Genomic DNA, 288,358 nt, shown 5'->3' on the forward strand with positions numbered 1-288,358 from the left:
GACCAAACAACAACAGAAATGTCTAAATTAATGTTAACTACAATTTGTTTTGCACAAATAGTTTTCAATTTATTGCATGTAGTTTTGTAGATTGGTTTAAACAACTTTCATATAAATAGTTCCTACGTACACTGACACAAAGTTTGCCTGTGTATAAGGGTTAAAAATAAATCAAGATAAGATGAAAACTCCTGACCCACATCCAAATCATGTCACATTAATTTTCAAAATATAACTGCTTGTTATTCCAATGTAGGTAGAATTTTGAAATTATATTGTAAACAGGAAGATATAAACAACAAGTCATTATTAATCTGTATGTATCAGTAAAAAGAAAACTAATCCTGGCATTGTTGATAGCGCCGTCTAGAAATTAAAATGAGAAATAAAAATATTACTTTAAACTTACTCACAGAAAAATAAATATAATATGCCAGGTTTTTAATATAATTAAAAATAAAATTGGTTTAATGGAAAAATTGGAATGTACAAAATAACACCTGAATGTGGGTATATTTATGTACAAAAAACTAGAAGAAACTGAACATACAAATTAACACGAAAGAAATTTTAAAAGTAATAAAAAGTTTCCACTTTAACTGGACTTATTAATAAAATGATTCAATAGAAAAAAAAAAACTGTTATTCCAGCATAGCCTGAAAATATAAATTATAGTAATGTTTGCGAATCTAGTAAGGTAATAGAATTAATAAAAATAATTTAAAGTATCAAATAGGAACGAAGGATCAGAAGGAAGTGGTGCTAACAAAGGGTGTGAAAGTCTGAGTTAAATTGTATTAAAATTTTATCTTTTTTTAAATTGTACACATGTAAGCTCGTGAAATATTTACGATGTTGATGACGTAGTAACTCGTCAAAACATGTAGAACGTAAAACATTGTGCCCAGAACTTCAGTAACGTTATTAGGTAAATTTTTTGTTATATTTTGAGAAGAGAAAAGTCTCATTTAAAAATTATTCTAAATAAGTAAATGTTCATTCTATATGTTCAATACATCTAATGGGAAAGAAGTTTTATTCTATAATATTGTGACACTACAGAGAAGATCGTCTGATTCTGTAACATTTTGACACTACAGGAAAGGTAGTTTAATTGTGTAATATTGTGACACAACGTGGAAGGTGGTCTACTTCACTAATATTGTAACACACTGAAAATGTAGTTCAATTCTATAATATTATGACATTACATGGAAGGCAGTTTTGTTCTGTAATATTGACACAAAAGGAAACTTAGTTGGATTTCATAACATTGTGAAACTACAGGAACGTAGTTGGATTCTGTAATATTGTGACCAACAGAGAAGGTAATTTCATAGTACAAGAAGACAATGCAAAATTAAAGTAATTTGATTATTTACAAATCAAACCAGAGCAAAAACGTTTTAAAAATACACAATGTAACAGACCGATTTAGTGACACTTGTGTAGAGTAAACCAAGCCAAAAATCAAGGTGTTTAAAAACACGTGGTTGAACAGAATTTTGCAGTAAACTTTAACATGTAAACAAACAACGTAGTTAAGTGTAAGAAACATCTGGTGTAACAGGATCATATGGTAACACGTGTACAGAGTAAAGCAAGTCAGGAAGTGTATGTAAAAATGGTGTAACAGAGTTATATGGTAACACTGGTTCGGACTAAACTACATAACAGAGCCGTATGGTAACATTTGTACATGATAAATGAAGTGTCTAAAACCACCTAGAGTAGGAGAATATTATGATAAAACTCATACAGAGTAAACCAAGTCGCAGAATAAATGTGTAAAACACATGAAGTATAGTTTAGTCCTCTGTGAAAACCTCTTATTGTATAAAATACTACACATTTGAAAATAATATAAACGCTGTTGAATTGTGTTAAAATATCAAGTTACCTCATTATTGAGTTTCTTTACGGTAAAGTTGAATTCTAAACTTGGAGTTAAGTTTCTTGATAACCAAAGTTACATTGTTACTCTAGGCTTCTGTTTCTTGATGACGAAAGTAGTTGAATTCTATTTTATTAGCAACTGAAGTCCTAAAAATGTCAATCACGTGTTTGTTAAAAGGTTATGTAGTCGATACTGTCGCTTGGTTCTATAGCTAATAATAATTCATTTGGTTTATTGTCTTGATTAATTTTGTTAACTTTTATTCGTTAAATGTTTTATGAATAAATTAGCAACGTTGCTCGAGTGTTCTAGAAGAATTAAAAAACGCCTAACGTCTCCCATTCCATATTTTGATGGGTAAAATGTATTTTGTCAATTTATGAAAAACAACTTAGTTTTGAGTTTTGAAAATAAACTATGAATCTGTTTTAAATCAAGGCTTCTTTAGGAACGATGTTTCTTTGTTTCTTCACTTTTAATGAAAAATAGGCCCTTATTGTTCCCCACTCTTGAACGACCAACACTGAGTTTTCCATTTAAGGAATATGGTTAGTTTAAGTCCGACTACTTTGAACACTGTCCTATGCTTTGTTCACTAACTGAGAACCACAGACGTTCAAAGGAGAACTTGTTTGAAACTAATTTGATAGATAGAGTGAAAACATGTTCACCTTTACTTTTCTCAGTAATAATTTTATTTTATAGGCTAGGCCTACTGTTTGCTTTTTCACACAGAACATTCTAACTCTGCATACATTTCTTTTGTGTGTGAGGTTACATATATGTTGTATTACTAGATGTATAATTAATCATCTTTAATTAAAGAAAACTATTTATTCTAATGCTAAAAAAATTAAAATTTACAATTTCCATGTTCAAACTATCTTCCACTTCTACCAGTTACGTTAACTTGAAAACCTGTAAACAATAAGCATTATAATTTAAGTTCTTCTCTTTTCGTGTAGTCTGTTTTATGGTAGGCGGCATAATTTTATTTTATAGGTTATGTCTACTGTTTGTTTTTTCACACATAACATTCTAATTCTACATAAATTTCGTTTGTGTGTGACGTTCAATATATTATGTATTAATATATCTATAATTAATGATCTATAAGTAAATAAGTCTATCTATTCTAATGCTTTATTCTAAATTAAATGTTAACTCAAACTCGTCAAAACGTGTTAAGTCTCTGAGGAATCAAGAATGTTTTAAACATGTTAACTGTGAGTTAGCAGACGACAGATGCATAATCAATGAAAAATTGTCGTTTTGCGCACCTACACGAAAGGGAAGTGTTACCTGAGCAGTGAAGAGTACGGATAAAAACAAAACAGAGATATTTTGAATTTTCTTGTATATAGATTACGTACATAACAGAATTGCATATAAACTGTTGTACTTTCATCTTAATGAAGGATATTATGGTAGTCTACATTTCTTTAGTTGGAATAAAAATAAAAATATTGTTAGCTATTATGTTGTCCAATTGATTAATAAATGTCGAATATTTTAATTATTCTGATTTTTACTACATTAAATAGTTTATAATATATTTACTATAATGTTATAAATAGTTTCCCCTCACCCATAAAGCAAGTTCCCTTGTGTCATGTTCTGGAAATATCTTTAAAACTACATCTGAACCATTAAACGACGAACTTATAAAGAATTTAAGTTAAACACTAATAATTTGTTTTGTTTTTGTGAATCACCATTATAACCTTGGTGGAGGTAAGCTGTTAATAAAAGTAACACAAAATTAATTTGTTGTTTATTGGGATATCAATTGCCTCATGGTAACAAAAATGTAATAGGCCTAAGATCAATTAATATTTTATAACAAATATAACTATAATTGTACTTCGATCACACCATAAAGAAACAGTGTATGTAATTGTGGAAAGTTCAACTGCTCATATCAAGTGACAGACACAAAAGTAGTCTGATGAAGTGAGTAGTAAAGTCTGAAACGTTCCAAAAAATGAAGGAAGACATATAGGCCTTTATAAAAAAATACTGAACTAGTTTCACACTGATTCTGTGATACAACACATTTAAACCTATCAGGGAAAGAATGATAATAAAAACTTACATCCAAAAAAATAATTACTTAACTTAGGGGTTTGTTTTTGTTTTTTGCACAAAGCTACTCGAGGGCTATCTGTGCTAGCCGTCCCTAATTCAGCAGTGTAAGACTAGAGGGAAGGCAGCTAGTCATCACCACCCACCGCCAACTCTTGGGCTACTCTTTTACCAACGAATAGTGGGATTGACCGTCACATTATAACGCCCCCACGGATGGGAGGGCGAGCATGTTTGGCGCGACTCGGGCGCGAACCCGCGACCCTCAGATTACGAAGCGCACGCCTTAACGCGCTAGGCCCTTAACTTAGGGGAAGAATGGTAAAGCATATAAATCTGTTTGATTACACAGTGAATATTTTGGTTTCTCTTTTCAGACATTTACATTAATTCGCAAATAAAAATATTGCGAATGTGTTTGGTTCGGTTGACTATCAAATACAATTTGTTGTTGATTTCATGTGCAAAGTTATTAAACATGACGGTAAAAAAATTAATGTTTTCATGTCGTTTAATGACGGCCTACTCGTAGACAGACCAAAATATGTAGTCGGGAAATAAAAAAAAATCTTAAACACTGTGTTAGGTAATATTGAAGATTCATTTATTACAGAAACTAGTAATAACGCTGCACGAGTTAAAGCTAGAACGTTCATTCAGTTTTTAATCGCCCTAAACTACAGATTTATATGAATGCTTCATACTGATAAGCAAAATATTTTCAACAAACAAAACACGTTATATTAGCGTGTGCACGCGAGAAAAATATATTTCCATGGATGAAGTTACTCAAGAAATTCTAAAGACAGAGTAATTTTATCGATAACTGAGGTGGGTGAAATACACATATACCATGCTGTGCATAAACATGAAATATGTTTATAAATATTATAATAGTAACTTATTTGCTTATTTTAAGTAACAAAATATTTGTCTTAGCTGTATATCTTTAATTGTGTTATATTTTTATGTGTTATATTTATGAAAGATAAAAAATTACAAATTTAAAAGAAATATCCTGTCAGTTTTTACTGTTTTTCATTGTAGTGTTTGTTTCATTCTATGAAAATGTACAAGTAAATCTTCAACGAATGACAACAGAACTGACACTAAAAAACAGTTATGTTTCTTTTTTATTTCGTTTTATTACTACACAGAGAAAAAAACACTTCACTACTTTATTAACTTATTTATTGTTAGCAATTCTAATTAGGAAATTAATTATTCATTGATGACTAAAATTACTCATCATTAGGTTCCAAATATAAAGCTTCAAAACCCTAGAACTGACTGCAGTTACTATAAAGTAAAATAATGTTTAACTCATGTTCACAAAATATATATTTATATGCTATGGCAGTGTTCTCTCGAGGACCAGCATGAATAAAAAAAATAGTTACAGTGGACCAACTTTGAAAATCTTTGTAACAAGACGAATAACCCTGATCGCACTTACCCAAAGAAAATACTTCACTTTTATCTCTTCGCCATTGTATATATTTATATATATTAAATATTAAAGACTTCCATTAGTTTTCGCAAATTTTACAAACGTAAAATCTAATTTATTTATTTCACTGTTGTCCTTTATAAATCAAGATTATAATGTATTTAATATAAAACATGGAAAAGTTTGCTAATATTCATGTAACAATATTTATAAAACCTACATCTAAAAGCTCACGATGTTACAAAGCGTGTTTATTTAAATATTTTTATATAGATGTTTTAACTTCAGTTTTTGTTCTTTCTCCTCACAAAAATATTTATTTTTATTTTTTTTTCAATTCATAGTAACTGTCTACAGCAAGTTCCAGATTGTCGAGACTAGAATCCATTTTTCACACACACAGGGATGTCTCCCACCCATTTTCGCTGTTGGCAAAATAAAGTATTGACTGTAGGTTCAGCAAGGGTGAAGCCTGGATCACAGCGATATAATGCAATTAAGTAAAAGTTGGAAGTGTATTTATTTAAAACTCGTTCGTATTTGTAGGGGGATCCATGTGAAATGTTGGGTGGACGAATAAACGGCCGATTTACTTGACGCTGGAGGCAAGAATGGTCGTATAGACCACCATTATTATTGGATGTTACAATGGTGGTGGTGGTGGTGATAGTAGTGCTATCATCTGCAGTTGAATCCGCTGATAAAAATATAAAAATATCAGTCGCTAATAATTCTATTATTACTAACCTTTCTTTCAGTTAATAAATGATAATATCATAATAACAAAAATAATGTTAAAAGAAATATTCTGTTTGACCAAACAAGCTAGGAATTACTAAAGATCTTATACATAATGATTATACAATAAATTATATATCTTACAATGGACACAATAAATATATTATAATTATGTTTAATTTAAGAAAACCATTTCGTTCAATCAAAGCCGCCACTTTAAAATTTAATTATTAAAAAAAATAAACGCTTTAGATTAAAACGATTATCATCTAGTACTTGGTGTTTAGTGAGTTATGTCTAGCTTATCACACGTGACCAGGTGTTTAGTGAGATATGTCTAGCTTATCACACATGATCAGGTGTTTAGTGAGTTATGTCTAGCTTATCACACGTGACCAGGTGTTTAGTGAGTTATGTCTAGCTTATCACACATGACCAGGTGTTTAGTAAGTTATGTCTAGCTTATCACACATGACCAGGTGTTTAGTGAGTTATGTCTAGCTTATCACACATGACTAGGTGTTTAGTAAGTTATGTCTAGCTAATCACACGTGACCAGGTGTTTAGTGAGTTATGTCTAGCTTATCACACATGACCAGGTGTTTAGTGAGTTATGTCTAGCTTATCACACGTGACCAGGTGTTTAGTGAGTTATGTCTAGCTTATCACACGTGACCAGGTGTTTAGTGAGTTATGTCTAGCTTATCACACGTGACCAGGTGTTTAGTGAGTTATGTCTAGCTTATCACACATGACCAGGTGTTTAGTAAGTTATGTCTAGCTAATCACACGTGACCAGGTGTTTAGTGAGTTATGTCTAGCTTATCACACGTGACCAGGTGTTTAGTGAGTTATGTCTAGCTTATCACACGTGACCAGGTGTTTAGTGAGTTATGTCTAGCTTATCACACATGACCAGGTGTTTAGTAAGTTATGTCTAGCTAATCACACGTGACCAGGTGTTTAGTGAGTTATGTCTAGCTTATCACACATGACCAGGTGTTTTGTAAGTTATGTCTAGCTAATCACACGTGACCAGGTGTTTAGTGAGTTATGTCTAGCTTATCACACATGACCAGGTGTTTAGTAAGTTATGTCTAGCTTATCACACATGACCAGGTGTTTAGTGAGTTATGTCTAGCTTATCACACGTGACCAGGTGTTTAGTGAGATATGTCTAGCTTATCACACGTGACCAGGTGGTTAGTGAGTTATGTCTAGCTTATCACACATGACCAGGTGTTTAGTAAGTTATGTCTAGCTTATCACACGTGACCAGGTGTTTAGTAAGTTATGTCTAGCTTATCCCACGTGACCAGGTGTTTAGTGAGTTATGTCTAGCTTATCACACATGACCAGGTGTTTAGTAAGTTATGTCTAGCTTATCACACGTGACCAGGTGTTTAGTAAGTTATGTCTAGCTTATCACATGTGACCTGGTGTTTAGTGAGTTATGTCTAGCTTATCACACATGACCAGGTGTTTAGTGAGTTATGTCTAGCTTATCACACGTGACCAGGTGTTTAGTGAGTTATATCTAGCTTATCACACGTGACCAGGTGTTTAGTGAGTTATGTCTAGCTTATCACACATGACCAGGTGTTTAGTGAGATATGTCTAGCTTATCACACATGACCAGGTGTTTAGTGAGTTATGTCTAGCTTATCACACATGACCAGGTGTTTAGTAAGTTATGTCTAGCTTATCACACATGACCAGGTTTTTAGTGAGTTATATCTAGCTTATCACACGTGACCAGGTGTTTAGTGAGTTATGTCTAGCTTATCACACATGACCAGGTGTTTAGTGAGATATGTCTAGCTTATCACACATGACCAGGTGTTTAGTGAGTTATGTCTAGCTTATCACACATGACCAGGTGTTTAGTGAGTTATGTCTAGCTTATCACACGTGACCAGGTGTTTAGTGAGTTATGTCTAGCTTATCCCACGTGACCAGGTGTTTAGTGAGTTATGTCTAGCTTATCACACGTGACCAGGTGTTTAGTGAGTTATGTCTAGCTTATCACACATGACCAGGTGTTTAGTGAGATATGTCTAGCTTATCACACATGACCAGGTGTTTAGTGAGTTATGTCTAGCTTATCACACATGACCAGGTGTTTAGTAAGTTATGTCTAGCTTATCACACATGACCAGGTGTTTAGTGAGTTATGTCTAGCTTATCACACATGACCAGGTATTTAGTGAGTTATGTCTAGCTTATCACACATGACCAGGTGGTTAGTGAGTTATGTCTAGCTTATCACACATGACCAGGTGTTTAGTAAGTTATGTCTAGCTTATCACACATGACCAGGTGTTTAGTAAGTTATGTCTAGCTTATCACACGTGACCAGGTGTTTAGTGAGTTATGTCTAGCTTATCACACGTGACCAGGTGTTTAGTAAGTTATGTCTAGCTTATCACACGTGACCAGGTGTTTAGTAAGTTATGTCTAGCTTATCACACATGACCAGGTGTTTAGTGAGTTATGTCTAGCTTATCACACATGACCAGGTGTTTAGTAAGTTATGTCTAGCTTATCACACGTGACCAGGTGTTTAGTGAGTTATGTCTAGCTTATCACACGTGACCAGGTGTTTAGTGAGTTATGTCTAGCTTATCACACGTGACCAGGTGTTTAGTAAGTTATGTCTAGCTTATCACACATGACCAGGTGTTTAGTAAGTTATGTCTAGCTTATCACACATGACCAGGTGTTTAGTGAGTTATGTCTAGCTTATCACACGTGACCAGGTGTTTAGTGAGTTATGTCTAGCTTATCACACATGACCAGGTGGTTAGTGAGTTATGTCTAGCTTATCCCACGTGACCAGGTGTTTAGTGAGTTATGTCTAGCTTATCACACGTGAGCAGGTGTTAGTGAGTTATGTCTAGCTTATCACACGTGACCAGGTGGTTAGTGAGTTATGTCTAGCTTTTCACACATGACCAGATGTTTAGTAAGTTATGTCTAGCTTATCACACGTGACCAGGTGTTTAGTAAGTTATGTCTAGCTTATCACACATGACCAGGTGTTTAGTGAGTTATGTCTAGCTTATCACACATGACCAGGTGTTTAGTGAGATATGTCTAGCTTATCACACATGACCAGGTGTTTAGTGAGTTATGTCTAGCTTATCACACATGACCAGGTGTTTAGTAAGTTATGTCTAGCTTATCACACGTGACCAGGTGTTTAGTAAGTTATGTCTAGCTTATCACACATGACCAGGTGTTTAGTGAGTTATGTCTAGCTTATCACACTTGACCAGGTGTTTAGTGAGTTATGTCTAGCTTATCACACATGACCAGGTGTTTAGTGAGTTATGTCTAGCTTATCACACATGACCAGGTGTTTAGTAAGTTATGTCTAGCTTATCACACGTGACCAGGTGTTTAGTGAGTTATGTCTAGCTTATCACACATGACCAGGTGTTTAGTGAGTTATGTCTAGCTTATCACACATGACCAGGTGTTTAGTGAGTTATGTCTAGCTTATCACACATGACCAGGTGTTTAGTGAGTTATGTCTAGCTTATCACACGTGACCAGGTGTTTAGTGAGTTATGTCTAGCTTATCACACGTGACCAGGTGTTTAGTGTGTTATGTCTAGCTTATCACACGTGACCAGGTGTTTAGTGAGTTATGTCTAGCTTATCACACGTGACCAGGTGTTTAGTGAGTTATGTCTAGCTTATCACACGTGACCAGGTGTTTAGTGAGTTATGTCTAGCTTATCACACGTGACCAGGTGGTTAGTGACTTATGTCTAGCTTATCACACATGACCAGGTGTTTAGTGAGTTATGTCTAGCTTATCACACATGACCAGGTGTTTAGTGAGTTATGTCTAGCTTATCACACGTGACCAGGTGTTTAGTGAGTTATGTCTAGCTTATCACACGTGACCAGGTGTTTAGTGAGTTATGTCTAGCTTATCACACGTGACCAGGTGTTTAGTGAGTTATGTCTAGCTTATCACACGTGACCAGGTGTTTAGTGAGTTATGTCTAGCTTATCACACGTGACCAGGTGTTTAGTGAGTTATGTCTAGCTTATCACACGTGACCAGGTGTTTAGTGAGTTATGTCTAGCTTATCACACGTGACCAGGTGTTTAGTGAGTTATGTCTAGCTAATCACACGTGACCAGGTGTTTAGTGAGTTATGTCTAGCTTATCACACGTGACCAGGTGGTTAGTGAGTTATGTCTAGCTTATCACACGTGACCAGGTGTTTAGTGAGTTATGTCTAGCTTATCACACGTGACCAGGTGTTTAGTGAGTTATGTCTAGCTTATCACACGTGACCAGGTGTTTAGTGAGTTATGTCTAGCTTATCACACGTGACCAGGTGTTAGTGAGTTATGTCTAGCTTATCACACGTGACCAGGTGTTTAGTGAGTTATGTCTAGCTTATCACACGTGACCAGGTGTTTAGTGAGTTATGTCTAGCTTATCACACGTGACCAGGTGTTTAGTGAGTTATGTCTAGCTTATCACACGTGACCAGGTGTTTAGTGAGTTATGTCTAGCTTATCACACGTGACCAGGTGTTAGTGAGTTATGTCTAGCTTATCACACGTGACCAGGTGTTTAGTGAGTTATGTCTAGCTTATCACACGTGACCAGGTGTTTAGTGAGTTATGTCTAGCTTATCACACGTGACCAGGTGTTTAGTGAGTTATGTCTAGCTTATCACACGTGACCAGGTGGTTAGTGAGTTATGTCTAGCTTATCACACATGACCAGGTGTTTAGTGAGTTATGTCTAGCTTATCACACATGACCAGGTGTTTAGTAAGTTATGTCTAGCTTATCACACGTGACCAGGTGTTTAGTGAGTTATGTCTAGCTTATCACACGTGACCAGGTGGTTAGTGAGTTATGTCTAGCTTATCACACATGACCAGGTGTTTAGTGAGTTATGTCTAGCTTATCACACATGACCAGGTGTTTAGTAAGTTATGTCTAGCTTATCACACGTGACCAGGTGTTTAGTGAGTTATGTCTAGCTTATCACACGTGACCAGGTGTTTAGTGAGTTATGTCTAGCTTATCACACGTGACCAGGTGTTTAGTGAGTTATGTCTAGCTTATCACACGTGACCAGGTGTTTAGTGAGTTATGTCTAGCTTATCACACGTGACCAGGTGTTTAGTGAGTTATATCTAGCTTATCACACGTGACCAGGTGTTTAGTGAGTTATGTCTAGCTTATCACACGTGACCAGGTGTTTAGTGAGTTATGTCTAGCTTATCACACGTGACCAGGTGTTTAGTGAGTTATGTCTAGCTTATCACACGTGACCAGGTGTTTAGTGAGTTATGTCTAGCTTATCACACGTGACCAGGTGTTTAGTGAGATATGTCTAGCTTATCACACGTGACCAGGTGTTTAGTGAGATATGTCTAGCTTATCACACATGACCAGGTGTTTAGTGAGTTATGTCTAGCTTATCACACATGACCAGGTGGTTAAGGCACTCAACTCGTAATCCGAGGATCGAGGCTTCAAACCCCCGTCAATTCAAATGTGCTCGCCCTTTTAGCCGAAGGAGCGTTATAATGTGACAGTCAATCCCACTGTTCGTTGGTAACAGAGTAGCCCAAAAGTTGGCGTTGGGTGGTAACGACTAGCTGCCTACCCTCTAGTCTTACACTGTTAAATTAGGGACGGCTAGCAAATATAGCCCTCATATAGCTTTGCACGAAATTCAAAAACCAAACCTTATCACACATAAGTATAATAATATTACCAACTGACACTTATAACTCGTATTTGTTTTACTAAGTTTCACACATAGCTACTCGAAGGCTAGCTGTCCCTACTTTTGTAACAACTGATTGGAGGGAATGCATCTAGCCATCACTACCGCCGTTAACTCTTTTCTAACGAAGAGTGGGATTGGCTCACCACCTTATAATGTCTGAAGACTGTCAGTTCAACGTCCTGACCACCATGAAATTCTGTGTACCAGAAATAGCTTTTAAATGATTATACTAATGAGACTACCAACAAAATAACAGAACTCACATCTCAAGCCTTTTATTTGAGGTTTGGTTGTGCCATCTTCTTCCCTAGGTTCCATTGCATGGGTGCTCTGTTGGAAAGGTAACTGAGTCGTAGATTCAGGTCCTGAAGTGGCTCTACCTGGTGAAGAGAAGAACCTCCTGAGGAATTCTCCAGCACGAACACCATCAGTCTCTTCCTTAGAGCGAGCTTGTTCCACTTCTCTAATGTAATTCTCTCGAAGATCAGGAGCCAGTCCCTGTAACCATTCGTATTCTTGAGCCCCAGTCACGGGAAAGGGACTGTTCACCCTTACTATCGGTCTCGAGCTGGTCACTTCATTTTGCTCAGAATCGTAATCGACTCGTTGAATAACCTGTGCAGGTGAGAAACTTACGTAAAAGGCAGAATTCATTAAGTGCGCCGACAGAGGTGATCTTCCCTGTATTCGGGAAGGTCGAGGTTTGTTCTCAGTGTCGACGGAAGACTTGTCTTTTTCTTCATCCATTTTCAATCGAATCATCCTAGATCCTTTCAGTCTTTCTTTTCTAATATTTTTATTAAGAGACTGGCTCTCAAGAGAATCAGTACGTTCATTTTCATCCTCCCCCAGCAATTTTTCAGGTTTCTTCTGTTCATCTCTGTTAGAATCCCTTGATGAAATAGTTCTGCTTTTACTTTGTTTCTCTCTCTTTATATTGGTTGAAAAAGTACCGCTTGAAATAGAAGATCTCAGCTGTGGAGCAGATGGTGTATCACTTGTTGTGTGAGAAGTGGTATGAACTTCCTTTTGTCTCCTTCTCTGTTCAGCTAGTTCATATTGTCGTCTTAAAGCCTCCTCTCTCTGTTCACCTCTATCACCTTGTTGTTGTGGAGATAAGACCTCTTCTGGAGAGTAAGGTAACTGAGGTGTAAGGTACTGTTCTCCTTTCTCTTGCTGCTGCTGTTGACGTTGAGCCTCTTCTTGTTGTCTTCTTCTCTGTTCAGCTAGTTCATATTGTCGTCTTAAAGCCTCCTCTCTCTGTTGACCTTTATCAACTGGTTGTTGTGGAGATGGAGCCTCTTCTGGGGGGTAAGGTAACTCAGATGTAGGGAACTGTTCTCCTTTCTGTTGCTGCTGCTGTTGACGTTGAGCCTCTTCTTGTTGTCTCCTTCTCTGTTCATCTAGTTCATATTGTCGTCTTAAAGCCTCCTCTCTCTGTTGACCTTTATCAACTGGTTGTTGTGGAGATGGAGCCTCTTCTGGGGGGTAAGGTAACTCAGATGTAGGGAACTGTTCTCCTTTCTGTTGCTGCTGCTGTTGACGTTGAGCCTCTTCTTGTTGTCTTCTTCTCTGTTCAGCTAGTTCATATTGTCGTCTTAAAGCCTCCTCTCTCTGTTGACCTTTATCAACTGGTTGTTGTAGAGATGGAGCCTCTTCTGGGGGGTAAGGTAACTCAGATGTAGGGAACTGTTCTCCTTTCTGTTGCTGCTGCTGTTGACGTTGAGCCTCTTCTTGTTGTCTCCTTCTCTGTTCATCTAGTTCATATTGTCGTCTTAAAGCTTCCTCTCTCTGTTGACCTTTATCAACTGGTTGTTGTGAAGATTGGACCTCTCCTGGAGAATAAGGTAACTGAGATGTAGATAACTGTTCTCCTTTCTGTTGCCGCTGCTGTTGACGTAGAACCTCTTCTTGTTGTCTTCTTCTCTGTTCAGTTACTTCATATTGTCGTCTTAAAGCCTCCTCTCTCTGTTCGCCTCTACCAACTGGTTGTTGTGAAAATTGGACCTCTCCTGGAGAGTAAGGTAACTGAGATATAGAGAACTGTTCTCCTTCCTGTTGCTGATGATGACGACGTAGAGCCTCTTCTTGTTCTCTTCTTCTCTGTTCAGCTAGTTCATATTGTCGTCTTAAAGCCTCCTCTCTCTGTTGACCTACGTCAACTGTTTGTTGTGGAATTAGGGCCTCTTCTGGAGAGTAAGGTAACTGAGATGTAGAGAACTGTTCTCCTTTCTGTTGCTGTTGATGTAAGGCCTCTTCTTGTTGTCTTCTTCTCTGTTCAGCTAGTTCATATTGTCGTCTTAAAGCGTCCTCTCTCTGTTGACCTTTATCAACTGGTTGTTGTTGAGATGGGGCCTCTTCCCTATAGTAAGGTAACTGCTCACCTTTCTCTTGTTGTTGGCGTAGAGCCTCTTCTTGGTCTCTTCTTCTCTGTTCAGCTAGTTCATATTGTCGTCTTAAAGCCTCCTCTCTCTGTTGACCTACGTCAACTGTTTGTTGTGGAATTAGGGCCTCTTCTGGAGAGTAAGGTAACTGAGATGTAGAGAACTGTTCACCTTTCTGTTGCTGCTGCTGTTGACGTTGAGCCTCTTCTTGTTGTCTTCTTCTCTGTCCAGCTAGTTCATATTGTCGTCTTAAAGCCTCCTCTCTCTGTTGACCTTTATCAACTGGTTGTTGTGGAGATGGAGCCTCTTCTGGGGGGTAAGGTAACTGAGATGTAGAGAACTGTTCTCCTTTCTGTTGCTGTTGATGTAAGGCCTCTTCTTGTTGTCTTCTTCTCTGTTCAGCTAGTTCATATTGTCGTCTTAAAGCCTCCTCTCTCTGTTGACCTTTATCAACTGGTTGTTGTTGAGATGGGGCCTCTTCTCTATAGTGAGGTAACTGCTCACCTTTCTCTTGTTGTTGGCGTAGAGCCTCTTCTTGTTCTCTTCTTCTCTGTTCAGCTAGTTCATATTGTCGTCTTAAAGCCTCCTCTCTCTGCTGACCTTTATCAACTGGTTGTTGTGGAGATGGGGCCTCTTCAACGGAGTAAGGTAACTGAGATGTAGGGAACTGTTCCCCTTTCTGTTGCTGCTGCTGCTGTTGACGTAGAGCATCTTCTTGTTGTCTTCTTTGTTCAGCTAGTTCATATTGTCGTCTTAAAGCCTCCTCTCTCTGTTGACCTACGTCAACTGTTTGTTGAGGAATTAGGGCCTCTTCTGGAGAGTAAGGTAACTGAGATGTAGGGAACTGTTCTCCTTTCTGTTGCTGCTGCTGTTGACGTTGAGCCTCTTCTTGTTGTCTTCTTCTCTGTTCAGCTAGTTCATATTGTCGTCTTAAAGCCTCCTCTCTCTGTTCGCCTCTACCAACTGGTTGTTGTGAAGATTGGACCTCTCCTGGAGAGTAAGGTAACTGAGATATAGGGAACTGTTCTCCTTTCTGTTGCTGATGATGATGACGTAGAGCCTCTTCTTGTTCTCTTCTTCTCTGTTCAGCTAGTTCATATTGTCGTCTTAAAGCCTCCTCTCTCTGTTGACCTACGTCAACTGTTTGTTGTGGAATTAGGGCCTCTTCTGGAGAGTAAGGTAACTGAGATGTAGGGAACTGTTCACCTTTCTGTTGCTGCTGCTGTTGACGTTGAGCCTCTTCTTGTTGTCTTCTTCTCAGTTCAGCTAGTTCATATTGTCGTCTTAAAGCCTCCTCTCTCTGTTGACCTTTATCAACTGGTTGTTGTGGAGATGGAGCCTCTTCTGGGGGGTAAGGTAACTGAGATGTAGAGAACTGTTCTCCTTTCTGTTGCTGTTGATGTAAGGCCTCTTCTTGTTGTCTTCTTCTCTGTTCAGCTAGTTCATATTGTCGTCTTAAAGCCTCCTCTCTCTGTTGACCTTTATCAAATGGTTGTTGTTGAGATGGGGCCACTTCTCTATAGTAAGGTAACTGCTCACCTTTCTCTTGTTGTTGGCGTAGAGCCTCTTCTTGTTCTCTTCTTCTCTGTTCAGCTAGTTCATATTGTCGTCTTAAAGCCTCCTCTCTCTGCTGACCTTTATCAACTGGTTGTTGTGGAGATGGGGCCTCTTCTACGGAGTAAGGTAACTGAGATGTAGGGAACTGTTCCCCTTTCTGTTGCTGCTGCTGCTGTTGACGTAGAGCATCTTCTTGTTGTCTTCTTTGTTCAGCCAGTTCATATTGTCGTCTTAAAGCCTCCTCTCTCTGTTGACCTACGTCAACTGTTTGTTGAGGAATTAGGGCCTCTTCTGGAGAGTAAGGTAACTGAGATGTAGGGAACTGTTCTCCTTTCTGTTGCTGCTGCTGTTGACGTTGAGCCTCTTGTTGTTGTCTTCTTCTCTGTTCTGCTAGTTCATATTGTCGTCTTAAAGCCTCCTCTCTCTGTTGACCTACGTCAACTGTTTGTTGAGGAATTAGGGCCTCTTCTGGAGAGTAAGGTAACTGAGATGTAGAGAACTGTTCTCCTTTCTGTTGCTGCTGCTGTTGACGTTGAGCCTCTTCTTGTTGTTTTCTTCTCTGCTCAGCTAGTTCATATTGTCGTCTTAAAGCCTCCTCTCTCTGTTGACCTTTATCAACTGGTTGTTGTGGAGATGGAGCCTCTTCTGGGGAGTAAGGTAACTGAGATGTAGAAAACTGTTCTCCTTTCTGTTGCTGTTGATGTAAGGCCTCTTCTTGTTGTCTTCTTCTCTGTTCAGCTAGTTCATATTGTCGTCTTAAAGCCTCCTCTCTCTGTTGACCTTTATCAACTGGTTGTTGTTGAGATGGGGCCTCTTCTACGGAGTAAGGTAACTGAGATGTAGGGAACTGTTCCCCTTTCTGTTGCTGCTGCTGCTGTTGACGTAGAGCATCTTCTTGTTGTCTTCTTTGTTCAGCCAGTTCATATTGTCGTCTTAAAGCCTCCTCTCTCTGTTGACCTACGTCAACTGTTTGTTGAGGAATTAGGGCCTCTTCTGGAGAGTAAGGTAACTGAGATGTAGGGAACTGTTCTCCTTTCTGTTGCTGCTGCTGTTGACGTTGAGCCTCTTGTTGTTGTCTTCTTCTCTGTTCTGCTAGTTCATATTGTCGTCTTAAAGCCTCCTCTCTCTGTTGACCTACGTCAACTGTTTGTTGAGGAATTAGGGCCTCTTCTGGAGAGTAAGGTAACTGAGATGTAGGGAACTGTTCTCCTTTCTGTTGCTGCTGCTGTTGACGTTGAGCCTCTTCTTGTTGTTTTCTTCTCTGCTCAGCTAGTTCATATTGTCGTCTTAAAGCCTCCTCTCTCTGTTGACCTTTATCAACTGGTTGTTGTGGAGATGGAGCCTCTTCTGGGGAGTAAGGTAACTGAGATGTAGAAAACTGTTCTCCTTTCTGTTGCTGTTGATGTAAGGCCTCTTCTTGTTGTCTTCTTCTCTGTTCAGCTAGTTCATATTGTCGTCTTAAAGCCTCCTCTCTCTGTTGACCTTTATCAACTGGTTGTTGTTGAGATGGGGCCTCTTCTCTATAGTAAGGTAACTGCTCACCTTTCTCTTGTTGTTGACGTAGAGCCTCTTCTTGTCTTCTTCTCTGTTCAGCTAGTTCATATTGTCGTCTTAGAGCCTCCTCTCTCTGTTGACCTTTATCAACTGGTTGTTGTGGAGATGGAGCCTCTTCTGGGGGGTAAGGTAACTGAGATGTAGGGAACTGTTCCCCTTTCTGTTGCTGCTGCTGCTGTTGACTTAGAGCCTCTTCTTGTTGTCTTCTTCTTTGTTCAGCTAGTTCATACTGTCGTCTTAAAGCCTCCTCTCTCTGTTGACCTACGTCAACTGTTTGTTGTGGAATTAGGGCCTCTTCTGGAGAATAAGGTAACTGAGATGTAGGGAACTGTTCTCCTTTCTGTTGCTGCTGCTGTTGACGTAGAGCCTCTTCTTGTTGTCTTCTTCTCTGTTCAGCTAGTTCATATTGTCGTCTTAAAGCCTCCTCTCTCTGTTCGCCTCTACCAACTGGTTGTTCTGAAGATTGGATCTCTCCTGGAGAGTAAGGTAACTGATATGTAGGGAACTGTTCTCCTTTCTGTTGCTGCTGCTGTTGACGTAGAGCCATTTCTTGTTGTCTTCTTCTCTGTTCAGCTTGTTCATATTGCCGTCTTAAAGCATCCTCTCGTTGATCAGTTACACCAACCCTTGAAGGTAAGGATGTTACAGTGTCCTCACGAGTGTAAGGAACTTGAGAAGTGATATACTGTTCTCCATTTTGGTTTTGATGTCTGCGGTTTTCTCTCTGACTTTCTTGAAATTGTGTTGTGAATACATTTTGATTTTTATTATTTAATTCGCTCCATGGCAGTTGGAATTGACCATTGAACAATGGAGGGGAAGACAGTTGATGTCCATGCTGTTGTTCAAATGTTGACTTCTGTGTCCATGTTTCTGGCCACTGTGAGACCTCTTGAGTTTGTTCATCTGGATATTGAGGTCTCAGTTGGTATTCGTATTGATGTTGCTGAAAACTATTCCGCTCTCTCTCTTGAATCACCTCATTTTGTTGTCTTAAACGATCTCTAGTTTGATCATCCCAAAACAACTTATGTGAAGAATAAGGATTCCCAGATGACTGTGTCTTAGCTCCAAATTGTCGCTGATTATTCAGTCTTCGCTTGTTAATATCGTGTTGTGGTACTGAATCTTCCATGGTGTCACTTTGCCATGTTGAAGAAGTCTCTGCTTCTGGAACATAATTATTTATTGGCTGCCTTGAAGAAACACCTGTGGAGCTAAACGGAGAATTAAACTGTCTCAGTTGAGTCAAATCATCATCACTGATGTGTTTGTTATTTTGGTTCGTTTTTGAAATGCCTTGATAGATGGAAACTGGTGAATTGTTGGCACTTTGTGGGATATCATTCACAGCTTCATTAGAAGTGTATCTTGTGTTTTGCATAGCATACCTACTTCGTTGTGCCATCTCGATTCTCTTCTGAATTCTTGCCAAAGTTAAATCTGGGACATTAGAACTAGTGATATTTCTCTCTGAATTATAGGAATATGAACTCTTAAAATAACGAGAGTATGGATTGCGAAACCTAGATGTATTGTCCCTCAGACCGTAATTTGTTATATCTTGTTCTGGTCTGTCACTGCGTGATGTTGTAGTCTGGTGAGGACTGAAAAGGTTCTTCTGTGTGTATGCAAACCCACTAATGCTTGGTTTATTCTGTAAAGAATGTCTATTAATCAAGCCGTTAGAAGAATGATCAGAGTCAGCAACCAGCACTCCACTGGCCCGGAAATGTGGTTGCCAACCCATTCTTCGAGACTGGTAGTTACGTCCATTCACAAAGATTGGAGGACTAGTTTGTGAGATAGACTTGTAGTTACGTCCATTCATAAGGTTGGGGAAACTAGTTCGTGAGAAAGACTGGTAGTTACGTCCATTCATAAGGCTGGGAGGACTAGTCTGTTGGGGAAATTGGTAGTTATGTCCATTCATGAAGCTGGGAGGACTAGTTTGTGAGGGAGAGTGGAAGGTACGTCCATTTGTGAAACTGGGAGGACTAGTTTGTGAGGGAGTGTGGAAGGTACGTCCATTTGTGAAACTGGGAGGACTAGTTTGTGAGGGAGTGTGGAAGGTACGTCCATTTGTGAAACTGGGAGGACTAGTTTGTGAGGGATAGTGGAAGGTACGTCCATTTGTGAAACTGGGAGGACTAGTTTGTGAGGGTTGCTGATAACCTCCACTCCAGAAAGAATTTCGCTGGTCACCATCTCCAACACCTGTAAAGTTTGAGTGTAAGATGATACTGTACTTTATTATTTATTATGAACAAAAATTTGTGTCTTTACCATATGATGAAATACATATTACATATTATTTCTCAATCTAAATACTTTAAATATTTAAAAGCAAAACAAATTTAAATGAAGAGAAATAAACATAATATAATTCAAAATAGCATTCAGGCATTCCTGACGCCATAATTTGATCTGACTGATCTAATAGAGACTCAATATACTGACAATTCACTCTACAGCCAATCAGTATCAAACGTTTACTGTTGGCAAGAGAACACTAGAGTCAATACCACATAGATCTATATTAATACAGTAGTACAATGTGTTGTACAACCATGTAAATACTTCTAAAGGTGTTGAGGAACCTTCACCAAACTTGGTTTTCAAAGTTTTCAGTATTTGAGGTTTTTGTGTTTTTAACCACTAATTCACCCCTTGCTGATGGATCTTCACCATTCAATCATATTCTGTGTTCAAGTTCTAAAAACACAATTTTCAACACAGGCGTAGAGATGAACAAGACAACATCACGGATACGAAGTTTCAGTTCCGTGATAAACCAAGAGATATTAAGGAACTGAAACTTTTATAAAATCCAAAGGGTTTAAATCGGGGGAACAGGTCATGAGTTATAATTTTACTCAAAAACAGGATAAGCTGTAAAATGTGTAATAAAACACATTCAAAAACAGGATAAACTGTGAAATCTGTAATAAAATACATTCAAAAACAGGATAAGTTGTGATATTTGTAATAAAACACATTCAAAAACAGGAATGATAAGTAACAAAAATAATAATTAATTCAAAGAAAAGTTACAGGCCATAGGAAAAATGTTTTATTTTCTATTTTGCAATCTCAAATAATAACAAAGTTATTAAACTTTTTTTGGTATATTCATTCTGAAACACCCTGTATAATACACTGTGTAAAGTAGCAAGTGATATTGAATACATTGCTTATACTAAGAAAGAACAGAGAACAGACTTCTCAGATAACACGTACATAAAATAAACTGCTTAAGCTAATACATTACATAGAATAGACTACTCACACGAACATATAACACAACATTAACTAACACTTCACACACTATAAAATGTTTAAAGTAACACAATAAAAGGAACCGACTGCTGAATGAAAGTTATACAAAGAACAGATTAAAGTAAGATACCAAACAGAACAGACTGCTTAAATTAATGACATCACTTAAATTAACACATGAAACATAAAATAGTATTTAAACCAATACATCAGACAGCATGAACTGTTTAAACTAACACATCAGACAGCATGAACTGTTTAAACTATCACATCAGACAGCATGAACTGTTTAAACTAACACATTAGACAGCATGACTTGTTTAAACCAACACATCAGACAGCATGAACTGTTTAAACTAACACATCAGATAGGATGAACTACTTAAACCAAAATATTAGAAGAAATGAACTGTTTAAACTAACACATCAAACAGGATGAACTACTTAAACCAAAACAATAGAAGTAATGAACTGTTTAAACTAGCACATCAGACAGCAGGAACTGTTTAAACTAACACATCAGACATGATGAACTACTTAAGCCAAAATATTTGAAGCAATGAACTGTTTAAACTAACACATCAGATAGGATGAACTACTTAAACCAAAATATTAGAAGCAATGAACTGTTTAAACTAACACATCAGACAGCATGAACTGTTTAAACTAACACATCAGACAGCATGAACTGTTTAAACTAGTTCATCAGACAGCATTAACTGTTTAAACTAACACATCAGATAGGATGAACTACTTAAACCAAAACATTAGAAGCAATGAAGTGTTTAAACTAACACATCAGACAGCACGAACTGTTTAAACTAACACATCAGACAGCACGAACTGTTTAAACTAACACATCAGATAGGATGAACTACTTGAACCACAATATTAGAAGCAATGAACTGTTTAAACTGACACATCAGACAGCATCAACTATTTAAACTAACACATCAGACAGCATGAACTGTTTAAACTAACACATCAGATAGGATGAACTACTTAAACCAAAATATTAGAAGCAATGAACTGTTTAAACTAACACATCAGACAGCACGAACTGTTTAAACTAACACATCAGATAGGATGAACTACTTAAACCAAAATATTAGAAGCAATAAACTGTTTAAACTAACACATCAGACAGAGTGAACTATTTAAACTAACACATCAGACAGGATGAACTACTTAAAACAAAACATTAGAAGCAATGAACTGTTTAAATCAACACATCAGACAGCATGAACTGTTTAAACTAACACATCAGACAGGTGGAACTGTTTAAACTAACACATCAGACAGGATGAACTGTTTAAACCAACACATCTGACAGCATGAACTGTTTAAACTAACACATCAGACAGCATGAACTGTCAAACTAACACATCAGACAGGATGAACTGTTTAAAGTAACACATCAGATAGGATGAACTGTTTAAAGTAATACATCAGACAGGATGAACTGTTTAAACTAACACATCAGATATGATGAACTGTTTAAACTAACACATCAGATATGATGAACTGTTTAAACTAACACATCAGACAGGATGAACTGTTTAAAGTAATACATCAGACAGGGTGAACTGTTTAAAGTAATACATCAGACAGGGTGAACTGTTTAAACTAATACATCAGACAAGATGAACTGTTTAAACTAACACATCAGACAGGATGAACTGTTTAAAGTAATACATCAGACAGGATGAACTGTTTAAAGTAATACATCAGATAGGATGAACCGTTTACACTGACGCATAAGAGAGGATGAACTGTTTAAACTAATACATCAGACAGGATGAACTGTTTAAACTAATACATCAGACAGGATGAACTGTTTTATGTACCTGGTAAGCATCATTTCGGTAAATTAAATTTTTGATATATTTTCTTATAAGCTTAGTAAGTGTCAGTTACTTTTCTATATGACTTTACGTTTTTATCTATAGGAAACTTGTTTTTCTTTCAAGGTGTTCAGTTGTTTCAAGCAACATCATGAGATTAAATACCACAATAAATCAAATCTCGAATACAACAGTAACTAAAAGTTAGATGGTTGTGTAAAACGTTGTTTTTCACTTTATTATTATTAAGCACGTTATCAAATGAATTGGATCTACTTGAAATTTTTCTAATAAAAATAAAGCACAGTCACAATACAATCCATCAGTCATAATTTTATAACAGAATATATCAAATCTATGTCATGAAAAGGTTAAAACTTGTTCCCATTTTACCATCAATCTGGTCATGTCGTGAAATCGTCTTAAGTTCGAGAATTAATGGTTACCATAAGAAAAGAATAAACTAACAATAAAAACGATATCATTAAACCAAAGATTTATAACGATAGAAAACCCAAGTTACTTCATATTCTCCAACACCCATAAGAATAATTAAAAAAAGAATTATCAAACACACAAAAATATTACTACTCACTACTGAGATGGTCAAACTGGTGTTGAGGTAATAGAACACAGAATAAGTAACACGTTTACTACTTATTACTGGGATGGTCACACTGGTGTTGAGGTTATAGAACACAGAACAAGTAACACGTTTACTACTTATTACTGGGACGGACACACTATGGTGTTGAGGTTATAGAACACAGAATAAGTAACAAGTTTACTACTTATTACTCGGATAGACACACTATGGTGTTGAGGTTATAGAACACAGAATAAGTAACAAGTTTACTACTTATTACTGGGACGGACACACTATGGTGTTGAGGTTATAGAACACAGAATAAGTAACAAGTTTACTACTTATTACTGGGACGGACACACTATGGTGTTGAGGTTATATAACACCGAATAAGTAACAAGTTTAATACTTACTACTGGGACGGACACACTACGGTGTTGAGGTTATACAACACCGAACAAGTAACAAGTTTACTACTTACTACTGGGACGGACACACTATGGTGTTGAGGTTATACAATACCGAATAAGTAACAAGTTTACTACTTATTACTGGAACGGACACACTATGATGTTGAGGTTATAGAACACAGAATAAGTAACAAGTTTACTACTTATTACTGGGATAAACACACTATGGTGTTGAGGTTATAGAATACAGAATAAGTAACACGTTTACTACTTATTACTGGGACAGACACACTACGGTGTTCAGGTTATAGAATACAGAATAAGTAACAAGTTTACAACTTACTATTGGGATGGACACACTATGGTGTTGAGGTTATAGAACACAGAATAAGTAACAAGTTTACTACTTATTACTGGGACGGACACACTATGGTGTTGAGGTTATAGAACACAGAATAAGTAACAAGTTTACTACTTATTACTGGAACGGACACACTATGATGTTGAGGTTATAGAACACAGAATAAGTAACAAGTTTACTACTTATTACTGGGACGGACACACTATGGTGTTGAGGTTATACAATACCGAATAAGTAACAAGTTTACTACTTATTACTGGAACGGACACACTATGATGTTGAGGTTATAGAACACAGAATAAGTAACAAGTTTACTACTTATTACTGGGATAAACACACTATGGTGTTGAGGTTATAGAATACAGAATAAGTAACACGTTTACTACTTATTACTGGGACAGACACACTATGGTGTTCAGGTTATAGAATACAGAATAAGTAAGAAGTTTACTACTTATTACTGGGACGGACACACTATGGTGTTGAGGTTATAGAACACAGAATAAGTAACACGTTTACTACTTACTACTGGGATGGTCACACTGGTTTTGAGGTTATAGAACACAGAATAAGTAACAAGTTTACTACTTACTAGTGGGATGCACACACTGGTGTTGAGGTTATAGAACACAGAATAAGTAACAAGTTTACTACTTACTACAGGGATAGTCACACTGGTGTTGAGGTTACAGAACACAGAATAAGTAACACGCTTACTACTTACTACTGGGATGGTCACACTGGTGTTGAGGTAATAGAACACAGAATAAGTAACACGTTTACTACTTACTACAGGGATGGTCACACTGGTGTCGAGGTAATAGAACACAAAATAAGTAACACGTTTACTACTTACTACTGGGGTGGTCACACTGGTGTTGAGGTTATAGAACACAGAATAAGTAACACGTTTACTACTTACAACTGGGATGGTCACACTGGTGTTGAGGTAATAGAACACAGAATAAGTAACACGTTTACTACTTACTACTGAGAAGGACACACTATGGTGTTGAGGTTATAGAATACAGAATAAGTAACACGTTTACTACTTACTACTGGGATGGTCGCACTGGTGTTGAGGTTATAGAACACAGAATAAGTAACACGTTTACTACTAATTACTGGGATGGTCACACTTGTGTTGAGGTTATAGAGCACAGAATAAGTAACACGTTTACTACTTACTACTGGGATGGTCACACTGGTGTTGAGGTTATAGAACACAGAATAAGTAACACGTTTGCTACTTATTACTGGGATGGTCACACTGGTGTTGAGCTTATAGAACACAGAATAAGTAACACGTTTACTACTTACTACTGGGATGGTGACACTGGTGTTGAGGTTATAGAACACAGAATAAGTAACACGTTTACTACTTACTACTGGGATGGTCACACTGGTGTTGAGGTTATAGAACACAGAATAAGTAACACGTTTACTACTTACAACTGGGATGGTCACACTGGTGTTGAGGTTATAGAACACAGAATAAGTAACACGTTTACTACTTACTACTGGGATGGTCACACTGGTGTTGAGGTTATAGAACACAGAATAGGTAACAAGTTTACTACTTACTAGTGGGATGCACACACTGGTGTTGAGGTTATAGAACACAGAATAAGTAACAAGTTTAGTACTTATTACTCGGATAGACACACTATGGTGTTGAGGTTATAGAACACAGAATAAGTAACAAGTTTACTACTTATTACTGGGACGGACACACTATGGTGTTGAGGTTATAGAACACAGAATAAGTAACAAGTTTAGTACTTATTACTGGGATAGACACACTATGGTGTTGAGGTTATAGAATACAGAATAAGTAACAAGTTTACTATTTATTACTGGGATACACACACTATGGTGTTGAGGTTATAGAATACAGAATAAGTAACACGTTTACTACTTATTACTGGGACGGACACACTGTGGTGTTGAGGTTATAGAATACAGAATAAGTAACAAGTTTACAACTTACTATTGGGATGGACACACTATGGTGTTGAGGTTATAGAACACAGAATAAGTAACAAGTTTACTGCTTATTACTGGGACGGATACACTATGGTGTTGAGGTTATAGAACACAGAATAAGTAACAAGTTTACTACTTATTACTGGGACTGACACACTATGGTGTTGAGGTTATAGAACACAGAATAAGTAACAAGTTTACTACTTATTACTGGGACGGACACACTATGGTGTTGAGGTTATAGAACACAGAATAAGTAACAAGTTCACCACTTATTACTGGAACGGACACACTATTGTGTTGAGGTTATAGAATCCAGAATAAGTAACAAGTTTACTACTTATTACTCGGATAGACACACTATGGTGTTGAGGTTATAGAACACAGAATAAGTAACAAGTTTACTACTTATTACTGGGACGGACACACTATGGTGTTGAGGTTATAGAACACAGAATAAGTAACAAGTTTACTACTTATTACTGGGACGGACACACTACGGTGTTGAGGTTATATAACACCGAATAAGTAACAAGTTTACTACTTACTACTGGGACGGACACACTACGGTGTTGAGGTTATACAACACCGAATAAGTAACAAGTTTACTACTTACTACTGGGACGGACACACTATGGTGTTGAGGTTATACAATACCGAATAAGTAACAAGTTTACTACTTATTACTGGAACGGACACACTATGATGTTGAGGTTATAGAACACAGAATAAGAAACAAGTTTACTACTTATTACTGGGATAAACACACTATGGTGTTGAGGTTATAGAATACAGAATAAGTAACACGTTTACTACTTATTACTGGGACAGACACACTATGGTGTTCAGGTTATAGAATACAGAATAAGTAACAAGTTTACAACTTACTATTGGGATGGACACACTATGGTGTTGAGGTTATAGAACACAGAATAAGTAAGAAGTTTACTACTTATTACTGGGACGGACACACTATGGTGTTGAGGTTATAGAACACAGAATAAGTAACACGTTTACTACTTACTACTGGGATGGTCACACTGGTTTTGAGGTTATAGAACACAGAATAAGTAACAAGTTTACTACTTACTAGTGGGATGCACACACTGGTGTTGAGGTTATAGAACACAGAATAAGTAACAAGTTTACTACTTACTACAGGGATAGTCACACTGGTGTTGAGGTTACAGAACAAAGAATAAGTAACACGCTTACTACTTACTACTGGGATGGTCACACTGGTGTTGAGGTAATAGAACACAGAATAAGTAACACGTTTACTACTTACTACAGGGATGGTCACACTGGTGTCGAGGTAATAGAACACAAAATAAGTAACACGTTTACTACTTACTACTGGGATGGTCACACTGGTGTTGAGGTTATAGAACACAGAATAAGTAACACGTTTACTACTTACAACTGGGATGGTCACACTGGTGTTGAGGTAATAGAACACAGAATAAGTAACACGTTTACTACTTACTACTGAGAAGGACACACTATGGTGTTGAGGTTATAGAATACAGAATAAGTAACACGTTTACTACTTACTACTGGGATGGTCACACTGGTGTTGAGGTTATAGAACACAGAATAAGTAACACGTTTACTACTTATTACTGGGATGGTCACACTTGTGTTGAGGTTATAGAGCACAGAATAAGTAACACGTTTACTACTTACTACTGGGATGGTCACACTGGTGTTGAGGTTATAGAACACAGAATAAGTAACACGTTTGCTACTTATTACTGGGATGGTCACACTGGTGTTGAGCTTATAGAACACAGAATAAGTAACACGTTTACTACTTACTACTGGGATGGTGACACTGGTGTTGAGGTTATAGAACACAGAATAAGTAACACGTTTACTACTTACTACTGGGACAGACACACTGGTGTTGAGGTTATAGAACACAGAATAAGTAACACGTTTACTACTTACAACTGGGATGGTCACACTGGTGTTGAGGTTATAGAACACAGAATAAGTAACACGTTTACTACTTACTACTGGGATGGTCACACTGGTGTTGAGGTTATAGAACACAGAATAGGTAACAAGTTTACTACTTACTAGTGGGATGCACACACTGGTGTTGAGGTTATAGAACACAGAATAAGTAACAAGTTTAGTACTTATTACTCGGATAGACACACTATGGTGTTGAGGTTATAGAACACAGAATAAGTAACAAGTTTACTACTTATTACTGGGACGGACACACTATGGTGTTGAGGTTATAGAACACAGAATAAGTAACAAGTTTAGTACTTATTACTGGGATAGACACACTATGGTGTTGAGGTTATAGAATACAGAATAAGTAACAAGTTTACTACTTATTACTGGGATACACACACTATGGTGTTGAGGTTATAGAATACAGAATAAGTAACACGTTTACTACTTATTACTGGGACGGACACACTGTGGTGTTGAGGTTATAGAATACAGAATAAGTAACAAGTTTACAACTTACTATTGGGATGGACACACTATGGTGTTGAGGTTATAGAACACAGAATAAGTAACAAGTTTACTGCTTATTACTGGGACGGATACACTATGGTGTTGAGGTTATAGAACACAGAATAAGTAACAAGTTTACTACTTATTACTGGGACTGACACACTATGGTGTTGAGGTTATAGAACACAGAATAAGTAACAAGTTTACTACTTATTACTGGGACGGACACACTATGGTGTTGAGGTTATAGAACACAGAATAAGTAACAAGCTCACCACTTATTACTGGAACGGACACACTATTGTGTTGAGGTTATAGAATCCAGAATAAGTAACAAGTTTACTACTTATTACTCGGATAGACACACTATGGTGTTGAGGTTATAGAACACAGAATAAGTAACAAGTTTACTACTTATTACTGGGACGGACACACTATGGTGTTGAGGTTATAGAACACAGAATAAGTAACAAGTTTACTACTTATTACTGGGACGGACACACTATGGTGTTGAGGTTATAGAACACAGAATAAGTAACAAGTTTACTACTTATTACTGGGATAGACACACTATGGTGTTGAGGTTATAGAACACAGAATAAGTAACAAGTTTACTACTTATTACTGGGACGGACACACTATGGTGTTGAGGTTATAGAACACAGAATAAGTAACAAGTTTACTACTTATTACTGGGACGGACACACTATGGTGTTGAGGTTATAGAACACAGAATAAGTAACAAGTTTACTACTTATTACTGGGACGGACACACTATGGTGTTGAGGTTATAGAACACAGAATAAGTAACAAGTTTACTACTTATTACTGGGACGGACACACTATGGTGTTGAGGTTATAGAACACAGAATAAGTAACAAGTTTACTAGTTATTACTGGGACGGACACACTATGGTGTTAAGGTTATAGAACACAGAATAAGTAACAAGTTTACTACTTATTACTGGGATAGACACACTATGGTGTTGAGGTTATAGAACACAGAATAAGTAACAAGTTTACTACTTATTACTGGGACGGACACACTATGGTGTTGAGGTTATAGAACACAGAATAAGTAACAAGTTTACTACTTTCTTGTGGGATGCACACACTATGGTGTTGAGGTTATAGAACACAGAATAAGTAACAAGTTTACTACTTATTACTGGGATAGACACACTATGGTGTTAAGGTTATAGAACACAGAATAAGTAACAAGTTTACTACTTATTACTGGGATAGACACACTATGGTGTTGAGGTTATAGAACACAGAATAAGTAACAAGTTTACTACTTATTACTGGGATAGACACACTATGGTGTTGAGGTTATAGAATACAGAATAAGTAACAAGTTTACTACTTATTACTGGGATAGACACACTATGGTGTTGAGGTTATAGAACACAGAATAAGTAACAAGTTTACTACTTATTACTGGGACGGACACACTATGGTGTTGAGGTTATAGAACACAGAATAAGTAACAAGTTTAGTACTTATTACTGGGATAGACACACTATGGTGTTGAGGTTATAGAATACAGAATAAGTAACAAGTTTACTACTTATTACTGGGATACACACACTATGGTGTTGAGGTTATAGAATACAGAATAAGTAACACGTTTACTAGTTATTACTGGGACGGACACACTGTGGTGTTGAGGTTATAGAATACAGAATAAGTAACAAGTTTACAACTTACTATTGGGATGGACACACTATGGTGTTGAGGTTATAGAACACAGAATAAGTAACAAGTTTACTGCTTATTACTGGGACGGATACACTATGGTGTTGAGGTTATAGAACACAGAATAAGTAACAAGTTTACTACTTATTACTGGGACTGACACACTATGGTGTTGAGGTTATAGAACACAGAATAAGTAACAAGTTTACTACTTATTACTGGAACGGACACACTATTGTGTTGAGGTTATAGAATCCAGAATAAGTAACAAGTTTACTACTTATTACTCGGATAGACACACTATGGTGTTGAGGTTATAGAACACAGAATAAGTAACAAGTTTACTACTTATTACTGGGACGGACACACTATGGTGTTGAGGTTATAGAACACAGAATAAGTAACAAGTTTACTACTTATTACTGGGACGGACACACTATGGTGTTAAGGTTATAGAACACAGAATAAGTAACAAGTTTACTACTTATTACTGGGATAGACACACTATGGTGTTGAGGTTATAGAACACAGAATAAGTAACAAGTTTACTACTTATTACTGGGACGGACACACTACGGTGTTGAGGTTATAGAACACAGAATAAGTAACAAGTATACTACTTATTACTGGGACGGACACACTATGGTGTTGAAGTTATAGAACACAGAATAAGTAACAAGTTTACTACTTATTACTGGGACGGACACACTATGGTGTTGAGGTTATAGAACACAGAATAAGTAACAAGTTTACTACTTTCTTGTGGGATGCACACACTATGGTGTTGAGGTTATAGAACACAGAATAAGTAACAAGTTTACTACTTATTACTGGGACGGACACACTATGGTGTTGAGGTTATAGAACACAGAATAAGTAACAAGTTTACTACTTACTAGTGGGATGCACACACTGGTGTTGAGGTTATAGAACACAGAATAAGTAACAAGTTTACTACTTATTACTGGGATAGACACACTATGGTGTTGAGGTTATAGAACACAGAATAAGTAACAAGTTTACTACTTATTACTGGGATGGACACACTATGGTGTTGAGGTTATAGAACACAGAATAAGTAACAAGTTTACTACTTATTACTGGGACGGACACACTATGGTGTTGAGGTTATAGAACACAGAATAAGTAACAAGTTTACTACTTACTAGTGGGATGCACACACTGGTGTTGAGGTTATAGAACACAGAATAAGTAACACGTTTACTACTTATTACTGGGACGGACACACTATGGTGTTGAGGTTATAGTACACAGAATAAGTAACAAGTTTACTACTTATTACTGGGATAGACACACTATGGTGTTGAGGTTATAGAACACAGAATAAGTAACAAGTTTACTACTTATTACTGGGACGGACACACTATGGTGTTGAGGTTATAGAACACAGAATAAGTAACAAGTTTACTACTTATTACTGGGATAGACACACTATGGTGTTGAGGTTATAGAATACAGAATAAGTAACAAGTTTACTACTTATTACTGGGATAGACACACTATGGTGTTGAGGTTATAGAACACAGAATAAGTAACAAGTTTACTACTTATTACTGGGATAGACACACTATGGTGTTGAGGTTATAGAATACAGAATAAGTAACAAGTTTACTACTTATTACTGGGACGGACACACTATGGTGTTGAGGTTATAGAACACAGAATAAGTAACAAGTTTACTACTTATTACTGGGATAGACACACTATGGTGTTGAGGTTATATAACACAGAATAAGTAACACGTTTACTACTTATTACTGGGATAGACACACTATGGTGTTGAGGTTATAGAACACAGAATAAGTTACAAGTTTACAACTTACTATTGGGATGGGCACACTATGGTGTTGAGGTTATAGAACACAGAAAAAGTAACAAGCTTACTACTTATTACTGGGACGGACACACTATGGTGTTGAGGTTATAGAACACAGAATAAGTAACAAGTTTACTACTTATTACTGGGATAAACACACTATGGTGTTGAGGTTATATAACACAGAATAAGTAACACGTTTACTACTTATTACTGGGATAGACACACTATGGTGTTGAGGTTATAGAACACAGAATAAGTAACAATTTTACAACTTACTATTGGGATGGACACACTATGGTGTTGAGGTTATGGAATACAGAATAAGTAACAAGTTTACTACTTATTACTGGGACGGACACACTATGGTGTTGAGGTTATAGAATACAGAATAAGTAACAAGTTTACTACCTATTACTGGAACGGACACACTATGGTGTTGGGGTTATAGAACACAGAATAAGTAACAAGTTTACTACTTATTACTGGGACGTACACACTATGGTGTTGAGGTTATAGAACACAGAATAAGTAACAAGTTTACAACTTACTATTGGGATGGACACACTCTGGTGTTGAGACACTCCATTTTCCGTTAACACAGTAAGCAATAGAAGAACCAAACTGCTGGTAGCCAGGGTAACATCTGTATTTTACCTTCTGCATCTGACCGACACGAATGTGAAAACTAAACCCGTTGAGGGGTGCATGTGGAATGAAACATCGAGGCCTAATCCATCCCGTAGCGACACCTTTTTTCCAGAAGCCAATAAAATAAGCAGTGAATCCATTGAACAGTGATGATCGAATAAATCATCTGTTACACAGTTCTCAGCGGTGTTATAGTCTTTATCCGTAAAATAAAGGTACCCATCATATAGTCATTACATTTATATGCCATCACTTGTCATAACATCATTACATCATATAGTCCTCTTTCACTATGTAATCCTTATTTATCAACTAGCCATCATTATCACATAGTCCATACCTATCATACAGTCCTACAATTCACAGTCCTAACCTTCATACAGTTCACATACAAATCAGAAACTCCTAACTCCTCATATAGTCCACTCTTTTCAAACTGGTCAACTAGTTATTACACGACACATAGACCTTAGCCGATACACAGTCCTTGAACGTAATATAATTCTTATCCGTTCACTTAGTTTACTTAGTTCTATCTTTGGATCTAAGATTAAAAACATCTATTTCACCATTTAATAAAAAATGTTAGAACTGTTCTTTTCGCAATCGTAATGTAACGGGTTCATTGTCAGTTCGACAGTTTATTTTTCACTATGTTCAATCGTAATGTAGTGGATTTACTCTCAGTTCGACAATTTATCCTTTACCACGTTCAGTCGTAATGTAGTGCGTTCACTGTCTGTTTGTTTGGAATTTCGCACAAAGCTACTCGAGGGCTATCTGTGCTAGCCGTCCCTAATTTAGCGGTGTATGACTAGAGGGAAGGCAGCTAGTTATCACCACCCACCGCCAACTCTTGGGCTACTCTTTTACCAACGAATAGTGGGATTGGACGTCACATTATAACTCCCCCACAGCTGAAAGGGCGAGCATGTTTGGCGCGACGGGGATGCGAACCCGCGACCATCAGATTACGAGTCGCACGCCTTAACATGCTTGGCCATGCCGGGCCATGTTCAATTGTAATGTAGTGGGTTTACTGTCAGTTCGACAGTTTACCCTTCACTACGTTCAATCGTAATTTAGTGAGTTCATTGTCAGTTCAACAGTTTATCTTGTACTACGTTCAGTTACCATGGAGGGACTTAACTGTCAATTGAATAGTTTCTAAATGTTCAGTTCGTGGAATGTCACAGGTTAGTAGGGCTGTTCTAGATGTTCAATTCGTGGAATATCACAGGTTAGTAGGGCTGTTCTAGATGTTCAGTTCGTGGAATGTCACAGGTTAGTAGGGCTGTTCTAAATGTTCAGTTCATGGAATGCTACAGTTAGTAGGGCTGTTCTAAATGTTCTGTTCATGGAATGCTACAGTTAGTAAGGCTGTTCTAGATGTTCAGTTCGTGGAATGTCACAGGTTAGTAGGGCTGTTCTAGATGTTCAGTTCGTGGAATGTCACAGGTTAGTAGGGCTGTTCTAAATGTTCAGTTCATGGAATGTCACAGGTTAGTAGGGCTCTTCTATATGTTCAGTTCATGGAATGTCACAGGTTAGTAGGGCTGTTCTAGATGTTCAGTTCATGGAATGTCACAGGTTAGTAGGGCTGTTCTAGATGTTAAGTTCATGGAATGTCACAGGTTAGTAGGGCTGTTCTAGATGTTCAGTTCATGGAATGTCACAGGTTAGTAGGGCTGTTCTAGATGTTCAGTTCGTGGAATGTTACAGTTAGTAGGGTTGTTCTATATGTTCTGTTCATGGAATGCTACAGTTAGTAGGGCTGTTCTAGATGTTCTGTTCATGGAATGCTCCAGTTAGTAGGGCTGTTCTAGATGTTCAGTTCATGGAATGTCACAGGTTAGTAGGGCTGTTGTAGATGTTCAGTTCATGGAATGTCACAGGTTAGTAGGGCTGTTCTATATGTTCAGTTCATGGAATGTCACAGGTTAGTAGGGCTGTTCTATATGTTCAGTTCATGGAATGTCACAGGTTAGTAGGGCTGTTCTAGATGTTCTGTTCATGGAATGCTACAGTTAGTAGGGCTGTTCTAAATGTTCTGTTCATGGAATGCTACAGTTAGTAGGGCTGTTCTAAATGTTCAGTTCATGGAATGCTACAGTTAGTAGGGCTGTACTATATGTTCAGTTCATGGAATGTCACAGGTTAGTAGGGCTGTTCTAGATGTTCAGTTCATGGAATGCTACAGTTAGTAGGGCTGTTCTATATGTTCTGTTCATGGAATGCTACAGTTAGTAGGGCTGTTCTAAATGTTCAGTTCATGGAATGCTACAGTTAGTAGGACTGTTCTATATGTTCTGTTCATGGAATGCTACAGTTAGTAGGGCTGTTCTAAATGTTCTGTTCATGGAATGCTACAGTTAGTAGGGCTGTTCTAGATCTTCAGTTCATGGAATGCTACAGTTAGTAAGGCTGTTCTATATGTTCTGTTCATGGAATGCTACAGTTAGTAGGGCTGTTCTAAATGTTCTGTTCATAGAATGCTACAGTTAGTAGGGCTGTTCTATATGTTCTGTTCATGGAATGCTACAGTTAGTAGGGCTGTTCTAAATGTTCAGTTCATGGAATGCTACAGTTAGTAGGGCTGTTCTATATGTTCAGTTCATGGAATGTCACAGGTTAGTAGGGCTGTTCTAGATGTTCAGTTCATGGAATGCTACAGTTAGTAGGGCTGTTCTATATGTTCTGTTCATGGAATGCTACAGTTAGTAGGGCTGTTCTAAATGTTCAGTTCATGGAATGCTACAGTTAGTAAGGCTGTTCTATATGTTCTGTTCATGGAATGCTACAGTTAGTAGGGCTGTTCTAAATGTTCTGTTCATGGAATGCTACAGTTAGTAGGGCTGTTCTAGATGTTCAGTTCATGGAATGCTACAGTTAGTAGGGCTGTTCTAAATCTTCAGTTCGTGGAATGCTACAGTTAGTAGGGCTGTTCTAGATGTTCAGTTCATGGAATGCTACAGTTAGTATGGCTGTTCTAAATGTTCAGTTCATGGAATGTTACAGTTAGTAGGGCTGTTCTAGATGTTCTGTTGAAGTTGAATCAAAAATGAAGGTTACTCTACCTATGATGAATCTCTGTACCACGTGTATACTAACTTTGTTTTTCCCTAATTATTGAAATGTTTTTGAAGATGTTATGGTATTAGAGAAATATACTTTGTAAATAACGTCCCTCATTACAGCCTTCACTGTTTTTGTTAAACAATATAATCCACCTTCCTATATCAAAAGCAAAGTAAAATTAAACTTACAACACATTACACAGATACAACGTTCGTAAACAAGAAACTGTCTCCATGAAGATGTCAGAGAGCAGGTCAATATTCGTCCCCATTTCACCTTTAACCCTGACGTTAACTAAACAGATGCGTTATTATACAACAAATAATTATATAGCAACCGAACTTATGAATTATTTTACGCGTAATTATAAACAAATCATAACTTTTTTTTACTTATAAAATCAGTCGTTGTTTTATAATGAAAAAAGATGTTTCTCGTCTACTTAGCAACCTTCTCCTTTATGCAGGTAATCTCAAAGTTTACATTAGTTAGTACGCAGTAAAACTGAGAAAGTAAAAGAGTTGACAGGAGACGATCTTACCAACTGATACAATAAAGACAATGAGATATAGTCCAAGTGTTCCCATTGTTCTTATCTTCCAATCTTAATATCACTCAGACGATCATCACCGAGAGGAATGTCCCAGACAACGAGAGAAGCTCCGCGAGGGGTCCCGATTTAAACTCATTTATAACAGTCCAAGTGTGGTCATCCATCACGAGCTTTGGAGAAAGCTTGACTAGCAGCCAATCATCAGTTGTGGATTTCTTTAGTTTCTTAGCAGCCAATCATCAGCTGTGGATTTTTATTGTTCTTTGCTAGACGTTAATATTACGTGATCAGTTACTTTGTTCAAGAAACGAAGAACATTAATTTACTTTTATTTCAATTTTCATACTTTTCTAACGAAGAATTTCAAAATTTGACGAAGATGTGGATATTTTCTGTATGTTTTTATGTGTGTGTATATATATATATATTATTAATTTTAGAAAACTTCAAAATTCACTGTCCACACTAATTCAGGGTGTTAAATCTCAAAACAAATTAACAACCTTTAACGCTTGATTTCATATTAATAGATTCAGTAATAAAACAATTTCATATCATCTTAATTTCTGTTGGATCGAAACGTGTTTTAAATAATCCAATCCTTGAAATTTTAAACTATGACAATGAGATAGTCAGTTTTTATCCATCAGCTCGAGGCAATATTACTCTGACGTCAATATGAACCCCTGAACTTCACCTCCTAGCGTTAAACAAGAAACCTACCAACTGAACTACCAAGAACACGTAAGGCATTATTTTGTAACAATTCAAACTGTAATTGAATCTTAGACAGTTATTACCTTTGGAGTTTTATTATAAATATTATGGATTGAAAACCAACATAATATTCATGAATTTGTTTGTTTCTTTTACTAAGAAAAAATAATTAAAAATACTTCAAGTCAAACACAACTTGTTCTAAAGGTATATTAAACCATAAATGTCTTATGACTTGTATGTCTAAACAAGATATCTTTTAACTTTTATATTTAACCACAATATTCTATGACTTGTCTATACAACCATGTTATTTTACTTACATCAATAGAAATGTCTGTACTGAACTTCAGCTTGCACTAGAGTTATAAAACAGATATCAAAGTATAGGTGTTGAACTAGATCAACAGTACAGTTCTGTGTTACATACACTATATTCACAAAATATTTAAACAAACAAACATGTTTTGTTACTTTACATGTTAAGTGTTGAACTAGATCAACAGTACAGTTCTGTGTTACTTACACTATATTCACAAAGTGTTTAAACAAACAAACATGTTTTGTTACTTTACATGTTAAGTGTTGAACTAGATCACAGTACAGTTCTGTGTTATCTACACTATATTCACAAAGTGTTTAAACAAACAAACCTTATGTTTTGTTACTTTACATGTTAAGTGTTGAACTAGATCAACAGTACAGTTCTGTGTTACCTACACTATATTCACAAAGTGTTTAAACAAACAAACCTTATGTTTTGTTACTTTACATGTTAAGTGTTGAACTAGATCAACAGTACAGTTCTGTGTTATCTACACTATATTCACAAAGTGTTTAAACAAACAAACCTTATGTTTTGTTACTTTACATGTTAAGTGTTGAACTAAATCAACAGTACAGTTCTGTGTTACCTACACTATATTCACAAAGTGTTTAAACAAACAAACCTTATGTTTTGTTACTTTACATGTTAAGTGTTGAACTAGATCAACAGTACAGTTCCATGTCCGGTTGTTTTGTCTTATTTACAGCTGCCGTCTTGCCATCTCACTAAATCATCACAATTCGTGGGTTGACGTACTGCACTTTGACCTCTCTGAAGATTGGTCACATGTTTCGGTTTGCTTTTTATTTTGTATAGTTTTGTTCTTTATAGTTACTCACACACACATACAAGCACACATATGTATATATATACACACACATACAAGCACACATATGTATATATATATATACACACATACAAGCACACACATATATATATATATATATAGTATTGCAATTTTTTTCAGTTCAACTATTCAACCTTCATTCTTCTATGTTAACGGAGTTATTTTTATAAAACGTCTGAGCATCAGACAGGAATATCTGTCAGCAAAACAGTCTGGGTAGGAGCAATAACATGTAAGTGAAGATATATGATCAATTCAGTTTGATCGGTTCAGTATATGCTTTCTGGTAATATTATTATGAATCTTTCGCTTTCATTTTTGTTAACATTGTCAAAACAATGTTTTTGATTTGATAATTGTTTTTCTGTCTTTTTGTAAACTTAGAATTTGATTTATTTTTTTAATTATTTAACTACTTAAAGGCAAGTGTAAAATACTAATAATCCACAAAAGAGTACATTTCAGGCGTCGTGTACTTATTGTAGTAAACGTTTTTATAATTAAATAAAAATATAAGGTTTAATTTAAGGTGATAAGTGGGTTTACTGTTGGCTTAATTAAAAAACAACGTATGATTTTCCTTCCACAAGTTGGGAAACAAATCGTTAGACTAATGAATAAAACTATATGTGGTGTCCGTTTTATTAAAAAAATACAAACCTTCTATTGTATCTAACTAATGTAAGGGGTAGTAAGGTCGATAACTTTTCCTCTCATTGTTAAGCCTCGCGAAAATACTAAATTTCTTACTGTGTCTGATTTGTCAATTGAAACAGTGGGCGTTGTAGGAATGGCTCGAACACGTAATCCAAAGTCACTAGCTAATTAAAATTAACTACATGTACTCCAACTACAGACAATTAACAAACAAACACTTCTATTGTTTCGCCATGCCACACTAGACGTGGGTTGAAAAGATAAACTATTGTCACGTGGCTTTATACTCTCCATCCAAGAGAACCTTAACCCATAAAACTGCCACTGGAAATATGATATTGAAAAACGTATTTTATTTTATGTCTTCTTACGCTAACACAATGTAATATTTTGTTTATTTTTGCACTACTTACAGATGATAATCACTTTTATAATTTATAAAATTTAGCATTTTCGTTAATACAAAAAAGAGAAACACCAAAACGTGACTTGTTGAACTAAATGAAAATGACAAGTTTGTTTTTCTGTAAATAAGTACGTTCTACATGAATTTTAAGCACGATAATGTTCTTATTTCGGTAAACAACTGTAGTAAACTGTAATAAATATATCTAACTTCTTATTTCTGTCTTATCTTAAGAAAACGAAGGTATAATATTTCAAAGTTATTTCATTCATTTCCTTATTTGGCATGGCCAAGCATGTTAAGGGGTTCGACTCGTAATCTGATGGTCGCGGGTTCTAATCTCCGTCGCACCAAAAATGCTCGCCCTTTCAGCCGTGGGGGTATTATAATGTTACGGTCAATCCCACTATTCTTCGGTAAAAGAGTAACCCATAAGTTGGTGGTGGGTGGTGAGGACTAGCTGCCTTCCCTTTAGTCTTACACTGCTAAATTAAGAGTAACTAGTGCAGATAGCGCTCGTGTAGCTTTGCGGGAAATTCAAGTTTCCCGAGCTAGCTGATCATAAGGAAATGTTTTACGTTTCTAGTCGCCAAGCGGTTTTATATGCCTTGATAGAAATGTTTTTGGAAGATTTGAATAATAATCCGCTAAATAATTTCATTAATTTACTGTTTTTTTAGAATATTTAACTTTTTAATGGACAGACGGTTTTATTCGTTAAAATGGAAATTCCTTACATGATCTGAATAATAAATCTTGAAATAGTTTCAGTAACCGGTTATTATTCTTAGAATATTTATCTTTTTAGTCGCCAGACGGTTTTATTAACGTAAATGAAAATTAATTAAATGCTTTGGACGACAATTTTTCAAACAGTTTCATAAACCAATGGTTATTCTTACAAGAAAATGTTTTTAATCCCCGACAGATTTATTCCTCAAAAAGAAATCACTGATAGAAGCAAGAGAGGATCAACCCTAACTAGCCGTGGCACCTGAAATTATTTCAGGCAGGATTAGAGTAAATTAATATATGACCCCTTTCCCATCCTCATTTTGTTTAGCTGTATTTTTGTGTACCGGTAATAAATACTAATCGTCAGGCGTGTGTAAACCCGATTCATTTTGTTTAGCTGTATTTTTGTGTACCGGTAATAAATACTAATCGTCAGGCGTGTGTAAACCCGATTCATTTTGTTTAGCTGTATTTTTGTGTACCGATAATAAATACTAATCGTCAGGCGTGTAAACCCGATTCATTTTGTTTAGCTGTATTTTTGTGTACCGGTAATAAATACTAATCGTCAGGCGTGTGTAAACCCGATTCATTTTGTTTAGCTGTATTTTTGTGTACCGATAATAAATACTAATCGTCAGGCGTGTGTAAACCCGATTCATTTTGTTTAGCTGTATTTTTGTGTACCGGTAATAAATACTAATCGTCAGGCGTGTGTAAACCCGATTCATTTTGTTTAGCTGTATTTTTGTGTACCGGTAATAAATACTAATCGTCAGGCGTGTGTAAACCCGATTCATTTTGTTTAGCTGTATTTTTGTGTACCGATAATAAATACTAATCGTCAGGCGTGTGTAAACCCGATTCGATTTTATTACACATTAGGATCTTTACTAACTTACTGCCTAATTGAAATTCCTTTAGGCAGGGTTAAAGTAAATAAATCTATGAGATCTGGGGTGGGGGTCAAATACATCAGTGGAAAGGATTTAGCCTCCTAAGTCCAAAACTGTAATTATACTTCAAATCGGTAAATGGTCAACGGAGCCGTAAGCTGAAAGTTTGTACTTGAAAAACAAGAGAGAATCCTCTACACAGATATATATATATGTGTATACACAAGAAAGAATCCTCTATACAGATAATCCTGAACAGAGAGTGGTTATAATTAGATATCAAATCGTTCCAGATACTGAACTATGAACTGAAAGTTTCGACTTGAAAACAAACTCGATGGACCCGGCATGGCCAGGTGGTTAAGGCACTAAGACACTCGACTCGTAATCCGCGGGTTCGAAACCCCGTCGCACCAAACATGCTTGCCTTTTCAGTCGTGGGGGCGTTATAAAGTGACGGTCAATCCCACTACTCGTTAGTAAAAGAGTAGTCCAAGTGGTGAATGGTGATGACTAGCTGCCTTTCCTCTAGTCTTACACTGCTAAATTAGGAACGGCTAGCGCAGATAGCCTTCGAGTAGTTTTGCGCGTATTCAAAACGAACAAACTCAAAGCCATCCTATGAACCGCTATGTTGTGGCTAAAAATGATTCTTTTAAGATCTCTATTTGAACATTTTTACGTTGTTTTAAGGTGACCAACAGTCTACGTTTCTGTCATACATTTCTTTGTTTTATACGATTTTATTTCTATGTTACAAAATTTTTTTTCATCATTATTACTATCTAATCTTGAATAAACTTTCCTTCACAAGAAACTTAGAATATCAAAGCTTGTCAGAGAAAAATGAAAAATTCAAATATCTATTATAATTTGTCCTTACTTTAGCATAAATAAAGCGACCCCGCACTGTTGTTTTATCATAAATAAAGCTACCCCGAACTGTTGTTTTTTAGAGTAAATATCATAATTATTTATGCAATTATACATATAAACACGTATATACATATTTAACGTTCCTTGAGGGCTCTAGAATGTAGTGTAAAGGGCTTATAAAGCTTAGAGTCGAGTTTTAATATCCGTAGTGGGAAGTGTACTAATACACACAATCTGCACGTCGGTTGTTAGATCTGCAACTTTTCTATTAATTTTTAAGTATCCAAATGTTCGTATTAAAGACTTCAGATTAACGGTAACATTAAGAAACCAACTAATACTGTTATAGCTTTGAGAGTAACTGAAAATACTTCTTAAAGTTAAATAATAGGTTTCCGAATTTCAGGTTAAAACTGCACGTGTATATACTTTAAATAACATAGATGTTCAAAACTTTTTTTTTTAATTTCGCGCAAAGCTACACTGGGGCTATCTGCGTTAGTCGTTCCTAATTTAGCAGTGTAAGACTAGAGGAAAGGTAACTATTCATCACCATTCACCGCCAACTCTTGGACTACTCTTTTACCAACGAATTATGGGATTGACCGTAACTTTATAACGCCCCCAGGCGAGCATGTTTGGTGTGACGGGGATTCGAACCCGCGGATAACGAGTAGAGTGCCTTAATCACGTGGCTATGCCGGGCCATAAAAATACGTGTGGAAGTGCCGGGGATCGAGCCTGGACCCTTCTACACGCAAAGCGAACGCTCTACCACTGAGTTACAATCACATGTTAAAAGAAACCCACATTTAATGGTACATAATAAATATTCAAAAATGAGATTGACACCAATCTTAAAATACAATAATATATTTATTCAATAATTACGTGTATAAAGATAAAATACCTTGAAATTAGCAACAGCCTCATAACCATACCTTCGCCATGTTTCGACGTCTCAGGTAATCGTCATGAGAATCACGTAGTAAATACGATAACACATTCAAGAGTTTAAAAGATATATTTTTAAAGCAAATATTAACATTGTTTAAAAATCGTTTAACTAAAATGCAGAAGCGTATCCATTGAAGCAATGGTGAAGTTAACCGTATAAAATTTTGTTTGTGAAGAAATACGTGTCCATCTAGTGAAGCAGTTATGTGACCATGTCGGTTTCCTTCTAGCATTAAATTGTCCTCTCCAATATTCAAAGAGAATCCAAGTCATTTTAAAGAAATGCATTTGTTTACGGGAACGACTGGGGCATGTTTTTGAAATATTAATTTTTATTCTCAAAATGGCTGAAGATGACCTAAGAAGGTCGAAACGTTGTTGTGTACTTAAATTAAAAGTACTAATACCCACACCAGCCGTCTTGCGACTAAAGTACTAATACCCACACCAGCCGTCTTGCGACCACATTTTTATTTCAAGTGTGTTTCTCGTCATCATAATCGTTAACTTAGTTTGAAAACTAGCTTAACTATTGGAACCATTCATGTTGTAGTACTAGTAGTGACATATAAGCTTAACTATTATTCATTGGATGAGTGTTTTGGAACTATTTGGAAAAATGTATAGTTCAGCACGCTTAATAATAATAAAAGCGCGTTATGTTTTCGACTGCAACTAAAAGTCATGTGATTACACGATTTTAAGATCCTCGCTTCACGAATAACGATAAACAGTTGTTTATTTGATAATTTTTTATAACTGAAGTATTTCTTTTAACTTTGTTTCTTCGTCGAAATTCAAACAACAACTGACAAAATAGATACATTGACTAATAAATTCACGAAATCGGTAATCAATCAACCTCTACAAACTCGTGATTTATCGTCGTTTCTTAAATTAAAAACAACTTTTAACCAACAACCTACTCACTTATTGCATGATGTAAAAACTCTCCCTAGCCAAAAATGATACAGACATATATATATTAAAAAATAAGTAAAACTTAGCCTACAACATTATATATATAATTACAAATTACTGACCCACTACAATCTCACTTATCTCACTTTCTAAACCTCTGACTTACCAACAGAAATTGTTCGCAAATGTAATAACAACATGCGAATTAGAAAAAGCTTTTCGTCATTTTAAAGGTTGTTAACATGTTAAAATATCGAACTGACTTGGTTTATTACGGGACCAGTTTGGTGTGTTCCCTCCAGTACAGACTGTCAACAACAAACAATATTGTTGTATGCACAGTAAGTCAAAAGGTAAACAGACTTATCATTTTCCCATGTTAAAACACAGTACACAAACAGTGGAATAAAACGGACCTTTTTATTCTAAAACAAACTGTAGGCAACATATCTAAACACTCTTTATAATAATTAAAATCAAACTTTACAATACTTGATAATTAAGTACCACTTTAAAAAACACTTTGATTAGATGTGGAATTCATTACACACTAAGGTCAGTTCTTTAACTCGACGTAGCTAACCGACACTTGACATTACTAATCTAATTCAGCGAGTAATAGAAGTGCTTCACCTTAACAAAAAGTAAAGATAATCACCCGTTTCTACACTGTTGTGGATACTTAGGTTAGAACATTTAGTTTTACCATGAAGTATCGTTAACTTGTGGTAAATGTCCATGATTTCCAAGACCTGAAGATAATTCTTAGTAGTTTAATGATCTGCAATAAGAAACATAACATATGGTTTAAAAACATAACTTTTAAAAACTAAATACTTGAAAAAGACATGGCCATTTTTTTTAATAAAAGGAAAATCGCCATGATTGTAATATAAAGATATTTAAGAAAAAGTGTTGTGCACAGAGACCTAACGGCCCGGCATGGCCAGATGGATTAAGGCGTTCGATTCGTGATCTGAGAGCCACGGGTTCGTATCCCCATCGCACCAAACATGTTCGCCCTTTCAGCCGTGAGAGCGTTATAATGTTACGGTTAATCCCACTAATAGTTGGCGATGACTAACTGCCTTCCCTCTAGTCTTACACTACTAAATTAGGGACGGCTAGCGCAGATAGCCCTCGTGTAGCTTTACGCGAAATTCAAAAACAAACAGAGACGTAACAAAGGATCAGGGCCTGGCATGGCCTAGCGCGTAAGGCGTGCAACTCGTAATCCGAGGGTCGCGGGTTCGCGCCCGCGTCGCGCTAAACATGCTCGCCCTCCCAGCCGTGGGGGCGTTATAATGTTACGGTCAATCCCACTTTTCGTTGGTAAAAGAGTAGCCCAAGAGTTGGCGGTGGGTGGTGATGACTAGCTGCCTTCCCTCTAGTCTTACACTGCTAAATTAGGGACGGCTAGCACAGATAGCCCTCGAGTAGCTTTGTGCGAAATTCCAGAACAAACAAACAACAAAGGATCCGTGTTCCTACGCCTCCACTTCATCAATGTTGTAGAAATATACACGTCACGTTCAAACGATACACGTGCCGACGACTGCACGTCTATCAACGACACTAGCAACAACACAAGGACAATGGGTGATGAATAACACTGCTATTAAACATTAAAAAATAAAAAAAAAACACAACGAGCTGGTATTAATTTTCCAAGCATACCAGTCAAATACGCATTACGTTTTTATACCCATGTGATAAATGTCTCGTTTATTTGTTTGTTAGTTTTTAACCCAAACGAGTCAAAATGAACTAAACATTACATTTTAGTTTTAGGTGTGTTTTTTTTAAACAGTTGTGTGTTATGAGATTTTAACTTTCTTTATGAAACAACTTACGATTTTGGAACGCCGAGCTTGAATGTTCTGTCGGTAAACTCGTGCTTTAATAAACTTTTAACGTAAGTAATCTTTTTCTAGGCACAAACTTTCTAAACTTTTGACAGAACTAAAATTATATAATAATTAACGAATTAATCTCCTTTTCAGAATCATTACAGTAATTGTCATAGCCGTTAGTGAAATATCAAAGCGTTTTGTTGTTATTAGGTTAAGATGGTTTTACGGTCCGACAAAACAACAGAAGTATTATACTTTTTAAAGTTGTATTTATTACAGAAAATGCCGTCAGACTGGTCAAAATTCAAAAAATGGACTCTAATTCTGCCAAATCAGGTTATCTGCCGAGTCCACCGAGGAGAATCGAACCCTTGAATTTAGCGTTGTAAACCCACACACTTACCGTGGTACTAATTTTGTATCAACGAATAGCAACGATCATACAGTACCGTGTATGTTACTGCATTTCGAAACGGCTGGTATAGGTATTAACTTTTACTGATGAAGCAGAGAACGTTTCGACCTTCCTAGGTCATCTTCAGGTTAACAAAAACTTGCTTTATTTCAAGTGGGTTTACCGTCATTAAGAATTAGTTTACCGTGTATGTTACTTTCCACGAAGAAAAGCCTGCTAAAATATGGTTACGTATCACGTCATACAATAAATTGTACACTAACCAAAGATGGAGGTCTTACGTAACAATATATCTTTTTAACTCGCACTTTGCTACAACAATTTGTCGTGAGTTTCAAGGATAACCGCACTGTAATAATTTGTGGAATAAAAGCTGATAAGTGTAAAAAGAATTGAACAAATTGTAGCTCGTTTTTTTTTCAATTATCAGTTACTTTTAACTTTGGTAAACATCTTTACAAAAACTGAAATTTCTCTGCACGCCACCATTCTTTAGCGAAAGAAAGAAAACTTTCGAATGACGTATACCATGTTCATTCTATAGAACATCACGACAAATGTCATTTTCTGGTTTCATGAAAGAAATCGACAACCAATCGATGATTTTGAGCTGTTTATTAAACAAACTTTATTTTACATACAAATATACAGAATAACTACGCAAAATATACCCGAAAGCCTAATTACAGTCACTTCAGGGCTGTGAGTTGTTTCAAAATTGAGAATTACTTTTCTGTAATATAACAACATTTCGACAGGAACATTTGTAAGTTTTTCCACACTTAGAATGGAAAAGACAAATATTTACTTCACAGATAATTATAATAAAACTTTTGATTTCACCCAACGTTTCATCGTTGTGGCTTCCTTGGGACTGACTAGCAGTAAAAGAACAGCTAGTACTACAAGCCTGGTAAAACTGAAATGTCAAAAGCTGGTTAAGTAAAAAACATATTAGCGTCTGAAGAGTAAAGAACCATTCCTTTCTAACAGCATTTTTACAGATTATTACAAAGTTTTACTAAATCACTCAAACTGCAACATAAATATCAAATGTTAATTTATCTGTTTTAGTTTTTGTACAACTGTAGCAGATATCAGACCTTTGTTACCATGGACACTATTGGCTTAAGAATAACTATTAGGCTTAGCACAGTTGTAACACAGACAACCTTTGCTGCTATAGAAACTGCTGGCTTGAAGATATTACTTGTAGTAATTGTTTTTTTTACCACTGAAACAAAAAAAAATATTTTTTAATTACAGACTTATTTTAACAGATCAGTTCAATTCTTCCCTTAACACAGTCTAGAAGGTAGTCAAGGCAACAAGTTAATATAGGTTATAAAATTCGAGTTTCTACTCAACCATTTACACAAGTTCTGCAATGAAACCATCGGAAACACCTACAGCTGGTTTACCTTTATTTTTTTCAACATTATCAAACAAAGTATTGCTATGATTCACAATATTAACTTTAAATACTTTGAAAGCTAAGACAATTTCACTCCCACCCTATAATTAAGAGCAGACATTACAAGAAAACTTCTTTATTATCACTGAACCATCCACGGTTCATCACACAAGACAGTGTTCTTATGAGTAAATATCATAGTAAACTAATATAAAAATGTTCCCAAATTGTATCTATGTTCCAAAGGTCACATCTTTGACCTATAATAATTACTATTCCTATAAGTGACAATATAAAAATGTTCAAATTGTACCTGTGTTTTAATAGTCAGACCTTTTGTCATTATTACAGTCTCTAATTCAGTGTTCAGTCTGCACACACACAATGTGAAGATTACAATTAATATTTTTATTATTATGTTGATTAAAAGTTCTATTCATTACTTCTTTTGAAAGATAACATTATTTCTATTAAATAATTCTGGAACACTGCTATCAGTAACACTTTTTATACTATTACACGTGACACATGCGTTCAAGACCTCTACAGAGAGACTCTAGGTGATACGTGGATAAGCACCCTTACTTAGTTAGCCAACTATCTCCAATGCTCAAATCTGTATAGTAATTTTATTTCCATAACTACTAATATGTACATTCTTCTTAAAGAAATCTCTCCACACAAACATTCAGGCCAGCCATTCTGTGAGAAAGGTTTGCAGCCCTATATACAAGATAATAAAAAATATTTTGAATAACATCTCCAAAGTCATTCATATTTTTTATTTAACAATACGTAATATGACTGAATGTACTATAGCTTGATTAAAAACCTATACAAGCACCTCCTGTGACACACACATTGTAAGACTGAGAAATACAAAATAACTGCAGTTTTCAAAGTCAACAAAGAATGTGACCTGCAAGTTGTCACAGTGGATTGTCCAATATCAGCTTAAAAACTTATGAAGAAACAAAACCTAAGCATTTCAACAGCAATGGAAAATTTGTTCTTTAATAAACAAGTTTGTAGCTTTAATGTATTCTAGAGGACTCTATAAACTCTGACAATCAACCATCTTTAATTATCACCACCAGTAACTGCTCCAGTTCTATCACCTAACAACAGCACTGGAAACAGTAAAATATAACGACATAATTGGATACATTAATTCAAGCTTTTGAAGAAATAAATTCAATCTCTAACTTTTAAAATACCAAAATTCAAGGAATTTCACAAAATTTCATACACAAAATATGTGAAATTTAAATATACAAGTATGAATATTATGTACATATGATGGATTTACAGTTCATATCAGGAGAGTAAAAGGGAGAAAACATTAAGTATTGATGAATATAGATAATTACACATTTATTTTCCATAGTTAACAAAAAAAAATGGAAACAACAGTTAGTAATTTATATTCTCAAAATGTGTGAACTCAGGACAACACTTAGAAATAACAAGTTGACAGTGAAATCATTAAAAACCAAACCTGGGTATAAAGTTGAATGATAATACATAGAATGTTGTAGCATTCTAACAAATAGGTAACCTGAATGTCCACTGAAATCACTTCACACACTACACTTTCTTTGTTTTATAATACACATTTTCATGGCAGTCAACACATGAAATTTCTGTCCAAAGTTCTTACCTAAAGCTGGAATTGTAAATTAAAACCTACCTTGGGATGGTAACATTAGCCCTTGATAGTACAGAAAGCTTAAAACCTTAAGGCAATAAAGTTATCTTCAACCTGTCTATACTGGTTCTGAAAGTTTAAACATTTAAAAAGATACAGTCATCATTAACCTTTAACTACTGTTATAAAATAAAACCTATGGAAGATATGAGTCAAGTTCATAATCCTGAAACAGTTTATCCAATAGTCTGCACATGCACGCTTAAGTTTATCAAATTAATTTATCTAAATGTTTTACAAAGACTGCATTCCACTTATTTGTTATATGTTTATAAAACAAACCTGAAAATATTCTATGAATAATTCCATGATCATTTACAAGGAATAACTGGAAAATAAATTCATGTCTGTTATTAACACCTTAAACAAATACAGTTCCAGTATTTATTAACTGAACTAGCATTAGCTGACCGAAAACATCATGGTTTGTAACACAACAAAACAGCAGAATTGTAACTGGTACCCGAAGAAGATACTGGTCAACACAGGTAACAGGAAGCACGATTTGTAACAGAATAAAACAGTGGAACTGTTACCTGAAGAAGTTACTGGTCAACATATGTATGAGGAAGCATGACAGTTTGTGATAGAACATGTATGCTTGTAATAAGATGGTACATCATGAAATTAGCTATCTAGTAGAAAGCAGACAGTCCTCACAATGGCAGTACACAATAGTTTAGCTGTAATAACTGTAGTAACTATTGACCTTTTAATAACAACTGCTGGTTTTCCAGTTTTAACAAATTTCTAATTTGCACTTCCTACTTCAAGATTTTGCTAAACTGGAAAACTTTCAGGAATTGGGAATTTACAAACAGGAAAAACCAATCTGTTACAGTGAGTCAGAAAGGGGGAATGTGTGTGTACAGCTCAATCATACCATACAGTCTTAAAATACAATACTGTCAAAACTTAATGTATGTGTGTACAGCTCAATCATACCATACAGTCTTAAAATACAATACTGTCAAAACTTAATGTATGTGTGTACAGCTCAATCATACCATACAGTCTTAAAATACAATACTGTCAAAACTTAATGTATGTGTGTACAGCTCAATCATACCATACAGTCTTAAAATACAATACTGTCAGTTACACGAATATTGTTCAAAACTTAATTTCTGGTAATCACACACTTGAGTGTTACATGTACTTCTAACGTAGTCAACCAAATGGTGGCCTAAACTAAATGGGACTGTGTACAGGTACATTTCTGATAACTAAGTTATTAATTAATATGCTTAAGCAGTTATACACACATGCACACTGTCACATTTGTACTCAACCTTTCACTTTGTTATGTCTGAAGAGAGTAAAGTGACGCTTTTAATAAAAACTTTATGCATCTTGAAATAACAAAATAATTTAGCTTAAACACTGGCTGTGATACTGATGTACAGAATTTGTCAGTGCTAAAAAAAGCACAGTTATTACATGATTTCTATCATAATACATCCTAAGACTAAAAAGCTAACTATACTTACTTTCATCTCTTATTATGCATGTTTTATAGAGAAAAGTTTAGGAAAATACCATTGTGCAAAAGATTGAGAACTGTTCTCTTCCAGAGTGTATCATCACACACAAGGAAACTAATGAAATATGTTTTAATACCAATCTTCCAGAGTGTATCATCACACACAAGGAAACTAATTAACTATGTTTTAATACCAATCTTCCAGAGTGTATCATCACACACAAGGAAACTAATTAACTATGTTTTAATACCAATCTTCCAGAGTGTATCATCACACACAAGGAAACTAATGAACTATGTTTTAATACCAATCTTCCAGAGTGTATCATCACATACAAGGAAACTAATGAACTATGTTTTAATACCAATCTTCCAGAGTGTATCATCACACACAAGGAAACTAATGAACTATGTTTTAATACCAATCTTCCAGAGTGTATCATCACACACAAGGAAACTAATTAACTATGTTTTAATACCAATCTTCCAGAGTGTATCATCACACACAAGGAAACTAATTAACTATGTTTTAATACCAATCTTCCAGAGTGTATCATCACACACAGAGAAACTAATTAACTATGTTTTAATACCAATCTTCCAGAGTGTATCATCACACACAAGGAAACTAATTAACTATGTTTTAATACCAATCTTCCAGAGTGTATCATCACACACAAGGAAACTAATTAACTATGTTTTAATACCAATCTTCCAGAGTGTATCATCACACACAAGGAAACTAATGAACTATGTTTTAATACCAATCTTCCAGAGTGTATCATCACACACAAGGAAACTAATGAACTATGTTTTAATACCAATCTTCCAGAGTGTATCATCACACACAAGGAAACTAATGAACTATGTTTTAATACCAATCTTCCAGAGTGTATCATCACACACAAGGAAACTAATGAACTATGTTTTAATACCAATCTTCCAGAGTGTATCATCACACACAAGGAAACTAATGAACTATGTTTTAATACCAATCTTCCAGAGTGTATCATCACACACAAGGAAACTAATTAACTATGTTTTAATACCAATCTTCCAGAGTGTATCATCACAAACAAGGAAACTAATTAACTATGTTTTAATACCAATCTTCCAGAGTGTATCATCACACACAAGGAAACTAATGAACTATGTTTTAATACCAATCTTCCAGAGTGTATCATCACACACAAGGAAACTAATGAACTATGTTTTAATACCAATCTTCCAGAGTGTATCATCACACACATGGAAACTAATTAACTATGTTTTAATACCAAAGACCTCAGTGAATAAAAGAAAGATAAGGTTAAGAATTAAAATAACTAACGTACATATCTTCATGCATCAAATAACAAACATTTCTCAAAATTGTGTGAAATACACATATTATTAAAATTACATTTCTGTGGAAAGTAGAGATGACAATTGAATGTTTGTCTAATTACTAATTTAAACCAACTAGGATCTCTTAAGGCTTTGACACTTCAAAAATTATACACAACGTGTTTTAGAAATTCGGAAGGTTATGTTTCCTACGTTATCCGAGTAAAATCTTGAAATAACATATGTGATCCAAAAATATAGAAATTCATTAATACATTGTGCTACTGATAGTTGGAGATTATAAAACTACCACATTACATTACTTCATCTTGCTTACAATCACAGGAGTTCTTCAAGAGCTGATAAAAACTTATTTCTTGTAACTTCATGTGCAATATATAAAGTCATTCAGTGTTAAAATACAAGAAATTCACACTAGAAACATGAACAGTAACAATTCTAAGTAAGAACAGATTTAAAAACAGGAATAAAATGCATCATTATAAAACAGTTTATAAATACAAGTGGTTGTCTGTTCCCAAAACCTGGGTCCTAGAGTGATGTAGTAAACTTCACTCTCACCTATTTATATCTTCAACACAAAATACCCGAACAAATTCAAGTAAACACTTTGTCTCCTATCTATACCAAACTTTACATTATCAGTTGATGTAAAGAATTCAGAGAGAACTTCAAACACGTTCAGTAAGGTGAAAATCACATTATAATCTGTTAAACAGCAGCTTTTCACACGACACATTGCTAGTTGCCTAGAAGAGAAAACATCAGTTTTAAGAATACAGCTATCATATGTAGTGGAGTACCACCAGGCAGTAAAGTCTCATATTACACTTTTCTTTAGTTACAAATTCCACATTCAAACCACACAATCTTAACCTTCAAAATGTGGAATCAGCCAAGATATATAATTAAAGTGAATTATTAACAATTTATAATTTATGTACTGGTTGCAATTTCAATCTTCACAATTTCTTAAAACCACCCTAAAAACAAAGACATTAAAAATAATTTTTGTGTATTTTCCAAATCATTAATGATAAATTGAAATGCAGCTATATACCAGAGGACAAAATACAGCTAAATACATATGATTACTGTAAAATACTTCTGAAGCATTTATTCATAACAATTACAACTCTGTACAAACTTATAAATATTTTAAAAGGTTACTCAAAGTGCTCGGTTTTGTTTTCTGAATAGATCCTATCTACAACATCAAATTCTTGATTGGCACTTGACGGTGCATGGAGTCCAGCTCTAAACCTTTCCTCAACGTTCAACACATACCTTTACTCACGCCATCTTTATCTGTGTTTCTATAATTCATTGTGACTTCCTGTAAGTTTCCTCAACGTTCTGTCGCATTTCGTTAAATGCTTTTGTTTTAATGAAATCAACAGTTTTATAAACAGTTGTCGTTGCTGTTCTTTCTGGTGATCGTGGGCTTTGGATGGAAGAATCAGATTCCAGGGCTAGGTCCAAATATTGGATGTCCTCTTCCCTCTTGTAAGGTGCTGGAGGAATACATTGTTTACCCTGGAAGGAATAAAGAACTTATTGTGTGGTCTATAATAGAGATGAGAAGTGCTACTTATAATAATACATAATAATTCTTTTAGAAGGTGAAGACATCATACCAAGTGAGAACAGATTAATGTATATTTAAATAACTGCAACCCAGAATATATTTATAAAATAAAGTAATACTTCCTAGACAGAATCTTTATTGTCATCAGTTATACTCAAGATTAGAAGAAACAAACAAATTACAAAACAGGTCATGTTCCTGTACTGAAAGAACAGAAAACATATAATTAGAAAAACAGACAAAGTGAAAATCAGACCAAGTTCATGCGTCGAAGGTTTAGACAACATGTAACTAAGCAGAAGGCAGAAATCAGATCACATTCACATTTTGAAAGATTAGACGACAACATGCAATTAGGCAGATTGGTTGGTTGATTGATTTGGTGTTTTATGGCACAATGCAGCGAGGTTATCTGTGCCAAACATCAAGTAAAAGTTAAAATTAAATTAATTTAGTAAAATTCATAAAAGGAAATCAAGGTAAAACAAAACAAAGTTTAAAAATAACATAAAACCAATGTTTACATATAGTTTACAATGTGAAGAGAAAAACTACAGTAATACAAGTTGTAAAGGACTTTCTGCAGTGTAATTATAATTATCATAACTCACCAGAAAGACTAACAGGTAAGTACAAAAACCACCATCAGTCACCTGAAGATGGCTTTTCCAGTCTTGATTCTGAGTTATTTGACATTATGGCCATTTCCAAAGAGTAATAAAAGTTTTAAAAGACTTGTAGCAAAATTTTAATAACAACTCCCCAGGATGACTAACAGGTAGCTCAAACAGCAGTGTTAGTCACCTGAAGTTGGCCTTTCCAGTCCTGGTTGGGTTATTTGACATTACAGCCATTTTCTAATTTCAAATCAAACTAGATAAACTTTGATTCTTAAAAGGGAATCACATTAAAAAAGGTATAATGTGTAAAATAAAAAACTTGAATGGCATTAAAAAGATTAATGGCCTTTATAAAACTAAAAACATTACCAAAGTGGACAGTGTCATCACCACCAATAACATTGTCTAACATCATGGATAAACCTTGGGAGAGAACATGTTTAAAATGGTGTCGTCATTGAGAGTCGTAATGTTGGCAAAACAGTAAAATGTGACTTATTGTGACCTGAGTGTTACACAAACTACACACTGGTGCATCAGTTACAGATAAAAGAAAATGATGAGCTAAAAAACTCTGACCAATGCGTAGCCTAGTTGTATCATAAGCCTTCTCAATGTCAAAGAATATTGATACAAAATGTTGTCTTTGAGAAAGCCTTCTCTGATTGATGTTTCAAGTCAAATCAGGTGGTCCACGGTGTAGGACTATCGTTGGAACCAACACTGGGTGGATGAGAGGAGATTGGTTGATTCGAGGAACCAAACAAGACGAGCATTAACCATCCTCTCTAAAGTCTTACAGAGCCAGCTCGTCAAAGCAACTGAACAGTAGTTTGAAGGAATCTTGGGATCCTTTCCAGGCTTAGAGAAAGGTAGGGCAATAGCCTGGCACCAGGCATTAGGAAAAACATTCTCCTGCCAGATCCAGTTAAAAACAATCAGAAGAGTAGCAAGAGAAGCAGGAGATAGATGACCCAGCATGTTATAGTGTACATCATCAGATCCAACCAATGTACTGCCAGTTTGAGTTCCACCAGTGTAAATGGACGATTATAGTCATAGAGACAATATGCTCAAAAGGAAAGAAGTGATCGCTTTGCCCAAGTCTTGGTGGCTAAGAAGATGGAAAAAGAAGCAGAGGTGCAGAATACCCAGTAAAAGCTTTCACCTAGAGTATTGGCAGTGCTCCAGGTATCAGTTACTTCTTGGCCATCAGAGAGCAAGATTGACAGGGGACGGAATTATATTGCCCACTGACCTTTCGAATCTTGTCCCATATGACTTTGGAACTAGTGGTAGAAGATATGCTGGTTGTGAACTTAATCCAAGATTCCTTTTGGTTTTGACATCTTACCCACCGAGCAAGTGCTCGAGGCCTCTGGAAAGCGATGAGGTTCAATAGTGTGGGATATCTACAGAAAGTATACCAGGCCTGTTTTTGAGCTTTTCATGCCATGTGGCAGGCAGGATTCCACCACAGACGAGGATATAGTGGAAAATGTGTCAAGGTTATAGAAATACATTGAGCAGCTGCTTGTATAATACAGTCAGTTACTGCTGCCACACAGTCATCTACTGATGGCTTACAGATGATGGCAGGATCAAGTTCTACAGAAGCAGTGAAACAGGGCCAGTTTGCATGATCCAGCTTCCACAGGGGCAAGAGGGTGGGGTGGCATGGACCACGGCCAGTATCTCTCAAAATTATAGGAAAATGATCACTCGTGGATTATTGTCAACCCTTCATTAAAAATGGAAGAATAGTGAAGGGGAGCAAACTGAGAGATCAATAGCAGTAAAGGACTGACTAGGTGCATGAAAATAAGTGAAAGAACCAGAACTGAAAAGAGAAAGGTTGTGATTAGAGAGCATACACACTACAGAGTTATCCCTCCTATCAATATCAGCACTTCCCCAGAGGGGATGATGTCCATTAAAGTACCCCAGGATTAAAAAGGAGACAGCAACTGTTTAATGAGAGCATCAAGGTCTGATTGATCATATGTCTCTCCAGGTGACAGGTAGAGAGAACAAACAGTGATGGTATGACCCAAGGAAACACAGATGGCTACGGCCTCCAAGGTTGTGTCGAGTGGCAAAGACAGGGTGGGCATATGCTGATCAACCAAGAGTGTCACCCCTCCATGCACTTGTCCATCACACAGCCTGTCATTTCTGTACATAGAAAACTACCAAAAGGTAACTGTATCAGCAGGTTTCAGAAATGTTTCCTGTAAGGAAAGACATACAGGATGGAAGGAAACAATCAGTTTTGATGTCATCCAAATCAGAACGTAAACTTAGAGAGTTCCATTGTATCAAGGTGGTCATTTATACTTATGTGTAGGCAAATTGGGTGGAAAACCCTACTGTTTACAACCACATATTTTTTCTTTACTGTCTTTTTTCGTGGGAGGTCTGTCGGCCTCCATGGATCCTGCCCTGGGTTGACTGGGAAGGTCTTTGCTGTTGGAAGAGGATTCCAGTGACTAAGGACGTGAACAAATGATCATTTTGCATCTTGGAGAGAAGAAGATGTACCCGAGGAAATGCCTGTACACGAAATCAAAGGATGTGGATCTTGGGATTTGTTGGAATGTATTAAGGGACAGAAATGGGTGTTGAAGTTGATGCATCAACTTTTTTAACCATGAAGGCCAAAAGACTTTTCATTTGTTTTGAGAACAATTCTTTTGGAGGAACAGAGAGATCTGTCTGCACTCCCACCGTACTGGTGGAACGAAGTGCAGCAGCACACGTCCGAGATGAAGTGATGGACGGCAACATTCAAGCCTCAGGGTAAGTAAGGTTATGAATTGTTTTCAAATGATGAACCACTTTTTCTTCCAACCATTTAAGGCAAGAATGAAAGTAGAATTGGTGAGAGCCATTGCAATTGATGCAATGAAGGTCCGTTTCACACTCATAAGCATCATGGTCCATGCCACCACAACGAGCACATGTCAGGGATCCACAACATGACGTCTTTGAGTGACTGAACCTCTAATACTGGAAACATCAGAGAGGGTTTGGAATGTACAGCCGCACCTTGCAATTAAGATAACCTGCCTTGATGGTGACAGGTGGACATGGTGATGTAAATGTCAGAACAAGGATATTGGTCAGCATTGTAATTCCATCTTTCCAAGTAGAGAAATGCCTCACTGCAGAATCTCCTTGGGTGGAGAAACCAGCGAGAATCTCCGACTCGGGGATGTTCTTCAAATCCCTCTCAACAATAACTCCTTGTGACGAATTCAAAGTAGCATGAGGTGTAACCTCAATAGGTATAACCCCAATTGCCTTTGAATGCAAGAGGAGTCCACTGTGTTGAGATGTGGATGTTTCCACCAATATGTCACCAGATCAAAGCTTCTTTACTGACTTTGGAGAGCCAGCAAGTCCCTCCAGTCCCTTCTGAATAAAAAATGGAGTCATTTGCCCTAAATGTTTGTCTGAAAGAGAATGTAGGATAAGAAAATGGGGTGCAACAGGTGGTACAGATGTTTAAGATTGCTGCTCAGAAACTTCAAGACGTGGTCGTTTACCTATAGCCTGTTTTTCACTATTTTATTTAAGTTTTTATTTGGAGGATCCATTATAAAAAAAGGAAAATTTCAGTGCCCACTAACCCCCACCACCCATGGAGCCCTACTAGAGAATGTACTACAATATCAAACAAGGACACTGCAGCAATGCCAGGGTTTCATGAGCACAGGCAAAAAGTAGAAATCAGGTCACATTCACATGTTGAAAGATTAAACGACAACACGTAATTAGACATATAGGCAGAAATCAGGTCACATTCACATGTTGAAAGATTGAACGACAACACGTAATTAGACATACAGGCAGAAATCAGGTCACATTCACGTGCTAAAAGATTGAACGACAACTCATAATTAGACATATAGGCAGAAATCAGGTTGCATAGTAATTAAAATGGGTTCAAGTGAATCTAACATGGGAAGAAATTGACTTGCTTTAGTTTATAACACATATATTTCAGGATTAATAAATGAACTTAAGAGACGTTTGTTATCTTCCAGGATAATCTCAACTGTATATAAACGTATTGGTTGGTTACAAAAAAAAAAAGTAATACTCAACACTTTAAAAGTAAACTCTTTAACAAGCTATAACTTACCTCCTCTGTGGCTGAATTACGACGACTCCCCCCTGAACTTGAGAAATCGTCATCAGAAGTGGAGTGCTCCGACTGACACTTAAGTCTGCTTGGTAGGGGAGGAGGAGTATGAACTTCCCCAGAAGGGGTTGGACTTGGAGCAGCTCTTAAGAAGAGAACAGTAAACTAGCAGTAAGTACAAAAACAGTTTTTACAATATTCTGTACATACACAACTTACAAAATTTGTTAAAAATGTTTAGATCACACACAGAGTATGAATCATATTTCATGTTCCACTCTGCACTGAACAAGCATACAAAAAATGGGGAGTGTAACTTTTCCTAATTACTTGTTAATCTACAATAAGTTGAGGCACAGTTACTACAAGTGATTCTGTTATCCCTAACAAAGTAACTTCCTACAACACCAATTTATGAAACGAAGAAAGTTAGGATCTAACTTTTGTTATTTCACAAATTATATGTCTAAGGGAAGAGATAGTTCAATGAAGTAAGACTGTCCAGCCTTTGTTAAGAAGTACATAAACAGCTTCAGTTACTCTCTCTTGATGAGGAGAAACCCACTTGAAATAAGACTGCATCTCAGAACAGCTGGTATTAACACTTTTACTAATAAAGCAGAGAACGATGTTTATAGCTTCAGATATCATTCATCAACATGTTTAAGTTGTGTGTTATCTAACTAGGGAAGAACAGCTGTCATCACACGACTGGCATGCATAATTCTGGTGAAAGATTATAAATTAGTATCTTAGCCTACAAATAAACTCTAGCATGCAAACATCATTACTAATAATAAGCTACAATACTTCAAAAACTTATTACTATGTATACATACACAATTTAGATTTTGCAAAATTGGAGTAAGAAATATTATTTTAGGTTTGACACAAAGAAAAATTCATCAAATTGTGTGAGTGGTGCTTCTTGTTTGAATAGTATAGTTCCATCCCTGATACTCAGTATCACATGGTATCAACGCCACCTACTTCTAGTATCAGGCATAATTTGTACATTAGAAAACAAAAATATATAGTATCAAGTGTTACATTTCTACCATTCTAAGAAAATGCACACGTTCTTTGTTGAAAATCCAAGCTGTCCACATGTCAATATCAGACAACTATTCAGGGAAAACAAGCTACAACGACAAGAATATTCAAGACTTCACCACATGTAAGCACTTTCACAGCTGTGAGATACAGTTAAGTAAAACTAAAACAGTTTAAAGAAACAAGAAAATGTGTGTTGATATAAACTAAATATTAAGTTATGTCTGAGACTGAAGTATTTTGTTGTTGTTTTTTAACATGATTTTATGGCAGAACTGAAATAAGGAAGCTCAAGTTATATCATGAAACATGATCATACTCAGAACATAAAAGTGTTACAACATGAAACCTATGTTTACATCCATTATTAAAACACTACCTTTTTATGTAACAGATGCTAGTTTTCAACAACAAAACAAACTTGTTTACTGTTAGAGGTGAAAATTGATTTAAAAAAGAAAATTAAAATTCACTTTAGTCTAATTCACGGTATGCTGTATTGAAATGAAAATACAGTTCACATTTAAGAAGACAAACACAAAAGATATTCACTGTCCAGAGATTTACTAGCATATAATATATATATATTATAACCATAATTTTTAAGCCAAAACAAAACACATTAAAATTAAACAGAATACACTGGATTTTGTAAAAAAACATCCTAGGGTACAAGCTACAATGTGGGATTATAAAATGTATCCTAAGTTTTGGTGGAATTAAATACATCTAAACAAAGTTAAATAAGTAAACAAAATCATGAAGAAAGACTGCATTAGAAACAGCAAATTCCAACCTATGATTAATCATACCATAACCTTCTAAGGCTCTAAGCCAAAATAAAACACATTAAAATCAAACAAAATATGCTGCATTTTTTAAAACATATACTTGGATACAAGCTCCAACATGGGATTATAAAATGTATCCTAGGTTTTGAAGGTGACTGTAGAAGTAGGACCCACATTGCAGTGGGGATACACTGTATCAGTCTAAGCCTCCAATTCGCTAGTCTCATACAAGAAGAGCTAGATGTGGGTGCATGTGTTTTTCTTGTATCAAAGCCACATTGGGCTATCTACTGAGCTCACCAAAAGTAATCGAACCCCTGATTTTAGCATTGTAAATCTGTAGACTTACTGCTGTACTAGCGGGGGGCAGATGTGGGTGCTCAAACCAACAATATCCCACCCTTCACTGCCTGAATACAGTTGTGGGAAGGGGAAGGTGACTGCTCTCCCAAGTTAAATAAGAATAAGTAAAGATAAACATAAATAAAATAAAAAATAATGTACTACCATTTGGGGATAAGTAAGATAAAGCTTACCTCTTGAAGGTAGTGTTCATGCTCCCAGTATGGTATAGGTACTAATTAACACGACATTGAACCATATTTTATAGTATAATTTCTCTGATTTTACTTTCTTTATATTTATTTAGTATATTTTTGTATTTATTACAGAATAATTTAATAATTTTCCCTAAAATGTTTTTATTAAATCCAAAACCTAGGATACGTTTTATAATCCCATTGGTAGCTTGTTCTATAGGATCATTTTTTTTTTTTAAATGCAGCATATTTTGTTTGAATTTAATGTGTTTTTTTGGCATATATATATGCCATAAGACAAAATTAATGTTACTACAAATTTCCTGGGCAGAAAGTGTTATCTGGATAACTTCTTACAATAACAAGTTTGTGCAGCAGAAATCATGGGTTAAAGTGTGTTCTGGACCACTTTTTAAAATAAGGATGTTTTTACAATAAACATCATGGGTTCAAACTGTGGTCTGAGCTATTTCTGAAAACGCTTTAGGTCATATATCTGACAGACAATTCTCAAGCTTTGCAGATGAAACCTTCATAGAACTCATATTTGACAGACAATTTGCACTGTTACACAGTTGTGTGTTGTCTGTCAGTCAATCAGTAGACACTAAAATAACATAAGGGCACCGAACATTGGAAATTGTATTGTTGAGACAGTAGTGCAGCATGGCCACGCCATGAATAACGAAAAGAAATATAACATATATAAGAATTAAAACATTCTTAAAACAAAAATCATGGTTTAAAGTGTAGTCTGGACTATTTCTAATAATTAAAATGTTCCTACAACAAAAATCATGGTTTAAAGTGTAGTCTGGACTATTTCTAATAATTAAAATGTTCCTACAACAAAAATCATGGTTTAAAGTGTAGTCTGGACTATTTCTAATAATTAAAATGTTCTTACAACAAAAATCATGGTTTAAAGTGTAGTCTGGACTATTTCTAATAATTAAAATGTTCTTACAACAAAAATCATGGTTTAAAGTGTAGTCTGGACTATTTCTAATAATTAAAATGTTCCTACAACAAAAATCATAGTTTCAAGTGTAGTCTGAACTACTACTTACAATAATAACTCTTTCCTACAAACCCTTGCAAAGGTGTTTCATGTGATTCCTAGCTTTAGTTAATGTATTAGTATAGTAATGTATCAAACAAACATGTTTCATGTGATTCCTAGCTTTAGGTAATGTATTAGTATAGTAATATATCGAACAAAGGTGTTTCATGTGATTCCTAGCTTTAGTTAATGTATTAGAATAGTAATGTATCGAACAAAGGTGTTTCATGTGATTCCTAGCTTTAGGTAATGTATTAGAATAGTAATATATCGAACAAAGGTGTTTCATGTGATTCCTAGCTTTAGTTAATGTATTAGTATAGTAATATATCAAACAAACGTTTCATGTGTGTTTCATGTGATTCCTAGCTTTAGTTAATGTATTAGTATAGTAATATATCAAACAAAGGTGTTTCATGTGATTCCTTTAGCTTTTCAGTGTAATGTATTAGTATAGTAATATATCAAACAAAGGTGTTTCATGTGATTCCAAAGGTAGCTTTAGTTAATGTATTAGTATAGTAATATATCAAACAAACGTGTTTCATGTGATTCCTTTAGCTTTAGGTAATGTATTAGTATTCCTAGCTTTAGTAATATATCAAACAAACGTGTTTCATGTGATTCCTAGCTTTAGTTAATGTAATATATCAAGTATAGTAATGTATAGTATAGTAATATATAACAAATATGTTTCATGTGATTCCTAGCTTTAATTAATGTATTAGTATAGTAATATATCGAACAAAGGTGTTTCATGAACAAAGGTGTTTCATGTGATTCCTAGCTTTAGGTAATGTATTAGTATAGTAATATATCGAACAAAGGTGTTTCATGTGATTCCTAGCTTTAGTTAATGTATTAGTATAGTAATATATCGAACAAATGTGTTTCATGTGATTCCTAGCTTTAATTAATGTATTAGTATAGTAATATATCGAACAAAGGTGTTTCATGTGATTCCTAGCTTTAATTAATGTATTAGTATAGTAATATATCAAACAAAGGTGTTTCAACAAAGGTGTTTCATGTGATTCCTAGCTTTAGGTAATGTATTAGTATAGTAATATATCAAACAAAGGTGTTTCATGTGATTCCTAGCTTTAGGTAATGTATTAGTATAGTAATATATCAAACAAAGGTGTTTCATGTGATTCCTAGCTTTAGGTAATGTATTAGTATAGTAATATATCAAACAAAGGTGTTTCATGTGATTCCTAGCTTTAGTTAATGTATTAGTATAGTAATATATCAAACAAAGGTGTTTCATGTGATTCCTAGCTTTAGTTAATGTATTAGTATAGTAATATATCGAACAAAGGTGTTTCATGTGATTCCTAGCTTTAGGTAATGTATTAGTATAGTAATATATCAAACAAAGGTGTTTCATGTGATTCCTAGCTTTAGTTAATGTATTAGTATAGTAATATATCGAACAAAGGTGTTTCATGTGATTCCTAGCTTTAGGTAATGTATTAGTATAGTAATATATCGAACAAAGGTGTTTCATGTGATTCCTAGCTTTAGGTAATGTATTAGTATAGTAATATATCAAACAAAGGTGTTTCATGTGATTCCTAGCTTTAGTTAATGTATTAGTATAGTAATATATCAAACAAAGGTGTTTCATGTGATTCCTAGCTTTAGTTAATGTATTAGTATAGTAATATATTGAACAAAGGTGTTTCATGTGATTCCTAGCTTTAGTTAATGTATTAGAATAGTAATGTATCGAACAAACGTGTTTCATCTTGTTCTGAACTGAAGTTAACAAGTAATTAGAACAATATGGAGAATCTTACATTCTTTTTAACCAAAATTTAACCCAATTAATTTGAGATGTGATCTTTAACAGTAGCTTTCCATTAACAGTAGTTTGTTTCAATAAGTTAGCATCACAACCAAATTAATTTAAATACACTCTACATAAACAAATTCCACTAAAAGAGACAGTACACACACCTACCTTAGTTTACGAAAACTACGTTTAGTTCTGCCAAAATGGATTCTTCCAGGTGGTGGAGGTGCAAGTGTCATAATACCTACAACTAAAGAAAACAAAGTTGTTTTCATTCACTTTAATATTCATTGTTGCCAGTTATTTTGCTGCAGACGTACATAAAACATATGCATCATTACAACAGCTTTATTATATATACAACTATTACTTATTTACATTAAGTACAAATCTATCCTCGTAGGGAAGGTATATATAAAAGTAGCTCTCAAATAACAGTAGGGATACACTTATAATGTAAAACGCACATGATGTAAAGAAAATACATGAAAAATGTTAAAATTCTATTAAATTTTCAGATGGAGTACACCTTTTATTACATTGTATAAGTAAACAATGTATTATTTATAAATAAAAAATCCTGAAAAGAAACAAGCGTATAATAATGTTAACCACACTAGATCTGCTCAATCAATCATCCACAATTTTGACACAAAATCACTGAAGAATAAATGTTGGTTTTCATATTACAGTAAAATATCTTAATACAAAGTGAAAGTGTTAAGTACATCTAAATACAAAGTAAGGTCATTATTTTCATATGAATATACTAATCGTACAAAAACAAATTCCTAATGCACATAAACACACATTCCTCACAACTAACATAACATTTTTTGTGGTCACAGAAGAAGCAGGTAATTTATTATTACTTGCTAATTGTTTAATCAATTAACACAACATACCTCTGTAACCCATGTAAGTAAAATAATCCTAAATGTGTAATATTGTCTTAACATTTCTCAAAAGTTTTATGTCCCACTTGGCAAATAAATTGCTAATGTTAAGTAAAACCATCACGTAATTGTCACTGTTTTCCAAACATGCAGTAATCCAACACAGTTCTTTTATAAACACTGACAATTAAATAATGTGTAGCTCTGGTGATACGTATACATACCACAATTACATATAATTAAGAACAGAATTAGGCTACTTATGTATGTTGTTTGAATAGGATAAACACAAACAATAAACTTTTCTCACTCACCTATTGTATTCACCAAACAGTCAAATTAACTTATGTAATTTAATAGAAATTTTATTATATTTGGAGACATTATTAAAAAACACCTTATGAACATTGCAACTCAATAAAACCATAGTATATCTTATATCTATTAAAAAATAACACCATATTTAAACAGAGAGCCACACATTAACAAAATGCTTTTATTATGCTTTAAGCAACTTTAGTCATGTGACTTTCCTTCCTATTGTTTATATATTCCAGGTAAAATACTTGTATTTGACAACTGTATAAACTTCTAACCATTGTACATTTGTCATTGTGTCGAATGTTTCAGTTTTCTTTTTTACCCATTCAACCTGTATCTACTATATACAAGTGAACCTCATCTGATGTTCTCTGTAGCTTTCAAACAGATATAATTTAACAAACAAATTTCACAGTTTACAATGAAAGGAACTGAAAATAAAGTTTATAGAAACACTTAAATCTACATATTTATCCTGTTAATATGCAATACTTAAATTGTTACTCTATCTTACTTTCTTCACACCTGTTTTCAAAGCTATGTTTTATTAGTGAATCATTAAACCACTTGATGTGGGACCATAGAAAAATTTAAACCAAGACCTGTACAAAAGCTAAGGTAAACATTTTAAAATCAAGAAATGTATAAACACATTTTCAAGGGGTGAGAGGTTCTTTGTAAAATAAAGTTAATCTTTGGGATGGACAGAAAAATGGGAAAAAAAACAAAACACAAGTTTTGTTTATAGGAAACTCTCCCCAGCTGTACAGAAATTAAAATACTAACTTTATTTCTTATTAATCACAATAAGTTAATTCAGAATATGACAAAATATATAAAGTCTAAAATATTATATATCTGTGGCAAAAGTACATAAAAAATTAGAGAAAATCCTGTCTTCAGATACAATAATGTACAAGTTCACCTTAAAGTGTCGTACATGCAATATTGTATAAGACCTGTAACCTAAAAATATAATTAATAGCCTTCCACAGACTTCACCCTACAAATTTCCACAAGAGGTAAATGTTGATGTAAATAAACATATAACTTTATAATACATTCAGAAAAATGTTCCTAAGAAACTAAAACTTCATCAGCATAAAAGCATTAGTAAATTCATTAAAAACAACCACTACTTCTGGCTATAGTCTTACACCATGTTTAGGTTAGTTGAATACTTTTGTTACTGGAAATCAAATTAATTTTCAAAATGTGTAAAGAAACATATTTTTGATGAACAGCATTGGTATTGATAAACAAATGTGATGAGTCACTAGTGTAGTATTCATGTTAGATGTCTGACACCCGATTCATGAATATTTCATACAGTGTTAAACGTTGTACTCGCGTTAGACGTCTTACATGATTCACGAATATTTCATACAGTGTTAAACGTTGTACTCGCGTTAGACGTCTTACATGATTCACGAATATTTCATACAGTGTTAAACGTTGTACTCGCGTTAGACGTCTTACATGATTCACGAATATTTCATACAGTGTTAAACGTTGTACTACAGACGCCTTACATGATTCACGTATTTCATACAGTGTTAAACGTTGTACTACGTTACATGATTCACGAATATTTCATACAGTGTTAAACGTTGTACTTTCGCGTTAGACGTCTTACGTGATTCACGAATATTTCATACAGTGTTAAACGTTGTACTCGCGTTAGACGTCTTACGTGATTCACGAATATTTCATACAGTGTTAAACGTTATACTCGCGTTAGACATCTGACACATGATTCACAAATATTTCATACAGTGTTAAACGTTGCACTCTCGTTAGACATCTGACACATGATTCACAAATATTTCATACAGTGTTAAACGTTGTACTCTCGTTAGACATCTGACACATGATTCACAAATATTTCATACAGTGTTATAGATTGTCACTTTGAGAACCTGTTACTACAAACTAGGGTCAGTCCAGGTTGTTGTGGGGAAGCCCTAATTAGACCTTTATTACCACTACCAGTAAATGTGTAACACTTGTTGGCACTCATATTTATAACTGTACACTACAAGTAATGTTAGTATTAATACTGGCTAGAAAGCCTATGAGTAGCTCAATTAGACTAAAATCTAATGGTTTCAAAACTTATATCTATTTATAGTAATGTGGCTAACAGGAAAGTAAGGACGGGTTAAAGGCAAAACATTTCAATTGTTGCAATTCAAATTATTAGAATTATATTTAGAAAAACTTCTGTAAAGTCTACATCTAAATTTATAGTTTATCATTTGTAAGTTGAACATTTGTTTTTAAAAGTTGTCAGTTATACAGTTACAAGTACTTGTATGTTCATATATCTGATAAAAACTTCTGAACAAAGAAAGATCAAGTTTGTTAAAAGTACACATCATAAAAGCAACAGATGTCATAAAATATACTTAATGAAAACAAATCTAAAGTCTAGAGCACACACACACACACACATTTAGTATATAGAACAAGGCAAAACAAAGGTGTACCATAGTAACATCTAAGAAATAACTTAGAAATAATCAGTAAGTGGCTGTAGTAACATCTAAAAAATAACTTAGAAATAATCAGTATATTTAGTATATTCTAGTAAGACAGAAAGAGCTTACTGTTGTCAGTATCAGACGTTTTTCGTTTTGGCTTCAGGTCTCTGTTGACAATAGGGGGCGTGAAAGATGAGGCACTAGGAGAAATGGTAGGACTAGTTGGTATGTTAGCATACATACCAAGTTGTGAGGGAGAAGCTGGACATTTGGACTCTCTGGACATCTCAGTGTACAACTCTGGTTTTTTGGTGTCCATACTGAGATATCCATCGCAAGGCACCAGACTGGGTCTGTATTCATAGTTAAACACTGTTTCCTTTCCGTTGAACAATCCCGGAGGAGCATTTGTGTAAGCGTGACGACGAGGTTTACGAAGACTGGAGTTTGTTGAAGCCGGAGGTGGCACAGGAACATTTAAACTGTCTTCACTGCGCATCTTGGGGAAATCGTACATGTCATCCAAGTGGGATTCTGTATTCACAGTTTCATGGCCTTTTGTAATATTCTGGGAAGGAAGGGGTACACTGAGAGAAGGTGAAAGATCTTCATTAATGGGAGGTTCTGCTTTTAGTGGTACAACCACTTGAAAAGGTTGAGTTGTGTTTGAAATAACCCCCTTTACAGCTGAGGGAGGTATGTCATAAAGGTCAGAACTGGAGCAGATGCCTAGTGGAGTTAACTCTACATTTTCATACCTCTGTTTCTCCCTCAAACTGGGAGGTTTTGGAGGTCTTGGAGGAGGTTTGCTCAGTGTGGCTTCACCAGAATCTGATAAGTCTGGCTGACAAGAAACCTGTAATAGTGGATCGGCCACGGCTAACTGTCTGAGCTGTTCTGCTAACTCTTGAGCCTCTCTTCTAACTAGTTCCACCTGAACAGCTGTATTATGCACAACAGGTATATTATCATATGTAAAAATCTCACTACTGTTTTGAGAAACTAAAGCACCCTCTGGTGGGTTGTCTGGAGTTTCTCGGGGGTACGTACTCCAGTTCACCTGAGGAGGTGTTGACCACATGTCTTCATACTGATCAGTGGCTTCTCTTTCTGTTTTGCGTGCTAAAGGGGGAACTTTGTACATTTCTTCAAATGTAGGGTCTGGTGAAGTTCTATTACCAATCTTCTCTGTTTGCAGGTTCAAAGATCTAGGGATATCATAAAACTCTCCCGATAATATTCTTTGCTCACGAGGTAACACTTTCGGAGGAGGGGGTGGTATGTCCCCAGGAAAAGGTTCACAAGTCATTCCAGGATATTTTGGAGAGCCATTTAAAACTGGCTTTCCACTGATGCATTCACTGATTGGAATGTATGGGTTTGTGTCATCTTCTCGTGAAGAGCTCATACTTGGAGTAGATGATGCAGACACTGCAGTTGGTTGAGTACTTGTTACACAATATTCTTGTCCATTCTGAGAAGGCTGACCTTCTGCTGGAGGCTGAAAGTCTGATGAGAGACAAAGTCAATGCTTACTATTGAAGAAACAATCACTGTTTTCATATTTTAAATATTTCAATTACATAATTTCATTTTCTAAACAATTTTTTTTTTTATGTCAAAGAAACTTGCATGAAAATTCTATAGTCTATTCAAAATACTACTTCTAATACTAACTTATTAGATCACCTACTGAAACAGCTATCTTTCACATGCAGTTGAAAATATGAAATACTTAAAGAGCAATTACTCTCTAAATTATTACACAAAGTCAGACCAATCAACAGTCCAGCAGTCTTCACCTAAAACCCAAAACACTAAATTAAACAACCATAAAGCTTAGTAGTCTCTGCATGAAAACCTTTACATCAAAGTAAGCTCTAAAGTTTAGTAGTCTCTGCATGAAAACCTTTACATCAAAGTAAGCTCTAAAGCTTAGTAGTCTCTACATGAAAACCTTTACAAAGTAAACAACTCTAAAGCTTAGTAGTCTCTGCATGAAAACCTTTACATCAAAGTAAACAACACTAAAGCTTAGTAGTCTCTGCATGAAAACCTATACATCAAAGTAAACGACACTAAAGCTTAGTAGTCTCTGCATGAAAACCTATACATCAAAGTAAACAACACTAAAGCTTAGTAGTCTCTGCATGAAAACCTATACATCAAAGTAAACAACACTAAAGCTTAGTAGTTTCTGCATGAAAACCTATACATCAAAGTAAACAACACTAAAGCTTAGTAGTCTCTGCATGAAAACATAGATACATCAAAGTAAACAACTCTAAAGCTTAGTAGTCTCTGCATGAAAACATAGATACATCAAAGTAAACAACTCTAAAGCTTAGTAGTCTCTGCATGAAAACCTTTACAAAGTAAACAACTCTAAAGCTTAGTAGTATCTGCATGAAAACCTTTATATCAAAGTAAACAACACTAAAGCTCAGTTGTCTCTGCATGAAAACCTTTATATCAAAGTAAACAACTCTAAAGCTTAGTAGTATCTGCATGAAAACCTTTACATCAAAGTAAACAACACTAAAGCTTAGTAGTATCTGCATGAAAACCTTTACATCAAAGTAAACAACTATAAAGCTTAGTAGTATCTGCATGAAAACCTTTACATCAAAGTAAACAACACTAAAGCTTAGTAGTATCTGCATGAAAACCTATACATCAAAGTAAACAACTCTAAAGCTTAGTAGTATCTGCATGAAAACCTTTACATCAAAGTAAACAACACTAAAGCTTAGTAGTATCTGCATGAAAACCTTTACATCAAAGTAAACAACTATAAAGCTTAGTAGTATCTGCATGAAAACCTTTACATCAAAGTAAACAACACTAAAGCTTAGTAGTATCTGCATGAAAACCTATACATCAAAGTAAACAACACTAAAGCTTAGTGGTCTCTACATGAAAACCTTTACATCAAAGTAAACAACTCTAAAGCTTAGTAGTATCTGCATGAAAACCTATACATCAAAGTAAACAACTCTAAAGCTTAGTAGTATCTGCATGAAAACCTTTACATCAAAGTAAACAACTCTAAAGCTTAGTAGTATCTGCATGAAAACATTTACATCAAAGTAAACAACACTAAAGCTTAGTAGTATCTGCATGAAAACCTTTACATCAAAGTAAACAACTCTAAAGCTTAGTAGTATCTGCATGAAAACCTATACATCAAAGTAAACAACACTAAAGCTTAGTGGTCTCATGAAAACATGAAAACCTTTACATCAAAGTAAACAACACTAAAGCTTAGTAGTATCTGCATGAAAACATTTACATCAAAGTAAACAACTCTAAAGCTTAGTAGTATCTGCATGAAAACCTTTATATCAAAGTAAACAACTCTAAAGCTTAGTAGTATCTGCATGAAAACCTTTATATCAAAGTAAACAACTCTAAAGCTTAGTAGTATCTGCATGAAAACCTATACATCAAAGTAAACAACACTAAAGCTTAGTGGTCTCTACATGAAAACCTTTACATCAAAGTAAACAACACTAAAGCTTAGTAGTATCTGCATGAAAACATTTACATCAAAGTAAACAACTCTAAAGCTTAGTAGTATCTGCATGAAAACCTTTATATCAAAGTAAACAACTCTAAAGCTTAGTGGTCTCTGCATGAAAACCTTTACATCAAAGTAAACAACACTAAAGCTTAGTAGTATCTGCATGAAAACATTTACATCAAAGTAAACAACTCTAAAGCTTAGTAGTATCTGCATGAAAACCTTTACATCAAAGTTTATATCAAAGTAAACAACTCTAAAGCTTAGTGGTCTCTACATGAAAACCTTTACATCAAAGTAAACAACACTAAAGCTTAGTAGTATCTGCATGAAAACATTTACATCAAAGTAAACAACTCTAAAGCTTAGTAGTATCTGCATGAAAACATTTATATCAAAGTAAACAACTCTAAAGCTTAGTAGTATCTGCATGAAAACCTTTACAGAGTAAACAACACTAAAGCATAGTGGTATCTGCATGAAAACCTTTACATCAAAGTAAACAACACTAAAGCTTAGTAGTCTCTACATGAAAACCTTTACATCAAAGTAAACAACTCTAAAGCTTAGTAGTATCTGCATGAAAACCTTTACAAAGTAAACAACACTAAAGCTTAGTAGTCTCTGCATGAAAACATTTACATCAAAGTAAACAACACTAAAGCTTAGTAGTCTCTACATGAAAACATTTACATCAAAGTAAACAACTCTAAAGCTTAGTAGTATCTGCATGAAAACCTTTACAAAGTAAACAACACTAAAGCTTAGTAGTCTCTACATGAAAACCTTTACATCAAAGTAAACAACTCTAAAGCTTAGTAGTATCTGCATGAAAACCTTTACAAAGTAAACAACACTAAAGCTTAGTAGTCTCTACATGAAAACCTTTACATCAAAGTAAACAACTCTAAAGCTTAGTAGTATCTGCATGAAAACCTTTACAAAGTAAACAACACTAAAGCTTAGTAGTCTCTGCATGAAAACATTTACATCAAAGTAAACAACACTAAAGCTTAGTAGTATCTACATGAAAACCTTTACATCAAAGTAAACAACACTAAAGCTTAGTAGTCTCTACATGAAAACCTTTACATCAAAGTAAACAACTATAAAGCTTAGTAGTATCTACATGAAAACCTTTACATCAAAGTAAACAACACTAAAGCTTAGTAGTCTCTACATGAAAACCTTTACATCAAAGTAAACAACACTAAAGCTTAGTAGTCTCTACATGAAAACCTTTACATCAAAGTAAACAACACTAAAGCTTAGTAGTCTCTACATGAAAACCTTTACATCAAAGTAAACAACTCTAAAGCTTAGTAGTATCTGCATGAAAACCTATACATCAAAGTAAACAACTCTAAAGCTTAGTAGTATCTTAGTAGTATCTGCATGAAAACCTATACATCAAAGTAAACAACTCTAAAGCTTAGTAGTATCTGCATGAAAACCTATACATCAAAGTAAACAACTCTAAAGCTTAGTAGTATCTGCATGAAAACCTATACATCAAAGTAAACAACTCTAAAGCTTAGTAGTATCTGCATGAAAACCTATACATCAAAGTAAACAACTCTAAAGCTTAGTAGTATCTGCATGAAAACCTATACATCAAAGTAAACAACTCTAAAGCTTAGTGGTCTCTACATGAAAACCTTTACATCAAAGTAAACAACACTAAAGCTTAGTAGTATCTGCATGAAAACATTTACATCAAAGTAAACAACTCTAAAGCTTAGTAGTATCTGCATGAAAACCTTTATATCAAAGTAAACAACTCTAAAGCTTAGTGGTCTCTACATGAAAACCTTTACATCAAAGTAAACAACACTAAAGCTTAGTAGTATCTGCATGAAAACATTTACATCAAAGTAAACAACTCTAAAGCTTAGTAGTATCTGCATGAAAACATTTATATCAAAGTAAACAACTCTAAAGCTTAGTAGTATCTGCATGAAAACCTTTACAGAGTAAACAACACTAAAGCATAGTGGTATCTGCATGAAAACCTTTACATCAAAGTAAACAACACTAAAGCTTAGTAGTCTCTACATGAAAACCTTTACATCAAAGTAAACAACTCTAAAGCTTAGTAGTATCTGCATGAAAACCTTTACAAAGTAAACAACACTAAAGCTTAGTAGTCTCTGCATGAAAACATTTACATCAAAGTAAACAACACTAAAGCTTAGTAGTCTCTACATGAAAACATTTACATCAAAGTAAACAACTCTAAAGCTTAGTAGTATCTGCATGAAAACCTTTACAAAGTAAACAACACTAAAGCTTAGTAGTCTCTACATGAAAACCTTTACATCAAAGTAAACAACTCTAAAGCTTAGTAGTATCTGCATGAAAACCTTTACATCAAAGTAAACAACACTAAAGCTTAGTAGTCTCTACATGAAAACCTTTACATCAAAGTAAACAACTCTAAAGCTTAGTAGTATCTGCATGAAAACCTTTACAGAAGTAAACAACACTAAAGCTTAGTAGGTCTCTGCATGAAAACATTTACATCAAAGTAAACAACACTAAAGCTTAGTTAGTAGTATCTGTGAAAACCTTTACATCAAAGTAAACAACACTAAAGCTTAGTAGTCTCTACATGAAAACCTTTACATCAAAGTAAACAACACTAAAGCTTAGTAGTATCTACATGAAAACCTTTACATCAAAGTAAACAACACTAAAGCTTAGTAGTCTCTACATGAAAACCTTTACATCAAAGTAAACAACACTAAAGCTTAGTAGTCTCTACATGAAAACCTTTACATCAAAGTAAACAACACTAAAGCTTAGTAGTCTCTACATGAAAACCTTTACATCAAAGTAAACAACTCTAAAGCTTAGTAGTATCTGCATGAAAACCTATACATCAAAGTAAACAACTCTAAAGCTTAGTAGTATCTGCATGAAAACCTATACATCAAAGTAAACAACTCTAAAGCTTAGTAGTATCTGCATGAAAACCTATACATCAAAGTAAACAACTCTAAAGCTTAGTAGTATCTGCATGAAAACCTATACATCAAAGTAAACAACTCTAAAGCTTAGTAGTATCTGCATGAAAACCTATACATCAAAGTAAACAACTCTAAAGCTTAGTAGTATCTGCATGAAAACCTATACATCAAAGTAAACAACTCTAAAGCTTAGTAGTATCTGCATGAAAACCTTTACATCAAAGTAAACAACTCTAAAGCTTAGTAGTATCTGCATGAAAACCTATACATCAAAGTAAACAACTCTAAAGCTTAGTAGTATCTGCATGAAAACCTATACATCAAAGTAAACAACTCTAAAGCATCTCTACATGAAAACCTTTACATCAAAGTAAACAACTCTAAAGCTTAGTAGTATCTGCATGAAAACCTTTACATCAAAGTAAACAACTCTAAAGCTTAGTAGTATCTGCATGAAAACCTTTACATCAAAGTAAACAACATCTAAAGCTTAGTAGTATCTGCATGAAAACCTTTACATCAAAGTAAACAACTCTAAAGCTTAGTAGTATCTGCATGAAAACCTTTACATCAAAGTAAACAACTCTAAAGCTTAGTAGTATCTGCATGAAAACCTATACATCAAAGTAAACAACTCTAAAGCTTAGTAGTATCTGCATGAAAACCTATACATCAAAGTAAACAACTCTAAAGCTTAGTAGTATCTGCATGAAAACCTTTACATCAAAGTAAACAACTCTAAAGCTTAGTAGTATCTACATGAAAACCTTTACATCAAAGTAAACAACTCTAAAGCTTAGTAGTATCTGCATGAAAACCTTTCTACACATCAAAGTAAACAACTCTAAAGCTTAGTGAGTATCTAAACATGAAAACCTTTACATCAAAGTAAACAACACTAAAGCTTAGTAGTCTCTACATGAAAACCTTTACATCAAAGTAAACAACACTAAAGCTTAGTAGTATCTACATGAAAACCTTTACATCAAAGTAAACAACACTAAAGCTTAGTAGTCTCTACATGAAAACCTTTACATCAAAGTAAACAACTCTAAAGCTTAGTAGTATCTGCATGAAAACCTTTACATAAAGTAAACAACACTAAAGTAAACAACACTAAAGTTAGTAGTCTCTGCATGAAAACCTTTACATCAAACTAAACAACACTAAAGCTTAGTAGTATCTGCATGAAAACCTTTACATCAAAGTAAACAACTCTAAAGCTTAGTAGTATCTGCATGAAAACCTTTACATCAAAGTAAACAACACTAAAGCTTAGTAGTATCTGCATGAAAACCTTTACATCAAAGTAAACAACTCTAAAGCTTAAGTAAACAAAAACCTCAACACTAAAGCTTAGTAGTATCTGCATGAAAACCTTTACATCAAAGTAAACAACTCTAAAGCTTAGTAGTATCTGCATGAAAACCTTTACATCAAAGTAAACAACTCTAAAGCTTAGTAGTATCTGCATGAAAACCTTTACATCAAAGTAAACAACACTAAAGTAAGTAGTATCTGCATGAAAACTTTACATAAAGTAAACAACTTAAAGTTAGTAGTATCTGCATGAAAACCTTTACATCAAAGTAAACAACACTAAAGCTTAGTAGTCTCTACATGAAAACATTTACATCAAAGTAAACAACACTAAAGCTTAGTAGTATCTGCATGAAAACATTTACATCAAAGTAAACAACTCTAAAGCTTAGTAGTATCTGCATGAAAACCTTTACATCAAAGTAAACAACTCTAAAGCTTAGTAGTATCTGCATGAAAACCTTTACATCAAAGTAAACAACACTAAAGCTTAGTAGTATCTGCATGAAAACCTTTACATCAAAGTAAACAACTCTAAAGCTTAGTAGTATCTGCATGAAAACCTTTACATCAAAGTAAACAACTCTAAAGCTTAGTAGTATCTGCATGAAAACATTTACATCAAAGTAAACAACTCTAAAGCTTAGTAGTATCTGCATGAAAACCTTTACATCAAAGTAAACAACACTAAAGCTTAGTGGTATCTGCATGAAAACATTTACATCAAAGTAAACAACACTAAAGCTTAGTAGTCTCTACATGAAAACCTTTACATCAAAGTAAACAACTCTAAAGCTTAGTAGTATCTGCATGAAAACCTTTACAAAGTAAACAACACTAAAGCTTAGTAGTCTCTGCATGAAAACATTTACATCAAAGTAAACAACACTAAAGCTTAGTAGTCTCTACATGAAAACCTTTACATCAAAGTAAACAACTCTAAAGCTTAGTAGTATCTGCATGAAAACCTTTACAAAACAACACTAAAGTAAACAACACTAAAGCTTAGTAGTATCTCTACATGAAAACCTTTACATCAAAGTAAACAACTCTAAAGCTTAGTAGTATCTGCATGAAAACCTTTACAAAGTAAACAACACTAAAGCTTAGTAGTCTCTGCATGAAAACCTTTACATCAAAGTAAACAACTCTAAAGCTTAGTAGTATCTGCATGAAAACCTTTAAAAGTAGTAAACAACACTAAAGCTTAGTAGTATCTGCATGAAAACCTTTACATCAAAGTAAACAACACTAAAGCTTAGTAGTATCTGCATGAAAACCTTTACATCAAAGTAAACAACACTAAAGCTTAGTAGTATCTGCATGAAAACCTTTACATCAAAGTAAACAACTCTAAAGCAGTAGTATCTGCATGAAAACCTTTACATCAAAGTAAACAACACTAAAGCTTAGTAGTCTCTGCATGAAAACCTTTACATCAAAGTAAACAACACTAAAGCTTAGTAGTCTCTGCATGAAAACCTTTACATCAAAAGTTAAACAACCTTTACATCAAAGTAAACAACACTAAAGCTTAGTGGTCTCTGCATGAAAACCTTTACATCAAAGTAAACAACTCTAAAGCTTAGTAGTATCTGCATGAAAACCTATACATCAAAGTAAACAACTCTAAAGCTTAGTAGTATCTGCATGAAAACCTATACATCAAAGTAAACAACTCTAAAGCTTAGTAGTATCTGCATGAAAACCTATACATCAAAGTAAACAACTCTAAAGCTTAGTAGTATCTGCATGAAAACCTATACATCAAAGTAAACAACTCTAAAGCTTAGTAGTATCTGCATGAAAACCTATACATCAAAGTAAACAACTCTAAAGCTTAGTGGTATCTGCATGAAAACCTATACATCAAAGTAAACAACTCTAAAGCTTAGTAGTATCTGCATGAAAACCTTTACATCAAAGTAAACAACTCTAAAGCTTAGTAGTATCTGCATGAAAACCTTTACATCAAAGTAAACAACTCTAAAGCTTAGTGGTATCTGCATGAAAACCTTTACATCAAAGTAAACAACTCTAAAGCTTAGTAGTATCTGCATGAAAACCTTTACATCAAAGTAAACAACATTAGTACATCAAAGTAAACAACTCTAAAGCTTAGTAGTATCTGCATGAAAACCTTTACATCAAAGTAAACAACTCTAAAGCTTAGTAGTATCTGCATGAAAACCTTTACATCAAAGTAAACAACTCTAAAGCTTAGTAGTAGTGGTATCTGCATGAAAACCTTTACATCAAAGTAAACAACACTAAAGCTTAGTAGTCTCTACATGAAAACCTTTACATCAAAGTAAACAACTCTAAAGCTTAGTAGTATCTGCATGAAAACCTTTACATCAAAGTAAACAACACTAAAGCTTAGTAGTCTCTGCATGAAAACCTTTACATCAAAGTAAACAACACTAAAGCTTAGTAGTCTCTACATGAAAACATTTACATCAAAGTAAACAACTCTAAAGCTTAGTAGTATCTGCATGAAAACCTTTACATCAAAGTAAACAACACTAAAGCTTAGTAGTATCTGCATGAAAACCTTTACATCAAAGTAAACAACTCTAAAGCTTAGTAGTATCTGCATGAAAACCTTTACATCAAAGTAAACAACACTAAAGCTTAGTAGTCTCTACATGAAAACCTTTACATCAAAGTAAACAACTCTAAAGCTTAGTAGTATCTGCATGAAAACCTATACATCAAAGTAAACAACTCTAAAGCTTAGTAGTATCTGCATGAAAACCTTTACATCAAAGTAAACAACTCTAAAGCTTAGTAGTATCTGCATGAAAACCTTTACATCAAAGTAAACAACTCTAAAGCTTAGTAGTATCTGCATGAAAACCTATACATCAAAGTAAACAACTCTAAAGCATGACATGAAAACCTTTACATCAAAGTAAACAACTCTAAAGCTTAGTAGTATCTACATGAAAACCTTTACATCAAAGTAAACAACACTAAAGCTTAGTAGTCTCTACATGAAAACCTTTACATCAAAGTAAACAACTATAAAGCTTAGTAGTATCTACATGAAAACCTTTACATCAAAGTAAACAACACTAAAGCTTAGTAGTCTCTACATGAAAACCTTTACATCAAAGTAAACAACACTAAAGCTTAGTAGTCTCTACATGAAAACCTTTACATCAAAGTAAACAACTCTAAAGCTTAGTAGTATCTGCATGAAAACCTTTACAAAGTAAACAACACTAAAGCTTAGTAGTCTCTGCATGAAAACCTTTACATCAAAGTAAACAACACTAAAGCTTAGTAGTATCTGCATGAAAACCTATACATCAAAGTAAACAACTCTAAAGCTTAGTAGTATCTGCATGAAAACATTTACATCAAAGTAAACAACTCTAAAGCTTAGTAGTATCTACATGAAAACCTTTACAAAGTAAACAACTCTAAAGCTTAGTAGTATCTACATGAAAACCTTTACAAAGTAAACAACACTAAAGCTTAGTAGTATCTGCATGAAAACATTTACATCAAAGTAAACAACTCTAAAGCTTAGTAGTATCTACATGAAAACCTTTACAAAGTAAACAACTCTAAAGCTTAGTAGTATCTGCATGAAAACCTTTACATCAAAGTAAACAACACTAAAGCTTAGTAGTATCTGCATGAAAACATTTACATCAAAGTAAACAACTCTAAAGCTTAGTAGTATCTACATGAAAACATTTACATCAAAGTAAACAACACTAAAGCTTAGTGGTATCTGCATGAAAACATTTACATCAAAGTAAACAACTCTAAATCTTAGTAGTCTCTACATGAAAACCTTTATATCAAAGTAAACAACTCTAAAGCTTAGTAGTATCTGCATGAAAACCTTTACATCAAAGTAAACAACTATAAAGCTTAGTGGTCTCTGCATGAAAACCTATACATCAAAGTAAACAACTATAAAGCTTAGTAGTCTCTGCATGAAAACCTTTACAAAGTAAACAACACTAAAGCTTAGTGGTCTCTGCATGAAAACCTATACATCAAAGTAAACAACTATAAAGCTTAGTAGTCTCTGCATGAAAACCTTTACAAAGTAAACAACTATAAAGCTTAGTGGTCTCTGCATGAAAACCTATACATCAAAGTAAACAACTATAAAGCTTAGTAGTCTCTGCATGAAAACCTTTACAAAGTAAACAACACTAAAGCTTAGTGGTCTCTGCATGAAAACCTATACATCAAAGTAAACAACACTAAAGCTTAGTGGTCTCTGCATGAAAACCTATACATCAAAGTAAACAACTATAAAGCTTAGTAGTCTCTGCATGAAAACCTTTACATCAAAGTAAACAACACTAAAGCTTAGTAGTATCTACATGAAAACCTATACATCAAGTAGTCTCAACAAGAAATCCTATGTTTGCAAATAAAAAAGTCAAGTAGCCCAGGAAAATTATATGATAGGAACTTCTACAATATGTATGGTATACAACATTTAAATTCACATTTACTAATAAAATTGTTAAAATAAAAAACTGATAAAGAATGTAAACATTAATTCACTAGAAATCATCTTTTGTTTTACCATGACAAATCTAATACATAAAGAATGTAAACATTAACTCACTAGAAATCATCTTTTGTTTTACCATAACAAATCTAATACATAAAGAATGTAAACATTAACTCACTAGAAATCATCTTTTGTTTTACCATAACAAATCTAATACATAAAGAATGTAAACATTAACTCACTAGAATTCATCTTTTGTTTTACCATAACAAATCTAATACATAAAGAATGTAAATATTAACTCACTAGAATTCATCCTTTGTTTTACCATAACAAATCTAATACATAAAGAATGTAAACATTAACTCACTAGAATTCATCTTTTGTTTTACCATAACAAATCTAATACATAAAGAATGTAAACATTAACTCACTAGAATTAATCTTTTGTTTTACCATAACAAATCTAATACATAAAGAATGTAAACATTAACTCACTAGAATTAATCTTTTCTTTTACCATAACAAATCTAATACATAAAGAATGTAAACATTAACTCACTAGAATTCATCTTTTGTTTTACCATAACAAATCTAATACATAAAGAATGTAAACATTAACTCACTAGAATTCATCTTTTGTTTTACCATAACAAATCTAATACATAAAAAATATAAAAATTAACTCACTAGAATTCATCTTTTGTTTTACCATAACAAATCTAATACATAAAGAATGTAAACATTAACTCACTAGAATTCATATTTTTTTTACCATAACAAATCTAATACATAAAGAATGTAAACATTAACTCACTAGAATTCATCTTTTGTTTTACCATAACAAATCTAATACATAAAGAATGTAAACATTAACTCACAAGAATTCATCTTTTGTTTTACCATAACAAATCTTGATAACCTAACAACATTCACAAAAGAAAACTGGTCACTCATGTGTGTGAAAACTGGTCACTCATGTGTGTGCGTGTGTGGAAACTGGTCACTCGTGTGAAAACTGGTCACTCCCGTGTGTGTGAAAACCGGTCACTCTTGTGTGTGGGTGTGGAAACTGGTCACACCTGTGTATGCGTGTGTTCAACTGAACGATTTTAGTGTGTATATGAAAGTTAATATTTTACTGAATTTGTACTTAGTGTACTTAAGTATCTCATAGCATTTTTAGCAATCAATGGAATAACTGGTTGAATAATTTTTATCAGAAAATACAAGATGTGTACTGTGGTCAAACGTCAGACAAGTTTCTTCGAAGTTTTAACAATATTTAACACAAGGTAACACTAACTTCTTATAACTCCCTAAACTACAACCTAGGTAAATACTTTGACTGGATTTTAGAACCTGATGTTTGCAATTCTTTAAAAGTTATACACACACACACACACACACACACATATTATATATACTTTTCTGTTCCTGGCTGATGATCTATATGGATTAAAGCTTGTGGTAATAACACCCAGAAAACTAAGGATACAACTCCTTAATAACATTGTGCTCACAAAGTACAAGTTGCAGAGGCCATGGAATGTCCCCAGAAAAAGGTTGACAAGTCATTCTAAATTACAGCTTCTTATGTGCTATTACCACAAGCTTTAATTTGTTATGACCACAGATTATAAACCAGAAACAGAAAAGTGTTAAATGCTTATAAATTATTTATTGTTTAACAGTACTGATTAAAATCACCTATTAATTGTGAATGATAATTGTTAGGCTATTTATCTATCTATTCCTCTCTATTACACACACAGTATATAGTTATAAGATACACAACACGCCACCTCTACCCCTGACAGATGCATGGCAACATTAAACTACTGACATTATAAAACTTGTAAGAATGTGGTAAACTAAGTTATTTGTTTTTGTTACCTATAACTGCTAGAGGCTTAGAAATGCCAGGAACCAGTTCTAACACAAAAAACAGCCTTAAAGTTTAAAAATGTACCAATCTTAGAAATGCCAGGAACCAGTTCTAACACAAAAAACAGCCTTAAAGTTTAAAAATGTACCAATCTTAGAAATGCCAGGAACCAGTTCTAACACAAAAAACAGCCTTAAAGTTTAAAAATGTACCAATATTTCTACCGTACATTACAATTACTAAACAGTAAACCATGTTAAGCCTCTGTTTAAACTGATTTTTCAGCCACAAGAGTAAATGACTGTTCTGTTTAAAGTGTAATGACTCATTTCCTGCATGATGATTTTAGTATATTACTATTACTTCCTACTCAGGACTAAAGAATCAGTTTTGTTGTACATTCTATTTAATATGTTCAAAGAACTCACTTTGAAACAAAACAAAACATTTATTACCATCAAAATGAAAATCTGTAAAACCATTTTATACATACACTCCAATAAGATGTTTGTCTGTGTGTTTTTGAATTAACTTAAAGCAACAACAAATTATTTTAAATGTCTGACTTTTCACACCAAAACTGTAACAACTTCAAGTAATATGGATACATGTAGTTGTGTTTGAAATTTGTCTCCTGTACTTTCCTGTATTTTCCCAGCAATGCTTTGAGCTACTCATCATAAGATTGCCACAAATATTTCTTTGACTATGTGCATGCAAGGAATACTGATTTAAACTTTTTTGTCGTGATGAATATAAATTAGATACTCTAAAATTAATTTACCATATTGGAATCTACACCTCTGTTACAAATCATTACTATCCAACCTTTTTAATCTCAGATAAAAACTAATGATACAACATTACACAACAAATCATGAATTTCTGTACTGTGCCTGTTATGACTGCAAGTTAAGCCCTTATGTTTAAATACCTTCTTCTTCATCAATCTTCAACCCACACACAGAACAGATGCAATCAACCCACTTGTTCATGTCAGCTGCTGTTTCAGCTGCCAAGTAGTAGGTTCTCTTGGGGGTTCGAATGTCGAACATATATCGATAATTGGACTTCTTGGGTCCCAAATTTAGTCCAACATCGACCTGAATAAAAAGTAATACACATAAATTATTTGGAAGAATCTGCAGAATTATTTTTATTGAAAGTGACGAAAACTTCTGAAGGTAGTCATCTATAGCAATCTTACTGACTATCAAATGGAAATTAATATCTACAGATGTAAAAACTCTTGCATATACCAGATTGTTTTATCATTAGACCTGACAAACAAATAATCCTTCTGTATTGGAATTTTATGATAAATAACATTATTTTACATCAAAATCTAATACTATCTGGAAGAATTAATGTCATATTATATAAAGGTACTGGTTTATTTACTGGAAAGGTCATGTAACAATGTCCATTTAACTATATCATCAAAGTTCAGAGAAGATAACTTTAGGAGATGCTAGATAAAGGAAAATATCTATGTTCAGAAATTGAGAGATAAAGGGAAGATCCATGTTAAGAGAAAATAGTTTGGAAAATTGGAGATACTTAAAACTTTCCACATTTTAAGGAAAGCATCTGAGAATATAGAGCCTTTCTCAAGATACATATAAAAGTATATTACACTAAAACTCTGTTTAAGAATATACAAAGAAAGGATCACACATTTTATGAGAGATAAAACAACCAATAACATAAATCTAATAACTGAAGACCCATAACAGCAGCTTTTACCTGTTCACACTGATCCAAGTCAATCTTTCCCTTCAACTTCCGACAAGATGTATCCGTGTAATACTCCAAAAAATATTGTCCAGGTATCTGGCCAGATTGACGAAGACTGAACCATCGTTGTCTCCACTTCTGTTGGTTTAAAATCACTATTTATAATCTAACAGATCCACAAACTTTTATTTCAGCAACTGAAGAAAATTCAGTACATCACAAAGTGTATTTACTCAATCTCTTTCAGTAAACTTCTTGACATTACCTTGTTTTTAGAAATATAAACCAAAAACACTATTTTTAACGAATCCATGTTTTGATTGTGATGTATGAAGTTTTGCAGAATCTAGAAAAGATATTAATTAAAAACCACAACTACAATAAATTTCTATTTGTTAACTAAAACACAAAAATTAATCTTAATTAGTCTGAATTAATTATAATTATAAACCAACGTGTAATGCAAAAGTCATTTAAACTTAAAAGCATAACTGAAATGTCTTTAAAGACACGCAATATGTAATTTCAACAAAAATATAGAATTGTTACTGTTGTAGTAATAGTTGGAAAGTACAAGTGTGAGATTAAAATTCTAATTGACTACTTCACTTACATGGTACATCCCTTAAACTTACCTTGTATTTTAAAACAAATTGTGATAACTATACACTTATTTTTAAGCATTGAAAGATATAAATTTAACTACAGAACTATGAGAATGTTCAACATATGAATATTTTAAACAATTATTAAGGAAACTTCAAGCTATATAATAAATATTGTAAACAAAACACATATCCAGAATGGTTTCGGACCGATAAGATGACCACAGCAGTAATCTCAAAAACCCAAAACTAACCAGTGTTGATGTACTGAGTAAGAAAAGTTTTGATTGTCTGTTACATTATTTCTTTTTTGCTTTTTTAAAATAAACATTTTGAGCATGAGAAACTAATACCACCTCTTCCATTTGAAAAAAATACAAAGTCATATAGAAAGTCGGGCGTTAAATAGACACTCGGTTTTAAGCATCATGTTAGTGTGTCATGCCAGAAACTTGTACAAATGCATTACCCCCTTGTCTCAGCCTAAAAGCTAATGATAATCCAGTCTATTTCTGTGGGAATTGTAAACTACATTGAAAAGGAAACATCCTTTTCACTCATCTATCTAATCTTAGGGTTAATTCTCATATACTTTTGTACATTGTACTTAATGTGATTCTTATATGAAATATCAGTTCTAAACAAGTCAGATTCTTTAAGATCAACAAATGCCATCTGTATAACCATAAAATGAATTTTTATTAGAAGTTTTGTTCAGCCAGCCCATCTTCAATTGTATAACAGCCCCAACTATCCTCCCAAAAATTTTAATGGAATAAATATTATACCACGCATACAGACATTGCATCATTAGACACTTACCATCATTCAAAGTACAGTCCACAATTTTATACAGGTACACCAAGATTTAAAAACATTCAGAAAACAGCTGATTGATTGATTGCTTGATTTACCGTTTTATGGCACAAAGCAGCTGGGCTATCTGCGCCAAACCTCCGGTAAAAAGGTAAAAATAAAGTAAATGTAGTAAAATACATTAAAAAAAATGAAGGTAAAACAAAAAAGTATAAAACCAATGTTGACACCTAGTTTACAATGGTAAGAGAGAAAGCAGAGTAAAAGAAGTTGTAAAGTACTTACTCTAACAAAATGGTAATGATCATAACCCACCAGGAAGACTAACAGGTAAGTACCAGAACCACCGTCAGTCACCTGAAGTTGGCCTTTCCAGTCCTGGTTCCGGGTTATGTGTCATAGCAGCTATTATCAAAATGTAAAAGAATAGAAGTTTTAAAAGACACTCCACAAAATCGTAATAATGAGTAGCCAAATGTCCAGTAAAAAGATAAAAGTCAAGTAAATGGAGTAAAATTTGTAAAAGTAAATGAAGGTAAAAACAAAACAGCAATTAAGACAGAAAATGGCGTAAAAACCAATGTTGACATCCAACTGGTAGAAGAGAGGACACGGAGGATGTTCAGTGCTCTTGTGCATTTGACCCGAAGCTGCTTTAAGTGTGGTATAAAGGTCAGCTTACGATCAAAGATAAGCCCCAAGAACTTGGTCTCCGGAACCACTGGCAGCAAAACTTTACCGATATGAAGTTCAGGATCAGGGTGGATACCCCGTTGATGGCAAAAGTGCAGGCATACGGTTTTAGAGAGAGAAAAATTAAAGCCGTTCGCCATAGTCCACTTCAGTACACGATTGAGGGCAGTTTGTAGTTGCCGCTCAATATATCTCATGTTCGACGACTGACATGAGATGTGAAAGTCGTCGACATACAGCCCATTCGCAATAGTGAGAGGGAGTTTTTCAGTGATGGCATTTATCTTTATACTGAAAAGTGTGACACTCAAAACACAGCCTTGAGGGACTCCAAGTTCCTGTACAAAAGAACGGAAAAGTGTCGAACCCACACGAACTTGGAATCTCCTGTCCATTAAAAAATTTTTAATAAACATGGGTAAATGGCCACGTAACCCATATGTATGGAGGTCTCGCAAAATGCCATATCTCCATGTTGTGTCATAAGCCTTCTCAATGTCAGAGAATATTGATACAAGATGTTGGCATTTGAGAAAGGCTTCTCTGATTGATGTTTCAAGTCAAATTAGGTGGTCCATGGTGGAGTGCTGTCGTCGGAACCCACACTGGGTGGGCGAGAGGAGGTTGTTTGATTCAAGGAACCAAACAAGACGAGCAATAACCATCCTTTCTAAGGTCTTACAGAGACAGCTCGTCAAAGCATTTGGACGGTAGTTTGAAGGAATCTTGGGATCTTTCCCTGGCTTAGAGAAAGGTAAAATAATAGCCTGGCGCCAGGCATCAGGAAAAATATTCTCCTGCCAGATCCGGTTAAAGACCATCAGAAGGACATCAAGAGAAGCAGGAGATATATGGTGCAGCATGTCATAATGAACATCATTAGGTCCAACAGATGTACTGGCAGACCGATGAAGGGCCATTTTCAGTTCCACCAGTGTATAGGGACAATTATAGCAAAGAAACAGTCAGTTCGAAAGGAAAGAGGTGAACGCTCTCCCCGAGTCTTGATGGCCAAGAAGGTGGAGGAACAAGCAGAAGTGCTAGATACACGGCAAAAGCTTTCACCTAGAGTATCAGCGATGCTCCAGACATCAGCCACCTACTGACCATCAGAGAGTAAGATCGAGAGGGGGACAGAATTATAGTGCCCATTAACCTTTCGAATCCTGTCCCATATGATCTTGGAACTGGTGGTACAAGATATGCTAGTTGTGAACTTAATCCAAGATTCCTTCTGGCTTTAACGTCTTACCCACCTAGTGCACGGGCCCGTTGGAGAGCGACACGGTTTGAATAGTGTGGGATATCTACGAAAAGTGTCCCAGACCCGTTTTCAAGCCTTCCGTGCTAAGTGACAAGCAGGATTCCACCACGAACGAAGATATCGTGGAAAACGTGTCGAGGTCTTAGGAATACACTGAGCAGCTGCTTGTATAATACAGCCAGTTACTGCTACCACACAGTCGTCTATTGATGGCTGATTTACGATGGCAGGATCAAGTTCTGCGAAAGCAGTGAAAGTAAACCAGTCTGCCTGATCCAGCTTCCACCGGGGCACGTGGGTAGGGTGGCATTGACCACTGCCAGTCTCTCTCAAAAGGATAGGAAAATGATCACTGCCTAGTGGATTACTGTCAACCCTCCATGAAAAATGGGAGAATAATGAAGGGGAGCAAACAGAGAGATCAATAGAGGTAAAGGACTGACTAGGTGCATGAAAATAAGTGGAAGAACCAGTATTGAAAAGAGAAAGATTGTGATCAGAGAGCATACGCTCTACAGATCGACCCCTCCCATCAATAACAGCATTTCCCCAGAGGGGATGATGTCCATTAAAATCCCCCAGGATTAGAAATGGAAACGGCAACTGTTCAACGAGAGCATCAAGGTCTGATTGCTCACGTCTCTCCAGGGCACAGGTAGAGAGAACAAACAGTGATGGTATGACCCAAGGAAACATGGATGGCTACGGCCTCCAAGGGTGTGTTGAGTGACAAAGACAGGGTGGGCACATGCTGATCAACCAACAGTGCCACATCTCCATGTGCTCATCCATCACACAGCCTGTCATTTCTGTACAGAGAAAACTGCCAAATGGAGACTGTATCAGCAGGTTTGAGAAATGTTTCTTGTAGGGAAAGACAAACAGGATATTAGGAAGCAATCAGTGTTTTGAGATCATCCAGATTAGAACGTAAACCTCGACAGTTCCATTGTATAAAGGTGGCCATTTTTAAGAACGAGTAGGTGAAGTGGCTGGAGAACCCTTCTGTTTATGACCACGTCTTTTTTCCTTACTGTCCTCAGTCGGAGGAGGTCTATCAACCTCCATGGATCCTGCCCTGGGTTGAGTGGGCAGGTCTTTGTTATTGGAAAAGGATTCCAGTGACTGAAGACGTGAAAGAATGTTTTGCCTCGTGGGGTGGGAAAAAAAGATGTATCAGAAGAAATGCCTGTATTTGAAATTGAAGAACATGGATCTTGAGGTTTATTGGAACGTATGGGAGGAACAGAGATGGGTGTGGAAGTCGATTCATCAACCTTTTTAACCACAGAGGATAAAAGACTTTTCATTTGTTTTGAAAACAATTCTCTTGAGGCACAGAGAGATCTGTCTGCACTCCCACTGTAGTTGTGGAATGAAGTGCAGCAGCATATGTCCGAGATGGAGTGGTAGGCAGCAATTTCCAAGCCTCAGGATAACTTATGTTATTTATCGTTTTCAAATGCTGCACCTCTTTTTGGGCATGAACGAAAGTAAGAGGGGTGAGAACCATTGCAGTTGATGCAATGTAGGTCCATGTCACATTCATAGGCATCGTGGTCCTTGCCCCCACAACGAGCACATGTCAGGGAGCCACGACATGATGTCTTTGAGTGGCCGAATCTCTGACATTGGAAACATCGGAGAGGGTTTGGAATGTACGATTGTACCCTGCAATTTAAATAACCTGCCTTGATGGTGGCAGGTGCACATGATGAAGTAAATGTCAAAACGAGGGTATTTGTTGGCAGTGTAACTCCATCTTTGCGAGTGGAGATGCACCTCACTGCAGAAACTCCTTGAGTGGAGAGACCAGCAAGAATCTCTGACTCAGGGACGTTCTTCAAATCCCTCTCAACAATAACTCCTCGTGATGAATTCAAAGTAGCATGAGGTGTAACCTCAATAGGTATATCCCCAATTGCCTTTGAATTCAAGGAGTTCACTGTGTTGGGATGTGGATGTTTCCACCAATATGTCACCAGATCGAAGCTTCTTTACTGACTTTGGAGAGCCAGCAAGTCCCTCTAGTCCCTTCTGAATAAAAAAGGGGGACAATTGCCCTAAAGGTTTTTCCGAAAGAGAATGTAAGATAAGAAAATGAGGTACGTGTGTTACAGATGTTGAAGATTGCTGTTCAGAGTCTTCAAGATGTGGTTGCTTACCCAATGACTGTTTTTTCACAATTTTATTTAAAATTTTTGGAGGATCCATAGGAAAAAGGAAAAATTCGGTACCCACTGACCCCACCCACCATGGAGCCCTACAAGGGGACGCACTACAAAGTCACGCAAGGACAATGCAGCAATGGCAGGGTTTTGTGAGCACTATACCCAAACACCAGCATCAGACACAATGTCCACAACACCCACTGAGAACTTCCAATGCTGGTACCTGGTTGACTCTAGCCCAAGTGGACCAGCTGACTGACCCAAGGGGGGCCACCCAAAGGCTGCCTGTCTACAGGAATTCAAGGCCAAAGTGGTGTGTTAGGGTTGGACCCCTCAACCACCAAGATCCTCACCTCTCCTTCACGGATCGCCACGCACGGCAAACACGTGAGTGGATGTTTAGATCCCAGAGAAGGTAACCAGACAGAACAGAACCTTCCCTGGGAGGTATCCTCACCACGAACAGGAATCCACACCGAGGGGTCAGAAAACAGTCTATCATACCAAGATATACTATTGCAGTGATTATTTGAGGTGTTCAAAATTCATAAAAAATAGTAAAACAATTCCCCACAGCAGCTGCTGCCATTAGGATTTTCATTAAAACTGCAATATTTTCAGACAGTGTTTGTGTGTAATATACTCCATTTCTTTACCACTACTGTCATTAACTGTGTTAGTTAAAATGTTTAAACACCTAGTTTTATGGCTCCTTCTAATGTTGTTTCTTAGTATCATATTTTTCATTAAACTGTTCTGCACCAAGATCTTTATAGATGTATTTATGTCTAACCTCAATCTCCTAAGTTGTTTAATACATCAATGGCATTAAAGCTGAAATTATTGTGAACAACAAAGATAACCTACTGATAAAATAATACATTCTAAGTTGTAAAAATAAAGAATGTAAGAAAGGCAAGTTCAAATAGTTATTCATTATCAGGTTGAATTTTAGTTTCATTCTAAGTAGCTTATTTGCTCTAATCAGAAGTAACTGTTAACTGTGGCACATACATCAACTGTTAAAAAAAATTCCTATGTACCTGCCTCTCCATACTGTACATCAGTAAATCAACATTTATTAAGGAATACCCTACTTCAACAGCAGAACCACACCCATTCACTTCCAAGTCAACTTATCTTTGTCAATGTTCTTCTCTGCTTTCAAAGCTAGCTTGTTACTGGCAGTCATAACAGAGAGTTTTTACCTACTTAACTATAACTATAGAGAACATCTTTCAACATGAATACAGAATATTCATGTGTGGTTAAAGGTTAACTATTGGTAACATCTTTTCATACTGATACAGAGTATTCAAATTTAGCTAGAGGTTAACTATTTTTGAAACAAACATGTTTTTAGAAAATAAATGTAAAGCTCTTAATCTACAAAAATTGCACACAGTTTGTTCCACTCACAAAAATAGGGAACGTGTTTGTTGGCATAAGTTATACATTTTCATAGTGAATGTGTTTGTTTTTTAAATTTCGCACAAAACAACTCGAGGGCTATCTGTGCTAGCTATCCCTAATTTAGTAGTGTAAGACTAGAGGGAAGGCAGCTAGTCATCACCACCCACTGCCAACTCTTGGGCTACTCTTTTACCAATGAATAGTGAGATTGACCATCATTTTATAACACCCCCATGGCTGAAAGGGCGAACATGTTTGGTGTGACGGGAATGCGAACCCACGACCCTCAGATCACAAGTGGCACGCCTTAACACGCTTGGCCATGCCAGGCCTAGTGAAAGTGTGTGCAAAAGTTACAAGAATGGATTTTCTGTTAATGAAGTCCATCACTGTGGGAACTGTTGATATGGAAACAGGAAGCTTGTATTTAATGAGATACATTATTCTCTTTCTCAGTAAATATTTTACTATAAACTGTGCATGAAGTGTTTTTTCATTCAACATAAATATTGGTGGAACATCTAGAAATACAAACAGGTACTGAAATCACCAGCAAAGTTTGACAGTGGATTCAATTACCATTAGGACAAGAGGTTGTTTACAAGACACAGCTCTGTTCTGCAATTAGATTGCATTTGATATCTTTATCTAGAACCACACCTCACATAACAAGGAAACCCCAAAGTTCAGGCACACCTAGCCTTAAGTCAGTGATCAACACTGACCATCATATTGCTACTTTTACAGCTACACTAACTGAAGATGTGTAGTGTAGTCAGTAGTATAACGCAACTCGAATAGTGGACCTGAAGCCACGTCTGGCCTCATGAGCTTCAATAGAGAACGTAAAATATCCTATATATTCTAAACTTGCAAACCAAAAACTCCTCTTGTTAGGTTTAAATGTTGAATATTATATTAATTCTTTATCAGGTTTTTGTAATATAGTTTGGTAATTAGTGCAATAATCATACAAATTGCACTTTTATTCAAACTTCCCAGGCTTACTGTTCCTAGTATGTTATCAAATGAAATAGTACACTTGTATTTCTTGGAATCAAAGGTTTTGCTCTGAGGTAAATACTAAAACCTGGCGAGTTCAACAGTCTCGAATTCTCACTTTCAACTGTACAGTTTACACGATTTAATTAACAATAAACAACAGACAACAGACAACTAATAAATGTCGTGTTGGTTTTGTTTTCGTTGGAAAAAACAAAGTGTGGTCTTCAGTACTACGTTACTTCTACGATTACAAACAAAAGTTTTTCTTCATCGTCCATACATACACTGGTAGATCAATGACTCATACAAGCGTGTTTACAAGTAAAAATATACACGTGCAGACGTCCAGTATCATCCAGTTGGAACGCTAAGGACTTGTGACGTAATATATGGTTGGCTTTACTATTAGTTCCTCCGTAAGCAAACATGTTCGTAGGAAAACTCGGTAAAATGCCTGGAAAGCTCTATATTCCAGGTCAGTTATGTATTTCATGTAATATTATCAATAGGTAATTCTCATTTTTTAAATCTTCACTATTATTCGAACCACTTTATGTCAACATAACGTACGACATTTGTGAAAGTCGTGTAATACTAATGGATAAGAGTGAAATATTGTTGACCTAATTTACAACAAGCACTACTACTACTACTTAAGCTAAATAAAAGGCATATTTACAACCAGAGGTGCACGATTGATTGAAAAGCTAATTTCACACAGACACTTCTGTACGACTTTCACGTATTTGGACGATTCCGAACTTTTTCCCCATAAATATAAATAATATAATAATTTTATTACAGAACATCTCGACTTGAGTGACATCCCAACACCCCTCGGTCGTCACCGTAATGAGTATTTAATTAATCAACAAAACCATATTCGATTTTTCGCATCTTCGTTAAAGGAATAAAAGATAAAAAACACACAGTGTGTGATTTTACTACTTATAAATGGTGTTCATTACCATTGTTTTATATTTTACAAATGCTTTCAGTGGCTGCTCTAGATCGTAAGGAAGGAAAAAACGTTTAAGATTTTTATCCGTTATCCAATACAATTTTCCAGAGAATGTCAATGCACAGACATATAGTGTACGCCCACCAGCTAGCGGAAACGGAAAGTATGCGAGGAAGTTTTGATAGAAAATTGGTTGTAATTACATTTGTAAGATTTTAAAACAAAAGTGAACCTCGAGATATGCAACATTCAAGGTAGTTAATACCATATTTCATAAAATTTCGAAAAAAAAGTTCAAAATTACTTACAGCACTTACAAGGATTATAAAATTGTAAATATTACACTCACTAAAGAGCTATTTTTAACTCGGCGAAACGATCGAGCATGCTTATTTGGTATTATGATACAAGTTGAGTGGGGTCTCACCAAAATCGATTATTTATATTTATTTCTAAGTGAGAAATTATTAACATGCGTTAAAAACACAAATGAGTTGGCTTATTAACTTTGATAAACACCTAAATGAGAAGACTCAGTTAATTTTCCCTCAAACAAAGACCAAAAATGCAATTCCGTAAAAAGATTTAGGTAACGCCTAACACCAAGTATTTACAACTCTTACTTTTTTAAGAAATTAAAATAACTTCTGGTGTGATTACTTGTAGAGGGCGGGGTTTTAACTTTTATTATATTCATTACTTCCTCAGAATGAAAAGGTGTTACAAATTCAGAAAACTAGTTAAAATTGTCAATTAATTACGAACAAGTTTTTTCATAGTATATCAACACACAACCATAGTTCAAACATAAAATTCTGTTTGACGAACTTGCAGAAGTAAATAATTTACAACTCAAGTATTATCTAGTATAACAGACTTTGTAACTAAAGTTCTTAAAGATACGGGGGTTCAGTATTTCATAATATATTTCATTTTACAGTAGTCCTAGTAGGTTATTCATAATTATCTTCATAAATTTCTCAGAGAAAAATATAGTATAAATCTCCAGAAAAAAGTAACAAGTTGGGCCTTTATTGGATAAGTGAAGTTATACTTGCGATGGACTGACCAGAAGAAATGGGTGAAAAGTATCAGTTTGTGTCATTTGAAAGTGGAATATAAAAATAAGTCCGATGTGTCATATACAGCAATAATATAACTAATTTTATTGGTCAAGATATCCAACTCTAAGGTGAACCTTTATTCGATGACTGGCTGTAAGATGGATCATTACTAGAGTTGAACTAATTAAAGTAGGACTTTACTAAAATATGACGATTGCCGTTAGATAGGTCTTAATGAAGAACTAAGTTTGTTCATTAAATGTGGACTTAAACACACGACTGACTAACGTAGGCCTTTTTACAATGGTTAAGGTGGGTCCGTTTTTGTGCAAGATTACTCAGAGAAGAACATTTCGAATACAAATTTAATCAAAGTAAAATACAAGTCAAATAGTTTTAATCCCTTCAAACGTTATTTTCAATAGAATTATTTGAAATGCAATTAACTGTGTTAGAAAGTACGTATCTTGTATCTCCGAGTTAGCCCTAACGGCAACACTTTTTTTAAAGCTAATTAGCGCGAGGCAGCCAAGAGTCGACGAGTTTGTATCAAATAACAGATAGATAGTCCAACTTATCTCTTGTTTTCAAACAATTTCAATGCTAAAATAACAGAAAAAATATATATCTTAACAGTAAAAAACAGTTTGGTATTTCATATACGTTCATACATAATTTATTTTGCAACTTTTAAACATTGCTGGTTACAGTCTTAGCCAGTAGATAGTAAAAATGAACTTAACCTTTGACAGGAAAAACGTTTTCTGTGATTCAATAGACATCTCTAAAACCATCCGATATTTCAGTTGTAAACAAGCAAGAATTTGAGCTACTAACCCGAGTTTACAATATTTTGATATAATTTTCTTAACACTCATGCATGTTTTCTCTTTATCTCTCACCATAAGTTCAAGAACATGTTAAACCATACTCTTGCAAATGCTACATATTTTATATTAAATCCAACAATAACTGATTATTCAGTTTTTTCACCATACACAGTAGCTTGCTTTCAAAATATATCTCTCGACACTCACTTTAAATACAGACGAGTTACTTAATCTTCTAAGATTACATAAACTCTGACTTGAAAATTTTTGTTACAAACTGATATCAATACAATAAATAAATTCAAAATGTTTACTTTAATCTAGATAAGATCATACAAGGACAAACATCTGGTTCACCTGGTGAGTTACTTATTAAATCACAACTGATATCACCGTTTCCAGTGTGTTATCTGAAGAATTCATGTGAAAGCCAACAAATGATCACCATACTGAACTTATAACTGGACATTTCTTGAAATAAATATTAAGTTATGAGCTGGAAGAGCACATACAGTACCAGTCATTGAAACTAGGAATATTTAATCCCAAGACTTGTATAGAACAGAAATAATTATGCAAGCCTATAAGAAGCACGATTCTAAAAGCAGTGTTACGTTACATGAGAAAGAGGGCACAAAGTCACAATAAACCATTGCAATTGTGACCTGTTGCATGAAATGTTAAACCATTTTATCCTGTACATGCACTAATGTTCAATGAGGAATTTCTTCATGCAGTTTTATAGCATGTATGACAACACATCCTTACCACATAGTATTATATTGCTGTTCCAAGATACAGTTATCTGAAATTTTTAAAATTGTCTATTCTCGTACTTGTCACTTTTACTAATATCAGCCTTGTTAAAGATGTTTTCAGTACTGAACATCTTGCAAAGGATCAAAATATAAGGTGGGTTATTGTGGGTCATTAGCTAACAAATAATGTTTGCTTCTCATTCAATAAATACAGTTTTACAATACACAGAATAACAATGGTATCCAATTTACTAACAAAAAAATTCACAAAACTTGTGTAGTAAATAAAGAAAAAGTATGTTAAATAAATGCTAGAACAAAACAAAAAATAATGAATTTGCTCTTTTGAATTTGGCTTTCCTCACGAGACAACGTCTAACTGTACGAGTTAATACCTTTTTATAGATATGCTTTCAAATGTAATGGAATAAAAACTGTTAAACCATTTTCCACAAAAAATACAATCTACTATTTCAAATAAAAGCACAATCCATATAAATTATCTCAGCTTAGAAACAGTACAAACCACCATTTGGAATATGATTCAAAGCACATTAATAAACTTAGACTGGGAATATAAAATTTTCCATATTAAACACTGGCAGTCAACTTAAGCCCAGGGTTACCAAGACAGTTACCTGTTATGATTACAACATCTCAGAAAAGGCATTCACATGTTACTGACTTCCACCACACTTGAAGCTCCAACTGTTTACTACAGTACCTTCATGGAAAAAAAAACAATTAACCTCTTGGACACTAATTTAAATTTCACTTTCTATGTGCCTCCCAGCCAATAACCAGTACGTCTCTTCCAGGGTAGCCCCTCCCAGCCGCTAACCAGTACGTCTCTTCAAGGGTTGCCCCTCCCAGCCGCTAACCAGTACGTCTCTTCAAGGGTTGCTCCTCATAGCTGCTAATCCCTACTTCTCTTCCAGAATTGCTCTTCAATATACTAACATTTAAGGGTTTTCAGGATAATTAGAATAAGAACTAGTTATGCTATATTTACAATTAAAGATTTTCAAAGTATTGGCAACAAATCTATCATGATATATTTGAGGGTTTCTCACAGTAATAAGTGACCTTCATGGTTCATTCTTGTACAATATAACTTCAGCTGACGAGCTATCCCAAAGTTCCTGCCTTTCTCCAACAGTTTTTATTTCAACTATTACTCCATTTCATACAAACAAAAATTATATTTTTTATAGTTATCAACAACAGTTTATATTTGAAAAACCAAAAACGCCTAACATATAATGACACTTATTGACTAGATACATTCAAGTAAATCACATGGACCTCACAATGTCTCTATAAACATAGTTATTCAAGGTCACTAATACAAGTTTCACACACACAAAAAAGTGTGAACAAATACACCATTGATACTCTATTTGGGTCTACTAATGAGAATACTGCCACTCATACTGTACTTACTAATGAGTGCCAGGGTTTCCTAGACAATTAGCACAGTAGGATAACTGATTAATAGTCTGGTTTATTAATGAGTAATTCTTGACTTTGCTAGTTCAAATAATCAGAAACATTAACATCAATTAGTTAATTATTTTCATGGAATTAATATATTTAAGTGCAGTTTTGCTTAATTGATTACTTACATGATGCCAGTTGACATAACCAAAGCTCATAAATAATTGATTACATCAGTTATATCTAGTTTAAATGCATTTTATACAGCAAATAAATTATTCCTCATAGTTTTAACAATTTCTGCAAACCACATTGTAACAGGAAAAAAAAGTATTGTATTTAAAGTAACATGCTAATTTCACTAGAAATGGATAATAGAGAAATAAGGTTAAATTTTAACACTTCATGTTACATAAAAATTGAAATCATGTTTTGTATGAATCTCATAGGTAGCCTTGGATCAATAAAGTTTTTATCACACACATACCAACAGACAACATGAAAACAAGCACAATACTCAACTTACTGACATCTTGAGTTACACAACAGACAAAATGAAAACAAGCACAATACTCAACTTACTGACATCTTGAGTTACACAACAGAAACTGTATTTTAAAGTCACATAGGAAACTCAGGAAGTCTGAGAAGAAATTAATGTAGTTCTAAAGAACTTGGTAACTACCGTATTTTCTGCCTAATAAGCCGAATTTCTGGCCCTAAATTTTGGACCTGATTTTTGGGGGTCGGCTTATTGGCCGATCACTCCTTTCGGAAATTTCTTCTTCTTAGGAAATGTTTTTATTTTGAAAATTACCATAGGCGGTAATTTTGTCCCATCAGCAAAGCACGTTAAGACTACAGTGAAACGGTGAAGCCATCTTAAAAATGGCTTCGGCTTATTGGGCAGTAATAAGCAAAAACCCTCATTTTCAGAGCTGAAAATTGGCCTCGGCTTATTCGGCGATTCGGCTTATTAACTGGAAAATACGGTAAACCTAAAACTGTTCTTGTTTAGAATCCATCTATTGTTTGTAACAAACTATTTTTATGATTGTTTATTAATATCTTCTAAATAAACGTTTTATAGTGCCCTATTTAATAAATCTGTCAGTCTAAGGATACTCTGACTGTAGTTGCTACTCATCAACTTTGAATGTTTATGGTGAGAGTTGTTTTCATGATACATAATACAGTTTTGCAGACATGTTTTAAAAACAATGTAACATTTGAAGGGTGGTAAGAACAACTGTGCTAACTTTTATACAAAGTAACAACTCTAAAACAAATTGTAAGAAGTTTTAAAGCATCAGTCTTAGTTTAAAAACTAATTTTTTCATTGGTGGTTGGTTTAGTACAATTTTTATACATATTATTCAAAGTGTTCACTACAACAGTTAGGTTCATGAGAAGCACTCGCAAAACAATGCTTCTCTCAAGTGTAGCATGTCCTTTACTTTTCTCATAGAACTGTTATAAATACAAAATAACATTTATCCAAGGAACCTTTTCATTTTTTAATAATTTTCTGTTTTACAAAATAAATAGCATTATTAAATTTTTTTTTCAGAAAATACATGTGATACAATTATACACATTTATTCTCCACAGTTGTATGCTCGAAGCTGCTTTAAACTCACTGCTATCTCTGTCTATTAATACAAATTTAATTTTTGATAGCTTAAATAAATGCTACTTACATCCACACTTAAAAAATATTTAACCAAATACTATGAGGACAATACATGGTGTATTAAGGGTGTGGTAACATCGTGAATTACAATTATGAAGATATACCAAAACAGTCTTAATTAACCCATTATTATTTAAATTGCTAGAACCTATAGTAAAAGATTTCACAGATGTACAAGATATCAGTTAAGTGACTTACAGCTTTCCATAGTCTTTTCTCTGGTGGAGATTTAATCAGCCAACCCTCATGCACAACATCCATTTCATTGAGAAACTCTGAATCTGCATGTATTTGTTTCTTTCTCCTGTAATAATTATAAATCATCATTATTTCCACACTTCAAATTTTATATATAGACGTCTGGAGACCTGTCTTGTGGAATTGTCATCAAACCAAATCTTATATCAGTTTCTACATCACAACCAATTCACCAAGTTAATATTGAAAAGGCTTCCACAACAAAATATTTGTGACTTTAATTGACCTCTTGTGACAAGTTTCAAATAATTTAATTTCTTATTCTTCATCAGCCAACCTGGTTTGTTGTTTTACTTATAACTACCACTTTCTCCAACCTGGTTTGTTGTTTTACTTATAACTACCACTTTCTCCAACCTGGTTTGTTGTTTTACTTATAACTATTTCTCCAACCTGGTTTGTTGTTTTACTTATAACACCACTTTCTCCAACCTGGTTTGTTGTTTTACTTATAACTACCACTTTCTCCAACCTGGTTTGTTGTTTTACTTATAACTACCACTTTCTCCAACCTGGTTTGTTGTTTTACTTATAACTACCACTTTCTCCAACTATAACTACCACTTTCTCCAACCTGGTTTGTTGTTTTACTTATAACTACCACTTTCTCCAACCTGGTTTGTTGTTTTACTTATAACTACCACTTTCTCCAACCTGGTTTGTTGTTTTACTTATAACTACCACTTTCTCCAACCTGGTTTGTTGTTTTACTTATAACTACCACTTTCTCCAACCTGGTTTGTTGTTTTACTTATAACTACCACTTTCTCCAACTACCACTTTCTCCAACCTGTTTGTTGTTTTACTTATAACTACCACTTTCTCCAACCTGGTTTGTTGTTTTACTTATAACTACCACTTTCTCCAACCTGGTTTGTTGTTTTACTTACTTTTCTCCATAACTACCACTTTCTCCAACCTGGTTTGTTGTTTTACTTATAACTACCACTTTCTCCAACCTGGTTTGTTGTTTTACTTATAACTACCACTTTCTCCAACCTGGTTTGTTGTTTTACTTATAACTACCACTTTCTCCAACCTGGTTTGTTGTTTTACTTATAACTACCACTTTCTCCAACCTGGTTTGTTGTTTTACTTATAACTACCACTTTCTCCAACCTGGTTTGTTGTTTTACTTATAACTACCACTTTCTCCAACCTGGTTTGTTGTTTTACTTATAACTACCACTTTCTCCAACCTGGTTTGTTGTTTTACTTATAACTACCACTTTCTCCAACCTGGTTTGTTGTTTTACTTATAACTACCACTTTCTCCAACCTGGTTTGTTGTTTTACTTATAACTACCACTTTCTCCAACCTGGTTTGTTGTTTTACTTATAACTACCACTTTCTCCAACCTGGTTTGTTGTTTTACTTATAACTACCACTTTCTCCAACCTGGTTTGTTGTTTTACTTATAACTACCACTTTCTCCAACCTGGTTTGTTGTTTTACTTATAACTACCACTTTCTCCAACCTGGTTTGTTGTTTTACTTATAACTACCACTTTCTCCAACCTGGTTTGTTGTTTTACTTATAACTACCACTTTCTCCAACCTGGTTTGTTGTTTTACTTATAACTACCACTTTCTCCAACCTGGTTTGTTGTTTTACTTATAACTACCACTTTCTCCAACCTGGTTTGTTGTTTTACTTATAACTACCACTTTCTCCAACCTGGTTTGTTGTTTTACTTATAACTACCACTTTCTCCAAACCTGGTTTGTTGTTTTACTTATAACTACCACTTTCTCCAACCTGGTTTGTTGTTTTACTTATAACTACCACTTTCTCCAACCTGGTTTGTTGTTTTACTTATAACTACCACTTTCTCCAACCTGGTTTGTTGTTTTACTTATAACTACCACTTTCTCCAACCTGGTTTGTTGTTTTACTTATAACTACCACTTTCTCCTTAACCTGGTTTGTTGTTTTACTTATAACTACCACTTTCTCCAACCTGGTTTGTTGTTTTACTTATAACTACCACTTTCTCCAACCTGGTTTGTTGTTTTACTTATTGGTTTGTTGTTTTACTTACTACCACTTTCTCAACCTGGTTTGTTGTTTTACTTATAACTACCACTTTCTCCAACCTGGTTTGTTGTTTTACTTATAACTACCACTTTCTCCAACCTGGTTTGTTGTTTTACTTATAACTACCACTTTCTCCAACCTGGTTTGTTGTTTCTTATAACTACCACTTTCTCCAACCTGGTTTGTTGTTTTACTTATAACTACCACTTTCTCCAACCTGGTTTGTTGTTTTACTTATAACTACCACTTTCTCCAACCTGGTTTGTTGTTTTACTTATAACTACCACTTTCTCCAACCTGGTTTGTTGTTTTACTTATAACTACCACTTTCTCCAACCTGGTTTGTTGTTTTACTTATAACTACCACTTTCTCCAACCTGGTTTGTTGTTTTACTTATAACTACCACTTTCTCCAACCTGGTTTGTTGTTTTACTTATAACTACCACTTTCTCCAACCTGGTTTGTTGTTTTACTTATAACTACCACTTTCTCCAACCTGGTTTGTTGTTTTACTTATAACTACCACTTTCTCCAACCTGGTTTGTTGTTTTACTTATAACTACCACTTTCTCCAACCTGGTTTGTTGTTTTACTTATAACTACCACTTTCTCCAACCTGGTTTGTTGTTTTACTTATAACTACCACTTTCTCCAACCTGGTTTGTTGTTTTACTTATTACTACCACTTTCTCCAACCTGGTTTGTTGTTTTACTTATAACTACCACTTTCTCCAACCTGGTTTGTTGTTTTACTTATAACTACCACTTTCTCCAACCTGGTTTGTTGTTTTACTTATAACTACCACTTTCTCCAACCTGGTTTGTTGTTTTACTTATAACTACCACTTTCTCCAACCTGGTTTGTTGTTTTACTTATAACTACCACTTTCTCCAACCTGGTTTGTTGTTTTACTTATAACTACCACTTTCTTTCCAAAAGGAATATTTTTTGTTGAATATTTAAAAATTTATCTTTACAAATTTTTCACATCTGATCATCATCTCCAAGTAACTCACCTGCCAAATTCACAACAGATAATTCTTGTTTCATCCATTCAAAATTTGCTTTTTTGAAATTTGTAACAAAAATATTACTTTATGACGAGAAACCCACTTGAAATATAAATGTATCTCAGAACGGCTGGTATGGGTATTAACACTTTTATTGATAAGCAGAGAACAAAGTTTCAACCTTCATAGGTCATTTTCTGGTTAACAAAAAAAACAACACAAATCTGAAAATTACCCAGAAAGGTCAAAATGTTGTTCTCTGCTTATTAATAAGTGTTAGTACTCATACCTGCTGTTCTTAATTACAAAAATGTCACTGATTTCCATATGCAACAAAACATAAAGCAACTATCTTACACCCAGGTTTCTCCAACTTCCACCCTCTCAACAAGTTCTGTTTAAGAAGTTAACAATAAATGGTATTGTTCCTAGAAGATTCATTGATTAATAAATTATCTAGGTAAATTTATTTAAAACTATAGAAAATTTGATTACTACACACTGTTTTTTAGTTATTTTAAGGGTTAAAAACAAGTTCCATCACAAATTACAGTACTCTTTGCAACTAAAAACCATTTATATTTTTAATGATATGTCTGTGCAAATATTCTATACTTGAGACTTAACCCCAACTACAGAATAAATGAAAAAAAGTTCCTTACATTTCAAGTGTGACAAAAGATACAATGCAAACAGAGATAAGATTACTAAGGCAGTTTCTATGTACAGTTTAAAGTAGGATGATAATTGAAGTAGACAAATCAACCTCATCTACCAGTCAATGTTTTCTAAGTTAACGCTACCATCTGATACATTCAAATTATAGTTTTATTAGAAAGTTTAAGACTATCAGTTTTCAAGAAACTGATTTATTATTACAATGGTAAGATAGTAACAACATGAACAATTAAACAACAAACAATACAGTTATTATCTTTTCATATAAATTGTTTTTGTCTATAACATGTTTTACTGAAAATAAAGGTGGCATTTGTTATTACACCAGGTTTTTCTTTCATCAAAAAAAAGTAAAAAATAAACCAGAAAGTGGAAAACCTCAAATAGTGCTATCAAACATTGAAGTAAAACTACAACATGAGCAACACTACAGTGACAAATTTACTGCCATTACTACTGTACATTACAGTCCTCTATCACTTCACAGCTTTTTTCAGTATGTGTTACAGTAAACAGGCTAACAGACTTTTCACTCTTATTTGTCCTTCTGTTCTTGTCATCCATTCCCACTGTTTCTTATTCACAGTTTTTTGCATCTATTTAATCTCCTAACTGGTGAGGATCATTCCACCTTCAAATCAGAACAAATGGTTAACTTGTTCTCCTCAGTTATCAACCCCTCCCATAAGTAAATCTCCTCAATCCAGGAGTATACCCCAGATTCAAAGCTTCACTTCATTAACATTGTATGAATAATTATATCTATGCCATCCTACTGTATCTCAACTGTTCATTAAAATAAGAAAGAATAATTTCCAAATGTTATGAAGTAATTTATGGATTTTTACTGAAAGACCTGTAGTCAGTGTTGCCAAGTCTTGTGAGGAAACCAAACATCTACGCCTTTTGAAACGACTTTTTTATGGCAATTTGCATGACTTAATTGGAATAGAGGACATGACAGGTGAGTGTCAACAATCATTGTGCATTATTTTTAAATGAACAGTGTTGGTGTGTACACTATTCATCAACCCAGTCAATCACTAAAACTGCTTCTATAACCATTTTACTGGGTGATGAAATCATACATTACAGAAAAGTCCAAATAAACAACCTCAGAATAAAACAAGCCCAGAAAACCACAACCCAAGACTAAACAAAATTACAGCAACTTTTAAAAACAAAATAAATTTGGTTTATTATAAGCAGATCTGGCAACACTGCCTATGGCTGCATATATGCACAACAGTCGACTACAAGAATTCCTGTTCACTCCAATTTTGACAACAGTAGTATCCACTCATGCTTCAAGATTTTTTTTTTGTGCGACTTGTGACGTAGCTAATCATACTCTGGTTGTTGGGTCTAAATATCATACTCAGATTCAATAGGATTTCACATGCCTGAGTGTCATCAACTGTATAACTTGTGATCCTTGTGACCTTATACACATATTGGTGAGACAAGTCTTAAAGTTAGAAAGTTTCTGAACACAGAAAACATTACTAACAGTAGTATCAACAAGCCAGTCTCCTAATAATTTAGCAGTAACAAAGATTCTTTCATATCTCAACTTACTTGTTTTAAAACCACAGGAACACTTATCCTATAAGAGTAAAAAAAAAAATCTTAATGTTTCTTTATTAAATTTTGTTTGGTTGTTTGTTCTAAGTAAGTTTTTACACCCATACCTACATTCTCTCTTTCTTTAAACCAGTAGTTTAACAACTGCAAAAAGAAAAAAAGACAGATTCATTTTTTCCCTTATTTTGAATTGCCTTGATATTATTTGTTTTGTTAATGAATTATTTATTTTCTCACTATTCTTTCCCCTGTGCAATGTTTTCCAAACAATTACTGAACATCAGATATGTTCCATTTATTTCTTGTGATACTGTCATTAAAAATTTTTTGTCAACAAATTTAGGCATTATCTGATAAGGTATGCCTTGGCTCCAAAATTGAAAAATAAACTTACAATCTTCCATTCATTCTTTATAAGTATAATTTTTTTCTAATTATCTTTGTGAGCATTTTCCAGTTTATTTTTGCTTATCTGCTTAAAAGTATTTCTGTTTGTATTGTTAAATATATTGAAGGTATAGTCCATATCGCATGGTTGTAATAGTTTTTTTCCCCCTAAGTAAAATATGTTTAAAAACATTAAGCTAAACTTAAATTTATCAAATCAGTACAACAGTATATACTATTACACCAGACCGACAATAATTCTTGTAAATATGTGTTAATCACACAGTAAAGAGTCCAGCGACATTACTCATGAACGTACGTAAGGCTCAGGTTCACTAGTCACTCTAGGCTGTACTCAATCACTGGCGAAAAAATATATAAAAAGGCCTATGTCAACGTTACTGTTAAAAACTGAGTTACAACAAATAATCAGTTTGTTAATATACACTTTCAAAAGTACGATACAGTTACACTTAATAATAAAAGATATATTCTCACCACGTTTTCTTTCCAAATTAAATTCTTGAGTTAACTTCCATCATCCACAGCCTGAAATTACCCACCCAGTTACATTTCATTAAACGACAGCGCAACCTAGTTAAATGTCTGAAAAACATTCTTCCGTTCAACGGTAAAACGAGATACAGTAACATAGTGAAAAACACGGAGACTTTTTGTATTTTTAAATATATATAATTTCATGATAATCAGACCATATGCAGATTGGTATATAAATACATATTTATAATTGCTTACATAGAAGTATCATTATTAACACAGTCAACATATCAAAAAACAAAGCACAATAAATTAATAGGATCCAATATATATTCTTCATTGGTTAAATTATAAAGTATTAATTGAAGTACAATGGTAGAATAAACTACATGAAAGCTCCTATAAAACTTCAATAAAAAATACTATATTTGTCAACTGAATTTCGATGACTTCATATTCAAGTTCTTAAGCTTGTCTTAAGACATTAGGTTCATACTACGTCAAGAACGTTAGAATACCACTAAAATATTTCAACGCGCTCACCTGTTGTTTAGTATTAGTAATACTTTCATGATATACTTCAGAAAGTACAGTTAAGCAATAGATACGACATTAATAACATACAAATAAATAACACAACAGATAAATATATCTATACTAGCTATTATTAGAATAAAATATAACATTTATTTTCAGAGTTGTTTATTCTGAATTTCGCGCAAAGCTACACGAGGGCTACCTGTGTTAGCCGCCTCTAATTTAGGAGTGTAAGACTAGCGAGAAGGCAGCTAGTCAACATCACCCAACGCCATCTTTTGAGCTACTCTTTTTACCAACGAATAGTGGGATTGACCGTAACATTATAACTTTTCCACGGCTGAAAGGACGAGCATGTTTGGTGTGGCAGGGATTCGAACCCACGGCCCTTGGATTACGAGTCGAGTGCCTTAACCATCTGGCCATGCCTGGCTTTCCGGAGTTAAAAAATAGCATACAAAAACTGCATGTATATGCAATGAACATACAGTAATGTAATTACTGTCAGTAATTCTGACCTCAGAACAAAATGAGTTTTCATCTTTTGTCTTTTGTTACTTAGGTATCGAAATTGTCGGACAATGGAATATACTTTTTTCAGTTTATTTTGTGGCTTTAGCAAGAACACAACAGATAAAGATATCTATACTAACTATTATTAGAATACAATATAACATTTACTTTCAGAGTTAAAAAATACTATACAAAAACTGCATGCATATGCAATAAACATACAGTAATACGATGATCTCAGAACAAAATGATAGTTTTCATCTTCTGTCTTTTGTTACTTAGGTGTCGAAATTGTCGGACATTAAAATCTACTTTTATTAGTTTATTTTGTGGCTTTAGCAATAACTCTTTATGAAAAATGTAGAATTATACACAATGTATTTAGGCTATTGTAAGCTGAAAAAATAGTGTAGTTGGACTTTCTCTCGGATTGTTGTTTAAACAGGATAATATATTTTCATACACGTTATGCAACTATTCTAAGAATAATAAGCGTCATTTCTTTTTACAGTTAATTGAACATCTAAATACTCTTTTCTCTTAGCCTTAGGATTGTTTGTTGTTAAGAGTTAACCTACACAGTAGGTTATTTGTGCTATGCCGAACACAGTTTTTAGAATTATTTATAAACCTGCATACATATTACTAGTAAAGGGAGCAATACAAAAGGATGGTTTTGTTTTGTCAACTCATGTCTAGTCACCACAGTTGTATTTAATTTGGTGGGTGATACTGAAGGCAAGTTACTCACCGTTTCAACCAGTAAACATTTTAGTTTGCAAAGCGACATGTGTTACATTCTTTGGGGTGCATCGGGAACTTGTCAGTAAACTTTACGTAATGGGACTAGGCTGTTCTACAACCCTGTTAGGAAGCGCAAATTTCATGATTGTTTGTTCAGAAATTGTATAATGTATTCGATTGTTGAGCGTTATTATTACCTCGCAGAAAATTACACAAAGAGCTATCTGTGCTCTGCCCACCACAGGTATCGAAAGCCGAATTATAGCAGTATAGACCTGAAGACATACCACTGTGCCACTAGAAGGCGTGGAGAGTCATTAACTGGGGGGAAAGGATTGGAGGATAAACACCCGAAGTTTCTTCCGTCTCAATAAGAAAAGAAGAAAAGCAGAAAGACAATTTTTAAAGTTTTGTTTGTTTGTTTGTTTGTTTTGGAATTTCACACAAAGCTACTCGAGGGCTATCTGTGCTAGCCGTCCCTAATTTAGTAGTGTAAGACTAGAGGGAAGGCAGCTAGTCACCACCACCCACCGCCAACTCTTGGGCTACTCTTTTACCAACGAATAGTGGGATTGACCGTCACATTATAACACCCCCACGGCTGGGAGGGCGAGCATGTTTGGCGCGAACCCGCGACCCTCAGATTACGAAGTGCACACCTTAACGCTTGGCCATGCCAGGCCCTTTTTTTTTTTTTTTTAAAGTAAGCTACATGTATGTTATATACATATTTAATTATATTTATTTTATATTACCCACAAATATTTCCAAGTATTATATTTTACTATAATAATATATTGTATGTTAAGTACTTTTGTAATCGAAAATGTTAAAAAAATCAAAGTTCATTTTTTCCAGAAATGAAAAATAGTCAAATTTTAAACGTAAGTTAAATAGAGTATTAGGATGGCGATGTATTTTAATTTTTTGGGGAAGGTCCCCCGCTGCTACAGCGGAAAATCTACGGATTTACAACGCTAAAATTAGGGGTTCGATTCCCCTCTATAAACTCAGCAGATAACCTGATGTGGCTTTGGGGAGGAATATTTCTTTAGGCATATCATTCGAATCAAATTTTTAGTTAATTATCCGCTCCTAGTTTTATGTTTATTTATTTTTCTTTTATATAACGCTCCCCAAAAAAGAGGAATAAGCGCCCTCTTAACTATTGTCACCAAACTCGTGAGATACTTAATGAGAGCCGGATGTTTCGTTCTTTGATGTTTTTGTTTGAATATTTACCAGAAAATTGGATAGCTTCCGATTATTCTCTCCGCATTCTTTTAAAATATATTGTAAGAGGATAGTGGTTATTTGTTGGATAGAAGCAGAGACTCGAGCACAGTGCACGTAGTGGATTTAATTGTTTTAATGCTGGTTTTGATCTATTTAGTTATCCAATGATTATAACTTCATTAACAAATTGTTGTGATATGAGCTGAATTTTCCGTTTGTTTATTGATAAGTACAAAGCTACACAATGAAGTATCTATGTTCTGTCCATTGTGGGTATAGAAACCCTATTTTAAAAGTTATACATGGTGTTCGGAAAGTCACTGTGCAGTTTTGAAAGCAGCGATAACAGCATTCATTCAGTCTATTTCAAGCCAGCAACTGATAGAGGTGTTTAGAAACAAAATAAGAAGGATCCAGGCCTGTATTGATGCCAACGGGGTCACTTTCAACATTGTTTATAATTGTCATTCATATTTACCTCCTGTATTCTATATTGAAACATGTCTGTTAATAAATATATAAGTGCACAGTGACTCTCCAAAAACCCTGTATGCCCTTAAAATTACTGCTGAGCCACTAGGTGAACAGTTGAAGTAAAAAATAAATATATATATTTTTCTGTGCTATTTCTGAAATAGGATATAATTAAAAGGAACAGCGTCATGGTAAACATTCATGGTAATGTCAACAAAGTTTATGCTTCTGTTTAGGCTGAGAGTGAATTTAGTACTACGATTTAGCGAATTGAGAACAATAAGAACTACTCTATGATTCCAGCTCTATACAGATTTACGAAATGTGCTTTTCTTAGTAAGCATACAAAATTTATCGCCCTCTATCGATTGTTTATGTAAGCTTAAAGATGATTGTGTGTTGGGTCAGCTGTGTCTTTGAATTTAAAAAGGGTAAGCCTAATTTTTTCCCTTGGCTTTTATAACTAAGTTAGTCGGCGCATTTTTAAGTGTAAGTTATTTCTTATTTAAAATTTTAAAAGGCGTTTTATTGAAGAACTTTTGAACATGGGATCAAATGCCTCAGTTTTACAGTGGTATTGTAAAAATTGTACATCAATAAACCCCACCGAAAAATCATCGTGTTTACTTTGTGGTGCCAAACGTCAGCCTACTGTTTCTTTAGATTTACAAAAAAATGTAAGTCTCAGTGAAGAAAATAGGCAAACCTCACCAAAATGTAAAGAGCCAGGCTTTTTTCCCACACATATTGTTTCAGTAAACAGTAGCCCTCCTGCTGATGGTAGATCTCCAACAAAATCAAAAATTCATGATTTTGAGTATCAGTCAAGCTCTCATACCCATAGCGAAAGTTTTCCAGCATCTGGTTTTCTTTCATCTGTGGAAGCAAAAACACAAAAAAACAGTAAGGCCCAAGATTCACTGCTGCTAGAATCAACCGACACCAGTGAATACTCTTTGAAAGCTGAAAAATTTCCAGCATCACAGTGAGTGTAATTGTCTTATTTTCTAGATAGTAATAATACAAACCCTTCAATTTATATATTACTAAGAAGAGATTTATTTTTCGTTTTGGCATATGAAGTTATATATTTTTTTTGGAAGCTTATCTAAATTACAGTGGTTTGTGTATTGTATACTAGAACTTAGTTTTATATAATTAATTTTTTTTCATGTTTATTTATTCTGCATATATTATAATTCCTTATGTACGTACAATGTAGACAGATAATGAATGTTGTACACACTGACAGACGATTTAGGCTAAAATAAAAAGGAAACATTGGTTATGAACTCTCAGATCTTGGATACACTGCATCCTGTGGGTAACACTGATGTGTTTCAGGTAACCTGTGAACTTCAGCAGTTTTAAATCCATCAATTACATAAGCTACCCGAGATGTCTTCACCCTGACTCTCTTATCCAGAGAATTCAGTGTATCCAAGACTGTTGAAGTCCGTAATTAAACTTCTTTCATCAAGGATGAACATTTTTCAATATAATGTTTATTTTTTAAAGTTTGTACACTACCACATTTTTTGTGAAGAAATAAATTCCTAAAATATTGTAAATAAAACATGAAAATGAAAAGATAAGACAATGGAAACCTGGACAACTTTTCACCTTTTTCTTGTAACAGGTAAAATTATATGATAAATATTAACTTCTATACACAACTTACCCAGTAAAAGTCTTGTAATTATTATTAAAGACTTAATTTTCTGTGAAACATATGATGAAAACATGACAGTCTGTGATTAGTACTGTTTTACAAAAAAAAACATTAATTTCTTTAAAAAATATTTCATGTCAACATAGTGAAACGATATCCCATAACCTCAGCACTGTCAAAGGGTGGACTTTTCTTCTTCAGTTTACCCCTGAAGAGGAAAGGTCCACTTATGAAATGCTCTTGGATTAAAGGGTATTATATCTTTGTGTTAAATAGATTTATTGAACAAGTGTTTTACTAACATCATGAACATATCGACAGTTTTATTTATGATAACTAAATAATTGTATTTTATTGACTGTTTAACATTAACATGATTGTAAGTTTAATTATTTGAAATTTTTGAGATACATTTATTTTCTTTGAATCAATATTAGTTTCATGTTGTCATATAAAATATAAACTGACATTAGAACAAAACTTATTTACAAAAAATTATAACTGTTTTGCACAAACTTCTAAAACAATGTAAAATTTTGTGTACCGCATTTTCTATCTGTTGATACTGTTAGTATATAGATGTTTTCATTGTATGTATTTCAATAATGATAGAATATAAATAATTTTTAGTGTCAATATAGATGTTTTTCCATGTAATGTTTTAATAACGTTAATAATTCAAGTATTGTACATGTTAAAGCCTTATTAAAATTAGAAGTAGAACAACAGAAGACCATTCTGTATGCCTGTAAGAATTAAACCATCAAAAACCACACTAAAAAAAGCCTCAAATATACATTTAATACAACTCTAGTTATCAGTAAGTCTTGAGATTGTTGTTTATTTTCTCTCTTGAGTACCAGTTTGGTTCATGGATACTCTGCTGGACTAAATAAGTAAAATTCTACATAATAGTTCTACATCTAGTAGTATGTTTTAAAAACTCAAGCCAAGTAAAGAAGAAAAACATGTTTAACATGAAGGGGTCCTCTTTTTTAGAGATCTCTTTGAGAAAAGGTTTTGGAATTTTTTTCTTTTGTGATTGTTTTTCTAAGGGTCCATGTCAAACAGAAGTCATCTTTTGTTTAATGTTTTCATCAAAACGATAAAGAATTTATAACAAAGAAAAAAATGGCAAAATGGATAAACTGTGTTCATGTCATATTTTTTTCTGAAGTCATCTTTGTTTTTTGTATGATTAAGGAATGATAAATCTCTCTTCTCCTTCCCCCCCCCCCAAATTGTCAAATGGTGGAAGGCAGCTACAAAAAAAAGGAAGTGGGAGAGGGTATTAAACACATGTTTTTTACTTGGCCTTGTATATACAGCTGGTACTTGGCTGCCAGGTTTTGTGGTTTATTCACAAAAGATCATGGCATGGATCTTGGATGTAGCTGACTAGCAGTGTACAGTACGTCATGTAGGAGCGAGCACATCCATTTCTTTTACCAACTTTCATTTTCCATGGGATTGAGTTTGATTAATATTGTATGGCTTAGATCTCTTTCCAGTCATAGTTCTCTCCAACTTGGATGTGCTCTTCTGTTTTCTTCTCTCATACCTTTCTATAATGGGAAAAAGAGTATACCTCAAAGAGTATACCTGTTTCAGAAATGGTGCAGTTTTCCACATCAGGTCTTCAAAACTGACTGTCTGACATTAGGGAATGTCCTCTAAAAGCTTTTCAAGGATGTTTCTTTCTTTCCCTCATACTGGTGATATACCATTTTTGTACACTGAAAATGTATATCTAATGGGTATTTACCTCCTCTCGAAAATGTATGTCTGATGGGTATTTACCTCCTCTCCAAAATGTATGTCTGATGGGTATTTACCTCCTCTCCAAAATGTATGTCTGATGGGTATTTACCTCCTCTCCAAAATGTATATCTGATGGGTATTTACCTCCTCTCCAAAATGTATATCTGATGGGTATTTACCTCCTCTCCAAAATGTATATCTGATGGGTATTTACCTCCTCTCCAAAATGTATGTCTGATGGGTATTTACCTCCTCTCCAAAATGTATGTCTGATGGGTATTTACCTCCTCTCCAGTGGAAACTTCACTCTTCTGACAACACTCTGTTAGAATTAAATAGAGGGAGTCCCATGCATCAAGATAATATGTTGCACTGTTATTGGTGGAGGGTTGTTGGATGAGAGACTCACTGAAATCACTCAATTCCAATTCAGGGGAGTTAAAAGGCTTGTAGCATGCATACAATTTTTTTACATATAGAGGGCAGCACTGAATGAGAATAACTATTTATGTGAGAGGTTGTAAGTACCTATTGGATATATATTTCCAGTATAGGAAAATTATAACTTCTGAATAGCTGATTATAAACTAAAGTACTTGGTAGAAATTTATGTAAAACCATAAGAGATGTTTATTTCTGAATATGACCTAATCAGTCTTTGAGGTTGAGTCATACACTTACTTTATTGTACTTCCTTTAATAATTTAATACATGTATTTAGTTAACTACATTCACCTATTGTAAGAGTATATATATATGAATATAACATTTTGTAAATATATCATAATTTTGTGTTTTGATCACTTTGAGAGAGACGTGACTTAGTAGATTTCCTGTAGTTATTGATATATAAATCAATTAGATGTTCTGTAGAGGTAAGCTAAATTTCAATGTTTTTACAGTAAGTGAGCTTACCTTAAATAGTCGACAAGTGTTTGTGAGGGTTCAGCTGTTTATTAGATTTACTTTTGTAATTTTTTTAATTAACATATCTTTAAATTCATAACAGAAAAATTATGAATTATTTGAAATTGCTTTAGATGCTTATTTTTATAAAGAAGTTTTTATAATATGAGTATTTCAAGTTAGCAAACTTAGTAACAGACATGTTTGCAAGTGTTTGTGTGAACTTTTTTTTAGGTTCTGGGTCATTAAGCTTGCTACAACTGTTTCAACAGATCAACATTCCAGTTGAGTGACTGTACAAATAACTTATATAACTTAAATATAGCCATGTTATTATTCTAGACTTGTATCACAATAAAGACATTCAAGTATTTATGATTACTCAGTAAAAGGGTTAAATTAATGAAATGATGTCCATCAGTAATGTTTTTGTAGAAAGAAATTCACTGTTAAGTTTCAGTTATCAACAAGTGTTAATATGTACCAGTTCCTTATAGCCATAAGAACTAGATCTCTTATTATCCCTTACTAACTACTGGAGTGTGGTAATTAACTCATTTTGATGTTATGATTAATTAGGTCAATGTAATCACATAAATTAATCAGTTGTTGCTGATTTTGATTATTCCAACTATCCAATAATCAAAATTATATTTAAATTGATTGTCATTAATAATCCACTAATCATAATTATTGCTTTTTTTTGTTACAGTTATCTAGTAATTAAAATATAACATCATTGTTTTTCATTAATTCAAGTTTTAGTTTAATTAATTAACATTATAACTCACAGAAATAAGAACTTATTATGATTGGTTTTGGTTTCTAAGTAATTGAAATATTGCCTTTATGGTTTTTGTTGTCAAGCAACAAGCTATACAGTAAGGATTCTGTGCTTTGGCAACCACAGGTATATTAAAACCTGGTTTTTAGTCTTATAATTTTGTTTGTTTTATTAGTCATCTGATCAGAATAATTAATGTTCCTGATTTATCAGTTAGGTATTTTCTACCAGTTATCCAGCTGTAATGATTATCTACCTGTAAACTAACAAAAACAGTTGAAAGTTGAGTCCCAGTGAATTATGCTTATTTCTTCAACAAAAAATGAAATTACTTGTTGAAAGAGGGTCCTTTAGTATATGAAGAAGCTGTCATGTTTATATACATAACTGTCCAGGAGTAATATAAAATATGAACTTGTTTTCTTTTTGTAATTAGTAATACAGAGAAAGTTGTTTGTAAATACCAATGTATGTATATTTTCACACACTTTAAGGGGGGAGAGGACCTCCAGCATATTAAAGAACTAATCAGACACACACACATACATTCTAAAAAAACATCTATACAGAACCTAACTTTAAAGTAGACATGATATCCCATTATTTGGTATGATGCATCTTGAAATATATTAGCCTTTGTAGAGAACAGAGTGATACAGAAATGTGAACACATACACAGTGGTACAGTACCACAAATGTATGGCACATAGTGATGTAGTACCATGAATACATCATTTGGGCTGAACTCTTTGGTTGTGTTGATCTGTAATTATTTTTTTAGGAATTTATATTTGAAAAACTAAATGTTCATACAGGGTGCTTGGAAAGTCACTGTGCACTTATATATTTATTAACAGACATGTTTCAATATAGAATATAGGAGGTAAATATGAATGACAATTATAAACAATGTTGAAAGTGACTCCCGTTAGCATTAATACAGGCCTGGATCCTTCTTATTTTGTTTCTAAACACTGCTATCAGTTGCTGGCTTGAAATTGACTGAATAAAATATGATTACAAAACTGCACAGTGACTTTCCGAACACCCTTTATTTCTTAGTCTGAAGTTGTAAGAACAGAATAATTCCAAATATAAGGTTAGTTTTTGTAACTAGGTACAAACTATGCAATAACAAAATGTCAGATGCAGTTGTTTTCTTTAGGAATCAACAAATGTGAAGAAAACACTGGGAAGGAGTTAACCAGATCATTAGTTATTGCTGATACTGTTACAAGTCTTTCACACACAGAGAGGAAGTTGTTAAACACACTAATCTTTATATCACTCATCTTCTATATAAACAATTCCAGAAGTAACTAACAAGATTAAGTACAGTGGTGCCTCGGTTCTCAAACTTAATCAGTTCCAGAAGGCTGTTCGAAAACCAAATCAATTTTTCCCATGAGAAATACTGTAAATTAAATTAATCTGTTACAGACCACCAAAAATATGCATTATGAAGCATTTTAAGTAAAAATAATAATAATAAAATAATAGTATAATAATACTTACATGCATAAAGTCAACCACAAAAACTATAAACACAATAAAAAACAATAAATGAATATTTAACTGTACTTTACCTGTGCTGAGGAGAGCTAATGGCGTAAGCGAAAGGTGGTGAGGAACGTGGAGAGTAGGAGGGTTATTATTGTTTGGAATGGGAGTCACTTTCCATAAAAAAGTCAGGTAACTCTCCTTCTGGGGTTCTTTCTTTTTTCTATCTCTTTGCACTGCTACAACCTACTTGAGACTCACTGGGCCTATTTATCACTAAAAACTTGTCTAATGAGGTTTGTTTCTGCCTGGCACCCTCCCCATGTCTCACCACACTATGTATGCCACTTCCTAAATTTTTCAAACCACTCCCTAATAGCTTTAAAGACATCACTTGTATCAGCACTCGTTCCAGGGGTGTTTTTCAGGAGATCAGCATGCAACTGCTTTGCTTTCTCACAATTGATGGTCTCAGAAATGCTATCACCACCTAACTGTTTTTCGTTTACCCAAATCAACAACAGTTTTTCTACCTCTTCCATTGTTTGTGATCTTTGTTTCGTAAGCACTGTCACTCCTTTTGCAACATCAGCTCCTTTAATGACCTCTTTATTTTTCAGTATGGTGCAGACTGTAGACTTTGGCATACCAAATTGTGCAGCAAGGTCAGCGAACACCACTCTCACACTTTGCTATGAGACCTTTTTTTTCACCTCTATTGTGGCTCTAACAACTTTTCTTTTTGGTTTGCTGCTTTCATTGTCCTTCTTTAACCCCATGGTGTCTTATTTAATCAGAATATTTAGAAACGAAAAGGAAAATGAGAACATTCACAGCAGATTTTAGTGGGGGTGAGGACTGAGCGACAGGTGCAGGTAAAATGTTTTGGGCAAGCTTATGTTCAACAACCGAGACATTTTTTTCTCAAACAATATGTTCCAAAACCTAATTGTTCGAGAACCGAGGTGCCACTGTAACTCCAATGTTAACCCTTTCACAATGGGCTTGTTATAATATTCACATTTACACGTTAATTATTTACCCTATAACTTACGATACAATAAGTGCGTTGCCACAAAATTTGCTAGACTTTTAGTAAAGATTACAAGTTTTTTGTACACAAAAAAATCGGGTATTTTAATGAAATATTTTTACTAAAGATTTGTTTATGAAAATAGTATTTTTCCGTACTAGTCTGAATGCAAAGTGATTTCATACTATGATTAAAAAACTATTCTTTTCTTAAAAGTCTTGTATATTATTTATTTAATCTCTAAAATCTCCTAAATACATTTCAGATGTTTGTTTTCAGTAAGACTTTATATTTTGTTATTTTTTTATATGCTACGTGGTGCCTCTCAACTGACCATGGTTATGATCATAAAAAAGTTACAAACTAAATATAAATTTTTTACGCTAAAGTGACTACATAGTATTATGAAATTACAAATGTTTAGTCTAAGTAGCTTAAGTTTCATAACATTATATATTTATTATTTTTTATTATATTGACCTTTCATTCATGCTTAACTAACATTACAGAACTTGTTTTGATGCGATGCACATGCACTCGTTACTATATCCAACAGAATAAAACTGGTATGGTTTTGGCTGTGTTTTAGTGGACTAGACCTTTGTATTATACAATAACATTTAAATTATTATACATTATACATGTATGTAGATTGTTACATAGAAATAACTTACAAAACTTATTTTTCTTAAAATATAGAACAATAAATAAAGAAGTATGGCAAACATATATCTCTTCTATCTATAACCTTTGAACTCAGCTGCTGCTGGACATAGATTGTTAAGTCTTTTAAAATTTCATACGTGGAAGATATCAAACAAAAGTTTTTTAGGTTTTATGTATACAGTTTAGTAACCAAAAAATTATAAATAACTGTACTAATACCACTGAATTCCACTAATTTATTAAGCTTAGCAAGTAGTCTGTATTTAGGTAAAAAAGTATGAAACTTCAAACAGACTAAAGACACAATCTACCTACTTGAAAACTTGGATCAAAGTAACACGCTAGCCTTTTCACAGATTAAAATGGCTGTGAAAACTACTATGGGTATATTCTCGGCTGTCGATTGGTCATTAATGTCGTATACTGTAGTAAGAGTATATAAGGGACCATGTATAAAAACGGAAAGAGGTGAATTGGGCCACTGTGTTTGATTCAGTACATAAACCATATCTCAGGAAAATAAAGATAGGAGGTTCTTATTTTATATTCTAGCTTGTAAGTATTGGTAATCCGAGTTCCTAATGTATACAAAACTATAGATTTAGTATTTTGATATCACAAATATCTAATCTTAAACAGTGCTATATTCAACATACTACATGACTCACTAAAATATATATTTAAATATGTTAATATTTACTTTTAAATTAAAAAATCAACTCGTAATTCAAACTTAAATATTATATATAATCTACCATTTGATGTCAAACTTATTGATATAAATTCATAAAATAATAGTTCAATAAAATTTTGAATGCAAGTGAACAAATGCAATGACGTATCTCTGACCTTTGACCCATCACAAAAGAATTTGTGGAATATTTGTTACCAATGTTTTGTTTGTTTAATGTGTTGTTTAGGGTCAAGCTACCAATAAAGATACATCTACAACCAGTTTAGTGCCAAAATAGTTTACACAAATAAGCTTGAAAATGTAATGGTTTCCATAACAATTCTTAGGTTAAACTTTCCAAACTTGTTACTAAAAATCTTTAGTTTACATGTGCTTTAGAGAGAAGAAAAATAAAACTATTTTGCCATAAAAAAACAAATATTAATCAAAACAATTAGTGGAAAAACTAATAGTTCATAGGCACAGATTTATGGTATGCATTCCTAAATGCCATACAAGTTATATTAGATTCTTTCTTACTGGCTATACTATAAGTTACATTACACTGGTCATTTTGGTTCATCTTATTCTAAGAATCATGTCAGTCTGGTTGCTTTCTTGTTGAATTTCAAGTAAAATCTAGTTGGCTTCCTACTGGCTGATACAAACTACATCACATTATGATTTGATATTATTGGAACTTACAGTTATTAAAATCAGAACATGCCTTGTATAAACATTGGTGGCGTGCTTATGAATTCATTATTTACAGATAAGTTTAGAATTAAAGCTTTCTTACACTGTGGTGGTGTAAACAGTATCTTTAATTTGTTAGCTATGGGGCTAGAATACTTAGAAAGTTCTAAGGATGTAACATCAAATTTTTTCTAGTATATTAAAAACTAGATTATAAATACCAGGTAGTTATGAAGTGTGTAGGGTATGAATAACTGGTGTGTTAGCTATTGTGGCAAACTGATTTGTTTTACATTTTCTGTAAGGTAGGTCTACAGCTATCTTGTCCAAATTTGTAAAAATGTTAAAGGGATAAATAAGGAGATTTATTATCACAACATGGACTGAACACTGAATTATTTTCACCAGCTAATATGAGAACATTACCCATCTATACTTTGTTCTCCTGCACTCAGGATTCATTGGGAGACTATACTACCTCCTCCTTCTTGTATACTTATTATTCATCTGTCTCCTTATTACTCAGATGTCTTCAGTGATGCAGCCTTTCTCTCTTATTTTTTGTCTTTCCTCCACCAAAAGTGTACTTCATCTCTCTTCTTGCCAATGACTCGCATTCAAACATTACTGTGGATACCTTTCACTTCTTTTACTGTTAGTCTCAGTTTCTGACAACAGTTGTTTTCATTTCCTCACTTTCTCATCTGACCATGGTTGATGTATTGTACACTTTCCTGCACATCTCTCATGGCCTGTCTTACATATTTTCTCTGTTCCCATCCTATTCAGAATATTCCTTGTTCTTACTTCAACAATGATCCATGTTGTATTAATAGTATCTTTAGGGGCTTTGATTGCCATATTCACAACTTTGAGCTTGTATCTGATAGCCCTTTCTTGAAGGTTCCCTACTCTCCTATTTCCATTATTTAATGGTGGCTACACAGTTGGGGATGGGTGGATAATCTTGAAATCTAAGTTTTCCTCACATCTATTAAGTGTTGCATATTTTCTTCTCTTGTCTCAACTCAATTCACCCTATCTTCTTTACATGTGTGCTATGGCATATCTAGTTACCGGGTCTTGTTCCCTCCTAGTTTGAGAGGTACTTTTACTTTCAGGTATTCTAATTCCCTAGAACCTTGGGATATGCCTTCATGTATCTCCTGCAGTAGGTTTTGTGGATCCAAGGTTTCTTTCTTGGTGTCCTTTGCCCTTTCTTGTGAGCCTCTTCTTACGGAATTGTCATTTTGATTGGGCCTTGCTTGTTCTGCTTGCTGCCTCTCAAACAAGATCTATTCTCCTTTTGATGCCTTTCTCTCTGGTTAAGGTACATTTTTTTCTGTGAGGACTGGATTTTTGACATTTGAATGTTGGACAAGATTTCATGTCATGTTTTACCTCATTCTTTGTAAAGCATCATCAACCAACTGATGGTTCACTTTATCATCAGCTTCAGCAGGAAGTAGCTCACATTTTACATATAAAGCTATTCCTACCCACTTTCTGATACTCTATCCTTATTAAATAAATTACAACCATGAATTTTAAAGAAACTTCTGTCATCAAAACCATCTACATTTAACCATATTTCAGTTATTCCCATTACATAAAAATCCTCCATTCCTACCCGTCATCCCAAGTAATCTATTTTGTTTCTTATACTTCTACAATTACAATGGCAACAATTATGTCTATCCTTAGAACTCATTCTATATTTATTTCCTGTGATAAACTTTTCTCTGCAGTTTTTGTGTGTTCCGTTTAACCTGGCCCTCACCACTGTCTTGTCCTAGTTTTCTGGTGAAATGGTGGTCTTAATAAATTATGCCTTTGTGAAAGATAACATTGTATTGTTTTCCCCCCAATTCTGTAATTATAGAGTTTCACCAAGTACCAATTGTTTCAAGTATCACTTCATGAGATAATAGAAAAAGGTTTTACTCTGTCAATCTCCTAAAAACTGGTCAGAACTTTGCTTTCCCTGTTATACTTAACGATGTTAACACAATATCTTCCTTATAAATAACTCTCTTATGAAACAGAATGATGTTTACAAACATTTTGTCTTCATCTTCTTCCACCCCATGTTAATAACAAACCTGCAAATAAACTAAACACTTTATCACTTTGAGTGAAACATTTTAAGTTACCTGATGCTTCAAACAATATTGTGATTAATATTTCAAAGCAACGTCGTACATAAATATGTGATCATTGACAAGACATTACCATTTATTCTTGACTTTAGTTAACCCAAATTGGAGTTCATTATAAGATAAATATCTCTTTGAACTCGGTCAAGACTGCATTACATCTATATCTGTTGAAGAAGCAATGATATCAGATCCTGAGACATTCAGGGTTACCAACTGATTTAATGGAAGTGGTCCTTCTTTGTTTTCTACAGAACCGTTATTTCAGTTTTGTAACTGATATTTACAAGCAAATCCTACTTACATAGGGTACAAAGATCATACTGTTACATGGAAGATACCATATATCAGAACCATAGGGTACAAAGATCATACTGTTACATGGAAGATACCATATATCAGAACCATAGGGTACAAAGATCATACTGTTACATGGAAGATACCATATATCAGAACCATAGGGTACAAAGATCATACTGTTACATGGATGGTACCATATATCAGAACCATAGGGTACAAAGATCATACTGTTACATGGATGGTATCATATATCAGAGCTATAGGGTACAAAGATCATACTGTTACATGGATGGTACCATATACCAGAACCATAAGGTACAAAGGTCATACTGTTATATGGATGGTACCATATATCAGAATCATAGGGTACAAGGACCATATTGTTACATGGATGATACCACATATCAGAACCATAAGGTACAAACATCATACTGTTACATGGATGGTACCATGTACCAGAACCATAGGGTACAAAGATCATACTGTTATATGGATGGTACCATATATCAGAATCATAGGGTACAAGGATCATACTGTTACGTGGATGGTACCATATACCAGAACCATATGGTACAAAGATCATATTGTTACATGGATGGTACCATACACCAGAACCATAGGGTACAAGGATCATATTGTTACACAGAAGATACCATATATCAAAACTATAGGGTTCAAGGATCATCTGGTAGATGGATGATATCATAGCTGTAATAAATAAACTGTAACGCCATCTATACTGTAGAACTTTTAGCGATATCATGGTACATCAGACATGTGGGACCAATAACATAAAATTATCATAAGATCCAGTATTTCTTGGATCAGAAAGTTACAAACCAACTATTGACATGTATAATAAATGGCTCTCTCAAATATACGAAATTTTTTGTAGACAATAACTTAAAAAATAACTTATTCAGATGTTTGCCTTCCCCATTCAAGCTTATTTTTTACTATATTCCTTTGAGCAACAATGTTTATAAAATATATACATATAAGCCTATAATAAACAAAAACAATGGATGATCAATCTCTAACTTCACAGGATTTACTATTAATACTAAACATTTTTAAAACCAAAAGTTATTTCACTCTCAAAATATCCCTAACATTAATTAATATACAGGTATGCCTAACATTAATTAATTTCATTTAGCTTTCCCATAGATATTTTCCACTTATTAGGTAAGACTGTTATCATATAATAATAGTATTTATAGATTTTATGTATGTGTCATAAGCTGTGCACTAGTATGAATTATTATGAACCACTGTGAAACAGTAAAGTTTCAGTTCAAACAAACTTTAAAATCTTTTACCATTGATTGCTAAGGCAGGCTGTACACCTGTAAAAATGTGTGCATGTTAGACTTGCAAGTAAGAGAAAATCTACTCAAAACGGGACAGTAAAGTGCACCAAAATCCTATGAAGAATACAAAATAAGGCCCTGCAAAGGTTATAAAGTATTCAAACTCTGTTCATTTCTTCTGTGTATTATATAAGCTAAAAACATCCTAATTCTAGTGTAAACAACATCATTAGCCATTTAAATTAGCTTTCTTACAAAAATGTGGTGTTCCTGCAGAAAGATTAAATACAGGGTGTAAGAGGAAATACCAGCCAGTAACAGATGAACATAAGATTAACATTTTTTATATATTTGGTGTCTTCAGGGAGCCAACACCTATATCATGGAGTAAAAAGAATTCAATACAAATAATATAACATTTTCTTGTACACAGTCTTATAAAATACATGATTTACTTTACATGTACAAGTTGTATTTGAAAAGTCTATTTTCTACTGGAAAATTTTATTCATGCATAGTGGGGGTTGTGTCTATTGCCGTGTATGTTGTATATAGAAAATTTAGTTACACAGAAACTGTAAATATCCATTCTCAAACAAATCTCCAGCTGCAGCTTAACATTCCACATCTCGAACAACAACAACAGAACCATTGCTGTTGTTGTATCATTAATATTGCTACACAACAATGGGACTGCTACTGTTTTGTGCCAGTCTTAAACAGTTGTATAACTGATATAACTACAACAACAGGACCGATACTGTTTTGTACCAGTCTTTAACAGTTGTATAATTGATAGTAATGGTCCTGTTGTTGTAGTTATGTTTTGTACCAGTCTTAAACAGTTGTGTCATTAATATCATTGTACAACAGAACCAATACTGTTGTGTACCAGTCTTAAACAGTTGTGTCTTTAATATCATTATACAACAACAGGACTGATACTGTTTAGTACCAATCTTAAACAGTTGTATAATTGATATAACTGCAACAACAGGACCATTACTGTTTTGTACCAGTCTTAAACGGTTGTGTAATTAATATCACTATACAACAACAGGACCAATACTGTTTTGTACCAATGCTGAAGAGTTATATGATTAATATTGGATAGTTGTATGACTGAGATCAGAGTTAGTGTGTTGAATCTAGTTATTATGTCAACATCATTAGTCACAAGACGCTTGCGTGGTTAATAAGAGATTCTGTGTTAGTTGACATGGTGTGGCTGAGAAGAAATCCTTTCTTTGTTTGTGGTTAACTCTTCGTATAATGTGAGTCAGTCAGCAGGAAGTCCAAAGGTTATGCTTATTAGTAATAGATCACAAAAACAAAAGTAGTAGCACGTGACTGAGTAACCATAGAATATCTGAATATATTTAGATATATGGTTAATTCCGCGTTCGTTTAACTGTACTCAACATTATTTGAAAAACTTGCAATATCTGGAGAAACCCCAGAAATAAATTAATGTGGTAAAAAGAAAAAATAACAAAGGTTAGAAATAAAACACCATAAATGAATTTTAATGTTTGCTTCTGTACGAGATGGGGGCCTCTAAATAGCTAGACATGCCAAGTTTTGATGCTTATTGTGGTTTATATAAAACGTGTCTTTAAAAAGTAGCCCTCACGCCACAACGTGTAGAATATGAACTGGCCACGACGGATGTTTTACCAACTCAACTAAAGCGATTGTGGGATTTGGTAATAATAAATGAAATATTTGCTTACGTAAATAGTGTGGAGTTTCCCAACTATATGATAATCAGTTTAGTTACTGCTGATTCTTCCATTTATTGCCATTACTTAAATATCCATATAAAAATCGTCCAACTGTGTTTACACACGCGTATATATAGATAGATTAGTGAATCGAGTTTTGTGTACTCGACTGCGTCAAAGCTACAAGTTTTCGTATTCCTTGTGCTTGTTTATTCACCTGTGTAACTGTAAATTTATTATTCAAACATGGAGTACGTGGATTACACACTATACTCACCGATAACGTAATATTAATACTCTAATAGAAGCTTATACAAACACTCCTTTGTTTTTGAGGAGCACATGAGATTGTTTTAATTTAACAATTTTCACCAACGGGAATTAGATCTCTGCAAGTGATTTTTATCTCTTACCTGATTAGTACCGTCGGAACTTTTAATTTAATGAGGTTGCCCCGTGTTATAAATTCGTTCTTCTAGTTACCATGAGACGAACCTTTCACTTTCATAATTTAATTGGCGAGCTGCCGTTTTCGTCGTATACCAACAGGTTTGTGTTCTGAACTACTACTAACATCGCCAGTCGTGAAACGGAAGCGTTGATTCGTATTTCGTAATACTTGTGACGACGTCATCACGTGGTTGGTGTTTGGCCTATACTTCATACGTTGTAACGAGAATATGACTTGGTCGTTATGGCGATTCTGTACACTTGCGTAACCTCCAACACCTGGTACAGCTGTTCAGTATTAAAATTCCATTGGGTTTTGTGCTGATTTACATGTCTACATCTGTGTACCCATATTGTGTTAGAACTCGTGACCTATTTAGTATGATTTCGGTCAGTCTAGGTCCAGTAAACGGAATTATATAAGGATATGTTTTCGAAAATTCTAAAGGTGAGTAGAAATTATCTGTGATTTGTATGTAGAAGCTGTTTCTGATAAATTAAGTAAACAACAAACTCAGTTACTGTTTACATGAAAAATGTTCACTGCAGCGTTATTTAGAATTCCATGCTACTCAGAAAACACAGTTTGTTCACTTATTCTTTGTGTTGACTGTTGTTTGTTATAAACACAATAAAATCCATGATGATAAAATATTTATTTAAATTTTAATTTTATGACTTCAAGGTGGGTTGGAAATAAGTGTTTTGTGTGTGATTAATTGCTATTCCTAAGTTTAGACATCAATTCCTAGATGAAAACATCTGTTAGTTTGTATAAAGCTTATTACTGGCAGATGTTTGTGAGGAAAAACCTTTATGTGACCATTTCTTAAACTTACAAACACCTGAGGTTTTAAAAAAAAACTGTTGTCATTAGAATAAAAAAATTGTTTGTAATGAGAGTGAAACTTTTGACTTGAAAACCATATCAGTTTTGGGGGAAGAAACGGGTTGAATGTTTTGAGTAGATAAACCTGTTGTATTATTTTTGTTTGTTTACATTTTTTGTATGTGAGGGGAAGATATAATCAGTTTTGTACTCATGTTGTTATTTTTCCCTTCTGTTTTGAAATGTGCATTTTTAATAATACAAAATAGTTTCTTTGTTCATAGAAAGTAAAATTTGTACAATTGGAGTTAAACTTTGGAAAAAAAATAATATTTTTAAAAATGAGAACTTGTAACTTGATAATTAGCAACAAGGATAATGAAGTGTGTAATATTGTGAAGAAATTCACAAATGTAATGTATATTGTATATAAATAACTTTAATATTCAATTTTAAGATTTTGTTATAAAGAAGACTCATAATTTGAATCAAAATATAACAATTATTTATTATGCTTACTTTTCAAAACAGATGTATCATACCTTCACAGAATGTGCATGATGAAAAACCTGTAGATGTTACACAGCCCTTATCAGTTACTCATGATAAGGAAACCATCAACAGCAGTGACAGTCTTCATGAAATAGGGAAGAAGGAACGTGCCCTTCCCGTAATTTTACCGACTGGTGGTACAAAGCTGGGCTCAAACAGCATAAATCTACCAGACAAACACTTTGAAAGTGTTGAAGATACTTTAAGTAATACAGACAGTGATAGATCAAGTTTTCTTGATAAAAGTTTCGTTAAATGTATTCGAAAGAAAACACCTAAATGGAGGTGCATTAGATGCCACTCCCTGAACTGGGAAACTTGTTCTGTATGTATGGTTTGTGCATCTCATCAAAATGAGGGTTCAGGAGAAAGGCCAGACTCTGTTGAAGATGGTCCTATGGGTGACAAAGCTTTCAGTGATAGGCCAGGCTCTGTTGAAGATGGTTGTATAGATGACAAAGTTCCAGAAGAGCAGACTTCAGTAACCACGTTTCCAGAGACTAGTGTTTCATGTTCCCAGACTTCCTTCCGAAGACATGAAATTCATCAAAGTGTTAATAGATCAGTTGCACCAGTACCTTTAGAGTGTGATAATTCTTGTAAAATCATTGAATCTCTGCAAAACTGGGATCCTGGAAATCAGGATTTAGAATTACACTCTCTAACCTCAGATACTGCATCTCCCAAACATCTTCCAAAAATAGAGTCAAAGTGGAAATGTGATTTTTGTCACTTTTTAAACATTCCCTCCACAAATCATTGTATAGTTTGTCAAAATTCTAGAACATTTCAGTCAGAAGAAATAAACAGAGAAGAAGTTTCAAATACTAATGGCTTACGCAGGAGTTGTAACGAACTGAAGGTGAGCTCTCCCAAGAGGCAACGCTCATTTTCTGATCGTATTAAAGCTAAACTGTTCCGTCAATCTTCAGAAGGCTCAACAGAAGCCAATGGTAACACAAAAAGAACTCTCGTGGCAAACTCGCATTCTGCAGAAGATGTTATGACAGTGAACAATGACCAACAGTTGTCGTGGGTTTGTAAATCTTGTACATATGAAAATAATTCAGTTGCAGAATGTTGTGAGATTTGTGAAGCTTCTAGAGTTGTTAACATTCCAACCTCTATTAAGCTCAGGAATTCCTTTAGTTTAGGTTTCTTGACAGATCTGAGGCCTAGAAATACAACAAACAACACCCAGCAGCCTCCACCTACTAGAAAATATAACAACTGTTTTAAAAGTAAATCTTTGTCTGAAGTTTTTACCACAGAGTGTTTCACAAATAGCCCGGTATTAAAACATAGACCCAACGGGACTCTTGGGACATCAAATACAGACAAGCATTTGATTGTTGACTTAACAGAAGAACCTCCACACGAGGGAGAAATGTCCACTTCTCTCACATCTGATTCTTCCTGGCCACAGAGTTCTCGGTCTAGTATAACAGGTGAGAATGAGCGGAATTTTTCTGATAGCAACATGAGGTTAAGCCAGGTGCTGGGAGTGGCTGTGATTGACAGGTGGACCTGCATTCGCTGCACTCTTATAAATCCTTCCACAGACAATATCTGTAGTGCTTGTGGAGGGTCAAAGGTCAACAGCACGACAGATCGTCAGTTCCGAACCTTAAAACCCAAGGAAAGTTGGGCTTGTTTAAGGTGTACTCTCAGGAATCCTAAAAGTGCTCCTGAATGTGCAGCATGTAACTATCAGCGAGAAACTCTTGATACTTGTCACCAGCCAAGCACTGCAACACTTCGTTATGGCAGTGTTCGGAGTGTTCGAGAAGGGTGTTCGGACGAGTGGAACTGTTCGGCCTGTACATACCATAACAGTGGGGGGCATGTGGTGTGTGAAATGTGTCATTCTTCCCGCAGCCTCTTGTCACTCAGGCCAGATACTGCACACTCTCGAGCTATACCTCAACAGGGAGAGAGTGAACTGATGGATGAGTTACGTAGGATTGAAGAAGACGAGGCCAGACAGAAGTGGGAGGACATAGTTAACTTTTGTAAGCAGGTTAGTCTTTTATAGTTAACTTTTTAAAAGTGTTTTAAAACAGGAAAAAGTGATATATCTTCAATACATTTATAAGTTTTTCAGTTACTCAATCTCTCACAACTTAAGATTTCAGCTATGCACTTAGACTTATAAACTATATTTAAATTTGATACTTTATCACAGAACTAAATTTTCCACAAATATTCAATTTATCTTATAAAACTTTCTTTTTTACTGGTGACTTGTTATTTGTGCAACATTTAAAGCAAATAAAATATGTTATCTATGTTTAGATATTAGTGGCAACCATTGGTTTCACAGGTTGTTTTTGTTGTCACTATATTTGTTACATTTTAATTGTTAAGTAGTTCATGGTTTTAAAGTTAAGAAGTTTATATGACTGTCTTCACTGATTTCAAACCTGTTATTATTGGTAATGCTTATTTATACAAGTTTAATTAGATGTTTAACATAAGACATTTTTATACAAGCTTAAACTTTTCCATCGAGGACACACATTACAGTAGTAATAACACATTTGTAACGCACTGTTGTTTACCAGTCTCCATCTGTACATTTATAACACACTGTTGTTTACCAGTCTCCATCCTTACATTTATAACACACTGTCGTTTACTTGTCTCCATCCTTACATGCTGTTGTTTACCAGTCTATTTTTAAATTCTCCAGTGTATTAACGTTTCAGTGTAAGATGCACTGGTTTCTCTGTTTTCTGAAGATAGTATTACATTATGAAAAGAATGTTTTAATTTTGTTTTCTGTGTAATGTGAAAAAGGTTTAATCACTTTGGTGGAAGGACATATAACAATTGTAAATATGCCTTTCCCAAGATGCATTACAACTGATATGTGGAAATGTTAAACTGTATAAGCATAATGGAAACAATAATTTAAAATTTGCAGTATTATTGAATACACTAAGTTTACCTTCAACATTAGTTAGGATCTTTTAAAAATTATTTTGTATAAAAAAATAGAAAAAAGTAAAATTTATTTTGAAATAGAACTTGTTGCACATTCCTAATGCATTATCAGTTTAGTAGAAAAAAATGTTATTTCTATCCTTGTAATTAATGTTTAAATTTATATTTACGTTATCATTCCTCTCACCTTTTAGAATAATGAGCCATTTGTAGATGACTCTTTTCCACCTGTACCAAAGTCCTTGTATTATAATCCAGAAGAACCCCGTGAGGAGACTGTAGCTCATTGGTTGAGACCTCAGGAAATCACCTATGATATAGCAGAAAGCAGGACAAAGTGGACTGTTTTCAGAACTACTGCTATGCCTTCAGATATAACTCAAGGTTAGACTTGGTTAATCATGTAACACCTGATGATTAATCCAAAGTGTTAAGTATGTTAGACTTGATTAATCCTGTAACACCTGATGATTAATCCAAAGTGTTAAATATATTAGACTTGGTTAATCCTATACCACTAGATGATTAATCTAAAGTGTTAAGTATGTTAGACTTAGTTAATCCTATAACACCTGATGATTAATCCAAAGTGTTAAATATAATTTAATTTGTTATTTGCTCCTCTGTTGTTATTCTAGCTTCTACATAAACCTAAAAACATCACCTGGCTCACTGTTATCTTAACATTAATGTACACAGTAAAACAGCTTTTGTCAATGGAAGATCCAAATGGTTTGAGACCCTCCTGTTAGCTAGAAGGTGCATAACCTTAAGATTAATCAAGTGTCAGTAATACCTTGAAAAAATGTAGATTACAAATAACACAGTGTCTGGTGTATCATTAGATGGATGATAGTCAGGAATATAGTTAAGACAGCAGAGAATTGAATCAGTCAGTTTATTTTTTGTAAAGTATTTGGATCTGAGTTTGTTATGTCACATATTGAATTACATAGTACAAGTTGATTTTTAAAGTAGGCCTACTGCATTACATGATAATGTACATATATTCAAATTTACAGAGATTTTAAAAGAAGAAATAACATAGTATATTATCTTCACAAGTCCAAAATGTTGAGTTCATTACATCACATGATATAAAAGAACTCACTAATGTAAGAAAAACATCACATCATTATATGTTTTTATTACTATTAGTTAAATATACTCTTCATATCTCCAGAATAAGTGGAAGTTGAAACTAATGTTAAAGTTGTGCTGAACATACAATTAATATAGTTCATCATTATCATAAAATACTTCATCAAAGGTTACATTTTATAGATAGTAACAGAAAGATTAGCAGTAAGCCTTTTTTTTTATCTTGCACTATAGCCAAGAAAATCAGATTAGTGGCAGCATTTTATAATGGATGTGATTAGACATTGAACTCTGTCTGAAGCTTTCTTCTGATAAACATGTACATTACTTCTGTGTGGGAGAACAATAAAGTAATTCTGTTTGGTCTTTCTTTTTTTTTTTTACCTCAGAGTTGATTCCTAGCTGCTGGTGGTTATGCAACAGTAATATGATGTAGGGATTTCTATAAATAGTACTGTTTATATTGTGTGTGGCTTGAAACGTGTGTTACAGTCATGTAGTTATTCCTATAAACAGTACTGATTATATTGTGTGAGGCTTGTAACTTGTGTCACAATCATGTAGTTATTCCTATGAACAGTACTGATTATATTGTGTGAGGCTTGTAACTTGTGTTGTAGTCATGTAGTTATTCCTATAAACAGTATTGTTTATATTGTGTGAGGCTTGTAACTTGTGTCACAATCATGTAGTTATTCCTATGAACAGTACTGTTTATATTGTATGAAGCTTGTTGCTTATGTAACTTCAATATCAGTCACCCACTTTCATCCAACTGGAACATTATCAATCTATCTTTTTTCATTGTTACTGTATACAATGTCTCATCTCTCATTTCCAAATAAGGTCAAACTGTTGTAGCTTTAGAACCAGTGTTGATAAATGCACTGCAAGATTTTCAATGAATAAACTTACTAACTAGTAGACTAATGTTTATAAGTAATGAACTTCTTGTCTCATTTTGGACAGATGGAATATTGCTAGATGCACTTTTCCCATTAAGGCTGGGTGTTGTTAACTCTTTGTTTTCCTTTTGATCTTGTCGAGTTTGAATAGTGTCGTTTTCTTGGTATACTTTTCCTAAGTCTCATTGTATGTGTACATAGATAGTAAACAGTTGTTGCAACCACATACCTTCCATGATTGATAATATGCTGATTAGTTTTATCTATATTTACATAATTAGTAAACAGCTGTAACTACAAACCTCTTGTAGTTGATAAGATGTTAAATCTAAATGGGCATAGTAAACAGTTGTTCCAACTAAGAACTTCTCATGATCAATGAAATCCTTATTAGTGTTCATCTACAATTAGTAAACAGTTGTTGTAATAGAAACTTCTCATAGGATATGGTGCTGTTTGGTTTTCAAATATTTAACAGTAAATAAACAGTTTAATGTTGTAGTAATTATAAACTTCTTGTTTTTGACAGGGGTGCTAGGCAATTGTTGGCTTCTAAGTGCATTAGCTGTGCTTGCTGAGCGTCCAGAACTAGTAGAACAAGTTATGGTCACAAGGGAGATATGTCCACAAGGAGCTTACCAGGTTCGTCTGTGTAAAGATGGTCGATGGACAACAGTTCTAGTAGATGATTTGCTTCCCTGTGATAATCGTGGTCTTTTACTTTATTCCCAGGTATGAATGTCTCATTTATTCCTCTGTATACAGTCTTGGTCTTTTTGACCAACCTTTTAACCATTGAAGTATCTAACTCTCAGTGTAACCATCAAATATTATATGCTATAATTCTGTATCTTCACAAAATATAACAAGGTTTTAGTAAATGTTGAAGGTCTGTTGTACCCAGAAAATTAGATTTTTTTGATACAGTTCTTTTTCTAACAGTTTGTTTGTGAATTTACCAAGACAATCTGACTCTTACTAGTCTTAGTACAAGATGAATTTCACATTAAAAATAAAAATACCTTTTTGCCATCTTACAGGTTTTGAATTTCATTAGCATAACTTAAACAAATATCAAACATTTTCTTCAGGTAAACCTTATATCTTATTTGTTATTTTCACTACCTTAACAGTAACTGTAGTGAAATCAAGAATGTAAGGTAAGAGTTGAAAAATGAGAAACAAATAAATGTTATCTTTTCTTTCTAGAATGATCATACACTGTAAGACAATTACACACTAATTATTCTTACATCCAAATATAATAGACTTTAAAACCTGGGCTTGTTTAGTTTTATTGCTTTAAAGTTGCACTTAGATCATCTTAGAGCATGATAGATTAGTAATATGATGTAACTTTCCACAAGGGTTACCTTTACCAAAATAACTTTCAGAAAAATACTTTGAGCTCATTTTATGATGTATTGACAGAATTATACAAATGTTAGTTTCCCCAACTTTGTAAGTGAACAATCTTAAATCTATAATAGCAGATACATTAACTTTGTAAAAGAACAAACCTATATGTATAACAGTAGACAACATTAACTTTGTAAAAGAACAAACTTAAATCTATAATGGTAGACAACATTATCTTTGTAAAAGAAGAAATTTAAATCTATAAATATTATCTTGATATAATATTTGTATTATTTTTATAATGTTGCCCTGTACTAAGTTATAAAAGATATTATTCACTATATTATTTTAAATTTGAAACTTGTATCCAATTCAGTGTATAATTTAAAATTTTAATTCATTTTGAATGGAAATCATTCATATATGATTGGTGAAAACTGTGAATTGAAGTATTCTGAGTTTCACACAAGACTATAAATGTCAGATGTTACACGTGTAAAGAAATGTTTTGTAAAACACGTACAAAAAATAAAACCCTTAGAAAAGTTCACCCATTTTTTTTGTGTTTGTTTTTTGCTGATTTTTGCTATAATTAATTCATAAGGAAAATAATTACTATATTTTCAGGCAAAACGTAAACAGTTGTGGGTTCCTCTTATAGAGAAGGCTGTAGCAAAGCTTCATGGTTGCTATGAAGCACTAGTGTCGGGCAGAGCTATAGAAGGTCTCTCCACCTTAACTGGAGCTCCATGTGAAAGTATTCCTCTTCAGTGTAAGTTTGTACCTACATGTCTTACATACCCTTAATGTGTTTCTTGAAGTTGTTACATCCACACTAGTTTCAGTTACATATGAAAGCATCTTTATCATGTTAGGTTGATATTTGATTTACTATATTTTGTGTGTTTCTCCATCTGTTATTCATGTGATAATTTTTTGTTTTATTTTATGTGATCTGTCAAATCTATTGGGTGAGGACATATATATCCAATATCTTTATAAATAGGGTTCAGTAAATTATATTAGAACAGTTATGCCTTTCCCTGGTCCATGTTGAGAGTTCTATATGTGCTTTATCTGATGACTATGCATCTTTATAATAGCCCCCTCGGCATAGATTCCTTTACGTGGTGAGGGGACTTCTTAAGGAAAGTTCTGTTCTTTCATTTACCTCCTCTGGGATCTAAGCATCCACCCATGTCTTTGCCATGTATGATGACCCATGAAGAGGAGGAGAGGATTCTGGTGGTTGAGGGGTCCACTTTGGCCTTAAATTCCTGTAGGTGAGCAGCCTTGGGGTGTCCCCCCTTCGTTTAGTAAGATGGTCCACTTGGGCTAGGGTCAGCCAAGTACCAGTGTTGGATGTTCTCAACAGGTGTTGTGAACATTGTATCTGATGCTGGTGTTTGGGTATAGCACTCATGAAACCCTGGTGTTACTGCAGTGTCCTTGTTTAACATTGTAGTGCATCACCTTGTAGGGCTCCATGGTGGGTTGGGTCAGTGGGTACTGAAATTTTACTTTTTTCCTATGGATCTTCCTACAAAAATTTAAATAAGATAGTGAAACACAGTCCATAGGTAAACGACCACGTCTTGAAGTTTCTGAGTAGCAATCTTCAACATCTGTACAATCTGTTGCACCCCATTTTCTTATCCTACATTCTCTTTCAGACAAACCTTTAGGGCAAATGTCTCCCTTTTTATTCAGAAGGGACTGGAGGGACTTTCTGGCTCTCCAAAGTCAGTAAAGAAGCTTTGATCTGGTAACATATTGGTGGAAACATCCACATCTCAACACAGTGAACTCCTCTTGCATTCAAAGGTAATTGGGGATATACCTATTGAGATTACACCTCATGCTACTTTGAATTCATCACGAGGAGTTATTGTTGAGAGGGATTTGAAGAACATCCCCAAGTGAAAGATTCTCGCTGGTTTCTCCACCCAAGGAGATTCTGACAGTGAGGCATTTCTCTACTTGGAAAGATGGAATTACAATGCTGACCAATATCCTTGTTCTGACATTTACATCACCATGTCCGCCTGCCACCATCAAGGCAGGTTATCTTAATTGCAAGGTACGGCCGTACATTCCAAACCCTCTCTGATGTTTCTAGTATCAGAGGTTTGGTCACTCAAAGACGTCATGTTGTGGATCCCTGACATGTGCTCGTTGTGGTGGCATGGACCATGATGCTTATGAGTGTGAAATGGACCCTCATTGCATCATTTGCAATGGCTCTCACCAGTCCTACTTTCATTCTTGCCTTAAATGGTTGGAAGAAAAATAGGTGCATTATTTGAAAACGATTCATAACATTACTTACCCTGAGGCTTGAAAGTTGCCATCCATCACTTCATCTCGGACGTGTGCTGCTGCACTTTGTTCCACAAGTACAGTGGGAGTACAGACAGATCTCTCTGTCCCTCCAAAAGAATTGTTCTCAAAACAAATGAAAAGTCTTTTGACCTTCATGGTTAAAAAAGTTGATTATCTACTTCAACACCCATTTCTGTTCCTCCCATACATTCCAACAAACCCCAAGATCCACATCCTTTGATTCTGTGTACAGGCATTTCCTAGGGTACATCTTTTTCTCCCATCCCAAAATGCAAAACGATCACTTGTTCACGTTCTCAGTCACTGGAATCCTTTTCCAACAGCAAAGACCTGCCTAATCAACCCAGGGCAGGATCCATGGTGGCCGCCAGACCTCCCTCAAAAAAAAACAGTAAAGAAAAAATACATGGTCATCAGCAGTAGGCTTCTCCACCCAGTTCACCTACTGATAAGTAAAAATGACCACCTTGATACTATGGAACTGTCGCAGTTTACGTTCTGATCTGGATGACATCAAAACTGATTGTTTCCTACCATCCTGTATGTCTTTCCTTACAGGAAACATTTCTGAAACCTGCTGATACAGTTACCTTTTGGTAGTTTTCTTTGTACAGAAATGACAGGCTGTGTGATGGACAAGTGCATGGAGGGGTGACACTCTTGGTTGATCATCATATGCCCACCCTGTCTTTGCCACTCGACACACCCTTGGAGGCCGTAGCCATCTGTTTCCTTGGGTTCCGCCATTACTGTTTGTTCTCTCTACCTGTTGTATAGAGAGGCATATGATCAATCAGACCTTGATGCTCTCATTAAACAGTTTCTGCCACCCTTTTTAATCCTGGGGGACATAAATGGACATCATCCCCTCTGGGGAAATGCTGATAGTGATAGGAGAGGTTGCTCTGTAGAGTCTATGCTCTCTAATCACAACCTTTCTCTTTTCAATAGTGGTTCTTTCACTTATTTTCATGCACCTAGTCAGTCCTTTTCTGCTATTGATATCTCAGTTTGCTCCCCTTCCCTATTCTCCCATTTTTCATGGAGGGTTGACAATAATCCACAAAGCAGTGATCATTTTCCTATAATTTTGAGAGAGACTGGCCGTGGTCCATGCCACCCGACCCGCTTGCCCCTGTGGAAGCTAGATCATGCAAACTGGCCCTCTTTTAATGCTTCTGTAGAACTTGATCCTGTCATCATATGTAATCCAACAGTAGATGACTGTATGGCAGCAGTAACTGACTGTATTATACAAGCAGCTGCTCAGTGTATTCCTAAAACCTCTACATGTTTTCCACTATATTCTTATCCGTGGTGGAATCCTGCCTGCAATATGGCATGGAAGGCTCAAAAACAGGCCTGGGATACTTTCTGTAGATATCCCACACTCTCAAACCTCATTGCTTTCCAATGGGCCCATGCACATGCTCAGTGGGTAAGATGTCAAAGCCAAAAGGATTCTTGGATTAAGTTCATAACCAGCATATCTTCTATCACCAGTTCCAAAGTCATATGGGACAAGATTTGAAAGGTCATTGGGCAAAATAATTCCTTCCCCTGTCAATCTTGCTCTCTGATGGCCAAGAAGTAACTGATACCCAGAGCACTGCCAATACTCTAGGTGAAAGCTTTTACTGGGAATTCTGCACTTCCGCTTCTTCTTCCACCTTCATTCTGCACTTCCGCTTCTTCTTCCACCTTCTTAGCCACCAAGACTTGGGCAAAGAGATCAATTCTTTCCTTTTGAGCTTATTGTCTATGATTATAATCGTCCCTGATGGAACTCAAACTGGCAGTACATTGGTTGGACCTGATGATGTACACTATAACATGCTGCACCATCTATCTCCTGCTTCTCTTGCTATTCTTCTGATTGATTTTAACCAGATCTGGCAGGAGAATGTTTTTCCTGATGCCTGGCACCAGGCTATTGTCCTACCTTTCTCTAACCTGGGAAGAATCCCAAGATTCCTTTAAACTAATGTCCAGTTACTTTGACGAGCTGTATCTGTAAGACTTTAGAAAGGATGGTTAATGCTCGTCTTGTTTGGTTCCTCGAATCAATCAACCTCCTCTCACCCACCTAGTGTGGGTTCCAACGACAGTTCTTCATTGTGGACCACCTGATTTGACTTGAAACATCAATCAGAGAAGCTTTTCTCAAATGACAACATCTTGTATAAATATTCTTTGACTTTGAGAAGGCTTATGATACAACATTGAGGTATGGAATTTTACGAGACCTCCATATATATGGGTTATGTGGCCATTTGCCCATTTTTATTAAAATTATTTTAATGGACAGGAGATTGCAACAGGAGAACACATTGTTCATGTGGGTTCATCACTTTCCTGTTCTTTTCTACAGAAATTTGGAATCCCTTCAGGCTGTGTGTTGCATGTCACACTTTTCAGTATAAAAATTAATGCTATCACTGAACAACTCCTTCTCATTGTTGCAAACAGGCTCTATGTTGATGACTTTCACATCTCATGTCAGTCATCTAACAAGAGGTATATTGAGCGGCAGCTACAGACTGCCCTCAATTGTTTACTGAAGTGGACCACAGAAAAGGGCTTTAACTTCTCTCTCTCTAAAACAATTTGTATGCACTTTTGCCCCCAACAGGGTATTCACCCTGATCCTCAATTCTGTATAGGTGAAGTTGTGCCCTTAGACAAAGTTCTTGGGACTTATCTTTGACTGTAAGCTGACTTTTATACCACACATCAAGCAGCTACATGTCAAATGTACAAAAGCACTGAACATCCTCTGTGTCCTCTCTTCCACCACTAGGGGAGTGGATCGATGTTCTATGCTACAGATGTATCTTGCTTTTGATTGATCAAAATTTGGCTATAGATCACTGGTCAATGGCTCAGCCAGAACCTTAGCCTTAAAGATGCTGGACCCCATTCATCATCAAGGACTTCAACTCTACACTGGGACTTTCCGCACCTCCCCAGTTCAGAGTTTATATGTAGAATCTCATGAACCTTCTCTGCACCTTTGCCGTTTGCAACTGTCTTTACTTTCTGCTTCAAAACTTTGTTCCTTACCAAAGCATTCTACCTGGGATTGTGTTTTCTTTCCTCACTGGGCCATACTTTTTCAGAACAGATGATCTGTCATTGCTCCTTTTGACCTTTGTATCCAGGCTCAGTTGGATGAATTGGGTTTGTCCTTGGATAATATTGCTGTATCTTTTGGTCAGCCCATCCCACCATGGCTTCTTACAGTACTCCATTGTGACCCTCCTGATTGGAAATATTGTCTGCTATTTGCTTAACATCTTTTGAACCATCCTTCCATTTTTATTTATACAGATTGTTCAAAATCAGTTGACTGTGTGGACTCTGCCATGGTTTGTTGTGCACAGAATCCTCTCCACAGCTTCTGTGTTTACTGCTGAACTGTACACCATTTCTCTTACCCTGGAGTACATAAAGCTAAGCATTACTCAAACTGCACTATTTATACTGACTTGCTTAGTTCTCTACTGGCCCTGGAATTGTTTCACATTGGTTCACACCCTCTTCTGACTGATATTCAAGACCGACTGGCCCAGTTATCTTTAACATCTACTGCTATCCAGTTTTTCTGGATACCAGACCACATTGGTATTTGCGGGAACAAGCTCGCCAACACTACAGCTAAATCTATTTGCTCTGGCACTATCACCACTGTGCCTAATCCATACATGGACTCTGGTCTTGTATTGAATATTTTATCAACCAACCAACCAACTTTATAATAGCCTTGCAGCATAGCTTCTATTGCACATGGCTCTGTTATATGGCTGTCACATTCAAAGCTCACCTTTCTATCTGTATGTTTTCCATTAGAAGTTTACAAGAAGGATTGTTTCCTGTTGCCTTTTTGAACAGTGCAGTTACATAAGTAATCATAGGTGCTGCATCTCATGACTTGACTGTTATGTTTTCTTATGGAATATCCATTTCATTCCCCACATTCTTGAAGTGTGCCACATTTGAACAGGACAAAGGACTGAAAATCTTGGTGAACCCACATCCAGTTGGTCTCATTTGCAAATGAAGGTTCTTCTTAATTATGTTACATACTGTCATTTGGCATACATGAATGGCTTTTTCCACTGACTTTTGTGTTTATAGATTCCCACTTGTTTCATTGAACTGGTCGTATCCCTTTGTTTTCCACTGCTATCTTGGAAATTCTAAGTTCCTGATCTGAAAACATCTCTAGGATCTCAGTGTATGAATGTTTTATGTAAGAATCGTTTTAAAAAAACATACATAACCTTATGTATATGAATGTGTACTATATGTTGTTCACTACCAACAAACAACGAAATCAAACCGTATACCCCATGTGCTTTTTGAAGGTGCTTAATGTTATGTTATTAACAATTCAAAAGGTCTCTCTGTACTCCAGCCAAGATTGATAAATCTTTATGATGACATCTGCTTTGTATTTTGTTACTGTAACAATACATTTTCTATGTAATGTGTGTTTTGATTTAGTTCTAAACTAACTTTTTTCCCTCTGTCTTTTTTAACTTTTATAAAACTTGTATTCTGTTTCAAACAGCTTCCTCGGTTCCAAACGAAGAAGGAATTGATGAAGACCTTATATGGGCCCAACTACTTAGTTCTCGTTCTGCAGGGTATGTTCCATTCCCAGATTATGAACTTATAAGTTTATATTGTGACTATAAATCCACATTGATTTAACTTTCAATGAAGTAGTATGTAAGTAAAAGGAAATAAAGTTTAATAATGTTCTTATAATGTCAGATTGTAGTGAATATACAACTACAGTCATGACATGTTCTAAACTTTATGGTCAACATAACTCCAGTCATCACATGTTCCAAACTTTATAGTAAATATAAAACTACAGTCATGACATGTTCTAAATTTTATAGTAAATATACAACTACAGTCATGACATGTTCTAAACTTTATAGTAAATATACAACTACAGTCATGATGTGTCCCAAACTTTATAGTAAATATACAACTACAGTCATGACGTGTTCTAAACTTTATGGTCAACATAACTCCAGTCATCACATGTTCCAAACTTTATAGTAAATATACAACTACAGTCATGACATGTTCTAAATTTTATAGTAAATATACAACTACAGTCATGACATGTTCTAAACTTTATAGTAAATATACAACTACAGTCATGACATGTTCTAAACTTTATAGTAAATATACAATTACAGTCATGATGTGTCCCAAACTTTATAGTAAATATACAACTACAGTCATGACGTGTTCTAAACTTTATAGTAAATACACAACTACAGTCATGACATGTTCTAAACTTTATAGTAAATACACAACTACAGTCATGACATGTTCTAAACTTTATAGTAAATATACAACTACAGTCATGACATGTTCTAAACTTTATAGTAAATATACAACTACAGTCATGACATGTTCTAAACTTTATAGTAAATATACAACTACAGTCATGACATGTTCTAAACTTTATAGTAAATATACAACTACAGTCATGATGTGTCCCAAACTTTATAGTAAATATACAATTACAGTCATGATGTGTCCCAAACTTTATAGTAAATATACAACTACAGTCATGACGTGTCCCAAACTTTATAGTAAATATACAACTACAGTCATGACGTGTTCTAAACTTTATAGTAAATATACAACTACAGTCATGACATGTTCTAAACTTTATAGTAAATATACAACTACAGTCATGACATGTTCTAAACTTTATAGTAAATATACAACTACAGTCATGATGTGTCCCAAACTTTATAGTAAATATACAATTACAGTCATGGTGTGTCCCAAACTTTATAGTAAATATACAACTACAGTCATGACGTGTTCTAAACTTTATGGTCAACATAACTCCAGTCATCACATGTTCCAAACTTTATAGTAAATATACAATTACAGTCATGACATGTTCTAAATTTTATAGTAAATATACAACTACAGTCATGACATGTTCTAAACTTTATAGTAAATATACAACTACAGTCATGATGTGTCCCAAACTTTATAGTAAATATACAACTACAGTCATGACGTGTTCTAAACTTTATAGTAAATACACAACTACAGTCATGACATGTTCTAAACTTTATAGTAAATATACAACTACAGTCATGACATGTTCTAAACTTTATAGTAAATATACAACTACAGTCATGATGTGTCCCAAACTTTATAGTAAATATACAACTACAGTCATGATGTGTCCCAAATTTTATAGTAAATATACAACTACAGTCATGACATGTTCTAAACTTTATAGTAAATATGCAACTAGTCATCACGTGTCCCAAACTTTATAGTAAATATACAACTACAGTCATGACGTGTTCTAAACTTTATAGTAAATATACAACTACAGTCATGACGTGTTCTAAACTTTATAGTAAATATACAACTACAGTCATGATGTGTCCCAAACTTTATAGTAAATATACAATTACAGTCATGATGTGTCCCAAACTTTATAGTAAATATACAACCACAGTCATGACGTGTCCCAAACTTTATAGTAAATATACAACTACAGTCATGATGTGTCCCAAATTTTATAGTAAATATACAACTACAGTCATGACATGTTCTAAACTTTATAGTAAATATACAACTAGTCATCACGTGTCCCAAACTTTATAGTAAATATACAACTACAGTCATGACGTTTTCTAAACTTTATAGTAAATATACAACTACAGTCATGACATGTTCTAAACTTTATAGTAAATATACAACTACAGTCATGATGTGTCCCAAACTTTATAGTAAATATACAACTACAGTCATGACGTGTTCTAAACTTTATAGTAAATATACAATTACAGTCATGGTGTGTCCCAAACTTTATAGTAAATATACATCTTTGATGGAGTTATGTCCTGTATTATTTCTCATTGTATTTTACTTATACATTTCACAGCTAAACATAACTATTTTAATAATTATCTTAGTATTAAAAACAAAAATTCCAGCAACAAAATAATAGAGTATGTAATATTGATGGGTTATGAGATGTAGTCATTTTACAAACTAAGTTTGTTTTATAGTCTAGTTGTTTGACACTGTGTTTGTTAGTTGTTTAATAATAAAGACTTTATGTTAACTTAGTTTACAAGTTTGAATGTTCAGTATAAATTAATTCTAAAAGATGGTGAAAAAAAAACCAGAAGGAATTATTTGTAAATGAAGTAACTATTTTTACTAAGCTTCAACATTATTTAATATTATTTAAATTGAAAGTCGTGAATACAAGACTAACTTCCTTGTGTAGGTTTTTAATGGGGGCATCTTGTGGGGGAGGTAACATGCAAGTAAACGATGAAGACTATCATAATGTGGGGTTACGACCTCGACATGCCTACTCAGTCCTTGATGTTCAAGACTTGCATGGATTGAGGTAATAATTATGACTTCTGTAGTATACACACAAGTTATGTTTCTTTATAATTTATACCATGATTGATAATGGTATATCAGGTGTTAATATTGGACTTTTGTCTGCATGTCAGTTAGGTGTGGAGATGCTGTTGTATGAACTTATTGTCATTAAATTACCTTGTAACATTTTTTATTGTTGTTTGTCTTCTTGCTTGACAAAATAAATAAAATATCAATATTTTGTTTTCGTCTTAAGTTTATTATTCAAAAGATCTTGGATCTGAAAAGCTGCATATATTGGGTCCTTATATTTTAATAGTCACAGTTTTAAGTTCCCTTTAACTTAGTTATAACGTTTTTCTTAGACTAGTCAGACTTCGGAATCCTTGGGGACACTATTCTTGGAGAGGTGATTGGTCAGATGAATGCTCGTTATGGACGTCAGAGCTTCGAGAAATGCTGATGCCTCATGGTGCTGACGAAGGAGTCTTCTGGATGTCATTTTCAGATATGTTGAGGTAAACATCAGATGTGTTTTATTAATGTTATCAACAAAACTAGCTCACTTCTACAAGTTTGTATAATAATTAAGACATAATAAGAGTTGGTACACCTCTACAAGTTTGTATAATAATTGTTAAGACATAAGTGATTTATGATACAGTTATAGTAATCTTTAAAATAGAGAAGTGATCTATATGATAGTTATAGTAATCTATAAGATAGACAAGTGATTTATATGATAGTTATAGTAATCTATAAGATAGACAAGTGATTTATATGATACAGTTATAGTGATTTATATGATACAACTATAGTAATCTATGGAACTGATAAGTAAATGAGAAATAGTTTATATAATAATAAAAGTTTAAAATGGAATAATAAAACTATTTGCTTTTGATTTTAGCCTTAAATTATGTTTACAAATAAATAAAAGAAACGTTTTTGAGTTGCATATTTCATGAATATATTCTAGTTACGATACATTACATTATGCTATGGCTTGACAGTAATTTTCCACACTTATTGTTATAGGTATTTTGACTGTGTTGATATATGCAAAGTCCGTTCTGACTGGAATGAAATTCGACTTCAAGGAATTCTCCCTCCTCATGCCGATAAGGACAGTATGGCTGTAACAGTAATGACAGTGTTGGAGGCTACAGAAGTAGAGTTTAGTCTGTTTCAGGAAGGTCAAAGGTAACATGTTCAATCAACTTATGGTGTGTTTTAAGGAAATCTTGAGATATCTCTAGTTAATAATGGTCTCTGATCTTAAAATTGTTTTGAAACAGAAGTGCAGAGAGATCTCAACGTTCCCAGCTGGACTTGTGTGTTGTAGTCTTTAGAGCAGCCGATCCTGCCCGGGGCCAAGTTGGTGCTTTAATAAAACACAGCAAGAGGCAAGTCAGAGGATTTGTAGGGTGCCACGCCATGTTGGAACCTGGCCTTTATATCATCGTGTGCCTAGCCTTTAACCACTGGCATACAAGTAAGTGTTCCTTTCTCGTCCTTACTTTCAGTTGAGTTAACGTGAAATTTGTTTGTAAGAATGTAGACTTTAATAAGGTCCTCTTGATTCCACTCTGGTTAAAGTACAAACTCTGTTAGGTCAGTAAACTGAAGTTACTTTTACCATAAGAAAAAACGGTAAAAGAATAATCACCTCTAAGCAAGACAGTATCAACTATAATTTGTGAGGATTGTTAAAAAATGAAAGATAAACACACCTAGTGCAGTGCAGGAGATAATCGTTCATACCAGCCTTGGATGTTTCACTGCTCTAAAGATTAAGTATATAAAAATCTCTTGTCATAACAATGATCTGTTACAGATACATATTGTCATGTACACAATGTATCACAAGATTCAATGTCTTTAACTAATTCCCCACACTAATTTATATTTATAAATAATATCCTGTAGTCAGTTAATTTCACTGTAAAGTATAGCACAGTTAACACTAACTTCTTGTTTATTGTTTTTAGTAACATCTTGTTTCTGTACTAGGTTTTAGTTGTGTTACCTAGTGTACCAAATTCAGTTTAATGTTGTTCATTTACCAAATTTTAATTGTGTTACATAATATACCAATTCCTGTTTAATGTTGTTAGTAACATGTTGTTCATTTACCAAATTTTAATTGTGTTACATAGTATACCAAGTTCCTGTTTAATGTTGTTAGTAAATTGTTGTTCATTTACCAAATTTTAATTGTGTTACATAATATACCAATTCCTGTTTAATGTTGTTAGTAACATGTTGTTCATTTACCAAATTTTAATTGTGTTACATAGTATACCAAGTTCCTGTTTAATGTTGTTAGTAAATTGTTGTTCATTTACCAAATTTTAATTGTGTTACATAGTATACCAAGTTCCTGTTTAATGTTGTTAGTAAATTGTTGTTCATTTACCAAGTTTTAATTGTGTTACATAGTATACCAAGTTCCTGTTTAATGTTGTTAGTAAATTGTTGTTCATTTACCAAATTTTAATTGTGTTACATAGTATACCAAGTTCCTGTTTAATGTTGTTAGTAAATTGTTGTTCATTTACCAAATTTTAATTGTGTTACATAGTATACCAAGTTCCTGTTTAATGTTGTTAGTAAATTGTTGTTCATTTACCAAGTTTTAATTGTGTTACATAGTATACCAAGTTCCTGTTTAATGTTGTTAGTAAATTGTTGTTCATTTACCAAGTTTTAATTGTGTTACATAGTATACCAAGTTCCTGTTTAATGTTGTTAGTAACATGTTGTTCATTTACCAAGTTTTAATTGTGTTACATAGTATACCAAGTTCTCTGTGATGATGAAAAAACCCACTTGTAGAGAAAAATATACCAGCCAGTTTTACATATATATACCAAGTTCTCTGTGATGATGAAAAAACCCACTTGTAGAGAAAAATATACCAGCCAGTTTTACATATATATACCAAGTTCTGTTTAATGTTGTTAGTAACACGTTGTTCCTTTAACATGTTTTAATTGTGTCACATAGTATACCAAGTTCCTGTTTAATGTTGTTAGTAACATGTTGTTCATTTACCAAGTTTTAATTGCGTTACATATTATACCAAGTTTCTGTTTAATGTTGTTAGTAACGTGTTGTTCATTTACCAGGTTTTAGTTGTATTACGTAGTTTACCAAGTTCTGTTTAATGCTGTTAGTAACGTGTTGTTTGTTCACCAGGTTTCAGTTGTGTTGAACAGTATCCAAAGTTCCTGTTGGCCATCCACAGCTCTAAAAGATTACTGGTTGAAACAGTTATTCCAAGTGCTCACATATTGGCAGATTCAATCATCAATCTAACAGTATCTAAAGGTCAAAGGCATGAAGTAAGAGTTTAATCTTTAATAGAATGAATGAATTTCAGTACTTATAAGAACAAGAGATCCAAGATACTGTTTTAGGTTTCACATGTTTAGTGGGTGTTTGTCATTTAATCAGTTTACATGAAGTTCTGATAACTGTTTTCACTTTAAAACGACTTCTCAAGTGCCTCGTTGCTTTTTCTTACTTGGTAAGAAAGTATTAAAGACCATAAAGTTATGTTTTACCAGGTGGAACATAAACGTATTTTTCAGCCTTCACAGATCCTTTGAGGTGTGTTTTTTGGAACCGTTGTACTAGTTAATGTAACCAAAGGTTTTCATCTGTTTATTACATTGGGTAAATTTAACTACTTCATATTTCCTCATTTACATCTACCAGTTAATACCAAACACCTTATAATTCTTAGATATGTAACTAACGGTTGGATGAGAATCATTCATAGTAAGCAATCAACGTGTAACTAATGGTTGAATGAGAATCATTCATAGTAAGCAATCAACGTGTAACTAATGGTTGAATGAGAATCATTCATAGTAAGCAATCAACGTGTAACTAATGGTTGAATGAGAATCATTCATAGTAAGCAATCAACGTGTAACTAATGGTTGAATGAGAATCATTCATAGTAAGCAATCAACGTGTAACTAATGGTTGAATGAGAATCATTCATAGTAAGCAATCAACGTGTAACTAATGGTTGGATGAGAATCATTCATAGTAAACAATCAACGTGTAACTAATGGTTGAATGAGAATCATTCATAGTAAGCAATCAACGTGTAACTAATGGTTGAATGAGAATCATTCATAGTAAGCAATCAACGTGTAACTAATGGTTGAATGAGAATCATTCATAGGAAGCAATCAACGTGTAACTTATGGTTGGATGAGAATCATTCATAGTAACCAATCAACGTGTAACTTAGGGTTGGATGAGAATCATTCATAGTAAACAATCAATGGTTGGATGAGAATCATTCATAGGAAGCAATCAACGTGTAACTTATGGTTGGATGAGAATCATTCCTAGCAAACAATCAACGTGTAACTAACGGTTGGATGAGAATCATTCATAGTAAACAATCAACGTGTAACTAATGGTTGGATGAGGATCATTCATAGTAAGCAATCAACGTGTAACTTATGGTTGGATGAGAATCATTCCTAGGAAACAATCAACGTGTAACTAACGGTTGGATGAGAATAATTTGTAGTAAGCAATCAACGTGTAACTAACGGTTGGATGAGAATCATTTGTAGTAAGCAATCAACGTGTAACTAACGGTTGGATGAGAATCATTCATAGTAAACAATCAACGTGTAACTAATAGTTGGATGAGAATCATTCATAGTAAACAATCAACGTGTAACTAATGGTTGGATGAGAATCATTCCTAGCAAACAATCAACGTGTAACTAATGGTTGGATGAGAATCATTCCTAGCAAACAATCAACGTGTAACTTATGGTTGGATGAGAATCATTCATAGCAAGCAATCAACGTGTAACTAATGGTTGGATGAGAATCATTCGTAGCAAACAATCAACGTGTAATTAATGGTTGGATGAGAATCATTCATAGTAAACAATCAATGGTTGGATGAGAATCATTCATAGTAAGCAATCAACGTGTAACCAATGGTTGGATGAGAATCATTCATAGTAAACAATCAATGGTTGGATGAGAATCATTCATAGTAAGCAATCAACGTGTAACTAATGGTTGGATGAGAATCATTCATAGTAAGCAATCAACGTGTAACTAATGGTTGAATGAGAATCATTCATAGTAAGCAATCAACGTGTAACTAATGGTTGAATGAGAATCATTCATAGTAAGCAATCAACGTGTAACTAATGGTTGAATGAGAATCATTCATAGTAAGCAATCAACGTGTAACTAATGGTTGAATGAGAATCATTCATAGTAAGCAATCAACGTGTAACTAATGGTTGGATGAGAATCATTCATAGTAAACAATCAACGTGTAACTAATGGTTGAATGAGAATCATTCATAGTAAGCAATCAACGTGTAACTAATGGTTGAATGAGAATCATTCATAGTAAGCAATCAACGTGTAACTAATGGTTGAATGAGAATCATTCATAGGAAGCAATCAACGTGTAACTTATGGTTGGATGAGAATCATTCATAGTAACCAATCAACGTGTAACTTATGGTTGGATGAGAATCATTCATAGTAAACAATCAATGGTTGGATGAGAATCATTCATAGGAAGCAATCAACGTGTAACTTATGGTTGGATGAGAATCATTCCTAGCAAACAATCAACGTGTAACTAACGGTTGGATGAGAATCATTCATAGTAAACAATCAACGTGTAACTAATGGTTGGATGAGGATCATTCATAGTAAGCAATCAACGTGTAACTTATGGTTGGATGAGAATCATTCCTAGGAAACAATCAACGTGTAACTAACGGTTGGATGAGAATAATTTGTAGTAAGCAATCAACGTGTAACTAACGGTTGGATGAGAATCATTTGTAGTAAGCAATCAACGTGTAACTAACGGTTGGATGAGAATCATTCATAGTAAACAATCAACGTGTAACTAATAGTTGGATGAGAATCATTCATAGTAAACAATCAACGTGTAACTAATGGTTGGATGAGAATCATTCCTAGCAAACAATCAACGTGTAACTTATGGTTGGATGAGAATCATTCATAGTAAGCAATCAACGTGTAACTAATGGTTGGATGAGAATCATTCGTAGCAAACAATCAACGTGTAATTAATGGTTGGATGAGAATCATTCATAGTAAACAATCAATGGTTGGATGAGAATCATTCATAGTAAGCAATCAACGTGTAACCAATGGTTGGATGAGAATCATTCATAGTAAACAATCAATGGTTGGATGAGAATCATTCATAGTAAACAATCAATGGTTGGATGAGAATCATTCCTAGGAAACAATCAACATGTAACTAATGGTTGGATGAGAATCATTCATAGTAAACAATCAATGGTTGGATGAGAATCATTCATAGTAAGCAATCAACGTGTAACCAATGGTTGGATGAGAATCATTCATAGCAAACAATCAACATGTAACTAATGGTTGGATGAGAATCATTCCTAGGAAACAATCAATGGTTGGATGAGAATCATTCATAGTAAGCAATCAACGTGTAATTAATGGTTGGATGAGAATCATTCATAGTAAGCAATCAACGTGTAACTTATGGTTGGATGAGAATCATTCCTAGGAAACAATCAACGTGTAACTAACGGTTGGATGAGAATAATTTGTAGTAAGCAATCAACGGTAACTAACGGTTGGATGAGAATCATTCATAGTAAACAATCAACGTGTAACTAACGGTTGGATGAGAATCATTCATAGTAAACAATCAACGTGTAACTAATGGTTGGATGAGGATCATTCATAGCAAGCAATCAACATGTAACTTATGGTTGGATGAGAATCATTCCTAGGAAACAATCAACGTGTAACTAACGGTTGGATGAGAATAATTTGTAGTAAGCAATCAACGTGTAACTAACGGTTGGATGAGAATCATTCATAGTAAACAATCAACGTGTAACTAATGGTTGGATGAGAATCATTCATAGTAAACAATCAACGTGTAACTAATGGTTGGATGAGAATCATTCCTAGCAAACAATCAACGTGTAACTTATGGTTGGATGAGAATCATTCATAGTAAGCAATCAACGTGTAACTAATGGTTGGATGAGAATCATTCATAGTAAACAATCAATGGTTGGATGAGAATCATTCATAGTAAGCAATCAACGTGTAACCAATGGTTGGATGAGAATCATTCATAGTAAACAATCAATGGTTGGATGAGAATCATTCATAGTAAGCAATCAACGTGTAACTAACGGTTGGATGAGAATCATTCATAGTAAACAATCAACGTGTAACTAATGGTTGGATGAGGATCATTCATAGTAAGCAATCAACGTGTAACTTATGGTTGGATGAGAATCATTCCTAGGAAACAATCAACGTGTAACTAACGGTTGGATGAGAATAATTTGTAGTAAGCAATCAACGTGTAACTAACGGTTGGATGAGAATCATTTGTAGTAAGCAATCAACGTGTAACTAACGGTTGGATGAGAATCATTCATAGTAAACAATCAACGTGTAACTAATAGTTGGATGAGAATCATTCATAGTAAACAATCAACGTGTAACTAATGGTTGGATGAGAATCATTCCTAGCAAACAATCAACGTGTAACTTATGGTTGGATGAGAATCATTCATAGTAAGCAATCAACGTGTAACTAATGGTTGGATGAGAATCATTCGTAGCAAACAATCAACGTGTAATTAATGGTTGGATGAGAATCATTCATAGTAAACAATCAATGGTTGGATGAGAATCATTCATAGTAAGCAATCAACGTGTAACCAATGGTTGGATGAGAATCATTCATAGTAAACAATCAATGGTTGGATGAGAATCATTCATAGTAAACAATCAATGGTTGGATGAGAATCATTCCTAGGAAACAATCAACATGTAACTAATGGTTGGATGAGAATCATTCATAGTAAACAATCAATGGTTGGATGAGAATCATTCATAGTAAGCAATCAACGTGTAACCAATGGTTGGATGAGAATCATTCATAGCAAACAATCAACATGTAACTAATGGTTGGATGAGAATCATTCCTAGGAAACAATCAATGGTTGGATGAGAATCATTCATAGTAAGCAATCAATGTGTAATTAATGGTTGGATGAGAATCATTCATAGTAAGCAATCAACGTGTAACTTATGGTTGGATGAGAATCATTCCTAGGAAACAATCAACGTGTAACTAACGGTTGGATGAGAATAATTTGTAGTAAGCAATCAACGTGTAACTAACGGTTGGATGAGAATAATTTGTAGTAAGCAATCAACGTGTAACTAACGGTTGGATGAGAATCATTCATAGTAAACAATCAACGTGTAACTAACGGTTGGATGAGAATCATTCATAGTAAACAATCAACGTGTAACTAATGGTTGGATGAGGATCATTCATAGCAAGCAATCAACATGTAACTTATGGTTGGATGAGAATCATTCCTAGGAAACAATCAACGTGTAACTAACGGTTGGATGAGAATAATTTGTAGTAAGCAATCAACGTGTAACTAACGGTTGGATGAGAATAATTTGTAGTAAGCAATCAACGTGTAACTAACGGTTGGATGAGAATCATTCATAGTAAACAATCAACGTGTAACTAACGGTTGGATGAGAATCATTCATAGTAAACAATCAACGTGTAACTAATGGTTGGATGAGGATCATTCATAGCAAGCAATCAACATGTAACTTATGGTTGGATGAGAATCATTCCTAGGAAACAATCAACGTGTAACTAACGGTTGGATGAGAATAATTTGTAGTAAGCAATCAACGTGTAACTAACGGTTGGATGAGAATCATTCATAGTAAACAATCAATGTGTAACTAATGGTTGGATGAGAATCATTCATAGTAAACAATCAACGTGTAACTAATGGTTGGATGAGAATCATTCCTAGCAAACAATCAACGTGTAACTTATGGTTGGATGAGAATCATTCATAGTAAGCAATCAACGTGTAACTAATGGTTGGATGAGAATCATTCATAGTAAACAATCAATGGTTGGATGAGAATCATTCATAGTAAGCAATCAACGTGTAACCAATGGTTGGATGAGAATCATTCATAGTAAACAATCAATGGTTGGATGAGAATCATTCATAGTAAGCAATCAACGTGTAACCAATGGTTGGATGAGAATCATTCATAGCAAACAATCAACATGTAACTAATGGTTGGATGAGAATCATTCCTAGGAAACAATCAATGGTTGGATGAGAATCATTCATAGTAAGCAATCAACGTGTAATTAATGGTTGGATGAGAATCATTCATAGTAAGCAATCAACGTGTAACTTATGGTTGGATGAGAATCATTCCTAGGAAACAATCAACGTGTAACTAACGGTTGGATGAGAATAATTTGTAGTAAGCAATCAACGTGTAACTAACGGTTGGATGAGAATCATTTGTAGTAAGCAATCAACGTGTAACTAACGGTTGGATGAGAATCATTCATAGTAAACAATCAACGTGTAACTAATAGTTGGATGAGAATCATTCATAGTAAACAATCAACGTGTAACTAATGGTTGGATGAGAATCATTCTAGCAAACAATCAACGTGTAACTTATGGTTGGATGAGAATCATTCATAGTAAGCAATCAACGTGTAACTAATGGTTGGATGAGAATCATTCGTAGCAAACAATCAACGTGTAATTAATGGTTGGATGAGAATCATTCATAGTAAACAATCAATGGTTGGATGAGAATCATTCATAGTAAGCAATCAACGTGTAACCAATGGTTGGATGAGAATCATTCATAGTAAACAATCAATGGTTGGATGAGAATCATTCATAGTAAACAATCAATGGTTGGATGAGAATCATTCCTAGGAAACAATCAACATGTAACTAATGGTTGGATGAGAATCATTCATAGTAAACAATCAATGGTTGGATGAGAATCATTCATAGTAAGCAATCAACGTGTAACCAATGGTTGGATGAGAATCATTCATAGCAAACAATCAACATGTAACTAATGGTTGGATGAGAATCATTCCTAGGAAACAATCAATGGTTGGATGAGAATCATTCATAGTAAGCAATCAACGTGTAATTAATGGTTGGATGAGAATCATTCATAGTAAGCAATCAACGTGTAACTTATGGTTGGATGAGAATCATTCCTAGGAAACAATCAACGTGTAACTAACGGTTGGATGAGAATAATTTGTAGTAAGCAATCAACGTGTAACTAACGGTTGGATGAGAATCATTCATAGTAAACAATCAACGTGTAACTAACGGTTGGATGAGAATCATTCATAGTAAACAATCAACGTGTAACTAATGGTTGGATGAGGATCATTCATAGCAAGCAATCAACATGTAACTTATGGTTGGATGAGAATCATTCCTAGGAAACAATCAACGTGTAACTAACGGTTGGATGAGAATAATTTGTAGTAAGCAATCAACGTGTAACTAACGGTTGGATGAGAATCATTCATAGTAAACAATCAACGTGTAACTAATGGTTGGATGAGAATCATTCATAGTAAACAATCAACGTGTAACTAATGGTTGGATGAGAATCATTCCTAGCAAACAATCAACGTGTAACTTATGGTTGGATGAGAATCATTCATAGTAAGCAATCAACGTGTAACTAATGGTTGGATGAGAATCATTCATAGTAAACAATCAATGGTTGGATGAGAATCATTCATAGTAAGCAATCAACGTGTAACCAATGGTTGGATGAGAATCATTCATAGTAAACAATCAATGGTTGGATGAGAATCATTCATAGTAAGCAATCAACGTGTAACCAATGGTTGGATGAGAATCATTCACAGCAAACAATCAACATGTAACTAATGGTTGGATGAGAATCATTCCTAGGAAACAATCAATGGTTGGATGAGAATCATTCATAGTAAGCAATCAACGTGTAATTAATGGTTGGATGAGAATCATTCATAGTAAGCAATCAACGTGTAACTTATGGTTGGATGAGAATCATTCCTAGGAAACAATCAACGTGTAACTAACGGTTGGATGAGAATAATTTGTAGTAAGCAATCAACGTGTAACTAACAGTTGGATGAGAATCATTCATAGTAAACAATCAACGTGTAACTAACGGTTGGATGAGGATCATTCATAGTAAGCAATCAACGTGTAACTTATGGTTGGATGAGAATCATTCCTAGGAAACAATCAACGTGTAACTAACGGTTGGATGAGAATAATTTGTAGTAAGCAATCAACGTGTAACTAACGGTTGGATGAGAATCATTCATAGTAAACAATCAACGTGTAACTAATGGTTGGATGAGAATCATTCATAGTAAACAATCAACGTGTAACTAATGGTTGGATGAGAATCATTCCTAGCAAACAATCAACGTGTAACTTATTGTTGGATGAGAATCATTCATAGTAAGCAATCAACGTGTAACTAATGGTTGGATGAGAATCATTCGTAGCAAACAATCAACGTGTAACTAATGGTTGGATGAGAATCATTCATAGTAAACAATCAATGGTTGGATGAGAATCATTCATAGTAAACAATCAATGGTTGGATGAGAATCATTCATAGTAAGCAATCAACGTGTAACCAATGGTTGGATGAGAATCATTCATAGTAAACAATCAATGGTTGGATGAGAATTATTCCTAGGAAACAATCAACATGTAACTAATGGTTGGATGAGAATCATTCATAGTAAACAATTAATGGTTGGATGAGAATCATTCATAGTAAGCAATCAACGTGTAACCAATGGTTGGATGAGAATTATTCATAGCAAACAATCAACATGTAACTAATGGTTGGATGAGAATCATTCCTAGGAAACAATCAATGGTTGGATGAGAATCATTCATAGTAAGCATTCAACGTGTAATTAATGGTTGGATGAGAATCATTCATAGGAAACAACGTGTAACTAATGGTTGGATGAGAATCATTCATAGCAAACAATCAACGTGTAACTGATGCTATTAGTTATTGATGTAGTAATTACTTCCTTTACTGTATGTGGAACTTTACACACTAGACTAAGTGAAGATTTTGATGTTATTTTTGTCACTACCCTCAACAACCATGATACTGATTATATATAATCTTAGGTTGATATGAGTTAATACTAATTCTCAGTGTACTTAATATAGAGTATAACTATTTTTGAAGAGGTATTTTCAGACTTGAAATATCTAAATGTAGGGAAGAGAGGGGATGACAGCATATTACCTCACCAAAGGTTGGGCTGGACTGGTGGTAGTTTTAGAAAACCGTTTGCCTGACAGGTGTATTCAAGTGATCTGTGATTGTTCGGAAAGCATCAACGTTGTGTCAACCCGAGCCACACTCCGTACTGTAGACAGTATACCACCCCTTCACAGGTAGGGATAGCAAACTGTTGCCACTGGTGAAACTAATGGAAACGTTAGTTCCAGACATAGTATAGAAGGTGAAATCATATTCAAAGTGTTATTTGTAACAAAAAATCTCCTCATTAAACCATTTTCACAGTAAGTTTACATGAAAACTGGAGGTAACAGAGTATAGAATGTTTGTTGAGTATGACATAAAACACATAGTTCCAAGTCATTCGCCTACATATTGGACAGGAGAGTACATCGTGAGTAAATGTAATGTAAATATTATTTAGTTTCTGAAATAAGAACAACCATGAAATGTACCAGACAATACACTATATTATTCAGAGAAATTTACAATAATGTTTCTCTTTCAGTCACTAGAAACCAAGTTTCAAATTTGTGTTTTTAAGATGGCTGGTATTGGTTTTGAGAATACGTTTTTATTTTAAGTGGGTTTCTCATCTTCGAGAATTTCAAATTTGCACGTTAAAATCTAACATTTCATATACAACAGCCTGATATGTTATTAATTCACTGTTAACTTTGTACTGTTTAGTAAATTGAATATCTCTTACTTTTAATTCATTTTTAATTGGTAAACTTTTATTATTAAGATTATTTTGGAAACATTTAAAAGTAAATATTTATGTATACATGATTTAGTAACATCTATACTAAATTCAGATATTTAGATGTGTGAAAGTCATGTAGGTACTTAAATACTGCACATCGTTTGTAATCTACTAGAGATGAGTGGAAATTTAATACTGAAAGTGGATTTCGTATAAATATAAAAATTATTTCTGATTGTATCTCATTCACCATGACTTGAGATTTGGACTTGTGGTTACCATGCTTGGATTCACTGTATGAATATTACTGGTGTATCTCATTCACCATGACTTGAGATTTGGACTTGTGATTACCATGCTTGGATTCACTGTGTGAATATTACTGGTGTATCTCATTCACCATTACTTGAGATTTGGACTTGTGGTTAGCATGCTTGGATTCACTGAATGAATATTACTGGTGTATCTCATTCACCATTACTTGAGATTGGGACTTGTGGTTAGCATGCTTGGATTCACTGTATGAATATTACTGGTGTATCTCATTCACCATTACTTGAGACTTGGACTTGTGGTTAGCATGCTTGGATTCACTGTGTGAATATTACTGGTGTATCTCATTCACCATTACTTGAGACTTGGACTTGTGGTTAGCATGCTTGGATTCACTGTGTGAATATTACTGGTGTATCTCATTCACCATGACTTGAGATTGGGACTTGTGGTTAGCATGCTTGGATTCACTGTATGAATATTACTGGTGTATCTCATTCACCATGACTTGAGATTGGGACTTGTGGTTAGCATGCTTGGATTCACTGTATGAATATTACTGGTGTATCTCATTCACCATTACTTGAGACTTGGACTTGTGGTTAGCATGCTTGGATTCACTGTGTGAATATTACTGGTGTATCTCATTCACCATTACTTGAGACTTGGACTTGTGGTTAGCATGCTTGGATTCACTGTATGAATATTACTGGTGTATCTCATTCACCATTACTTGAGATTTGGACTTGTGGTTAGCATGCTTGGATTCACTGTGTGAATATTACTGGTGTATCTCATTCACCATTACTTGAGACTTGGACTTGTGGTTAGCATGCTTGGATTCACTGTGTGAATATTACTGGTGTATCTCATTCACCATTACTTGAGACTTGGACTTGTGGTTAGCATGCTTGGATTCACTGTGTGAATATTACTGGTGTATCTCATTCACCATTACTTGAGACTTGGACTTGTGGTTAGCATGCTTGGATTCACTGTGTGAATATTACTGGTGTATCTCATTCACCATTACTTGAGACTTGGACTTGTGGTTAGCATGCTTGGATTCACTGTGTGAATATTACTGGTGTATCTCATTCACCATTACTTGAGATTTGGACTTGTGGTTAGCATGCTTGGATTCACTGTATGAATATTACTGGTGTATCTCATTCACCATTACTTGAGACTTGGACTTGTGGTTAGCATGCTTGGATTCACTGTATGAATATTACTGGTGTATCTCATTCACCATTACTTGAGACTTGGACTTGTGGTTAGCATGCTTGGATTCACTGTGTGAATATTACTGGTGTATCTCATTCACCATGACTTGAGATTGGGACTTGTGGTTAGCATGCTTGGATTCACTGTGTGAATATTACTGGTGTATCTCATTCACCATGACTTGAGATTGGGACTTGTGGTTAGCATGCTTGGATTCACTGTGTGAATATTACTGGTGTATCTCATTCACCATGACTTGAGATTTGGACTTGTGGTTAGCATGCTTGGATTCACTGTATGAATATTACTGGTGTATCTCATTCACCATGACTTGAGATTTGGACTTGTGGTTAGCATGCTTGGATTCACTGTATGAATATTACTGGTGTATCTCATTCACCATTACTTGAGATTTGGACTTGTGGTTAGCATGCTTGGATTCACTGTATGAATATTACTGGTGTATCTCATTCACCATTACTTGAGACTTGGACTTGTGGTTAGCATGCTTGGGTTCACTGTATGAATATTACTGGTGTATCTCATTCACCATGACTTGAGATTTGGACTTGTGGTTAGCATGCTTGGATTGACTGTATGAATATTACTGGTGTATCTCATTCACCATTACTTGAGATTTGGACTTGTGGTTAGCATGCTTGGATGCACTGTATGAATATTACTGGTGTATCTCATTCACCATGACTTGAGATTTGGACTTGTGGTTAGCATGCTTGGATTCACTGTATGAATATTATTGGTGTATCTCATTCACCATTACTTGAGATTTGGACTTGTGGTTAGCATGCTTGGATGCACTGTATGAATGACAGTCAAATCATTCTGTCATACAAAAGTTGACAGTCTGTACTGTTCACTACTTACCTACCCTATAGTCTGTAACAAGAATGTAGTTAAGCACAGATAGAATGTTTAATGACAATTTAAAATCTTGTCTTCAATGAATGGATCACATTTGGTTCACTGGTAATGATCAGTTTGACAGTGTGAATGTGGCTTCTTTCTCAGCTGTTTATGTGAAAAATATTAATTATAGATCATACTCCCTTAGACCATTATATTATTGGAGGTACCACATCATGTTCTTTTATACTTAAATAGCAAGCATAAGGTTCTGACTACAAGATATACAAAGTTGTATGTCTCTCTTTCACTTCAGTGGGACTATAAGGTTTTAACTACAAGATATACAAAGTGATAGGTCTGTCTTTCACATCAGTGGAAGTACAAGATTACAAGAAATACAAGTGATAGGTCTGTCTTTCACATTAGTGGAACTACAAGGTTTTAACTGCAAGATATACAAAGTGGTAGGTCTGTCTTTCACATTAGTGGAACTACAAGGTTTTAACTACAAGATATACAAAGTGATAGGTCTGTCTTTCACATTAGTGGAAATACAAGGTTTTAACTGCAAGATATACAAAGTGGTAGGTCTGTCTTTCACATTAGTGGAAATACAAGGTTTTAACTACAAGATATACAAAGTGGTAGGTCAGTCTTTCACATTAGTGGAAATACAAGGTTTTAACTGCAAGATATACAAAGTGATATGTCTGTCTTTCACATCAGTGGAAGTACAAGATTACAAGAAATACAAGTGATAGGTCTGTCTTTCACATTAGTGGAAATACAAGGTTTTAACTACAAGATATACAAAGTGGTATGTCTGTCTTTCACATTAGTGGAAATACAAGGTTTTAACTGCAAGATATACAAAGTGATATGTCTGTCTTTCACATCAGTGGAAGTACAAGATTACAAGAAATACAAGTGATAGGTCTGTCTTTCACATTAGTGGAAATACAAGGTTTTAACTACAAGATATACAAAGTGGTAGGTCTGTCTTTCACATTAGTGGAAATACAAGGTTTTAACTACAAGATATACAAAGTGGTAGGTCTGTCTTTCACATTAGTGGAAATACAAGGTTTTAACTACAAGATATACAAAGTGGTAGGTCTGTCTTTCACATTAGTGGAACTACAAGGTTTTAACTACAAGATATACAAAGTGGTAGGTCTGTCTTTCACATTAGTGGAAATACAAGGTTTTAACTACAAGATATACAAAGTGGTAGGTCTGTCTTTCACATTAGTGGAAATACAAGGTTTTAACTACAAGATATACAAAGTGGTAGGTCTGTCTTTCACATTAGTGGAAATACAAGGTTTTAACTACAAGATATACAAAGTGGTAGGTCTGTCTTTCACATTAGTGGAAATACAAGGTTTTAACTACAAGATATACAAAGTGGTAGGTCTGTCTTTCACATTAGTGGAAATACAAGGTTTTAACTACAAGATATACAAAGTGGTAGGTCTGTCTTTCACATTAGTGGAATACAAAGTGATATGTCTGTCTTTCACATCAGTGGAAGTACAAGATTACAAGAAATACAAGTGATAGGTCTGTCTTTCACATTAGTGGAACTACAAGATATACAAAATAGTAGGTCTGTATTTCATATTAGTGAAACTACCATGTTTTAACTACAAGATACACAAGTGGTATGTCTGTCTTTCACATCAGTGGAAATACAAGGTTTTAACTACAAGATATACAAAGTGATATGTCTGTCTTTCACATTAGTGGAAATACAAGGTTTTAACTACAAGATATACAAAGTGATAGGTCTGTTTTTCACATCAGTGAAACTACAAGGTTTTAACTACAAGATATACAAAATAGTAGGTCTGTATTTCATATTAGTGAAACTACCATGTTTTAACTACAAGATACACAAGTGGTATGTCTGTCTTTCACATCAGTGGAACTGTAAAGTTCTTACACATAGTGATAATTACTTGAGATTAAATGATTTTCTTTTTGTTTTGGAGCTACAACAGTTTCTTTACTTTCTTCTAGGCAAGTAATCATAGTTTTGACCCAGCTTGAAGGAAGTGGTGGGTTCTCCATTGCCCACAGACTGACTCACCGTGTCTCATCTTCCGGAGGATTACATGACTGGGGACCGCCTGGAACAAACCACATTCCTGCAATTGATCAGAAAGTCTTTGGACTGCATGCCCCTCGACCTCTTTAAACCTGAGCATTTCTAGTCAGAAAGCACGTTTGATATTTGTTAATTTTGTTAACCATGACCTCAGTTTTTATCCGTAGTTACCATAGTCATTTGTCTTACCAAAGATCTACATACTTGCTCATCAGAATGAGGTATTCATACAACCATCAATGAATAGTTGACAATTAAACCAAACTGATGGTTTTAAGTTTTAATACAAGCAATCCTTTTCAGAAAAAAAATCTTCCTGAAATCAATCATTCTCATCTTGCTTTACTACACTCTTTAAAAAAGAAAAGTTAAGTCCTGTTAAGAAATATGTACAGTACTTGAGTTTTGTATCACAATTGATTATTTTAATATGTGAGATTGACTTCTGAGGAACTTGAATTTCATAGAAACTGACTATAAGAGCTTGTATATTAGCAAAGAAAAGTTTTCATTAGGAGACTGGTATGTACAATTAATTGTAAAAGTTGGAGCCAAAGGGAAAAGAAGACATTGATGGGCTTTAAATGATAATTATATTTTAATTGTGTGACAAGATAATATATACTTAGAGCTGTACCATACTGTATATTATACATAATCAGTTTTCACATCAAGTAAGTTGTTTGTAATGTGCAGAATTTGATTAAGTTAACTGAGAAGTTCTTTAGGTTAGAGTTTGTTACGTTTCTATGACTGTGTTATTTTGTAATTGTGGATACATATCTACCGAGTCTTTAGTCCAACATTTGCTGTTGTTTTGTTTGTATTGTTTTACTTGTCACTAAGCCAGTATTTAAAAACTGTTTTGTTCAGTATTTCACTATGTGGTGCTTATTGGTGTAATTTCTTAAAAGTTTCTGCCTCACAGAAAATACACCAGTATTTAACCCCCAACAGTGCAGTGACTTATTTCCTGCATTGTTTTTTAATTCTTGGTTGTCTTTAGTTTACAGAATTTATGTAGTTTACAAAATGGACAGCCAAGAACCCAAGTTAACAGTTTTTACTGTTGTATGTAATTTGTGATCTTTACTTATGTAACGTTTTCTTAAGTCACTTGTTTTATACTGTTTCTCAGATGCTCTGTAACCTAACTTACTCCATTCCTTATTAAGTCACTTGTTTTATACTGTTTCTCAGATGCTCTGTAACCTAACTTACTCCATTCCTTATTAAGTCACTTGTTTTATACTGTTTCTCAGATGTTCTGTAACCTGACTTACTCCATTTCTTATAAAGTCACTTGTCTTATACTGTTTCTCAGATGCTCTGTAACCTGACTTACTCCATTTCTTATTAAGTCACTTGTTTTATACTGTTTCTCAGATGTTCTGGAACCTGACTTACTCCATTTCTTATAAAATCACTTGTCTTATACTGTTTCTCAGATGCTCTGTAACCTGGCTTACTCCATTTCTTATTAAGTCACTTGTCTTATCCTGTTTCTCAGATGTTCTGTAACCTGACACTATAATTGTTGAGATGTCCTTTAGAAGGGGTTCTTGGTGTGGAAGTTAACAACCTAGTGTTAGACTAAATTAGGGACAAAAGTATTTTTGAACTGTATTAAGTTTGTGTATTTTAGTATCATAATTCAGTTAAATAACAGAAATCTATTATATATATGCCATAAGCATACCATTCTTGTATGCAAACATATTGTAAACACTAAGATCTTTTTGTCAGCTGTTTTTTTACAATGTTATCATATCCTGAATTATATAAAATATAAAAGTAAATTGTATTACATCACTATCATTCTATTAAACTGAGATAAGATACGTTATTCTAGTTCCCCTGGTGTGTCAATAGTACATTTATGGTAAAATCCAGGATTTGATTCTCATTGGGGACAGAATATAGGTAGTCCACTGTGTAGCTAACATCAGTTAACATTACATTCAGGGTATAGTGAGTGCAAATAGCTTAGTGTTAATTTGCACAAAGCCTGGTAATATATTTGTAAAACAAATTGTTTTTCTCTTCTCTGAAAACTTTAAGACTGCATCTTTAAAGTTCTTGAATAACAAAATGCACTTTTAATTTAATATTGTAGGAAATGTTTGATAATGAACCATTTGACTACAAACACTTTGGGGTTCAACCTCTGTTTGTTAGGAATGTTCACAGTCTCAGAGAGTGAAAATAATCACAGACTTGAGATTTAAATTTTTTTTAAAACAGTTGTAGATGACCCAGAGTTAGTAATTTAACAAATAATACTTTCTATGAAATCTAACCAGAACATTCAGTATATTTATGATATAAAATATCTTGTTACTCCAGTAATAAATTACTTATTTTATGTAAAGTTCATATAACTGTTTTTCCTCCACTTAATTTCCAAGAAGGAATTCAATAAATATCAACTTATTGGAATTTACAAAACTGACCTTTAGAAACAAGTGTAAAAAAGTGGTAGTGGTCATCCAATTTCCCTGCAATGACGAAATCCACATTTCTTTAACCTTCAGGATCACAATGAGAAATTAAATCAATTTCAATGTTCAACAATTGACTTTTAGATCAGAACTTTTCACGTGATATTTAAATATAGGGATAAATATATCATGTATTATGTGACTGGCATTTACACATTATAGTCATTATTGTCTACTGAACAACTCTGAAGTGGCTTATTGAAGTATGTTCATTGAGTCCTGCTTATTTATACGTGTATCTGGGTTTAGAGTCATATGAAAGAAACATTTGTGACTATTACAAAATAGTCTAGTCATATTACATTATGTTAGGTAGAATAAAAACCACAGATTAACTGCTACAAGTAACTTTTGTAGGTTTTTCATTATAATGTATTTTATGTCCATTATTGGTTATCTGCTTCTTCAAAATTCTGTTATTACAGCCAAATTACTTCACCTTTGTTATTGTACCTGATATATGTATGTATCAAAATTAATGTAATACATTACTTTCTAGACAGAACCAGTATACATCTTCTAAAAATATCACAATTAACTGATAATACAAGTTACTGCATTTTGTGTGGTCCTTTCACAGTAAAAATTGTGTTTATACCTGTTGTTTCCAGCTTGTTACTGTGTACATAGTTGTTACTACTCAACTGTGTGTTTATACCCCTTGTCTCCAGGTGACACCCATCCAGTTTGTTACTCTCTAAATGGTTGTTACTATCCAACCTTGTGTTTACAAAACACCCATTGTCTCCAGGTGACACCCTCTCCAACTTTGTGTTTATACCCATTGTCTCCAGATGACTCATCCAGCTTGTTACTGTCTACATGGTTGTTACTATCCAACCTTGTGTTTACACCCATTGTCTCCAGGTGACACCCTTCCAGTTGGTTACTCTCCAACTTTGTGTTTATACCCATTGTCTCCAGATGACTCATACAGCTTGTTACTGTCTACATGGTTGTTACTATCCAACCTTGTGTTTACACCATTGTCTCCAGGTGACACCCTTCCAGTTGGTTACTCTCCAACTTTGTGTTTATACCCATTGTCTCCAGATGACTCATACAGCTTGTTACTGTCTACATGGTTGTTACTATCCAACCTTGTGTTTACACCCATTGTCTTCAGGTGACACCCTTCCAGTTGGTTACTCTCCAACGTTGTGTTTATACCCATTGTCTCCAGATGATTCATACAGCTTGTTACTATCCAACCTTGTGTTTACACCCATTGTATCCAGATGACTTCCATCCAGCTTGTTACTGTCTACATGGTTGTTACTATCCAACCTTGTGTTTACACCGATTGTCTCCAGATGACTCCCATCCACCTTGTTACTGTCAACATGGTTGGAACGATCCAACAGGCTCTATCCTTGAATTCCATTACACATGTAGTTACAATAAACCTCTGTTTCTGGTTTAGGTAAGTATTCAAAACTACAATGATAATTTAAAAATATAATTTTTCACACATTTTATTCTTTATAGAAACAGTTTCAATAAACTTAACAACATTAATCACTGCACAGTTTCTTTAATGTTCAGAAGTTATACAGTTCAAGTAGTTTTAACAGTGTCAGTTTTGAGTGCCTTCTGGAATAGTAGTAATTATATGAATTAGGCTAATAAACTGTCAAAAATTCTGAAGTGTTTTTACAACATGCCTTAAAGGCATTAGTACCAAGCTTTTCTTCATTTATATATATAGTCTTTTAAAAACGTTTAATTCTCAATTACAAGTTTTTTATATTGCAAATGGTCAAAAGACAACCAATGTGGTTACAATACAATCATCTCACTCAGTATTGTAAGATTGTAGGATACATCGAGTAGTCAAGTACACTGTTAGCTTATTGGCATTCAATTTTTAATTTGAATAGGATGTGTATCAACTGTAAATAAAGGATTGTGATGGTTGTATATACTGCATTAGAAGGAATCACAGATTCATGATATTATGTGGTCTTTTCTCATCAGTTTACAGGAAGCATCGATAATAGTCGAATATGTCTTACACGGCAGGTCTGAGGTAAAACTGTTCTACAAATAGCACATATTACTACTAAAAAAAAATACTTTGTGAATGACCTTTCTATAAAGGAACTCTCAAGTTATGTGTGAAAATATGGGCTGTTTGCTCTCAAGTACTGATATAATAAAGTTTCTAAACTCTCATCAGCCTGTTTTCTTTCTTTAGTGATGAAGCACAAACTGAGTGTACCAGTTTTCCTGAATCTCCTGATAATCAAGTTAAAAGTGTAAAGGAAAAATGAAAGTTGAGTGTATTTTACACAAAAAATTACTACAAATTCAATTTAAATGCCATATTACTGTTAATAGTAACTCACTTGAAAGAAATACACAAGGTTATTTTGATATGTCAAACCACGTGAGATATGACAAATATTTTTATCATCTAAGTTTGTGTTGTGTCAAAGGCTGATATTTTCTCCTACTTGAAAGAAATAATATTAGTGACTTAGTAATGTTCTAGCATCAGTTTCATCTTTTAGACTATGAATTCATTGCTAAGATACTTGTTAAATCAGTAAGTATAAGTTTTGTTTATACACGGAATGACATTCAAGAATTTATCAGGTGTTTATATTAAAAAGGTTTTAGGGCCTTGTCACATCCAGTCATGCTCTATCTTGTGACCACATACTTTACCAATAGCCTTTCAGTGTATTTTCTACTACAGAAGGCCTCACATTAAGGTACACCAATGGTCCCTGCAGCTTTCCATTAGCTACATGTGTAAAAGTGAGGTTCAATATACATAGTGCCATTCATGGTAAAGTAAATACCAAAAACAAAATAGAAATACTGTAGACATGCCTTTCAGAAGTTCCAGATAGTATACAAACTGTAACATTACCTTGCACTATAATCCATCAGACTGACACTGCTAGTTCAAAGAGAAAATTTAAGTACAAATATCTTTGTAAACCATCGTAGTTTGTGTGTACTAACCTCCTTTCATATTTTACTAAAAACAATCAGTGTATATACACATAGTAAATTACATTCAATATTACTTCCCCAATCTGGGTCATTTGCCAAGACTTGTGTTACCATATAAAATAGTACTATGACAGTGTTGAAGCCTCAGTGTTCCTTGATATCTAAAACTGCCAATGGTAGCCAAGCTTTTATTCCTATTGTATCATGCTGTCATAAGGAATGATTTCACGCTTACAAGGAAACTGATGAATCGGCTAGGAAATACAAGATATTCTGAGTGATACTGGTGTCCTCTGTTAACTAAAATGTTAACTAAATTACCCTGTATTAACATTTCCATTACTTTAAAGGATACTATAGCAGGAGATGGTAAAGTTTACTGTGGATTCAGATACTGAAAATAATTAATCCTTCACTTCCACATACACATTTTATTTACATCCAGAAAAATCTTTTAACAGTTTCATTCAAGAGTTCCATCACAATACACACAAAAATTGGCTCTGTACTACAGTCTATAATATGAACCTGTGAACTAGTAAATTTTGTTCACTCTTGAAAATGAAAACGTTTTTACACTTGCTACTTCAACTGAAAAACAGAAAATATACATTTCTTTCATTCTAACCATCAGCACTAAGCCTACTTTATCACAGAGTAATTAAATTTCAACATTTGTAACAGTTTAAGATGATTATCTGCTTGAGGGAAATTGTCTCATGAAAATAGAACCAAAACTGAGAAAAATTTACCTTGTTTATTAAACGTCAGAATTAGTGACACAAGCACCACCTACATGAAACCGTTCAAGAATTAAACACAAAACAGAATTGTTTTATTTACCACTTAAGTGTTTGTACTAATAACAGTTTTCAAGAATTAAACACAAAACAGAATTGTTTTATTTACCACTTAAGTGTTTGTACTAATAACAGTTTTTAAGAAAACTATCTGTAAAAATACAAGTTCTACTCAAAACACTGAATCTAATCAGATTCCCTGACCAGACTATTATATATTTGTTAAAATATCCTAAATTACATATGATTTTCCACTACATGTAGAAATCAATTAGTCAATAAATAGACAGAGAAACAATGATGTTGGCAAATGACAGGGTCTATCAAACAAGAAAAAAAAAAGAACCCACATCAATAATTAACATTAGGCAACAATCCCAAAAGATCCAAGAGAAAGACATCACAAAGTGAAACGTACAAAACAAGCAAAGATGGTAATACGCTTACTGTTATGAGGACTTTGAACTAATCCAAGTGCAATAGAGTGGTGTCAGGAAGCAGGGCTGTTGGAAACCTGTTCCTCTTCTTGGTAGGCAGTTCCGTTGATAACGTAGGATGTTCCCAGTCCATACAAGTGGCCACAGTATTTGTCATCGTCGATGTTATCTTCAAAAAACATCTGTTAATAATAAGTCAAAACAGCCTTACCTCTGATACATCGATACATACAGAGTACGGCCCCAAATACTATCTCTTGTTCCTTCAAATACTGGTCAATATAATGAATAAACAATTTGATAACCCTCCTAGTTCAAACCTGCTTTGTCTTATTTTTAACACTACCCAAGGATACCTTCTACATAAAGTTCAAGATAACCACAAGCCTGTCAGCAAGATGTCTTCTACTTATTGAACATTATTTTGTAACCTAGTAGCACAAATACCCCAATCAAACGAAATGTTGAAAAGTGAAACAGTAAATGCAGAAAGTAGCAGTAGAATTATAGGATACATCCATTCATGCTACAGTTAAGTCAGTCTTAGAATTAGAAACTTCTAATTTATCAAGGAGACAATATACGCTACAACTTCAATTCACAAAGAATGCCTGAAAAGCAACCTATTTTTGCTTCAACACACTATACTATCACTTGAGATGTAAAGAAACTGTAACAAACGTGACTAACAATTTAAATCAGCCAGAAATAATAATGTAAGCCATAAAGATTTACATTACACATCCAGAATTACACTCAGTGACCACTTTATTAGGTACACCTGCTCTTTAACACAAACAGTGAATCATACAGCTGAAACTCAATATATAAACATGCAGAAATAGTCATGAAGTTCATTGTTGTTTGACTAAACATTAGAATGGGGAACGTGTGATCTACGTAACTTTCACTGTGGAATGATTGTTGGTGCCAGACGTTGTGGTTCCAGCATCTCAGAAACTCCTGACCTCCTGAGATTTTCACACACTACAGTCTCCAGAGTTTACAGGTCGGTTGATTTAGTGTTTTATGGCACAAAGCAGCTAGGCTATCTGCACCAAACGTCAGGTAAAATAAATTAAATGTAGTAAAAGAAATAAAAGGAAATGAAGGTAAAACAAAACATCATTGATAAACAGAAAAAGTATAAAACCAATGTTGACACCTAGTCTACAATGTTAAGAGAGAAAGCAGAGTAAGAGAAGTTGTAAAGGACTTCCTGTAGCAGAATGGTAATGATCATAACCCACCAGGAAGACTAACAGGTAAGTACAAGAACCACCGTCAGTCACCTGAAGTTGGCCTTTCCAGTCCTGGTTCCGGGTTATATGTCACAATGGCCAGTATCAAAAAGTAAAGTAATAAAAGTTTTAAAGACGTGCAGAAAAATTGAAATAACAACTCGCCAGGACAACTAACGGGTAGTTCAGACAGCAGCATTAGTCACCTGAAGTTGGCCTTTCCAGTCCTGGTGTCGAGTTATTTAATGTTCTGGCCATTTTACAATGTCAAACTGAACTAGAGAGATTGAGACTCTTAAAAGAGAACCACAATAAAAAGGTGTAATGAATAAATATCAAACACTTAAATGACCATTAATGGCCATTAAAAAACTAAAAACTTTATCAAGGTGAACAGTGTCACCAACACCAATAACACTGTCAAATGTTACAGACAAACTCTGGGACAAAACATGTTTAAAATAGTGCCGTCGTTGAGAGTCGTAACGATGGCAGGAAAGTAAAATGTGGCTTACAGTGATTTGAGTGTTACACAAACTACACACTGGTGCATCAGTTCCAGATAAAAGAAAACGATGAGTTAAAAAACTGTGACAAATGTGTAGTCTAGTTAGAACAACTTTCTCTTTCCGATCCTTATGGTAACAAGACGGCCAAAGTTCAATATAGGGTTTAATTTGGAAAAGCTTGTTATCCCATTGCTCACTCCAAGTCGACTGCCAGCAGACACGGAGCCGAGCCTTGAATACAGGACCACAGTCCATGTATGGAATAGGCAGAGTGGTGATAGTTCCAGAGCAGACAGATTTAGCTGCCGTGTCTGCAAGCTCGTTCCCACGAATACCAACATGGCCTGGTATCCAGAAAAACTGGACAGAAGTAGATGTTAATGAAAAATGGGCCAGTCGGTTTTGAATATCAGTGAGAACAGGGTGTGAGCCAACAAGAAGCAATTTCAGGGCCAGTAAAGAACTAAGTGAGTCAGTATAAATAGTGCAGTTAGAGTACTGCTTAGCTTCAATATGATCCAGGGCAAGAGATATGGCATACAGTTCAGCAGTGAACACAGAAGCTGAAGAGGGGATTCTGCATGCAACTACCAAACCATGACAGAGCCCACAGAGTTACCTGATTTGGAACCATCCGTATAAATTGGAATAGAAAGATTGTTCAAAAGATGTTCAGTAAATATAAGACAGTACTTCCAATCGGGAGTATCTGCCTTTCTCAGATGACTTAAAGAAACGTCACATTTGGGTACTGTAAAAAGCCATGGTGGGATGGGCTGGCCAGTGGATTTTGCAATGTTATCCAAAGACAGACCCAATTCATCCAATTGTGCCTGGATGCGAAGGCCAAAAGGAGCAATGACAGATCATCTGTTCTGAAAAAGTAAGGCCCACTGAGGAAGGAAAACACATCCCCAGGTGGGATGCTTTGGTAAGGAACAAAGTTTTGAAGAATATAGTAAACACAGTTACAAACGGCAAAGGTGCAGAGAAGGTTCTTGAGATTCTACATATAAGCTTTGAACTGGAGAGGTGCGAAAATCCCCAGTGCAGAGTCAAAGTCCTTGGTGATGAATGGGGTCCAGCATCTTTAAGGCCAAGGGTCTGGCAGAGCCATAGACCATTCATCCATAGTCGAGTTTCGATCGAATAAGAGCACAATATATCTTTAACATAGAGCATCGATCCGCTCCACAACTGGTGGTAGAGAGGACACAGAGGATGTTTAGTGCATTTGACCCGTAGCTGCTTTAAGTGTGGTATAAAGGTTAGCTTACGGTCAAAGATAAGCCCCAAGAACTTGGTCTCAGGGACCATTGGCAGGGAAACTTCACCGATACGGAGTTCAGGATCAGGGTGAACACCCTGTTGGCAGCAAAAGTGCATGCAAACGGTTTTTAGAGAAAAATTAAAGCTGTTCGCCATAGTCCACTTCAGTACACGATTGAGAGCAGTTTGTAGTTGCCACTTAATATATCTCACATTCGACAACTGACACGAGATATGAAAGTTGGTGACATACAGCCCGTTTGCAACAGTGAGAGGGAGTTGTTCAGTGATGGTATTAATCTTTATACTGAAAAGTGTGACACTCAAACACAGCCCTGAGAGACCCCAAGCTCCTGTAGAAAAGAATGGGAAAGTGTCGAACCCACACAAACTTCGAATCTCCTGTCTATTAAAAATTTTTAATAAACATGGTCAAATGGCCATGTAACCCATATGTATGGAGGTCTCACAAAATGCCATACCTCCATGTTGTGTCAAAAGCCTTCTCAATGTCAAAGAATATTGATACAAGATGTTGTCTTTTGAGAAAGGCTTCTCTGGCGTTTCAAGTCAAATTAGGTGGTCCATGGTGGAGTGCTGTCGTCGGAACCCACACTGGGTGGACGAAAGGAGGTTGTTTGAATCGAGAAACCAAACAAGACGAGCATTAACCATCCTCTCTAAGGTCTTACAGAGACAGCTCATCAAAATAATTGGACGGTAGTTTGAAGGAACCTTGGAAACTTTCTCAGGTTTAAAGAAAGATAGGACAATAGCCGGGCGCCAGGCATCAGGAAAAACATTCTCCTGCCAGATCTGGTTAAAAACAATTAGAAGAATATCAAGAGAAGCAGGAGAGAGATTGTGCAGCATGTCATAGTGCACATCATCAGGTACAACAGATGTACTGCCAGACCGATGAAGGGCCATATTCAGTTCCACCAGTGTAAAGGGACAACTATAGTCAAAGAGACAGTCAGTTCGAAGGAAAGAGGTGAACTCTCTGCCTGAGTCTTGATGGCCAAAAAGGCGGAGGAACAAGCAGAAGTGTTAGACTCCTGGCAAAAGCTTTCACCTTGAGTATCAGCGATGCTCCGGACATCAGCTACCTCTTGGCCATTAGAGTGTAAGATCGAGAGGGGGACAGAATTGTAGTGCCCACTGATCTTTCAAACCCTGTCCCATATGACCTTGGTACTGGTGGTAGAAGATATGCTAGTTGTGAACTTAATCCAAGATTCCTTCTGGCTTTGACGTCTTACACACCTTGTATTTGCACGGGCCCGTTGGAAAGCTGTGCAATTTGAAAGTGTGGGATATCTACAGAAAGTATCCCAGGCCGGTTATTGAGCCTTCCGTGCCATGTGGCAGACAGGATTCCACCACGGAGGAGGATATCATGGAAAACGTGTCAAGGTTTTAGGAATACACTGAGCAGCTGCTTGTATAATACAATCAGTTACTGCTGCCACACAGTCATCTATTGATGGCTGACTGATGATGGCAGGATCAATTATGCGAGAGCAGTGAAAGTGGACCAGTCTGCCTGGCATTGACCACAGCCTGTTTCTCTCAAGATTATAGGAAATTATCACTGCTTCGTGGATTATTGTCAACCCTCCATGAAAAATGGGATAATAATGAAGGGGAGCAAACTGAAATATCAATAGCAGAAAAGGACTGACTAGGTGCATGAAAATAAGTGGAAGAACCAGTATTGAAAAGAGAAAGGTTATGATCAGAGAGCATACACTCTACAGAATGATCCCTCCTATAAATAACAGCACTTCCCCGCAGGGGATGATGTCCATTAATGTCCCCCAGGATTAGAAAGGGAGACGGAAACTGTTCAACAAGAGCATCAAGGTCTGATTGATCATATGTCTCTCCAGGGGACAGATAGAGAGAACAAACAGTGATGGTATGACCCAAGAAAACACGGATGGCTACGGCCTTCAAGGGTGTGTTGAGTGGGCACATGCTGATCAACCAACAGTGCCACCCCTCCATGTACTTGTTCATCACACAGCCTGTCATTTCTGTACAGAGAAAACTGCTGAAAGGTGACTGCATCGACAGGTTTCAGAAATGCTTCTTGTAAGGAAAGACATGCAGGATGGTAAGAAGCAATCAGTGTTTTGATGTCATCCAGATTAGAATGTAAACCTCGACAGTTCCATCGTATCAAGGTGGTCATTTTTAATGACATGTAGGCGAATTGGCCAGAGAACCCTTCTGTTTATGACCATGTCTTTTTTCCTTACTGTCCTTATTCGGAGGAAATCTATCGACCTCCATGGATCCTGTCCTGGGTCGATTGGGCAGGTCTTTGTTGTTGGAAGGGGATTCCAGTGACTGAGGATGCAAACAAACGATTGTTTTGCATCTTGGGGTGGGAGAAAAAGATGTATCTGAAAAAATGCCTGTATCTGAAACTAAAGGATGTGGATCTTGGGGTTTGTTGGAATGTATGGGAGGAACAGAAATGGGTGTAGAAGTTGATTCATCGACCTTTTTAACCATGAAGGTCAAAAGGCTTTTCGTTTGTTTTGAAAATGATTCTCTTGGAGGCACAGAGATCTGTCTGCACTCCCACTGTAGTTGTGGAATGATGTGCAGCAGCATATGTCCGAGATGAAGTGGCAGACAGCAATTTCCGAGAGTCTCAGGATAGCTAATGTTATGAGTCATTTTCAAACACTGCATCTCTTTTTTCCTCCAACCATTTTGGGCAAGAATGAAAGTAGGAAGGATGAGAACCATTACAGTTGACACAATGTGGGTCCGTATCACACTCATAAGCATCGTGGCTTTTGCCACCAAAACGAGCATGTTAGGGAACCATGACATGACATCTTTGAGTGGCCAAACATCTGACATTGGAAACATCAGAAAGGGTTTGGAATGTAAGGCCATACCCTGCAATTCAGATAGTCAGCCTTGATGGTGGCAGGCAGATATGGTGAAGTAAATGCGAGAATGAGGACATTGGTTGGCATCATAATTTCATCTTTGCGAGTGGATATACGCCTCACTGCAGAAACTCCTTGGCTGGAGAAACCAGCGAGAACCTCTGACTTGGGGATGTTCTTCAAATCCCTCTCAACAATAACTCCTTGTGATGAATTCAAGGTAGCATGAGGGGTAACTTCAATAGGTACATCCCCAATTGCCTTTGAATTCAAGAGACGTTCACTGTGTTGGGATGTGGATGTTTCAACCAATATGTCTCCAGATCAAAGCTTCTTTACTGACTTTGGAGAGAGAGCAAGTCCCTCTAGTCCCTTCTGAATAAAAGAGAGGGATATTTGCCCTAAAGGTTTTTTCTGAAAGAAAATGTAATATAAGAAAATGGGGTAGAGGTGTTACAGATGTTAAAGAGTGCTGCTCAGAGTCTTCAAGACGTGGTCGTTTACCTATTGAGTATTTTTTCACTATTTTATTTAAATTTTTTGTTGGAGGATCCATAGAAAAAAAGGAAAATTTCTGTACCCACTGACCCCACCCACCATGGAGCCCTACGAGGGGACGCACTACAATGTCATGCAAGGACATTGCAACAATGCCAGGGTTTTTTGAGCACTATACCCAAACACCAGCATCAGGCACAATGTCCACAACACCCACTGAGAACTTCCAATGCTGGTACTTGGTTGACTCTAGCCCAAGTGGACCAGCCAACTTACCCAAGGGGGACCACCCAAAGGCTGCCCGTCTACAGGAATTCAAGACCAATGTGGTGTGTTAGGGTTAGACCCCTCAACCACTAGGATCCTCTCCTCCCCTTCACGGGTCGCCACACACTGCAAACACGTGGGTGGATGTTTAGATCCCAGAGGAGGTAACCAGAAAGAACAGAGCCTTCCCTGGGAGGTCTCCTCACCACGTACAAGAATCCACACCGAAGGGGGAGTATACAGAGAATGGTGCAAAGAACATCCAGTAAGTGGCAGTTCTGTGGGTAAAAACACCTTGTTAATGAGAGAGGTCAGAGGAGAATGGCCAGACTCATTCAAGCTGACAGGAAGGCCACAGATACTCAAATAACCATTCTTTACAACAGTGGTGTACAGAAGGACATCTCTGAACCTACAACACGTCAAACCTTGAAGTGAATGGGCCACAGCAGCAGAAGAACACACTGGGTTTCACTCCTATCAACTGAGAACAGATATGTAAGTCTACAATGGATGCAGGATTGCCAAAACTGGACAATTAAAGATTGGAAAAATGTTGCCTGGTCTAATGAATCTCGATTTCTGCTGCAACAAGCAGATGATAGGATCTGAATTGGACGTAAACAGCATGAATCTATGGATGTATCCTACATTGTGCCAATGGTACAGGCTGGTGGTGTGGGGAATGTTCTATTGGCACACATTATACCCCTTAGTACCAACTGAGCATCATTTGAATTCTATAGCGTATCTGAGCACTGTTGCTAGCCATGTGCATCTCTTTATGTCTACCACAGTCCACCTGTTTTTCCAAAGGCTACTTCCAGGAGGATAATGTGCCAAGTCACAAAGCACACTTCATCTCCAGCTAATTCTATGAACATGACAGTGTCTTCAGTGTACTACAATGGCCTGCACAGTCCATAGACCTCAATACAATGGAGAGCCTTCGGAATGAAATGGAACAAGAGGTTCGCAACATGAACATGTAGCCGACAATTCTGCAGGAACTACGTGATGCTACTGAGTCAGCATGTATTAAAATCCCTAAGGAATGTTTCCAGCACCTTGTTGAATCCATGAGGTGAAGGATTCAAGCTGTTCTGGAGGCAAAAGGGGGTCCTAAGTGGTACTAGATAGGTGTACTTAATAATGTGACCACTGAGTGTATTTACCAATCAACAGAATTACACATTCAGAACTAATTACCAATCAACAGCATTAGACATCCAGAATTAATTAACTAATTACCAATCAATAACATTGCACATCCAGAACTAATTACCAATCAATAACACTGCACATCCAGAACAAAGTACCAATCAATAACACTGCACATCCAGAACTAAGTACCAATCAATAACACTGCACATCCAGAACTAATTACCAATCAATAACACTGCACATCCAGAACTAATTACCAATCAATAACACTGCACATGCAGAACTAATTACAAATCAATAACACTGCACATGCAGAACTAATTACAAATCAATAACACTGCACATGCAGAACTAATTACAAATCAATAACACTGCACATGCAGAACTAATTACCAATCAATAACACTGCACATCCAGAACTAAGTACCAATCAATAACACTGCACATGCAGAACTAATTACAAATCAATAACACTGCACATGCAGAACTAATTACGAATCAATAACACTGCACATGCAGAAATAATTACCAATCAATAACACTGCACATGCAGAACTAATTACCAATCAATAATGTAACTGAGACACTGAGAAAAATGAACTATTCCTCCAATAAAAAATGTTTAAACTTCCCATCTGAACCTATTCAACAAATTTTAAAAAGCAGCCCTTTTATGTATTACGTCATCAGTTGTAAATTAAGCTAACCTTCAACTGTCAGAACTTTTATTTCTTACTTTAATGTGAGAGATGAACATGAGATGCACTAGTTGCATAAAGTGTTATTCAATTATCACAAACTTAACAAACATTTATAAAACTGTAATGAGAGTAATGTTTTACGTCACTCACCTCTCTCATCTTGAAAAATGCTGCTCCAGTTAACAAGCTGTCACTTCCAGCTTGATGCTGAGGTCCAATTCTTTCAAGCTGTTACACAAACCGAACCATAATGTAAAACCTTCAAACATATTATTTTGATGTTTTTTGAGCCATTCAAATCTAACAGACAGGGTTTAGTAAATTGTTACAACATAGAGAAACAGGACAAGATAACAACTCCAGATACATAAATTCTTCTGTAGAGAAATAGCACAAGACGACAACCCTAGATACATAAACCTCCATCTGTACAAAAAGAGTACAAAACAACTACCCTAGATATATTAACTTGCAAAACAACAACCCTAGATATATAAACTTACAAAACAGATACCACAGATAAATTACTTGCATCTAAAAACCTTAAAGCATATTTTCACAAAATAAAACATTACAATCTCTCAATATTATGCTGCACCATCTCTTATAAACACTTTTTTACCTCTAACTGGTCTGCAACTTCCTGAAGACCCCCTTTCAAATTTTTACAGCTTTTCATCAGGTATTTGACATCGTAGATTGTGGGGAAATAAATGCGTAGTAGTTCAAAAAATTCTGACTCCTCTGTTGGTAAATTCTGGTCTGTAAGTATCTTCAGTAAATAACCAAAGTCATAACCACTGTAACAAATGTAAATAACACATATATTATTAAACATACTTTTATGCAAAGGTTTTCTTAAAACTTAATCTATTGAAATGTACCTTAGTGTACATGACCTTCCAACATTACATGTGATATTACTAGAAAACAGAAAGTTTAGTTTCCTTGAACATTTCATGATAGCCATAACCTTCTTAACACAGTACTATTTCATCTTTAAGAAACTAACAGCTGTTTTATGTTACCTATGAAAGGATATCCACTTGACATTTTCTGACAGCACAACTCCAGATGTCATCAACAACTGGGCAAACTCATAAGGGTCAATCCCCTCTTCATCATGCTTGTGGAACTGAATTCCAGAATTGGTTAAAAGGTCAATTGAGTCCTGAGCATACATGTCCTCACTATTCAAAACAAACAGAACTGTTACAGAAGACAATGTTATCAGTAATCCTTGCTTTTCTACACAAATCAGTACGTTACACTGATTAATACTCCAGTGACACGACAAGACAGTAAATACTCCAGTGACACGACAAGACAGTTAATACTCCAGTCACACGACAAGACAGTTAATACTCCAGTGACACGACAAGACAGTTAATACTCCAGTGACACGACAAGACAGTTAATACTCCAGTCACACGACAAGACAGTTAATACTCCAGTCACACGACAAGACAGTTAATACTCCAGTGACACGACAAGATAGTTAATACTCCAGTGACACGACAAGATAGTTAATACTCCAGTGACACGACAAGATAGTTAATACTCCAGTCACACGACAAGAAAGTTAATACTCCAGTGACACAACAAGACAGTTAATACTCCAGTCACACAACAAGATAGTTAATAATCCAGTCACACAACAAGATAGTTAATACTCCAGTGACACAAAAAGATAGTTAATACTCCAGTGACACAACAAGGTAGGTAATATTTCAGTGACACAACAAGATAGTTAATACTCCAGTGACACAACAAGATAGTTAATACTCCAGTGACATGGTAACTAATACTTCAGTAGGAGCATGGCTTCATGTCATACAGGATGTAGTTTATATAATACAATATAGTTAGGCTACAATTAAATTTGATAGTTAATCTTTCTATTCTGAATTTGCTATCCAATTTAGTAATTTAAAATTCAAAACACTGACTTAGCTCCACAGTTACACATGTGTAATGTCTATATACAACATACAAAGTATGTAACGTCACAAGTCTAAGCCGATTAAAATTAAATTTCAAAGTAGTTGAGACAAAGTTATTTGTGAGCTTGTCTGTGAACACAAACAACTTCTGACTGGGTAACCAATGTCATGATGAATAATAACAGGATCTGAAGTGAAGAATATTTATTTTTTAGTAAGAATAAAAGGATCAGAATTGGGCCCAAATTAGCTGACATTGCAATTGACTTGACAAAGGCTCTAGCAAACCATAGTTAAACTCATTTTATGGGAATTTAAGTACCTGTGTGACAACTGCTATCAACTGCAAACTTTATAAGCACATTAGTGTATAATTTAGTAACATTGTAACCAAAACAAATAATCTAATACATCTTTACAGTTTTTGATTTCAATAAATATAATCTCTTCTTACGTCAAATTAAACTTGAAATTAAATTGCCACGTAGAAAACCCAGGTGGCATTTCCCCACGTTCATTCAAGAGAGTAAGACCGAGCTGGATTATCTTCAACAAGTCCACATTACACTTCAGAAGTTGATACTGGTAATCTGTGGTGCTGCGAAACTCACCAATAGGGCGCCACCACTCCAGGAAACTCTGTGTCCTGTTAGAGTTGTAAAAAACATATCATTACGTCTGTAAAGAAACTTTGTACAAGTTCATAAAATAACACTTGAAAAACACACTAACACATTTAAGGCACGACATGATTCATAATGTTAGAGACATTTTTAAAATAACACTTGAAAAACACACTAACACATTTAAAGCTCGACATGTTTCATAATGTTAGAGACATTTTAATTTTTTATCATTATAATGTTACAGACACTTTAAATTGTTTTGTAACAACATCAGGGACAATTTAATCAATTACCTATTAGACCAAGTAGTGTCACAAATTATTTAAATAGTATAATTATGTCTATTAACTGAAATTTGATTCCAACAGTTACTTTTATCATTCCAATAATCAACTGATATTTTACAATACTGACTCACACAAATAATCAACCAGTTGAAATTAGAATCATCAATATTTGTGATCATTTTAATTATCTAAGTGACGTAAGTATCTCATGATGACGAGAAACCCACTGGAAGTAAAACTGTATCCTCATGATGGCTGGTATGGATGTTAAAACTTTAATAATAATTATTGAAATACTGACATCAATCTTCCTTGACCCATCTTTGTAATGGCAAACATATTAACTATATATGACACTGGCAATAACCAATTATAACTGGAGACACTGTTGTTAGGATTTGTTTGTACAAAATAAGCGTGCATTATATGAAGACATAAGTGAAAGCAGTTAGAAACATGTAAAAACAGCTTCTACAAGACAGAAAAATCAAATCACAATGGATTAAGAAGTACAGACAATAATAATGTTATAGGAAACAGTATACCAATAAAAACATAATTAAAAATACTAACAGTAAAAAATTACAAATTAGGATTTTGAATTTTTTTTAGAAGTGTATAATGGTCAACAATCAAACAAAAGACAGTTTGAAAACACCAAACCTGTAACTTACTATACAAAAAATGCTGTTTAATTACTCCAATAAAAACTGTAATCTCCAATGTGTAGGACAAACCAGAACTAAATATCATAACAAAGCTGGTAATTAACCCTTTCACTACAGGCTTGGTACAATATAGAGAAGTTCATACATATTAGCAAACATTAAATGTTTGAAATACTACTTTTGATATATTACATGTGTATTAATAACACTTGGTAAATGTTTAATAATAATTACAAGTATTTTTACACCAAAAATCACATTTCTTAATGAAATACTTTTATGAGAGATTTGTTTGTGAAAATAGTGTTTTGTTACTAGTCTCAGTAGAAAGTGGTTTCATCTCATGATTAAAAAAAAATTCTTCGTCTCAAAAATCTCAAATATTGTTTGTGTAGTCTCTAAAAACCTAAAATACATTTCAAATGTTTGTTTTCAGTAAGATTTCTTATTTTATGTTATTTTCTCTATGTAGGGTCTGTCATTTAACCAACCTTGTAACCACAATAAAAAAAATAGAAAATAAATATAAATTAGTTTTTCATGGTATAATGACCACACATTATAACAACAAAATACAAATGTTTAGTCTAAGTAGCTTAAGTCTCATAACACTATATATTTATATTTATTATTTAATAACTAATGTTACATAACTTGCATTGACACAGTGCACATGTACTCACGTCATGTATCCAATAATATAAAACTGGCCTTTAGTCTTCCCAATCTTAGCTGTGTTTTAATGGACTTGTATATTTTGTAATATATAGTCACATTTTAATTATATACATATGTATATTATTACTATTTAGAAATAAATTGTTAACCTAATTTTTTTAAATATAGAATAATAAATCAAGAAGTAAACTAAATAATTATCTCTTCTCACCACAACCTTTGAACTCGGTTGTTGCTGGACACAGGTTTTTAAGCCTTTTAAAATTTTGCACATGGAAGTTATCTTTTTTTTTTTTAATGTGTTATTAAACACAGTTATTTATGATGTCACAGAATTCCACTATAATTTATTGAACTTAGTAACTAAGAGGTATTTAGATACTAAAACATATGAAACTCTGAACAAACTAAAGACACTACTTACCTTCTTGAAAACTTTGTTTCATAGAATATGGTAGCCTTTTAACAGAGTAAGATAACTGAGGAAACCTCTCTGGATACATTCTAAGCTGTTGATTGGTTATTCACGTGCCATATATTGAATTTAGTGTACATAAGGAACTGTTTTCAAAATGTGTTTTCTCAAAACAAAGCCATATCTGGCTATCTGTTGTGTCCACCGAGGGGAATAAAACCCCTGATCTTAGTGTTGTAAATCCGTAGCTTACTGCTGTACCAGTTGGGTACACCATAAATGGAAAGAATTGAACAGGGTCACAGTATTTAATTTAGTACATAAGCCATGTCTCAGCAAAATAAAAATTTATGAAGTTCTTATTTTACATTCTAGCTTGATAATATAAGTAAATTGAGCTCCTGATTTTTAGGAAACTATAGACTTAGTACAGGTCCACAATCCTGTATCTGAAGTTCTGAATTTCAAAAAGCTCCGAAAACCAAAATTTTTATCGTGGAGCTTGGAGTGAATTACTGTTCATTTGAGGCTGTGTATATTTATGTTTTATGGAATGTTTTGTTAGAAATGTTTTAGATAACATATAGTCTGTAATTATCCCACTATTTATCAGTATATTACTTTATAAATATACTGTAGTAGTAGTTGTAGTCTTTGTCTAATCCACTTAGTATCAGTATTAATATGTTTTTGTTGGAAATGTTTTAGATAATGTATGGTTTGTAATTATCCCACTATTTATCAGTATATTACTTTATAAATACACTGTAGTAGTAGTAATAGTGTTTATATAATCCACATAGTGAGTATTAATATGTTTTTGTTGGAAATGTTTTAGATAATGTATGGTTTGTAATTATCCCACTATTCATCAGTATATTACTTTATAAATATACTGTAGTAGTAGTTGTAGTCTTTATCTAATCCACTTAGTGTCAGAATTAATATGTTTTTGTTGGAAATGTTTTAGATAATGTATGGTTTGTAATTATCCCACTATTTATCAGTATATTACTTTATAAATATACTGTAGTAGTAGTTGTAGTCTTTATCTAATCCACTTAGTGTCGGTATTAATGTTTTTGTTCGAAATGTTTTAGATAATGTATGGTTTGTAATTATCCCACTATTTATCAGTATATTACTTTATAAATATACTGTATTAGTAGTTGTAGTCTTTATCTAATCCACTTAGTGAGTATTAATATGTTTTTGTTGGAAATGTTTTAGATAATGTATGGTTTGTAATTATCCCACTATTCATCAGTATATTACTTTATAAATATACTGTAGTAGTAGTTGTAGTCTTTATCTAATCCACTTAGTGTCAGAATTAATATGTTTTTGTTGGAAATGTTTTAGATAATGTATGGTTTGTAATTATCCCACTATTTATCAGTATATTACTTTATAAATATACTGTAGTAGTAGTTGTAGTCTTTATCTAATCCACTTAGTGAGAATTAATATGTTTTTGTTGGAAATGTTTTAGATAATGTATGGTTTGTAATTATCCCACTATTTATCAGTATATTACTTTATAAATATACTGTAGTAGTAGTTGTAGTCTTTATCTAATCCACTTAGTGTGAGTATTAACATGTTTTTGTTGGAAGTGTTTTAGATAATGTATGGTTTGTAATTATCCCACTATTCATCAGTATATTACTTTATAAATATACTGTAGTAGTAGTTGTAGTCTTTATCTAATCCACTTAGTGTCAGAATTAATATGTTTTGTTGGAAATGTTTTAGATAATGTATGGTTTGTAATTATCCCACTATTTATCAGTATATTACTTTATAAATATACTGTAGTAGTAGTTGTAGTCTTTATCTAATCCACTTAGTGAGAATTAATATGTTTTTGTTGGAAATGTTTTAGATAATGTATGGTTTGTAATTATCCCACTATTTATCAGTATATTACTTTATAAATATACTGTAGTAGTAGTTGTAGTCTTTATCTAATCCACTTAGTGTGAGTATTAACATGTTTTTGTTGGAAATGTTTTAGATAATGTATGGTTTGTAATTATCCCACTATTCATCAGTATATTACTTTATAAATATACTGTAGTAGTAGTTGTAGTCTTTATCTAATCCACTTAGTGAGTATTAATATGTTTTTGTTGGAAATGTTTTAGATAATGTATGGTTTATAATTATCCCACTATTTATCAGTATATTACTTTATAAATATACTGTAGTAGTAGTTGTAGTCTTCATCTAATCCACTTAGTGTCAGAATTAATATGTTTTTGTTGGAAATGTTTTAGATAATGTATGGTTTGTAATTATCCCACTATTTATCAGTATATTACTTTATAAATACACTGTAGTAGTAGTAATAGTGTTTATATAATCCACATAGTGAGTATTAATATGTTTTTGTTGGAAATGTTTTAGATAATGTATGGTTTGTAATTATCCCACTATTTATCAGTATATTACTTTATAAATACACTGTAGTAGTAGTTGTAGTCTTTATCTAATCCACTTAGTGTCAGAATTAATATGTTTTTGTTGGAAATGTTTTAGATAATGTATGGTTTGTAATTATCCCACTATTTATCAGTATATTACTTTATAAATATACTGTAGTAGTAGTTGTAGTCTTTATCTAATCCACTTAGTGTCAGAATTAATATGTTTTTGTTGGAAATGTTTTAGATAATGTATGGTTTGTAATTATCCCACTATTTATCAGTATATTACTTTATAAATATACTGTAGTAGTAGTTGTAGTCTTCATCTAATCCACTTAGTATCAGTATTAATATGTTTTTGTTGGAAATGTTTTAGATAACATATAGTCTGTAATTATCCCACTATTTATCAGTATATTACTTTATAAATATACTGTAGTAGTAGTTGTAGTCTTTATCTAATCCACTTAGTGTCAGAATTAATATGTTTTTTTGTTGGAAATGTTTTAGATAATGTATGGTTTGTAATTATCCCACTATTTATCAGTATATTACTTTATAAATATACTGTAGTAGTAGTTGTAGTCTTCATCTAATCCACTTAGTATCAGTATTAATATGTTTTTGTTGGAAATGTTTTAGATAACATATAGTCTGTAATTATCCCACTATTTATCAGTATATTACTTTATAAATATACTGTAGTAGTAGTTGTAGTCTTTATCTAATCCACTTAGTGTGAGTATTAACATGTTTTTGTTGGAAATGTTTTAGATAATGTATGGTTTGTAATTATCCCACTATTCATCAGTATATTACTTTATAAATATACTGTAGTAGTAGTTGTAGTCTTTATCTAATCCACTTAGTGAGTATTAATATGTTTTTGTTGGAAATGTTTTAGATAATGTATGGTTTATAATTATCCCACTATTTATCAGTATATTACTTTATAAATATACTGTAGTAGTAGTTGTAGTCTTCATCTAATCCACTTAGTGTCAGAATTAATATGTTTTTGTTGGAAATGTTTTAGATAATGTATGGTTTGTAATTATCCCACTATTTATCAGTATATTACTTTATAAATACACTGTAGTAGTAGTAATAGTGTTTATATAATCCACATAGTGAGTATTAATATGTTTTTGTTGGAAATGTTTTAGATAATGTATGGTTTGTAATTATCCCACTATTTATCAGTATATTACTTTATAAATACACTGTAGTAGTAGTTGTAGTCTTTATCTAATCCACTTAGTGTGAGTATTAATATGTTTTTGTTGGAAATGTTTTAGATAATGTATTGTCTGTAATTATCCCACTATTTATCAGTATATTACTTTATAAATATACTGTAGTAGTAGTTGTAGTCTTTATCTAATCCACTTAGTGTCAGAATTAATATGTTTTTGTTGGAAATGTTTTAGATAATGTATTGTCTGTAATTATCCCACTATTTATCAGTATATTACTTTATAAATATACTGTAGTAGTAGTTGTAGTCTTTATCTAATCCACTTAGTGTCAGAATTAATATGTTTTTGTTGGAAATGTTTTAGATAATGTATTGTCTGTAATTATCCCACTATTTATCAGTATATTACTTTATAAATATACTGTAGTAGTAGTTGTAGTCTTTATCTAATCCACTTAGTGTCAGAATTAATATGTTTTTGTTGGAAATGTTTTAGATAATGTATGGTTTGTAATTATCCCACTATTTATCAGTATATTACTTTATAAATATACTGTAGTAGTAGTTGTAGTCTTTATCTAATCCACTTAGTGAGTATTAATATGTTTTTGTTGGAAATGTTTTAGATAATGTATGGTCTGTAATTATCCCACTATTTATCAGTATATTACTTTATAAATATACTGTAGTAGTAGTTGTAGTCTTTATCTAATCCACTTAGTGTCAGTATTAATATGTTTTTGTTAGAAATGTTTTAGATAATGTATGGTCTGTAATTATCCCACTATTTATCAGTATATTACTTTATAAATATACTGTAGTAGTAGTTGTAGTCTTTATCTAATCCACTTAGTGTCAGTATTAATATGTTTTGTTAGAAATGTTTTAGATAATGTATGGTCTGTAATTATCCCACTATTTATCAGTATATTACTTTATAAATATACTGTAGTAGTAGTTGTAGTCTTTATCTAATCCACTTAGTGAGAATTAATATGTTTTTGTAGGAAATGTTTTAGATAATGTATGGTTTGTAATTATCCCACTATTCATCAGTATATTACTTTATAAATATACTGTAGTAGTAGTCTTTATCTAATCCACTTAGTGTCGGTATTAATATGTTTTTGTTCGAAATGTTTTAGATAATGTATGGTCTGTAATTATCCCACTATTTATCAGTATATTACTTTATAAATACACTGTATTAGTAGTTGTAGTCTTTATCTAATCCACTTAGTGTCGGTATTAATATGTTTTTGTTGGAAATGTTTTAAATAATGTATTGTCTGTAATTATCCCACAATTTATCAGTATATTACTTTATAAATATACTGTATTAGTAGTCGTAGTCTTTATCTAATCCACTTAGTGAGTATTAATATGTTTTTCTTAGAAATGTTTTAGATAACATATAGTCTGTAATTATCCCACTATTTATCAGTATATTACTTTATAAATATACTGTAGTAGTAGTTGTAGTCTTTATCTAATCCACTTAGTGTGAGTATTAACATGTTTTTGTTGGAAATGTTTTAGATAATGTATGGTTTGTAATTATCCCACTATTTATCAGTATATTACTTTATAAATATACTGTAGTAGTAGTTGTAGTCTTTATCTCATCCACTTAGTGTCACTATTAATATGTTATTGTTAAAAATGTTTTATATAATGTATGGTCTGTAATTATCCCACAATTTATCAGTATATTACTTGATAAATATACTGTAGTAGTAGTTGTAGTCTTTATCTAATCCACTTAGTGTGAGTATTAATATGTTTTTGTTGCAGTATTAATGTTTGATTATGGGGTGCTGCTCTAAACCCTATGGGGGTGATACATTTCTTCTAAAATCTGAAAAATTCCTAATTTCGAAACACAATTAGCCCCAAGGGATTTAGAAGAGGAATTGCAGACCTGTATTTTGACAACAAAAACATCTAATCTTAAACAGTTCTGCATTCAACATACCACATGACTCACTAAAATTTATGTTATTTTAATATTTACTTTTAAATTAAGAAATTAACTCATATATGATATTAAAGTTTGAATTATAATCTACAATTTGATTCAAAACTTATTGACATAAATTTATAAAATAGAAGTTTAATAAAATTTTGAATGCAAGTCATCAAGCATGATAACATGGCCTTTGACCTGTGACCCATCGAGAAAGGGTTAATCAGTGATCAAATTATCCACTTCTAACAATATGTTACTTAGTTACATAAATGGCTTGAGATTATTTTGCTGTTTTCTTGTCTATTTTGGTGTCAGAAGTACTATCCAATGTTCATTAACTTACTTCAATCAGAATGAAGAAAGTATAGAAATTTTAAATACATAACTAAAACAGACTTATAATACTAACCATGAAGAATCATCAAGGAAACATCTTATGATTATGAAAAACTATATAATATTTATATAAATAATACTCTTCTAATACAATAACTTTTAATGGTTCATAAACTTCTGAAATTAACAACACTATGAGATGGTTATATATAATTTATTAATTTATTGGGACAATAACTGTTAATGTAAATTATCTAAAGAATCCTCACCATGGCAACATAGTTGTACTTTTGGATGACCTGTCGAATAACCTTGAATTCATCTTCCAAATTGCAGGCCCACACGTCACGAATACCACAAGCTGCATTGGAAAAACGTGGGTCAGGACTTTCTTGGTTTACGTGGTCAGGAACAGTTGCTGGTCCTGATGGAACTGGCATTGTTCCGATGTGTAATTCCTTATAACACCCTCAGAGTAGATATATCATGATCACGTTCCAAACTTCACACTCGAGGCTCGTTACAAATTGGACCTTTCGTCTTGGCACTTCTTCATATACACACTAATTAGGTTTTGTAGATGCACAACCTATAAAACATAATACGTATGATATAACAAACATGTTCAGACTAGTTACTGACATGAAACACTTATGTTGGTATTAATTTCTCAAACTGCTCTGAAAGTCTGTTGTTTCAAAAACTTTAACCCTAGTATTGTGCCAACCCTAATTACTTATGGAAGTAATTATATGTTATCATCCTAACACTTAACCTCTTTAATTATTTACTGCATAAATTAAACATTTGTTTAGTAATTATTTACAGTATTTAGATCTGAAAAAATACAGTATGCATATATCACAGAACTTTTGTTTAATATATATGGTCAGGTTCACATACCTACTGTATAAATGAGTCAGTCAGTAAGAAATTAAATTATCTAATTCTACTTTCCAACTACCACAACAATAAGAGGGGTGTATTATACACTGTATCTTTTTTAAAGATACATCACAACTACATATTTCAACTTTACGATTTTTTCACTGGCTGGTGCTCTATAGTTACAACACTTCCTAACTTATACCAAGAGTTGGAACACCTTGTAACACTTCATTCTCATATTTTATTTAACAACTGGAAGTTTACTGTAAATGTACTTCTTGTTGGGTTTTACAATTCAAAAAATTTACTTACTGAAAGTAAAATCACAAGAACAAATCCAACAAATAAAATTAATTAATGAACATCATAAACTGTATTAACATTCTAAAGAATACATTTCTTTTAACATGAAATACATCAGAAATTTAAAAAAACAAACAGGTATATTTAAAAAATCATAAATATTTTTTAACGATACAAAACAAACACTTTTCAACTGAGAAACACCAATTTTAGGAACAGTAGACAAATTAAATATTTTCAAAATATTCTACTCAAAGATAAAAGAAACCTAAATTGTAACTATGATATTGAGAACAAAGTGAATTCATCTCAGTCAACACTCGCATTATGATTACAATATACTGATAACTGAAGTAATGTAACAATTAATATGTTCTAACAACAATATACTGATGACTGAAGTAATGTAACAATTAATATGTTCTAAATACAATATACTGATGACTGAAGTAATGTAACAATTAAAATGTTCTAAATACAATATACTGATGACTGAAGTAATGTAACAATTAATATGTTCTAAGTACAATATACTGATGACTGAAGTAATGTAACAATTAAAACTTCCATTCTAACTACAATATACTGAGGACTGAAGTAATGTAACAGTTAATATGTTCTAACAACAATATACTGATGACTGAAGTAATGTAACAATTAATATGTTCTAAATACAATATACTGATGACTGAAGTAATGTAACAATTAAAATGTTCTAAATACAATATACTGATGACTGAAGTAATGTAACAATTAATATGTTCTAAGTACAATATACTGATGACTGAAGTAATGTAACGATTAAAACTTCCATTCTAACTACAATATACTGAGGACTGAAGTAATGTAACAGTTAATATGTTCTAAATACAATATACTGATGACTAAAGTAATGTAACAATTAATATGTTCTAAGTACAATATACTGAGGACTGAAGTAATGTAACAGTTAAAACTTCCATTCTAACTACAATATACTGAGGACTGAAGTAATGTAACAATTAAAACTTCCATTCTAACTACAATATACTGAGGACTGAAGTAATGTAACAATTAAAACTTCCATTCTAACTACAATATACTGAGGACTGAAGTAATGTAACAATTAAAACTTCCATTCTAACTACAATATACTGAGGACTGAAGTAATGTAACAATTAAAACTTCCATTCTAACTACAATATACTGAGGACTGAAGTAATGTAACAGTTAAAACTTCCATTCTAACTACAATATACTGAGGACTGAAGTAATGTAACAGTTAAAACTTCCATTCTAACTACAATATACTGAGGACTGAAGTAATGTAACAATTAAAACTTCCATTCTAACTACAATATACTGAGGACTGAAGTAATGTAACAGTTAATATGTTCTAAATACAATATACTGATGACTGAAGTAATGTAACAATTAAAACTTCCATTCTAACTACAATATACTGAGGACTGAAGTAATGTAACAATTAAAACTTCCATTCTAACTACAATATACTGAGGACTGAAGTAATGTAACAATTAAAACTTCCATTCTAACTACAATATACTGAGGACTGAGGACTGAAGTAATGTAACAATTAAAACTTCCATTCTAACTACAATATACTGAGGACTGAAGTAATGTAACAATTAAAACTTCCATTCTGACTACAATATACTGAGGACTGAAGTAATGTAACAGTTAAAACTTACACCACAAATGACTGTAACTTTTAAAATCCTTACTGAGATATTTACAACTGAAGTAACTTTTAAGTTACACTCAATTCTTCTTGGATATAAACAGTTTTCAATTAATATTTCATGACACCAAAGTTGGAACTAATGTCCTATTAGAGTGAAAATACAAGTTATACAGGGTGCTGAGACCTTCACTTTCTGGGAATGTACACTCCTGTTTACTTTCTTCAAACATCAAGATACAAGTGTGTTTCTGCCAACAGATGCACCAGAACCAGGGAGAAAGGGGTGTTAAACCCTTACTTTCATAATCTGGACACTCAAAAGTACTGAAACAAGATGGTGTGATAAAGATACTGTTGTGTTGAAAACAGATAGTATAGATGTATACTTTGTATAACTGGTTGGTGCTGAACTGAAGCATTTCATAGTGTTTTATTTATCAAAACCTACACAATAAGCAGTTACAACTACTACCAATGTTTATAATAAGTTTATCAAAACCTACACAATTAACAGTTACAACTACTACCAATGTTTACAATAAATAAATCAAAACATACACAATTACCAGTTACAACTACTACCAATGTTTATAATAAATAAATAAAAATATAACCAATTAGCAGTTCCAACTACTACCAATGTTTATAATAAGTAAATCAAAACATACACAATTAACAGTTACAACTACTACCAATGTTTACAATAAATAAATCAAAACATACACAATTAACAGTTACAACTACTACCAATGTTTATAATAAGTAAATCAAAACATACACAATTAACAGTTACAACTACTACCAATGTTTATAATAAGTAAATCAAAACATACACAATTAACAGTTACAACTACTACCAATGTTTACAAGTTTATTAAAACCTACACAATTAACAGTAACAACTACTACCAATGTTTATAAGCAAATCCCAATATAACCATTTAACAGATACAACTACTACAAGTGAATAACTAAACCACAGAAACATTTTGCTTTATAAAACTACAACTGATTTAGAAACAGTACTACTTAAGAAAAATATATATGCAAAAGAGTATATTAAACATGTTGGAATTCAAATAATTTCATTACTAACTTCTAGTACTGGATGCACTTGTATTATAGTTTCTAAGAAAGTTTTTAACCACCATCTGTTATAGCTCCACTTCTACTTGAATACAATATTATACAACTTAGCTTTATTAGGAGTAAACCTTGCATAATTGTTTACATTGAAGATATTCATGTACATTTTGTATGACTTTGATCAAGTGGTACATAAAAACACATTTCTGTGTGTGCAGCAGGTAGGTTAGCCCACAGTATCCAAAATCAGTTTAAGAGAAGAAAACCGAGGGCTGTTACTAACAGAGCTCATATTAACGTTACAGATACGTCATCTCTGGGCTAGTGTTGAGAACTCTTGTTTGTTTGTTTTTTGAATTTCCCACAAAGCTACTCGAGGGCTATCTGTGCTTGCCATCCCTAATTTAGTAGTGTAAGACTAAAGGGAAAGCAGCTAGTCATCACCACCCACCGCCAACTCTTGGGCTACTCTTTTACCAACAAATAGTGGGATTGACCATCACATTATAATGCCCCCACAGCTGAAAGGGTGAGCAAGTTTGGCGCAACGGGTATTCAAACCCGCGACCATCAGATTACGAGTCGCACGCCTTAACAAGCTTGGCCATGCCGGGCCACTTGAAAACTCTTATTAAATTGTTTTAAGTATCATAAAGTAATGCATGTGATTCATCAGAATTTAAAAGTACAACAGGAAGGACCACCATCTTAACAGATACTGGTTTTTCATTGGTCACTTTTAAACAACATGACATTTTTAGTGGTACAAACATGCAATTTTAGGTTGATTTTACAAAAATAAAGAAAATTCAAGTCGAGGATATAATTATCATACAGGTCATTTATTAGGACTCATTTGAAACACTGTTTAGGTTTGGACTACTTGCATTAAAAATCACAATGAATTGTCAGATAAGGTTCAGAGGCTACTAATAAGATTAAAAATAGAAAGATTGCTAAACAAGGATAGGACGAGAACTATATATTTATTTTCTCTTGAAAAAAAAAGCATTAGAAGAGATCTTATTGGCGTGTTTAAGTCTGTTAACCCTTTTACGATGGGTCACAAGTCAAAGGTCGTGCATTCAAAATTTTATTACCTATTATTTTATGAATTTATGTCAGCACGATTTGAATAAAATTGTAGATAATTCAAACTTTAATATTATATATCAGTTAATTTCCGAGTTTAAAAGTAAATAATAAAATAACACACCAAAATATCAGTTTTTTTGCAATTCATGAGGTATGTTGAATGCAGCACTGTTTAAAATTAGATGTTTGCCATGTCAAAATACCAAGTTTGTAGTCTTGTATAAATGGGAAACTCAAATTTTCAATATTAACAAGCTAGAATATAAAATAAGAACTTCATATCTCTTTATTTCACTGACATATGACTTATGTACTGAATCAAACAAACTCATGTTCACCTCTTTCCATTTTTGGAAATGGTCCCTTGTGTACTTTTAATATATGGCACGTGAATAATCAATCAACAGGTTAGAATGTATCCACAGAGGTTACCTCAGTTATCTTACTCTGTTAAAAGGCTACCATATTCTATGAAACAAAGTTTTCAAGAAGGTAAGTAGTGTCTTTAGTTTGTTCAGAGTTTCATATTTTTTAGTATCTAAATACCTCTTAGTTACTAAGTTCAATAAATTATAGTAGAATTCTGTGGTATCAACATAGTTATTTATGATGTTTTGGTTGTTCAACTGCATATTAAAAAAATATATATACCTTCCATGTGCAAAATTTTAAAAGGCTTAAAAACCTATGTCCAACAACAACCGAGTTCAAAAGTTGTGGTGAGAAGAGATAATTATTTAGTTCACTTCTTGATTTATTATTCTATATTTAAAAAAATTAGGTTAACAATTTATTTCTAAATAGTAATAATATACATATATATGTAATAATAATTGAAATGAGACTGTATATTACAAAATACAAGTCCACTAAAACACAGCCAAGATAAGGAAGACTAAAGGTCAGTTTTATATTACTGGATACATAGCATGAATGCACATGCACTGTGTCAATGCAAGTTATGTAGTGTCAGGTAGGCATGACTGTAAGGTTAATATAAACATTTAGTTTTATGAGATTTAAGCTACTTAGACTAAACATTTGTAGTTTCATGTTATATGTAGTCATTCAATCATGAAAAAAACACCATTTATATTTTCTAATTTTTTTATGATGGTTATGAGGTTGGTCATCGGTCAAGTGGCAGACTCCACAGTTAGGGTAGAAAAGAACAACAAAACAAAGTATTTTCGAAAACAAATACTTGATATGTGTATAGGAGGTTTAAGAGATTATGCAAATAACATCTGAGAATTTTGGGATGAAGTATAGTTTTTAATTATAACATGGAATTACTTTGCACTCAGAATAGTAATGAAATAAACTATTTTCAGAAACAAATCTTTAATAAAAATATTTCATTAAAAATCTGAGTTTTTGTGTACAAAATACTTGTAATCTTTACTAAAGGTTTACCAAATTTTGTGAAGATATACAAGCTGTATAAAGTTATAGGGCAAATACTTAACATGTGCAAATGTGTAGACAAACTCATGTATGTTACACAAAGTCCATAGTAAAATAGTTAAGAGAATTGGTAGTGTTCATGTATCATTTTTTTTTTGGTATTTAATGGTTAAAATGGTAGGACAAGGGTATGCACAAACTATGGCAGGGTAGGAGTCATCTTCAGCTAAGACGTATTTATTTCTCTAACAGAATAACCTTTGGAATAGGTTCCCTTCAGGTGTGATGGACACAATAAATTAAAATATAAATATCAAAAACTTGGAACTTAATTGAAAGCATTTGATGAAAGAGACTTATAGCTCTTAAGATAACTGTTACTGTCTGTTGCAATCTCCATTCTTGTAGAAAAAGCATTTTTATGTTTCTCATCTTTCACTGGAAATTATTTTACCAAACTTAGAGAAAATATGAAATGAAGTACAAAGTTTCTCCCTCTTACTAAAAACCTTGTGGTGTTTACTTAGGAAGATCTAGAAATTATTCTACGAAAACTGCTGTAATAAAAAAAATTAGTATTTTGAGGAACCTTTACCTTAAATACTTAATTTAAAAAATTGTTTTTTTATATGCAATAGATCTTGAGGCTTACACTAAGGGCTTGATAAATTTCTTGAAAATATACCTAGTATGTTGAGTTATAATATATATATGGCTACAGGGTTGATTAAGATATTCTTGTAAGTTACTTAAGGTAACTTCATTATCAATTAGGCCTACTTATGACTGGTATTAACAAGTCTGTTATCCTGCCTTCAACAGAACAAATTTCATGAAATTAATGCTTATACAAATTTCCAATTTATTTTTAACAACTTCAGATTAGATATTCAACAAAATTCAGGTCCAGTGTTGCACTCCCATTAGTCATCTATCTTAATGAAGTCTGAAGAACAGAAATCTTAGTTATAAAACCAGTTTAACACATTAGATGGGAAAATTCTCTTCTCAGTGCAACTTAGCATACAAACGTTTCTTGTAAATTTTAAATATAAACTCCATTTAATAAAATCAGTTTTATTATGAAATACTAATTTATAATCTTATGATTGTCATGGTTTTTGCTTTTTAATGGTTTTATGCTGACTGGTCAATATATGTTATCTATTTAAGCATATAAATCTCCAATCATAACTTTCAAATTTACTAAACTGTATCATTACCGTTTTTGCCAGTAGTGGTCTGTATCATGTAGAAGCTACATGAACTATTACTAAAGATAGTATTATTAATATAAACAATATAATAACTAATGTTTAGATCAAAATACAATATTTAAGCAAATTACAGCAAAGCCAATAATATCAAAAACGATAAGGCAGAGTTGAAACTTGTTTTAGAAAAACCCAAATGAACTGATTAAATAAGCACTTTAGAGTTTAAGACATCATATGCCCATGAGTCATGCTAATACGCATGCTAAGGTCATATGTCACAAGTATAATTAATTATAATCAGTTCTATCACCTACAAAAAAGCATTCACACCATAACGATGTTTTCCAATCAAGTTCCATTTACAATTTAAAATTGAAGTAAAATGATTTAGTGATTTTACAATCACAAAAATAAATTAAAATAAAAAACCATCACATATGATTTTTATACTTAGCATCACTGCAAATATCAAGCTGAACTAAATTGTCATTTTGTAGGCCTATATATTGTAACTTAAGTTATATGTGCTGTAGTTCTTTCTTTTCAGAGTGAATCAAATACAAAATTATTTATAAGTTTAACAACCGAAAATGATTTGAATTTTGAAAAGGCTATGTCAATTTGTCAGAAATCTTAAGAAAACATGAGTAATACGGTCTAGGTTTAAACTTCTTTGCATATGTTCCATAAAAACTAAAAGCGAAATAGAAAAAATAACTCACTTTCCACCTAACTCAATCTTACAATTACCCTACGTCCTCTTTAACACCACTTACAGTTAAGCCTAAAATATAAAAATTTGATTAAATATGCAGCCCCCTGTTGAAAATGTAAAACTTGAGATTGTATGTATAAAGGTGAATAAAAAAAGCAAAACACCAACAAAGAACTGAATTACACCTGTGTCAAGAACGCGCAAACAAAAAAAATAATTTTGATAGATAAATTACAACTTTATTACTGTAAGTTTGTATCTGTTATTTTTTATTATTTTTATGATATATCAATATTGTTAACATCAGGTTGCTGAAGGAAGCTAAGGCCTGGCATGGCCTAGCGCGTTAAGGCGTGCGCTTCGTAATCTGAGGGTCGCGGGTTCGCGCCCGAGTCGCGCCAAACATGCTCGCCCTCCCAGCCGTGGAGGCGTTATAATGTTACGGTCAATCCCACTATTCGTTGGTAAAAGAGTAGCCCAAGAGTTGGCGGTGGGTGGTGATGACTAGCTGCCTTCCCTCTAGTCTTACACTGCTAAATTAGGGACGGCTAGCACAGATAGCCCTCGAGTAGCTTTGTGCGAAATTCCAAAACAAACAAACCAAAACAAACTGAAGGAAGCTAGTGAATATTAATACTAACATAATAAAAAGACGGTTGGAGTTTCTTGGACACGATATGAAGGAAGAAAAAATTGTAACTCGAAAATTGAAGGGGAGGAGAAACCATGGAAAACATATTGGATCATGTCGAGAGTCTGTCTAGATAGGTGATCCATCATGGCCAAGTGGGCTAAGACGTTCGACTCGTAATCTGAGGGTCGAGGATTAGGATCCCCGTCGCACCAAATATGCTTGCCCCTTAATATGCTCGTCCTCTAATTTAGTAGTGTAAGACTAGAGGAAAGGGAAGTCATCACCACCCATCGTCAACTATTAGGCTACTCTTTTACCGACGAATAGTGGGATTGACCGTCACGTTATAACGCCCCCCGACTGAAAAGGCGAGCATGTTTGGTGTGACGGGTTCAAAGTCCATGAGCATACGAGTAAAAAAATAAACACAGTTTCTTCTGAACAGAACGTCACAATACTAAACCGTAAGCCCGACAATAACAGAAGGAAAGTCAAAGAAACTTTATTAATAATATCAAACAATCCAACAAGTTTAACAAATACTCAGGAACATTTCCATATACCTTTGACCGTTAATTCCTTATGCATTCCTAAGCTTATGTAAATATTTTGCATAAAATATTCCCAATTTTTTACAAATTTATTCACCTTTGTTTTTGTTTGTTTGTTCAGCCATACATAAATTATCTGAAAATTTACGCGAATTGATATTTACATGAATAAGTAACAGCAATCAATTATAGAATTTATGTAGGTTGTTGAATGTTGATTTACATACTAAAACGTTCTTTACTATAAAAATATCCCCACTGGGACAACGGTAAGTCTACAAATTTACAACACTAAAATCAGGGGCTCGATTCCCCTCGGTGGACACAGCAGATAGCCTGATGTGGCTTTACTGTAAGAAAACACATACACATTACTGTAAAAACTTGTTTACTTGATAATGTTCGCACGAGTGATTGAAACGTTGTACTTGTTCTAAAACTAATCTGTTTTACTGTAAAAGCTGTAAATTGTATTAAAACATGCTTTATCAGGAAGTTAACTCAAAGTGAAACTATTAAACATGAATAATGATGATGGTAAATGTTATTTCACAAGCAGGATATTCTAAATTAAATTGTTATAAAGTAATCATTCATATTTCAAAATGTGACATAACTTAAATAATAAAAATGTAGATTTACTATACGAGTATGTTATTGTTGATTGTCTCTTAGTAGGACCAAAATGGTCAACAATTACTTTTCGCGGTAATCGGTCGTTTTATTAAGCTCAGAGGTTTAGCTCTGAGTGACTGGCCCGGCATGGCCTAGCGCGTAAGGCGTGCAACTCGTAATCCGAGGGTCGCGGGTTCGCGCCCGCGTCGCGCTAAACATGCTCGCCCTCCCAGCCGTGGGGGTGTATAATGTGACGGTCAATCCCACTATTCGTTGGTAAAAGAGTAGCCCAAGAGTTGGCGGTGGGTGGTGATGACTAGCTGCCTTCCCTCTAGTCTTACACTGCTAAATTAGGGACGGCTAGCACAGATAGCCCTCGAGTAGCTTTGTGCGAAATTACCAAACAAACAAACAAAACACTCTGAGTGACACCATTGGTGGAATACAATGAACCATTTTAAAGTTCATTAATTAATTTAAATTTATAGACTAACTTTAGCACTTCCCGATAATGGAAACAGGTACTTTCGCTGGTAATATATTAACATATAATTTTATATCTTATATAATATATTGTATATAATTGTACTTACGTTATATTTTACTTATGAAAACAATAAAAAGTGTCCACGATGCAGCTCCTGCCGTGAACGTATTTTTTCAGAATTGAAACTGTTTTATGTATTCACATAAAAAAACTATTTTGGTTTGAATTTCGTGCAAAGTTACACAAGGGTTATCTGCGCTAGCCGTCCCTAATTTAGCAGTGTAAGACTAGAGAGAAAGCAAGTAGTCATCACCACCTACCGCCAGCTCTTGGGCTACTCTTTTACCAACGAATAGTGGGATTGATCGTACATTACAACGCCCCCACAGCTGAAAGGGCGAGCATGTTTGGTGTGATAGGGATTCGAACTCGCGACCCTCGGATAACGAGTCGAGTGCCTTAACCACTTGGCTATGCTGGACCCCAACTATTTTGAATTTGTTGGAAGTGCAAGAGAATCCCAGTCTCAAAAGGTTTTGTTGCAGTGTTAATTGTTCTTTGTCAAAAGATAATATTTACAGTGAGAAAGTATATTTTAATCTAAGAAAACAAATTAGTTACAAAGATTTCCCGAAACTCAGAAGTTTTTAACTGTGTATCAAAAGAGAAGACGGAGGTAAACTCATCAACCAAACGTCATTTGAAGCATCAAACACATGGGCTCATATTTTCGGTAAGAGAAAATGAAACAGAACAACAAATGTTTGGAACCTTCACTGCTGTTAGCGCCTTGAGGGTTGGCTAATGTAGAATAAATGCACTCGTAACCGATTTGATGGTTAAGGAAATGCTTCCTTCCATTTTTTTTTTTTTTAATCACAAGCTTTGAATATTTTTATTTAGACTCTCACCGACTTTTAAATCTCTTTTTCTTTACTTCAGTATGCCCATTCTACCAAGTACAAATGTAGAGGGCGTTTTCTCAATTAAGAAAAACATTTTGAAGCCAGAAGTAGCTGGATAGACGTATAACAATTTCGAGAAGCTGGTGCTGTTAAAATTAAATAACAAATTAAATAAATAATAAAATTAAGCAAATAATAAAGGACGTAATATTTTCTGATATTATATATTTATTATTTCACACTAACGTATTAGCTTATTTATTATTATTACCGTCATCATATTCATATATTTTTTAACGTTATGTTATTTAAGTACTGTAATTGAGTTTATCAAAGCCTGCGTGGTTGTTAGGTGTCATCCCTTCATCATTCACAAATATGGATAGGCTGCCCCGAAAACTCTGTATTACGTTCGCTTTCACGCTATTTGCACTGTACGTATATGAAAATCAACTTGTAAAAAGTGACTTAATATATGCAATAGTTAACACAGATTCAAAAGCGTATATACATAGGCAGTGTTGTTCGCTCCTCTACATAAATAAATTTTCTCAACCCAAACCAGCCGTTTTTACATATATATTTTTTCTCTACAAGTGGGTTTTCTCGTCATAACTGAGTGTTACTTATTTAGCCAAACCAAACACGCTCGACCTCTCAGCCGTGGGGCCTTATAATGTAATGGTCAATCCCACTATTCGTTGGTAAAAGAGTAGTCCAAGAGTTGCCGGTGGGTGGTGATGATTAGCTGGCTTCCTCTAGTCTTACACTGCTAAAGCCCCCCCAGTGGCACAGTGGTATGTCTGCGGACTTAGAAATAAAACTGGGTTTCCATACCGTGGTGGGCAGAGCACAGATAGTCCATTGTGTAGCTTTGTGCTTAATTCTAAACAAACAAACAAATATACTGCTAAATTAAGGACGGCTAGGGCAGATAGCCCTCGTGTAACTTTACGCAAAATTTAAAAAACCAAACTAAAACCAAACCTTATTTAATTTGGCAAATGCCCAGTGCTCCACACATGGAAAGGCCACCGACGATATACCTTTCACTATAGTTCTGAGTTTTCTTCTCATTATGGGATCTCATTTTACTGAATTCTGTCCGGGGGAGCAGAACAATTAAGACTGCCCCTGTGTAAATATACAATGATGGCTCGTTCTTTTGCCAGGAAACAACTCTGTATTTTCTTGTTGCTTCACTCTTTCACAGGGAACTTACTCAACCATCTAACTAACTCATTTGTATTTATAATCTAATCTTCGTTTTAGACACTGGCGGATTAGTTTCATCTGAACATTCTTATTCCTCCCTCTAACTAACATTTAAATTAGGATAGTAAAAAATTGTGTCTTATAACAATGTATTCTTATTAAATTATTAAATATATTTTCAACTTAAAATTTCTTTATTCGACAAAATTACTACATCTTTATATTGGTTAATTTAACGTCTTAGTCCATGGTAGCTCTGAGATAAGCCTTCAGGCTTATATAGCTAAAATTCAAAAGTTGATCTTTAGGATGATAATATTAAAGGTAGTCCATTGTGCAGCTTTCTGGTAATTAACAAAAAATAAAAAAATTGGTGTCTTACATAAGGAACACTAAAAGCTCGAAACCAATATTTAATGTGTTTAAAATGTGAACTAAATATTATATTATCCTTTAAATGTTTTTGTTTTTCAGGGCAAAGTCACATTGAGCTATTTTCTATGTCCGCAAGGAATCGAACCACAAATATTAGCGTTGTAACTATGTAAACGTACCGCTATCCCACAGAGAGACCATTATCCTTTAAAATCTCGGATGTGTTTGTTTCTAAATATTTGCACAAAGCTGAACAAAGAACTAGCTGTTTCCGAATAGCCTTCCCTAATTTTGAACTTATGGACTAGAGGGAAGATGACGAGTCAAAAACAAATATTGCTAAATATTGGGCTGGTATTATTTAACCCACATCTTCAAAATTTAGAGTACGTATGGACTACGATTTATACAAACTTTGGATTTACGTTCTGAAGAATCTAACAATTCAAACTATCAGATCTTGCTCCCTCCTCTGGTGTCTTAGTCGGAAGTTTCTGATATTATAATTGTAATTATAGCGCTAAATTTTGAAGTTTAATTCCCGCAATGAGCAAAGCGCAGAAAGCCGATTGTGTAGCTTTTCGTTCAAATAAAACAAACCCTGAACAATCAAATTAATCAGACATTTAAAATTTCACAATTAAAAACATACGAAACAATACCTTTTAATCTTCGGAGTACATAATTGTATCTATTTAGACATATACCTTCCAGAAAGAGGACAAAGTACTATAGAAATAAGGAATTTTACGATAGTATTGAATTTTTAACAAATACAATAATTTACTTTGTTAACATATTTATTTTTGATAAGTTCCCCGCTAGTACAGCGGTAAGTCTATGGATTTACAACACTAAAATCAGGCGTTCGATTCCCCTTCGGTGTACTCAGCAGATAGCCTGATGTGGCTTTGTTATAAGAAAACACACTTATTTTTGATAAAATATTTTATAGGCTTATTATGAAATATATAAACTATCCCTCCAAGAAACGATTAGTAACAACATATGCGTATATGATTCGCATGAGAAGTGTTCAATTGCACAGGATTCTGAGTAACGTTGAAATATTTTTTTCACTTACATGTTCTGATATGTTATTAATCAGTGATAATAATCTATTACTACCAATCATCGATGGAAAGTTTGTGGCCTAACTGAGTGAGGATTTTTTGGAAAAGTAGGCCCCAGATTTGAACTTTTAAACTTTAGATATATTTAACTTTTGTTATATTTGGGTGTTAATTATTCGTTCTTTTGTTATTTTTTCATTTTGTAATTTCTGCTAATTTGGTTAAGGTTACTAAGGCCAACGACTCTCAAGATTGTCAATTTGGGTACTACTGCGAGTTAAGGAAGTTAGACAAAACGTTTATGACGCTTGTTTGGTTTCTAATGAATCGTGTAAAACAAAGAACCCAATACAGAGATAGCAAAAGTCCCTTCCGTCGAAACGTTGTTCTGTATTTTATTTTAATTAAACTTTTAATACCCATACCATCTATCTTGAGAATTCATTTTTACTTCAAGTGAGTTTCTCATCATCATGAATTACAAAAACATTTCTTGGGAAAATGAGCTGAAAATTTAAGTTTGTTGTCATTATTGTACAGTTGGATAAGAAATAAATAAATATGGTTATGTTAATTATTTTTCAACACCTTGCATAGTTATGGTGAATAAATTTCAGATTCTCACTATTATTAGGCTCAGCATGACCAGATTAGGGCACTTGACTCGTAATCTGAAGATTGCAGGTTTTCAAATCCTCATAACATGAAACGTGCTTGCCCATTCAGCAGCAGGAGTGTCATAATGTAATGGTCAATCCTATAATTCACTGGTAAAAGAGTAGCCCATAAGTTATTGGTGGGTGGTGATGACTAGCTGCCTTCCCTCTAGTCTTACACTGATAAATTATGAATGTCTAGTGCAGATAGCTCTTGTGTAGTTTTGCATGAAACTCAAAAGAAACAAACTCTCTGTTATTGATGTAAAAGTGAAATGTAACAGTAATAAAATGAATGTCAAAGCTGTTTCCAGTCATACATTTAATTAAATTGTATGTGATTTAGCACTTATGAACTTGTCTCAACTGTGAAAATAACATTAAGTTAAAGGAGTGGTGTTGATAAAACTTTAGTGGTTTAATGGATAAGAGCAATTACTCTTGTAAACAAATATAAAGAAGCGTAGTTTGTAGTTCTCACAAAGCACTAAGGCTGCTTATGATAAATGATATTATCCATGCAATGTTTCTTCTTCGCTACTAGACAGTTTATTTTATAGTGGAAGTCCAACATGGTTGTTACCAAATCTGTACTAACTCAGTACAAATTAGAATAATTACTAAGGTGGTATAAACACATTAGATCTTTTAACTACAAGATTTTTGTGATGTGACATTTTTGTGATCTCTGACTTTAAGGTTCTACATTGGAATTGTGGGACATCAGTGGCTATTGAAAATGATTTCAAACACTTTTCTAATTTGCATTTTTCCCACATTATTATAATTTGTGGTTAATTTCAAACCTTAATTTAATTTTTCAGGTCACTTTATGATTTCAATTGTTCTTGTCATGGTTGTCGTGTACCTTGTGTTTCTATACTGTCAGTTATAAACTGATTTCTGATTGGTACTTATTGTGTTTCTCCCTTTAAATCTTTGGAAGTTGATATCATAAGGTGTGCTCTTTCCACCACTTTTGTTTCTGTGTAAGATCGTTACACTGACTTTAATTATAAACTTATTTTGGATGGTATGGAACTGTAAAATCTTTTAAAATTATTTTCATTGCAAAACAATTTCATATTTTTCTACAAATTTAGTTTCTCATTTTTACCTCAAACTAATTGTCTTTAAAATGGAAGATATATTTCCAAGTACAAAATTATATACAATCTTTGACTCCAATTCTTTCAAATGCTTTTCATTTTGAATCTATTCTGATGGATGCTATTCATACTCTAGTTCAAAAACTAAAGAAACAGATTAAATCAAAATGCAAAGACTATTTTCAAGCCTAAAACTAGGGACTCTTTGGGGATCAAAGTGAATAAACAAAGCTAGAAATAGTTTATATATTCTTTTCTCAAGTTATAAACCCATATTCTGACTTCATGTTTACTGGTAGGTTTTACTGGAGTTAAAACAGCAATTTGACATAATAATTCCCAGTCTAGTTTGTTTATTTTTTAGATTCCTTAGTTTAGGCTTAAAATAGTCTTTGCACTTTGATTCAACTTAAAATTAAAGTCTTTGCACTTTGATTCAACTTAAAATAAAGTCTTTGCACTTTGTTTCTGTATTTTATTATGATCCCTGTTCTCCTTTTCTGAATTAATTTATTATCTTGTTTTTAAGAATTTTAAAAGTCCATTTATTGAGAAGAAATTTGAAGCCACATATATAAATATGTATTCCATTAAATGTACATGTTTTTCAGCAGTTCATTACTGCATTGAGTTTTCCACCCAACCATTATTTACTGAGCCAGGTGGTTTTGTGCCCGAGGTTTCACGTGTTTAACAAACTTAAGAAATGAATCCTCAATGTGGCAGTTCCCAATTAACATGCTATAAGTTGCACAAATTTTCTTATTAATGTGCATTAGTGAAACATTGTTTTTAAATGGCAGAAAATGAAAGGCTTAGAAAAATTATTTGGTACCAAAAAAAACAAAAAAAACAGAGGTGCTTGAATTAACTTTAAGAACTACCCTGTCTCATACTCAGTACTACATTCATTACTATTGTTCAGGTTTTGGTAAAATATTCAGTGATTTTTCTATGGTAAAACTAATCAGCAGTCATGAGGCAGGAGACTCTGTTACACAATGTTTAATGAAACAAAACCTTTCTGACCAGTATAACAGTGCTTGAATGGCTTTGAATAATTTGTGTTGGTAGTAAAGAACTTAGTTTTAGTGAATGGAAATGTTGACTTTCAAGAATATCCTTGAACATATCCATACAACCTTCATTTGTTTAGTAGCAGTGCAATAATTTTGGCACAGTATATCTAACTGTTTTTGCCATAGGTTTCAGTACTTGAATGGCTTCAAAGAGAAACTTGGTGAGTAACAATGAAAGAAAGATAATTTCTTTTTTACTGTCAAGAATTAACTTAACAATTGCCATAGAACCTGTGCAGAAGTTTGTTAGTAAGTTTTTCCAGGTTTTAATAAAATATTCATAACCACTTTTTCTGTAGGCTTAGAAAGGACCAGTATGAAAAACAAATGAATGAATTATATATATGTAAACATGGCTGGTATGGGTTGAGAAAATTCTGTATAGAGGAGTGAACAATGTTTCAACCTTCTTTGGCCATTGTCAGGTTCACAAAGAAAGAAAGAGGTAACTGACCAATAGCTGACCACATGTTTGAAGGGGGTTGTGTAATTGTGTGTAGGAATGTAGAGGGCGTGCTTAGATGTTTGATTATATTTATTAATATAGATATAAAGGTGTTCCTTTGTATTGTTTTATTTTGGGCTTGAGTTGTTGTATAAGTAAGGCTTCTTTAATTTTGCATTTGTTTATGTTTGTTTCTTTATTTAGTATTTTCGTGTTTTTTATGGTTATGTTGTGTTTATTTGATTTGCAATGTTCGAAAACGTGTGAAGGTGACTTTTTATGTTCTTTGAATCTGGTTTATTAACCACTCTCATGGTTAATAATTAAAAAGATCCATCACTGTTTCTTAGTTGGTTGCTCAGTGTAATGATTTGGTAGGTCTGTGACATAGATCCAATAGTTCACAGAAAGTTTTTAAATAGGTAGGGTAAATTTGATGTCATTCTTAAAAGATTTCTTGATGTTTACCAGTAAATTTAATATTATTTTTACACATTGTTAGACAGTATATGCATGTAAAACACTAACGTATTGGTATATTATAATGAAACGTGATCCTGTTTATTTTTCATCGATATATTCAAAGAGTGATGTTTTCAAGTTTCTTTCGTGGAAGGGATAGTGAACAACTTTCCCCAGCAACACCTCTTCAGGCCCAGAGAAGCCTTCAAATTGAAACACTGAAAAGACATAATTTAAGGTAAAAACAAATTTGTGTAAGAATTGTTTTAATGGTTTTGGTAATAATGTCTTGATAATGGAGATCATTGTAGGTTCATACAGCATTAATTATCAGTAACTAAGTCAGTTGAATTCTCAGAGTTCAGATTCAATAGAATGTCACATTTCTTGTTTTTCAGTGCTAGAAACATGTTTGTGTTATATGTTATTGAGATCTCACTGACATCTAATATTTGTTTGGTCTTCATAACGTGTTTATGACGATGTGAATCTGGTTGCTACATACTGCTGTCATCCTTCAGTTGGACAGTGGTAAGTTTTCGGATTTACAAAACTAAAATTGGGGGTTCGATTCCCTTCAAAGGACACAGTAGATAGTCCGATGTGGCTTTGCTATAACAAAACACACACACATATATACTGCTGTCAAATAAAAATTGTTAGATCAAATCTGTTAAAGTGTAAAGACATTTTGTTAATGAGAAGAGACAAAGACATCCAAACTTTAATGTGGGTTATAATTACATCATCATGTTCTTTAGTAAGGTTCACATCCAAACTTTAATGTGGGTTATAATTACATCATCATGTTCTTTAGTAAGGTTCTCACAAAGATCTACATAGTTAGTTTTTCAGCAGTCTACTGGAAGTTATGTAGAAGAAAGTTGTCAGGAAAAACGGAAAATAAAACTTTATGCAAGAAAAGTATGTATGTGAATCAAAAGAGTAGAATGTATTGAGATATGAAATTATCCCTTTCACTGTGGCTGCTTTAAACATGTGTACAGTTGTTATGAATTGTACACTGTAAACTGTCAGGGATGGACAGTACTCCATAAGGCAGATCAGCAGTAAATTGGTTAATATTTTCTGGAAGCATCATTTTTGATAACATTTTCTAACTGAATACTGAATATGCCTGAACCAGTTAATTAGTTTAACAAAGAGTCTACATAGTTTAAGAACTTTTAATGTTGTACAACTGACACAGATTAATCTAACCTGTATTTTTCTGTTTTTTTAAGACAAAATAACTACTAAATCAGTTTTTTCTTTTTTAAAGCAAAATAAATGAAATAATTCATGTGAGCTGACACAGTAAGGTTACTACCTTAACCAGAAAGGAAGCACATATTTGCACATGATCTGGTTATGTGTTTCGTTGTGTGTTGTAAAGCAACCAGTGTGCTAATGTTTGGTGTCCACCATTTGTTGCTTATGGTGTGAACTTTATCATCCTCTCTCATGTGAATCACATATTCAGATAGTTATTGACAATTGATTTTTTCTCAAAGTTTTCACCTTTTGTTGAACTCAAAACTTAATGCGTTTATCATAACTTAAGATTCAGTGGTGTTGTTAGCTATTGTTCAGGTTTTGAATTGTAAAAACCAAACCTGAACAAAACTGCTGCATGTTAAGTTATGATAAACTCATCATGTCTGAAATACATCTGAATGAATGAACTTTGACTACAGACAAGTATAGGTGCATGAAACATGCACTGATATAAATAGAACAAAAAAACAATGAATTTGAGCAGTGGTTAGAAAATCTTATTGAAGTTTTTATTGGACCACAGGTCTTGTTATTAAAATAAAACACATTAGTAACTTCCTTTGTGAGTAGGACCACAGGTCTTGTTATCAAAATAAAACACATTAGTAACTTCCTTTGTGAGTAGGACCACAGGTCTTGTTATCAAAATAAAACACATTAGTAACTTCCTTTGTGAGTAGGACCACAGGTCTTGTTATCAAAATAAAACACATTAGTAACTTCCTTTGTGAGTAGAACCACAGGTCTAGTTATCAAAATAAAACACATTAGTAACTTCCTTTGTGAGTAGGACCACAGGTCTAGTTATCAAAATAAAACACATTAGTAACTTCCTTTGTGAGTAGGACCACAGGTCTAGTTATCAAAATAAAACACATTAGTAACTTCCTTTGTGAGTGGGACCACAGGTCTAGTTATCAAAATAAAACACATTAGTAACTTCCTTTGTGAGTAGGACCACAGGTCTTGTTATCAAAATAAAACACATTAGTAACTTCCTTTGTGAGTAGGACCACAGGTCTAGTTATCAAAATAAAACACATTAGTAACTTCCTTTGTGAGTAGTACCACAGGTCTAGTTATCAAAATAAAACACATTAGTAACTTCCTTTGTGAGTAGGACCACAGGTCTTGTTATCAAAATAAAACACATTAGTAACTTCCTTTGTGAGTAGGACCACAGGTCTAGTTATCAAAATAAAACACATTAGTAACTTCCTTTGTGAGTAGGACCACAGGTCTTGTTATCAAAATAAAACACATTAGTAACTTCCTTTGTGAGTAGGTTTATAACAACATTATTATATTTGTTGTTTTATGTAGGTAAGTAGTTTTAGTATTTGAATTCTATCTTTATAATACATAAGTAAAACATTATTTATTATTTTTGAAGTAATATTTGAATTTCTCGTTTTATTTGTTTCCAGCGTTACAGAAGTTTCTAGAGATACTGAGTATAAAATAAACTTCAGTGTAGGAAGTACTTCTCTTGCTTTAGAAATGTAAGTATAATTCACAAGTGATTGTTTAATATAATCTGAATTTTAACAAATGTTACATTATGTTGACATTTTTTCTGTCAACGTGAGAACATGATGTATTATGACTGAAACCTTTTTATGTCAGATATTCGTATGACCATCTAACAATACTTCATTACAAAAATCTATTTTCTGGTTTATATATTTTTGTTCATTCAATATCATGACCAGATAATGCTATAATTATCAGGACTTTCCTACACATAACAGTAACAGTCAAACAAGGTTATGCATTAGCTGTGTACGTAACAGTAACAGTCAAACAAGGTTATGCATTAGCTGTGTACGTAACAGTAACAGTCAAACAAGATTACACATTAGCTGTGTACGTAACAGTAACAGTTAAACAAGGTTATGCATTAGCTGTGTACGTAACAGTAACAGTTAAACAAGGTTACACATTAGCTGTGTACATAACAGTAACAGTTAAACAAGGTTACGCATTAGCTGTGTACGTAACAGTAACAGTCAAACAAGATTACACATTAGCTGTGTACGTAACAGTAACAGTTAAACAAGGTTACACATTAGCTGTGTACATAACAGTAACAGTTAAACAAGGTTACGCATTAGCTGTAGCTAACAGTCAAACAAGATTACACATTAGCTGTAATGCGTAACAGTAACAGTTAAACAAGGTTATGCATTAGCTGTAACGCGAACAGTAACAGTTAAACAAGGTTACACATTAGCTGTGTACATAACAGTAACAGTTAAACAAGGTTACGCATTAGCTGTGTACGTAACAGTAACAGTTAAACAAGGTTACACATTAGCTGTGTACGGAAGAGTAACAGTTGAACAAGGTTACACATTAGCTGTGTACATAACAGTAACAGTCAAACAAGGTTATACATTAGCTGTGCACGGAAGAGTAACAGTTGAACAAGGTTACACATTAGCTGTGTACATAACAGTAACAGTCAAACAAGGTTATGCATTAGCTGTGTATGGAAGAGTAACAGTTGAACAAAGTTACACATTAGCTGTGTACATAACAGTAACAGTCAAACAAGGTTATGCATTAGCTGTGTACGGAAGAGTAACAGTTGAACAAGGTTACACATTAGCTGTGTACATAACAGTAACAGTCAAACAAGGTTATACATTAGCTGTGTACGGAAGAGTAACAGTTGAACAAGGTTACACATTAGCTGTGTACATAACAGTAACAGTCAAACAAGGTTATGCATTAGCTGTGTACGGAAGAGTAACAGTTGAACAAGGTTACACATTAGCTGTGTACATAACAGTAACAGTTAAACAAGGTTATGCATTACCTGTGCAACGGAAGAGTAACAGTTGAACAAGGTTACACATTAGCTGTGTACATAACAGTAACAGTTGAACAAGGTTATGCATTAGCTGTGTACGGAAGAGTAACAGTTGAACAAGGTTACACATTAGCTGTGTACATAACAGTAACAGTCAAACAAGGTTATGCATTAGCTGCGTACGGAAGAGTAACAGTTGAACAAGGTTACACATTAGCTGTGTATGTAACAGTAACAGTTGAACAAGGTTACTCATTAGCTGTGTACGTAACAGTAACAGTTAAACAAGGTTATGTATTAGCTGTGTACATAACAGTGACAGTTGAACAAGGTTACACATTGTACCTCAGAATGGCTGGTATGGGTATTAACACTTATATTGATAAACAGAGAACAACATTTCGACCTTCCTAGGGTAACCTGAAGATGACCTACAAAGGTCAAAACGTTGTTCTCTGCTTATCAGTAAAAGTGTTAATACCCATACCAGTTGTTCTGATACATTTGTATTTCAAGTGAGTTTCTTATTATAAATAAGGTTACACATTAGCTACATACATAATAGTAACAGCTGAACAAGGTTATGTGGAAGCCGGGTATGTAACAGTGACAGCTGAACAAGGTTATGTGGAAGCCGGGTACTTAAAACATGATATTTCTAAAGGAAAACTTCAGTTTAACATGTTATTTATGGAGTCGATACCATCAAAACAGTACATGGTGTATTTTCAACATCCAACCTGACATTTTAACAGCAGGTTTCAGCAGTTTACATATAAAGTATCAAGTGTTCAATAAATGTTTCTTAATAGTTAGCAAAAAGTGACTTATTCTCAGTGCACACTTTTATTATCATTTGTTTCTTAGAAAACACAATTATGAAACTAAGTGTGGCTGTTATTATGATAACTAGTAGTGGAATTGGTAAAAGACAGGAATATATCCATATTTATGATATGTGCTGCTCTTGACTTTAAAACACATCACCACTAAACTATAAAAACATTAATTTTTTTAGAATTGATTAAATGTTGTATACAGAAGAGAAAATAAGTGTTTAAACAACTGAATGTTTCTATGTATCCATGAAGGATTGCTTGGGTTGTTTTTATCCATCACTTTTGGATATGATAAAATTTGTACTTTTCACATTATTATGAACTGCTTATTATAATAAACTTTCTCTTTTTTTACTTTTTAGTTTCCTTCCTCCTAGTTTTCCACATGAACCTCCTGTTGTGAAAGTAACGCCTCCAGTAAATCATCCCTGGGTGGATCCTGAGACCCAACAAATTGTTGGATCACCTAGGCTTATAGCAGTAAGGCCTCCAGTTGAGCACAGTTAGATTACATAGTCATAGAGTAGTGAATTCAGCAGTTGGTCACAATGTGCTTTATCAACAAGTCTTACAGTTGCTGTTTAATCTTAAAACAAAAACTTCCCTTGTTTTATTATAGTATATAAACAGTTGTTTAAATATAATATTTTTATTTTCTCAGAGAATTATGTTTTATCAAAAGCAGATAATTTATAAAGCTGAAAACTGATTGTGACTGATTTGTAAAGTTTCTAGCACTAAAGCTACTTATATATTTTGTTTCTAAAGTGCCAGAAAAACTACTTTATAATGGATTTGTTGTGTTTGTGAGATTTTGGTTGTAAGTTAGCTAATCCAAAACCAACAATATTATAACTTGTCAACTCAAATACTCAAACTGAAAAAATGCAGAAATTAATAATCAACTGTCTTTATTGAATTTTTCACTCAAAGCTTGTGATTTATCAGAATTTCTGGTGGTGTAATATATGGGTAAAGAAACTGTATAATATCTTGTTACAATAAACTGTATAATATCTTGTTACAATAAACTGTATAATATCTTGTTACAATAAACTGTATAATATCTTGTTACAATAAACTGTATAATATCTTGTTACAATAAACTGTATAATATCTTGTTACAATAAACTGATATCTTGTTACAATAAACTGTATAATATCTTGTTACAATAAACTGTATAATATCTTGTTACAATAAACTGTATAATATCTTGTTAAAAGAATGTACAGAATCAGGTGCTGCAGTTTTAAAAACTCCTAACCCTATGGATTCTCCATAGCTAACTAATTTTACATCTGTATTTATATCATATCTGATGAATATGTTTTTGGTAGATACTGTGATCTCATAGTAATTACAAGAATAAAAAATAAATTTTTATTTTTAAGTCTTATTATAAATGTTTTGTTCTTTCTTTTAGTTTATATGCACACACATTTAAACATATAGCTAAACCATGCTTAGATTTACATTTTTTAAGCCTTTTTATGAGTAAAATTTTATTACAAATGATGTGCTGCTTGGAACATTAAGTATAATTTATGATACTTCTTGCAGTTTTCTATGCATTCTGATCTAGGAAGGATAGTACAGAGTGTAATCAGTGAGTTCCAAACCCACCCACCAGAAGTTCTGTCACCAAATATGTAAGTCAGCCATTAATGATGTGCCTTTCAAGATGTCATTATAGTTTCTAGTACAACTCATAATCTTGTTACGTCATACACTATAAATCTCTTGCTAAAGGCTCAGTAGATTTGACTAAGTTTTTGTCCCAATGGTAACCATCATAGTTTCATTCTACAACTTTTAAAGTTTTGTGTATTTTCATAAAACGTTAAGTTTTCAGTAAATATTACGTCTCTTTCGTACACGGAAAAATGGTTTTTAATTACTTTTTACTAAAAATTTTGCCTGTGAATATATGGAGTCAGTGTTGACTTCTTTGAGTAGAATGGGTCTTCCTTGTTAATATTAAAAGTACTTTTTCTTTTTTGAACTGAAAATTGCAAAATTTTATTTGTATATTCTCTAAAACCTCCTAAATAAATGACATTTTTATAAAGTAAAACTTCATATTGTGTGTTTTTTCACTAACCTAACTCTATATACATTCACTTAGTTTGATTAATCTCATAATCAGAAATATAAGTTACCATTTCCCTTTTTATAGAATGACTGCACATTGTAACAGCAAACTAGAACTGTTTAGTAGGTTATATATTATATATCTGTTTCTTCTTAAATGTTCTTGTCTAATTGCCTATGGATAACTAATAATCCAACCACACAAGTTGTAACCCATTTGGCAAACCTGTAACACACATTCCTGTACTTAATAATTTAACTAATGAAGAACTTTTGTTATTTTTGATTGCATAACCTCATAAGTTTCTAATTATTACACCTTAATTACTTCAATAATAATAACTAAGTAATTCACATGAAGAACAAGAAATATAATATTTACCTGGTTCTTACTGTCAACTGTCAACGAAACATATTTTTCTATACTAATGGTACTGATATACTTAATTTTTATTCAACTAAATAATGACATGCACAAAACAAACAATGTCTTGTAATTTTTCTGGCTTTCTAACTGTGCAATAAGAACGTTTAAAAAGTCAGCTAAGCTTGTTGATATACCTCTTGTGGGAGTAAGGTTTCAACTGGAATCAAAATAAATACATCACTTGATAGATTAAAACATGTGCCATCTGATTCATATAAATAATACAATAGAAAACATTTGACCCAAGTGTTAGCAATTTGTAAAAGAAAGGATGTGATACTTGGGTATGGCAAGTGGGTCTAATTTTCTAGTTTATGGATTCATAAACAAGATTTAAAACTGTAAAATCTGGTGCATTGCATGAATAATAATAACTTTATAACTCTGGATCCTCAACTTCTTGGAGAGGTGGTAAAATAATTACAGAAGACCTGGAGAACAAGTGTCACAACTTGTATTAGGAGGATTTTAAACAATATATCATTATATAATTAAGAATTTTAAGTTTTATTAAGTATGTTTTAATATCAGGTTTATTTGTATACAATAAGAATTATTTATTTTAGTTAACTTTTGAATATAACTCTTAAAAAGTTGATAATTTTACTGACCAGATTTTAAACAGAATTTGTTCAGGTGCTACATGTTTTTGGTTACAGTGTGTAATCCTGTTACATCATACACTTTAAACACTGTTTGTTTTGGTGCTACATGTTTTTGGTTACACTGTGTAATCCTGTTACATCATACACTTTAAACACTGTTTGTTTTGGTGCTACATGTTTTTGGTTACAGTGTGTAATCCTGTTACACCATACACTTTAAACACTGTTTGTTCTGGTGCTTGAAAACTTTGAAGTTGCACAATTAACTGAAACTGGAATATTCTACTGACAATTGATGAATAATTAACCATTCCTTATTTATAACAACCTTTACCTGTCATACTGTTATACATAAACCTGGCACATGTATGCACACTTCAAATTAAACTTGTTGACAGTACTCAAATCCCATTAATTTGATGTAAAATGGTTTCAAGGTTAAAGGAGATAATTGTTATTTGATATAACAGTTTTTAAGTATCATATCTGGCCATCTGTATTCTTCGTAAATAGTGGTGTGTCACAAATAACACTTATTACTATATCAGAAGACTAAGAGCATGCACTGTTATAAAACATGCACTGACTGTATGTACAGTTGACAGATATTCTGTCTATCTGATGGTCAGGGATAGTTGTTATAAAACATGTACTGACTGTATGTATAGTTGACAAATATTCTGTCTATCTGATGGTAAGGGATAGTTGTTATAAAACATGTACTGACTGTATATACAGTTGACAGATATTCTGTCTATGTGATGGTCAGGGATAGTTGTTATATAACATGTACTGACTGTATGTAGAGTTGACAGATATTCTGTCTATCTGATGGTCAGGGATGGTTGTTATATAACATGTACTGACTGTATGTACAGTTGACAAATATTCTGTCTATCTGATGGTCAGAGATAGTTGTTATAAAACATGTACTGACTGTATGTACACTTGACAGATATTCTGTCTATCTGATGGTCAGGGATAGTTGTTATAAAACATGTACTGACTGTATGTACAGGTGACATCATTGTTACATCATACATAAGTATTTTGTCTTCACAGATACAGTCTCTTTCTAGTACAACACAATCTTGTTACATCATACACAAGTATTTTTTTCTTCATAGATACAGTCTCTTTCTAGTACAACACAATCTTGTTACATCATACATAAGTATTTGGTCTTAACAGATACAGTCTCTTTCTAGTACAACACATAATCTTGTTACATCATACATAAGTATTTTGTCTTCACAGATACAGTCTCTTTCTAGTACAACACAATCTTGTTACATCATACATAAGTATTTTGTCTTCACAGATACAGTCTCTTTCTAGTACAACACAATCTTGTTACATCATACATAAGTATTTTGTCTTCACAGATACAGTCTCTTTCTAGTACAACACAATCTTGTTACATCATACATAAGTATTTTGTCTTCACAGATACAGTCTCTTTCTAGTACAACACAATCTTGTTACATCATACATAAGTATTTTGTCTTCACAGATACAGTCTCTTTCTAGTACAACACAATCTTGTTACATCATACATAAGTATTTTGGTCTTCACAGATACAGTCTCTTTCTAGTACAACACAATCTTGTTACATCATACATAAGTATTTTGTCTTCACAGATACAGTCTCTTTCTAGTACAACACAATCTTGTTACATCATACATAAGTATTTTGTCTTCACAGATACAGTCTCTTTCTAGTACAACACAATCTTGTTACATCATACATAAGTATTTTTCTAGTCTTCATACATAAGTATTTGGTCTTACAGATACAGTCTCTTTCTAGTACAACACAATCTTGTTACATCATACATAAGTATTTTGTCTTCACAGATACAGTCTCTTTCTAGTACAACACAATCTTGTTACATCATACATAAGTATTTTGTCTTCACAGATACAGTCTCTTTCTAGTACAACACAATCTTGTTACATCATACATAAGTATTTTGTCTTCACAGATACAGTCTCTTTCTAGTACAACACATAATCTTGTTACATCATACATAAGTATTTTGTCTTCACAGATACAGTCTCTTTCTAGTACAACACAATCTTGTTACATCATACATAAGTATTTTGTCTTCACAGATACAGTCTCTTTCTAGTACAACACAATCTTGTTACATCATACATAAGTATTTTGTCTTCACAGATACAGTCTCTTTCTAGTACAACACATAATCTTGTTACATCATACATAAGTATTTTGTCTTCACAGATACAGTCTCTTTCTAGTACAACACAATCTTGTTACATCATACATAAGTATTTTGTCTTCACAGATACAGTCTCTTTCCAGTACAACACATAATCTTGTTACATCATACATAAGTATTTTGTCTTCACAGATACAGTCTCTTTCTAGTACAACACAATCTTGTTACATCATACATAAGTATTTTGTCTTCACAGATACAGTCTCTTTCCAGTACAACACATAATCTTGTTACATCATACATAAGTATTTTGTCTTCACAGATACAGTCTCTTTCTAGTACAACACATAATCTTGTTACATCATACATAAGTATTTTGTCTTCACAGATACAGTCTCTTTCTAGTACAACACAATCTTGTTACATCATACATAAGTATTTTGTCTTCACAGATACAGTCTCTTTCTAGTACAACACATAATCTTGTTACATCATACATAAGTATTTTGTCTTCACAGATACAGTCTCTTTCTAGTACAACACATAATCTTGTTACATCATACATAAGTATTTTGTCTTCACAGATACAGTCTCTTTCTAGTACAACACAATCTTGTTACATCATACATAAGTATTTTGTCTTCACAGATACAGTCTCTTTCTAGTACAACACATAATCTTGTTACATCATACATAAGTATTTTGTCTTCACAGATACAGTCTCTTTCTAGTACACACAGTACAATCTTGTTACATCATACATAAGTATTTTGTCTTCACAGATACAGTCTCTTTCTAGTACAACACAATCTTGTTACATCATACATAAGTATTTTGTCTTCACAGATACAGTCTCTTTCTAGTACAACACAATCTTGTTACATCATACATAAGTATTTTGTCTTCACAGATACAGTCTCTTTCTAGTACAACACAATCTTGTTACATCATACATAAGTATTTTGTCTTCACAGATACAGTCTCTTTCTAGTACAACACAATCTTGTTACATCATACATAAGTATTTTGTCTTCACAGATACAGTCTCTTTCTAGTACAACACAATCTTGTTACATCATACATAAGTATTTTGTCTTCACAGATACAGTCTCTTTCTAGTACAACACAATCTTGTTACATCATACATAAGTATTTTGTCTTCACAGATACAGTCTCTTTCTAGTACAACACAATCTTGTTACATCATACATAAGTATTTTGTCTTCACAGATACAGTCTCTTTCTAGTACAACACAATCTTGTTACATCATACATAAGTATTTTGTCTTCACAGATACAGTCTCTTTCTAGTACAACACAATCTTGTTACATCATACATAAGTATTTTGTCTTCACAGATACAGTCTCTTTCTAGTACAACACATAATCTTGTTACATCATACATAAGTATTTTGTCTTCACAGATACAGTCTCTTTCTAGTACAACACAAATCTTGTTACATCATACATAAGTATTTTGTCTTCACAGATACAGTCTCTTTCTAGTACAACACAATCTTGTTACATCATACATAAGTATTTTGTCTTCACAGATACAGTCTCTTTCTAGTACAACACAATCTTGTTACATCATACATAAGTATTTTGTCTTCACAGATACAGTCTCTTTCTAGTACAACACATAATCTTGTTACATCATACATAAGTATACAGTTTTTCTAGTCTTCACAGATATACAGTCTCTTTCTTCACAGATACAGTCTCTTTCTAGTACAACACAATCTTGTTACATCATACATAAGTATTTTGTCTTCACAGATACAGTCTCTTTCTAGTACAACACAATCTTGTTACATCATACATAAGTATTTTGTCTTCACAGATACAGTCTCTTTCTAGTACAACACAATCTTGTTACATCATACATAAGTATTTTGTCTTCACAGATACAGTCTCTTTCTAGTACAACACAATCTTGTTACATCATACATAAGTATTTTGTCTTCACAGATACAGTCTCTTTCTAGTACAACACATAATCTTGTTACATCATACATAAGTATTTTGTCTTCACAGATACAGTCTCTTTCTAGTACAACACAATCTTGTTACATCATACATAAGTATTTTGTCTTCACAGATACAGTCTCTTTCTAGTACAACACAATCTTGTTACATCATACATAAGTATTTTGTCTTCACAGATACAGTCTCTTTCTAGTACAACACATAATCTTGTTACATCATACATAAGTATTTTGTCTTCACAGATACAGTCTCTTTCTAGTACAACACAATCTTGTTACATCATACATAAGTATTTTGTCTTCACAGATACAGTCTCTTTCTAGTACAACACATAATCTTGTTACATCATACATAAGTATTTTGTCTTCACAGATACAGTCTCTTTCTAGTACAACACATAATCTTGTTACATCATACATAAGTATTTTGTCTTCACAGATACAGTCTCTTTCTAGTACAACACAATCTTGTTACATCATACATAAGTATTTTGTCTTCACAGATACAGTCTCTTTCTAGTATAACATAATCTTGTTACATCATACATAAGTATTTTGTCTTCACAGATACAGTCTCTTTCTAGTACAACACATAATCTTGTTACATCATACATAAGTATTTTGTCTTCACAGATACAGTCTCTTTCTAGTACAACACAATCTTGTTACATCATACATAAGTATTTTGTCTTCACAGATACAGTCTCTTTCTAGTACAACACATAATCTTGTTACATCATACATAAGTATTTTGTCTTCACAGATACAGTCTCTTTCTAGTACAACACAATCTTGTTACATCATACATAAGTATTTTGTCTTCACAGATAGTCTCTTTCTAGTACAACACAATCTTGTTACATCATACATAAGTATTTTGTCTTCACAGATAAAGTCTCTTTCTAGTACAACACATAATCTTGTTACATCATACATAAGTATTTTGTCTTCACAGATACAGTCTCTTTCTAGTACAACACATAATCTTGTTACATCATACATAAGTATTTTGTCTTCACAGATACAGTCTCTTTCTAGTACAACACATAATCTTGTTACATCATACATAAGTATTTTGTCTTCACAGATACAGTCTCTTTCTAGTACAACACAATCTTGTTACATCATACATAAGTATTTTGTCTTCACAGATAGTCTCTTTCTAGTACAACACAATCTTGTTACATCATACATAAGTATTTTGTCTTCACAGATTCAGTCTCTTTCTAGTACAACACAATCTTGTTACATCATACATAAGTATTTGGTCTTCACAGATAGTCTCTTTCTAGTACAACACAATCTTGTTACATCATACATAAGTATTTTGTCTTCACAGATACAGTCTCTTTCTAGTACAACACAATCTTGTTACATCATACATAAGTATTTTGTCTTCACAGATTCAGTCTCTTTCTAGTACAACACAATCTTGTTACATCATACATAAGTATTTTGTCTTCACAGATACAGTCTCTTTCTAGTACAACACACAATCTTGTTACATCATACATAAGTATTTTGTCTTCACAGATACAGTCTCTTTCCAGTAGAACACATAATCTTGTTACATCATACATAAGTATTTTGTCTTCACAGATACAGTCTCTTTCTAGTATAACATAATCTTGTTACATCATACATAAGTATTTTGTCTTCACAGATTCAGTCTCTTTCTAGTACAAACATAATTTTCAGGTTCATGAATTTTAAGAAAATGTCAAATGTCTTTTACTTAAGTTAGTTCATCATTGAAGGTGTAATAAAGTCTCTTTGAACATCAAAATCAATTTTTAAAGTGTTAATAAGGCTCACATATTACAAGTGTTAAATAGAACTAGATCATTTGACTTAGCATGTACTTCACCTAAATCAGTAATTTTAAGAATGCAAAATTCATAATGTTACTAGGCTTAGCAGTCTTGAGGGTCATATAAAAACTCTCAGTGAAATTGGGTTTTGTTTTTGTACATTTGTTAAAGTAATTTAAATCAATGTTTAATTTTTTTAAATAGAGTGCAGACTCCATATTTAACCAGTTCAGGACTCTCTGTGTCTCAGGTAAGCACAGTTAGGTAAGTTAAATGTAACATACTTCTGAAGTGGTGCTTTTCAATATCACTAATAAAGTTTTATGTAGCTTAGCAATGTTTTTTTCTTTTGTTTAATATTAGAAACTAAACAAAGTCTTAGTAAAGCTTCTAATACATGTGAAAGTGTTCATCTATTTTCATTTTAGAACCTGTGTTTTGTAGTAATGAAACTTAATTTCCAGCCATCAGCTACGTGTATGTAGATCGAATAATAGAGTACATTTTTTATATATGTTTGTTTCTATAAAAATATTGTTACATTGTATAGTTTCTGTATGAACCTGCAGGAAGTGTCACAGTGAAGTTTTAATAGATATTAACATATAGAACAGGATATATCAGTGACAGAACTGTATACAGGTTGACAGTTGTACTGGTTTTGTGACACTTAAGTTTTTATGATAAATCTGTCTTCATAAAATGCAGAATACCTTATTTCAAGTTTTTATTTCAAAATATTGATGTCTTGTTGGATGTGTGTCTCTACAGGATACTTGTCCTTATGTGGTGAATGGTTGTATCTTTCCAGCACTGAAGGAGATGAGGTTTGTGGTGATTTGATTCCAATATTTTGAAACATTCATCTTTATGGTAAAAAATTAATAGCCCTTAAAACACATTTAACTTCACAACCTAACTTGTATGCATTTTTAAAAGAGAAGATATTATTTAGAGAGTGAGATTTGGTTTATATTCTGATACTAACTGTTTGTGTGAATTGTACTTGTTAAGTCTGATGGACATTAAATTAATCATATGAAGGAATTATAAATAAAGAGTAGTTGGATAAGAGGGAGAGATTTAGAGTTCAAGTCAGAGAATTTGATATTGTGAAGCTGTGAATCTACTCCAACTTTGTGAAGCTGTGAGTCTACTCCAACTCTGAAAACTCAATAAAATAGTTGGTTTTCTTCATCTCTAAAAACTACACCATATTTAGAAACTAATTATTAGTTTGTAAGAACATAATTTTCTAAGATAAATTTTGTTTCAATAGTTTTTAAAGTTGTTTTTTTCCTTACTTTGTTGTAGTTTAATCTATTAGGCTTTGCTTCACCAATTCTCACTGAAACCAAGTTAGAGAATGTTAGATGTAGGTTTGTTTAAGAGTCGGTGAATTGAACTTCCAAAACCTGCTTAACTCTTCTCACATTTTAGATTTATCCCAACAAAAGGTTCTCTGTCTGTTAAGCAATGGTATGAATACTTCCTCACTTGTTCCAGTCTTTATATCACAATATATTGTTTCTAGTGATTCTCTCCACCTACTTCAATGTACTCTGTGTACCCAGTTGGTATACAATGGTATGAATACTTCTCACTTGTTCCAGTCTTTATACCACAATACATTGTTTCTAGTGATTCTCTCCACCTATTTCAATGTACTCTGTGTACCCAGTTGGTATACAATGGTATGAATACTTCATCACTTGTTCCAGTCTTTATACCACAATATATTGTCTCTAGTGATTCTCTCCACCTACTCAATGTACTCTGTGTACCCAGTTGGTATACAATGGTATGAATACTTCCTCACTTGTTCCAGTCTTTATACCACAATATATTGTTTCTAGTGATTCTCTCCACCTACTTCAATGTACTCTGTGTACCCAGTTGGTATACAGTGGTATGAATACTTCCTCACTTGCTTTAGTCTTTTTCCACAATATGTTGTTTCTAGTGATTCTCTCCACCTACTTCAATGTACTCTGTGTACCCAATTGGTATACAATGGTATGAATACTTCCTCACTTGTTCTAGTCTTTATACCACAATATATTGTTTCTAGTGATTCTCTCCACCTACTTCAATGTACTCTGTGTACCCAATTGGTATACAATGGTATGAATACTTCCTCACTTGTTCCAGTCTTTATACCACAATATATTGTTTCTAGTGATTCTCTCCACCTACTTCAATGTACTCTGTGTACCCAGTTGGTATACAATGGTATGAATACTTCCTCACTTGTTCTAGTCTTTATACCACAATATATTGTTTCTAGTGATTCTCTCCACCTACTTTAATGTACTCTGTATACCCAATTGGTATACAAGCTCCCTGTTATTCTTTCTTATTCACTTTTTGAGACTGTCAGGAATATCACACTGTATATCAAAGGTAGGAATGGCAGGATAGTGTGAGAGAAGGTAAGTATTATATATTCAGTATTAAAAATGTAAACATCAAAGTATACAACAGTAATTATGAAGATGGTCTTACGTGTTTACTGTTGGTGTGTCTTCAGTGCTAATATTGCATTACAAAGATGGTCTTACATGCTTACTACTGGTATTTTTCAGTGCTAATATTACATTGTGAAGATGGTCTTACATCTTTACTACTGGTATTTCTTCAGTGCTAATTACTTTGCATAGATAGTTTACTATTGGTGTCTCTTCAGTGCAAATATTACATTACATAGATGGTCTTATGTGTTTACTACTGATGTCTCCAGTACTAATATTACATTACAAAGATGGTTTTGAATATAAATGTGGACACTCACGTTTTCAGACAGAGTTGTCTGATGCACCTTCTCTGCTATTGCAGGATTCTAATGTTACCTCAGGCCTTTGGAGAGCTGCTGTGTTTGTGGAAGATACACATTTCTTTATATGCAGATGGTTAGAGTCTCATGTTGATCTGATGTTCTTTCTCCTGTTGATTCTGAGCTGAGTTTTGGGAGGTAAAGGGCACAATTTAGTTACTATTTTCCATCATCTTTCTTTGTTTATATAGCTACTCATGAATCTTGGTTAGACATCCTGCTTCTTGCAGATCATGTGAGGGAGGGTGTCGTCAGACCTTGTTTTACTCCTTTATTCAATCAGTATATCTTGGTTTTCCATTGTCTGGTGAAGCATTATTTGAACTCAGAGGTTAGACCCTGGTTTTCCATTGTCTGGTGAAGCATTATTTGAACTCAGAGGTTATACCCTGGTTTTCCATTGTCTGGTGAACCATTATTTGAACTCAGAGGTTATACCCTGGTTTTCCATTGTCTGGTGAACCATTATTTGAACTCAGAGGTTAGACCCTGGTTTTCCATTGTCTGGTGAACCATTATTTGAACTCAGAGGTTAGACACTTCTAATTTGTGGCTGTAGAGAAGATACTACTATTCATCTTAAACAATCTTTTCCTGAATTAATCTGGTACTTACAACAGTTTTCCATTTTTAACAACTGTTGTGTGAGAGATATTGTAGATCTTGTCTAGATTGTGGAAAATCGTAATCAATAATTGACTTTCACTTTGGTTATGTTATACACTTCTGTTCCCTCTTTGGTATTTTGACAAATTTGTTTCTGGAGTCTTTTGGAGAGAGATGCCTTACTGGAGGGAATTTGCTATCCTGCATAGATCCTTAGAAATCTAAGAGGTGGTCCTTTTCTCCATCTGTTTAGCAGGAATTCTAGAATCCAAGGAATCTTATGTAGATGGAGCTCATCTCCATTCTTCATTTTCTACATTGGCTTTTTGACTGTCCCATAGTTCTTTTACAGGATGGCTTACTGCTATTTATGTTTCTAGATCTCTTGCTTCAGTGACAGGACCAATTATTAAGTTATGGTGACTTCACACTTTGAAGATCCTATAGATTTATTGATTTATAGTGACTTCACATTTTGAAGATCATGTAGATTTATTGATTTATAGTGACTTCACATTTTGAAGATTCACATAGATCCTCTGGTTATGGGTGGTTTTCACATTTCATCAGATTCTTCCTATTTCAAGTGATCTTGGTTTAATTACTAAATGTGTTCTTTGATCACTTTGAAATTCGTCTTGAAACTGTCAAATCTGACTTGCTGGTGAGGTTTCTCACTATTCTATTAAAACACAATAGAACTTCCAGTTATTCTTAAAGAAACTTCCCTCAAGACTAGTAATTGATCCAAATGCCATTTTGAGTTTTAAAAAAAGACACTAATCTTTCAAATAAATCTTAGCTCTTCATTTTTCTTTGTGGAAGGTTCTAACCAATCCTTGTTATGTAGAAGGTTCTAACCAATCCTTGTTATGTGGAGGACCTATTAAGTTTCCAATTTTCCATCTTGTTTTTCTAGAATATTCTAATAATGAGAAGGTGTTTTTCTAGAATGTTCCAGCTCATGTAGTAGTTTTCCATCTTGTTTTTCTAGAATGTTTTAGTAATGAGGTGTTTTTCTAGAATGTTCCAGCTCATGTAGTAGTTTTCCATCTTGTTTTCTAGAATGTTCTAAAATGAGAAGGTGTTTTCTAGAATGTTCCAGCTCATATAGTAGTTTTGCATCGTGTTTTTCTAGAATGTTCAAATAATGAGAAGGTGTTTTTTTAGAATGTTCCAGTTCATATAGTAGGTTTCCATCTTGTTTTTCTAGAATGTTTTAGTAATGAGAAGGTGTTTTTCTAGAACGTTTTTGATCACTCTTTACTATGAATCAATCACAGCAGTTTTGAAAATTTAGAGGTGTGAAAGAATTGGTTTATGAATTTCTTAATAATGAAAACTTACTTCTGCTGGTTTCACTTACACACACTTGGTACTAAACTAGGTTTGTTTCAAGTTCTATAATTAGAAATTAAGTTAAAGCCATTGCTTGATGCACAAAGTATTTTAAAATTTATTTATAAACAAATTGTAATTTCTACTAATTTTACAGATATGATAATTTAGTTCTGGTGTTTAACCTCTTACAGAGTGATTAGTTCTCAAACAAATATTGTTATTAAAGTTAACAAACTGAAAAAAAAGTGTCAGTGTAATGGTTTTGTATTTCACTGTGTAGTATATATGTACAGTCTATCACTATGAACAGTTAGTAAATCGTTTCTTAACAATAAATACAAAATTTCTTTTATGTGAATCCCAAATTATATTTGTAAATATTGTTGAAACTTAATAAATCTTACAGTAGATTCTGTTATTTACAAGTCATCTGGTATTAACAATAACTTAAGAATTTTGATTTAGTTATTTAAGTGCATATGTTTATCAGTATTCCTGAACTTGAAAACATAAAAGAGGAAAAAGAGTTAGACAACTATCTCGAAGACCTTCCAGAAGTTAAACAGTTGTATGATCTGCGACATCAACTAGTACAACAAAATGAAGAATTAGCTTGTAAGTAGATTAATAATAAATGTATTTTCAAAATAAATGATTTCTATTCATGAATCAGAAATGAGAGTGAAAGGATGCTAATGTGTTATTATTAGTTAAAACAAAAAATATATTTCTTTATACAAATTTTAACTCTTTTTGAGTACAGTCTCTGGAACTGACCTCATAACAATTTTGTTATAATTTTCATGCTATAACTTTCAAGTCAGTAAGCACATGTTAATGAAATTTGACAGGTTATCAATAAATATTACAAGAATTTTTTACACATAATATCAAAGTTTTAGATTTAAATTGTAAGGTTTTAAGTAATGTTTTTTTCTTTTGCACATTTCCTGTCCAACATGTAGAATAATTTTGGTTTCAAGATTAAAAATACTTTTATGCATCAGACAATATTTAGATTTCACATACAAAATCTTTATAATGTTCAGATAGTTTTATCAAATGCTTCTTTTATTTATCTGTTATTTTTACTAATGAATTTCTATACAGGTCTCGTGACCACCATAATAAATTACAAAATAAATATAAATTGTTTGTTTTGTTCTAATTTGATAACATGACACAAAAACTTAAATATTTAGACTAAATAACTTACATCTTGTAATGTTGTACACTTGTATATATTTATTGCCAGGCATGGTTAGTGTGCTCGACTCTAATCTGAGGGTTTTGGGTTTGAAACCCCATCACATCAAACATTTTTGCCATTTTAGCAATGGGGACATTAAAAGGTGATGGTCAGTCTCACTATTCATTGGTAAAAGAGTAGCCCAACAGTTGGTGGTCAATGGTGATGACTAACTGTCTTCCTTCTAGTCTTAAACTGTTAAGTTAAGGATGGCTAGTGCAGATAGCCCTCATGTGGCTTTGTGCAAAATTCCAAAACAAACAAAAAAACGTATATTTTTATTGTATTGTTCTTTTAGCTGTACCTGGCTAACAGGAGAGAAGATACAATGAAGAGGCACACATGCACTCTTGTTACTATATTCAATAATATTAGACTGACCTGTAGTCTTTAAAGTGAAGTAAAGCAAACAATTATCTCTTCTAGTTACGAACTTTGAACTCTGTTGCTGCTTGACACAGGTTACTAAGCCTTTTAAAATTTCTCACATGGAGTATATGAAGTGAAATAATTTTTAGGTTTTAATATATACACTTGAAATAACCAAAAAACCATAAATTATGATATTGGTACCACAGAATTACCCTATAATTTATCAAACTTAGTATCTAAGTTGCATTTTGGTTTAAGAATGGAAATTTCAAGCATATTAAAGACACAACCTACCTGTCTGAAATTTTAAGTCAAAAGAACTTGATGGTCTTCTAACACACTGCTGTGGCTTAGAAGACCATTAGGTGGACATTCTGAGCTTTCAGTTGGTTATTCGTATCTCGTATATTGAAGTAAGTATATTTAAAGGATCATTTATAAAAATGTAAAGAGGTAAACACGGGCCACCATGTTTGATTCAACACATGAGACGTCTCAGGTAAACACAGGCAACCATGTTTAATTCAGTACATAAAACATCTCAGGTAAACACAGGCTGCCATGTTTGATTCAATACATAACACGTCTCAGGTAAACACAGGCCACCATCTCTGATTCAGTACATAAGACACTTCAAGTAAACAGAGGCCACCATACCCAAGAAGGTCCAGGTGACATGCCTGCCTCATAAATCAGCTGATTTAAACAGCATTAATGGTACATGAAAGTTTGTTGTTCACCATTGATTTTACACCCTGATTTAAACACCATTAATGGTACATGGAAAAGTTTGTTGTTCACCACTGAGTTTACACCCTGACTTAAAGAACATTCTGTGGTACATGAAGAAAAAAAAGCAAACAAACTTTACACTGTGATTTAAACAGCATAGCAACGTACAGGCTTGCAAATATTCAAGATAGTAGTGCTAACTATCTAATGAGAAGATGAATTCTGTCTCATATCTTGAATTTTCACCTAAACTTAATGTGGAATACCTGGAGGCTTCATTTAGTGAAGTCTCTTTATAACCTGTATATAGTGTTTTGTATGTTTGTACCTATTACATCTGTGTGAATTGTTTAAATGTTTAATTTCATTATTTACTTTAATGCTTCCCCCCCATTCTATACACAATTTTTGGGTTTTATTAAAGTAGAATTCTCACTAATTAATAATTGTGGATCTAGAAGCATCTCGAGATATTTTATTCTTTATTAGTGGAAACTTGTATTTTAATTCCTATTACTAGAAAACGTAATCTAGTTTAGTGCTATAATGAATATTAGAAATGTTATACGCTGTTTGTTTCACTGTAATTTTCGTGTTTTAATTTGAATGGTAGAAAACATTTCATGTTTGTTAAATTGTATATTTTAAGGTGAAAATCTTGGCAAAAAACCTATCATTGAAGAACACAAGAAGGAACTTTTGGAAAAGGTAAAATATGGAAATAAGAGTAGACATTAATTCCCAAGCTTTTGGTTAAAGTCTGGGTGTTCTCTCTGCTGTTATATCTGTATATATAAAGCTTAGGGTTAGAGTATCGGTGTAGTGTGTCTTGTTCATCCTGCATGTATAGCCATGGGTTAGAGTATCAGTGTAGTGTGTCTTGTTCACCCTGCATGTATAGCCATGGGTTAGAGTATTGGTGTAGTGTGTCTTGTTCACCCTGTATGTAAAGCCTTGGGTTAGAGTATGGGTGTAGTGTGTCTTGTTCACCCTGTATGAAAAGCCTTGGGTTAGAGTATAGGTGTAGTGTGTCTTGTTCACCCTGTATGTAAAGCCTTGGGTTAGAGTATTGGTGTAGTGTGTCTTGTTCACCCTGTATGAAAAGCCTTGGGTTAGAGTATTGGTGTAGTGTGTCTTGTTCACCCTGTATGTAAAGCCTTGGGTTAGAGTATTGGTGTAGTGTGTCTTGTTCACCCTGTATGTAAAGCCATGGGTTAGAGTATTGGTGTAGTGTGTCTTGTTCACCCTGTATGAAAAGCCTTGGGTTAGAGTATTGGTGTAGTGTGTCTTGTTCACCCTGTATGAAAAGCCTTGGGTTAGAGTATTGGTGTAGTGTGTCTTGTTCACCCTGTATGAAAAGCCTTGGGTTAGAGTATAGGTGTAGTGTGTCTTGTTCACCCTGTATGTAAAGCCATGGGTTAGAGTATTGGTGTAGTGTGTCTTGTTCACCCTGTATGTAAAGCCTTGGGTTAGAGTATGGGTACAGTGTGTCTTGTTCACCCTGTATGAAAAGCCTTGGGTTAGAGTATTGGTGTAGTGTGTCTTGTTCACCCTGTATGTAAAGCCATGGGTTAGAGTATTGGTGTAGTGTGTCTTGTTCACCCTGTATGTAAAGCCATGGGTTAGAGTATGGGTACAGTGTGTCTTGTTCACCCTGTATGTAAAGCCATGGGTTAGAGTATTGGTGTAGTGTGTCTTGTTCACCCTGTATGTAAAGCCATGGGTTAGAGTATTGGTGTAGTGTGTCTTGTTCACCCTGTATGTAAAGCCATGGGTTAGAGTATTGGTGTAGTGTGTCTTGTTCACCCTGTATGTAAAGCCATGGGTTAGAGTATGGGTACAGTGTGTCTTGTTCACCCTGTATGTAAAGCCATGGGTTAGAGTATGGGTACAGTGTGTCTTGTTCACCCTGTATGTAAAGCCATGGGTTAGAGTATAGGTGTAGTGTGTCTTGTTCAACCCTGTATGTAAAGCCATGGGTTAGAGTATGGGTACAGTGTGTCTTGTTCACCCTGTATGTAAAGCCATGGGTTAGAGTATGGGTACAGTGTGTCTTGTTCACCCTGTATGTAAAGCCTTGGGTTAGAGTATAGGTGTAGTGTGTCTTGTTCACCCTGTATGTAAAGCCTTGGGTTAGAGTATTGGTGTAGTGTGTCTTGTTCACCCTGCATGTAAAGCCATGGGTTAGAGTATTGGTGTAGTGTGTCTTGTTCAACCTGTATGTAAAGCCATGGGTTAGAGTATGGGTACAGTGTGTCTTGTTCACCCTGTATGTAAAGCCTTGGGTTAGAGTATTGGTGTAGTGTGTCTTGTTCACCCTGTATGTAAAGCCATGGGTTAGAGTATGGGTACAGTGTGTCTTGTTCAACCTGTATGTAAAGCCTTGGGTTAGAGTATTGGTGTAGTGTGTCTTGTTCACCCTGTATGTAAAGCCATGGGTTAGAGTATGGGTACAGTGTGTCTTGTTCACCCTGTATGTAAAGCCATGGGTTAGAGTATTGGTGTAGTGTGTCTTGTTCACCCTGTATGTAAAGCCATGGGTTAGAGTATAGGTGTAGTGTGTCTTGTTCAACCTGTATGAAAAGCCTTGGGTTAGAGTATTGGTGTAGTGTGTCTTGTTCACCTGTATGTAAAGCCATGGGTTAGAGTATTGGTGTAGTGTGTCTTGTTCACCCTGCATGTAAAGCCTTGGGTTAGAGTATTGGTGTAGTGTGTCTTGTTCACCCTGCATGTAAAGCCATGGGTTAGAGTATTGGTGTAGTGTGTCTTGTTCACCCTGCATGTATAGCCATGGGTTAGAGTATTGGTGTAGTGTGTCTTGTTCAACCTGTATGTAAAGCCTTGAGTTAGAGTATGGGTGCAGTGTGTCTTGTTCACCCTGTATGTAAAGCCTTGGGTTAGAGTATTGGTGTAGTGTGTCTTGTTCACCCTGTATGTAAAGCCTTGGGTTAGAGTATAGGTACAGTGTGTCTTGTTCACCCTGTATGTAAAGCCTTGAGTTAGAGTATGGGTACAGTGTGTCTTGTTCACCCTGTATGTAAAGCCACCGGGTTAGAGTATTGGTGTAGTGTGTCTTGTTCACCCTGTATGTAAAGCCTTGGGTTAGAGTATAGGTACAGTGTGTCTTGTTCACCCTGCATGTAAAGCCACGGGTTAGAGTATTGGTGTAGTGTGTCTTGTTCACCCTGTATGTAAAGCCTTGGGTTAGAGTATAGGTGTAGTGTGTCTTGTTCACCCTGTATGTAAAGCCATGGGTTAGAGTATTGGTGTAGTGTGTCTTGTTCACCCTGTATGTAAAGCCTTGGGTTAGAGTATGGGTACAGTGTGTCTTGTTCACCCTGTATGTAAAGCCTTGGGTTAGAGTATAGGTGCAGTGTGTCTTGTTCACCCTGTATATAATAGCTGTGGTTAAAGTCAGGCTGTACTGTGTGTTTTTTCAGTCTGTATATAATAGCTGTGGTTAAAGTTTGGCTGTACTGTGTTTTTTAATTTGTATACAATAGCTGTGGTTAAAGTCAGGATGTACTGTGTGTTTTTAGTTTGAATGTAATAGCTGTGGTTCCAAGTCTGGCTGTGCTATCTGTTTTTAATCTGTATATAATAACTGTGCTTAAAGTCAGGCTGCACTATCTGTTTATCAACCTGTATGTAATAGCTGTGGTTAAAGTCTGGCTGTACTGTATGTTTTTTTTGTCTGCATATAATAGCTGTAGTTAAAGTCTGGCTGTACTGTGTGTTTTAGTCTGTATATAATAGCTGTGGTTAAAGCCTGGCTTACTGTGTGTTTTAGTCTGTATATAATAGCTGTGGTTAAAGTCTGGCTGTACTGTGTGTTTTTTAGTTTGAATGCAATAGCTGTGGTTAAAGTCAGGATGTACTGTGTGTTTATCAACCTGTATGTAATAGCTGTGGTTAAAGTCAGGCTGTACTGTGTATTCTTTAGTCTGTATGTAGTAGCTGTGGTTAGTCCATGTACTGTGTGTTTTAGTCTGTATGTAATAGCTGTGGTTAAAGTCAGGCTGTACTATGTGTTTTAGTCTGTATGTAATAACTGCACTTAAAGTCAGGCTGCACTATCTGTTTATCAACCTGTATGTAATAGCTGTGGTTAAAGTCAGGGTTTACTGTGTGTTTTTAGTCTGTATATAATAGCTGTGGTTAAAGTCTGGCTGTACTGTGTGTTTTTTTAGTTTGAATGCAATAGCTGTGGTTAAAGTCAGGATGTACTGTGTGTTTATCAACCTGTATGTAATAGCTGTGGTTAAAGTCAGGCTGTACTGTGTATTCTTTAGTCTGTATGTAGTAGCTGTGGTTAGTCTGGCTGTACTGTGTGTTTTTAGTCTGTATGTAATAGCTGTGGTTAAAGTCAGGCTGTACTATGTGTTTATCAACCTGTATGTAATAGCTGTGGTTCAAGTCTGGCTGTACTGTATGTTTTTTAGTCTGTATATAATAGCTGTGTTTAAAGTGGCTGTACTGTGTTTTTAATCTGTATGTAGTAGCTGTGGTTAAAGTCACGCTGTACTGTGTTTTTAGTCTGTATGTAGTAGCTGTGGTTAAAGTCAGGCTGTACTATGTGTTTTAGTCTGTATGTAATAACTGCACTTAAAGTCAGGCTGCACTATCTGTTTATCAACCTGTATGTAATAGCTGTGGTTAAAGTCAGGGTTTACTGTGTGTTTTAGTCTGTATATAATAGCTGTGGTTAAAGTCTGGCTGTACTGTGTGTTTTTAGTTTGAATGCAATAGCTGTGGTTAAAGTCAGGATGTACTGTGTGTTTATCAACCTGTATGTAATAGCTGTGGTTAAAGTCAGGTTGTACTGTGTATTCTTTAGTCTGTATGTAGTAGCTGTGGTTAGTCTGGCTGTACTGTGTGTTTTAGTCTGTATGTAATAGCTGTGGTTAAAGTCAGGCTGTACTATGTGTTTTAGTCTGTATGTAATAACTGCACTTAAAGTCAGGCTGCACTATCTGTTTATCAACCTGTATGTAATAGCTGTGGTTCAAGTCTGGCTGTACTGTATGTTTTTTAGTCTGTATATAATAGCTGTGTTTAAAGTGGCTGTACTGTGTTTTAATCTGTATGTAGTAGCTGTGGTTAAAGTCAATGCTGTACTGTGTTTTAGTCTGTATGTAGTAGCTGTGGTTAAAGTCTGGCTGTACTGTGTGTTTTTAGTCTGTATGTAATGCCTTATGTTAAAAAGTGATAATTAATGTGATAACATTCCATTGTTATACTGTAACAGACAGACATGCGTATGTATGAGAAGACATTCTGATAAGATAAATATTTGTATTTTATGATCATATATAATCAATATATTGGGTATTCACCATTATATGATCTAAAAATAAGCCAGATAGAACAAAGTGTTTTTAAATTTTTGATGTCTTTGTATTACATTATAAACAAGCAGTAGTGGACATTTTATAGTTGGAAGAGTTTCAGAGTCTTCGGAAGGAATTTGACGATGCTAGTCAGATGTTTGACATGTTTGCTGATGCCTATACACCTTCAACACTCCGGGTGCGTTTAGAGTCGCAACTCTACAGGCAGAAGAAGAATCAGATAAAGTGGCTGAGATGTTTTTATCTAGTAAGGACAGGACTTACTGCACACTAGCATGTTTATTGTATTGTTTATACATTTAAACATTGCTGTTAAGGTTTAATCTACAATAAATATTAAAAAAATACCCAAACACATACACATCAATGTTTGAATATTATGATTATATCTAAAGTTACACAAAGATAAAGCTTATCTTAAATTAATGTAGGAAACGTGTGGGAAGGAGGGTTTTCTGGGGTAAGTTGCTATCTTGCTTCTTTTGAAAGTTTGATACACTTGGCACATCCAAGGTGAGATTGTTTATTTTAATATGTTAAACCTATCACTATGGGTTGCAAGTCAGAGGCCATGTCATATTGTTTGTTGACATACATTCAAAATATTAACGAACTTCTATTTTATGAATTTATCTCAATAAGTTTTGTGTCAAATTGTAGATTATAATTCATGTTTTATATATTTATTTAAATATTAAAAACACATATTTAAACGTTGATTTCTCTGTGACACATGGTGTGTTGAACGTAGCACTAGTTTAAATTACATGTTTGTGATGTCAATATACAAAGTATTTAGTTTTATATGAATTAGAATACAAAATAAAATCCTCCTATATTTTCTATTTGCTAAGATATCACTCAGCTCATATACTGAATGAAACAAAGTGGCTCCTGTCAGCTCTTTCCATTTTTAGATATAAATTAATCACATACACTTGTGTATAGACATGTGAATAACCAACTGAAAGCTTAGAATGTTCCATTCTGACTTTCTCAGCCATTTTCATGGGTTAGGATGCCCTCTTGTTATTTTGAAACAACATTTCAAAGAGATAGATAATTTATAATTTGTTTGGTTTTATGTGTGTGTGTGTGTACATGTATAGAACTTTAAGAACAAATTCATTTCACATTCTCCACGTGTGAAATTTCTTAAGGCTTAGGAAGCTATAAAAAAGTACAAAGGTCATAACTAGAAGAAAGAATTGTTTGTATCACTTCTTTATTTACTGTTCTACATTTTAAGAAAAATGAGTTAAGTACCTTATTTCTAAATAGTAATAATCTATATACACACATTATATATATAATAATTGAAATATCACTGTATATTACTTAATACTAGGTCCATTAAATTGGACAACTTCTCACATTCAGCATGTTATTGCCATACACCACTTGAATGCTTCAGTAACATTTTGCCTTTTTTGAATATGTAAAACATTATATGCTTTATGTGTTCCTCTGGCACTTCCAAAATAATTGTGACTTCTAAAATAAATAAAACTAGTAAAGAAATGAACTGGCTTACACGTAATGCTTTTAAGTCATCTGATATATCTGATATCACTTTGAGAACAGCTTCATTTAGTCAGGAAATGTGTGTTTAGACTCATCTTATGGGATAACAATAGAAGTATCAACCCAACCTGGAAATTTCATGAAAATAGATGTTCTTGTTCTTTCTGGCAGTATGTTTAGAATAAAGATTAAAGATACGTACAAGAAATCAGTTTAACACTGGCCCAGAGTTGTTTTATTAATGCTCTGATATATTATTTTTGTAGGGGCCCTCACAACAGAAGAGTTCCTTAAAAGATTTACAGAACTAAAAATAGTAAGTAACCACAATTGATTTATAAAATATTTCTCTTAAACTAACTTCTATTCTGTTTGTATAGTCATTATAAGTAAACAAATTACTGTGATTGTTCTGTTTATGTAATCATTATAAATAAATAAATTACCGTTATCCTTCTGTTTGTGTAGTTGTTAAAACTGAAGTTACTGTGTGATCCTTCTGTTTGTGTAATCATAATAACTTTATAAACAGTTCTGTGATTCTTTGGTTTGTATAAGTATACTGACTTATGTCAGTAGGTTTCTTTGCTTGCTTTATGACCCTTGACTCAAAGTTTTGTTAATGAAAACTTGTGTTGTCATGTTACATATCAACTGACATTCTTTCTGTTAGATCTGTTTCTTCTCAGAGTTATGTATGACAAGACTTTATTCAGTGTGTGTAGCTTTACACAGAATCTGGGTAAATATGTTAATATTGAAGGTTCAGATTACACTTACACAGAATCTGGGTAAATATGTTAATATTGAAGGTTCAGATTGCACTTCCACAGAATCTGGGTAAATATGTTAATATTGAAGGTTCAGATTACACTTACACAGAATCTGGGTAAATATGTTAATATTGAAGGTTCAGATTACACTTCCACAGAATCTGGGTAAATATGTTAATATTGAAGGTTCAGATTACACTTACACAGAATCTGGGTAAATATGTTAATATTGAAGGTTCAGATTACACTTCCACAGAATCTGGGTAAATATGTTAATATTGAAGGTGCAGATTACACTTACACAGAATCTGGGTAAATATGTTAAAATATTGAAGGTGCAGATTACACTTACACAGAATCTGGGTAAATATGTTAATATTGAAGGTGCAGATTACACTTACACAGAATCTGGGTAAATATGTTAATATTGAAGGTTTAGATTACACTTACACAGAATCTGGGTAAATATGTTAATATTGAAAGTTCAGATTACACTTACACATATTCTGGGTAAATATGTTAATATTGAAGGTGCAGATTACACTACTCTTCCAGATGTGTAGTTATTTAAAACAAATAATATACAAGATTTGTGTATGAAGTTTATAGTGAAAGAGTGATTAGTTAGTGGTGTCAAGTTGTCATCTCATTATTTTACATAATGCTAGGTAAAACAGGAATGAGTGTTGTAGCACAGTAATAAACTTGACATTTGTTTTCATAAGCAGAAATGTTTAGTTTTCAAGAAATATGATGCACGTAACATTGGCTATCTGAAATTCAAATCTTAACATGACAGGTTTTATGGTGGACTGTACCCCATGATTGCTAGCTACTACTTTCCAGAATGTTACAGATTTCAGTTTTCACTTCCTTCATTATTGAAGATAGACTTTAACACTAAGCCAGAACTTCTATTTCCTTATAAGGTTAAAAATCCATGTATTATGACTTTCTGTTGAAGGTTCCAATTTTAAGTGGTTTTACAGATAGAAATTTATATGGTGACAAACACAAACACACACCATCCTTTGAAGTTACAGAACAAACATCAGGATGGATTCAAACCTATGATCAAGTAACTGTGAACAAAACTACTGCAGTAGTTCAAACCACCTCTGTGGTAAGTATAAGGTGTTTTTATAGCTAGTTCAAACGTTCATATTGATACATTAATACATCTGTCAACTTGATTTAAAATCTTTCTTATGGTTATTTTAAAAACAAATTTTTCCAGCTTGCTCACCAGCGAAGATCTAAAGAGGAGAGACTTCAGCCAGTTACTGGAACTGCAGAAAGCTGGAATTTAGAAGTGGTACCAAAGTTCTTACTCCATTAATGAAGGCTGTTACACGAGAAAACAGAATGATGGAAAAGTTAAGCCAATGGCCACATGACAGTCTCTCCATCATTTAAGATTTTTCTACTTGTGATTTTTGTTATATATTCAGCTGGTACCTTGAACACAAGCTGAGAAAAAGTAGGCATGTTCTAGTTCTTTCATATCTGTTTTGGTAAAAAAATTTAGTTTGTCTTTCAGTAATATTACAACTCTTCAGGTTGTGGGTTTGATTTTCAGGTATTTAAAAGTTACTACTATCATAGTTCAGGAAAAATGGAATTTAAAATATCTACAGAATAAACACCAGACACTATACACTAATTGACACCTTGAAGATTTATTACCTTCCTTATTATAAGCACTTTCACTTAGTTGTACAACTTTTAAATAAATGCTGAGAGCAAGTTTCTACTAAAGATTCTGTACCATTAAAACTGTGAGAAACTAAAGTAAGAACAGATTTAAACAAGGATTCAGCCAGTGTAACTAACCTTTCAAAAGGACTTCTAGTGTGTCTTGTTAAGGATAACTGGTTCTCCACTCCTTTATAGCATGACTTCTAGTGTGTCTTGTTACAGATAACTGGTTCTCCACTCCTTTATAGCATGACTTCTAGTGTGTCTTGTTAAGGATAACTGGTTCTCCACTCCTTTATAGCATGACTTCTAGTGTGTCTTGTTAAGGATAACTGGTTCTCCACTCCTTTATAGCATGACTTCTAGTGTGTCTTGTTAAGGATAACTGGTTCTCCACTCCTTTATAGCATGACTTCTAGTGTGTCTTGTTAAGGATAACTGGTTCTCCACCCTTTATAGCATGACTTCTAGTGTGTCTTCTTACAGATAACTGGTTCTCCACCCTTTATAGCATGACTTATAGTGTGTCTTGTTAAGGATAACTGGTTCTCCACTCCTTTATAGCATGACTTCTAGTGTGTCTTGTTACAGATAACTGGTTCTCCACTCCTTTATAGCATGACTTCTAGTGTGTCTTGTTAAGGATAACTGGTTCTCCACTCCTTTATAGCATGACTTCTAGTGTGTCTTGTTAAGGATAACTGGTTCTCCACTCCTTTATAGCATGACTTCTAGTGTGTCTTGTTAAGGATAACTGGTTCTCCACTCCTTTATAGCATGACTTCTAGTGTGTCTTGTTAAGGATAACTGGTTCTTCTTTCCTCTTTATGTCCCCCAGTGGTACAGCACTAGAAACTTAGTTTTGATAGTCATGGTGGACAGAGCACAGACAGCCCATTCTGCAGCTCTGTGCTTAATTGTAAATAAACTCTAGCATGACTTGTTTCATTTCTTTACACATCTTTAATGCTCTGAACAATTTCGTGTGTTTATAAACTACTTGGGTCATACTTGATGTACTGAGTGAAAATCAGTTTTACAAATAAGTTTAGTTTACTGAAGATTGTTAGATTTGTACACTTTTCAATTAAAACATTCTTGAATTTTTCCAAAACTGAGCTACAATTGTTTGGAAACCTCAATTTACAAAAGTCATTATACTGAGATAACTGTTACCTTAATAGTGTGAGAAATTAGTCCTTATACCAAGATAACTGTTACCTTAATAGTGTATCATGTGAGAAATCAGTCCTTATACCAAGATAACTGTTACCTTAATAGTGTGAGAAATTTGTCTACTTGGAAAGCTTTCATGTAATCATGTTTACACTGTTTCTTATGGTTGTTGTTCCAACCCTACATTATCCATAGCCTTGAACTGTGGAAGGGCAGTCCAGTGCAAAATATTTATCACCAACTATATTTCTTGAATATTTACTTTATGAATTGTTCTTCAATAACCTGACAATTTTTTTCACACTTGAGTGCACCCTAAAGTGTGCAACCTTTCTTTCACCATCAGTAATTATAATTTGACTTTTATAAAATCTGCTTAATTAATAACTTCTAGTGCAGATTGTGTACAAACTGAGAATATTTTATGTATGAAACCAAAACAATATTTTAAACTACTCAAAGTTCCACATTTGATCTCCCTAACTTAACATTTTTATCTATATTATAGATTTTCCAATAGTTTATCAGTATGGTCAGATATCGGCCACTTATAATTATACAAAATCAGTTCAGCTGTAGAATTTTCATAAGAAAAGAAAAGATGACCTTTAACCTGGAATGTGAGACTAGACCCTACTACATCCAGGTAAACTTGCAAATATTTAAATTTTTTGAGAAACACCCCTTTCTTTTTTAAATTAAGCATAAAAATAAATTCTTGTAACCTGAAAAATGTAGGAAATTATCTGTTAAATGCAGCATTAAGTAAACCCTTAACTGAATGGTTGTGTCTATTTGGAATAAACAGATGCCAGCACAAGAAACATTTAACAAAAATCACTATCGTGTAAAATATTCTTAATTTTCTGGATGTAAAAACTTAAAGATACTCACAGCTTTAACACACTGTAAGAGAGTTTTGTTTTCACATAATTTATTTATCATAACATATTGAAAAGTACATTTCTTTAATTACGTAGCTTGGTTTTGCGTTTAACAGAGCGTTAGGTTATGGTCCCAGAAAATAAGAATTAATACATACATTACGGTTCACTTACTATATTATGTAGTCCCGGGTTAGAAAATTTTTGTCATTGTTGTTACGTGCCAATTATTTTACCTGTAGATTAGAGAGATCCATTTCAACAGAAGCATCTATATACTGTAAACCATCCTTTGTTACATTTTTTCCACGGTTCGGATTCCTAGAATGTGGAAACCTTTTGTGAGAACAGCAGCTGTGGCTTCACAAAGTAGGAGTCTGCTCAAATTCACCTTCTTCACTTCACCTATTGGAACAAAAACAAGTTTTTATCATGAGGCTTCACATCTTACTGTGATGCAGTCTGAAAGGAACTGCTTGTATTCTGCCTCTCACTAATAATAATTTATGATGACAAAACTCACCTGTTTGCCTATCCTTCTCTACACAGTAGCAGTTATCGTAGAACTCTGTAAATGTTGTTGCTAACTCATACAGGTAGTCGCACAGTGTGTGCAAACAAAGATCTTCCAGAATCTCGCATATCACTTCTGGAAACCTCAATATAGCTTTCCCTAGTTTCCATTCCTTAGGATGATCCAGGTGGATTTTGGTTTCCTTAATGGCATTCTGCAAGACTTCAGGATCAATATTGGCTGTTCGAGCTATCGACCTAAGAAAAAAACAAGTTCCTTACTAAAATAATATATTAGACCCAGAAGCAATTTCCAGTTCTGTTTTATATGTTTAGGTTATCTCAGTTTCTGAAAAACTTTAAAATACTAAAAGGTAAGGTGTCTAACTATATTAAATAGTGGATGTACATCTCAATCAGTTGGTAATTTTCTTTTGTACTATTATCCAATGATAAAAAATTGAAGCAAGCCAGACTGCAAAGATTTCTAACACACACACTTAACCTGGAGTGGGTTTGGTAAATACCTATTTTTAGGCATACTCTAAGCAAGTGGCAGATTTAAGGTTGTGTGGGCCCGACATCCCATGCAATTTTACATAGAATAAATTTATCAATGGGTCCCCATTCAGACCATGGGCCCTGAAGCTCAGCCCCCTCTATCCCCATAGCCAGAGCTATAAAGTGTTTTTTTCCTGTATTGATTTATTTAGTTATCATGGGTAATGGCCCAACTAGTGATCATATGGAACCAGGAAGTAACTGTCACTTTATTTTATACATTAAATTCTACCTTTGGAAGTTGTCCATAATTGAAATGAAGATTTGTTTTTCTCTGGTATTAATAGTAACTGTACCTTTAGGCATAGTGTAAAAACAGAGTTCTGCTGCTATGCTCAGACTTCTAGTGCATGGCTTCAGAAAATCAGTTTAGTATTGTCAAAACCATAAGCCATCTTTTCTCTCGTAACATAACTTTAACAGACCCTTTTCCTGAATCCCTCCTCAAAAGTAAGTTAAACAGTCCTTTTTGTCCTTAGTTAATTTGAAGGTAAATGTATTTATTACTATTAAAGCTATAACAAGTTTATTTTATTACTCTCATAACTCCTGCATTACCCAGACAGAATGTTTGTTCTCTACATATGATTGAAACACTTTAGTCTTCTCCTGTTTGGAGTTTTTTAATGCTCAAACTAACCAAAATAGAAATGTTCTCCAGGGTCACCTGATGGATGTAAGTCAGGGTCTCACGATTCATACAAAGACAGTGACTTCAATGACCTGGTATCATTTGTACTGCACCACATCATCTTTACAATTACTGAAAAGTGTTTTTTTTTATGTTTTACTTCAAACCTATTGTTAACGTACACTAAAAATGTAAAATCCAAATCATATTAAAATCCAAACATACCATTAACCTGCACCAAGACTAGTTCATGTACACTGGAAAGTTAGATAAAAGCTGCCTCAACAAAAACATTGTGATTTGGAAGACAGGTAATCAACAACTGTCCAAACTGGTTCTACGTTTTTGTTACCTTGCTACAAAAAAGGTAAAATATTTATTGTATTGTAAGAAATGTACTTTTGACGCAACAACCAGGTTGTTATTCAACATCTGAAATGTGACTTTTCCAAGCCTGTCTTGGGAAGATCTCCCTGCTACATCTGTAGTCATTACACTTACAATTCAAATACATCTTAGAGTTGTGAATAGAAACTGTTTCAACAAAATGCATCATTTTTTGTATGTTACAAGGAAATTAATAAGAAAAACTACTCTTATTGGTTAATTTGTTATAATGATAACAGGATGGGATAAGTTTAACAAGAAATCAACACAATAATTTTCTTCTAAATGCTGCACCACATCATGATATACAAACCTCTTCCGTATCTAATGTAATGTACATAATAAAAGATGCCACCTGTATTATGTACATAAAGGACACATCTCACCTCATTCTTGTGAGAGCATAAAGTAGATAAGCAGCTGTGTTTCCTCGGTCATCCAGCATCTGAAAACATTACAGCAGGTATTCAATAAATATACACATTATAAGATAGTTACTTTAAAAACAAAACTGAAACCATACTGCATCCACCTTTCCTGGTGGTGAGAAATAGGGTTAGCATTAATATCAAAGTTGTGTGCTTAAGTATAAAACACTCTAAACTGACAGAAAATTAAATGATTTTGTTAAAAAACATTGTTGCACTTACTACAAATGTAAGGTATGAAAAAAACGACACCATCTTTCTCGACTTGCTGCTGTACAGTTATTATCTGACTGAGAACAAAGACTAATTTCAAATTGTACAATGAATGCTTGTTAGCAGCATGTTTACTGCTTTAACACTAGCTGTTATATATATTGTAATACTGTTAGAATTTTCACTATCGATAACATCATTATAAAGAAAACCTTATTTCTGATATTTCAAGTTATCTATTTGTACACAATCTGAAGTTTAGTCACTTGCAGAGTACTTTGAAAATTATAATAACCTGTCAGCTGAGATCAGTAGTCCCTATAGCTCTGTTCATGAATTGATTTTATTAGTTACCTGGACCTGTTTACTATCAGTTTTGAATTCTCTTATACAGATATAGTATACATAACTACTAAGAAAGGTTCACTGTACAAACACAGGCAACTGTTTCATACAGTTAATGTTAGAGTAGTAAACATATTACAGTATACAGCTACTGACAAGCAGTTGCTGTACATAGTGAAATGTTTCATACAGTTAGTGTTATAGTAGTAAACATAGTGACTTGTTTCAGATGGCGACAATACACAGAGTAATATTAGTAGTCATAGAGCTCCCTATCTTTGAAACTTACCCTATCAAAAGAAAACACATAATCATGGTTTCGGTTGTGTGACAAGTCACTGTATTTGATGCAGCCATAAGCAACAGCTTCTTGAGCAGTCTTTAGTTCTTCTGGTGTTAAAACCTGATATTAAAAAATAAAATTGTTGTAGCACTCCTTATTTACATTTTAAGGATTAAAACCGTAACTTGTGTGCATGTATATATACAAATGGAAACAAAAAAAAAACTCATTAACTACACATTAAAACTGAACTTCATCCTTATCAAGGACAACTTGTATTTGAAGGTGTTTTTTTCACAGAAGAGAACAATTATTTTTCTCCAATACCTATGACTGTTTGTTTTTTCCTCCATCAATAATTTTATGTTTTGCTGTGTTACATTATAAATGAATAACTGATTGTTGATACATTCTTTTTTTTCACTTGATGTCTATGCAAGTTGCTTTTATCTACTACTAAGATCCTAACTTTAGCCTTTTTCATTTCATGTTTAGGCATATGATGCTTGCTACCTTTAACTACTTTATGGATCTTTTCACACATTTTGACCAGTACTCTGGGTTAAACCACGGATCTTTTCACACATTCCGACCAGTACTCTGGGTTAAACCATGGATCTTTTCACACATTCTGACTAGTACTCTGGGTTAAACCATGGATCTTTTCACACATTCTGACCAGTACTCTGGATTAAACAATGGATCTTTTCACATAAAATCCAACCAGTCTCAATCTAGTGATGTTTTACCTTATCCCTGTCCTTTTCTTTTAACTTCTGGAGTGATCGTTGCAATCCTTCCTCTAACAAGTCTGACAACTTTATGGTGTCTCCTGAGCGGGTTTTGAACTTTTTCCTAAAGAATCACACAATTATAGTTTTAGTAGTGAAATAAACTATCAATAATGTTTATTCACCAAGTGATAATAAATATAAGTAAAAAGGATAAATGTTATTCATTAAAAATAAAGCTATTACATACACTAAAACCACTAGCAATATGTACTCAGTATCAGGTTCATTATCCAGCCTTTTACCTGGTTATCGAGCTTGACTTGTCATCACTTTTAACCCTGATGAGTTTTATTTCATAAGAAGCATCTGAGTGTTAGGTGTAGTGACACCGATACATTTATAAGAAAAATTAAAAAGATATTATAATTCATATGAACTGTTTCATTACACTAACCTTCAATGTATACATAAGGTAATATATGTATATCATTACCTTAAACTAATATTGGTTGCAAGTGACATTTATACCAATAAGTTAAAAAATCTGAAACATTAAGAAAAATGCCTGTATGTTATCAGATGTATGATGGATCCATTACACAGTCAGAGAATGCCATCACTGTTTGCACCAGATGTCAGTAAGGTAAGGAGAAAGACTAATTATACATTCAAATCAACATGCCAGTTCCTCAAAAAATATAAGTACAAAACAAGTTTCAGATAAATATCTCAAGAACTTCTGTACCCTGGATTGTTCAAACAGTCCCTCAGAAATCAATATCTGGACACACTTTAGAAAACATGAAAACGAGGAGGTAATAGACAAAAAAGCTCATACAGTGAGAACTGTAATATACAGCAGTTAGGCCTAGAATAGAATACCATTGCTTATGGAAGAAGGGCTGTTACGTCTAGAAAATCATTTATGTGTGAACATCGTCTGGAATAAGAAAAAAAAACCAATGGACCTACTGTCTAGTCCAACAATATACTTCCTATTGAAGAGATAAAAAATGACATTAAAGAGTTTACTTGAAATGTAAAACAAAATTCACTCCTTTAAGAGTTTCTCCGTTTTGTTCATTGAACATGTTACTTTAAGCTCGTCAAAAATAAGACCTACTTGTCTTCTCCTAAGACAACGCCAAAGCCAGCATGATCTATCCTCAATTTTGAGCGAACCACCCAACCAGCTCTCTCTCCACAACCAAATATAGTCTGAAAGTGTTGGCTCTAAATATAAATATCAGTAGATATTCAAAATTTTTCATTAATGTTCAAAACATACATAAAATATTTTATAATCTATTCAGTGATATAAACATTAATTAAAACATGGTTTTCTATTTCATAAACATCTGTGTTGCAAATTTTTCCAATATACATTCACAGAGACACATCAAAGTTATAATGAAAAACATAATACAATAAAAGTTACTAGAGACCTTCCTTACATTAAAAAAACTAGTTGAAGAAGTACTTTAAAATTTAATTTTCATTTCTAACCCCTAAAAGTATAAATTTAAATGTTTCAAAAATAATAATTAACTTTTCTCTTTATTTTACTGCCAGTTAAAGTTTCATTATACTGTCAATAATAAACAATGCCAGCTAATACACTGATTTATGGTACTGTACTTCAATACTATCAATAATAAACAATGCCAGCTAATACACTGATTTATGGTATTGTACTTCAATACTGTCGATAATAAACAATGCCAGCTAATACACTGATTTATGGTCTTAGTTTTTCACTATTCCAACAAATAATATATAATATGAACTATCAATCTTTATTTTCCTTACTTATTACAATGATTTTTGTCATGTTACTTTTCCTTGTTTATTAGTGGTAAATCCCTTTTATGATGTCACAGCATGTAGTCTGAACAACCTATAGTGAAGCTGAGCTTTCAAAATTATTGTTTATGATTATTAACATTTGTGAATAACACAACAAGGGATTTTTAAATGTTTAATGGATTATGTTTTTCAAGAACATTTTACTAATCAGTTAGTGACCTACTGATTAGCAATCACCCATTTCTACAACACTTTACTGATCAGTTAGTGACCCATCGATTAGTAATCACCTTGTTCTACGACACATCACTAATCAGTTAGTGACCCATTGATTAGCAATCACCCATTTCTACAACACTTTACTAATCAGTTAGTGACCTATTGATTAGCAATCACCCAGTTCTACAACACTACCAATCAGTTAGTGACCCATTGATTAGCAATCACCCAGTTCTACAACACTAATAATCAGTTAGTGACCTACTGATTAGCAACCATCCAGTTCTACAACACCTTACTAATCAGTTAGTGAACCATCGATTAGCAGTTGCCAGCTCTATACTTGAGTAGGTATTTCCACTGTTAGAATAGGATAAATCAGGACATCTCTCTGGTCTAGATAGGGCAAATTTGTTTAATGTATAAACTTAGAAAGTAATTTAAGAACTGGTTTTGAGTCAAAGTGTTATAAATCAATACCGTTCATTAAATATCTTGTGTGAAGTTTTACCTGTCCAGAATCAGTCACATAAATCAACCAATCAGCCTTCTCTTGAAAGATCCTGTGTTTCAATGCAGCTAAGTCTGAAGTATCATATGTGTACCCTCCATCGGACTTCACCACAGTCAAAGGCACAGACTGTCCTTCTGCAAACATTACCATTCGTCCCTCATCCTCTTCTAGGAAACCTAATCCAATCATCAGAATTGTCTGGTTAGCCAAAATGCACTCATTAATCAAGCAACTTAAATGACTTGTGAGGTCAGATTTTTTTACTTGAAATTTTCAGAACGTAATTATTAATAACATTTTGTTCTTAGATATACAAGTAAAAGACCAGAATTACTATCTTTTACATCTCAGATAGTTTGGGTTACAGGAGCAAATGTTGGTTTGCCCACATACTGATAGGAACAGACACAGGAGTACATACTGACGAGAACAGATATAGTACATACAGATACATACTGAGTTGCCCACACACTGGCAGGAACAGATATAGTACATACTCACTTGTCCACATACTGACATGGCAGGAACAGTTACAGTACATACTGACAGGAACTTATATATGCTGATACTCTTTAACTGGATCAGCAAATAGTCTCTAACACAGGAATATTAAGGAATTCCTCTTGAAAAATTCAAGGTACTGTGTTAAGGTAAGGTTTGTCTCAGTAGGTTTGTGTTTAATGACCTAACAAGGAGTTTCTTCCTTGTAGTCCAGCAGGCCCTAAAACCTTACTTTCTTTATGGGTTTGCACAGGGACACGTCTTAGAAAGAGATATTTCTAATATGGAATGAGACATTATAATACTAGATTTAGGGTTAGTAAGAGACCGTGACAGTGTATCTACAGAGCCTTTTGTTTAGGGTTGTTTATTGTTCTATGAAGAGGGAAAAAAGAAGAAATTATCACCCACTGACGATTCCCACCAGACTCTTCTAATGGAACATACTACAACACTATACAGCAATGTCAGGGTTTCTTGGGCACTGTACCCCAACACCAACACTACAAACTATAGACATCTTAAAATAGCAGGTGGTTAAAGTTACCATAAAAGACCCACAAAATTGTCCTTAGAGAGTCACCAAAAGATTTTCCACCTACAGAAATTCAGTCAAGTATTTGTATTTCATCTACATATCTAAATGGATCCCCCATCCTTTTCATGTGTTGCTATGTACGGCAGACATGATTCTAAAGTATCTGTACTGGCACAACATTTCTGTAACAATCTTTTTATTTAACATGTGAAACAGAAAGGTAATGTTATCCAGACTACTATACAAGATGAAAGTTTGTGAGAACACAGAAATACTGGCCATGTTTGGAATACTTCACTCATTTTGAAAGTTTGTGAGAACACAGAAATATTGGCCATGTTTGGAACACTTCCCTCGTTTTGACTTTATCCAAAGTATTCTAGTATTTCACAATTAATTTTATTTTTTATTTCAATATAAAACATTTAAACCAAACTAAAGTTCTCGCTTACACATCTGGTTTTGAAATTAGTATGCACTCCTAAGTTCGGCAAACTCCAGTGTTTAATGTCCAATTTTGACTAGTAAATGTTTACAGAAGACAACTATTTTACTTAGTTAAGAATCTATTTAAATCATATGAATAAATACATGCAACCCAAAGTATACATTAAGTTTTAAAACTATAAACTGAATACATCTTTGTTGTACCTTTAGCTTCAAGTTCTTCAACGACCTCATTCATGAGTTCTTGGTAGAAAGATTCTCCTCTTTCCGTGATTGTTATGTCAAGCTTTTCATAAATTTTACTAAATTCTAAGAAAGGAAAAAATTTAAAAATCTTAAATACAGTTGTACATATAAACTTTTTAAATAGAAAACATTTGGGTTATTTAAGATGAATAAGGTCTATAAAGGGTCACAAGAAAATTAAAATGAGTAATCAAACTGACTTTCATTCACTCTCACTTCAAACTTCTTTATATTTTCTACAGAATTGATAGAAAATCTAAATCTAAACCTTTTACACTGCAAAAAAATATTCTAAAAAGTCTAGTAAAAGAACATTTGGGTTTTATCGTTTAATACTGAAGCATCGATTAGATCTTTCTTAACCCTACCTTTACGTGAAACGTCACATATCATCTTCCATGCAGTGATAAATGAGGGTTCGTGATTTTGTAGCTTTACAACACAAGAATAAGCTTTCTTCTTGAACTCAGGATCAGTATCAAATCGGATTTTTGAATCCTGTAAAGTAGAAATAAAGAGGAATCACCTGACTACAGATTCTAAACTTTCAAATCATGAATGTAAATACTAATGAAAAAAAGTATATATTGCATATGGAACTACAGCTAACTTCTGGAGAACACAAAATAAAATCTGACTAATTGAATGTAACGATGTACACAGAAAACAAAAATTGATCCTTTTGTTTTAGACATTTCAAGTGTGAGTTCTTTGCAACAGACAAATGGACACCAATTAAAATTTGGTTTCTCTGGTTTGTTTTGAATTTCATGCAAAGCTACACAAGGACTATCTGTGCTAGCTGTTCCTAATTTTGCAGTTACTGTAAGACTAGAGGGAAGGCAGCTAGTCATCACCACCCACTGCCAACTCTTGGGCTACTCTTTTACCAACAAATAGTGGGAATGACCATCACATTATAACACCTCACAGCTGAAAGGGCGAGCATGTTTGTGACAGGAATTTGAACCTGTGACCTTCAGATTACAAGTCAAGTGCCTTAACCACCTGGCCATGCCGGGCCACCAATTAAAGAATTTGTTTATTAATAGTCTAAAAGTTATTTCAACTTCTGTACAAAGAAAAACTTCAAAATGTTTACCTTTTTGTATGAAAACTATATAAAGATCTTGGTTATTATATAACATCACATAATGTCATATATCAGCCTTCTTTTCCCAGCTGTGCCTTTGACTAATCCACTCACTTGAACACTGGCAAACAGTCAGTATTTGACCATAGAAATGGACGTCTTTCAGTGGAATAACATGTTTCTGGTAATTATGCAAGTCACTCTAGTAAGTACTCAAGTCAGTTTCATTCGAGATGACAAGAAACTCACTTGAAGTAAAAATGTGTTCTCAAGACGGAACACACACTTAGTTTTTAAACCATGTTAACTCCATACACCCAAACATTAAGTTCACTTGTGAACAGGAAAAAAAAACACTAATAACCAAATAGCATTTCTCAACCTTAAGATCACAAGAACCAACACACAATTTAAAACAGAAAAATCAACCATACTGGATTATACATTCCCTGGGTCTCAGCACATGAAATAAAACAAAACCACAACAGGTTAATAAATAAAATAAACATAGCCACAAAACTATGTTCACCTGATAAATTAACAATAAAAATAAAATAAAACAACAATTCATTAGCATCAACAAATTTACTCCAAAAACTGTGGAAAAAATTATAAACACCACAAACTCGGTCAACAATAAACCAACAATACCTTACACTGCTGCATACCATATATTCCCAACATCAGCAGAAAAATAACCAACATTTGGCAAAAACTAGTAACAAAATATGACATTCCAGTTAATACCAAATTTAGTCAAAAACAGGTATAAAACTGAGGTCTATACTATTTAAAAACTACACTGACAAACACAACACCAAATTATTTATAAAAGACAATGGAACCCAGATTCAAAGAACACAAAAAACACCACACATTTTTGAACACTGCAAAACAAATAAACACAACCATAGAAAACACCCTGATACTAAGCAGGGAAACAAATATAACCAAACACAAAATCAATGAAGCCCCACTTATACAGCAATCTAAACTAAAATTAAACCAATATAAAGGAACATCTTTATACCAGTACTAATTAATAACCTAACACCTAACTGCAATGCCCCCTACAACCCCGAATCTGTTTACACTCTCGTCCCTAAGACGTGTGTCCAGCAACGGTCAGTTGCAAACTCTCTTTGTTAACGTGAAGATAATCTAAGAAGATCAAAACGTTGTTTTATACCTTATTTTAATTAAATTTTTAAAACCCATACCAGCCATCTTGAAAATACAAGTTAATTTAGTATGTTATGCAAAGCAATTTAAGAGCTGTATTTTTTTGAAAGTCCTGAAGACAAAAGGCAGAAGACTTCCGAAACGTTCTCTACACTTGTGTCTCTACAACAGGTAGTTACCATCCATTCTACAAAGCTTCATCATGAATACTCTGCCTGAACAATCTATCCAAGAATATCCTTGGACTACAATTATTTAACTCTTTCTCCCCAGGTGTCCTTTACTACTTATGACAAGGCTTTAGTGTTTTAAATTCAATATTTTATTAAACTATCCTTTGTTCATGTTATACCAATTAGAACAGTATAACATATTTGCTAGTAATCCATATTTTAATAATATATAAATTTTAAGTTTCTGACTGTACAAGGAAATACTTTTAAAATCCTGAATTCCCCTAGTATTACATTTTCTTTGTTTTTCTGAGAGTGTAAAAAATTAAATGTAAATTGCTCACAAGAGAATCATCACTGTTCAGACAAATCATAATTTTCATAACCTTGTTTGATTACAGAGCTATAAATAAAAAAAACCTTCCTGCTATACCCTCTCTCTTTTCAGTACTTGTTAATAGTTGTCTCTTACATTTAATTATATAATACATATATAACCAGCTATCAAATGATGTATTGTATAACATTGTGTTCTGAACAGATAGTAGTGAATTTCATTGAGAGTACAAACAATGTTCCAGTGAGAAACTTAAGTTTTGATGAATTTGTAAATGCCCTTGTCACATTGTAAAAAAGTCAACAAATCTGTGAGAGGTAGGGGAAATTGTCTACTTTTTGCATGTTGTTATTCTACATTCTTTGGTGCATTATTTGAATAAATAAATATTATTTACTGCATTACTACTGTTAGTCTAAAAAGTAGGGTTAAGTTTCACTGATTATCAACAGTAAAATAAAGACTGGGTAAGTACTTCTTGATTTTCATGTTTATTCATTATTTATTATTATAAAAATAACTAAAATGTAAAAATATGGACCTGTTTAGATTAGTTAAGTATAGATTAGGTAAAATAACTAATATAGTAAAAATGTTTTGTGATGCACATGTGTGAGCAGCATGTGCCCCAAGTGATTTACTACTTACAATGGTGCAAATAGTAGTTTGGCATAGTTCAAAGAGCAATAAAAAAATAATAGTTAATTATCAATACGTATACACTGTTACAAGCTTAAATCTACTTAAGATAAATGAATTTTCTTTCATGCTACAATTTGAAGTCATTCTAGAAAGAAAAACAGGGTAATTTAGATTATGTTTTTGTGGTTACAAGTTTGGTCAAATTGACCAATCATGTTTTGAGTTAGGGTAGAAAGAATAACAGATAAAATATAAAGTTTAACTGAAAAAAAACATCTGAAATGTATTTTAAGAGGTTTTCGGGATTACGTAAAGGAAATTTGAGATTTGTATTAATCTTAATACAAAAATTTCTTTGCATGTGCACTATTCAAAACAAATACTTAATATATTCATGGACAAATCTTTACTTTATTAAAAATACTTCATTAAAAAATATGATTTTTTATATGTGAAAGAGTTATAATGTTAACTGAAAGACTGACAAATTTTAAGATATAAACATTATATTGAAAATTAGAATTTAAATATATAAGGACTTTTAAAAGAGTCAACCAAATTAACCAAGCCCATGATGAGCGAGTTAAATTATTTTCATCACTTCTTAAGAAAATTTAACACTTGCAATGAACAGTGCAGCAGGGTGGAATTTTGAAACATTATTATAATTAAAGGGATGAAATATGATATAAAAATACATCACCATGTCATTTACCTTAATTAACTCCTTAAACCCAAGTGGATGCTGCGACCTTCCAACTAAAAAATCCCTATTTACCTGTCGAGTGGTGACAGTGTCCAATAACATTTACGTCTCTTTGGCTGAAAAACTAGTCCTAACCAATCCATGATGACACGAAAAACCACTTGTAGAGAAAATTATATAAGTAAAAAAATGGCTGGTATGGGTAGAGAAAGCACGATGTAGAGGAGCAAACAACAAAGAAGGTCGAAACGTTGTTAGCTCCTCTACATAGTGCTTTCTCTATCCATACCAGCCATTTTATACATATATAATAGTCCTAACCAAGTTCTTATCATCCTTTTGTAAAGAGGCCAGATGTTCTTTGAAGCATTATTATTTGTTCTCATTTGTCATATTTGAGATGGATTGCTTTCAGTGTTTTCTTGTGTAGTCTAACAGTTTGTCCACATCAATTGTAAAACAAAAATGGGGAGTTGAAAGATGCCACAGAAACATTTTACTGCAGATTAAACTATGAGTTCAATCAATTAGATGGAAAGTGATAACAATGGTGGTTCGATCCTGAATTTGACTTTGGAAGAGACTCTAGTTATGAAAGCTTTTAGAACAATCAACAAAACCCAGTTAGTGTTTCTCAATCAGCTGAACAGAGGGGGGACACTGTCCCAAACATGATCTAATGATACATAGAGACCACCAAACCAAAACCCCAGCTAGACTTGATCCACCACATAGATCTATGTTCACCACTAGATCCAGAGTTAATGATTGGATTGAAAGAGATCTGCAAAACAGACAAACCACAACTAAAGACTGAATTTGTACTGAAAAACAAGCATGTTCTTGGTGTACATACAGTATCTATGATAGCTCAACACAACTCAACTGTTTCAGAGTTCTGTTTACAGAGAGTAACACTTTCATCACTGCTATCAAGTACATTGAAACACAAGTTGCAAAGAAAACGACTGCTCAGAGATGGTTGAGGTATTTGAACTGGATCCCCTTTATCCACTACAAGTTGCTGATGACAGCATCAATGGACATCTACAAATAATGTACCATTCAAGACTACTTCACCACTCACCAGTCTCTCCACACACCCCTCTATCACAAAATGTTCAACAGGAAGAGGTTTGAGGCTATTTACTACACAATACTTCATGTGGGTACCTCTTATGTTGAAGGGAAAAACAAAATTAAGAAAATATTATGACATATCATGATAACTGTGAAGATGTCATGAGAATAATTCTGGCAGAATGTGCAAAAAATTATTGGTTAAGAAACTTTCTAAGTGTTATATTGATAAACTACATTATTAAAGACTGCAATTTTCTATCAACTGAGACAGTTATTAAGAAAATGACTTTCACTCCCATTAGGTGTCACTTTCACAACAAACTGATAAAAATATGCAGCACTCCAAATCAACACAAAGCTACGTATCAAGATACATCAGCATATAAAACCAGGTGACACTTCACATCAATCACAATAAACATTATTTCTAAAATTAATCTCCATTATTCACATACTTTGTAAAATGCTTGAAGATCAGCAATGGGTGGTGACTCTTTGTCAAAGTTAGGGAACTTGTCTTGCAGGTGAGCTATCAGCATACCAAACTGTGTACCCCAGTCACCAATGTGGTTAAGTCGAACAACTTCGTGACCAACAAATTCAAGTAATCTTGAGATACTTTCCCCGATAATTGTAGACCTGAAAAATGACAAAACAACAATAACTTTGGACAACCATGCTGAAAAGAATTGGAATAATCACGTTTCTCTCCATCTGATTTTTTTTTACATTTCTTAAGCCCTTATACAAAATAAATAACTGAAGATATGTACGACTGCTTAAGTTGAATTCAAGTGTTATGATTTAGATGGTTTAAGTAAAGCATAACTGTGTGCGAGTCATATGTTGAATAGTTCATTTGTTATGATCTGGTACTTGTACATTGCATCATTTTACTTGAACCTTCTAAGTTTTTCTCACTGTTTTAATTTAGTGTTATTGCATCACAATATCTTGTAGTGAGTAGAATGTCCTAGGCATCACTCAGACTATAACAATGCATAAAAAAAATGTAGTTTGAGTTAGGCTGTGTAATGGTGAGTTTAGCTATAAGAATGCATAGTGGCAATTTCTAAAGTGAATTGTCACAGACTATTGCAATAACAGAGAATAAAAGAACCAATCTGTCTTCTCAATTGTGTTCTAAAGTTACTGAACTAAACTGTGTCAACTTTGATGAAAAGAAACATTTATTTAAAGCTCTGGATACAACTACAGCAGTAAAGGGTGTAATGAACATTTGTTCCAATGTTTGACTTCTTTTAACATATTATTTTAAAACAATCTGAAGATGACCCAGGAAGGTTGAAACGTTGTTCTCTGCTCATCAATAAGAGTGTTAATACCCTTAACCAGCCATTCTGAGATACATTTTGTATGCTGTTTGTTTATTATTGAAATTTATCTCAAACAAGTCTTAGACACCTACTGGACATAATCTGGTTCATCCATACATAAAAACCTGATTATAACTCATATAATAAAGATGAAATTAAAATTTTAACATTCCCCTGATTACTGCTACATTTAAAAAAATCTTAATTATATTTCAAAAATAAATCTAAATCATAATCTTAACATATGACCAGAAAATCTTATTACAAGCAGTGTTAAAGACGGTTATGTCAGGAGGACAAGTAAAACAACAGTATCACGAACATTATGTTGTGAAACAAATGGAAAAGTCTGTGAAAATCAGTAAAAAAAGAAAGAATTTTATTTATAGTATTATAAATAGTTCAGCCATGATATTAGAATAATAAATACATTCAAAAAATCAACAAAGAACAAAAACAATAAACCCTGTATGTAGCTCAAGTGCATAAAGATAAAACTTTTCTTCACTGGAGGCAAACTGATTAAGAAAGGCCTGTCTTTGGTAAATACTCAGTTCATACGATTTCTTATTTGTGTCTTCAAATATGACGTGAGCATTACAAATACACATATAATCAAATATGATGTGAGCATTACAAATATAATCATTTAATAGGCATTTGTCTCTTCTCATTACTACAACATATTCACTACACAATTTATACTTCAAACAAACTGAAAATATGTAATAATGAAGCAAGCTTGAATTGTCTATCAGCTTTTGAGTCCATTTAACTTCACCATACAGTAATATAAATTAATTTAGGTATGCAAATAATATTATGACATTTTATAAATTATCAGAAGCCTAATGGTATTTCTTTTGATGTGCTGATGAACCCTGAAAAAGTGTAACTACAGCCCACATCTGATCAGAGAATGTATCAGGCCTCAACATCACGGGTTCTTTTTTCAATTTCACCTCTAGTAAAAAAACAAATAAATCTTTAACAAGCTTAGAAATTGATATTATCATTTTCACTTCAAGATAGTCTGTCACACAAGTCAAATAATGACACTGTTATCTATTAAACTGTGTGTAATAATGACACTTTGTTATTAAACTGTGTGTAATAATGACACTGTTTCCTATTAAACTGTGTGTAATAATGATACTGTTTCCTATTAAACTGTGTGTAATAATGATACTGTTTCCTATTAAACTGTGTAATAATGACACCGTTTCCTATTAAACTGTGTGTAATAATGATACTCTTTCCTATTAAACTGTGTGTAATAATGATACTGTTTCCTATTAAACTGTGTGTAATAATGATACTGTTTCCTATTAAACTGTGTAATAATGATACTGTTTCCTATTAAACTGTGTGTAATAATGATACTGTTTCCTATTAAACTGTGTAATAATGATACTGTTTCCTATTAAACTGTGTGTAATAATGACACCGTTTCCTATTAAACTGTGTAATAATGATACTGTTTCTTATTAAACTGTGTGTAATAATGATACTGTTTCCTATTAAACTGTGTAATAATGATACTGTTTCTTATTAAATTGTGTGTAATAATGATACTGTTTCTTATTAAACTGTGTGTAATAATAACACCATTTCTTATTAAACTGTGTGTAATAATGATACTGTTTCTTATTAAACTGTGTGTAATAATGATACTGTTTCCTATTAAACTGTGTGTAATAATGATACTGTTTCCTATTAAACTGTGTGTAATAATGATACTGTTTCCTATTAAACTGACTGTAATAATGACACTTTGTTATTAAACTGTGTGTAATAATGATACTGTTTCCTATTAAACTGACTGTAATAATGACACTTTGTTATTAAACTGTGTGTAATAATGATACTGTTTCCTATTAAACTGTGTAATAATGATACTGTTTCCTATTAAACTGTGTGTAATAATGACACCGTTTCCTATTAAACTGTGTAATAATGATACTGTTTCTTATTAAACTGTGTGTAATAATGATACTGTTTCCTATTAAACTGTGTAATAATGATACTGTTTCTTATTAAATTGTGTGTAATAATGATACTGTTTCTTATTAAACTGTGTGTAATAATAACACCATTTCTTATTAAACTGTGTGTAATAATGATACTGTTTCTTATTAAACTGTGTGTAATAATGATACTGTTTCCTATTAAACTGTGTGTAATAATGATACTGTTTCCTATTAAACTGTGTGTAATAATGATACTGTTTCCTATTAAACTGACTGTAATAATGACACTTTGTTATTAAACTGTGTGTAATAATGATACTGTTTCCTATTAAACTGACTGTAATAATGACACTTTGTTATTAAACTGTGTGTAATAATGATACTGTTTCCTATTAAACTGTGTAATAATGATACTGTTTCCTATTAAACTGTGTGTAATAATGACACTGTTTCCTATTAAACTGTGTGTAATAATGATACTGTTTCCTATTAAACTGTGTGTAATAATGATACTGTTTCCTATTAAACTGTGTGTAATAATGACACTGTTTCCTATTAAACTGTGTGTAATAATGACACTGTTTCCTATTAAACTGTGTGTAATAATGATACTGTTTCTTATTAAACTGTGTGTAATAATGATACTGTTTCCTATTAAACTGTGTGTAATAATGACACCGTTTCCTATTAAACTGTGTGTAATAATGATACTGTTTCTTATTAAACTGTGTGTAATAATGACACTGTTTCCTATTAAACTGTGTGTAATAATGACACTGTTTCCTATTAAACTGTGTGTAATAATGATACTTTTTCCTATTAAAATGTGTGTAATAATGATACTGTTTCTTATTTAACTGTGTGTAATAATGATACTGTTTCCTATTAAACTGACTGTAATAATGACACTTTGTTATTAAACTGTGTGTAATAATGACACTGTTTCCTATTAAACTGTGTGTAATAATGACACTGTTTCCTATTAAACTGTGTGTAATAATGATACTGTTTCCTATTAAACTGTGTGTAATAATGATACTGTTTCCTATTAAACTGTGTGTAATAATGATACTGTTTCCTATTAAACTGTGTGTAATAATGATACTGTTTCCTATTAAACTGTGTGTAATAATGATACTGTTTACTATTAAACAGTGTGTAATAATGATACTGTTTCCTATTAAACTGTGTGTAATAATGACACTGTTTCCTATTAAACTGTGTGTAATAATGACACTGTTTCCTATTAAACTGTGTGTAATAATGATACTGTTTCCTATTAAACTGTGTGTAATAATGATACTGTTTCCTATTAAACCGTGTGTAATAATGACACTGTTTCCTATTAAACTGTGTGTAATAATGATACTGTTTCTTATTAAACTGTGTGTAATAATGATACTGTTTCCTATTAAACTGCATGTAATAATGATACTGTTTCCTATTAAACTGCATGTAATAATGACACTGTTTCCTATTAAAGTGTGTGTAATAATGACACCGTTTCCTATTAAACTGACTGTAATAATGACACTTTGTTATTAAACTGTGTGTAATAATGACACTGTTTCCTATTAAACTGTGTAATAATGATACTGTTTCCTATTAAACTGTGTATTAATGATACTGTTTCCTATTAAACTGTGTGTAATAATGATACTGTTTCCTATTAAACTTAATGTAATAATGACACTGTTTCCTATTAAACTGTGTGTAATAATGATACTGTTTCCTATTAAACTGACTGTAATAATGACACTTTGTTATTAAACTGTGTGTAATAATGACACTGTTTCCTATTAAACTGTGTGTAATAATGACACTGTTTCCTATTAAACTGTGTGTAATAATGATACTGTTTCCTATTAAACTGTGTATTAATGATACTGTTTCCTATTAAACTGTGTGTAATAATGATACTGTTTCCTATTAAACTTAATGTAATAATGACACTGTTTCCTATTAAACTGTGTGTAATAATGACACTGTTTCCTATTAAACTGTGTGTAATAATGATACTGTTTCCTATTAAACTGTGTGTAATAATGATACTGTTTCCTATTAAACTGCATGTAATAATGACACTTTCCTATTAAACTGTGTGTAATAATGACACTGTTTCCTATTAAACTGTGTGTAATAATGATACTGTTTCCTATTAAACTGTGTGTAATAATGATACTGTTTCCTATTAAACTGCATGTAATAATGACACTGTTTCCTATTAAACTGTGTGTAATAATGACACCGTTTCCTATTAAACTGTGTGTAATAATGACACTGTTTCCTATTAAACTGTGTGTAATAATGACACTATTTCCTATTAAACTGTGTGTAATAATGATACTGTTTCCTATTAAGCTGTGTGTAATAATGATACTGTTTCCTATTAAATTGTGTGTAATAATGATACTGTTTCCTATTAAACTGTGTGTAATAATGACACTGTTTCCTATTAAATTGTGTGTAATAATGATACTGTTTCCTATTAAACTGTGTATAATAATGACACTGTTTCCTATTAAACTGTGTGTAATAATGATACTGTTTCTTATTAAACTGTGTGTAATAATGATACTGTTTCCTATTAAACTGACTGTAATAATGACACTGTTTCCTATTAAACTGTGTATAATAATGACACTGTTTCCTATTAAACTGCATGTAATAATGACACTGTTTCCTATTAAGCTGTGTGTAATAATGACACTTTCCTATTAAACTGTGTGTAATAATGATACTGTTTCCTATTAAACTGTGTGTAATGACACTGTTTCCTATTAAACAGTGTGTAATAATGACACTGTTTCCTATTAAACAGTGTGTAATAATGACACTGTTTCCTATTAAACTGTGTGTAATAATAACACCGTTTCCTATTAAACTGTGTGTAATAATGACACTGTTTCCTATTAAACAGTGTGTAATAATGACAGTTTCCTATTAAACTGTGTGTAATAATGATACTGTTTCTTATTAAACTGCATGTAATAATGACACTGTTTCCTATTAAACTGTGTGTAATAATGATACTGTTTCCTATTAAACTGCATATAATAATGACACTGTTTCCTATTAAGCTGTGTGTAATAATGACACTTTCCTATTAAACTGTGTGTAATAATGACACTTTCCTATTAAACTGTGTGTAATAATGACACTTTCCTATTAAACTGTGTGTAATAATGACACTGTTTCCTATTAAACTGCATGTAATAATGACACTGTTTCCCATTAAACTGCATGTAGTAATGACACTGTTTCCTATTAAGCTGTGTGTAATAATGACACTTTCCTATTAAACTGTGTGTAATAATGATACTGTTTCCTATTAAACTGTGTGTAATAATGACACTGTTTCCTATTAAACAGTGTGTAATAATGACACTGTTTCCTATTAAACAGTGTGTAATAATGACACCGTTTCCTATTAAACTGTGTGTAATAATGACACTGTTTCCTATTAAACTGTGTGTAATAATAACACCGTTTCCTATTAAACTGTGTGTAATAATGACACTTTCCTATTAAACTGTGTGTAATAATGACACTGTTTCCTATTAAACTGTGTGTAATAATGACACTGTTTCCTATTAAACAGTGTGTAATAATGACAGTTTCCTATTAAACTGTGTGTAATAATGACACTGTTTCCTATTAAACTGTGTGTAATAATGGCACTGTTTCCTATTAAACAGTGTGTAATAATGACACTGTTTCCTATTAAACTGTGTAATTTTCTTTAGAAGTCTAACCAACTCAAAATATCTGTTCAACAGTTCACAATACATTTTGTTGTCTATTTTCTTTGCATCAAATTTGTGCACAAAATAATTACTTATCTCTATGTTTCCGTACAAGAAATAACCTTACAATAACATTTCTTACAATGAGAATTTATAAAAACTAGCCCTTAAAGACAAACCTTAAATGACCAACATGCATCTCTTTGGCAATATTGGGGGCTGAAAAATCAACAACAACACGTTTCTTCGGCCCAACGTTAGGTGGTTTGACTCCATTCTGTAACAGCTTAGTGACTTGACAACAAACGTACTCCCGGTTTAGAGTAGCATTAATAAAACCTGGACCGGCAATTTCCACTCTATCAAGTATTTTTGAGCCTGGAAGTTTTGCAACTATTTCCTTGGCCACTTCTTGTGGTGAGCATTTTCTACCTTTAGCCTTTAGAAGCTGAAAAGTAAAAAATACACAGCTTATCAGAGAAATGTATTTGTATTCTTGTATTTATAACAAGACTAAACCATTAGCTGCCATCACTAATTTTGAACTACTGCCCAGAGGGAAGACAGCTAGTCATACTAAAAGTTGACTTTCAATCAGAAAACAAATTCACAGTGAGAAGAATATTTTATTTTTTTTAACATTTCATGAATTTGAGACCATCTTGCCAAACCCTAAATCCAGAGCTCTACCGTACAGCCAACTCACACTCTCATTAAAGAAAGTTATACTTGTTGTTTCTGAGATTATACAAACAAATGGAAAGAACTAGTTTAAATTTATAAAACAGAAAAGTTTCAATAAATTTTTACTTTAAGTTTGTAGGAAACATTGACTTTTATAGTTTGCATGTACTGTGTCTTTGTAGGCACAAACCCTTTGGTGCTAGCTTATCCAAGTACTGATAGCTGACACTGTAATTGGCTGTCATCTACTCAATCAAATAGTGCCAATCCTTCATAATCCTTGCTCGAGTACAGGCTATCATACTATTCCCAGCAGTATAGTGGTGAATGCAATAATAGCTCCCAGCACTGAAATACTACATAACAAGTGTGTAACAAAATCAAAGTTGTGCAAGGTAGTTCATGAGGCAGGTGAAAACAACTTTAATATTCCAGCATGAGTTATATAGAAATTCTGTAGAAGGTATGTGACGCTACTACTGTTGATAACTAAAGAACTGTCATGTTCTTTACATGATACACTTGGTTACCAGCTGTATGTAAAACTGTGGCAACATCCTTTACCTGAGCTATTGGCATAGCACTATTACACTGGTAATCTCCAAACTTCTCCTGGTTACTAGGCAACACAGGAACTGGAGGATCTTCAATTTCAGGAAAAGCCTCTGTTACGGCTTGACGAAAGATCCCAAGGATTAACTCCCGAGGACTATTCATGAATTTTCCAGCTCGTGACTCCTCTTCTTCAAGGCTCTACAAATGAGTTAAATACAATTACAATGACAAATGTTTCTTTCACAAACACTTCCTCACACAAGTTACAAAACATTTTAAATAACCTGGAAGTTCAAACAAATGATAGCTTAACAGTCACACAGACATCACAACCTTCAAACAAAGAAGTCGTTAAAGTTGCACATTAATTTGTGTGTCTTCTTGGTTTATGTGCAGCAAAATGGAAATAAATTTGGCTTATTAAAATATGTATTTAAAAACAAATTAATTTCACAGATCTCCAAATGTTACCATATGTACATCTCTGTCTTATTCCTGGTTCTTTATCACAAACTTAGCAACATACAGTCGCAATTATAATCAATAGACAAGTACATCTCTGTCTTATTCCTGGTTCTTTATCACAAACTTAGCAACATACAGTCGCAATTATAATCAATAGACAAGTACATCTCTGTCTTATTCCTGGTTCTTTATCACAAACTTAGCAACATACAGTCGCAATTATAATCAATAGACAAGTACATCTCTGTCTTATTCCTGGTTCTTTATCACAAACTTAGCAACATACAGTCGCAATTATAATCAATAGACAAGTACATCTCTGTCTTATTCCTGGTTCTTTATCACAAACTTAGCAACATACAGTCGCAATTATAATCAATAGACAAGTACATCTCTGTCTTATTCCTGGTTCTTTATCACAAACTTAGCAACATACAGTCGCAATTATAATCAATAGACAAGTACATCTCTGTCTTATTCCTGGTTCTTTATCACAAACTCAGCAACATACAGTCGCAATTATAATCAATAGACAAGTACATCTCTGTCTTATTCCTGGTTCTTTATCACAAACTTAGCAACATACAGTCGCAATTATAATCAATAGACAAGTACATCTCTGTCTTATTCCTGGTTCTTTATCACAAACTTAGCAACATACAGTCGCAATTATAATCAATAGACAAGTACATCTCTGTCTTATTCCTGGTTCTTTATCACAAACTTAGCAACATACAGTCGCAATTATAATCAATAGACAAGATTATTTTTTGTACACAGTGATGTGATGCTTTCAAAACTTTGATCTGAGCCACGTTAACCCTTTCACTATGGGTTCAGTATAATAAACAAGAACCTGCCTACACCTTCACACACGTTAAGTGCTTTCACTGTAACTTTTAATAAATATTTGTTTGTGAAAATAAGAGTATGTTTTAATACCAGTCTGAGTGCAAAGTGATTTCATGTTATGAATAAAAACTATTCTTCATCACAAAAATCTCAAATGTTATTTACATTATCTCTGAAACCTCCTAAATACATTTCAAATGTTTATTTTCAGTGAGACTTTACATTTTATGTTATTTTTTCTAACTATGTTGGGCCTGACCAACCTCATAACCATCGTAAGCAAATTAGGAATATAAATTATGATTTTTCTTGTACTAGAATGATTACATATTATAACACAAATATACAAATGTTTAGACGAAGTAGTTTAAGTCATAATGTTATATACTTACCTTCCAGTCATGTCTAGCTAACATTACATAACTTGCATTGACAAAGTACACAGGCACTCATGTTATGTATCTAGTAATATAAACTGACCTTTAGTCTTCTGTGCCTTGGCTGAGTTTCAGTGGACTTGTATTTTGTAATATACAGTCACATTTCAATTATTATACATTATGTGTGTGTGTGTGTGTGTGTATATATATATTATAACTATTTAAAAATAAATTATTAATCTTCCTTTTCTTGAAATACAGAATAATATATCAAGAAATAAAGCATACAACTACCTCTTCTTCCTACAACCTTTGAACTTGAGTGTTGCAGGACATAAGTTGCTAAGCCTTTTAAAATTTCACACATTGAGCATATCAAACAAAATTATTTTAGGTTTTAAATATACAGTTGAATAACCAAAAAATCATAAATAACTGTACTGATACAATAGAATTACACTATAATTTATTAAGTTTAGTAACTAAGCTGTATTTATGTTTTAAAAAATACAAAACTTTGAGCAGACTAAAGACACAATTCACCACCTGGAAATCTTTGATCAAAAGAATGTGATAGCCTTTTCACAGATTAATGTGACTGATAAAACCACACTAGGGACATTCTAAAATGTTGATTGGTTATTCACATGCCATATATTGTGGTAAGAATATATAAAGGACCATTTTCCAAAAAACCTGAAAATGTCAAAATGTTGTTCTCTGCTTTATTTTGGTGAAAGTGTTAATACCAATACCAACCATCCTGAGATACGTTTTTACTTAAAATGGGTTTCTCATCATCATGAAGTGCTGCATTCAACATATCACGTGACTCACTAATATATATATGTGTTCCTTTACCATTTACTTTTAAATTATGAAATTAACTCATGCATAATATTAAAGTTTGAATTAATCTACAATTTGATTCAAAACTTATTGACAAAAATTCATAAAATAGTAGTTTAATAAACTTCTGAATGCCAGTCCTGAAATGCAATGATGACCTTTGACCCATGACCTGCAGTAAAAGGATTAACATAATCTGCAGCATATTAAACCATTTACATCAAAATTTGGGAAAATATATATTGGAAAGTCTGTTTCTTAAAGTACATAAAACTTGAAACCACATCTTTATTACTAAATAATAATGGAATCCTTTTGAAGTAAATTGTCTGAAATAAATACAGAAAGACTTGGTCTTTGAGTCAAATATATTTTAAAAGAGTTATTATTATATCTAAAGATATTTTCAAAATGTCTACTCACTGCAGAAATCATATGATTTTTTTTACATTGGTAATTTTTTCGAATAATGTTTCAACTGTTTAACTAAACGGAGATGGGACATCTTCACTTTGCATCTGTTAAACTCAAAGCAAACTTCTTGTCAAGTAAACATGCTTCAACATAAATGCCTAAAAGAAATCTTAAAAGAAACTGAGGAAAAATTTCATTTAAAAAACAATGACTTCAGTTCAAGATTCCTTTAAAACAAAACAAAATCTGAGATAATTAAGAGGTCAGTTGGTGACCCTTTTGACAATGTGCAGTTAAAAATGTACAAAACAATAAAGTTCTTCAGGTTTATTACGTCATTCAAAACTTAATATTTTAATAATAATAAAAAATAAAAATAAGACAAGCAATCATTTCAATAAAAACTTGACACATCAAAAACATTTCTACAAATAGTTTGTCCAAAAAAACAGTAAAAACAATTTACCAAAACATTCTCAGTTAATTTTATAAATGTAGATAAATTCATGGTGTATGCTTCTAAATAAACAACGTAGATGGTACTCTTGTACTCACACTATTCATATCATACAAATCTTGTAACTAAATATTGCTAATAAAAAATAAAAATAAAAAAATTTCAATTCTCTCACCCAGGGCTATGAAACTGGCAACAAATCAAACCCAAACACTGTGCTTTCTCCATTTACACAAGAGTAACCACTAGCCAGTTGCAGTATTATCTCCTAACATCCTGAAATGTCATATTTCCTAGCATAACCCAAGCCAGTTTTAATACCCAACATGAAGGTAACTACAAGATGTCATATTTTCAAGCACAACACAAGACATGTTTTAATACCCAACATGAAGGTAACTACAAAATGTCATGTTTTCAAGCACATCACAAGCCAGTTTCAATACACAACACGAAGGTAACCACAAAATGTCATATTTCCAAGCACACCATCTACTAAGACATGTTTTAATACACAACACGAAGGTAACTACAAAATGTCATATTTCCAAGCACAACACAAGACACGTTTTAATACCCAACACGAAGGTAACTACAAAGTGTCATATTTCCAAGCACAACACAAGACACGTTTTAATACCCAACACGAAGGTAACTACAAAATGTCATATTTCCAAGCACAACATCTTCCAAGACATGTTTTACCTTCTTCAAGATTTCAATTCGATATCTCAGCTTCATATTTTCGACACGCAATTTTTCCAGTTCTGGAGAACACTCCATATCACTTGGGAAAGTGATTCCATTCTTGAACTTTTTCAGTTCTTCTAATTCAGATGTTAAGAGTTGGATTTCTTCCTCCTTTTTAAATAAGAAATAAACAAATTTCTATAAAATCAACTAAAAAGTGAATTACACAACAAAATGAGTAACATCTTAAACTTTGTCTAGTAACCTCAAAAAAAAAAATCTCAACAATTTTTTTCTAAATAGCAATCAACAAACAAGTAAATAAAACTGTATTGTTTGAAAGGACAACCATTTTTATATAATTCAGAAACTATGATCAAAAACACTTTTATACTAGTAATTTCATTATTCACATGTGGGTATTTGGTTGTTTTACAAGAAATATGTTTTTTTGTATATCAAAATTAACAGTTACACATACTTTTTAAGTATTATTTTTCATATTCTCACAATCACAGTAACACTTTCTCAGTGCAGGTTGGGAAAGAGATAATTTTAATCTACCTGTATTAAGAAATGACTTACAAAACCTTTAGACAATCAGTACAGAATGGGTTAGAAATACAAGTATTAAGATTCTGTCCATACAAAGTAACATTTTCATAATGTATTCAGTTCTAGCCTATAAATCAAGAACTTATACTTGAAGCATTAAAACTTGGCTAAAGAGCAAACAGCCAAATGTTCTGAGAATAAGTAAGTTAAAGCAAAACAAAATGTAATCATAGATTTTAATTAACAGAGAAGGTAGAACTCACAAGTTTTTTTTAACATTAGTTTCAAATTATTTTCATTCTCTGAAGAAAATAAGGTAAATAAAAGATGAACTGAATTTAACCACAGAGTTCAGAGAAGATACAAATTACTTATATTTAATAAAATCCAAGAAGATAATGAAACCATTAGGCCTAATATCAGTGATAAAAGTAACACATTTTATACTTCTAATATCAGTAATAATCTGATAAAAATGTGAATAAAACATCTCCAATCTAGTATGATTTTTAATAATAATAAATTTTGATTAGAGTAAGCTATATACTTTGAGTGAATCTGAAAACCAAACCAATCATTAATATGGCTGACTGAACATAATTTCTTACACTTATAAACAATTGATGGCTTATAAAAATTAATTTAACGTGGAACAGTGACAGTTTTTGTGAGTGACAAAGAAAGAACTGAACTTACTAATGCTGAATAGTAACTTTCCCAAATTATAAAATGACCTTAAAATTATTGATGAAAGAATCTAATTTTTATTAGTGGAATGGATAAATTAAATTAAAATTTTTACTGTTATAACTTCAGACTTTAATTCTCTCTTTATAATCAACAGATTAATACCTGTTCTCACACTGATAGTGTTACTGTATTTGTTCACATCCTCTTTATGTTTTTTTTACTCTAAATATAGTAGAACAATATGCCTGAAAATACATTATGACTGTTTCCAATAATTGTGTCATCTGTAATAAAAAAGGGAAAACATGATCATAAAATGCCTTATGAGACAAAAAAACAAAACAAAAAATTTGAATAAAAACACTTAGGTTAACAAATCTAAAACATTGACCCATAATAGTCTCTGCTGTAAAACTTTAATGATGTGTGTGTGTTTTCTTATAGCAAAGCCACGTCGGGCTATCTGCTGAGCCCACCGAGGGGAATCGAACCCCTGATTTTGCGTTGTAAATCCGAAGACATACCGGTGCAATAGCGGGGGGCAAACTTTAATGATAAAAGTCTCTGAAACTGTAACAAACCATGAATGAACAGTTTCTAAAAGCTAATGAGTTAGTTTTCTCTCTCTTGCTGCAAAACTAACAGTGTTTAAGATTTTATAAATTTGTATACTGGTAGCAGTCTCTCGTGAATAGTAATCAAATTATCCATTAAACAAATACACAGATCTTCCATTAAACAAATACACAGATCTTCCTCACACAAATACAAACAAAGAGTAAATGGACACTCACAAATATATCAAATTAGAATAAATTATCTTTCCATAAAGCTTACATTATGAATACATAATTAACTTTCATTAGATAGCCTCAAACAAATGAAAGGATAAAAAATAATATTTCTTTAGACTAGTAACTAACTTCTTACTAGTGCAACTATAAACATTAACAGTCAAACAGTTAGTGTTTATGTATCTCAGAATGGTTGGTACAGGTATTAACACTATTATTGGTAAGCAGAGAACAAAGTTTCAACCTTCCTAGTTCAAAACGTTGTTCTCTGCTTACCAATAAAAGTGTTAATATTCATACCAGCTGTTCCGAGATGCATTTTTATTTCAAGTTGATTTCTCGTCATCAACAATTAGTTTTTAAACTCATATAAATTTTAATCCCAATTTCTAAGCATTATTTCACTAGTAACACATTTAAAATTAAGTACCAAATTGACTGATTATTTTTGCATCACAGTTATCAGATGATATAATTAATATTATTATTAACGTGAACATTTAATAATACACATCTTAACATACGCGCTTCGTAATTCTTAGTATTAACACTTACTAATTGACCTACTACTATGGAAATATAAAATGTCAACTTTTTAATACTAGTAATCTAAGGAGTAAACATTTATATATTATTAGTAGTATTACAGTTTACAAATTGCTGTAATTTTTTAGTTCACGTGGTGTAAATGAAGCCTAAAAGACTGTCCGTTAAAATGGTGATAACAAACAACTTGCAACTTAGATGCAAGTCTTTCCAGAAATGTTTCCTTTTATTGTTATATATAACAATTTGTGTAATTAGTTTCAATACAAATAAGTATTAACTTAGATTCATACCGCTTTCTCTGCTTTTGTAGTGTATAGTTTAACTACAGTTTCCATATCCATTACTGTACTGCACGTGTACAACGACAACCGCAACAATAAAATGAAAAGGGACCAATTTTTAATTTGTGCATATAAATCTTACTTTCTTGATTTGAAAAAAATAGCATTAGTTTGTATAAATATATATATATAAGTGTCACACAGTATATAGAAGAATTAGTTTTGAACTACACAAAATAACCGTATCCTTATAAACTCTTAAAATTTATATTTGTACTTTTGAAATACTGTTTTAATACATACTTCGAAGTATATTGGTGGTGGTAATAGGATTGAGCGATTCGCTCAAACAGTACCAGCAAACAACATTGAAAGTGTCATTAATTTATTATATTTTTAACTATATGTAGTAATTAAAGAATAGCGTAATTAAAACTATTATTGCAGTTACCATAAGTAATGTTTCAATTATTACCAACTAAATAGAACAGTGAAATTAGGAACTCTAAAATAAAAGAAAACTACATTTTTAGCTATTTATTTTTGATCCTCCTGAGCAGAATATTTTAAGATAGCTAATTAACGAAAAAAAACATAGTAAAGGCTATACATCAACGAAATAAATATATTGAAATTGTTGTATTTTTTTCACTCCTTATTATAGTATTTTATTTGACCTAATCATAGAGATTGAAAGTGAGGTGTCGCTACAATAACACGTTAAATAAGGGTTTGAATTCTTTAAGTAATATATAGTTGTGATAGATGTGAAGGAGTTTTATTATTTAAAATTAATAAGTCCAAGAAATAGTTAATCGAACTGCTGTTTATGCATTAATGGGGTCAGCTTCGGGTATTGATACTAATAGTGTTTCTCGCCGACTTGAAGTCGTAGGTCCTTTTACTTGAAGTTCTGAAGAGTTTGCACTTCAGTCAAGAATCACACTCATTGTAAAACTAAAACAAAATATTTACTGACAGTGAAATATTTGTGTAATTTATAATTAATCGGTTTTGTTGATGAGATTGTATTTTTACATACTATTTCTAATGGTGACTTTTATTAGTAAGTTGATTCGTTAATGTGTTAAGTTTTCTTGATATGTTTGACTGAAACACGGTTTGAAACTTGTATTAATCATACTTCCATGTTGTAACAAGGAGTTATTTTATAACTGAAATGAGTGAGACCAAGAATTGAGAGAATGATAAATTTAAACTTTAGTACTAATACTGTTACTGGTACTAGGAAGTGATAAAATTTAAATTGCCATTCTCTAGTTAATGTTATGTTACTATTAATGTTATAGGTATTTAAAATTAATATATTGTTATTCATGTGTTAAAACCATGATACTGAAAAGTTATACCATAACTTCTCTCTTATCAAGCCAAGTATGTTAAAGTACATTGTATTTTTAGAAATATTATAAGATAAAACTTGACCCAGTGTCATACTTTGACATTAAGTGTCAAACATGCTCACTCTTTCAACAGTGGAGGCATTATAAAATGATGGTCAATCTCACTATCAATTGATAAAAGTGGCTCAAGAGTTGGCAGTGAGTAGCATCAATCGGGTCCCTTTCCTTCAGCTTGTCATTCCAAAATTAAGGCTGGCTCATGCAGATAGCTCTTGTCCAGCCTTGTGGAAAATTCCGTAAACAATAAACTAATCATGTACATTTAATTGGTAATGGATATGGAAAAAAAATTAATTTTTTTCCAGTGCAAAGTAACTTGTAGTCCACTTTATGATGCCATTGTTTTTTCATGAATATTGTTTTCTTGCTACACCATTTGCTCTGGTTATTTCCACACATTGAATATTACTAACCCAATGATCACTTTATTTTAGTGCAAAAAACTCATCATATGTAGAAATTTTAAATTTAATATAAAAATAAATTTATTTAAACTTTTAAAAACTAGTTTTACAAGGTGAAGTATAAATAAAAATTCACATTAATTATTGAGTTAGACTTGATTCAGATTAGAAATTTTTTCCAAGTCTTAAAATTATTTTTAGTGTACTTGTGCCTGAATCTGGTGATTTATTTAAAGAATGTGATATTAATATTTCTTTCAGCTCCCTTCCGAGAATGAGGAAGATGAAACTTGTGTGACGTATGTTTTACATGGAGAAGACCACACCTTAGGAAACGCTTTACGATATGTGATTATGAAAAAGTTTGTATTCTTGAAAATGTGTTAATTTATTTAAACATGTACAGATGAATTGAGAGTGGGTTCTGTATCATTGTTATGCATCTAATTTTATAATAACACTCATTATTTGTTCTTTTATTCAGTCTACTGATATTCCCAAAAATATCAGGTTTAAAATTTTATATTACTGAACCAGTTTTCAATTGTTTAAAGACTTTTTTTAGCATTGTATTATACCAGTTCAGGTTACTGTATAATAAATGATTGGTTTTAAGATGTACAAAGTGTAAGCTATCAAATCTTTGTTGGGTGGTAATAGATATGACATTAATTCATAAGAATGTTTAAATCACATTCCTCTATAGTGGAAGAAAAACCATTCAGTGTTGTCAGTATTTAATATAACATCAATCACAAATTAATGAATCACGATTCAGCAGCTTAAATGTGGCACATAACAGGATTTCAAATAAGATCTTGTATGTTGTAACCTAGCCAGTGGTCGTTCTGTGTCTGTTATTGTTATTCACCATCCCTTCACTTATAATCAGTACCAAGCTTGTGTCTCTTCTTGTCATAAACTCTACCATAATTTCTCTCCCACTCAACCACAGTTGCACCATAACTTCTCTCTCACCCCCTTCACTTGTGATTAGTACCAAGCTTGTGTCTCTTCTTGTCATAAACTCTACCATAATTTCTCTCCCACTCAACCACAGTTGTATCATAACTCTTATCTTATCGAGCTATTGGCTGCAAATTTTGTTTTACCCATCATTGTGCCCCATGTTGAACAAAATACGTCGCCTAGCTAATTAAAGGATGAATGTTTGCTCTTGAATTATTATCAATGCTGTTAGTGTAGTTACCAGTTTAGTGTAGCTACCAATTTTGATTTCATTACTTTAAATTGCACACTCAGTTCTTTTCTTGGCTGTACCTTTATTTCACCCCTAAGGTGTTTTTGGTTAGATCATCAATTTATGTATATGAATAAACAGTTAACACAGAAAATTCATCTGGAACTGTTAATATATTAAGAAATGATAGGATTGCGGGTTTAAATCCCTGTTGCGCCAAACATGTCCGTTTTTTTCAGCTGTCGGAGCATAACAATGTGAGGGTCAGTTATTATTCATTGGTAAAAGAGTAGCCCAAGAGTTGGTGGTGGATAGTGATATCTAGCTGTCCTCCCTCTAGTCTTACGCAGCTAAATTAGGGACATACAGCCTTTATGTAGCCTTGTATGAAATTCAAAAACAAACAAAAAGGAAATGGTAACATAAGTGTTCTTTGTTTAAGGGTACATTTTAAAACTTTTTTTGTCAATCAACTTGTCTCAGTTTATTGGTATTGTTGTTTTATATATATGTTGAGGTATCAACATGAAATCTGATGGCCAATTTCTTTTGTCTATAGATATTCTAGTTTAACAGTCTGTAATGTCATCCACCTACATAGTATCGTACTATTACTGCATATACTACAGTCTTACATTGATAAAAATGTTTATTTAGTAAGTTGTCTTGAAGGATTCTATTCCAGAAACTGGCTTTCTTTAGGAAGATAACAGATTAACCTTCTTTCACGATTAAAACAATTTATTAAATACTGTAACTAGTTTGAAATACAAGTGTTCATAATAGTGTGTTGATGTAGTATACCTCATTATAGCAGTAAATTAAAAAAAATAAATCATGCTAGTGTGTTGATGTAGTATACCTCATTATAGCAGTAAATTAAAAAATACATCATGCTAGTGTGTTGATTTAGTATTCCAATGTTATAGCAGTAAATTAAAAAATAAATCATGCCAGTGTGTTGATTTAGTATACCTCATTATAGCAGTAAATTAAAAAATACATCATGCTAGTGTGTTGATTTAGTATCCCTGCGTTATAGCAGTAAATTAAAAAATAAATCATGCTAGTGTGTTGATTTAGTATCCCAATGTTAGAACAGTGGATTGAAAATTACCTGTATACTCTTTACTACATAGTTCTAATAACTTTTATTAGTGTAGATGCACATGAAATAATGTTTTATAATGGTTATTAGTCCTCAGGTGAAGTTCTGTGGTTATGCAATACCTCATCCATCTGAAAACAAAATCAATCTGAGGATTCAGACATATGGTAAGTTTGTCAGTTATATTCAATACAACAATAGTTGAAAGTACAAAGTGTTATTTCAGTCTTTGGACATGACATGTAGTGTTTACTAACTCGCTAACAATGTCTGTGGTTACTACATTCATATTTTTGTTTTATAACCCTTTCTTAGAAAAGAAAGCTTTGCTGATCCAAACATACCATTTGCACATATTCAGATATATTAGAGATATTTTTAAGTTACATATTCTTATGAAGTTGGGCTCTGGTACAGATGTGTTACTAAATTTGTTACTTACAAAAAAACTACTGTGTTTTAACATTGTGAAGTTACACATACACACAAAGTTAATACACGTATGGTGTCACTGAACTACAAATTATGTGCGTTTAAAGAATGTAACTTGTACATCAGTGGTCATCTACGTTTTATGTTGATTAAGTTTTATAAATGTATTTCAGATCCAAATATTCATTAATTCTTCCAACTATGGAAGTGGAATTTTAAGGTACAGTATGCAAAAGAAAGTGTTAATAAATATTTGAGAATGAAGTGACAGGTTTATATCAAATGTTTTACATGTTTATATCAAATGTTTTACTAGCCCATAAATATTTGAAAAAAAAGAAACGTGTTGGAACTTTTTTTCTACCAGACATAAGCTGAAGTGGAATGCTAAGGAATTAGTTCAAATTACTTCATAAAATATCAGTTACTTACATCAAATACCAGACAAAATAAATGAAACTACACAAGTCTGGCTTTCAAAACACAACAAATACAAGCCAATATATATATTCAGTCCGATAATACATCACTATAGTTCGCTTTGATATTTACTGCTAAAGACATATCATTAAAAAGGTTATTCAAAATATGAATTTATTTAGTTGTGTTTTGTTTGTTTTTATAATTTCCCAAATTAGTACCCCTCGGTGTAGATTCCTGTATGTGGTGAGAGGAACTCCCAGGGAAGGTTCTGTTCTTTCAGTTTACCTCCTCTAGGATCTAAACATCCACCCACGTGTTTGCCGTGCGTGGTGACCTGTGAAGGGGAGGAGAGGATCCTGGTGGTTGAAGGGTCCAACCCTAACACACCACTTTGGCCTTGAATTCCTGTAGACGAGCGGCCTTTGGGTGGGCCCCCTTGGATCAGTTGGCTGGTCCACTTGGGCTAGAGTCAACAAAGTACCAGTGTTAGAAGTTCTCAATGGGTGTTGTGGACATTGTGTCTGATGCTGGTGTTTGGGTATAGTGCTCACGAAACCCTGGTGTTGCTGCAGTGTCCTTGCTTGACATTGTAGTGCGTCCCCTCGTAGGGCTCCATGATGGGTGGGTGGGGTCAGTGGGTACCGAAATTTTCCTTTTTTTCTATGGATCCTCCTAACAAAAATTTAAGTAAAATAGTGAAAAAACGGTCAACGGGTAAACGACCACGTCTTGAAGATTTTGATCAGCAATCATCAACATCAGTAACACCAATTATACCTCATTTTCTCATCCTACATTCTCTTTCAGAAAAACCTTTAGGGCAAATGTCTCCCTTTTTTATTCAGAAGGGACTTGCTGGCTCTCCAATGTCAGTAAAGAAGCTTCGATTTGGAGACATATTAGTTGAAACATCCACATCCCAACACAGTAAACTCCTCTTGAATTCAAAGGCAACTGAGGATGTACCTGTTGAGGTTACCCCTCATGCTACCTTGAATTTATCACGAGGAGTTATTAGTGAGAGGGATTTGAAGAATGTCCCCAAATCAGAGATTCTCATTGGTTTCTCCACTCAAGAAGTTTGTACAGTGAGGTGCGTCTCCACTTGCAAAGATGGAGTTACACTGCTGACAGATATTCTCGTTTTGACATTTACATCACCACGTGCACCTGCCACCATCAAGGCAGGTTATTTAAATTGCAGGGTACGATCATACATTCCAAACCCTCTCTGATGATTCCAATGTCAGAGGTTCGGCTGAGCTCTGTGCCAGTTGGCAGTCAACTTGGAGTGACCAACACAAAAACAAGTTTTTCCAAATAAAACCCTATATTGAACTTTGGCCATCTTGCTTCTGTAAGGATCGGAAGGAGGAAGTTGTTCTAACTAGACTACACATTGGTCACAGTTTTTTAACTCATCGTTTTCTTTTATCTGGAACTGTTTCACCAGTGTGTAGTTTGTGTAACACTCAAATCACTGTAAGCCACATTTTACTTTCCTGCCATCGTTACGACTCTCAATGACGGCACTATTTTGAACATGTTCTGTCCCAGGGTTTGTCCGTAACATTAGACACTGTTATTGGTGACGGTGACACTGTCCACCTTGATAAAGTTTTTAGTTTTTTAATGGCCATTAATCTTTTTATTGTCATTTAAGTGTTTGATATTTATTCATTACACCTTTTTAATTGTGGTTCCCTTTTGAGAGTCACAATCTCTCTAGATCAAATTGAAATTAGAAAATGGCCGTAACATTAAATAACCTGACACCAGGACTGGAAAGGCCAACTTCAGGTAACTAATGCTGCTGTTTGAACTACCCGTTAGTCATCCTGGCGAGTTGTTATTACAATTTTGTTGCATGTCTTTTAACACTTTTATCACTTTACCTTTTGGTACTGGCCATAATGACACATAACCCACAACCAGGACTGGAAAGGCCAACTTCAGGTGACTGACGATGGTTCTTGTACTTACCTGTTAGTCTTCCTGGTGGGTTATGATAATTATCATTATGCTATGGAAAGTCTCTTAACTTTTATTTCTGTAGTTTCTTTCTTAACATTGTAAACTGGATGTCAACATTAGTTTTATGCTATTTATGTTTTTCAATGCTGTTTTGTTTTACCTTCATTTCCGTTTATAAATTTACTACATTTACTTTTACCTTTTTACAGGACGTTTGGCACACTAAATCAACCAACCAACCAAATTAGTATTTGGTCACATGTACCTCATGATTTCAACTCTACAATTGTAATTAGCTTTTTCAGTTGTTTTTAAACTTTAGAATAGTTTGTTGATTTCTAATTTCATAATAGCTTTTGTTTTAATATGTCAAATTCCTTTTATTTTTAAATAAGTTTCCTGAATGTAAGAAAGTTTGCAAAACCTAATATCAAACTATTCAGTTGTTTATAATAATTTCTTTTTATATTTTTCAGGACAGCCGACATCAGAAGTTTTCAGGAAAGGATTAGAAGATTTATATGGAATGTCAGAACATATCCTCAAGACATTTATGGTTCGTTGTTTTACATTCTTTAAGAAAACTCATTCTACAATTGTCGTATGAAGATGTTAATCTGATTTGGTTAAGGATCAACTAAAAGCACCATTATTTTAAGTACTGGTCCAAAACTGATAGAAAATAGTTTTTATATTGTTTTTTTTTGTATCTTAATACTTACTGAATGCTGTTGTATTTATTTAACTCTGTTTCTTATGTTGTTTTTATCTTAATACTTAATGAATTCTGTTGTGTTTACTTAGGTTAAGTCTGTTTCTTATGTCGTTTTTATCTTAATACTTAATGAATTCTGTTGTGTTTACTCAGGTTAAGTCTGGTTTTATAAATTGTATCCCTTGAGGTGGATTCCTGTACATGGTGAGGGGACGTCTCAGATATGGTTCTGTACTTTCAGTTTACCTTCTCTGGGATTTAAACATCCACCCACATGTTTGCCAGGTGTGGCAACTCATGAAGGGGAGGTGGGGTTTCTCGAAGTTAAGGGGTCCAACTCTAAGACACCACTTTTGTCTTGAATTCCTGTTGATGGGCAGTCTTGGGTTGACCTCCCCAGGGTGAGTCATCTGGTCCACTTAGGCTATGTTCAACTGAGCACCAATGTTGGATGTTCTCAACAGGTGTTGTGGACATTGTATCTGATGCTGATGTTCAGGTATGGTGCTCACGAAACCCTGGCATTGCTGCAGTGTCCCTGTTTGGCATTCAACGTTTGCATAGTTCACACTTTTGTTGTATGAGAGACTGTCACTGAGTTCCTGGAATGATTTATTGTTTTTCACAGATTTATAAGCTGTTTCCATGACACAATAAATCTTTCTTTTAACCTAATGGTTTATTCTTCACGTACTGAATTTTGGTGAATGCATACAGATGAGGCCTTTTTCCGTAAAATAGTTTTAGTTACATCATGACAGTGAAGTGAGCAAGCAGTAATATAATCCACTTAAGCTGTTTGCTGCATTTACTTACCATCAGCTGCATGTGTTTCTATACACAACTTCATATTTATGTGTATATTTTAATTTCTGTTAATCTGTATTGAAATATAAGATTTTTATTTTGTTATTAAAAAGAAACTGATTGTGAATGGTATTGAGAAAATAAAGTGGAAAATATCAATGGATGACAGTATTTGTATATTTAATAAAATGCAATACTATGGTTGTTGTTATTTATATCTGTTTATTGTAATTAATTTGCTTACATGTATATGGACAAGATATTAATTATGGGAAAACTAGAAATGAAATGTGAATTTTAAAATCCACCATTTTTAGTAGGTTTTGTTTTTTCTATCGCATTAGTGAAGGAGAAGAACAAAAGTTACACAATAGATATTCAGAATATCGTTATTATTATTCCAAATTTTAATAAGTTGTGACCAATGAATTTGTCTCTCTTTTGATGTAGTGATGGTCACTTTGGCCAGTGTTCAACATAACACGAGTCTCAAAGTGTTGTATATTTTCTTGATAAGATGGCATTAACATGTTGTGAGTCTTTGAGAGATAATTAATTCATTTACAAGCTATTGCTCATTACTGGCAGTGGCTTCTAGAAGAACCGAAACTAGTTTAAGCCACGATAGTGTAATATATGAACTACTTTATGTAGAATATTTTTGATGTTTTACTGTTACCTACGTGATGTGTTAGAGTAGCGTTTGATGTTTTTATCATTAATGATGTTAATTTAAACAATATCAGAACCTATAATAATAATATCTTTCTTACAGGAAGCAATGGAAGATTATAATCTTCACATTGAGCAGGAAGTCAGCAAGAAGATTGAGTCGATGCAAGTGGGAACGTAGTACATACATAGAATTGTGAATGTCATGTATAAATTAGTTTCTGGATTATGATGTATGCATTTTACCATAATTATTGGTAACATAAATTCATTTTGGAATACACAACTTCTTTTTTTTAAGTATGTGAGCTTGAAATGCTGAAGGGTCCCCCTCCCCGGACGTTTATCTTACACACGGTTTATATGAAGTTAAAATTTGATTTTTTTTTTAAGTCTTTAAGTGATTATACTCAACTTTCCAAAACAATTTCATTATAAGGTGAAATTATAAGTCTCCCTATTTGTAATCTATAAAAAAGAATATTAACACATAAATTAAATATTTTAAAAATTATATCAAAATAAATTTGGTAGAAAAAATGTATGAATTCCCACATACCACACATTACTTCTCTTCTGTGTTTAAGGCTTTACCTCAAGCAGACAATTAAATTTAACTTTAAAACCAATACTCTTTAAAATTGAAACACAGTCAAGGAACACATTAACCTTAACTTAACCCTAAAAGTATTGTTGAGGAGGTACTTGTTGTATAGTAAGTTATGATTCATTGTTCAAGAATTTCTAATATCCATTAAAATAATAAAGAAATAAGTAAAATGAAAAGCATTATCTAACATTCTGACACTTTGAATCTCAATTTCAGGTTAAATTAATTAGATTCACAATAAAATAACAGATTAACAATGAGTAATACATAATATTAACACTGAATTACATGTGGTGCCTTTTAACATTATTAAAGCAATACATGTACATGTTTACAATTGCAAAAAGTAAACATGAGAAGTGCAGATGTACACTGTGCTGACTAAAGTGCAGAGATACTGTGCTAACTTCAAGAGTAAACACCCTAATACAACAAGAAAACTATTAAAATAAAAACAACCTTTTTAACAATGATTATATAGTAATTTTAGCAAATTAAAATTCAGAGTTGCCCCTCTCTAAAGATAGTCTTAATTAAAAAATAAACTTTAAGAATGATTTATAATGTACTTAACTGTAATAGTGTTCACTGACGTAAGTAATAATACACATGACAAAATGTAGAAAATATAAATTTAACTGAAATAGAAAATAAAAACCTTTTATTAATGATAATTAAAGAATAATAAAAATAGGAGCTAATGCTGATATTGTGGTATGTTAAAATTACAAAATGTGATACAAAATCTAAATTTTTACTTTTTTATTATATGCATGAAACACACAGTACGTTGTTAACAACTCAAAACAAAGACAAACTTATATACAAAACTTTGTTATGCTTTATATGGAAGAATAGAAGGCAAAGAGAAACAGAAAATGCAAAAGATAAAATATAAATGATAATTTAACTATATACAAATTGTGATGGTAAAGGCTTCACTTTCCTCAAGTTAACTTCACCAGCAGATCTTCTTTATCGTGCACTTTCAACTGATGGTTGTCAATGCTTGAGTCTTCACCAGGTTCTGTTCACTTTCATCTTCTATCACACAGGCACTGGGCCTTCATCCAACACAACTGTCATCTACTGGCAATAATGCTTGAGCATTGGAATTTGCTGTAACATGTTTTGGCTTTTTATTACCTTTGGCTCGGTAAGGAGTTCTAGTCTAAGCTCCATCTGGAATGACTTCCATGACTACCTTGTTGGTTATTCCTCAAATATTACAGTGGTATTTCTCCTATGTAGTCATTTGGCAAGTCCACCCCTCAAGATGGAAGCTCTATTTTTAAGGATAGAAACTGTTGGATGAACTGTTTGGTTTGTCTTCATCTCCATCATCTTCTGCTTCATTGCCAACATCAAGTTCTTGTTCAATCTTCACCCAGTTGGGTACCACTATCAGTGATATTTGATCTAATTGCTGGACTACTCAGAGGCTTGGCTTTCCTAACTGAGATGGTGTTGAGTTTAAGTTGGTAAGACTTTCAGCAGCATCGCACCCTTTATTGGCCGTAGAAGACATCGGTACCATCAGATTTATCTACAAGCAATGTTTCTTCATCCATTGGCTCACTAATTATAAATGTTATTTGCTGTAGAGTAAAATTAGCATTGGGCATTCCAGAGCAGTTAAAAGGCTTCATATGGTAAGGAAGAACCCGTGGAAAAACAACTGAGGTAAAACAGGAAAAAAAAATTGAAGAACACTGGAACATTAGTTCTGGTTAGGTCAGTCTGAATTTCAAAATGAGAATGACCATAACTAAAACTTGACCTTAAAAACTGAAATTTTGGATTTAAGTGCAAAGGTTGAAAGAGTTTTGATTTGTCCAAAGGTTCAGCAAAGTTTCTTAAGTTCAGGGGAGACACAGCCTTAAACTAGGTACTGATCTAGCTCTTAACATATTCACTTGGAGAACATACCAAGAGAACCAGAAGGTTTACCAATTACTTGGGTTTTCACTTGACCCTATGGCCATGCTGCCCTTTGTTGCCTCTGCCAGGCAGTCTGAACACCCATACCAAAATTTCTTGAATGTTGTGTAAACTGAGCCTGTCCCAGCCGGGTTGACAAATTTGTACTAATCTGACCCCTGTTTGTTAGTCTTTGTTAACACTTTCCTTTTAAAAGATGTACTGTAGAATTTCTTGTTTCAGAATGTATTTTGTAAGAAAATAACGTTTAAAAATATTCAGTAAACTTTGCTTATTCAACTTCTGTAATAATCAAATAAAACATTGGGCACACTGCCAGTATATCGTTGCTGTGATATAAAACCATTACCTGTGAATTTCCTGACCTACTGAACCTTTAATAATTCAATTTTATCAAGTTAAATTAGCTTTGCTCTATGTTTGTTAGAAACACGAGATAAATCTGTGTTGTCTCGCCGTAATGGGAATATTGTTGTTACTGTTGTCTCTTCCATGAAAAAAATTTCACCAGCAGAATACCTCACTTTCGAAATTGAAACACTCGATATTAATGAAAGCCACAGATACACCATTTTCTAATAACACATTCTAATTTATTTACCATAATCAACCTCAGTTTCTTCAATTCTTAATACTGAAACTAAATCCTCTGTCTCCATGTTCTCGTTATATTGTTATTTAACAATAGTATTCTTTATGTAATTGGTAATAACGAAAAATCCATTTGAAATAAACATGTTTCGGCTGGTATGGGTATTAATACTTTTACTAATAAAACAGAACAACGTTTCGACTTTCTAAGGTTATCTTCTGGATGAAACGTTGTTCTCTGTTTTTATTAGTAAAAGTGTTAATACCCAAACTAACCGTTCTGAGATACATTAACTCACATGAACCAGTTACACTAAATGTATCTTAAAAACACGTTAGAGGCTCCATGCAATGTTTCTATAGCGCTCGGTCCACACACGAGGATATATTGTCACATGTTTTGGTAAAGTACTGTAGTACTTTACATTCCCCTCCCGCTAGTGCATGAACCACTTTATTAATTTTAGAGTTACATGCTGAATCCACTCCTTCAGTATCGATTGTAGTGTCACCTACAGATCGTCAAACTCAACTAATTTGTTTTATCATGAAATAAATACTCACTAAAATATTTAAAACGAATTGGGGCTTTCGCGTCCAAAGTCTGTTTATAAAAATTACTCCAGTACCCATTTAATGAAAACTGGATTCTATTGTTGATCGTAGTTCCAGCGTATTTTCCAAAAAAAATAATAAAACATCTAGTTAAATTGTCGCAGTGATTTTCTCGAAACATAGAACAACGTTTCGCATTAAAACAAAATCACTCAATCTTCAACAATGAAGGATATTCTAAAAAAAGCAACAACATTCAAAATTTACATTCAGTTAGACAACAATCTTCGAAAGACGGTGATGTCTTTCGAATAACCAGTAAAGCAGAAGTTACGTCTGATAATATCTGGATTTAATAATCTTCAATATCCAATTGTAGTTTTGGATAGTAAAATCACTTTACTACCGAGGACAAAAAGCTCTCAAAAATCGAGAAGTTTCGCTCGATTGTATATTGACTAGTCATCATCAGCAAAAGGCAGCATATAATTAATTATGCAGTTTTATGATTGATAAAATTAATTAATTATAAATTCATGACTTGAAGTCTAAACGACTTTTGTTGAGGACGACCCTAGAAATCCGTTGATAGGTATATATTTTAATAGTAAATATTTATATTAAATCAAATATTTTCTCTTTTTTGTTATTATTTTGTCTTGCACGACGGATTGGTTTGACAGTGACAGTCATTTTAGTAGCAAAGACTGCAGCTGGATAGGTTTGTACCAGTAATCAAGTATTTTGCCATTGTATCACCTCATTATTTTTTTAAAAAAAGTATTAATTAATTTGATTACTAAATCTCAGTACTGTGCGGTCATACTTATCCCATGCAACAAAATATGAGATGAAAAATACTGAATAAATACTGTTTCCTCGTATCATATGCACTTCATATTTCAGCACAAAATGTTTTAAAGAGAAAGTGCACTATATAAAGAGTATTTAAGGTAACTGGGATACATTTTGAAGGGGTGGAAAATAAATCTGAAAAGCTAGTTTTAGATGCATCTGATTTTGCATATTAAATCCAGGAAAAAATGAACTATAAATAAAAAAATTATTAACATTTCAAGTAACTTTATAAATCTATGTTTCGCTTTCTTTCGGCGTTTAAACTGTAATGTTAACAATACAAGGGTAAAAAAAACAATTATTTAATGAACACCGCCAGTGGCCCGGCATGGCCAAGTGTGTTAAGGCGTGCGACTCGTAATCTGAGGGTCGAGGTTCGCATGCTCGCCCTTTCAGCCGTAGGGGCGTTATAAGGTGCGGTCAATCCCACTATTCGTTGGTAAAAGAGTAGCCCAAGAGTTGGCGGTGGGTGGTGATGACTAGCTGTCTTCCCTCTAGTCTTACACTGCTAAATTAGTGACGGTTAGCGCAGCTAACCCTCGTGTAACTTTGTGTGAAATTCAAAACAAATAATCAAACAAACAGAATATTTTTTTTCTAATATGTTATTGTAAGCTAACATATTAGCTGACGGTTAGCGCAGATAAGTTTTGAATTAACTTTACGCGAAATTCAAAACACACCAAACTAATCTAAGCAGGAAATCGGATGGCTTGTAACGCTAATAATTTGGTTTGGATACCAGGGTGGGAAGAGAACAAATAATTTATTGTTAAGTTTGCGAAAAAAAAATCTTTAGACTGTAGCTAAGTGCATGCGCACTATGGAGGTTTTGTGTTGTGTTGTAATGCCCTTGGACACTTGTATGTTCTACAATGTTACGTATTTCTCGTGTCAAAACAGTCGTCTGTCAGACTTGTATATATCGTTTAATAACATACAGAGTAAACTGATTCGTATTTCGGTCGCTTGTTATTTATTTACTCCATTATTGTTTACCAATTGAGGAGTGGAAATATTTGGTTAATGTCTGGCAAGTAACAGTTATACAGTAAAAAACTAGATTGGAATAATCAACAAAAACTTGTGTTTGAAGTAGATTCATACTACTAACAGTAGTACATGCTAATGCAACTTACAAGTAAGATTTTTTTTCTTTCATCTTTTTTTTTCCAATAAAACAAACTTGTAACTACCTAGTAGAAATTTGGTATGAAGGTTTTATTAAGAATTGCCTTTTTTGTTTTTAGGGGGCGTTGACGTGATTTTTAACCTTAAATGTATCGTTTTACATTTTTAACCATTTAAAAATATTAGTTTACATTCTCAATACAAATAAGCAAAATCTTTCAAATTAAGACGTTTAATGAATAAAGAATCTAATAAGATGTAATGACACATTAACAGTGATAAGCTTGGTGTTTAAATAATAAAAGGAAGCTGCTTATGCCATCATATGATATTTGTGATGGTAATTGAAACTGATTTAGTTCTTGCAGACAATAATTTAGTGATTGTTATTTGTGAGTCTTTATGAAGATTTTAATGGTATTGTAATTCTGATAACGTGATATTTCTATTTCTTGCACTGATTTATTTTAACATCTCTTGTCTTATTTTATTGTGTGTTTTTACCAAACATCCAATATTTTTCTTTATGCTATGAGTCCTGCTTATTTGTAGATAATTTTGCGAGAGTGTTTATTACAAATCTTAGCAGTAAAATAACATATTATTGTTGTATAAATTATAAGGGTTGATTGAAATTTCTAGTTAAGAACATCTTCAAAATAAATCTAAAGCAACTGTAGTCAGTTGTTCCAGCTGATAAGGTTCTTACCTCACAACACTGGATTTACTTAGAGATAGTGTAATGTAACAACTTGATTCAGTGTAATTTGTATAAGATTTTCTTTATTAGATATGACATTCATACTGTGATTATTTGAATTTATAGAGTGAAACATGTTTCTAAAGATGAGTGACAGGATGTGTCTTGTGTGTATTATATAACAGTAAATTGTTGGGTTATTTGCAGTATTTGATTAAATATTATTTATCACTCACATTTCACTGAGGATTACTTTTATAGCTCTCATTTGATATCACAAAATTTGTCTTAAAAATGTGTAAAAGTTCTGAATTATGTGATTTCATGTAGTTCAAAATAATTTATTATGAAGTTTTTGAAATGTAAAAAATAAAACTATTAGTTATATATTGTAGTAAAATTCAGTGATAAAAACAGTAGTATGAAGACACTAGATATAATTTTATCAGCCGCGGCATCAATTGAGATGGAAAGCAGGTGCCCCATCCAAGCCTTAAATATTTCTAAAGAAATGTAAAACATTTGGTTAATGGGCTGTGCTTATGAGAAGTTATTAATATTATCTAAAATAAGTTTTGATGTAATTCCTTATAACCCAAGACTCTAACATTATTATTACATTTGATATATTAACTCCAAGATGTGCTACGTCATTAATAATTCATGTATTTTGTAGAGATTACGGTTCAAATCCACCACACACACAAAATTTTGCTAAAATGAGGGAACTGTTTTGAGAGACAACATACCTTTATCCACATGCGGTGCAAATTTGACACTGGATATGAAATGTGTAAGTAAACTACTGGTACAAGTTTGTTCACAAGGATTACATGTCAGGTGCACCAGAATGTTTTATACCCTTTTAGTACCATCTTCTTTATATCGTTTGTCTCTGGTTCTTTCATAACTTGCATGGCACACTTAAATTAATTATGTTTATATATTTACTTACATTTTTATAACATTTACTATAAAAGAAGTTTCATCAGAATTAATAATCCGTGATGACGAGAAAACCTACTTGTAGAGAAAATTGAGTATGTAAAAAACCACGTTTGAAAGCGGTTGTGTAATTGAATGTAGGAATGTAGAGGGCGCACTTAGATGTTGGATTATATTCATAAAAATAGGTATAAAGGTGTTCCTTTGTATTGGTTTATTTTGGGCTTGAGTTCTTGTACAAGTAAGGCTTCTTTAATTTTGCGTTTGTTTATGTTTGTTTCTTTATTTAGTATTTGGGTGTTTTCTATAGTTATTGTGTGTTTACTTGATTTGCAGTGTTCGAAAACGTGTGAAGGCAAATTTTTGTTTTCTTTGAATCTGGTTTCCATTTTTCTACTTGTTTCTCCAATACAGAAGCCGTGGCAGTTATCACATTGTATTTTATAAATAATGTTGGTGTGATGTTTGTCAGTGTAGTTTTTAAATAGTATAGACCTCAGTTTTATACCTGTTTTTTGACTAAATTTGGTATTAACTGGAATGTCATATTTTGTTGTTAGTTTTTGCCAAATGTTGGTTATTTTTCTGCTGATGTCGGGAATATATGGTATGCAGCAGTATATGGTTTCGTGATTTTTTGATTCCTGAGATATATTTACATCAATAAGTTTCCTCCACAAACCGTAGAAAGCATTATACACACACACCTGGACAGAAAGCAAAATCAACCAACAAAAGTAAATATATCTCACGAATAAATAATATAATAAATAATAATAATAAAATAAATAATATAAAATTATATATTCAAACATCTAATCCTGCCCTCTACATTCCGACACTCAGTGACACAACCCCTTTCAAGCATGTGGTCAGCTTCCGGTCAGTTACCTCTCTCTTTCTTTGTGAACCTGACGATGACCGAAGAAAGTCAATACGTTGTTCACTCCTCTACGTAAAAAAAATCTTCTCAACCCAAACGAGCCGTTTTTAAATATATATTCTCAAAATATGTAACATCAGCTAGCTCATTCATCAAAGATTATTTTAATTTCAAGTCTAACCTTAATCAACTTAATCTAAACTCAATGGCCAATTTCGATGTCATATCCCTCTCTACAGAAGTCCCAACCGCTGAAGTCTGCACGATAGCCGTAGAACTCTATATCCGAGACTCTAATCCATCAATAGACATTCCCAGCAACCAATTAACAACCCTCATAGAATTCATCACGATGAAGACAAACTTCATGTTCAACAACCACAACTACATACAAACAAATGGCCTAAGCATGGGCAATCCAGTATCACCAGTTCTAGCAAATATTTTTATGACACAAGTTGAAACACAAGCAATTAACATAGCATTACATCCACCACTATACTGGTACAGATATGTAGACGACACGGTTGCGGGATTCACATCTACAGAAAACACAATTATTTTTCTCAATCACATTAACTCTATAAATCCCAACATTAACTTCACATGTGAACAGGAAGAAAGCAATCAAATATCATTTCTTAACCTCAAAATTACAAGAACCGACACACAATTCAAAACAGAAATCCACCGAAAAATCACCCATACTGGACTATACATTCCTTAGGACTCAGCACATGAAACAAAACAAAATCTCAACATACTAAGAAACGAAATAAACAAAGCCATAAAACTATGCTCACCAGATAAAATTAATGATGAATTAGACAAAATAAAACAATACTTCATCAACATCAATAAGTTTCCTCCACAAACTGTAGAAAACATTATACACACACACCTAGACAGAAAGCAAAATCAACCAACAAAAGTAAATATATACCACGAATATATTCCCAACATTTGGCAAAAACTAACAACAAAATATGACATTCCAGTTAATACCAAATTTAGTCAAAAACCAGGTACAAAACTGGGGTCTATACTATGTAAAAACTACACTGACAAACACTACACCAACATCACTGACTACACCAACATTATTTATAAAATACAATGTGATAACTGCCACGACTTCTATATTGGAGAAACAAGTAGAAAAATGGAAACCAGATTCAAAGAACACAAAAAGTCACATTCACACGTTTTCGAGCGCTGCAAATCAAATAAACACAACATAACCATAGAAAACTCCCAGATACTAAGAAACACAAACAAATGCAAAATTAAAGAAGCCTTACTTATACAGCAACTCAAGCCCAAAATAAACCAATACAAAGGAACACCTTTATACCAATATTAATAAATGCATTCAAACATCTAATCACGCCCTCTACATTCCTACATTCAATTACACAACCGCCTTCAAACATGTGGTCAGCTATCGCTAAGTTACCTCATTCTTTGTGAACATGACGATGATAGGAGAAGTGCGAAACTTTGTTTGCTCTTGTACATATGGTTTTTTTACAAATATATTTTTCTCTAAAAGTGGGTTTTCGCGTATTCAGTGATTATTATTTCATCATGGCGATTGTACGAAAAGTGTAAGTCTGTGTGTTTTATTTGTACTTATCTGTGTGACCATTATGTCTGAACTATCATACATTACGCCACTATTGACTGTATACGTTCATACGATCGTAAAGAAACTTAAACCAAACAATTATCAACAGAAGAAATAACATATATTTCATTCAACAATGTAGAAAGAAACAACTAACCCCAACGTTATAAAGGTAAGACTATCAAAAATTTTTATTCAATGCACATACATCCAAAATTTACAGAAAAATTACTTAAAACCATGTTGAACACGAAATACAAATTACTACATGGCTTACAGAAACAAAAAATGAACCTAGATCATCAACTGGCATGCTGCATTAAACCACAGATTTATGGACTTATAAAACGAAACATAAACCAAATCAACACTAGGAATGACAGAGACAAAAGATCTGCTACAATAAAAAACTAGAAAAACTAAGATACAAACAACAGAAAAGACACCAACACGGTAAACCACTGACTAACCTCATAATTAACAAATCAGACCGACAATTAAACACAGACGAGATACACCTACTTAACAAAGGACTCAACTTTGCAATAACACCTCGGTACATTCCAGTATTAGAAATTAAAACATGTTTAGGAGATCTAGTTAGGAGACTTGTCATACTTTCCACAGAAAACAAAAACAACCAACAGAAGGAAGACTACTTTGACAATTTTATTGATATCCAACAGCCAAACTTTCCAGGAAAAATTAAAAATTTATATTGTCCAGAAACACCTAAAAACAACATCTTAAATGATTTTTTCAAAGAATTTTCTCACAAAACCATCAACATAATTTCACAAAACAGAAAGCTTAAAAACAATCTTACAAAAAAGAGACATTAATTCCATTAAAGACCTAAAACAAGACAAAAACATAAAAATTCTAAAAGCAGATAAAGGAAACACTATAGTCATAATGAACACGAATACATACATTCAAAAAATGAAGAACATGCTATCAGATACAAACAAATTTAAACCAATTCACACAAATCTAACAAAGACACGTGAAACGCAACTAAACAAAACACTACTAAAAGTGAAAAAATCCAACACAATTTCACAAACACTTTATTTCTACCTACGTAAAACCGACTCACGCACACCACAAATATACGGCATCCCCAAACCTCATAAACCAGATTGTCCATAACGACCAATAATGTCCACATATCACTCGTTTAATTACAATCTTGGTAAATACATAGCATGGTCATTCGCCATGACCCGAAGAACGGGAGAACGACCTTTTGAGCTCCCTCACTGTGAATATGCAGGCTCTGACAATTTCAAACTGAAGCAACATTTGAAAATCCATACTGGAGTGAACCCTTACAGATGCAAAGTGTGCCAAGCAAGTTCAGTGAGAGAAATACCTTAAAAACCCATGAGAAAATTCATTCCAAAAACAGGCCTGTGTATTGATGTGATTTCTGCCCAAGTACTCGTACTCTCATGGGGAGACTTGAAGCTACATGTCAAGATGGAACACACTCAAGATAGGCCACATATGTGCAAGAAATGTGGAAAATCACTTCATGACAGGTATTCCTTAAGGGTAAGCAATGTTTGACAGGTATTCCTTAAGGGCAAGCAATGTTTGACAGGTATTCCTTGAAGGTAAGCAATGTTTTACAGGTGTTCCTTGAGGGTAAGCAATATTTTACAGGTATTCCTTAAGGGTAAGCAATGTTTAACAGGTATTCCTTAAGGGTAAGCAATGTTTAACAGGTATTCCTTAAGGGTAAGCAATGTTTAACAGGTATTCCTTAAGGGTAAGCAATGTTTTACAGGTATTCCTTGAGGGTAAGCAATGTTTGACAGGTATTCCTTGAGGGTAAGCAATGTTTTACAGGTGTTCCTTGAGGGTAAGCAATGTTTTACAGGTGTTCCTTAAGGGTAAGCAATGTTTTACAGGTGTCCCTTGAGGGTAAGCAATGTTTTACAGGTATTCCTTAAGGGTAAGCAATGTTTTACAGGTATTCCTTAAGGGGAAGCAATGTTTTACAGGTATTCCTTAAGGGTAAGCAATGTTTGACAGGTGTTCCTTAAGGGTAAGCAATGTTTGACAGGTGTTCCTTAAGGGTAAGCAATGTTTTACAGGTATTCCTTAAGGGTAAGCAATGTTTGACAGGTATTCCTTGAGGGTAAGCAATGTTTGACAGGTATTCCTTGAGGGTAAGCAATGTTTGACAGGTGTTCCTTGAGGGTAAGCAATGTTTGACAGGTATTCCTTAAGGGTAAGCAATGTTTTACAGGTGTTCCTTGAGGGTAAGCAATGTTTGACAGGAAAGTCTAAGAAAGTTCTATAAAGGAGTTATCTCTTGTTTGGATTAAAGGTATTCCTGTAGATTTGTATTTCTGGACTTAGAGTGGAATTTCACTACATTGTGTTCATTAGTAAAGTAATTCTTAATGGAAATAAGGAAAAACTTAAAAGATAGATTTAAAAAAAGTTGATTTGAGGACCTTTTGAATTATATAAAGTAGATGTATGTGACAAATGTCCTTCCGAAGTCTTTGTTAGGACACATCCTTTAAGAGTCTGTATTTTCTATGTTACTGACATAGGTTTCTAAATTTGTTGATGATACAAAACTGAAGGTAAGTAAAATGTGCTTCTTTCTTTCAGAAGAACTTGAGAAAATCTGGATAGTAACTGATAATTCTAAAGTGACGTTTTTAAGGTATGGATGTGTAGAAAATCCGTATTATTTATGTGTAGGAGGAATGTTAATGTTGTGAAGTGTTAGAAGGATTTGGTTATTAGAACCTTAGATCTTTGGAAGTGAGTAAAAAATACAGTTCTATGATCTGTTTACAGTCAGAAGTAGTTAAGATATTATTTGGAGCACTAAGTTTAGGGTTGTGCTAGGTATTGTAGAAAATGATGCCTGATTTGAAAAACCAAACTACAAAAGACGTGCATGGGTGTGAACTTAATAAAATGATGTGTCGGACATTTAAGGATGGTGGAGGATTGGTTTTTAACAGCCGTGGGAAGTTTGTTGGACTGGCAGAAGGACGAGGTTTAGGTGAAACTGTGTATGTGGTGTGGAAGTACAGATGGTAAATTGTGTCTTGCAGTCGGAAATATTGACTTAGGTTCACCACATGATATCATATGTGCTGGTAGTTTGAATTCTACAAAGATTTTATTGAATACTTTTGTGTATGAAAAGGTCTAACATTTAAATTGAGCATGTTTTATATATATCCATTATCTACTCTTATACTTTACTTACCTAGATTTATAAATAAAATATATTAAATTTGTAAAATCAGGAGATGAGATGTATCATTAAAAGTATTTTATATATTTTAGTTTGTTTTATAATACATATTTCCTGCACAACATAAACATTTTCTGGTTTGTCTTTCATATGTTACTTTCTATGATCAATATTTGTATTAGATTTTGTGTTATAATACTGGTTTATATAAATCTTCTGTACAGTGCTCAGCAGGTAGAAGTTTGTTATTAAATATTTTGAATCAACTGGTAGTGTCTAATTCGATATAGAAGGATTAAATTGTAAATAATTGTTAATTTATTAGTTTAAATACTGATTTGTTTTACTTTGTATTTTTATTGTTATTCTGTGTGTGCAACTGATTTAAACTGTACCTTCCTTTGATCAGGAAGTAATGATACATAATTTAGACTTAGAGATACAAGTTTTCTGGAATAAGAAATTGCATAAATTTTTAAGTTTTTCATAATTAGAAGGAGTATAAATATTTCTCTGTAGTTCATGTCAAGACTCATAATGGAGAAAAGTGTTTCAAGTGCATCTTTTGCCCTTACACAGTATTTCATTATCACCTATTGGAGTCGCACATGCTGGTCCACACCAGCAACAAATCATTCCAGTGTCAAGAGTGTCATCGCACTTTTAGACACAAGCAGCTGCTAACGCAACATAGGAATGTGCATCACCACTGTGGTTATGTATCATCTGTTTCTCAGAGGAAAACACCTGTGTAATGAGTGTGGAAAAGCATTTTTGAGGCACAAAGTAACATTTCAAAAATTACCCTGAAAGATAAAAAAAACTTAAATGTTTAAGAACTTGATAATTATTTTGTTGGTCATATTTGGTTTCTTTACCTTAGGTTTTGGCTCGTTACTCATTTTTTGCTGTCTGAATATGCATTTGCTACAATAACTACAGAGAGTTGTCCATTGTGTGATGAGATTGGTGCAAGGTAAAGGTAAAAAGTGTTCATTAAAGACAATAAAAATTTTCTGTCCTTTTGGGTTCACTGACCATTACTGATGTAAGTATTAAATGTTATATTGTGGGGGGAAGTTGAAATTTCCAAACTGTACTTTTGCTTCAGCAGGCATGTACTTCATTATTCCTGTGTATTTTTTCATTAATTCCTTTTAAAGTGAGATGCCATGACATTTTACAGGGAAATCTCATCAGACATCTAGAAGTATATGATCCTGATGCATCAGAGGAGGAAAAGTTAGAAGCTTTGTTAATAGGGGAACCTAAAGACAATTTTGAAGATTATGACTTTGTTAATAGGGGAACCTAAAGACAATTTTGAAGATTATGACTGTGTTAATAGGGGAACCTAAAGACAATTTTGAAGATTATGACTGTGTTAATAGGAGAACCTAAAGACAATTTTGAAGATTATGACTGTGTTAATAGGGGAACCTAAAGACAATTTTGAAGATTATGACTGTGTTAATAGGGGAACCTAAAGACAATTTTGAAGATTATGACTGTGTTAATAGGAGAACCTAAAGACAATTTTGAAGATTATGACTGTGTTAATAGGGGAACCTAAAGACAATTTTGAAGATTATGACTGTGTTAATAGGGGAACCTAAAGACAATTTTGAAGATTATGACTGTGTTAATAGGGGAACCTAAAGACAATTTTGAAGATTATGACTGTGTTAATAGGGGAACCTAAAGACAATTTTGAAGATTATGACGGGGAGGAGAACATTTCAGAATATCAAGGAGAGAAAAAATAATTATAGATGTCAAAGGACACTCAGAAATGATACACGGCAGGTATGTCAAATGAACTGTTTAATTACGTAACAAAACATAATATTGACTGATCTTTCTGTTTTTTAATGAAAGTTAGCACCCCTGGATCTGTTTTTGAAAGTTTTAATGAAATTATTTTATCATAGTTCAGAAAGTAAAAAACAAACCAAAGTATTTGGTGATCAAAATAATGAAATATTCTCATATTTCTTTCAATCTACAACAAATAAAGACATACAAACTTTACATTACAGGAAATAATAACAATTGAAAATGTCGTATGCTTTCACATAATGTACAATATTCAGTCTTGGTGAACGTAATGCTGTCTATCTTCAGTTGTTTTTTTACAATATCTGTCATTCCTAGGAAAAATTCCAACTTAGAATCTGTTACCGTGAATCTAAAAAAATCAGTCCTTAACCATAACATCAGCACACAACCACACTGTCTTTATTTGTAAAGAAGGAACATGTACTATGATCTGTGAATATGATTAAAACCTTTGTGTATTATTTTCTAACAAAACAAACATGGTGAAAATTTGAGAAATAAATGAAAGAATTTTTCAGGAATTTCAAGGTTATTTTTTCGTGTATAGATTGTTATAACAGAAGAATACTTGCATAGTTCTATACTTCAGCAAGAATTTTTAGAAACATTCAGTGATCTTCCAGAAACCAAGGATGATGTGTTTATCCATAGCCTTGTTCATGATCCAGAACAGTGAACATGGAAACCATCCTTCAATAAACCATAAAGTAGAAACAAGTAAGCTAATTTACCACATATATTCTTGTTCGTGTATTACAAACTTTAAGTACAAATTATGATATTTTTAACCATTCAATAATGTTCAGAGCTTTAATTTGATTTCTTTTAGTTATACATTTCAACTTTTCCCAGTAGCTCAACATTGATTCTGAAGGTTAAAAATTAAGTTTCAGTAATTGTGGTAGACACAATGCAGAT

The 288,358-nt window shown here is 33.6% G+C and overlaps 6 protein-coding genes, 1 long non-coding RNA gene and 1 pseudogene across 24 annotated transcripts in view; 4 read left to right on the top strand and 4 right to left on the bottom strand.

Annotated features, from left to right (window-relative positions):
• Positions 1-5,098: 5,098 nt before the first annotated feature.
• LOC143230184 (uncharacterized) lies at positions 5,099-38,992 on the bottom strand. 7 transcript variants are annotated; one of them, XM_076463308.1, is made up of 6 exons: positions 38,756-38,992; positions 36,192-36,469; positions 32,473-32,673; positions 15,688-19,659; positions 12,211-15,510; positions 5,099-6,130 (listed from the first exon to the last, which is right to left on the bottom strand). In XM_076463308.1, the coding sequence occupies exons 2-6, from the start codon at positions 36,235-36,237 to the stop codon at positions 5,811-5,813; spliced, it is 7,839 nt and encodes a 2,612-aa protein (XP_076319423.1). In that variant the 5' UTR covers positions 36,238-36,469; positions 38,756-38,992; the 3' UTR covers positions 5,099-5,810. The 7 variants fall into 7 exon arrangements, with proteins under 7 accessions (XP_076319423.1, XP_076319424.1, XP_076319419.1 ...); XM_076463309.1 differs by having other exon boundaries at positions 12,211-14,475; positions 14,653-19,659; XM_076463304.1 differs by having other exon boundaries at positions 12,211-19,659.
• Positions 38,993-46,409: 7,417 nt separating this feature from the next.
• On the bottom strand, positions 46,410-123,424 carry LOC143230189 (uncharacterized). 4 transcript variants are annotated; one of them, XM_076463318.1, is made up of 8 exons: positions 123,256-123,424; positions 97,897-98,002; positions 82,998-83,126; positions 82,186-82,354; positions 67,189-68,571; positions 63,531-63,612; positions 58,119-58,263; positions 46,410-53,299 (listed from the first exon to the last, which is right to left on the bottom strand). In XM_076463318.1, exons 2-8 carry the CDS (start codon positions 97,957-97,959, stop codon positions 53,087-53,089), a joined length of 2,184 nt encoding a protein of 727 aa, XP_076319433.1. In that variant the 5' UTR covers positions 97,960-98,002; positions 123,256-123,424; the 3' UTR covers positions 46,410-53,086. The 4 variants fall into 4 exon arrangements, with proteins under 4 accessions (XP_076319433.1, XP_076319431.1, XP_076319432.1 ...); XM_076463316.1 differs by lacking the exon at positions 123,256-123,424 and adding an exon at positions 108,370-108,506; XM_076463317.1 differs by lacking the exon at positions 123,256-123,424 and adding an exon at positions 104,155-104,305.
• LOC143230187 (calpain-15-like) lies at positions 107,932-162,803 on the top strand. Of its 2 annotated transcripts, XM_076463314.1 has the most exons (13): positions 107,935-108,643; positions 124,653-126,693; positions 127,814-128,003; positions 130,155-130,357; positions 131,612-131,756; positions 137,901-137,976; positions 140,625-140,750; positions 141,097-141,249; positions 141,770-141,934; positions 142,030-142,226; positions 143,933-144,078; positions 152,921-153,099; positions 158,040-162,803. In XM_076463314.1, exons 1-13 carry the CDS (start codon positions 108,204-108,206, stop codon positions 158,215-158,217), a joined length of 4,239 nt encoding a protein of 1,412 aa, XP_076319429.1. In that variant the 5' UTR covers positions 107,935-108,203; the 3' UTR covers positions 158,218-162,803. The 2 variants fall into 2 exon arrangements, with proteins under 2 accessions (XP_076319430.1, XP_076319429.1); XM_076463315.1 differs by lacking the exon at positions 140,625-140,750 and having other exon boundaries at positions 107,932-108,643.
• A 1,205-nt stretch (positions 162,804-164,008) lies between these two features.
• LOC143230190 (CCR4-NOT transcription complex subunit 7-like) lies at positions 164,009-192,487 on the bottom strand (annotated as a pseudogene). The gene is made up of 7 exons (XR_013016275.1): positions 192,342-192,487; positions 184,209-184,528; positions 175,788-175,979; positions 174,419-174,580; positions 174,013-174,190; positions 173,541-173,618; positions 164,009-165,011 (listed from the first exon to the last, which is right to left on the bottom strand). The product of XR_013016275.1 is annotated as a CCR4-NOT transcription complex subunit 7-like (transcript).
• A 5,440-nt stretch (positions 192,488-197,927) lies between these two features.
• Positions 197,928-233,572, top strand: LOC143230195 (vacuolar protein sorting-associated protein 37A-like). Of its 3 annotated transcripts, XM_076463328.1 has the most exons (12): positions 197,928-198,296; positions 202,065-202,178; positions 204,646-204,720; positions 207,235-207,352; positions 208,434-208,522; positions 216,184-216,229; positions 216,751-216,806; positions 221,250-221,374; positions 223,762-223,820; positions 228,549-228,710; positions 230,254-230,303; positions 231,998-233,572. In XM_076463328.1, exons 2-11 carry the CDS (start codon positions 202,069-202,071, stop codon positions 230,296-230,298), a joined length of 885 nt encoding a protein of 294 aa, XP_076319443.1. In that variant the 5' UTR covers positions 197,928-198,296; positions 202,065-202,068; the 3' UTR covers positions 230,299-230,303; positions 231,998-233,572. The 3 variants fall into 3 exon arrangements, with proteins under 3 accessions (XP_076319443.1, XP_076319445.1, XP_076319444.1); XM_076463330.1 differs by lacking the exon at positions 228,549-228,710 and having other exon boundaries at positions 197,931-198,296; positions 231,998-232,423; XM_076463329.1 differs by lacking the exon at positions 204,646-204,720 and having other exon boundaries at positions 198,057-198,296; positions 231,998-232,423.
• Positions 233,573-234,551: 979 nt separating this feature from the next.
• ArgRS (arginine--tRNA ligase-like protein) lies at positions 234,552-263,476 on the bottom strand. Of its 3 annotated transcripts, XM_076463322.1 has the most exons (14): positions 263,378-263,476; positions 260,515-260,670; positions 256,402-256,590; positions 255,333-255,601; positions 248,556-248,739; positions 243,253-243,382; positions 242,843-242,947; positions 241,150-241,328; positions 239,737-239,846; positions 238,629-238,734; positions 237,886-237,999; positions 236,997-237,055; positions 235,042-235,289; positions 234,552-234,923 (listed from the first exon to the last, which is right to left on the bottom strand). In XM_076463322.1, exons 1-14 carry the CDS (start codon positions 263,426-263,428, stop codon positions 234,814-234,816), a joined length of 2,010 nt encoding a protein of 669 aa, XP_076319437.1. In that variant the 5' UTR covers positions 263,429-263,476; the 3' UTR covers positions 234,552-234,813. The 3 variants fall into 3 exon arrangements, with proteins under 3 accessions (XP_076319437.1, XP_076319439.1, XP_076319438.1); XM_076463324.1 differs by lacking the exon at positions 256,402-256,590 and having other exon boundaries at positions 263,378-263,463; XM_076463323.1 differs by lacking the exon at positions 237,886-237,999 and having other exon boundaries at positions 263,378-263,463.
• A 587-nt stretch (positions 263,477-264,063) lies between these two features.
• On the top strand, positions 264,064-272,814 carry LOC143230191 (DNA-directed RNA polymerases I and III subunit RPAC2-like). Its single transcript, XM_076463321.1, has 5 exons — positions 264,064-264,259; positions 265,458-265,558; positions 267,596-267,672; positions 270,811-270,890; positions 272,632-272,814. The coding sequence occupies exons 1-5, from the start codon at positions 264,206-264,208 to the stop codon at positions 272,707-272,709; spliced, it is 390 nt and encodes a 129-aa protein (XP_076319436.1). The 5' UTR covers positions 264,064-264,205; the 3' UTR covers positions 272,710-272,814.
• Positions 272,815-282,157: 9,343 nt separating this feature from the next.
• Positions 282,158-288,358, top strand: part of LOC143230192 (uncharacterized) — an 8,467-nt gene continuing 2,266 nt past the window's right edge. The window contains exons 1-3 of one of the 3 annotated variants that reach the window (XR_013016276.1): positions 282,158-283,926; positions 286,788-287,407; positions 287,988-288,157. This is a non-coding gene — a long non-coding RNA (uncharacterized LOC143230192). The remainder of the gene's footprint in view (positions 283,927-286,787; positions 287,408-287,987; positions 288,158-288,358) is intronic. The other 2 variants (XR_013016278.1, XR_013016277.1) reach the window with 2 other exon arrangements.

Source organism: Tachypleus tridentatus, chromosome 10, assembly GCF_004210375.1.
Source record: "Tachypleus tridentatus isolate NWPU-2018 chromosome 10, ASM421037v1, whole genome shotgun sequence".
NCBI classification, from domain to species: domain Eukaryota; kingdom Metazoa; phylum Arthropoda; class Merostomata; order Xiphosura; family Limulidae; genus Tachypleus; species Tachypleus tridentatus.

Coding starts and splice junctions, on each gene's coding strand:
- LOC143230184 (XM_076463304.1), bottom strand. CDS start 36,237: ATGGGAACACTTGGACTATATCTCATTGTCTTTATTGTATCAGTTG. Junction 19,660..32,472: donor AGAGTGTGTCCATCCCAATA/GTAAGTTGTAAA, acceptor CAAACTTTACAG/GTGTTGGAGATGGTGACCAG. Junction 6,131..12,210: donor TCAAATAAAAGGCTTGAGAT/GTGAGTTCTGTT, acceptor TATTTTTATCAG/CGGATTCAACTGCAGATGAT.
- LOC143230187 (XM_076463314.1), top strand. CDS start 108,204: ATGGGATCAAATGCCTCAGTTTTACAGTGGTATTGTAAAAATTGTACA. Junction 131,757..137,900: donor TGAAAGTATTCCTCTTCAGT/GTAAGTTTGTAC, acceptor TGTTTCAAACAG/CTTCCTCGGTTCCAAACGAA. Junction 144,079..152,920: donor CTAAAGGTCAAAGGCATGAA/GTAAGAGTTTAA, acceptor ATCTAAATGTAG/GGAAGAGAGGGGATGACAGC.
- LOC143230189 (XM_076463316.1), bottom strand. CDS start 108,404: ATGTGTGGGAAAAAAGCCTGGCTCTTTACATTTTG. Junction 98,003..108,369: donor GCCTGGCTCTTTACATTTTG/GTGAGGTTTGCC, acceptor TAATTATTACAG/GAGAAAGAAACAAATACATG. Junction 58,264..63,530: donor CGTAGTTTTCGTAAACTAAG/GTAGGTGTGTGT, acceptor TCTCTTCTTAAG/AGCTGCTCCAAGTCCAACCC.
- LOC143230195 (XM_076463328.1), top strand. CDS start 202,069: ATGTTTTCAAGTTTCTTTCGTGGAAGGGATAGTGAACAACTTTCCCCA. Junction 216,807..221,249: donor CCAGCACTGAAGGAGATGAG/GTTTGTGGTGAT, acceptor TATGTTTATCAG/TATTCCTGAACTTGAAAACA. Junction 223,821..228,548: donor AGAAGGAACTTTTGGAAAAG/GTAAAATATGGA, acceptor GACATTTTATAG/TTGGAAGAGTTTCAGAGTCT.
- ArgRS (XM_076463322.1), bottom strand. CDS start 263,428: ATGGATATGGAAACTGTAGTTAAACTATACACTACAAAAGCAGAGAAA. Junction 242,948..243,252: donor ATGTGACGTTTCACGTAAAG/GTAGGGTTAAGA, acceptor TTCCTTTCTTAG/AATTTAGTAAAATTTATGAA. Junction 234,924..235,041: donor AGAGAAGGATAGGCAAACAG/GTGAGTTTTGTC, acceptor TTGTTCCAATAG/GTGAAGTGAAGAAGGTGAAT.
- LOC143230191 (XM_076463321.1), top strand. CDS start 264,206: ATGGGGTCAGCTTCGGGTATTGATACTAATAGTGTTTCTCGCCGACTT. Junction 264,260..265,457: donor TTTCTCGCCGACTTGAAGTC/GTAGGTCCTTTT, acceptor TATTTCTTTCAG/CTCCCTTCCGAGAATGAGGA. Junction 270,891..272,631: donor ATATCCTCAAGACATTTATG/GTTCGTTGTTTT, acceptor TCTTTCTTACAG/GAAGCAATGGAAGATTATAA.